Raw genomic sequence first — 262,811 nt, forward strand, 5'->3', positions numbered from 1 at the left:
TTTCCGGCCCCCACCTTGCATATATAAACATGATCATATATGCTGCTAGAAATTCGGGGGATAGTCACTACAGCGGTACTCAACGGGAATTTCAGTACGTGCTTGTGCTTTGAATTTTGAACGAGGCCTCGCAGGCAAAATTCTGTTGGATTCTGGTGCTTGTACTCAACGGCCGTTCAGAATTCTGCCATCTTGTCAGTATCGTATATGTGTGCGTCATGCAAAGATTCTGGTGCATGCAAAGCAACGGACAATAAGCGAGTGCAAACTGTGCATGCATGCTACCCATTATGTGGTCTCTCTCTCTCGCAAGCATAAGTCCGTAAGATAATTACACGAGTCAGAAGTTAATTTATTCATTTTCGTATTTGAGTACGGTCAATTCAACAAAAATTCTATACAATCAACTAGTCATTACTTAGTATCTTCCCCAAATATGACATTATTTAGTAACATGATCGCAGCAAAATCTTGGCTTTTCCTCATCGTATATCCTGCCAGCTAGCTAGCTAAACAAGCAGCTGGCTCTTCATCAGAGAAATATTTATAGCTAACAGAGTGGCCGGCGACACATCCGGAGATAGACACGGCGGCGCTGCTGCTGCTGGCTCCTTCTCCGCCGGCGCTCTTTATCTGGATCCCGGTGCTCATGCTGCTGGCTCCTCCTCTTCGCCCTTGGTTTCTTCCCAGCTGCTCGGTCGGTATAGCTGAACTACGAGGTGTCAAGAAGATTAATTTCTAGAATCAGCTAGCTTTGCATAATTTCTCAACTCTGCCTGTCGTCCTGAATAAAGATGTATTACATACGGGCCCCGTTACGGTACCCCTTGGCCTCTTAAGAGGTAAGAGATAAAGTAAATCTGGACCGTTGATTATTAGAAGGAAGAAAGTAAATAAAGATGAATTAATCTATTTACCGATTACTCCCGGTTACCAGAGTTCGATTCCAATGGCTCCCTCTTTCCCTCTTGTCCACGATTCCCTTCCTATCTTTCCGATTTAGCCATATCACATGTGTGGTAACCCTGATATTTCCTGTGTGTTTAATTCTAATAAATACTTTCTCTAGTTATAAATGTAGGTTATTTTAGTCTTCTTAACTATTATCTAAATATAAGTCATTCTCGAATTTCTATACATTTGTTTATCTTTTATTTCCGTCTTGCTCTTGTTTAATAAATATTATCATTCTCACAGATGAATGAGTTATCTTTTTCAATACAGAATAAATGAATGGAAACAAAGTCATTTAATGTACTTTTTAAATTCTTGTGCACAAATCTAAAATGATCTACATTTGTAATCGGAGGAGTATATATTAGTTATGTCGGCTATTAATTAGGGAGAAAAATCCGGTCAAAAAATTAAGTCAACATTTATGGAGGAAATTCCGATTACAACTTTTCGTCCATGCTATCACGTGTGTAGTACATATATATGAAGCTTTCGTACATGCACATACGTGGTACACATGCACCAGTAGCTAAGAAAACTTGATGCCGCCCATCCGTGTAGGTAGCTTTAATCTTCTGGCCACGTTATTTTGGGTGCATGTGTACCACGTACGAGTGCATGCACATCTTGGGAATTTGTGTGATGTCACGTGTAGGGAGCTATCACGTAACCTTGCAAACCAATCAGGTGAGCTATTGTTTATATAAAAAAAAATCTGGTGTTTTTGGAAGGAATCGTTGTGTTAGGAGAAAAATCCGGCCAAATCATGCCGGCTGTCACTTCTAGAGACAAATCCGGAAACCTTCAAGTCAATTTGGTGATAATTAATATTGATTAGTTGACTTTCCAAATAAAAACATAAAATATATAATAATTATGGGTGACATAGGAGATAATAGGTCACCTTCTCTAATCCTGCTGTCGGAGGGTGAACTCCTCAAACGGGGATCTGGATGGACCCCCTTTGAGATTCGGCCGGGGGATGATTCTGAATCCGCTTCGTAGGTGAAATAAATGAGAGTAAATGAGATGCAGGTGGAGGTGGAATGATCGGATGCAGGAAGGAGTAAATACTCAGGGGATTTTTAGACAAGTTCGGGCCGCACTGAGCGTAACACACTACTCCTGTGTGTATGCTATAAATACTCTGAGAATGTCTCTCTGAGTATCTGCTGGATTACAAGAATATTTATCTAGTCTAGAGCTTCGTGCTCCTTGTTCTTCGGCTGATCTATACCTCGGTGTTCGTCCTCTGTTTGGTTCAACTGATCTCGAACTTCAACTTAGCTCGTACTGAACTTGTCTTTCTCCAGGGAGCCTGCCCCGCATATATACCCGCCGAGGCGGTAGCGTGCACAGAAAAGATGGCGTGAGTTCTCAGGCGTCATAAATGAAAAAGCAACCATTATGGGCTGCTGCGCGAGATGACGGGGAGGGTTGAAAACGCACCCCCGTCCGGTCTTGTTCGTCATCATACCGCTTTTCAACGGGCGCCGCGGGGAGGGCCCATCGGGCAGCCACCGAGCAGCCTGGCGTGCCCGCCTAGTCAGAGAAAGCCTGACACAGCAGGGCAGCAGGCGGGGCGCCTCGAGCTCTACGACGTTATCCCGAGACGCGCCGGATGACGCACGATGGGACCAGTGTATTAAATGTCCTCATGCCTCCCTACCAGGCCGTGGCAGGGGCTGACAGCAAGTGTGGGAGGAGCAGTTGGAAGTGACAGGCCACACGCCCTCTTAAATGCAGCATCAGGCCTCTCATCAGTTGACACCTCACCGCTGGGCCTCTGTGGGGATCACTGGCGAAGGACTTCTCAAGCCCTCGGGGAACCGAGTGCTCGGGAGCCACTATTCGCAACCCTGAGCACTCTCTCCCAGATATGCCCTTTCTTGGTCCTCGGAGAATCGAGTGCTCGGGGGCCACTGTTCATGGCCCCGAGCACTCTCTCCCGGAATATGGCTTTTTTATCATCGGGGAACTTGGGTGCTCGGGGGCCACTGTTCGCAGCCCCGAGCACCCTCTTCCCGATACTTGATCTTCTCAGACCATCGGGGAACTCGGGTACTCGGGGGGCCACTGTCCGTGGCCCCGAGCACCCTCTCCCGAAACTCGGTCTTTTTGTACCTCGGGGAGATAACCCCCGAGGGAGGACGCCACGTGACACTCTGCTGTTCTGACCTCGGGAACCCCCGATTCCTATGTCACCGACACCTACCTATTATGATCCAATCAGATAGACGGTCTACAATTATTTAGAGAGGTACTGTAAAATTTGTCATTACATACATACATACATATATATATATATACATACATATATATATACACACATACATATATATATATATACATATATATATATATAGTGCAAAAACACAATACTAGATACCTTTTCTATACAGGTGTAAGAATTAAACACTCATTGATTAGTCGCGCAATTAATCAGGTGGTGTATACAGGATACATATCCTACCGATATTCCATTTTTATGCTACTGCTTGAAACCAACATGATAAATAGAACATGTGCTATATATAAGGTATGTTTTGCAGAGCTTTAGCTCTAAATTTTTTTAAACTGTTCATTCCTAGCTCTAAAATATTTGAAGCTAAAGCTGTAAAAAGATTAAGAGCTTTTGGTTGAGACATCTTGTTCTTTTTTAATTAAAACATATATTTAAATCATTTTATTTTATTATACAAACTTTACATCCTATATAAATCTCAAAGTTAGACTATAGTCATACACGTTATCTTTGAATATGCAGACTCTTTTTCTTACGGGAGTGTCCATTTTCAAGTGATTGAAGTTCTCGGTCACTTTTTTTAACCATTAGTCCAACAGGCAACAATTCACAAATTATAGCTCGAGGTTGTATTTTTTTATTACTTCTAGTACTTTAGTATTGATTACCTATTTAGAGAAAAAGGACGTTCAACTTATCTTGAGAGAAGCTGTTTTCTGAATTAATAGGACTGGTACATAAATGCTAACTTCAGAAGAATGTTTTCTCTCTGAATAGGTAATCAGTACTGAAGTCCTAATAAGGTCATTTGCTAGAGCCACAGTGCCTAATAGTTTTTTGCAAGAACATTCTTTAGTGTTAGTGTGGTTTGTAGTATATCATTTTTGTATATTCTCTGAAATTTAGAACTTGAATGTACGAGATGTCTCCTAGAGAGGGGTGAATAGATGTTTCCTGAAATTTAAAAACTTCACAACGGTTTAAAATGTCCGGATACTCCGGGTAAATCCGAAGACTCTAGGTTATATAGACCCGAATACTCCAAGTGAACCCGGATACTCCGGCCTGACCAGGAAATTGAAAAACTAAGAACTTTTAACAAAATCTCACTCTTCCAACCCTACTCTCCAAATCATCAAAGATTTAAGGCTTTAGAGGAGTTATGAGGACTATTAAATGGCTATAAATGAGTTTACCCACAAGTAGCTCAGCAGCAAATGAAGGAGGTGGTGAGCGGGTATTTATACCATCCCCCTCAAAAACTAGCCGTTACTGTGCTTTTTGAACTGATCTGGAGTACCCAAGTCAACCTGAAGACTCTGAGTATGCACGCAACGCACAGTCACAAGCCTATCTAGAACCCTACCCGGAGGGACCAGATGAACACAGAATCCGGAGACTCTGGGTTAAACATTTAGGTACAAATTGAGACTCTGCTGGAGAAAAGTCCGGAGACTCCGGTCACTTGGAGTATCCGGGCCAACTCGAGAACTTCAGATTAAAACAATAAACCTATCCCGAGAGCTTGGCTCAGAGCTCTACCCAGAGACTCCAAACTGTTGTCCAGAATCTGAAGTATCCAGTCCAACTCGGAGACTTCGGGTTCAGAAAAGATAGAACTTTTCCGGTGTCCATGGGTTATTATGTATCTCAATTTTTGGTTCTAGAAAGATATCATGAGCACTGAGACACCATAGAAACTATCAATACGCGTTCCTCTTGATAGAACGGCATTCCTAAACTCAAATTTGAAAATACAGCGAATTAAAAACTATCGAGTAACTACATGCCACTTCTCTTTTCTTTTGAGGGATATCATCGTCGTTTAACTTCTCCATCTGGACTAAAACCTGTTCATAATCTCAATAAATATGTTAGTCCCTTAATTTTTTGTCATCAATTAGCCAAAACCCATATAGGGGGTTTAGATGCATTTTTAGAACTGCTATGACAGGATCGAGTTAGTCTTCTCCAATTGGGAGAAATACCACGCACAAGTTAATAGATTCAAAGAAGTATGTTACAAAGGATACAAGCCCAAACATGAAACTGTTAGTGGCATACAACAATCAAGTTATCTAAGCCGAGATAAAATTGGTTTGAAAATAAGAATAAATGTGATTTTCACGTGTAAAGATGTCATAATACTAGTTCTAATTGTAATCATCAATATTTTGTTATGTAAGATGATGTGACTTGTAAGATCAATGTGTCAACTGTCAGTACCTTTATGCCTATTTTGCTATGTAAGATGTGAATTTTTTTTTTGGTTAAATATGGTCGTAATGTACTCATTTACAATATTATATGTGTATGCATTCTATCTATAGACTCCTTCACGGTTATCTCACTCTTTAGACAACCTCCCTCCCTCCCTCGTCGGCTTTATCTCTATCTCCCTCCTTCCTCTGCTCTTTATATGTAGAATACTCAACCGCTCGTCGTCATCGTATGCAGGACTTCCAGGAAGTGATGGCATCACCAATCATCGATCCATCCCAAGTGCTAGAAGGAGATGTAGTGCCGCCATCAAACATTGAAGAAGTTAGTCTAAGCCACTACCTCAACCTGGATCAAACAGATGTCCGTGGAGGCGATGAGGTAATTCATAAGTAGATGAATGCATTTGTTCTACATATTATCGTATAGGTTTCTAATAGTTTTTTCACTTATGCGCGGATGCTTGATGCTCCGGAGGGTCACGATAATGAGCAATCCCAGGAGTGGTATTGTGTCCAAGGTCCCTTGAAGATGCCTACAGGATGATTTGTGATCATGGCGATCTCAACAGCAGGAGAGCCAACTGCACTAGAAAGAGTTCTGGGACCATACAAGTCAGTTTGTGAGATTGTTGTTAAGGATCACGTGCCCTTCAACTACAAATTGTGGACTGATGAATTACGTGATCCGCACGTTGTTCCTGATTCAATCAAGAATGACATCTTGTGACCTAAGATATTAGAGAAGTTCGACTTCCCTGAAGAGACATATATGGAAGTAGTTAAGCATAAAACGCTAATGATCATGGGCCTTTAATTTAAGAACTGGAATGGGGCACTGAACAGAACATATATGTAGAAAGGTACAACTCCAGATTTCCACAAATGGCCATAACTGAAAGATCATTGGTAAACCTTTGCGGAGTACAAATTGTCAGAAGAAGCACAGAGGTTGAGTGAGGTGAACAAAGCAAACTCGAAGAAGAACCTGTACCCTCATAAAGTCGGCAGTCGTTGGTATGTGAGGAAAGAAAGGCAGTGGTAACAACAGCTAGATGAACTATGATAGAGAGGTGTCACGCCTGAGATGGAGGGCTAGAGCGAATGATCGACATACTTCCTTCTTGAGAGGGGTGCTTTTTACTTGTTTGACGGAAGTTTATCTTTTACAACCTTCAAAGACCCAGAAGTGACGCAAGATCTTGCAAAATAGCTTGGGAAAGCCCACGAGCAGTCTGCACAGGGCTCTTTCAAGCAAGACAGGGATAGGAACGAGCTCACCTTGGCCCTGAAAAACAAGGAGCACGGTGGTCGCACACGAGGCGTTGGGGTGATAGGTTGGAAATATGGATTCCCAAACGACGTCAACAGTTACAATAGTTGAAAGAGATCCTAAGAAGAGCGAGAGGCAGAACGAGAGGCAGAACAAACTATGATGATAAAAATGCTCGAACAAGTACTAAAAAAGGAGAGGGAACATATAGAAGAAAAAATAGCATAAGCAGTACGAACAAGCGATAAAAAATCCCTTATGCGTGAAGGGGGTGCCATTATGAGCGAACAAGAACGGCCGACAGCGTCTTCTAATATTGCGCACTCCAGCCCCGGTGGTCGTCGGAGTAGCTGTGCGTCCACGAGAGTTCTGGGAGCTGACTCCATCACTTATGTTGTGGACCTCATCACAGCACGGATACCGTGTGAATGGCCAAAACTAAACGGACGGGGACGAATTCAAGTAAGCCACCGACTGATTATGAACGCATCAGCAGGAAGTAGGCCAAGAGCAAACTAGGTTCAATCATTAAGGATGCTCCAAGCATTGCGGACTTCCTGGCCGATTCAAGAATAACAGTAGAGGAACTAGCGCGGCTTACTGTGGGAGTGGATATATCAAAGTTGGATGTTACATGGTCGTTTGAGTTGAGCAAACTTTTGGTCAAACTAGATATAAAAAGAAACTTTACAACTTAAATGTGTCGATTATATCAGTGGCATTTGGAGCAGTCTAGGCAGGGTTTTCAGGCGTTCCCCGTAAGATACAGGGATGAATATTTCCTCAACGGGGATAACTTCTTCTGGTTTGAATTCTTGCACTTGTATAAACTGTACAAGGAAGATGCCCTCGATGTGGCTATAGTCAAAGTGTGAACTCTATAAGTGACATATGCATAAAATTCACATCATATGATCTCGTACCTTGAAATTGCATAACTAACTTCTCTCTTTCATAGAATGAAGATCCAAGCATACGAACAAGACTTAGATAAGAAAGTAGGATTCATCGATACTGGGCTTGTGAACTAAAAACTTGTAACGAGTAATCCAGACTTCACCGAGTACTACTTATTGAAATATCTGCTTCACCACCAATATAAGAAATTCATACTCTAACCCTATAACTATGAGTACGTGTTTGCGCGCCAGGGTGTCCTCATTTTATGGGCAACTCAATTCTAGTACTAATGTGCTATGGTGATATATTATGCAGTTTTCATTGGATCCTATTTGTCATCCACCCAGACTTGAGCAAAATTATTGTCTTGGACACACAAAAGAGAGATAAAACAACTTACCAACACCTAATTGACATGCTAAATAGGTTAACTCGATCATTTAATCTTCTTGATAATTGTATCTAAGTTTAATTGGTATTCATATTCATGTACATGGCGTACATAAGATATCGCAAAAAGAGTGTTATCCACTTTCTATTCAGGAAGCAATACAATGTAAAAACCGACTTTCTGGTACACAATCCATATTCATGTCTTGCATTTCCTACTGAGTAAAAAGGTTCAATTCATTCCACTGACGAATCATTTCCTCTTGAAGTGTATGAGACACATTTTATATTCTTACTTTCATGTACGCATTCAGCCCGGACGGAGACACTGTTAGGTTTAATGATCTTGAGATATGAAATAACATATCGATGCCTTCTTTTCAATTTCTACACGTGTTCAATGACTAATTATTTCTTTTCTTCAAACTCACAACTCCAAACTACGCACAAATGTGTTACAACCTACAGAAATACATTCCCTTCAAGAATAGATGGCCGGCGTGTCAAAGATACGGTGGCACTGCGGTGGATCAGGCGTGACCAGGTCTTCCGCTCCACCACCATCATCCCCCTAGCGTCCCCAGACGTACATACGCCATCAGTTGTTAGTGTAGAGATGAGATCCTCATCGCAGGAGAGGTAGAGAGATACTAGACTGGCTCAACTCGACCGACTTTTCAGGGGGTGACATGTGAGAACTATTATGTACATATGTGTGTTTATCGATGTCTGACTTGTAATATGTGTTCATTACTATGTATTAATGAAGGCGTTTTTATTGTTGATTTGCAGTAAATATGTATATCATTGTATGCATGTATTGAGAGAGAGATGGAGAGATCGAGAAGAGAGAGGGAGGAGAGGAAAAACACTAACAGGTAAATCCTTCAATCGGCAGTGATAACCCCCTTCATTGTCAGTCCACCGAACTAACAGTGATAGTCCTTAACTATTACTTATATGTTGCCCACTACCAGCTTTAAAATCGATAGTGAAGAGTTATTCCATCTTGTTGACTCACTGATTGACATTTCCTCATCATCTGAACTCTTTATCTTGTTGACTCATTATTCCAATATGTAGTAATAAGGAGTACTCATGATAAGAGACGAAACTAGAACTTAAATGATGATAATGCTAAATATACAATCCAAATTAAATATTAGTTTTGGAGTTTAATTTATCTTACTGTGTATATGATAAAATAAGACAATTACTATTAAAATTTTGATTTACCACGATGCTAGTGCACCAGGTACCTCTGCCTAGGTTTGCCCCTGCTCGTGATCGAAGAAGAACAATGCTGTATATGCGTAGTGCTACTTCAAATCACATAAACATTCCCATCTCCTTCATCAAGTTAATCCAGATGCACATTGACTATCTTCCAACATTCTTCTAGAACCTACTGAAGAAACCAATCCTAGCTACTGTAAGTCCGGCCGCCAAGACGCTGCATCCATCATCCCACCCCTGCAGCAGCATGCTGTCTCTCCTAACTTGCCGGCCATAGACGATCGATGCATCGATCCCTGGATGTATTTGCCGAGTTAAACATGCTGGGATCGATCCATCACTGCATGAAGTGGTCAGACGACGATCCGTGGACGTCGTGGTTGGGGAGGAACGCGAGGGAAAGCAGCGAGAGCAGCAGCAGCACGGGGACAATCAGGAGCAGCGAAGGCGGCGGCGACAGGGGAGGAAGCATCAGCGGGAGCAGAAGAAGCACCACGGCTGCCGCCGCGAGGAGCAGCAGCAGCAGGCTTCCTTTCATCTCTGCCGAGCTAGCTAGCTTGCTGCAACCTACACAAATGTAACGAGTGAATGAAGAAAACCAATCTACCTAGCTAATTATATACGGCGCGGCAACGTATAAAAGCTCGAAGCGTGATGCCTACATGTCCTCATCAGAGAGATGGCGGAGAGGTACCTCCTATATATGCGCGGCTGGCATCCGCAACGCGGCTTTTCACGCGTGTGGCAATTCAAGCACGGCCTGCGAGCTTCTACTGCTTAATTGGGAAGAAACCGAGAGCGGCATGCAAGTAGAATTACGTAGGGGAATGAAATGGTCCTAGCTTAGCAGGTCATGGTCATGGCAAACGTCAATCGATCTCGGTGTTTCTTTTTCTTCTCAGGTACGTAGAGTAGAGACACGCAGGCTCTCACGAAAAAGAGTGCCCAATTGTGTGCACATTGCCCGCAGCATTGTCACATCCTGCCTGCGTGTACCATATTTGCGTGTAATGTTCAGTGCACCTAGGCACCTAGCCTAGAAAACCCTGCTAACTTTATAATGCAACTTGCTACAATGTTTCTTCAAAGGTATATAAGATGCTAAAAAAGTGTGTTTGCGTCATGATAGCTACAAAGAAATCGAAAGCAGGAAACTTAAAATAAGTAGTAGTGCATAGCTAATGTTGGGTAATTCAAACCGATTCAAATGAGAGGAGTGTAACTAGAGTCGACGCAACGCATTGGAGCAATTGACTCTAAATTAGATGAACAAACCGATTCAAATGAGGAGAGACGAGACCGACCTGTCAGCACGCTCTTTGTTGTCTCACTATGCGGCCGTAGTCCCCGGCCACTCACTGATGACTCTGTCGAGGCTGAGTCTACAGTGCGCCATCCTAAACCATTTAGGGTGCCATCGTAAAATCGATGAAGTATAGTACTCTAGCAGCATGAATGTCGTTGTCATGCTGCTCAACCAAGGGAACCAACATACATTGCCAGCTGATCTAGGAACCATACCATTGGATCTCAATGCCACACTTTTGTTTTTCAACTGTGATGTGGGTCCAACTTAGATGGAGAATTTAGTTCCATACATCGGAGCAAGAAGTACTATATTTCATGCACGGAAAAGTATTTCTTTAATTCCTTAGGAGATCCCCAACCCCGGCCCTCCTATGTAATTGAATATAAATCTCGCCCACTGTATCCGGATTCCGGAGATGCACACAGCCTAAACTCGATGCATCATGGTGTAGAATTTCTCTGAATCAATTTCGATTCACCCTAAGAGAACTCTTATCATATACTAGCAAAGCATGGAATTTTGAATGTCTCTTTGCAGATATTTTTTTTAGCCAGTGCAGTTTGCTTATTCGTCCGGCCGTTGCTTGGTGCTACACTCAAGTTAGTTTTCTCTCCTTTTGCTCCTAATAAATCATAATGTATTCCTTGGTGACGTGCGTACATATATAAATCAATGTGGATGCAGGCGCTAGCCAGATTCACTTCACCTGCGCGGCTCGCGAGAAAAGAAAAGATTCACCTCACCTGATCAGGTGTTCATTAGTACTTCACTTGCCACGGATTGCCAGACAAAGAACCTGCAGGCCTGCTAGTGGCATTGCTTTTCAAAGGACATTCCAGAGCAACTTACAAAGCCGCCGTCCTCCTCTGTACATATTTTAGAGACAACTGTGTGCTCGATCTCTCCGGATAGCTAAAGCGTGCATGCATGTCTCGGATAGACTCATTTGATGCTTTCCAAAAGGTGTTTCACCCTTCTGGATCTTGTCGTTCCATCAGGATGCATTTAACCAACACAAAATACAGCAATTGCAGACCTTGAACAAGTGGTAGTCTTAAGGTAATACGCGATCATAAAGTGCAGAATAATTCCAATAACTGTAATACCTTTGTCTAGTTCAACTGCAAGTAGGGTAAGAATCTTTGAAACAGCTGTCTACCTGTCTTACCGTCGCGATGATCTATGTCATTATGTCCATATTCCAAGGCGGATTGGTACGGTCAGTCTGTCAAACAGGAGCTACTAGCGCTTACCAAAGGTGTTTTAATTTTTGTCTTCTGGATCTTTCCATTTCATCAGCTGGATGCATTGAACCATCATTAGATACACAGCTATCGATCGCAAACCCTGAACAAGTTGTAGTCTTAAATTAATACAACTATACAAGTACTTGATTATAAAATGTTGAATAGTTGCAGCAGCTGTATTCCTCTCAAGAGAAGAAAATTACAGGTTTTCTTTTGACATAAAATTATTGGGTAACTGTGCATGCATGATACTAGTCAACTAGTGTGCGCGCGTCTTCAAGTGCAAGTAGCTGGGTTAAGAATCTTTGAAACCGTGGCCTGCCCGTCTTATCATCGCAATAATCGAAGTGCGTATTCCGAGAAGGATTAGTACGGTTCAGGTAGGCGCAAAGGCCAACAAGAGCAACCGTATGCGACTGCAACCGAATTTTGGGTTGAGAAACTGTTGCAATTGGTGGTATAGTCTAGAGATCTTTTAACAAAACAATCATATAAAAAAATGTAATATAGGGTAAAGTTTTCTCTTTATTTCATCTATATGCTATAATAAGAGATTCGCCCTTATATTTATATTGCTAAAAACCATTAAAAATAGAATCAATTTTTTCAAAGATCGAGATGAATCGATACTTAGTTGTAAAACTTCAGATTTCTTAACATTTTTTCTTGTAAATTTCTCGCAAAATACATGTCTTATCAAAACTCCTAAAAATCTAATGAGAAAAAATTAGAAAAAAGAGTACATAACTCGCGACATGATCACACAAATTGTCCCATTAACAACCTTATTGTGAGAAACTTCAGGAAAACTCATCTAAGAAAAAAAGTACAATCCACCCATAATACTTCATATAATCTTCATGATTAACTTTGAGCACTTAATCTTCTTGACTAAGATTTAATTCCTTGTATCAATATTATGTGAAAATTCTCCTCCTAAAATATGCATCTCTCTAAGTCTCATCATCCAAATGTCACAGACACATCTTTCGAAAGTAGGTGTGGAGAGATACTTAGTGAATAAATATGTAAGATTCATATGATTTAGTATGCATTACCTTTATTTCATTCATTTTATATAATTCATGAGCATAAAAGAATTTAGGTTAATATGCTTCGTAAAGTTATTTTTCACATATCACGATTACACTTGTGCAACACAAGCATCATTATCTTCATAGATAATGATAGGGGTGTTAGTAGTATTCAAACTATATGACTGCTGGATATGATTGATCACTCTTCTAAGCCAAACGCATTCCTATACAGTTTCATATAAAGCTAATATTTATAAGTGATCACTACGTGAAAAAAATATCATAAGTAACGAGTGATAAACGTCATGGGTTACGAGTCCCGCACCCGTCACTCCGAACGTGTCACTCATAACTAGCCATAAGCACCGTCACCCAATATGTCATAGGTGATGAGTCACAGCTATAACCTGTCACCTATGTCTATGTTACTAATTTGAATTATAAGTTACACAAGAGCTTAACCGTAAAGGGAATAAAAACACTTTTAATGGTTCAATTCAAAGTTTTGGAATCAGAGAGTGGGATTAAAGTTCAATTAAGTTGTTCACTTCGACCCAAAGCAGCTGCAGAATTGAAATAAGCAATATAACGAATGTTTCAAATAAGTGACCTAGAGTGCCCTCGGTAAAACGGGCATAATTTTTGCATACAGACTTCAATTTTGACGTTTTTTTTACTCTACAGACATCTGCAGAAAAAGTTATATCCGTTTCTACCCCACTTTGTTAGGTTCGGTAAATTTTTTGAGTCCAAAAATGGCTTAGAAGATTGAGTTCTCGCAACTGAAAGTTTCTACACCGTTTTTAGAACGTGTGTTTGTGTACACAGCCGTCACACCTTACATCAAACTTTAGCATATATGTACAATGATTTCTATTCTAGTACTACTGAGGTGAGAAAAAATAAGATAAAAATAAAATAAAAAAAATATAGCATCATGTTATGTACATATTTACTATATAAGCAAATTGTTGAATAGCATTATTTCTTTTACTACACATTTTATGGTCTGCAAATAAATACAATTAGTTATTATTTTTAATTAATACTAGATATATTTATAATTAATAAATTATGACGGATAAATTATCTTTTTCTCACAACTACATAGAAAATTGAAGAGTTGATAGGTGAATACATCTAATGTTTTATCAAACTTATTGACTAATACATCTAATGATTAAGTATTTAAAACTCCTTCCACTACTCGGTTGCATCACACCGGTCATTAGTGATGGGTCAAAACTTGATTCGTCACTAATGACTCTTTAGGATGACTCGTCACTGATGAGTTAATCATTGGTGGCTGGTCACAACTTGATCCGTCACTTATAACTAGCTTAGGATGACCCGTCACTTATGTTTGACTTAGGATGACCCATCACTAATGAAGAGTCATCAGTGATGGGTTACAAGTATGACCCGTCACTTTTAACATAAGTAAAAGGTCATATCACAGCACTAATTTCATATCTACTTTGTCGGTTTTTCACGTAGTGGGTTCGTCGAAGTAGATACAAGACTTTGTTTGATGATTTCCAGGATATTGCAATTCCACCACATAGGAAAAATGTTAGACTCGACCAAATTACATCCACTTAATGACAATTAAGTCGATTAAAACAGAAGTAATTTCGGCAGTCTCGATATATACTCAACAAAACTCAAGATCACAACATATATCGTTTACAACATAGTTTCATCACAAGATATGAACAGAGTACAAAAGTATTAACTTTTATTCCTAACCTTGTTTCGGGTACCATGTCTACTTAGTAACAAAGTTTTCAAACGTAGTGGAAAGATATTAGTAAAACAAAAGACCAGTGGCACCATTACCCATAAGGCACCACGGGACTAGCTCGGACATTCGATCTCTACTCCTAGCCATCTCTAGCATCAATAAGATAAAAGTACCTGTATACAAGTTCGTCGTTACCTGCATCAACTTAAAGGCAGCACCCTGAGTACAAAGGTATTCGAAAGACTTACACAATATTGGTATATATATTGCCGACTCTAAGGACAATGCATTGAGTTGAATAGTAAGGAATATCCATAAAGTTAAGTTGACTCAGCGAAAAGTACTTTAACCAGTATACGGATATGAACGACTAGCATTGACTAACAATAAATATCTCTTCAATAAAGTAAACTTCATCATCTTAAACAAGTATCAACCCACGCTTCTCCCAGAAGCCCACATACTTTCTCTTCCTTTTTCCCAAACTGAACGAAACTCTAATATTGATGTCCAATGAAACTTAAGCATGCTTATGACCAAGAGCGCGGCAATTCGAATTGATCTTACACCCTGCAGGGGTACATCTTTACCCACACGACTCAAGTCAATACTCTTGACCCCCGAGATAACCTTTCTCATATCTAGAACTATCCACTTGCACATGCCCCTATGGCACTGGGGTTACCTTGAGCATATCTCGGACACCTCCGGCTCCCGCCACCTTGCATCTTCTCGTACTTTTTCTTCACGTCATAGGGTCGCAAGTCAAGCGTCAGCACGGCATACGATAATCAGCTTATCTTACCATTAGATCGACATGTGGTAGTACAAAAAGTGCTTAAACAAACGGCACCAACGTTCAGTGCTTAAATGATGCAAGTGGTCTATGGTGCCCAGCTCTCCTCTCTCGAACTGCCCCAAGAACCCACTCACATCTCGTCTCAACTTTTCCAACTCACCATCTCAGCTTATCATTCCTTTGTAACTGTAGTTGAAATTCTTGTAACTCGCGAACGACGGTGACATCCATCACTCGACTTCTATCGATAACCTTTGCAAGGTTAAAAAATTATCATATCACTTTTAAGTTGGTCCATGTCATGAAAATACCCAGGTTACAAGGATAAGGATTGAAAACTTCATCAAGGTAGGTGTTATGCAACAAATAGGATCGACCTGATTCCCGACATCGACTCGTCATCACATGCATATACGACATATAACAAAATCTAATAAATTGACTAGTAATCCTCCAAAATATAGGGAAAATATGATAGATGCTTGTCTGGTGCTTCCTTGATGCTTCCTGTGCAACACTCACAGAACTCCGCTCGTTCATTTGTAGTTTCAACCATGTGACACTACGAAGCGTCAGTTTCTAAATAAAGATGATAGTGCATCACAATGAGTACGATGACATGCAATGAAAGAGGCTCTAAAGTGTATGACAACAGTGGAGATGCAATGCTTCATGACGTGAGTTTAAATTATTAATGATTTCCTTAAATTTGGATTATCGTTAATCATTAATATTTTTCTTGGATTAATTAAGTTTAGCTCAAAGCTTGTACCAAAATAGAAAATTAATTTATACTTAACATTAGTGTGATCATTTTTAATGAACAGGGCATCAATTAATAAGATTGAAATCAATTTTGGAGTTACCAATAAATCATTATGAATTAATGAAGCTTAAACATATTTTATTAATCAAAGAAATATCAACACATATTTAATGGCTCCTAGTATTTTTAGCATGTAGAGTATGAATAAAAAAGCTAAAAAATGGTTTCACAATTTTTGGAGCTATATTTAATTTTTTATGCATTTTACAAGTTTTCAGCCAAATTTACAATGCAACAATAAATTGATTTTGCCACAACATGCTTTGGCGCTTTGTAGATTCGGGATCAATGACCCTAAACTCCACACTTATAGCATGTTTGATTCTACGCACTATATAACTTGACTTCTTTTTTGTTTTACCATTATCATCACTAGGCTTAACCTTGTCTACCACCACTTTACTTCCTCACTTCCCCCGATTCTTATAGCGGTACATGTGTGCTTTAAAAGAGCTGTGATTGACTTCTAGGCAATTGTTCTTTCCTGGCAGCTGGGATAAGAAGTTATTGTTTATGACTTCGTCATGAACTTCATGAACCTGTAGCATGTCAATCAGTTCTGAATACTTCTTGTATTTTGATTGACGATGATTGCGTGCGAATTTTGCCGCATTCAGGTGGAAGGAGAGAGTCTTCTCAATTTTGTCCTCTTCTGTTATCTCCTTCCCACATAGAAATAAAAATGTGCAAATGCGATGCAGTATGAAGTTATACTCTCTAACATTCTTGTAGTCACAGAAATGGAGCCAGATCTATTTTTACTCTGTAAGAGGCTTGATAGTGTACTTAAGGCGCTCAAAATGCTCATGCAGTACATCTCATAGTGCCTTAGCGCTACTCATTGCCATGAACTCATCCTTCAAAGTGGGGGAGAGATAGTGGCGGATAAAATAAAGTGTCTGATCATTTTCATCCTTCGTGGGAACCATTGCACTACTTGTTCTTATGCAATGGCAGCGTGAAGTCTTTTCGCTCCAAGTACAATTCGGACATCCGACACCCAAGTGAGATAGATGCAGCCATCTGTACTCAGCTCATCGAACTCCTTATTCGTGATATCAACCAACTACATATTCAATGACGCAAGTATTACTACTAGTAAAGTTGCATCTTATTGCTAAATCATATTACTGTAATTTTTTTGACATTTCCATGCTATTATTCAAATTTTACTGAATTTAAACACATAATAGGCAATTTAAATAGTAATAATAATAATTAATAGCATATAAATAATAACAGAATGAAATACTACATAATTGCTAAAATAGATGCAAAATTCAAATTTTGGAGGTACTTCTATGCAAAAATAGATCCTCTAGATAATTTTCAGAACAACTAGGGGTCTAAATGCAAAAAATAGGGATTACGCTCAATTAATAGAAAGTTCAGGAGGCTAAATGTAAAATTTTAGAATTTTCTTTTCCCTTTTATTTCCACAAGTTTTCATCCATTATTGGATCGACCTGCTATCAATATGGATTGGCCCGCGCGCCTCTTATACAAGGGGCAGCTAGGGTTTGAAAACCCTAGCCATCACTCATTCCCTTCTGTGTGGAGGCAGGTGGCATTCAGTGCTCATGCGGGGTGGCACAGACTATGTGCTGGTCGGTACGGGGCGGCACCGACGTGGCTGGTGCGGGACGTTGCCAGCGGCCCGCGGAGGCCTATGGTGGCCGATGCCGGCACAACTCTAGGTGGCGGCGCGACATTTCGATGAGACTGCAACTGCACGCGCCTCGGGCAGCGAGGGGGGCATGCAACGCAGAGGCGCGACGTGGTCGGGCGCACGGTACCTGGCAGCCCGACCGCTTGCGGGTAGCGGGGCGATCCTGTAGGGCTACGACGATGTGGCGCCGCTTCGAGCGATGCGTGCACGCAGGCGACGTGGCGGTTTCGAGCACCAGCATGCGAGGCTAGCAATGCGGATAGTTGCAAGCATCGGCAGGGAAGGCCGCTAGCTTTCATGCCTGCGGTGTGCCATGGTCCATTTTTCTCCTTCTTTTCGGTCTATGGCAGGGCCTTCGAGCCACCGCGATATTGTGCAGGGGGACGGCCACCGGTTTTCTTGTAGAAGTCATGGTGGCGGTTGCGGGCCCTACCAGTATTGCACGCTGGTGCGGACGAGTTCATCCACAGCTTCGTGTTGTGTTTTTCTTTGGTAGTGGTCTTCGTGTCGCATGCATATATGTACAACTAGATTGGAACCATCAATTCCAAATCAATCTATTAGCTAACTTAATCTACCAGATGATGATCTACCAGATCCGATTACTAGATAATCTACGAGAGATAGTAGATAATTTACAGTTTCAATCTATTAAATTCCGTACCTTTCGATTTTTGAATTCTTACAAATAGATTCGTGTCGCGTAGGGTATATAGGCTAGGTCGAAGATCTGCGTGTTCAATAGCGATGCCGATGCAGTGTAATTCGATCACATACAGATTCGTTACGCTAGTTTGATCTCCAGCCTAATATAATCAAATAATTCAATAGATCGAGATAGGCCCGCAATTAATGGTAAAACTCAAGATTTTTAACACTTTTAACACTTTGTGTGCAGCCCATCGCGATGACATGTGCTAGCGTGGATTTCTAGGGTCCGCTGCTTTACCTCAGCCCACTTTGTGTCCGTTCAACGAGCTATAGATAGCTTGATGTTATTCCAGCGGATGATATGTATATAGAATTGTAAAATTTAAAACGGATATATATATATATACAATTTTTATTTAAAAATTTAAAAATCTTAATTCTACGGCTTATTGTGGGCCGTGGCCTGAACTGAAACCCAGCCCAGGACACGGTACCGACTAGATCATAAGAGGCTATGGGCCGTATAATTGGCCCATCATTTGTGGCGTAATATGGACCAAATATGCAGGAAATACGGCCCATGTTCCCGGCCAGGTGTATAGTGTTTGCTGTGTGGCGGCTGACGGTGATGCCACCACAGGATGACGGACGCCATCAGAACTTGTTGCTGAAACAAGAATTTGAGCCGACGACTGAGACTGCGAACGTCTCGATTCTTTGACAGGGTCAGTCCTAGTATCCTCGTAGCTAGCTTCATCGTTGCTAGTCGATGTACAGAATCATTTCTATTCAGTACGTAGTAGCATACCTAACAACGTATAGCATTGCTTGCATCCAATGTTTATGCGTTTTACTATGTACAAATAGGATATGCGTGTTATATTATAATTTGTTAGGTATTTACACATAGACATAACATAAATTAGCGACAACATATTTGGTATAGAGAGCATGCTAGTTAGAATCCCGACTATAGTCATCGGACAGAGATTTCATGCTATAGAATGGACCGATTTTACCATTTTTGTCAGTACAATTTACAACAAGATAAATCATCTTTATAAAAGAGGCTGCACTTTTACTCTGGCTCATCAAAGTCTATCATAACCCTTCTTCCTAACCCGAGCTTCGGACTGATTATGGTGATACAACTTAACCAGGGTTTGGTTTAAAAAAACATAGGTGGGGTTCTGGCTATAAAGAATCTATAATTTTAACAACCTTGCTACAGAGAGCAGAGTAGAGTGAATACTCGAAATGGCAGTAATGAGATCCAGAATTTTACCAAGCAATTTGCTTCATTTGAATCCAAACAGAAGCTGGGGTCAATATAAACTCCCTAAATACCCTTGCAAAACCACACACCGAAGTCCCCTCAAGTCTCTATTCAGTGCTAGAAAACTATAATATTCTCATCAACCAACAAAAATGTATTTTTAGCCAAGCTACATACTACATACGGTACTAGTTTTGTACAAGACACACGTACGTACGTGGACGGTCAAACTCAATACGTCAGCCTACCCCTGCGTCGACGCCGACGCCGGCGACGAGATGTACGGGTCCGACTGCACCAGCCCGTTCAAGAAATCGGCGAGCCGGTGCTCCCGCTTCCTCGCGCCGGTGCCCTCTAGCGCCCGCAGCAGCGCCTCTGCCTTCGCCTTCCCCCTCGGGCTCGCCGCACTGTCCTCGGCCAGCTCCCGCACGGCGTCCTCGGCGCCACCGACCGCGATCACCTCGGTCACGGCCCGCTCGCCGCCGGCCACGACGAGGTTGAGCAGCGCGGCCGCCGCGTTCTCCCTCGCCCTCGGTGTCGCCGCGCCCCCAGGCTCGACAAGGTCGAGGAGGATCCGCACCCCGGACATCCACCTGAACGCCTCCAGGCTCTCCGCGCACCCGGCGACCTGCGCGATGACGGCGGTGACGTCCTCGATGATCCCGCTACGACCGTCCGTCATGACAAGTGCGAAGAGGGCCTGCACGACGCCGAGCCCGACGAGCGTGGCGCGGTTGGGCGGGTAGAGCGCGACGCCGAAGAGCGCCTTGAGGGCGTCCTTGGTCGCGCGGGTGCTGGGCGGGGCGCGGAGGAGTGAGACGAGCGCCGCGAGGAGCGGCCGCTTGGCGCCTATGGTGGCCCGGTAGGCATCGACGCAGAGGAGACTGTGGACGGTCGCGGCGGCGTGGTGCGCGGCGTCGGTGCGGAGCGCGGCCGTGAGCGCGTCGAGCAGGCCCGGGGTGGACATGAGCTCCTCCCGAGCGGAGATGGAGATGTTGAGGAGTGCGGCCGCGGCGTCCACCGAGGCGGCGGACGGCCCCGTTGTGAGCTGAGCGGAGAGGAAGGGCACGGCGCCCGCGTCCGCGAGCGGCGCGCGGATCTCCGGGTCGTCCTTGGAGACGAGGCGGATCTCGGCCACCGCGGAGGCCGTCGCGGCCCCGTCGTGCGCGGCGGCGGCGCCACGCAGGCGGCCGACGAGGGTCCGTGCCGTGTGCAGCTTCACTTCCATCGCTGTCGTCGCTTGGGAGGATCGGAGGTTGCGTTGCGTGTCTGCGAGTGGTAGATCCGGTTCTGGAGTTGTCCGTAAAACTTGGGTTCGCTTTTGTCGGTTGGTGGATCGCGGGTGCGGCAGGTGGCAGCACGCGGGAGGAAAGCGGCGAGTTGGACGTAATTTCTCCGGGCGGGCGCGTGTTTTTGAAGGTTCTTGTCTTGTTATGGTGTTGAATGTTTCTACCGTCTTTTACTTTTTCTGGGCGCACCTTCGTCTTTCAAACCATTTTTTTTTCAGGCTTCTTAAGACCATCCTCAACCATATTTTCTTCATTTCGTTTCCTTTTCGATTCCTTTTATTTTCTCTTATCTCCAACAGCTTTCTTTCGAGGAGAATCGCGAAAGGAAAGTAGAGAGAATCCCGTTCTAAAAGGAATGAGGGCCCGTTTGGCAGAGCTCCAGATTCAGCTTCTGAGCTGAATTTGGAGGAGCTCTGCCAAATGGCAGAATTTGGCTTTAGCTCCCTGAGTGAATCACTTCTCCTGATTCACTGAAATGAACTAAAAGCTGAGGAGCTGAAAAAAGTAGCTTCTCCTGAGGAGCTGACCACGCTGATTCTCCTGATTCATAGAGTTTATCCTAGAGAATCATTAAGAATCATTTTCAGCCACACAATCACTTTCTCAGAGAATCAATTTTTTTAGAGAATTTGAATCAGGAGAAGCTCTGCCAAACGGGCCCTGACTCTGGGAACCCCGTCGTAAAGGGAAACTTGAAGCGAAACCGTTGAAGCGCTGAAGGAAACAAGAATACCTTCACGACGGGAATCTCGCCTGCGAAGGGAAGCCCTTGGGAATGGCCTAATGATCAGACTCTTGAAAACGAGGATGTCTCCGGCGACAAAGAACGGTGGCCGCTGATAGGTGTTAGGGGAGGGAGATTTCTTTTGTCGCCGAGCTTAGAAGAGTTGTAATATTTCAGATTCTTACAACCCGGAGGCTACCATCTTTTATTATAACTTACACCGTGTAAAAATTATTAAAAATTTCGGTAGAGTTTTTTTAAGTACTTGTCGTTTTTCCGCACAAACAAGAATTCCATATAGTTCATAGGCACTACATTTATAAGCAGAAGGTAAACATCATAGTATAATTCTAAATCGTGACACAACCCGAAGATTCTATACCACTCTAAGACCCGTTACACACGACCAACTTGTCTCGTTAACTATTTAACCAAAATAACTAGCAATTAGTGTTTCAATGCTTTAAGAATAGACTAATTGTAAATTTGTGTGAGCTCCATCGTGACGCTACTCTCATCCTATGCATATCATGGTCATTTGTTACCTAAAAACTAAATAAAATATAAATGTGAGTAAAACACTCAGCAAGTACAATATAGAAGACGAATCAGGATCCAATAAAAAAGCATTGTAAAAAAAATTGTTTCTTGTCTTTAGAAAATACTGAGAAGTAGTAGTTTTCGTTTGAAACGGATAACACTCGAATACATCTTTAGTATTTACCGATAAAATCGAGTAAGGGAAGCTAACACTTACTCATATAAATATAAATATAAATATCAAATGGTACATGCAGTGTTTTCAGGAAAAAAAAATCCCGAAACATGAAACATATGAAAGGAAAAGTCTTGAATCTTCAAACTTTGAATCAAACCAATACATGAATATATAAAAATTAAAATAATATAATCGGACAAATCAAGAATCAACCAACTAGCAAACTATATCATCGCACATACGTTCGTCGTACACTTGCTTTATGACCTATTGGACAACAGATCACTATGAAGTCAGATGCTATTCCCGGTGTGCACAAGCCCCTAAAATAACGATGATCAAGTATCAAAACGATAACAACACAGAAAAATTAGTAAAGACCCTAGACATCCCTACAGGCGTTACCATATCAAAAAAACTCGACTTAATCGATCAACACTTCATTGCCCAGGCAATTATATAATAACTGAAGTATTTAGAATATATATGAAGTCCAAAAACTGAGTTACCAAAAGTTCACCGAGAGACCACTTAGTTCCCAATTTACTAACATAGGTTTCTGCATTATTCTAATCTAGACAGAGACCTTTCTTTGCCTTGAAACTTAATTTCGACAATACAAAACATGCCAAAAAAAAAAAAAGACCTGCTCTCAGCTTAACAGATGAAAGGGCCCACGAACTAATAATCATTGTGATTATAATGGATCAATCATTGCAAAGGTTCAAACCATGTTTCTGACTTGTACTAATGAACAATCTTTAGACCGCTAGAAACATACTCTAGGGTGTTCATTCAGGCACCCAGTCTATCCTAATCAAATCGATCCCCTAAGAAACGCTGTTGTACAAGGCTGTACACTAAAACCAACTTAGATCTGCTATCTAGTTTGACATGGCCTAACAAAGTAACAAAGTCTACAGGGCCAACCATGAAAGAAAACGGCGATTCGAGGTCATACCTACAGCCAAAAACGTGATTGCGTCCTAACTGGTGTGAATATCGGCAAGGACGGGTGGTGCCTGGAGGTGACCCGGCTGGCAGCTGGGCAGGGAGCGCAGGCGGGAGGCGACGGGCGAAACGAGCGGCAACGGTGGCGGCTAGGACGGCGACGTAATCTATCGGAACGGCGACGGCTCAAGCGACGACGCAATAAGGTATGGATGGTTCGGCTTAGACGTGGGCTCAGAGGGCCGATTATATTAGACTACTTCCAACGGGTTTTTTTTTTTTGACGAAAACCTTATCGTTAAGGGATTTTCTTCAGCGCTCTAACGATTTATTTTTACGGTTCCTATCACGAGTGGATTTCTAAGGTCATCTCCTTTATGACAGGATTCTCTCTCCTTTCCCTTCGCGATTTCACTCGAACAAAAGCTGTTGGAGATAAAGAGAAAATAAAGTGAATGACAATAAAAAAGGGAATCGGAAAGAAAATAAAATGAAAGAAATTTGGTTGAAGATAGTCTTATGACAGCCTCAAGACCTAGTCGATCTCGTGACCGGCTCGATCTCGATCTTTTTAAGGATATTACAAGAGCTTCCAGGGAAAAGAGACCGGCTTGACCAAGGAGGCGAAATGGTGTGGGCGTCGCCAGTGGTGGACGGCGAAGGACTGCCGAATGAGTTGTTGTCAGAGCAAGAAGCTCCAAACCAAAAATGTTAGCCTGACTAAGATAACATGCGTGAATCTGATGATAAGAACATCGACAGAGACAACTGTAGACGGAGAAGGATGGAGGTTGAAGAACCACAATGCGCATAGGTTGAATTTCGGTGATTTGGAGTGTGGGTAGTTGGGTGTTGAACAGCAGGGCCATCCAAGTGTCAATTTTCATAGGGATGCTATCGAACAGACAGCCGAGTCTTATGGCTGACACGAGAACGATCACTTTCGTACTTTCTGTGCTGAAAGATACACAGTGTTCGTTCAATGAACAGGAAGGAGGAGGAGGTAAACAAAAACTGGCGAGAGTCGGTGCATCACACGTCGCGTCACGGCACGAGTGTCAGCGTTGGAATTTTTGGCTTCTCTTTTTTTTTTCATCCCGCTTTCAGTTAGGAGGGATGGCCGACCTACTCATACTTTTGACCTTGCGGCTTACTCATATAGTACTACTGTACTACTCGTCTACTCCGTGCGTTTAAACTGACTTGGTTAGGCGTATTGGAGAGGTTAGGCGCGTAACAAAGATTAATTAGCTAGTGACATAATCATTCCGCGTTTCATTACGCAGCCGTGCCTTTTTTGACTTGGCACTGACGTTGACGCTGCTAGGCGTGCGTGCAGCTGGTTTTGATCCAGCAACTAAGTTTTTTTTATAGAGATTACATCAACTTATATTGAAAGTTAATAGAAAAAGGCAAACCAGAATGGTTAACTGCTAGGATTAGCAGCCACCTAAGAGCTCAACACAGATTAGAGCCAGAACGATAAAAACAGGCAAATCTATTACACATTGCGAACTAAAGGCACCAAATCAAATATCACAAACATATCGGACCTGAGATGCTGTATTGCCCACCTTAAGCCTATCGTCTTCTTCAGTGAGGGACACAGCTAAAAATATAGGTAGGGCAGAATCATACGGAAAATTTAGCCAATAAAAATTAAATCGTATATATTTAAATCGGAGCAACATCAAAATAGAGTATAAATGGTATAGAAGAAGAATCAAGATGGTACATCTTGTATACAAGTAGTCGAGTAAACAACGATTCTTAAACCATATAAATCAACATACATCAAAAGATATAGTACAAACCTGTCAAATTCAAAAATTATTCAATTAGTGAGTAATAATTAAGTGATCATATATTACAAAATGTAGAGAAAATTATGAGAAGGCATACCACTCATAAAACACTAAGAATATCTAGGTCTTTTAGGAGGTTTAGACAAGCTCATTTTTCGATCTTTCATAACTTGAAATGTCTTTTTAATTTTATCCAAATCAAGTCCTCTAAAAATATCTTTCTCAATGTAGCACAAAATCAAGTCATTGAGCCACTCATCGGATATCCTATTGCGTAAATCTGTCTTGATTATATTCATAGCCGAGAAAGATCTTTCAACCGATGTCGTTGCTACTGGAAGGAGCAATGCTAACTCTATGATGCGATAGACTAGAGGAAAAACAAGATGTTTTTCAATTTCTATCAATTTCATGACTAAGCTTCTAAGATCATGACAAGCTTTGAAATCATCAACTCTTCGCACGTAAAGAATGAAGGTCTCAAGTTGATCCCTTATAAGCGAACGCTCAACAATTGAGAAATCATGGTCATAGATCTCCGTCAGACGAACAATCTTATCAACATCAAACTTAGAGAATGAGTCTCTTGGATGAAGACAGGATAAGCAAATAAGTAACTCTGATGATACCTCATTAAAGCGATGATCCATCTCCGTGATAATAGCATCAAGAGCAGCAAAGAAAGTATCAACACGATAATGATGCTCTTGAGTTATCAAGTCGCCATCAAGCCTTGAGCAACCCCATCTTGGTATGGACTTATTTATATTTGGCAGTGGAATCTTTTTGGGAACACAAAAAGATTTGACTTCTTTAAATAATGGCTTCCAACCTTCATTTCGCAAGGTGACCAAACGTGTCTTGACATCAACTAGTAATAACATAGACTGAACAATATTTTGATCTTTTCTTTGCAGCAAGAGAGACAACTCATTTGTAATGCGAAGAACTTGCAACATCAATTTCATATTTAAAACAAAGGAAAAGCTCTCCATTTTGCGTACCAAACCAGCTGCTCGACCAGGATTATACTCATCCCCATGAATCATGGACAACACTCTGACCACAGAATCCCATATTGACTCAATACGGAGTAATATTGTGAAATGAGAACCCCATCTTGTATCACCAGGTCTAACCAAGTTTGTTCTTTAATTCTTCCCCTTTCCTGAAAAAATCTCACCACTATCCAACTTTTGCAAAATGATATCGCGATTATGTGCAATTAACTTATCTTTTCTTCGACAAGATGAACTAACACTAGTCACAATCAAACTCACATAGTTGAAGAAATCAGAGAAATATGAACAACAAGTTGTAACGAAAATAATGACCAACTGCAATTGATGAGCAAAGCAATGAACATAGAAAGCATAAGGGTTCTCATCACAAATTTATTTTTGCAAACCATTGAATTCACCTCTCATATTTGAAGCTCCATCATATCCTTGCCCTCGAAGTTTAGCAACAGATAAATCATAGTCAGCAAGCATCTCAAGCAAAGCTTTCTTTAATGCATTTGATGTTGTATCCTCCACATGTTTGAGACCCAAAAACCTTTCCACAACCATTCCTTTATTGTTCACAAACCTACAAGACACATGATGCAATTAGGTGACTAACTTGTTGCAAGACCCAGATAATTAATGGAATGCATAAATAAATAATAACTAACCTCACAATCACAGCCATCTGCTCTGCTATTGAGATATCATGAGATTTATCAATTAGAACTGAGAAATATTTATCACCAATGTCTTCCTTTATCACTTCCCTAATCTCTATCGCACAACTTTCAGTAAGATCCTTTTGAATCTTGTGAGAAGTCATTTGGGCATTTAATGGACACAACTCCTCAAATGCAACCTTTACACTCTCATTCCTCTTTTTTAACCACTCAAGCATCTCTAAGAAATTCCCTCTATTTAAGGAAGAGGGAGATTCATCATGTCCACGAAATGGATGAGCTTACGCAATGAGGAAGCTTGCAACATCTAAAGAAACTGTCAGACGAACTTCATATCTCATTTCAGCATCAACACTATTAGTCTCAACCCTATGTGTGATACTTGCCCTTCGATTCTTAAAATCTTCACATGCTGTCATTGCTCTATTATGACAATTAGTTGGCCCACCAATATGAAGAGTAAGTCCATGATAAGCATTCTTCCAATTCCTATACCCTGCTTTGGTGAAAGCATCATGACCAATTGTTGCTCTAAGGGCTCCTGCTTAAAAAGAAAGCAATAGAAATAATATGCTGCATCCTTTGCCACATTGTACTCTAGCCAATCGTTTTGCCTTAACCAACTTTCTAAAAATGCCCTACTATCACATAACTTGCGATGAAAATTATGGCCAAAAGGTTGTGTCGGGCCCTTCAACAAATAAGCCCTCTTAACATCATCTCTAATGTTTGGATGAAATTCCTCAATAGGAATACGAAGTCCTGGATCAGAAACAAGATGGACAACCGGGTTGAAAACCTTAATACCTTCAATATCTTGTGATGGCAAATTTAGTAATAATGCATCTTCAACAACAACTTGTGCCATAGAATCTTCAATTTCAGGTGATGAATCTCCCAATCCCAGTCCCAGGTCACCCACCTCCCCTTGCCCTTCTTCAGATTCAAGAGCATTTCCACTTCCACGGGTATTTGGACCCGAGCCACTCGACAAATTGCTACTAAAGAAGGACTTCAAATCTACAAAATCATTTAATTTTTGTTGACTAATCAATATTCATACTACATTACTAAAGGAATCAAATCACAGTGAATAACTTAATATACCTAGCATTTTGTAGCGCTTCTTGCTTGGCGGGGTAGATCTGGCACTTCCAGATTGCTGGCTTCAACCTCCCTTCATGCCCGGCGCTATTATTGGTACCAATGTAACCAATCAGTGACAAATTTGAGCAAAAAAATGAGCAGTACATCAAATACGATGGATAAGGGAACAACTGGAGTACCTGACAACTTACAAGTCACAACTGGACAAGTAAAGAAGTGCTAATGCCTAATACCCTCACACCCGGCTCCTGCTTGGCTACTCCTCTAGGCTCTGTCCTCTCTGCGCCAATCCCCACTCCCTAGGCGGCCAGGCCCCCAGCGGCCTAGGCGCCCAGCCGACCAGCCGCAGCCTACTCCGCTGCTGGAGCCTGGCTTTGCCGCTACGACGCTGCCCGCACCCCGTAGTCGCCCGCCTGCCCTGTGCTCCCAGCCCCAGCCCCCCACCACCTCAATTCTTCACTTCTTCTTGCCTAGGCCGAGCACCCGAGCCGCCCTGCTGCCTTACTGGTGCTGATTGGCCGGTAGCGAGTGCTGAAGGGCGAAGGCGCATGAACTGAAGGGAACAAGCGAATCGGCGATGGCGACGAAGCCAGCAAGCCGCGAAGGCGGAACCACCCGCAGCGGCGCAGGCGTGCAGCCGGACCGCCCGGACGCCCGGAGCCCCAGACCTCCCCAGATCCGTCGATGAGGAGTCGAGGAGGCGCACGGGCGCACGGCTTTAGCAGTTCGGTGGCCTCCTTGAGCGGCGGCGCACCGCGCACAGCTCAGCCAGCGGCCAGGTAGGGTGCTCGCTCTGCCCTCCCTCTGTGTCCGCGTGGGCGTGGGGAACGGCTGCAGCCCGCAGGAACAGGCGTCAGGCGAGCCTGCAAGGTGAGAGGAGAGCGTTTAATTCGATTTGGGCTTGTGTCCTGTGGGCCAAAGTGCCGAATGTTCTATGGAGTTGGAGTCGCGGAGGGGGACATGAGCCACTAGTCGGCCCAAATTGATTCGATCCCCTTCAACCTTCATCGTCTTCCTCCTGCAGCTTGCGTGATAGCCAACCGAAGAGGTAGGGTGGTGGCCCTACCATGCCCTATAGGTCGGTCTGCCTCTGGTCTTCTTTGAGTATGATGCTCTATTTATACATGAACGATATAGCGAGGATTAGAGCTTCAGTAGATTTGTTAGGGAACTTATTCTAGATTGTCATGATATTTCTTATCCTTCACAAAGCTCAAGCTATACCTGCAAAGAGAAAAAAAAACCCGGATTTTAAGAGATTTTGAACTTCTTCAAAAGCCAACTTACCTATAAATCAGCTATCAAATAGAGAACATATTCCAACTAAAAGTATCTCTCGAAACACTCAAGAAAATTTCACCAATACACACCAAAAAAGATATGATTGACATCCTCATGCCTATCATGCAGATAGCAGTTCATGCTCTCTTTCCAACTCCTCTTCTTTAGGAAGGAGGTCATTGGGAGTTTGTTATGTAACATTTGCCATAAAAGACCTTAATTCGGAGGGGGGTTTTGCATGTCCAGATTTTCTCAGCCTCCTAGCTAGATACACCCTCAAAGATAAGAAGCGTGTATAAAGATTTGGTGGTAAATCTCTTTGATTTATCCAAAGCCCAAGTCACTTTGTATTCATTATCATTTATCTAAACATTCAGCAACCTGTGCATCAGCTCATCCCACTGAAGCATATCACTTGCGTTTAGACTTCTTTTAAACTAAACCTCTCGCTCATTATTTACCCAACAATTAGATACTAGAGAATCTAGGTAAGCACACATGCAAAATAAGTCGAGAAATTAGGTTTTCAATGGAGTCTCTCCCAACCACATATCCCTCTAGAAGAAAACTATGTTAACTTTATTCACATTATAAACAGCCCCTATTAAAAAAAGGTGTGTTTCACATTAACTGAGATGTGCCTCTCTATCTATAGGTGAACAGATTATCATCTGGTATGTATTTGGCTTTAATAAGTTTAAACTAGATGTCCTTAGATGCAGAGCAAATATTCTAAATCCATTTGACAAGCAAACACATTCATAATCTCTATATTTAAAATGTCAAGATCACCATAGTCTTTAGCACACTAAACAACCATTTAAAACAGTATAGTATGATTGCAAGATTAAGAATAGAACTGTCAAGAGTCATCGATCATCATAATTATATCATCGGTATATTGAATATGATGATACTTTTTGGAATTAGGAGGTCTACAACTCTTCTAAGCCATCAACCACACATCCCTCCAGTAACTAAGTTTGATTCCACCATTGTTCGTTCACATTCACATAGCCTTTGCGTACCGTATCGTCGAGAATCCAAAATGGTTCAGCCACCCACATGGATCCATGGTACTGATGGCTGCTGAATGCTGATCCCCAACCGTGCCGAGATCAGCGTTTGGGGATCTCCTGTCGCTGAAGCAGCAGGGCTTGCGAATGCAACCTGGCCAGCGCCTCCCGGAACCTGCCAAGGTCCAGGCTCACGTTCTGCCCGCGCAGGTACACGCGCGCCACAGCCACGATGTCCCACCCATTGTCCCGCTTCGCCTTCTCGGGGTCCGCCACCACCACGTCGTCCAGCCCGTACTTGCGGCTCAGCGAGCTCTCGTGCCCGCGCACGTCGTACTTGTCGTAGTGCAGCCACATCCTCGCGGACGGCACGCCGAAGCAGGCGCGCGCGTTCGGCGAGAGGCCGAGCGGGACGATCTGGGCTAGCGCCGCGCGGCCGGGGCGCAGGAACAGGAACTTGGTCAGGTCCGCGCCGTGCACGCCCACCAGCGCGTCGCACGCCCTCACCGACGCGTACACGGCCGAGAGTGGCATCCCGTTGGCCGTCTCCAGGATGTCCACGTCGAACCCGATCGACGACGCGAGATGCGCCACCGCCGCCTGGTTCTCGATCACGCGCGTCCCCTTGCGTGACACGATCCCGAGCCTTGGCCGCCGCGTGTGCGGCACCAGTTGGTGCTTCTCCGGCTTGTGGCCCTCGGTCATCTCGTACAAGTCGGCGAGAAACTGGTGGAAGTCAAAGATGGTCTTGTTATCCCGGAGCCTCGTGGGTTCGACGTTGAGGATGCCGTGGAAACGAGTGCCCACGATGGCGCCGGTGAAGCAATGCGTCCTCTTGTCGTTGATGAGGTCGACCACGCGGTAGTCCGAGAGACCGGAGATTATCTCGCTGAACGTGCCAGCCCATGACGGGTTGTATGAGAGGACCCCGAGCACGACGCGGCGGCGGAGGTGCTGCACCGTCAGCCACGACGGCAAGAGCCCGTCGTTAAACGCGTGGAAGAAGTTATCGGTGTAGCCCCCAGCCGACATGACGAGGACCGGCGCGTCGTGCCGGACGTCGCACCGGTGCTCGGCAGATTCCTCCGCCTGGGCCACCCGGAGCCGCACCTCATGGATCCTTCTCATGATGTACTTCTCCCACTTGCGCGGGTAGGGCTGTACCCGCTCCTCCGCAGTGGCGTTACGCCCTGGCGCTTGCGGCGGGAACAGCAGGAGCGACAGGGACGCCGCGTCCGTGCGCACGTCGCCGGCCATGAAGCAGACGTCGGTGTTGAAGTCCGAGCGGTCGCAGCAGATGGTGTTGTTGCGCATGGACGAGCACGGGGAGCCCACCTGGTTGTCAAGAATCGGGCCTTCATCTCCTGCATTGGCCGCGACGTGCGGCCCCAGTTCTGACATACACGACGTTTCTTGCGTAGAGCTCGGGGCGAAGAAGTCGATGCCGTACGGGGCAAAGACGAGGACGCGAGGTGCGTATAGGAGCACGCACAGGACGACGCAGAGCACGAAGAAGAACTGGACGAACGCCCATTTGCCCTTCTTGACGCCCGCGACGTCATCCATGGCGTTGATCTGAGGGGCTTCAGATCGGGCACTTCTATGAGTGGGAAAATGGGATCGATCGAGCAGCTTGTGGCCGGCGTCTCACTCTCGCGTTGAGTTTTGGGAGCAGCGAGATGAGTCGCGCTGGCCGGCGTCGTCATTGATCCGGTGACAGAAGTTTCGGTTTCTGTTCACTAACGTGCGTCGTTTGGTCACTTGCAGCTGTCTTCCGCCGAGACCGTGAAGTTTTGGCACCTCGAGATTGCCTAATTATTAGTTTCTTTTACTGTGATCGTGGTAGCAATTTCCTTGAAGTTACAGAAATAAATGTTCGTTCACGTAGATTTAGTGGATGGTGCATGGGAGCCAGGAGAATCACAACCATTCAAGTCTGATTAGGAAGAAATTAAGGAAAAGGAAAATATTTCTTTGCATGCCCTACAAAATAGGAAGGAAACATGGGTGTGCATGTAGAAATAAAAGAGATTTCCTATTTGGGTTCGGGCACTAGAACAATTACGGGGAGGAGATACTCTTGGAGATAAGCCGAGAAGAGATCATGCATGCAGGCCAAGATATTTGGGTTCCTTTTTGCAACAAATTGTGCGTGCGTGCAATTAGGGTCTGCATAAGTGGGCCTTAGAGGTGGCGCTTTCGTATTGGGCCTCAGGCGTCGAACAAAACTCCAATGTACGAGTTGGCCCGGCCGAAGGCTGAACTTGTCGTGAACTATTGTCCCTTTAATCAAGAAAAAAATTCAAATTACTCGCTTGAATTATTTCTAGGTCCAAACAATCTTTGATCTTTAAAATTGTTTATTTAACCTCTCAAAATTTAAATATTAGATTACATAATTCATGGAGTGGTTTTTCTCTATGGTTTCACTGATATGGCCGGTTTTATTAACATGGCAACATACGATGTTATTTTCGTTGACATGACAGTGCAAATGTGACAAGAAAACCTACATGTCATAATTTTCTCACTCACCCTCTCATGTCGGCCTCCCCCCGGCCAGCCTCTCTCTCCATCTTCTCCCTCCGATCGGTCTCTCTCCGCCTTTCTCCCTCCCGTTGGCCCCTCTCTCCCTCCCATCATCCTCTCTGTCTGCCAGACGACTTATACCATATGCGATGAGCTCCGTCAATACCCAACCTAACTTGGTTCCAAAACAAGAGAGATGACATGATAGCTACATGGCAAAAACAGGTGACATGACGATCACATCATCAAAATCGCCGTTAGAAACTACTACAGATGTTATGTGATTCGGTATTTAAAGTTTGAGAGTTAAATAAATGGTTTTAAAATTAAAGGAGTTATTCAGATACTAGTAATAGTTTAGAGAATAGTTTAGAGAATAATTTAGACTGATGCGCGCTGTATTTAGCTGCAGAAAACTATTTATTTATTTAGCGACGAAAGGTCAACAATGTGACGCCGGCGGGATCATGAGGGCCGGCCGCCGGCGGCAATCCAAGGCAGACGTTCATCCATCCAGCTTGTTGCACTGTCGCGCTCGTGCACACTGTTCCATGTCATTCTCCTAAAGGTGCCGCGCGCGCAGCTGACGATCCAATCCTCATCAAACAGCCCATGCCCGCTGCTAGTTAATGTACTTTCACTTCTTGCGTCGTTGTCCTCCCTCTGATCGAGCTATCTCCTCCACACTGTTCATCACAATTAACGTCCAGTCCGGAGACATGAGCTTTCATGGTGGTTCATGCTGCCAAGTTTCAGTCTTGCATGCATGGTAGTTCATGCTTTCCTATGCAACGCGTAGTATGTTTGTTCGATCAGGGTTCCAGGCCTGCTACTATGTTTTACCACTAGTTTAGAGGTTAATTTGGCGCCTTAAAAAACTTCTGTTACATACTTACATTTCTTAGGGAGTCACTCACATGATGCAATACTGCGTAGACGATCCCATAAAAGATTGCTCAAATCCTCCCAAGAAATGTAAGTCAGTTGCAGTAAATTCCTATGGAGATATAGTTCTGATGAACGCCCTGAAAGGCTGAAACTTACAAATAGCAGATGACCAATATATCTTTTATTCATGACTCTGGCCTTTAAAAGTTTGAAACACCAAATGTACAGTCTCACTGTATAAATGCACTACGAGGCCTGGTACCCCAACCAATAAGCACGCTCCAGGAACAGTACAACGATACAGGTATATGTGACCCTTTGTGATGAACAATGCAAGAATCCAACATATATGCTTGTCATCATCGACATCGATCGTCCATGGTACTGATGGCTGCTGCTCCCCAACCTCAGCGACCGCGCCAGCCTGCACCCTACCAGAACAGCACCATCGATCGATCGGCGACGACACGTCAACCCATCTACTCCATCACCGTTACGGCCTCTCCTGCCGCTGCAGCAGTAGGGCACGCGAGTGCAACCTGGCCAGCGTCTTCCCGAACCTGCCCAGGTCCAGGCTCACGTTCTGCCCGCGCAGGTACACGCGCGCCACGAAGTCCCACCCCTTGTTCCGCTTCGTCGTCTCCGGGTCGGCAATGACGACGTCGTCCAGCGCGTACTTGCGGCTCAGCGAGCTCTCAGGGCCCCGCACGTCGTACTGCTCGTAGTGCAGCCCCATCCTCGCGGACGGCCCGCCGAAGCAGTCGCGCGCGATAGGGGAGACGCCCAGCGGGGCGATCTGGGTGAGCACAGCGCGGCCGGGGCGCAGGAACAGGAACTTGGTCAGGTCCGCGCCGTGCACGCCCACCAGCGCGTCGCACGCCCTCACCGACGCGTACACGGCCGAGAGTGGCATCCCGTTGGCCGTCTCCAGGATGTCCACGTCGAACCCAATCGATGACGCGAGCTGCGCCACCGCCGCTTGGTTCTCGATCACGCGCGTCCCCTTGCGCGACACGATCCCGAGCCTTGGCCGCCGGCCCGGTTTCTGTATCTCCGGCTTGCGGTTATCGGCTGCCTCGTACACGTCGGCCAGAAGCTGATGGAAGTCTACGATGGTCTTGTTATCCCGGAGCCTGGCGGGATCGACGTTGAGGATGCCGTGGAAGCGAGTCCCCACGATGGCGCTAGGGAAGCAATGTGTCCTCTTGTCGTTGAGCAGGTCGACCACGTAGTAGTCAGAGAGGCCGGAGATGATCTCACTGAACGTGCCGGCCCACCACGGGTTGTACGAGAGGACGGCCAGCACGACGCGGCGGCGAAGGTGCTGCACCGTCAGCCACGACGGCAAGAACCCGTCGCTGAACGCGTGGAAGAAGTTGCCGGTGTATCCCCCCGCCGTCATGACGAGGACCGGAGCGTCGTGCCGGACGTCGCACCGGTGCTCGGCGGCCTCCTCCGGCCGGGGCACACGAAGCCGCACCTCCTGGACCTTTCCCATGATGAAGCGCTCCCATTTGCGCGTGTAGGGACGTACCCTCTCCTCCGCTGTAACGCTCAGTGCCGAATGGTGCGGCGGAAACAGCAGGAGCGACAGGGACGAGGCGTCCGTGCGCACGTCGCCGGCCATGAAGCAGACGTCGGTGTTGAAGTCCGAGCGGTCGCAGCAGATGGTGTTGTTGCGCATGGACGAGCACGGGGAGCCCACCTGGTTGTCAAGAATAATCAAGCCGTCGTCTCCAGCATCGCCTTTAACATGCAGCCTCTGTACCGGTCTAGTCGACGCTCCTTGCGAAGAATTCGGCGCGAAGAAGTCGATGTCGATGCCGTACGGGGCGAGCACGAAGAAGCGCGGGGCGTAGAGGAGCACGCACAGGACAACGGAGAGCACGAAGAAGAACTGTACGAAGCCCCAGTTGCCCTTCTTGATGGCCGCGACGTCTTCCATGGCGGCATTGAGGCCCTTCGGAACGGGCAGTTCCGAGGCCGCCATGCTATCCTGTTCGGTCAGTGTGGAAATGGGATCGAGCAAGCAGCTTGCGGTCGGCGTCTCACTCTCGCGTCGTGGTTTTAAGTACCAGCGACAGCGAGACGAGTCGCACCGGCCGGCGCCGCGGACACGCGCGCTAATCAGGTGGTCGATCGATTTCTACCTCTCTGGTGGCGTCAATTTCCGCTTCTGCTCACAGATGTGCATCGTTTTGGCACCTGCAGCTGTCTATCGATCGAGACCGAGAACTTTGACACCACAAGGTGGACGATGGATTGATGCCTTCAGAGTTCACACAAATTATGCAGGCCATATATATTCGTAGTCCACAGAATTCATTGTTCCTAGTATAAAAGGGATAAATGCAAAAACCCCTCTAAAAATCACTTGGATTTTGATTTTCCCCCCTAAAAGTTGTTTTGTTGCAAAAAAACCCTCAAAGGTTTGATTTTGTTGCAAAAACATCCCAAAAATTCAAAAAAATTTAAAAAAAATCACAAAAAATTCTAAAAAAAAACTAGAGACAATTATAAGACCTTTTGTGAAATTTGTTTTCAAAAATAATATCCTTTGCATCATATTTCATGGAGAGTAAGTTTGAAAAAAAAGAAAAACGTGCAACTCATTTATTAATTCGAGTTAAATGCATAGTTAATTATTTACTAATCCAAAAATCATGAAACACAATTTTTTAGTCTTCTTACATGATCCTCTATCTTGTAAAAATACATGAAATCTTGAAATAGTTATTGTAACGTGCAGGATTGAGTAAATATGTTGCAGATATATTAATTCATAACTAATCCATATCACCCCCAAAATTAGTGAAACCACTTTTATTAGTTTACTTAAACAATTATTTGTGTAGGAAAAATAATGGCAGACATGAGAAACTTAAAATAACATGAGTTAATAAATGAGCTGCACATTTTTCTTTTTTTCCAAACTTCCTCTCCATAAAATATGATGCAAAGGATATTATTTTTGAAAAAAAAAATCACAGAAGGTCTTAGAATTGTCTCTAGTTTTTTTAGAATTTTTTTTAGAATTTTTTATTTTATTTTTGAATTTTTAGAGGGTTTTTTCAACAAAGTCAAACTTTTGAGGGTTTTTTTTGCAACAAAACAACTTTTGGGGGGGAGTCAAAATCCAGGTGACTTTGGGGGGGGGGGGGGGATTTGCAGTTTTCTATAAAAGATTTCTACCAGGCTACGAGCTCGCTATATATGGATGCGGGTAGGTACGCGTCATTGTCTTCCACCGGCGTATGATTAATTAATGTGAACTCTGAACCGTAATTTCTTTCTGGAACTGGTGCTTGTCCATAAGTTACCGATTTAGTACCAGCTTAATCTGTTTCTGTAATCGTAGTAGTGTATGTCCAGTATGCAGCGATAAGTGTTTGCTGAAGTAAGGTGCGCGTGTGTTCTAGCTTCTAGGTATGTATTGCGACCTAAGGAAGTAGCAGACTGGCAGTTAATGTGTAGGTTTAGATGCAAAGGGAATTTTCACTAGCCCGAAAGTGATAAAGATCATACGATAAGTGAGGAGAATCAATAGAGGGATAAACAAGATAAGATAGATGGATGATTAAGATAAATCTTACGTCCATAAGTCCACGTAAATTTGCATTTCCACATAGCTAATGCTTGCCCGAGAGTGCAAGAGAAAACAGGATGTAAATGGTGATCGACAACAATGGCACGAAGTAGAGATACAAGTGCAATGGTTGGTGCTTGGTCCATCTCTGTCAAACTCATCTCACCATGTTACCGGCTCCTTCCAATTCTTCCTCTTAAATGCACAGCCTCCATTGACAACTGCCAATGCATCCCGGATTGGTCAGGATTCATAGTACACTATATAGCATCATTGTACAATCAATCAATGTGCAAAACTGCAAATATGTGAATTCGTCATTGGCATATCGGACCGAGTCAAATCGTCCGATGCATCCTATATCTGTCGACTAACCGGTTCCTGCTACAGGCACACAACGCTTATGTATAGTTCACGTGCAATCTACGACAAAGGGCCGTTTGACTTTTTGTCATCTGTTATTGGATAGAGTGTTAAATTTGTCACTAACTTCACTATTATAGATTTAGAGAATCTATTTGTCATCTTGAACGAGAAATTGCCACTCTAATAAAATAACAAAAAATTAAATATTTCATGACAAAAGGCTCAAATTATTCTGGTGGTAGTCCAAGTAGAAATCGGAGGGTTCAAACACATGGTTGTAGGTCAATTGAAATAGAAAGATTGTATGAGAAGTATTTTCTCCTTCCTATACGTGTGCACATCCTACTTGTTGGAGTCTATGACAGGTAAGTATTCATTTCCGGAAAATAAAAAGAAAGTAAATATCATGTTGACCGGGATGGACCAAATGGTAAATAGTCTAACGAGGTTACTTTTAAAATATTTTGTCAAAGTCGGGAGCTTTCACAGCAATTTTTCCTTCAAAGTTGCAAATGTAAGATAGTTTAAGTTAGACGATGAACAAACTAGACAATTAGCATGCAGCTCATATTGTCACATTCTGTTTCGTCCAACTCATGAATGACTATTGAAATAAGTTGTAGGTTGATAAGGGTCCCGGGTGCACCGAAGACGGCATTTAGGGTCTGTTTAGTTCGCTACCGTATTTTGTCATATTTTAATAATTTTATCTGACAGATGTTGCTATAGTTTTGACGTGCTATATTTTTTTTATATTTGATTTAATCTATTATAGACTAATTTTTTTATCAAACTTTATCTAAGTTATGACGAACAATTTATTTATCACATCTTAGATATGATTTTGCAAAAGACATAATAATCTATGATATTAATAAACAAACAGTCCCTTATTAAGTACCGGCGCCCGGTGGATCTGGTTGCTGCTGCCGAACCGCCTCCTCGATCAACCAGGTCACGTACGTGTCCCGACTCTGAAAATCGGTCGCGCCCCCTGCTTTTTTACGACCCGCTTGGCATCTGCATCGCTCGGCTCGCAGATTAGGTCGTACTCGTACGTCGTGCCCTGGTTGCGTGCCGGAGTGAGCACGCAGCCATCACCTGCCAACCCGTACGCTCTCGTGTTGCGCCTCCCTGTAACTCGTCGGTGGATGGACGCCATGCATGTAAAAACGCGGGGTTGCGTCCGATACTTCGATCTGATTCTCTTTCCTGTGGGTTGGGTTGGCTGTTTGCGTGTGATACTTCGATTTGATTCTTCCGGGCCGGTGGCTGGGATGTTTACTTTGCGTGGGATACTTGGATTTGACTGGTGTTGTACTTCACTGACTGGGTGCAGAAACGGGAGACAAGATAATCGTTTCTGACGGGAAGAGATAGGGAAAGAAACAGGACGCAACAGCCTACATATAGGTATGTATCACCATACTAGGGCATCTTTAATATTTAGACACAATATTAGCTCTTATATAAGAGAGTATATTTTTTAAAATAATCAAGAGCTAATACTTGTAATACAACTAGGCTCTATCTCAATATATCTCTCCTCTATCAGGTACGAGGAATTATGAATGATGAGATACTCTCACAACAGAGCTAACACTCTCTTTTAACTATTACAAATGCTCAGAACCTCAGAACCTCAGTCATAAAGTACACCTATTGTCATTTGGGTGATGCAATGCTGTGTATTCCCTAAAGAGAAGTCCATATACTCTGCTGGAGACGTTGCACTAGCAACAAGCACAACAGGCCCGGACGTTGCACTTAGCCTGGCAACCTCTACACGATAATTGCACAAATACCACGGCTCTAGCTACCCCACAACTCTTTAATTATAAGCGTCCGAATTGATCAAAGCCCTTTTAGTAGTAAGATGAGCTCGATTTGTGACGGCGACCAGACGGATGCACAGGTCATCTTCCTTAATCTAGTAGTACAAGCATTAGTTATACCAAGGGGTACTTAAAAAAATTAATTATTTTTATTCCAGGTTCTACTGGTAAAGTGACGATCAAAAGAAAAAATATCACCTTGCTAAATAAAACATCTTATGCCGATCTAGAGATCAAAGGGTATAGGGATTCAGGATCTAGATACTAAGAATATTGCTTTACTAAGTAAATGATTTTTTAAGTTGCTCACATCTGATGGAATATGACAACAACTGATTCGTAATAAGTACTTGGGCTCTAAACTCCCATCGCAGGTTCAATAGAAAACAGAGGATTCACATTTCTGGGCTAGCCTTATGAAGGTGAAGCGAGATTTTCTTCGCCTCGAAACCTTTACAATCAAATATGGCACACAGATCATGTTATGGGAAGGCCAATGATTGCGAAATTTAACTCTGCGAGAACAGTATTCATACTTGTACAATATAGTAAGAAACAAATATGATACTGTAGCAGAAGTCATCCAAATATTCCCTCCAAATATCTCGTTTAGAAGGGACCTTATAAGGCCAAAATTAATATCATGGAATGTTTTACTTGCTCAAATCGATAATATTGCACTCACTCAGGAGCAAGATGAGTCCTACTGAAACTTAACCTCAAATGGGTAGTTCTCGGTGAAATCTCACTATCTTGCCTTGGTGCATAGTGATGTTCCTAATATTAACAAACGTCTTTAGAAATTGAAGGTACCAGTAAAAATCAAAAAAAAAAAATTGGTACTTACGCTAAGGTGTAGTTCTGATAAAGGATAATATGACTAAGCGCAATTGGTAAGAGAGTATGAACTGTTATTTTTGTTACCAAGAAGAGATAATTAAATATCTTTTCTTTTGCCCGAGCCGTGAGGTCTATCATACAAGCAGTTTCAGGACTTTTTCAGTCTCGTAGTGCATCACATATGCTCAGTACTTGGCTATGGGGTATTAGGAGGGATTTGAAACTGAAAGTCGTGTTGGGGGTGACTGCTACTTGCTGGTCGTTTTAATCATGCATGAATGATATGATGTTTGATAAGAGAAATAATTTTTCTGCTTTGCAGATTATCTATCTATATATTTACTGGCTCCGTACCTAGATTATATTACAGAAGTCAGATTCTTATGTTATGGTTACAGTGACGTGATAGCATTTAGAACGGATGATCAAGGAGTGTTGTACCTATGTTTATGAATGACAGCCTAGTCGGAGGATTGGAGCGCCTAGCATATTTTGTTTACACCTTGTTTAAGCTTTAATATTCTATGTATATCTTAGTTAGGTAAAGATTGAGAGTATTCTATATACAATTATATTATTTTAATATAATTGTCTGAGTTTAATAAAAACTTTAAAAAAAAGCAATAGCGAAAATCAAGGTCCCATCAACCGGGCAAAAGTAGCAAGGAAATGGACTCGATCAGTAGCTAGCTCCTGGAAGATGACAAATGAGACATCGAAGAAACGGCAGCAGTGCAAAGCATCCGTCGATCTCCCAAGCTGAAAACGAAAGAGAATTGTTAGGTTCAAGCAATGGAAAAACGTTTGTATCCCAGTACTTGAAAGTCGTAGCCTCGTAAGGATATTTGGCGACTGGTCTTATTCAAGTTCGTTGGGAGATGAGCGAACTTGTAGCGACTGCCAAAAAATGAAGAAAATAAATAGTGCTAGTGATTAAGAGTCATCTACTTGCACGCAACCCGGAACAATTTGATGCTTGCCAATTTAATGGACGGCTGTTATCGAGCGGCTGTGATCACCTTGTTTTGGAAAAATTAAAGGAAAACTAGGTGAAATCCCGCACGTTGCTGCGGGAATTAGGGGATGATTTCAAATGAACGATCATGGACTTCTTGTAGAAAATTTAGGTATTAATAGTTGCACACGTGTTTCAAATACACATAGAATTAATATAGGATATAGCAATTCAAATAAGTAAAAAATAGCATAATAGAAAAGATTTGTATACACAGAATTCACAATATAATAATGTAATTTTAGAAGGAGGAGAATTGTGAGCATCTGAGGAGGTTGGAGGGGACTGTATGGTCCATAGTTGTCCATCTATAGTAACACTACGAGGAGTATACGGTGATCGATTTGTAAAAGGATGAAAATAATTCTCATATAATATTTTGATATAAAAATAGTGTGATGAATATAACCTCCATAATAGACGGCGGTGAAAGACTTGCAGATTCTGCAAAGTAGAGCTGAGAAAAAATGAGGACAAAAAAAAAAGATGAGTCAACCAAGCAAACCCACCAGGCTCTTTGAAAAAGAAAGCAAGCCTCAAGTACCGAGCCAGCGGAAATTCTTACTCACACGCGCGCTAGTTCCTCACGCCTCCAGAGGCCCACTTTCCATTTTAGTTTTTTTCGAAAATTTTTCCTTAAAATTTTTCTAACCAAACTTTTCTCGTTAATTTTTACTCAAAACTTTTTCTAAAAATTTCTCATTAACTTGTCTGAAAAACTTGTATGGACAATTTGTCCAGAAAACTTTTTCAAAAAAGAAAAATTGCTAAAGGAATTTTTTTTCTAAAAACAGAAAGGTAGGAGGACTTGTTAAAAATTGATAGTTCTGTAGCTAGCGTGCACGCGTGAATTAGAAATCCCCTGGATCCAGGCTTAAAAGCCCAAGAGATATTCGTGGTTGGAGTACGAGCCCATGGCCTACAACGAGCGTGGCGTGCGTCGTCCTTGTGGGCATCGGTCAAATTAGATCTGCTATCCCCGTCGCTGCTTTTTTGTTTTCAGCCTTAGTGGATCGCACGTCCAAATGTATATTATACCTTAAAGATGTATGTTAAATCTATAAAATATAGATACATCATGCATCTTTGAAGAAATTGAAAAACACACACAAGCTTCACAAATAAGTGGCACACCATAATCTCACTGTGGTTCCACACGTGAGATGCTAAAAATATATTTTGAGAATAAATCTCCAGCGAGACACCCAGATCAAACCCAAGTAGGCTAGGCATACACTAGCGCCCCAACCACTAAGCTATCCACAAAGACCAAATCATTCATTGGAAAAACTAGCCAACTTTCACATCTCAACCCGCATATCTAACCCCAGCCCAATGAACAACGAGAAGAACAGGGGAGATCGAAGGAGGGCCGCACCTGGAAGATCCACACCCGTGCCCGGTGGTCCTGGTCTTGGCACCGATGACACCTAGACTCGCGCTCACCACCGCCCTGCTGCTAGCGCCTGCACCGTCGACGCCGTGCCCACCTCTGCTGAGTCCGTTGCCGATGTCATGCCCTCCGCCACTACCCATGCCGCCAAAGCTGTTGACGCCCCAGTTGACGTCCCAGTTGACGTCTAGGTTCCGATGGAGATGTGGAGTTGTTTGTGTGGGCGTGGGGACTAACTTGGCCCGTCATATGAGAACGTGGGCAACTCGGGCACTAGGCCACATTTGACGGTGTGGGCTTACTATTTTACTTATTATCTAATACATAATACATACTAGTATTTTTAGAATTTTTTTTCACAAATATTTAAGTATACATCTGTACACCCATATTCCTACGTAGGCCCACCCCTGAGTACACCTATTGTCATTTGGGTGACGCAATGCCGTGTATCCCCTGAAGAGAAGTCCATATGCTCTGCTGGAGACGTTGCACCCAGCAAGCACAACGGGCCAGACGTTGATCAAAGCCCTTATAACCTGGTAACCTGTACACGATTATTGCACAAATACCACATCTTTACTTATAAGCGTCCGAATTGATCAAAGCCCTTTTAGTAGTAAGATGAGCTCGATTTGTGATGGCAAACAGATGGATACACAGGATGGATGCACAGGTCATCTTCCTTAATCTAGTTGTACAAGCATTATTCCTCAGAAAAAAAAGTTTTGTACACCATTATATCATCCCAACCACGCAATGGCGAAAATCAAGATCCATCAACCGGGCAAAAGTAGCAAGGAAATGGACTCGATCAGTAGCTAGCTCCTGGAAGATGACAAATGAGACAGGGAAGAAACGGCAGCAGTGCAAAGCATCTGTGGATCTCCAAAGTTGAAAACGAAAGAGAATTGTTAGATCCAGTTTTGGGCCTTTTTGATTCATAACTAATTTTGTCACATATTACCATCTAAGATTAGTCTTATTATATTTTTGTGACCAGAAATTAAACTAATTAATATTAAGCAAACTTTGATAAAATATCGTGTCAATAATTAGGAGGTCATGAGGCTAAAAAGTTACGTGAAATAGAATAGTGACAAAAACCAAATACGATTTTACAAAACTAAAGCCAACTAAATTTAAACGTGACAAATATAACTGCAATCCAAAGATACCCTTTGTATCCCAGTAGCTGAAAGTCGGAGCCTCGTAAGGCTATTTGGCGACTGGTCTTATTCAAGTTCGATGGGAGATGAGCGAACTCGTAGTGACTGCCAAAAAATGAAGAAAATATATAGTGCTAGTGATTAAGAGTCATGTGCTTGTACGCAACCCGGAACAATTTGATGCCTGCCAAATTAATGGACGGCTGTTTTCGAGTGGCTGTGATTACCTTGTTTTGGAAAATTAAAGGAAAACTAGGTGAAATCCCGCACGTTGCTGCGGGAATTCGGGGATGATTTCAAATGAATGATCATGGACTTCTCGTAGAAAATGTAGGGTATTAATAATTGTACATGTGTTTCACATACGTAAAATCAATCTAAAATATAATAATATAAAGAAGTAAAAAATAGTATAACAAAAAAATTTGAATATATGAAATTTATAATATTTTTTTTTCGAACACGCAGGAGAACTACGTGTCACTATATTAAGAGAAAAAAATGATTGAGTACAAAGCCGTACCGATGATAGGATTAGTTTTTAGTTACATTCACGCCTGATCTAATAGACGCTACAACGTCCTGGGACGAAATTCATAACATAATTACGTATTTTTTAAGGAGGAGGAGAATTATGAGCGTTTAAGGAGGAGGGTGGAGGAGGCCGTATCATCCAAAATCAGTCGTCCATAACAATACTAGAAAAATGATTAATGATGAATGATTTGTAAGAGTATGAAAATCATTTTTATATAATACATTGGTTATAAAATAATGTGACGAATGCGACCTCTGTGGCAGAGAGGGGTAGAGGACGTGCGAGTTCTGTATGACATCAGGTTCCGCAGAGAAGAACCAGAAAAGGTGAAGGATTCGATGAAAGACACGCAAGCTTCGCAGGCAATAGACACACCATAATTCTATTGTGATTCCACACATGAGAGGCTAAAGATTTATTTTGGAGAATAAATTCTGGGTGAGACATCCGGATTCGACCCGGGTGGGCTGGGCGCACACCAGCGCCCCAACGGCCGAGCTACGAGCTCGTTCTCTGTCCCCGTCGCTGCTGCTTCCGCATGCTGGGCACACTCCACACGCCTCGCAACAACTCACAGTGCAGCTTCCTCGCAATTTCTTCCCGGGAGTTGGCGCGCAGCTCGCTACGCTGACGCAAAAGTCCGCGGGACGCTCGCCCACGGTAATTTCGCGTCTGAAATTTAGCTGTCGCTGCCCCTGCAATTTCCAGCGAAACCGAAACCCTTACACGACACACTACAAATCCACAAGCATCCAGCCAGCCAATCGACCCCCTTTTCCGCACTGTCCGCGCTCTCCATCTCTAGTCCCAAGTTTCTACTCCCTTGCAAAACTGGCCGGCTGAGATTGCTTCACAAGGTACGCCGTACGCGGATCTTCCTGTTCTTGTAGTTGCCAGCTTCAGCACCCCTAGCTACTTTTGTTGCCGATGCCCTGTATCTGTGATCACTAATTAGTGGTTGGTGTTTTTTATTTGTTACCAATTGGTTTCAATGTGGATGTCATTTGTCAAGGATTTGGGATTCTGAGGTTGATTTGTCGTTTCGTCTATAATTTATTGTTCCAGAAATTTTGCTTCGCAAGTCCCGTTCGATACTTCTCATACAGGAATCCTTGGCGTTGCTCCGCTTGCATGTGTCCAGATGCCTGTCGTGTGCTCCAACAATTGCCAATGAAGTCTTTAGGATGTGAGTTGTATGGGCTAATATCGATTCAACTTTAACTTGAATAGGGCCATGTAGTTGAGGATGTGTGTACAATGATGTCGAGGATTCCTGGTGGTCCTTATTCCTCAATATGTTGGAGCTAGCACCGCAAAAGGATTCAAGTTGTACATGAAAAAGTTGGATTAATGGGTAGAATAATACCATCCGAAAAGACACAAAATGAGTTTCCCTAATAAAATAAGATTAGCAGAGCCAAAGCCGAACTTTTACAGTGGTTTTGGTACGCTGTGGTTTCGAGTGCTCATAAAATCTAAATTCCGTTACTTCCTAAGTTGTTGCCACTGGTATTTCACTGGAAACCAATACCAATCATTTAGAGATTCAACAGCTCAAGATTGATTTGTAAACCTGGACAATGTGTTCTTTTTATAGCAAACTTCATATGTCGATTTGTCTTCTGAGTCGAGCCACTTCTATTCAGAAATTTTTATAGTTACCGGCTTAAATTACCAAATAGGATATGAGAATTCTGTACAAGAAGCAGAAAAAAAGAAAAGAAAAGTGCACAGTACATTGTGCTTTATGTTTTTGTTCATCATACATGATAGAAAAACAAGATCAACGCACATTACAAGATGCACTTGATTGATAGTTAATGTTCATGTTTTCAACACAATATATATTGCTAAGGTATTCATGCTTCTCACCTGCAGGTCCCAGTTTTGACGGCCTTTGTATTACATATTTTCTCAACTTTCTTTATCTTGTTGCCAACTGGAGCAGTAGCAGCTGCTGAATCTGTTGCGTTTTCCGCCACTTCTTTTTATCCTTACACATGTCTATTTTTACGCTGATTAGTTCCATAACTAGTGCTGTGGCATCCCACTTATGGAATCCTGTGATTACACAAATGAGATATTTTACAGAAATGGAAGAAAATATTGTAAAACTGGACAGCACTATGAATTCTCTGGAAGCCAGGAAACATGAAATCCATATTCGGCTCGAGAACTCTGAAAGGAAGCAAGAAACATGTAATCCTGAAGTTGCTGGATGGCTAGGAATGGTGACAGCAATGGGGAGCGAAGTGAATGAGATAACAAATAGGCAGAAGAAGAGAAGGCAGCCTTTCAGTTACTGGTCAAAGTATGAAATTGGCATGCGGGCTGCCAAGAAACTCAAGGAAGCTGAAATTTTGCATGAAAAGGGTGCATTCAAACAGGTATCAATTGAGAGTCCACCATATTTCGTACAAGAAGTGCCCATTGCATCTTTTACAAAAGTAACAGAGTGTAATTTAAGCAGGGCTCTCCAGTACCTCAATGATGATAAAATTGGAATTGTAGGGATTTGGGGAATGGGAGGAGTTGGTAAGACCACTTTGCTCAGAAAAATTAACAATCACTTCTTAGGTGTGATCAGAGAAAATTATGGATTCGACCATGTTGTTTATGTGGTGGCATCTACAGCCTGTGGAATAAATCAGCTTCAAGCAGACATTGCTGAAAAGATTGGACTGTTCCTGAAACCAGGTTCTAGCACTGAAATGCGGGCTTCATTCATGTTGAGCTTCTTAAGAAGAAAGAAATTCTTACTCCTCTTAGATGATTTATGGGATTATTTGGATCTGGCAGAAGCTGGTATTCCGTATCCTAGTGGTCTGAATAAGCAAAAGGTAGTCCTCGCAACGCGTTATGAGAGTGTTTGTGGACATATGGGTGCTCACAAGACTATCTTTGTGGAATGCTGGGACCAAGAGAAATCTTGGCAACTGTTCAAAGAAAAAGTAACAGAGGAAGTTATTAACTCGGATGCTAGGATTGAAAAGCTAGCAAAGGAAGTTGCAGAAGAGTGTGGGGGCTTGCCCCTTGCTCTAGCAACTATTGGCCGTGCAATGTCTACAAAGAAGACATGTCATGAATGGGCACTTGCATTATCATATCTGAAGAAGTCCCGCATTCATGAGATCCCAAATATGGGGAATGTTGGTCAGATATACACTAGGCTAAAATTAAGTTACGACTATCTGCAGGATAAACGGATCAAAGAATGCTTCTTATGTTGTTCTCTATGGCCTGAAGATTACTCAATATGGAAAGTCGAACTCATAGACTGCTGGATGGGGATGGGTTTAATAGACTATGATACTATAGAGGAAGCATATGACAAGGGTTACTCTATTATTGAGTATTTGAAGGATGCATGCTTATTGGAGAACGGTTACCTAGAAGATTGTGAGGTGAGAGTACATGACATCATCCGAGACATGGCACTGTGGATATCTTCGGATTGCAGTAAAGACAGCATGAAGTGGATTGTTGACGCAGGGATTGGACTTCATAACATTGCTAACAGAGACATTGAGAAATGGAGGTCAGCTAGAAAGATATCACTCATGTGCAATTATATCAAGGAACTTCCGCAGGCAATCAATTGTCCCAATCTCCGATTTCTGTCATTACAGCAGAACTTTCAATTGAAGTTGATACCACCTTCTCTTATTCAAAGCATATTATCTGTTACCTACTTAGATTTGTCTTGGGTACCCATCAAAGAACTTCCAGAAGAAATTGGCGCGCTAGTAGAACTTCAGTATCTCCGACTAATGCAAACACATGTTAAATCGTTGCCTATGTCGATTGGGCAATTAAGAAAGTTACAGTACTTGAATCTGAGCTATATGGATTTCTTGGAGAAGATACCCTATGGCATTGTTTCAAATTTATCAATGCTACAGGTATTAAACCTATATGGTAGCAGGTATGCAGGCTGTGAGTCAGATATTAATTCAGCAAACCACATAGATTATGACGAGTTTAAAATCGAAGAGTTATCTTGCTTAACTAGGGAACTAAAAGCTTTGGGAATAACAATAAAAAAGGTGAGTACCCTGCAGAGGCTTTTTGACATACATGAAATACACGTGAGATTTCTCGGTTTGTGTAAATTGAACGAAGAAACATCTCTTGCTCTCACTATACCAGAAAGTGTCTTTATTCTTAATATAATGGACTGCTCAGACTTGAAGGAGTTCTCTGCTATTAACAAGCCACATTTATATGGATATCATCCTCTGAAGCTGGAGTTTCTTACCTTTTGGAATCTTCCTAGACTTGAGAAAATTAGTTTGGAGCATCTTCAGAACCTTCGTGTCCTTACAGTGGGGAAAACTTATCAACTGAGGGACCTATCCTGCATCCTGAAGCTACCATATTTGGAGCATTTGAATGTGTCTTTCTGCAATAAGTTGAAGCAGCTAGTTGACATACAGAATGCTAGTACTGTGAAAGTAAGAGATCAAGCTCCAGTCCAGGGATTTCAACAACTAAGAATTTTGCAATTGTATTCATTGCCAAGCTTGGATAGCTTCTGTAATTCTAGATTGGACTTCCCTTCTCTGGAATACATTGATGTGTTTTCTTGCCCAAAGCTGAAGAAGCTGCCTTTTGGGCATGAAACGAACAAATTAAAGAGGATTAGAGGGGAGAGGACATGGTGGGATAATCTTGAGTGGGATGACAAAAACAGTTCATTGTCACTATTTCCATTTTATAAAACATCGGAAAATTGTTCAACATCCTTTAGGCCAGAGTTAGATACCAATGTGATATCCTCACCAGAAACTTTCTTCACCAAGAGGCAGCCGCTGTTCCATTCATCAGTTCGGTCAACTTCCTATCTAAAGTCAATATTTGAAAAAGGAGTAGTTTGATCGCCCTTAGATGATGTGACGGTTTTACTTTCACCAATATTGGGCTATACATATTTCCCTGGAAGGAGAGGATTGTAACATGCATGGGAGCTCAAGGGCTCGAGGTATGTTTTATTGTCTTTATGATTCACTTGCATGTTGATTCACTTATACATGTTGATTCACTACCATCATTATTCACAAACAGGTCAACCCATTCTGAAATATACATGTCACAGGACTTCAACAATCATGATTTTCTATTCCTTTTATCTGCTGATGCTAGTTTCAGTGTTAGCTCAGATTTGATTGGTTCAGTTCTTTCTGCACCACAAAGTTAAAAAATTGCAGAAATGCAAGTTGCACCTATTTCTTTCTGCACCGCAATGTTCGTCCAAAAGATTTTCTTACTGCAGGTCTGTGACACAGTCATTCTTTTGGCCAAGTCAGGTGTGTTTGATCTTGTTGCATTTTTTACCTTGATCCCTTTTTAAGTCTTGGTAGGTGTCTGAAACAACTTGTTCTTGCTTCCTTGACCATTGTGAATTGTGTTGGTGGTTGGACCCAGCAGTGAATAAGTCTTTGTACTCGTAATCTGATGGCAAATTCGGTCAAACCAATAACAACTTTTTTTTCGTTTAAAAAAACAACAAGTTAATTTTTTGTTTTAATCTCAGCATAGAATGAGCACCCACTATATTTTCCCTGACTTGCTTAATCCAGTGAGTGCATTCTAACGAATATAGCAGCAAGTCACTCACAAAGCACTGGGATAATTTAATCCAGGGTGATCTTTGACCAACTAAGCGATATCTGGTCAAGTCGACGTAGTTACTACTAATACTAGGACTAGTTAGAGAAATCAGCTGGCAGCAATTCTAACACAAAGGAGGGCTTCTTTACTTGCATGTGCAGGTGAGAAGTAACGAGACAGCACGTTGGATCTGTCATAGTGTTATTGGTCATCCTGAGCTCAGAGAGAGCTCATGGTACTGGTTGGACTTCATTTGCCCAAGACTACGTGAACAGTAAGCTCACGAGGATGCGACCGAAGCTTGGGGGAGCCAACTACCACCGTTATCTGACAAGGAACCACACCACCAGCAGTCTTCCAGGATCTATGCTAGCGGGTACACCCAAAAAATCCCAGCAACCTTGAGATAATGCATTTCGCTGTCAGTGTGGCACTGTGGCTGATGTTTCAGATAGCCTACATGGCTACATCAGTTGGGTTGGAGAGGAGCCAGGTGATTGGAACGCAATCAAGCAATGCTGCTGTTGATCAGTTGTGCTGTCTGCGTTAGCTAGTCAGGCTCTCCGTGATGTACTCCTCGCAAATCAGTACAGTGCTTGAAGATCTCTATCACGTCTCTTTCAGTAATCGCTTCACTCATCGCGATCGAAATACGAAACAGTTTCTATCTCGTGACTGCACAATCTGCATCGCATTTGATCACCGTTGCAGGTGCCGCGTCCCCCTCGCGCTGGCAATCGGAGGGAGATTCGGAGTTGGGTGGGAGTCCACCAGACGCCCGCCGTCGCGAGACGGAGCGCAAGTCGTCGCTTCACTGCTAAGCCAAAGCAACCAACGCACGCCCTCCGCGCCGTGCGCTGCGACGGATCGAGCCGCGCATCCGGTCTCCGGTCTCGGAAGCGACGATGGCCGCGTTGACGGCTTCGGCCTCCCCCGCATGCTGCCGCCCGCTGCCGCTGATTTTGACGTCCGGCGGACGACGGGCGCTTTAACGCGTCTTTGATAGTATCTTAAAGTTTATCAATCTTTAATAATATATTTAAAGTTAATTATTATTTGATCATATATTTTATAAGAATTAGTCTGTATAAAGTTTATTCTTCACCTCTCTTATTTAATACAAAATTTTATTATAAACTAGTCTTTATGAGACATATGATTAAAATAATGATTAAATTCGGATATATTATCAAAAATTGATTAACTTTAGAATATATAATCAATTTCCCCGCAAAAAAGACCATCCGGCGTTTTTCTAATGCTCAGCTCACTGCCAAAAAAAAGTCAGGAGCCGTGCCTGCACGATCGATCGTCGTTCCGTTTCGCACACCGCCGGCCAAGCCAAATCCAGAGAGCTACGTCTTTGAATCATTCCTTGCCTGCCTCGGCTTTGCCATGGATCCTTAAACCTTTTTCAAGTTACTAATATGTACAGTATAAAACATAAGTTGTTTGCCACGTCATCTATTTTACTATATCATCTTATCTAATAAAATCTTCTAAAAATTAAATACCTATGTTTATAATCCACACTCGTCCTCTAATCTCCTCGACTTGGTGTCGGTTGCGGATATGAGACTCGTTTTAATAGTGAAAATAAATAAAGAAATTAAGAAGAACATCAATAGACAATCATCTTCTTTTTTTTTATCCCATTTTACATCAAATTATAACATCGCTCTCGACATATTCGTTTGGTAACGCTTTCATAATATATACATATTCTTATATTTTAAGTTTTTACTTGATATTACTGTATCTAATTTTTATATTTTTGTTGTAACGTCTAAGTGAAGTCATTAAGTTGGGGTGGTTAAGGAGGTTCGGTGGCAGTTTACTGTTGCTGGCTTGATGCCGTATGCTACGACAGGTTTCAGAATTCAGTTACTTGTGAAACCTTTTATCAGTCTAGTACAACTTTTACTTTGGAGCTAAAAATGATATGGAACAGCTGTTGTATCTAGAAAATCAATCAAGAGTTTTATAAATATCCTAATATGATGCATTCCAGACAGATAGGCAGATGAGCATAGCAGGCAAGAAAGAGAGAGGTAAAAGCCAAATAGTAGACTGAATTTCAGGGGGATTCTGAAAGTGAAAGCCGAAAAGAGCCGTGTGGCGAGAAGAAAAGCCCATCTGAATTTTGAAAGTCTCAAGCTCTTTGGTGCTGAAGCAATTGAGTCCCTTACTTTTCAACAGGTCTAACGGAGGTAGCAAAATGTCATTCCTCTCTCTTCCTGTTGGGGTCGTACCTTTGCATTTACATGCTGTTGCCAACAACTCCAACTATACTGTAATCACAAGAGGTTTTGTCGTCACCACACCAACCTTTCCCAGCCGATGACCAAAACTTCTCAAAAATGATTTTGAACATTTCGCCGCAACGGTTTGACAGCATTAAAATTTACTTTTTTGGTGGCGCCTGGTAAAAGCAACTAGCATGTTTTTCTGTTGATTAATACACACCACTGGAGTAGGAATACCTTTAGCGGAAACAAACTTATCAAAAGACCGGAATAAGCCAGTCAAGTCTTACAAATAAGCATGTTAAAGAAGAAACTTCTTCTCGGCTGTCCCTGTCATCCATGAGCATGTTCAACAGTGGAACTGCAGTAGCCTTTATTTCTTTCGTCAATTTGATAAATTTTAACTGTACACTCCGACTTTGCTTAATGAATAAACTCAAACGTGTTGAGGAAATCAACGCGGACACTTGTTGAACATAAACACACTCTTTCGTGATTGGATGGAGCATTTGATACCGTCGAGGCCCTATTTGAAATTGAACTGCCTCCAGTGAAATTTACGCATACAATCAGGACAGAAAGATGATATCATTGTACCACACGCAACATAGCTTCAGATCTATTTTGGATTAGCGTTAACCCAGAAATTCAGTGAGATACCCTAGTACAACTATGCTATGCTAACCTTCTGTCCACGGACACTTAAATTTTCTCCCCAAATGTTGGGGGTTAATTGATTAATTTATTCCCAAAAGTAGTTAATTGATTAATTTATTCCCAAAAGTAGAAACAGACAAGCAAAAAGCAAGTGGACCAGTTTAGGTCTATTTGGAAAGGGCTCTTACTTTTAATTTCATCTTAGATCTTAGAGTTTATATAAAAGTTTAAATATATATTTTTAATTTAAAATAAAAATAAAATAACTCATCTAACTAGTTAGATATATCTTCAACTTCAGCTGTATAGATTTTTAGGTAAACGATAGTCACTTAAGAATTTTTGGAGATCAAAAAACAGAGTTCGAGCTCTGCCAATTTCGTCATCATGCCACTCCCTCCTTCCAAGCACGCGTCAGTTGGAAACTGATCGTGCCACTGCAACCAAGCCCCACCATCTGCTGCCCCACGAGTCAGTGCCTGTCGTCGTCAACCTTGGAATGTATAAAAGTTAATTTTTAATTGAAGAGTGAGGTAGGATAGAATAAATTTATTTATATATTTAAAGATAAGATAATTTTATTTATATATAGATGATTGTTTAGTTGAGGGAATAAAACAAGTTTATTTTAGTATTTCAATTCTACTGTTAATGTCAGGTTAACAGCTAGTTTCATTATTTATAGAACAATTCTATTTTATTTAAAAAAAATATTTACTAATTCTAAACTATCCTATCTCACTTCTCTTTATATCTAAACAACAGCTCAAAAACGGAACACATCTCCTCCATCCCACCAACCAACCAGCACTAAATAACCGAGTCGGGGGCTCGGGGCCGCATCGGCTTCGGTTTCGTCGCCTCTCACCCACCCACCCCCTCTTCCCCCCGCAAATCCGAGACCACGAACACAACCCCACCAAGGCAACCAGGAGCGCAGCAAGTACTGAGAATTTCTTTTCGCGACGGCGAGGAGGCGGAGGGGAGCGAGGTGAACTGGATCGCGCCGCCATGTCGCTTGACGAGCTCGCCGAGAAGGTACGCGCGCGCCCCCGATCCGTCCGCGCTGGTTGGGGTGTCTCCCGGCGGGGTTTGGGCACCCGAATTGTGAGCAATATGTTCCGCGCAGCTGCACGCTTCGCGATTGCTTCGAATTGCGCACTTACTTTTGAATTTTCGAGCTCTGCGAAGTGTTTCTCGTTACCTGCTCGTGCTGATGAATGCGTGGTTTCTCTGTGCCAGGAGCTGCCATCCTCCGAGGCAATTCAGTCGGATTCCAGGTTCCGGAGCCTTAACCCGGGGTCGATTCCGATTCCAACTGTTCCAAGCTTCAGATCAATGATCGAGTCGGTACGTGCGGACAAGTAGATTGCTAAAATGTGTGCACATTTCGAGGTCGTCTCGGTTACTCGTGTTTGCGTAATATTTAGCGGCAGCACAATAGTTTACTTTTTCTCGAATAGTTATGGTACAAAATGAAGTAGAGCTATGAGTTTTTGTATTAACAAGGAGGAAACGAGTTCAAATAGTTATGGTACAAAATGACCTTAGAAGGTCTAAGTGTTTATGCATAAATAGGCTATATTACATGAGAACCAACAACAACAGGAAAACGTGAACCAAGAGCTTGTTAGATCAGCGAGCCAATTCTACACAAGCGAGTCCTGACGGCGGAGAGTTCCAATGCCCCAACGTCGCACCATCTGTTAACGTCCTCCGAGATGAGGACAACCATAGAGTCGGTAGAGATGCGGTGGTTGTTGAAGATAATATCATGCGTGAAAGCCAAATTCTCGAGGTGATCAGGAGTATGAGGGAGTCGAGCCCTTTGCGTAGTTCTTTAGCCACCTGACCACGGAGCTGAAGCCACTAGTCAAGCAAAGTGGTCTCGGTCTGAGGGGAATGAACTCCCAGCACCCACCACCATGCCTCCCTCGCCATCAGGCAGTGAAGAAGCAGATGATCAATGGTCTCAGGAAGATGAGAGCAATAGGCGCATGAGTCGTCTGACTGTAAGCCGTGCCTTCGCCTTCGGAATGCCGTCCAAAGCCTGCCAAGGATCCCGAGCCAAGCAAAGAACTTCACCCTCCTAGGTGCCTAGGTTTTCCACACTAGCTTAGCTACGCCAAACTGTATACTTCCCTGGAACATCAGCTGGTATGCCGAACTGGTGGAGTATTGCCCTGATGAAATCCATTTCCAGATGATCCGGTCATCTGCTTCGCTTAGACGGATGGAGTCGAGATGGTCCCAAAGCTGCAGGAACTAAGTGATAGCCGGTAGAGTTAAAGGCCTCGTAATGTCTCTAATCCATCTTCGTTCACACAAGGCGTCACATACTAATCTGCACCTAGTAGTTGATCGGGAGACCAAACCAAAATTATCACGAGCGAAGGAACGGATAGACCGGCCGCCAATCCATGCATTAGTCCAGAAGCAGGTTGATTTCCCATTACCCACCTCGAATATGGTAGAAGCATCAAAGATAGCAACCACTTCACGTTCGTGCTCTAGAGGGAGAGCGACCCAAAGTCTGGAAGGGTCGCATCTCTGCCACCATAGCCACAGGAGGCGCAGCGCCAAGCTGGTGAGCCTTAGGTCCTGGATCCCGAGCCCTCCGTACTTCAATGGCCGCAAATCTTATTCCAAGCAACAGAACAGCGGCCGCCAGACACGTTTTTCTCACCAGCCCAAAGAAAACCCTTCCGGATCTTATCGATCTCTTTGATCACCTATGGCGGGACTGCAATAGAAATGAGGGTGTGTAGCGGTGTAGCAGACATCACCGATTCACCAAGGTGGCTCGACCCGGCTTGGAGATCAACTTACCTTGCCATGTAGGAAGCTTTGCCGCCACACGGTCTGTCAAAGGCTGCAAATGGGAAAGGAAGACTGGCCACACGGGAGGTGTGCACATATTAGATCAATGTCTGATCGGTGAAGTTGATGGGTACTGTCGTACACTTGTTGACATTCGTTTTCAATCCCGTGGCCTCCCCGAAGAAGCGGAGGAAGGCGAGATGTGCATGAATGTCATCCGAAGGAGATAAGAAGAGCACTACATCGTCGACGTAAAGCGAGCAACGGTGCAAGATGGAGATGTGTCCAACCAAGTCGACAACGCCTGAGGAGCCGACCTTAAGCAGAATGCAAGCCAGAGTGTCCATATCCAACACAAATAGAAAGGGTGATAGGGAGTCGCCTTGACACAACCCTCTGGCATGGAGAATAGGAGGTCTGGGAACTGAGTTGAGAAGGACCCGAGTTGATGCCGATCCCAAAACGCCCTCTATCCAGTTGCACCAATGTGGACCGAAACCCCAGGCCCGTAGAACTTCCAAGAGGAAAGCCCAACTGACAAAATCAAACGCCTTAGGGATGTCCAATTTGAAAAGTATCTTGGACCCCGCTTGGATTTCTTCAGCAAACGCGTGGTGGAATGCACCAGTTTGTAGTTATCATGTATGGATCTACCGGCTAAGGCACTCTGATTGTTAGTGATTGAAACATCCTGGCGAGGAGCCAACCGAAGAGCGAGGGTCTTGGTGATCAACTTGCCAACGCTATGGATAAGGCTTATCGGGCGATAATTAGATACCAAGCAGGCCGGCTCTCTCTTAGGCAGCAATGTGATGAGAGCATTGTTTAGATGGTGAAGGCCCCTTGTGTCGCCTAAATCGAAAGCGCAGATTGTCAAAGACACGTCTGCCTTTATGATAGGCCACACAGTGCGATAGAACTATGCGATAAACCCATCCGGTCCAGGGGCCTTATTGTTCGGCAGCCGTTTGATAGCCCCTAGGATCTCGTCCTCGCTAAAGGGGGCGTCCAGATCTCGTCCTCGCTAAAGGGGGCGTCCAGCAATTGCAAGTCCAGTGGCGAGATGCCAATAGCAGCTAAATCGATGGAGTGTTGTCTTGGTGCGACGATGCCAAGCATGGACTGAAAGTGGTGAAACAACGCCTCCTCCATCGCCGGATGGGTCAATAGGAGGCTATCATCAGTGGAGAGAGAGGTGATACGTTTCTTCCATGCGCGAAGGCCGACGTATGAATGGAAAAGCCTCGTGTCGGCATCACCCTCGTGCAACCATGCCGCTCTTGAGCGACAACAAGCTATCGATCGCTCAAGGGAGGCGAGACCGAGGCAAATGACCTTGAGGTGTCTATGCATCTGCAACTCGGCCACCGTGCGGACCTCTACGTTGTACCTGAGGCTCCTCATATCCATGATGTACGGTGGAAGCTCGCCGAGGAGCTGTTGCGGCTCAGAAACCTCCATGGTGACGATATTGGGAATGCTTTGTGGATGATCACACCAAGCGACGACATGGAGGACAGCGAGGTAGGCCTGCTCGGCCAAGGGCACCTCGTTCTTGAGCTTCTCGACCCAACAATGGTGGCCAAGGATCTGCTGAGTCGTGGAAGCAGACCAGGTGTGGGGAGGAATGCCTCGCAAGGCAAGGATGACCCTGAAGGTCAGAGTGACAGTGGACACGGACACCAGCATAGTCCAGGGTCAGAAAAACCACACAACGTCCGCGTCCGAGGCCCTGCCACTGGCGGCGAGAATGGAGTCCCGAGCGTGCGGAGTTCGGCAAACCACCAGGAAGTTGTCGTGATAGAACGCCATGACGCTGAACTCCACCTCCGGGATACCCACTGAACGGGAAATGACGTTGGCGAGGTCACGTGGCCGGAAACCACGCTTGGCACGATCTGCATAAGCAAGGAGCGCCCACCGGAGACCACTCTCCTTGACGGAGAATCTAGCCGACCAAGGAACGTTACAATGCTCTGGCGTCAGGTCCAGAGCGGCACCCCTAGCGTTGATGTGTTAGGACCAAAAGCGTCGGAGCTACCCCCGGGCAGACCAGAGAAGAGGAGAGGACCAAGGGCGCCGAAGGGGAAACCGTTGGAGTTGGGCCCAAGGCTACTGACCCTGTGGGAGTGGAAGCCTCGAAGCTAGGCAGTTGGCCAGAGGCAATGGAGCCGACCGGAGTGGCAGCCTCCGCCGCAGAGCCAACCAGAGTGGAACCCACAGAAGAGAAGCGCAAGATCTGTTGCCGGTGGCCAGACTCATCAGACCCGGAGGAGCGAGGCCTAGGACGCTTGCAGTCTTTTGCTTGATGTCGAAAGCCTTTACAACGGAAGTACCGTGGAGGCAGGTGGCCATTCACCCGTCGCTGCGTCCACGACAGGCAGTTAGGACATCGGCCGTCGAGGATGGCCGACAGGCTATGATGAGGTGGGATAGGTTGCTTGCAGCCAGAGCCACCCTTCACCGCTCGAGCCCGACGGCGGTTAGAGACCAAGGTCTAGCCATCCTCCGTATCCTGCGCGAGCAGAGACACGGCCGGTCCATGGCGAGGTGGGGAACAGCCACGACATACACCCGTGTCGACGCGCACGCGACTACGAGGCGCAGTCCTAGAAGTGTACGCCGTACAAATAGCAGCCATGAAACCGGAGAGAGGCGCTGGGCGAGGGGAAGGCACTGGACACTCGAGAATGGCCTTCCCCTTGTTGAATGGCAACACACCGACGTCGGGGACTGAAGCAGACATGCAAGGTGGTGGCAGAGGTGTTCTCTCGGCCGAGGAGGAAAAGTTTGGTGTGTCTTGCAGCCATCGATGTTCCTTCGTCCTGCTTGCGAAAGAGGTGCCGGGGCAAAACAAGGAAGCGAACGGAGATAAGGGGGAGGAGAGGGCGGGGACGGAGTCAGATGGAAGCTGGAAGGGGCAAGCCGGGGCCGGTGGATGCCAAGCTCGGGGTGAGCGCCAGCGGAGGGGAAGGGGGAGGGGGAGGAGGGGACGACATACCTCTCATCACTCACTTTTTCCATGTCGCACAATAGTTTACTAGAGTATCCTTGAGTTAAACATTTTATTTTTTCAGGGCTCGGTTAAAAGTCTTGTCTTACTAGCTATTTTAGTAACTAACTTACCTTGCAAGTTTTGGGGGGGGGGGGGGGAATGTTTTGTACTGAAAATGCCAATGCACATGAGCTCCTGTTCCCCAATTTTGTAGGGGAACCTTAATTTTAGTGTGTGCAGTGTTAGCTTTTGTTTAGTAGGGTGCGTTGAGACTTCAGTTGACGATTTGATTTCAACTGGATGAAAGCTGATGCCCGCACTGGCTCCAAATCCCCATTAGGCTCCTGAAAAGTGCAAGTGTTCAAGGCAAAACCACCTGGTCCCATGTGGAAAACCTAACATCTTCTCCGAGAACTTTACAAGTATTTCCAATTTTAATGTTGGACCATTTGCTGTTTGAGCCAATTCAGCATTTTTAAGCTTTGAGTTCTTAAATAATCCCCACCGACATTTTTGTTGGGTTAAACATCAACCGCAAGCTTCCCTTTCGAAGAAAACCTGAAGCCATTGGGGGATGTGTTATGGAGCTTAAAAATTTGTGGGTCTAAATCTTGAGTTTATCTGAATTTGTTCTCAGGGTTCTATCTTGTTAGTTGGTTAATATTAATGTAGCTATATAAACACATCTAGCCAACTTTGAGAGGCTAAACTAAGCTAAACGTGTCATTATAAAGAACTCTGGATACATTCATATTGTTTGCTTTGGAACAAAAATCAACAATGTTGACTTTGTTATCCCTATCAGACTTCCCATTGTCTTATTTATAGATCTTGTATTTCAGGTTTCTGATGAGAGAGTAAATGTAGATGTCATGGCCTCACGTCAAAGTGAAAATGGCTCTATCTCTGCAGCAAGTTCTACAGTTAGTTTAGCAGAATCGGAGAAAGCAGCCTATGAATTCCTTCCTCAAACTCCTATCAAGTCAACTGATGCACACCTTGTTGAGTTTTCAGAGGCTATGAGAAGTAAGTATAGACATAGATATACTTCAAATGAAGCCTAAATGTGCAACAGAAATACATACATATGTAGAGCTTTCTACTTGCTATCAAAGTAATAATTGGTATAATTATGTGAATTTGAAGCTGTTGCAAAAGCACTGCGACGAGTTGCAGAAGGGAAGGCTGCTGCTCAAGAAGAGGCGGTAGAGTGGAAGCGCAAGTATGAATTAGAGATGGCACTCAAAGAACATAGTAAAATCAAAGGTCAGATTTATACATTTGTTATTGATGGCTTTACTTTTTATTGTAAAATCTCATAACTTGAGCGGTCAGTTTACTATTGCAATATAGTACTATCAACATTTTTGTTTTAATATTTAAACTTGTACTACAATCTAATTAGGAGAAAAGGCACAGGATGACCACATGCCCCATTAAAGTTCTTTTTTGCTACTTCATTAAACTCATTTGTCTTATAAACCACCCATAGTGAACAATGGACAAAGATAACGAGTCTTGTAAAATGTAGCAAGCCCTAAACGAGCTAGTCACACTTTGGGAAGATTTTGGGATGTTTCTTCTCAGAATCCTATAACATCAAATAAAGATAACACCTTTTCACTCCTAAGTCATCAAATAATAATTTTAAAACAAGAATGCATACTACCTCAAGTGACAAAGAAAGGGTCAGTTTAACTTTCCAGATTCATTGTATTGTACCTTCCCATTAGTCTTTACTCTTTACCATCATATATTCATAAGGCTATAGACTTATGATTTTGGATACATTAGTAATGCCAAATCTACTGTTGCAATTTTTTTTTTTGGTTAATCTAGTTTACAAAGACATTGATGGTCAAAGGTGTTAATAATTGACAGCACATTTAACTCCCAAGCTGAGGTAGTGTCAGGATTATTTCCACATTTGGAGTTTAAAGTGTAGAATAGCATCGTATAATGCTTCAAAGTATATAAACAGCAACTCTAGGTTAACCCTTTTGCTACACATGCATAGGCCCGCCGTGCATGGTGCAGGATTTGCAAATTTTGGGCCTTGGCCCCTGGGTTATTACAACATGCTTCCTATAGGGGTACCTTTTGTGACTAGAGGGAGGGGTATCATAGCATCATTGGATGGATCCCAAGGTTGTCGTACACATATTGTGTTGTGGAATGTTGTATCACTGTGGCTTGCCCATCTTTACTATTTGTTCCTCATGATCAACCCGCTATTCATCCCCCCCAAAAAATCTAAACTGCAATGCTACCGTTTGCAGGCTGTGGAAGTTGTACCAGTAATAACTTAGGAAAACTGGCCAGCCAACTAACACTGGAGACACCAGCACCTGATCAAACAGGATGTTGTGGAAAACATGGTATATGTTCACATGAAGTCCTCCAAGACGAAGTTCCTGGACCTAACCCAAGATCTAGCCACAAGATGGTGGGAAGAAAGGCATCATTTAAACTTTCATGGGGATGTAATGGGGATAAAAATGGCCAGCATAAGCATGATTTCGTGTCCTTTGAAAAAGGAGACATAACGACAGCAGAGCGCAGCAATAAGCAGGTTGGTCTTCTTGTTTTGTTCGGTTCATTTTGGAATAGCCAACAGTTTGCTTGTAAAAATCCAGTAGTTGAAATCACTTGACGAAACAATTATGACTTGTATGCCCCTCTCTCTTTCAATGATGACGACTACTTTGCTTTCAGATCTTACTGAAATGGGAATCGCCACCACAAACAGTGCTTTTTATAACCAAACCTAATTCCAACTCTGTGCGTGTCCTTTGTGCTGAAATGGTCAGGTGTGTTATCTTCCCTGATTTGCACCACCACCACTTGTTCCAAGAATCTTGCTTTAATTATGTGAACCTCATCCATGTACGCACTTATGAAGGATATGTAACTTTTCCATCTTCTGAATTGCAAGGTTATGCTGTCTTGTATTTACCAATATGAGAAGCAGTCACTTTTCTTAAATAATAAAATTTAACATTATTAGATACCTTGAGTATCTTGTTGTGACTGATGCAAGCACAACCTACATGAGTCATACAGGTAACATACGAATTGTACTCACACCACTAAAACATGTCAGTTATTTTTTTCTGCAGATGGCTTAAGGAGCATAAAAATATAAATGTTGTTGTGGAGCCACGTGTTAGCAAGGAACTTCTAACAGAGGATTCCTACTACGACTTCATCCAAACTTGGGATGACGGTAAGAGGTTTTACTTACGTGATGCACTTCGTTTTTTTAGTTCCATTTTATATCTTTATCATAATTAGTTTATTCACCTAAGAGTCCCATTTTCTGCCCAACTAATTAGAAAATTCTTATAGATGAGGAAATAAAGCAGTTACACACGAAGGTTGATCTCATTGTAACTCTTGGTGGTGATGGAACCGTTTTGTGGGTACGCAAATCCATTTCTTTGATACTTCGGTTGTGATGCATCCTTACAGATTGTTATATGGACTCTAAAGTTTTTTTCTATAATATCCATTTTGATATAGTGGCACCTTCAAGTTTGTGGTTGTTAGTCCGCATTAGTTAGATAATAACTTACATGTTACATTCATACTACATTACCCGTAAATAGACTAATTATCTGCAGTCACCGAGATGTATAAATTATAAGAAATTATCCGAAACCTGTTTTGTCCATCAGTCTTGCAGAACTAGTGGACCCTGGCTTCATATCACTTTGTTGTTAACTCAGCTATGTCGTGTTGGTCCATGCATTAAGTTCACTATCTTGTACATCCTTGCGAGCAAGAGCTGTTATGCTGAATCTTCCCTGACACCTGGTTGCCCTTGCCTATCTGTGCAATGTGAGTTTCAAAGTAAGAGATGCTGAATAATCATGGATAACCGACAAACTCGGTTGCAAACAATGTTGGAGAGTAGTGCTTCCAATTACAACTGATGTTGAGGGCAAGTAATTCAGCTTTCAGCCACTTAAGTTCGTAGGTGATACAAGCAACCACCATTATTTCTTTGAGGTTTTTGGTTGCTATTGGTTCCCTGATCAGGCATTGTGGAGCTTCAGCCTACATATTTTTACACTTGAATACAAATGATTACTCCTATGATGAGTTTTTGAATATGCAGAATCTTAGGAGGATCACTATGACCTTAGTATCTTACCTGATGTGTATTGCTTTGTTCCTCAACTTAATATTCAGTATGCTCTGCTATTGAAACTACGTACTGATCATGTCCCTCTTAATAGGCTGCATCTTTGTTCAAAGGACCAGTTCCTCCAGTTGTTGCATTTTCTCTTGGATCACTGGGCTTCATGACGCCTTTCCGTATCCTTTATCATCAGTGCTGAAACGTTCTACTCATATATAGCATAGAAAGTCTGGATTTTATTGCTCTCTGAAAACTCGTTTCTGATAGAAAATTGCAGCTGAAGTATTCTTCTCTCCTCCTGACAGTCCCATTTTATCTATTCGGTTGTCCTTAACATGTTTTTTTAGCAAGCGAACAATTTCATGAATGTATGGACAATGTGCTGAAGGGACCGTTTAGCATCACACTGAGAAACCGTCTACAGTGTCATGTAATCCGTGATGCAGCTAAGGATGAACTTGTGACCGAGGAGCCAATCCTTGTGTTAAATGAAGTTACAATTGACCGTGGAATATCATCTTACCTTACCTACTTGGAATGCTACTGTGATAGTTCTTTCGTTACTTGTGTACAAGGGGATGGATTAATTATATCAACAACATCTGGAAGCACAGCATACTCATTAGCAGCTGGAGGGTCCATGGTTCATCCACAGGTATACTGTATTCCTGACAAATGACAAATATTACTTGTCCACTCTGCTATATTTCTGTGGCGTCTAATGTTTTGCTGGTGTTTGCAGGTTCCAGGGATCCTTTTCACACCTATCTGTCCGCATTCCTTGTCATTCAGACCCTTGATACTGCCTGAATACGTGACTCTGCGCATACAAGTACCTTACAATAGCAGGGGGCAAGCTTGGGCATCTTTCGACGGCAAAGATCGAAAGCAGTTGTCACCCGGTGATGCTCTGATCTGCAGCATCTCTCCTTGGCCTGTGCCCACAGCTTGCCTGGTGGATTCAACAACCGATTTCCTCCGCAGCATCCATGAGGGTCTCCACTGGAACTTAAGGAAGACCCAGTCATTTGACGGCCCGCGTGATTGATGCAACGGTTTTTAAGTTATATCAGTCCAGTGCCAGGATTGGAGCTGGGGGCAAGGCTCTGATGGATTCCTTCTCTCCGAAGCGTTTCCTCCAAAGTCCAGCTAATATCAAGAGGAGAATTGTACCTAAGCGAGTTTGTACGTCGTTTCCTTTTTACCTTTCCATACTTATAGAATGTTGCGTTTAGATGTGGGGTGTAGTGCAGAGTCCAAATATAATGGCCACGAGTGTGTACAGGTTTTTTAAGTTGATACATGTGGCGGAGGATCCGGATAAAGTATGGGGGAGTAGATATGGGTGTCAACCACTCAAAATGTAGAATACACCAATGTATGTATACATGTGATGTGCCCCCAGTCTGAATGAAATAATTCGTTAGTTATGAAATGGCAGGCTCATGCTCAATGCTTCTGTTACAGTTTGTAGTCATGCGATCCGGCGGTTGTGATGCGGAAGGCTTCATCCTTTTTCAGCTTCCATTCCATCCGGAGAACTGATGAATGGGGAGTGGGCATGGTCCATTGCTCTTATTGTGATGGCCAGATTGTTACCTGCCCACTTGGGGGCGACGATGCATTTTGGTTTTTGAATCCGTGATTAGGATTTAGTAGAAGTATATAAAAAGTTGTGTAGTTTTCGGATGTGATTCTGGGCTGTGTTTGGCCACGGTGTGTAAAAGCCCGAGTATAAAAACGATCGGCGCATGATTCTTTAATCATGCCACGGCTGCTGCTGCTGCTAGCTAGCGAGTGCGCGCTTCGCCGCATCAATCACCGTGCGGTGTCGTGTTCCGGCGAGTTGGATTCCTCCGGCGACCCCACCGTCCAGTGGGAGAGAGAGGGGGCAGCAAGAAAAGCCATGGCCAACCCGAGGACCGGAGAACGTGAAATCTTTTGTTGCTTTCTATCTGTCCAACCTGCCCCCGCTCACGAGTCACGGGCCGGAACTCTCTCCACGCCGATCCAACGACGCCCCTCCATCTCCGAGCGCCTCCACCATGCACAGACCCAAAACACAGCTCGGCTCCTGTACCACCACCTCCTCGCCACTAGATCTACCTCCTCACCACTCTGCCAGTGCCATCATATCTATCCCGTCTCGGAAACATTCTGCGTGCGGCAGCTAGCAGCAGCTGCAGAAATGGCAGCCCCTACCCTTATTCTGCTCCAGCAACTGTTTACGTTAATGCTGCTGTTCATTGGAGCGACAGTAATGGTGCGGCCGGCCCGCGCGGCCGACATGCCGATGCCGGTCAACGAGGAGGTGCTGGGGCTGGTCGTCTTCAAGTCGGCGCTCTCCGACCCGTCCGGCGCGCTGGCCACGTGGATGGAGTCCGACGCCACGCCGTGCGGCTGGGCGTGCGTCGAGTGCGATCCGGCCACCTCCCGCGTGCTCCGCCTCGCGCTCGACGGGCTCGCGCTCTCCGGCCCCATGCCGCGGGGCCTCGACCGCCTGCCAGCACTCCAGGAGCTCTCCCTCGCGCGCAACAACCTCTCCGGCCCGATCCCGCCGGGCCTCTCCCTGCTCAAGTCGCTCCGCTCGCTCGACCTCTCCTACAACTCCTTCTCCGGCCCACTCCCCGACGACGTCGCTCTGCTCGGTTCGCTGCGGTACCTTGACCTCACCGGCAATGCATTCTCCGGCCCGGTTCCGGCCTCCTTCCCTCCGACCATCCGGTTCTTGATGCTGTCCGACAACCAGCTCTCCGGTCCGATACCGAAGGGACTAGCCAAGAGCCCGCTCCTGCTTCACCTGAACATGTCCGGCAACCAGCTCTCCGGCTCGCCGGACTTCGCGGGCGCGCTCTGGCCGCTCTCGCGGCTGCGCACTCTCGACCTGTCCCGAAACCAGTTCTCTGGCCCCGTCACCGACGGCATTGCCAGGCTCCACAACCTCAAGACCGTGAACCTCAGCGGCAACAGGTTCTTCGGCGCCGTACCGGAGGACATCGGCCTGTGCCCGCACCTGAGCAGCATTGATCTGAGCTCCAACGCGTTCGAAGGCCACCTCCCTGACTCCATCGAGCAGCTCGGCTCGCTGGTGCACCTCTCAGCGTCCGGCAACCGGCTCTCTGGCGACGTCCCTGCTTGGATCGGCAAGCTGACCGCACTGCAGCACCTGGATTTATCCGACAACTCCCTCACCGGCAGTTTGCCGGATTCGCTCGGCGATCTCAAGGCCCTCAAGTACCTGAGCTTGTCCAAGAACCAGCTCTCCGGCTCCGTCCCGGACTCTATGTCCGGGTGCACCAAGCTCGCCGAGCTGCACCTGAGGGGCAACAACCTCAACGGCAGCATCCCGGATGCTCTGTTCGATGTCGGGCTCGAGACGCTCGACATGTCGTCGAACGCGCTCTCGGGTGTCCTGCCGTCGGGCTCGACGAGGTTGGCGGAGACCCTGCAGTGGCTCGATCTCTCCGGCAACCAGCTAACCGGCGGCATCCCGGCCGAGATGGCGCTCTTCTTCAAGCTTCGGTACCTCAACCTGTCCCGCAATGGCCTCCGCACGCAGCTGCCGCCGGAGCTCGGCCTGTTCCACAACTTGACGGTGCTCGACCTGCGCAGCACCGGATTGTACGGGGCGATGCCCAGCGACCTGTGCGAGTCCGGAAGCCTCGCCGTGCTCCAACTCGACGGCAACTCCCTCGCTGGCCCCATCCCCGACAGCATCGGGAACTGTTCTGCTTTGTACCTACTGTAAGTGCAAAATTATCCTTGTTTCTCGCGTTGCGTTGCATGCGTCACATCTGACGGTTTTGCAATGAACATGCAGGAGCTTGGGGCACAACGGCTTGACGGGGCCCATACCGGCGAGCATTGCGGAGCTCAAGAAGCTGGAGATTTTGCGGCTGGAGTACAACAGCCTGAGCGGCGAGATACCGCAGCAGCTGGGCGGGCTCGAGAACCTCCTGGCGGTGAACATCTCACACAACCGCCTCGTCGGGCGGCTTCCGGCGTCGGGCGTGTTCCAGAGCCTGGACGCTAGCGCGCTGGAGGGCAACCTCGGCATCTGCAGCCCGCTCGTCACCGAGCCGTGCAGGATGAACGTACCCAAGCCGCTTGTGCTCGACCCCAACGAGTACACGCACGGCGGCGGCGACAACAACCTTGAGACAAACGGCGGTGGCGCGGGGGTGCCGAGAAAACGGCGATTCTTGAGCGTGTCCGCCATGGTGGCCATCTGCGCGGCGCTCGTCATCATCCTCGGAGTCATCTTGATCACCTTGCTCAACATGTCGGCACGTCGGAGGGCTGAGGCTGGGGTCCTGAAGGAGCTGGAGAGCGACGTCACCAGTAGCTCGACCAACAAGTCCAGCAAGCTCGCCGCCGGCAAGGTGGTGACGTTCGGGTCAGGGAGCAGCCTTCGTTCGGAGGACTTCGTTGGCGGTGCTGACACGTTGCTGAGCAAGGCGACGGAGATCGGGCGCGGCGTGTTCGGTACGGTGTACCGTGCGTCGGTCGGCGAAGGCAGGGTGGTCGCCATAAAGAAGCTCGTGACGTCGAACATCGTCCAGTCACGCGACTACTTCGACCGCGAGGTGCGCATCCTGGGCAAGGCGAAGCACCCCAACCTGATGCCGCTCAAGGGCTACTACTGGACGCCGCAGCTGCAGCTCCTCATCACGGACTACGTGCCGCACGGCAGCCTGGAGGCGCGGCTCCACGGCAACGACGCCGGTGCGTTCCCACCGTTGACGTGGGCCGAGCGGTTCAGGGTGGTGTCCGGCACGGCCAGAGGCCTGGCGCACCTGCACCAGGCGTTCCGTCCGCCGATGATCCACTACAACGTGAAGCCGAGCAACATCCTGCTGGACGAGCATTGCAACCCGATGGTGGCCGACTTCGGCCTGGCGCGGCTGCTGCCGAAGCTGGACAAGCACGTGCTGAGCAGCCGGTTCCAGGGCGGGGGCATGGGTTACGTGGCGCCGGAGCTGGCGTGCCAGAGCCTGCGGGTGAACGAGAAGTGCGACATCTACGGGTTCGGCGTGCTGATCCTGGAGCTGGTGACGGGGCGGAAGGCGGTGGAGTACAGCGACGACGACGTGGTGATCCTGATCGACCAGGTCCGGGTGCTGCTGGAGCACGGGAACGTGCTGGAGTGCGTGGACCCGGCCATGGGCAGCGAGTTCCCGGAGGAGGAGGTGCTGCCGGTGCTGAAGCTGGGCATGGTGTGCACGTCGCAGATCCCGTCGAACCGACCGTCCATGGCGGAGGTGGTCCAGATCCTGCAGGTCATCAAGGCACCCGTGGGCGGCAGAATGGAAGCCTTCTGACACCGTCGTCCATTGCCATCTGCCTCGATCAGCATCCAGCAGGCAGGCTGCAAGCCTGCAAGTACTATAAGCATTGATGCTCTCATGCTAGCTAGCTCTCTGGCCTCCCTTGCTCATGTGTTCTGTAGTGAATGGGCCCAGAACTGTACTGTACCGTGCTAATTTTTTTTCTTTTCAGCTATGATTTCGCTTTTGGATGCCAAATCGTGACGCCTTCTTCTACCACATCAAGTGAACAATCCAATCCATTATACTCTGTTCTGAATTTACCGGTTCTTACACTTGCAATATGTCCCGATCGATGCTGGCTGCCTAGATCGAAATGCTCTTTGTGACAGGTGAGTTGTAACGAAGTTGACGCGTTGCTCTGTGACTGTGAGCCTGTGACCACCAATGGATGGTTCGGCGTCTGTTCCTTGTTGCGTTGCTCAATTCTCGGGGCCCCCCATAGCTTGAGCTCCATGAGGCATGTGAGCGCACAGCGAACGCGTGCGTGAACTGGGTCCACCGCCCACGGCAAACGCATAAGGGATTCAGGGTATCATATGAACAGACCAACGCTTGCATGGATAAATTAACGTTTTCTCGCGGCGGGATGTGGATATATAGGATCTTGGATCAATTATGCATGCTTGGCACCATTACTCTTGGAACATTTTTTGATTTTTTGCGATTACTTGGACATATTCTGATGATTGAATACTACAAGTGTTTTCAGAAAAAAAAAAGGGGGGACAATGTGAGTCTTTCCTAACGTGATATGGAGTTAATCATTCGATTGGTGGAGTCCACCCTTTCGATTAGAGCTCTTTTACGGTGGTCCATACTACCTAGAGGTAAGAGGTAGTATAAATCTAATCCGACGATCTATATAATTGGATATTTTGGTAATTGTGGTAATTTTGTTAAAATTAACTATCATGCTTTTGCTAATAGAAAAATTGACGCCGCAAACATCGGATCGCTAACCCTAGCCGATGGGTAGCAAATGAACTCTCATGCCAAAGATAGATTAAAATGTTAAAATAACAATGAAATATTACTCTATTTAGAGACACATAACTGCAGTTAATTAGTTTTATACAACGTATTTTTCTTCCCAAAATAACCCTAATACTACTATACTACTCACATATACTACCTATACTACTAGTAGAAAATAAGTAGTATTCTGACTAATCTGGATCGTTGGACTCTAAAAATAGATGGCTCATATTAATTTTGGACCATCGTAAAATTTCTCTTCGATTAACCATGGCTACATAAAAGGCCACATCAAACAGCAGAAATTCAGTGATAGTCGCTCTTTATCCTGTCTCTGAACTGAACGTTCAAATTTTACGTGCGAACAGAGTTATCAGTACTTTCAAAAGGTTGAGCTACAGTTGTGCACTCAGCTTGCGCTAGTCGACTGTATTTGTTTGTCTCGATCTTGCCCTTTCTTTTCTTCGCAGTCAGAGGGTTACCTGATCCTTCGGTACTTTTATTTTTACTGGGTTCATCCCATGTAAATCAAAGCGATGGACCTGCGTCTAGTTGGCGCCATGCAGAAGATCACTGCTATACTATTTGATTCGATCCCACTTCACCTTTTTTGACATGTCAGTTTACCCCTTCTGACATGCCAGTAGTCAGTGTTGCTGTATCTTATGATTGATCCCGTACCTGTGCGTTTAGTTGCCAATAGTTGCCATACTCAGCTAAGCGGGGTACGACCTATATATATCCAGCGCACGTATGCAACTCGGTGCAATGCAGCGTTGATCTATCTAGTACCAAAAGCGTCTGATCTGCATCTCTACTACTTCATGTGCATTTTCCTATTTCTAGTATAGCGTGATCTATTCAAGCTAGCAAGAAGTTCAGTCCCATATTGTATCATTGTAGCACTTAATCTCAATCATTCTAGAGCTTTTCGTGAACAGGTGCTGAAATCTTTTTACCGTGCTGTACTGGAGCAGATGCCATGTTTGCACAGAATCGAAACTAGAAGCAAAATGTCGAAGGGTGTGGTAAACACGAGGAACAGCAGCTGGGAAGTTCAGACTGACATTGTTGGTTCGCGAGAAAGCGGAGGGAGACAGCTGAACAGAAACGACAGAGTAATCTCTAGCATTCTTGGTACCAGTAGTAGTAGTAATCTCTGCCGTGGAGAGTGATTACATCTCGAGAACCGGGGTCACAGAATGACAGAATTTCTGACTGTAATGCAGACAATGGAATAACGCCATGTCACAGTGCTAGCTAGCTAGTGTAAATCAACGAGGCGGCTTGTCTGTTTGCATTGCCCATCCAGTTGTTTCACGTCCATATATTTGCTGTAGTGCTGTACTCCAACATGTAGGCTTTTCATTTCGCCTGTCGTATACAACAGCACGAGTACCTTGGATTTACTAACCGCATCGTCCAGCGTGATTTGAATCTTGAACGCGAGCTGAGCTGAGCAGGCTTGTTGTTTGATGATTGGTGATTTGCTGCCGGTACTGGTGTTGCTGCTTCTGTCAGCTTGGAAGTTTAAATTATTAATTAGGGTTATTCTCGACATTTCGCCAAATTATGAGACTCTGCAATCGTTGCCCTTCCTTCATGGCAAAATTCTGCCTTTTGAAACTGATTTCGTCTGGATCGGATCTCAGCCAGTATAGCTGCAAGTTCGATTGCTTCCTAAGTTGTTGATCACCTCGAGGCAATCTGAAGCTATCAACATCTTCTGAACAATGTTATCAGCAGCTAAATTCAGAGCTTCCACACAGGCAGCTGCTTCCAATGCAGCAGGTTCCACCAATCCATCAAACACAAGCACTCACAGCTCCTTTGTTACCAGGCCGAGACACTGCTCCATCTACATTTATCTTCATAAGGTCGTCAGGAGGTAAGGAGTTCTGTGCCAATCTCCATGCGAAAACACACGAATTTTAGATGACACTTTATTAACCTTCCAAAGATTTCTCCATTGTTTTCTACTTTGTTGGTAATCACAACTATTTGTCCGGTGTCCGCCCCTCTAACCAATCTTCTCTTGACATTTTGGTGTCGAACTCGATGGAATAGTCTTTATAGCCTCTGCATCCATCGGAATGAAGAGTTCTTCTAGCATCTCACTTCTCCGTTATCTTGAGGTTTGATCAATCAGCTCACTGGCAGTAGTTAGGCTGTTTCAAAACGGATATATATTTTTACAATTTTTCGATTTAAGAAATAAATAATAATAATAATAATAATCCTCCACAGGCTACGAATGAATTCAGGCCGTTTCTAACTTTGGCATCCATGGGCTTCCGATTGTTTTTTTTAATTTTAGTATTTTTATAAAAATAAAAAAATTCGGGCTTCATACAACAGTCTCCTGCCAAAAGTATGGGCCCATCGTTTCCTAAAAAAAAACAAAAGGGCCCATCGGAGAAAACCAGCGCGTCGCGGGAGAGGAGAGCTCGCATCGTTTTGGTTTCCTCTTCCTCCTCTCAAAAAGTAAATAACAAAAAAAAAATTAGGGTTTCCTCTTTCCATTCCCTCCTTGCTGCAGCCGCCACCTCTTCCCCTCCCTTTCCCGTCGAGAGCAGAGCATCAACCCCACCGGCCGGACTCCTCGCCTACCTCGCCGTCTTCGCCATCTTCTCGCGCTGCTCCTTTTTGTTGGCTCTCTGGGGGTGGCGATTTCGTCGGATTTGAGTCGGGGAACGGAGTGGAGAACGCCGGGTTGATTTGTAGAACGGCGGATCGAGGTGGGGTACGGCGAATTCGATCTGAGTTGAAAGAGCACCCAATTGAGGTACGCCTTACTCGATCCCTATTCGTTCTTCGGGGTCGCTTGGTTAATCGGTAACGCAATAGCAGGCCAGCTGACTTGGGTGTTGATGTAATTGTGAAGAGCAAAGGTATCGCAACGTGCTGCAAGGGACCAAAGATTTCTGACTTATTGTTCTGGAGAGAATGGGGTGGGAATATTACGGTTCTAGGCTTTTAGCTAACTATTCAAGTGGTTAACGAAACTAGGCCTTCTTCTGTTAAGGTTAGAATGTATAAATCCTAGGTAATTTTTCTTTTTATCGTTATGGACAGAGCTTAAGTGTTTATGATTTATTCATTCCGCTTTTGATTGCCGTTCTTGTGGACCATTATATTATGTCAACTTACGCAGTGAATTGCCGACTTAGTGACTTGTAATGTTTTTTTAATATTGTTACCATGGTGCTTGTAGACATTATGCTCAATAACCTTTTTTTTGCCATGTTTATTCTTTGTATCTTATGGTCCCGCAAGGTTGTTGCCAATCCTCTATATACTTCTTAAACTTCTGGACAAATCTTCATCTGCTAAGTGCTCTTGTTATAATATTTCTATCATGATTATATTTATCTACTGATTTGTGTTTGAGATAAGGCACGGCACTAATGTATACTTTGCTTCAGCAATGGCAGCACAAGCAGGGAACCCAGTGAACCATACTATAAGTCCCCATGTGGTAAGCTGCCTTCTCCTGAGGACAGTTTAGTACATGCAATGATGCAATGACTGTCAGTGTTGCTGAATGTAATTTTATTCTGTACAGATCAGTGGTATATTTGTTCAGCAATATTACCACATTCTACACGAGTCACCTGATCAGGTGCACAAATTTTATCAAGATTCCAGCATTCTTGGTCGACAAGATTCTAATGGGACCATGGTGTCTGTAAGCACTCTGCATGTAAGCTCTGGAACGAAGATTTGTTGCTATCATTGGCACACCCTTTAATTTAAAAACTGAGATTAACTCTGCTTAGGTCCATCTTATGTGTTTGAGCAGGATATCAACGAAAAAATTATGTCTATGGACTTCAGGAACTGCTTAACAGAGATAGAGACTGCAGATGCGCAATTATCTCACAAGGATGGGGTGCTCATTGTTGTTACTGGATCCTTAACTTCATATGAAGGCATTTGTCGTAGATTTACCCAGTCATTCTTCCTAGCTCCGCAAGAAAGTGGTGGCTATTTCATTCTCAATGATGTGTTTAGATTTATAGCGGAAAGGCTACCAGCGGAGATAAATAATGTTGTCACTCAAGAAAATGAAGACAGCCAGAATGCTAAATCTGCATCTGAAACAGGTAGAGGATTTATGCATTTCTTATGAAAACCTGCAATTCATTGTGTGGTGACATTTTCAGCATTACCAGAAACTACTCCAGTTGACAAGAGTCTGATCTCAGACCATGTGGAAGTGGAGAATAGTGTCACAGAGGGGCAAGTTATTAACCCCGCTGTTAATGGCACTACTGTTGAAAATAATGTTACTGTCAAGCCACCTGTGCAAGTGGCCAAAGAGGATGCCCAAAAGGCCCTTGTTGCTACTGCTCCCCTTCCTTCTGCTCCTACTAAGACGGATGTTACCAAGAAATCTTATGCATCCATTGTGAGTTATTTATTATCCTCATTTTTTCTGCTACTCCACTTGATGTCTTCAGTGGATTGAGTTCCTTACTGCTGATGGCACGAGCCACATTCTTAATTTATTGCAAAAGTAGTTTGGCTGGTATCAGTTATGGACTTCTAGTTAGCTTCTTTGATCTCATTTGTTAGTACATACCTTAAATATGGTTTGCTTCACAGGTGAAGGTCATGAAGGAGGGCCCGACAGCTCCACCAGTAGCCAAACCAACTCCATCAGTTGCCAAAAATAAGCCGGCACCTAAACCTGTCACCAAGGTTGTTGAAGGTTCAGAAAAGTCTTCTGCAAAACCTACACAGACGACCGAAACCGCTCCAAGTGTTAGGGATGCTGCTGACAACAATTCTTCTCGTGATGGTTGGTCTTGGATTTGACTTTAGTACATGCAGTCCTTTTGGCACTATTAGCAGTAATGACATTATATATTGTCCTGCAGATCAAGGGTACTCAGTTTTTGTCAAGAGTTTGCCTTCCAATGCGACTGTTCAAATGGTTGAGGAGGAGTTTAAGAAGTTTGGTGCTATCAAGCCAGGTGGCATTCAAGTTAGGAACAATAAGGTTAGTTACTTTTGGTTTTGGTTCTAGCTTGCGTTATATGTTTATTCTAACAATACTGCGTTGCTGCAGACTGATCGTTACTGCTTTGGCTTTATCGAATATGAGTCCCAGCAGTCTATGCAAGCAGCAATTGAGGTAACCTTTTCTTCAGCACTTCTAATCAATGACTATGTTGAAACTTGTTAGTACCCTTTTCTGGACGTTGCTGCTTTCAGAACTGTGGTGAAAATTTACCGGTGCTGGTATCATAATACTTCCTTCTGGTTGTATTTTGAGGTTTGAAAATGTCACGGGGGCCTAAAATATATTTTGGCTGGTATTAGTATTTGCGTTTGACTCTAAGGCTTACTAAATGTGTGGATAGTTGAACTGGATATGATTTTTTTATGACAATTGATATCTCCAGAAACTGCATAATCCTTTCCTGGCATATTCAGACAGTTGCATATGCTATTTAAACCATTGAGACTTTTGTCATAATGTTTGTGGCGTTCTGAAATGTAATTTTTACTTCCTGATTGTCATGCAGGCATCTCCAATTCATATCGGTGAGAAAGAAGTCTATGTCGAGGAGAAACGAACCACTACACGAGGTAAGTAATCTGCCTGAGCTGAAGGACAGTAGACTATGGGCAATTTTGTGTTAAGATTTCCCAATTCGATACAACTAGTTTCAAATTCGTCCAATTTGGTACTACGCATCGTACATATGTTTCAATTGTCACAAATACATTTTTTTGCAAATTTGTATAGAGGACAATGGCAAGATGCTTCAGCACCGTTTCCTTCTGACCTATGTGGCTATGTGTTCTCCGTTATTAGTCTTGATAAGTGTTATGTCTTGGGGAGAATTAGGAATAACATTCTTTCATGATCCCTCGTGCTGGGCATCTTCAAATCTTTTTAGCTCTGCGGTTTCAGTTATGCAGATGGACCTCGAGATATTCTGCTTGCTTGTTTGCATCTATCTGCTTGCTAGCATCTATTTGGTATATTGTGTTATTTGGTGCATGCATTTCTTATAACAAAAATTCTGACATGGAGTCGGAACTCGTTCCTCAGTTGTGAATGGTGTGGTCATCACTCGCGGCGACAATGGTGGAGGTGGCCATTTCCAATCAGGCAGGGGAGTGTACCGTGGTGATAATTTCAGAGGACTTGGAGGCGGCTACGCAAACAGTTCCAATTACCGAGGCGGCGATAACTTCAACGTCAGGAACGACGAGAACTTAAACCGGAGGAATGACGACGAGAACTTTAACCGCCGGAGGAACGACTTCAGAAATCGGAATGAGTTCTCTGGTCGCGGACGGGGGCCACCACCAGGGAACGGCTATCACTACACTGGGAATGGTTTCCATCCATCTCGACCCTTCCAGAATGGGAATGGGAATGGGAGGTACACCCGTGTCAATGTCCCTAAGCAATTACCGGCTCCTGCGTAGAGGTACCACCGGGTGATTTTCGTCCAAGTGTAAGGATTAGTGTAGGAACATTGCTGATCAGACAGTTCCAGAGGCATCAAAGAAATTTTGTTCTGTCAGAGGTCGCTACCAGCTAAGTAGTGGCAGTCGTCCATTTTGTGGTAGGTGAATTTTGTTGATTTGTTGCCGTTGACTAGCGTCGATTGGTTGGTGGTTGTCCATAACTGTGTCGTCTGCCGATCAGAAGTGGAAAATTGGACACTGATTTTGTTTAACAATACATGCGTAATTATTTATTTATTTAATAACAGTACTGCACGCTCGGAATTACAAATGTAAACACCCATCTCACCGGGGCCAATGGCACTGCGCCAGTATGTGACCGTTTCCAGGGCACATAGCGGTCGTCCGGCATCACATATAGGAAGAGGCTACTCGCGGTGTGTTATGCACTGGGCTCCTCACGTCAGTTGTGGAGCAACTGACGACGGACTCTGCAATGGCGCTCACCGGCCGGCCCACGGAGATACCGCACGGCCGACGGAATCAGAATCTGCGGGCCGGCGGCGGGGTGCCCCCGAGGCTACTTCCCTGCTCCGTACCGACGGACGAATGAGCACAAACCACCGGCGCACGATCTGATTCGACACAGCCCCGCCGCCCGTCTTCTCCTTGACGAAGCCCTCGTTGGTTTGGTTGGTGACAGCCGCCACCCCAACCTCTGCAGCTCTGCTTCGTTGCCTCCGCCCCCCCGCACGAGTCCTCCTCATACATAACCAACCACCCACCGGCACCCACGCCACCATATTGCTCTCGCTCGCGCGCCGGCACATCCGCCCCGAGCCACCTCGCGCGCCGGCACATGGCCGCCTTCCCGTCCTCTTCGCTCTCCGCCACCCCGTGCTCTCAACCCGCCACCCCACTCGGCCTCCAACTCCCACACCAGCCGCCCCGCCTCTCCCTGCTCCCCTTCACCCGCCCCCTCGCGCTCCCCCTCCGCTTCCGCATTCCGCGCCCCATCCTCCCTGCCCTCCCCCGGGCGCTCTCCTCCAGCGGGGGCGACGACGGCGACCATAATAATAATAACGGCGGCGGCGAAGATGGAGAAGGGGATGATGGCGACGGCGAGGGTGACGCGCCCGGCAACCGCGGGGAGGCGCTGTTCGTGCTGGCGCAGCTGGGGAGGAAACTCGAGAGCCTGCCGTCCGATCTCGCCGCCGCCGTAGAGGGCGGCCATGTCACCGGGGAGATCGTAAGGCGCTTCAACGAGTTGGAGGGGTCGGCGCTGTTTCGCTGGCTGCTCCAGTTCCGAGGGTTCAGGGAGCGCCTTCTTGCCGACGATCTCTTCCTCGCCAAGCTCACCATGGAGTGCGGCGTCGGTGTCATCGCCAAGGTTTGCAGAAGCTTCCCCCCACCCTCTTTTATTTATTTATCGTGGAAATAGCACCCGTGTCTTTATGCTGCCATGGTTGCATCTCATCGAGCAGTATTAATGCTACCAATTTGACGCTTTTTAAACTCCTCCTCTTGTTTAGACTGCAGCGGAGTATGAAAAGAGAAGGGAGAATTTTGTCAAGGAGATTGATATTGTGATCGCCGATGTGGTATGCCAAAGTGTTCTGATCTCATATCCTCCATCTAACTTTATTATTGCCTTTGTTTTTTGGATTCTCAACTAATATCATTAGCAAGTAAATTGAATAAAATCCTCATTCTGATCTTAGCTGCAACAAAACTAAGCTTGGAATTGAAAACAGGCAAGCTAGAATCTTATAGTCCATCTGTTCTTTTTTATTTAATGTTGTAGAATCCTGAATCCATGCCGTCAAAATTTCTAAACTTTGACCATTAATATGTTGAACTATCAAGAATGGCTGTATGAAAATTGTACCACCAGACACGCCTATACAAATGCTGTAGTATAAGTATAGTTTTATTAGTACATATTAATAAAAGTTATTAAAAGTAATGGCAAAATTTGTGTGTTGGAAACCAAAAAGGTCGCGGTCAATGACGTCAAATAAGAAAGGAGACAAAGGGATTGTTTTTTTATTGAAATATTTCTGTATAGTACCTACTTTCTGTGGTTGGTTGGTTAGCTTTACCAATGGGTTCTGTAATATTGACTTCATGTGGGTTCCATTCTTTGTTCTAGTTGCCACTGGCTATGGCTGGGATATATTCACAATAATGGTAATGTTTGGAAAGTCTCATATCATGAGGATGAGGCTTACTATCTTGTTTAAAATCAAGTCTGGAAGCAAAACAATCACAATATCCCAAGTATGTTAGACCCTGACGTCTTTATGGAACCATTCTGTCCTTTTCATTGTTACTGTAACAATGTATACATATGTCCAGTTTCTGAAAAATCACGTTAGTTGAAGCCATCTGAATAGCCATTTTACTGGCAAATGGAACAGATCTTCAGTGGTTTCACTTTGCAATTATAGAAGAATAATTCACTATCTGAGAATATTACATGATTTCTACTGTTCTGCCTTATTAGTATGCTTTAAATTCTTCTGAATTGAAATCTAATTCAGTTGTTGCTTCTGATACTACCCAGGTCATGGCAATAGTAGCGGATTTCATGCTTGTCTATCTTCCTGCTCCAACTGTATCTTTGCAGCCACCACTTGCAAGAAATGCTGGAGTTATTGCCAACTTTTTCCATAACTGCCCAGATAACGCTTTCCAAGTAACATAACCTTTCACTTCTGTAGAGATGAATCCACTTACTATTTCGTTTCCTTGTGTTAGAAAACAAGTTATGCAAACTCTATTGCAGATCGCTTTGGCTGGAAGGTCGTACACACTTCTGCAGAGGCTAGGAGCTATTATGGTAAAGTAGCTTCACTGCCATCGGTTATTTAATGGGTTATTTAACTCATTATGATAATTATAGTGACCTCAATTTGTTTGCAAATTATGTTGAATAACTAACGACAGTGGCTTCTCTGCAGAGGAATGGTGCAAAGCTTTTCGCAGTGGGAACTAGTGCTTCTCTGGTAAACTTTGTATTCCATAGCTATATTGTGATGACCTTTACTAGCTGTCTCTTTTGCAATTTTATGCTAGGGAAGTGCCGTTCTTTTTTTTTCTGAGCTATAAACAGTTAGATATGATCCTATTATGAAGTAACCTGTCTACAAAAAGGGAAATCATCTGCAGTTAATATATTATTGTTACATGAAAAAATAATTTACGGAATGATTGTGTTCATCATTCCATATTCTCTGAGATAATTTGGTAAACTTGCCATGTCTGTGAATTTGTTGTCTTTCTCAGATTGGCACTGGTGTCACCAATGCACTGATCAAAGCAAGGAAGTCTGTTGACAAGGAACTTGATGACGAGGTCGAGGATATTCCAATCGTATCAACTAGTGTCGCCTATGGTGTATACATGGCAGTTTCTAGTAACCTCAGGTAAACATGATTCCCTAATATTTCAACATACAAAACATACTTGATCTTTTTTAAACTGTCTGATTAATTTTGTCTTCTTGGTTTGTTATGAGTGAGTGACTAAGCCCTTTGATTGAGTTTGCATTCTTTGTTTTTCTCTTTAAACATACCACTGTTAAAGTGTTTTAATTTAGCAACAGACGATGCTCAGATTCTCTTTGAACAATTGGTTTGCTGTTAGCTGTTTCATTCTCTTTTAACAACAAAAAATGTATACTTAATCAGGTATCAGGTTCTGGCTGGTGTAATCGAACAGAGGATGCTGGAGCCACTGCTGCATAACCACAAGCTTCTACTGAGTGCAATGTGCTTTGCCGTTCGTACGGGGAACACATTCTTGGGTTCTTTGCTGTGAGTAACATCTACCTCGTTGATGTTGAATTCTTGTACCCTGTTACGTAGTATTACTTACCGGTGAACTTTGTGAACAGCTGGGTTGACTATGCCAGATGGGTTGGCGTCCAAAAGGTTCAAGAAGAGAGCTAAAGTTCCAGCAACTTATTTCCATGTTCTTTTGTTACCGGGCATATTCGAAACACCTACAATAGTACAATGGCTCGTCTGCTCTCTAAAATGTTATTCTTGTTTTCATTGGAGGCCTATGGGACAGATTTTAGTTTTGTTTAGAACGACTGAAGTAGAGAGATCTGTCGAATTCTTGTGAGCAACATCGTTGTTACCTTTCTTCCAAGTTTGCAACTTGCAAGGGCTGTCATTTGGGATCTATATTATACTGGGAATTTCATAATACTACCTATGAGTTTCAACCCTAGGAACTTCCAGTTGTCCTGTTTCGTCTCTACGCATTCTAGCTTGGTTATATTTCTTTTTCGAGGACAGCACTGCCCGTTGTTTTTGTTGTATTTAACAACGTCAACACATTCTGCCAGAGTATATTCAGGTACTGGCCTTACGCTGACATATGGAAATACTGTCTGGGAAATATTTTTTAAAAATAGATTTGAAAGCCCATAAGCTTCTATTTTACATGGGCCGCCAACCCAACAGAGCCGAACCCTAACCCTAACCTTTATATTGCCACTAACCCTTGCATTGTCTTCACCGATCCGGACGCCCATCCTTCGCTCCGATCACCGATCGATCCAGCAAGCAACAGCGCGCGATGCTGCCGTCGCCGCAGCAGCCCCTTCCGTCCGGCGGCACGATGTTCCTCGCGCCCCAGCCGCAGAGCACCGCGTGCACGTCCATCTGCTGCACTTGCGGCGTCCCCATGGCGCCCAACGCTGCCAACACGTGCGCGCGCTGCCTCCGCGCGCGCGTCGACATCACGGAGGGCGTGCCGCGCCACGCCGCCGTGGTGTACTGCCCGTCGTGCTCCTCCTACCTCTAGCCCCCGCGGTCCTGGCTCCGCGCCGCGCCGGAGTCGCCCGAGCTCATGCAGCACCTCCTCCGCCGCATCCGCCACCCGCTCGCCCACCTCGGCGTCGCGCTCTCCGCAGTGGAGTTCGTCTTCACCGAGCCCCACTCCAAGCGCCTCAAGCTCCGCCTCCGCCTCCGCCGCGAGGTTCTCCACGGCGTCACGATGGAGCAGGCCCACGTCGTAGATTTCACCGTCCACGACCGCCTCTGCGACACCTGCGCCAGGGCCCAGGCCGACCCCGACCAGTGGTCCGCCGTCGTGCAGGTGCGGCAGCGCGCGTCTCACCGCCGCACGCTCCTCCACCTCGAGCAGCAGCTCGTCAGGCACGGTGCCGCGGACTCAGCCCTCCGGGTGGACGCCAACGCCGGCGGGCTCGACTTCTTCTTCGCGTTGCGCTCCCACGCCGTCCGCCTCGTCGACTTCGTCTCCTCCGTCGCGCCCGTCCGCGTCGGCACGGCTAAGCAGCTCGTGTCGCACGACACCAAGAGCAACTCCTACAACTTCAAGCACACATTCTCCGTGGAGCTCTGCCCTGTCTGCCGCGACGACCTCGTCTTCCTACCCAGCGAGGCGTCCCGTGACCTTGGCGGCCTCGGGCCCCTTGTCCTCTGCATCAAGGCCACCAACGCGCTCGCGCTGCTTGATACCTCCAACATGCGCGTCGTCGTGCTCGGCATCAAGGAGTACGACCGGTACAAGTTCGAGCCCCTGCTCAGCAGCCGCCGCCTCGTGGAGTACGTCGTGCTCGACGTGGAGGCCGATCCGTCCGTCGACGTCACGGTGAACGGCTCTCGGTACATGTTGGCATGGGCGCAGGTCGCCCGCGCGTCGGACTTTGGCAAGAACGACACCATCTTCACCGTGAAGACGCACCTCGGTCACCTCCTGAACCCTGGGGACCTCGCGCTCGGGTACGACCTCTACGGCGTCAATGTCAACAACCACGACTTCGACAGCTATGGGCAGAGCCTCCAGATACCAGATGCGGTGCTTGTCAAGAAGAGCTACAAGAAGTGCAGCGGCAAGCTGCAGGACGGCACCAAGCGCGAGATTGAAAAGATATCCATGGGGATTGAATCCATTGATCTGAATCCGTCCGACGAGAAGGAGCTTGATGAGTTGCTCGAGGACCTCACCATGTGATCCATCGGTTACAGGAAAAAAAATTAGGCCGAAAAGCGGTGATAAACCCAGTTTACCAGTCTTTCAGTGGATCCTGTAAAAAAAATTATCATGTTTATCGATTTTTCTTTAAATTTGTTCGAATTTTTTTATATCCGATAAATCATGTTTATTAGTGACCTCCAGTAAATTTTATTTACCGATAAAAAATCCTATCAATTATGAGTTGTGATTGTCATTACATTTAAGGGGGTTAACAGGTGACTCAGCTTGACTAGCTTTGACAACAAGTTGGCTCAACTCGACTCGACTCGTTAAAATTAACGAGGTGAAAAGGGAGTTCGATGTTGCAGTGGGAATTTTCTTCCTTGGAATCAGTTGCTCGCAGTGAGCTACTTTTTTATACATGTTGTTCGATGTTGCAAACATTGACTTCTGATATTGCAAAAGATGTTTTTCGATGTTGCAGCGAAATGTTAGAGCGTCCGATGAGGAATTTCTTATCAGACGTCCCGACGCTAGCAGTGCCCTTTTGCCAGCCCTAGTTACATTTGATAGTTCAGTGAGTAAACATCTAGCAAAATATGCTTACTTTGATTGATTTGCGTGTCATACTATAAAGTCCTCTTCCAATAATTTGCTGAGTTAGAAGCAAGTTAAAAGGAATTACTTCTGCAGCAAGCATATTTCTCAGTTGATTTAAGTTGTACTAGCAACTGCACATGTGTTTCACATATGTAAAATCAATACAGAATATATCAATCCAAAGAAGTAAAAAAAGAACATAACAAAAGAGTGATTTACATACACAAATTCATAATATAATCATGTAATTTTAGGAGGGAGGAGAATAGTGAGTACCTGGATATGAGGGTGGAAGGGATTGTATCGTTTATAGTTGGCCGTCTGTAACAGCGCTGTGAGGAGGATCAAGATGGTGACCGATTTATGAGGGGATAAAAATAATTCTCGCATGGTACTTTAGTGTAAAGATAGCGCGACGGATGCGACCTCCGTGGCAGACGGTGGTGGATGTGACGTGCGCGCGGCGGTGCACTCTATCCAGAAAGATGGCGCTGCAGGCGAGGTGTGGGAGGCGACATACCATCTGGAGAAACCCGACAGTGAATGTATGAAAGTCAAATATTGGATCTCTAGGTTTGGAAGGAGAAATAAGGTCCAACTTTGTACGGTGATCATTTGATCAATTTAGGTGGATAGTGAAGATCGATTAAATTAACCATAACTTGTGCATTTTATAACAGTATAAATTATTTATTCTCGGTATTTGTTTCACTACCGAATCGAGGAGGCAACGACACCATGCTTGATGAAGCTAACCAGGTTCGCTTCCACAAAATAGATGCAGCCAGCTTCGACGGTGGAGAACATGTCGGAGTCGACGGAGAAGGACCTGACTTGGCTGGCGAAGATTGTTCGACTGCCGATGCTCTTCACTGGCTCAAGAACTTTCTTTACAGTGTCCACCTTGTGAACATCTACTAAATGACCTGCACCGCCGGTTCTCCTGGTCACAAGCAGCAGCTCACCTGCAGACTCCACGAGGTAGTAAGAAGAACCATCCTCTACCCACGGAGCTGCAGAATGAATGGTGGTGGTCATCGTGATCATCTCCACAGAGCGTCCTTGGATGCCTTTATCAGCGATGACATCCGCAGCAGTGGAGACGATGGATCCATGCCGATCGGTGACGTAGACGTCGCCGGCGATGAGCTTCATGCTGGCAAGGTAGTCAGGGTATTGGACCCTGTACTCTTGAAAGCCCTCGCTGTTTAGATCTGCCCACCCCGCAAAGTTCCATAGGTTGGAAACGAAGAGCTTCATCGGCGATGTAGTCACAGCCGCTGCCCTGACCTCTTCTGCAAATATGGGCACCGTGAAATAGACCATGGAGCCCGTGAAGGGATTGAGCACACAAGCGCGGTAGGGCGGCACTCCCCGCTCCCCTAGGACAAGGAGACCTCCGTCCGTGGCGTTGACGAAGTGGTAGTTGCGGAGAAGAGGGATCTTCTTACAGAGGACGCGGCTGGTGCGGAGATTCACGAATGAGACGACGCATTTTGGGCTGGAACCGCGGGTCGGTGCAGTCCTTCTTGGGGTCGTCGGTGGCGCGGCGCCAGTGGCGACGTCGATCGACCGGGACACGACAGACTCTTTTGCCTCGAGAGAACACGAGGAGATATGATGATACAGCAGGCCGGCTTTGTGTTTTGTGCGTGTGGATTTTGTGTTGAGGCCTAGCGCATGTTGGCGACTATTTATGCAGTTAGGGATCGAGCACTAGGTTAATTTTGTAGCAAGAAAATTTCGTAATGGTCTCAATATAGTGTGAAAGCCTGGCAAACCAACGTCATTTTACTTTCTAGTATATCCAGCTAGCCAGATATGGCTCTTAAGTTAGCGTTGGAAGTATTAATCAACTGTGAGTTTTGAATCAAACTTTGACGTTTTCACACAAGGAACGACAGATTTCGCATATTCTGGATTTTTAGTTGTTTGTAAAAGGTTTTAGTTTGGCTTTGGCGGGCATTTGAATTGGACAGCAGAAAAAAGAAGGAAAAACCCATAGGCTCACGGCCCCCCGTTTCGAGCCCAAAACTTTGTCAGCCCGGCCCGCTTCCTGAAGGCCTGAATGCACGGGCCGGTGGATACTGGCTTGATTTTTTTTTTTTTTTGAAACAGACAACATTTCATTTAACTCAAAAGTTTGTTACAGAGTAAAGCCCGGATCGATTCCCTCCGGAGCTACATCTATCTGTCTATTATATTATATTATATTATTATTTGAAGAGAAAAATGATTCATCACTTTGTTCTTAAGATTACAAAATTACCACGTTAATTGAAAATTTTAAAAGGATTCAGACTACTCATTGTTATGAACATCTAATGGTCTAGATTAAAAAAAACCGATATCAAATACGATTAATAAATAGCTAAATTCGGAAACCAAAGAGTCTATATCAAATACGATTAATAAATACCTAATTTCATAATTTAAAATTATAAAAAAATTACCACGTTCGCTCTTAAGGTCACGAAATTATCACATTAATCGAAAAAAATAATCTAGACCACTTATTGTTATAAACATATGGTGGTCTAGATTAAACCAAAGAGCTCATATCAAATATGATTAATAAATAGCTAGATTCGGAAACCGAAGAGTCCATATCGAATATGATTAATAAATACCTGATTTAGGAATTAAAATTTATGAAAAATTATCTATTCGATTTCCAAACGGTTTGGGAAGCAAAATATCTAAATAAAATAAAATTATTAATAATTAAAAATAGGGTTAGAATAAAAAAAACAAGGATCATGTCAAATATAGTCCTATAAAAATCAAATTATTAAAAAAACAAATACCTAAATAAAGAGTCTATCTAAAATACAGTTAATCAATAGCTAAAATTCATCATAAAAGTTAATAATTTTTTTAATTTTTAATAAGATAATAGATTAAGAAATACTATGTAGCTCAAGATTATCACATCAAACAGACAATCGGTAAGAAAAATCTATTTTAATTTTAATTGTACTGCTTAAGACATCAGGACACACGATTTTGACAGTGCTACAGCGACCCTAATGCAGCAAGCACTGCAATCACCACGTCCGGCGGCTCTGCGCCACGGAGCTGCAGAGCCCCATCCCGGAGGAGGAGGCTGCACGACTCGTCGTGGCAATCACCGCGTCGGCCCCGACGGAGCCGCTCAAGAACGTCAGCGAGAGGATCAAGGGTCCTGATGAGATGCGCCATCGGCCACAGGTGCCCGCAGGGGGACGACTACATCGAGGGCCGGGCTGGACGAGGCGCTTAAGCTCGTCGCCGGGTTCAACTTGATCGAACTGTTCCCGGGCTCGCGGTCGCTCGCCAGGACGCTCGGTGCCGGCCGGTCCCTGCGAGCTGCAAGGGAGGTGCACGACAGGATCCATTGCATCATGCAAGCCATCATCAAGGACCATGCAACCAAGGGGGGCAACAATGGTGACAGCAGCGAGAGGGAGGTGGTCGTAGGGATGACATCCTCGACGTTGTGCTACGGCTTCTGTGAAATGGTGGACTGGAGACCGCCCTCATGACAGAAGTTGTCTGCTGGGTGTTGTTCGTAAGTGATCACATGCTCATCATTGATCCCATGTTTTGTGACAAGACATAGTAGCAGTCCTCGTGGAACTGAAAAAAGTTTCACACGTAGTATATACTAATATATGTGCCTTATAATTTCATCAGTATGTTTTCACTGAGACTACGGCAACAACCACCATATGGGCCATGTTCTGAGCTTGCCAGGAACCCGCGCGCGCATGATAGAGCGAGCACAATCGCAAGTCCGGCAAGTTCTTCAATGCAACACAAGGGTCGCCGAGGCAGACATGCAAGGGAGGCTCCCCTACCTGCAAATGGTGATCAAGGAGACACGCTAAGGTTGCGTCCTCCCGTGCCTTTGCTTCTCCCAGGGCGCCACGCGCGGTGTCTGTAAATGCGTGGGCGATTGGTAGAGACAGGAAATCATGGCCCGATGAGGATGAGGTGATTGATTTCAGTGGTGCAGATTTCTGGTGGTCGAAGAATAGAAGGAAAATTTTCACATGTACGCATATGGTTTAACAGGATCGTTCATTTGTATTGAGATTTATATTAAAAAATTAGATAAAAGAAATTATAATGTAGCTAAATATAATTATGAGATTGATGAGTATCAGATGATAAAGATGATGGATAGTTAAAATAAACCGTGTGTGCATAAGCTTATGCAATATTGCATTTCCCGTCTAATGATGTGCTCCGGTTTGACGTTTGGGTTTGCTAGTATCGAGACAGCACTTGCAAGCCTCCTTTACCACTTTAACTGGAAGTTGCCTGGTGGAGCAAACCCGGAGCTGGATATGGCTGGCATACGAGATCACTTGTTGGCCGACGGAAAACTGATCTCTTGTTGCCTTTTGTTCCCCATGGATCAACATCTTTATACTAATATCAAAATGTGATTGGTCTATCACAAACGTAGCATGGTCAAAAAGAGGCTATTTTTAACTACAAATTTATGTCACAATATGTTTGTATAAAATATTGAAATACAGCATAATAAGATTGTTTTTTTAACACAAAACATATGAGCATTACATTCTCCTGTTTAGATCAAGATATGTTTTCTCGTAATGAAAAGTTATTATTCTATAGTTCATTTACACACGAAAGGGGTATAACAATTTATCAAACTAACTAGGGACGACAATAGGTTGGATCGGATTCAGTAGAGCAAAAGCATACCTGATTTGAAACCCGCTAACCTCAGCCCGATCTGAACCCAAAAGTGCAAACAGGCAAAAATTGGCACATGAAATCGCACCCATCAGATTCCTCTCCCTGCAGCTCATTGTGTATGTAACAAGTAACAACATGATATTTTAGCTCCGATTAGATGCTAAAATCACACGATTCAGCTGCAAACAACATAAAAATCATTTTTTATCATGTCCTGCTGATTTCTGTGTTACCTTCGTATGATTCAAGAACGAACATAGCGATTCTGCATGAGATATTGTCTAGAAAGCTCAATAAGCCATAGATGAACATGCAACCGTTCAGGTCCTCTCTAACTAGCGTGCTCTCTAGCCCAGCAATATCAGGTTGACACATAGTCGTGGACGACCAGGCGTTGAGGCCTACATGGCAACACGGAGCAACGGAAGCTGAGGCCGGTGCGGACGGCGAGGTCGGTGTGGGCAGTGCAGGCAATGAGGCTGAAGAGGGCGGTGAAGAGGGCGAGTGCGAGGCCAGAAGGGGTGACGTGGATAGTGGAGCCCATCGGAGAGGGTGTCTTACGTGGTGGAGATTCGTGAGAGAACAGACTAGCGACACAAGAACTCAACGAGTTAGGTTTTTCTATTACGAACTTTACAGTATTACCTATGCTGTTTGTGCTACAGTAGTACTCGAGTAACTCGTAGACACACACAAGTGAAAAGCTTAAATCTACGTACAATCTAATCTCAATTCAAAACACCCGACAAACCATAAATAAAATTTAACACATAAAACTAGCCACGATCTACAAGTACTCAAACTCACGACTCCAAATGGCATGCCCAAAACCCTAAAACTAACCCTAGGTCCAAAAATAAGTCCCCAACTCAAAACCCCCAAACCCTTTCCGGCGGCCTCTCACGACCACGGGTCCACGGCCATGAAGCGGAAGCAGAGAGCCTCGGCGGCTGACGCCGACGAGCCCTCCCAGGCCCCGCTCCCTCTCGAATCCTTCTCGGGCGATGTCTTCACAGCTCTCACCGCGCGCTACGGCCGCTCCGCCGCCCCGCAGCACCGCCACGTCCTCGCCTCTGCCGCCGCCATCCGCTCCATCCTCCTCGACGACGGCCTCCCGCTTACCCCCGCATCCTACCTCCTCGCAGCCGTCTCGTCTCTCCGAGCCACTGGCCCCGCCGACCCCGCCGCCGCCTCCGCCCTCGCTTCTCTTCTCGTCATCCTCCTGCCCCACATCCCATCCTCCCCCTCCTCCCTCGCGCCAGCCGCCGCCTCCGAATCTGCCTCCGCACTCGCCGCCTTCCTCTCCTCACCCGATGCCTCCCAGCTCCCCACCGGTACCGTGCGCTCCGTGGTCAAGTCACTCGGCCACTTGACCCTCCATCTCGACGCTGCATCTGATTGGGGTGATGTGGCGGCGCCTCTTGAAGCTCTCCTCGCGGCTTCTGTGAGCCAGCGGGCCAAGGTGAGAAAGGTAGTAGGAACTAGTAATGGACATTTAGCAATCTCGCTCATGTGGATGTCACTTGCTGCCTTGTAGGTTCGAAAATGTGCGCAGGAGAGTGCCGAAAAACTATTTGCATACTTGGAACAGTCTGGTTGTGCGAAGAAAGCTAGCAATGCTGCAATTGGCATGTTTGAGAATCACATTTCTTCAGCGCGAAGTCTTATCAATTTGGATTCAGATGTTTCTGAGGTTAATGAGACAGAAGCGGCTCATATGCTAGGTGCAATGGTAGTTTTTGTTCCATATCTATCGAAGAAGGCAAGGATGAGGGTTTTCTCAGAAGCTTATCAGCTATTGAGTTCTAGTTTTACCCCACTTACGAGGCATGTACTTAAACTTTTGGGAATCTTGTTGGATCATCTGAAGGCTGAGAATGCTGAATCAGAGGTGGAGAGTCTTGTATCCTTGGTCGTTGCTTACTTGCCTTATGATGAGAAGAAGCCTGATGATACTATTGTCTCAGCATTGCACCTAATGAAAAGTTGCTTGGACAAACTTGTTGGTCGCCCAAAATTGTGGATGGAGGCTCTTCCAGTTGCCTTGGAGGCAGTTTCAGGTGCATATGTTTACATGTTCATGCAACAGCCTTGTATAATTATATGTTGATGCTTCTATTAGGGTATACACATATCCGGTTGAAAAAAGTGTTACAGTTTCCAGTTGACATAATCAGAATTTCCTCCAATGTCTAGAATCTTTCAATGGGAAGGAATCATCCCTTTGCTTTCTTCTGATAATTCAAAGTTCCCATTTTTTTTTGTTGCTTTTGAGAGAGTATCTTCCTGCGTTCTGTATGCTATATTCATTTGAATGCCTTAACTAATTAGATTCCCTGCGAATATTGGATCTATTACATGTGTGCAGTTGTGCTCATTTCTTTGTGATTCTTGCTTATGCAACCTTGTAATAGCTCTGTTTCACACCTTTTTTATTTTTCTTTATCGGTAATACAATGCTTACCAACCTAAACTATTCTTAAACTCTCAATTTGGCAGGATACTTAATTCTGGGGAGAAAATGTTCTGATGATATAGCAAAAGTGTTACAAGACTGTATTGACTCTTATATCGACCGAAATGTTTTTGTCACTAATGGATCACAGCTAACCAACTGTGGTGTTGAGGGTTTGAGCGATCAAGCTGTCATGAAATCAATCTGTTTATCAATCAATAACAGACTTCAGACATGTTCTTATCCTCTGGACAGTATCTTAACAATAGTCTTGGTTTTGTTTCTCAAACTTGGTATGTCTTCAATTGTTTCAGCAACATCCCTTATCTTCAATTGGACTATTCCAGAGATAATCTGAACTCTCCTAGGAGTAGTTAACCTCACCATCTGGTGCATTGTGTTTGAATGTTATTTACTGTCGCATTAAACTGCAGGTGCCTTTTCTTCTATGTCATATGCAATTCGAGCATATACATATTGCAAAATATGCATGTTGATTACAAACAAGCACTTGACACACTACAAAAGGTTACATAACGTGCAATAAAAATGTATTTGCTGTGACTAGTGGAAGTACCTAAATTAATCGTTTTAGACAGATCAAAGATTGAAAAGACTCTCCCAAGTGGTCGAAACACCCTTTTAAGCTGATGTCTGGTCCTTTTTGCATGTATGCTATTGGCCTGCTTTTCATGTCATTCACTTGATTGATTCATTAACTCTTTTGTATGCCTTAATTCTTCTGCAGGGGAGAGTTCTTATGTCTTTATGAAAGATATTCTACTTACCTTGTCACAGTTTTCTATGAAACTAGACAAAGAATCACATCTGAAGAATGTAAGCTCATTTATTGGTATATGTGTTTTCTTGATTACTGTCATACCCCTCAATAAAGAAGCATCTCTCCACTTCTTTCATGATAGAGTTATATATCATTGCTTCGTAAGTTGTAGTTTTCATTTACACCTCCTGTCACCTGCAGGTTGAAGAGTGCATTGGAGCAGCAGTGATTGCTGTGGGACCAGATAAAATCCTTTCATTAATTCCAATAACTTTTGATGAAGACAGGTTGACATGCTCAAATACTTGGCTTCTACCCATTTTGGAAAAGTATATGTATGGAGCCCCGCTGCAACATTTTCTAGAGCATATTGTACCACTAGCAAAATCTGTACAAAATGCTTCTAACAGGGGTAAGTAACTAAACACAGACAACTCATTCAAATACACACATAACACAACTTCATATCCTTTTCTTTAATTTTCAGTCAAGAAATCACGGAAACGTAAAGACTTGCAATCTTGGACTGATCAACTATGGAACTTGCTCCCTGCCTTCTGCCGCTATCCCATTGATGTACATCACAGTTTTAGTTCCCTGTCCAAGTTGCTGGTTGAAATGTTGAAGTGCGATGAGTGTCTGTACAAACCTGCTGTTAAAGCCCTGCAGGTTCAGCTATCAAATACTTCAGCTTTTTTGTTGTTAAATTCTTCTGATTTTCTGCCTTTGGAAGTATAAAGATGTTTCATGCCTTATCTCAGTTATTTTTTAAAAAAATTCTCAGCAACTTGTAGATGGAACTAGAAGACTAAGTAGCAGCGATCAAGATGTTGATATCGATATGGAACTTTCAGCCTTGTTCTCCTTGAAACATAATAATTTCAACTATTCATGTTTGGAGAGGTGCTCCAAAGAAGGTGCCTGCAAGGCGTTGAAAGTTCTGGCATCACATTCTGCAAATCTTCTTTGCACTTTTGCAGACTATTTCTTTGAATCCTCACTGGAAAAGCGTGCTTATCTGAAGGTGCATCACCTACCCATTTCTTTGTATTTATTAATTGATTATCTTGTGACTGGGCCTTCAAACTACTTAATTCAGTCATCTACATGTTGAGAAAGTATGTGAAAAATACCTAATTCATTTACGTACATGCTGAAAAAGTATCTTAGATCATGTCAACCTTGGTGATTTGCTTGATCTGTACATGGTAGATGCGTGATATGCTAAGTGGTAGATATAGTTTGTACTTTTTCACTGAAAAGAGGGGTTATGCATTTCACAAACTTGAGAAAGGCTTAACACCGTCACCACTTGATGCAGCTTTTAGCGACTGTTGAGCCTATTTGATCTCAAGATTTTGCAAAACATGATTTGTTAATGCAGCCTATCTTCATATTACCTTTTAGCAAAACACATTGGTTAAGTAAGGTTTGAACCTGTCAACTAATTTTTTTTGGTTGACATATGTAAAACCAGTACGGTACAATGGAAACATTTAGTCTAAGTGTGAGTTTACCAAAAATAGCTTTGACTGTTATAGACAAAACACAAGGAGAAGGTGCCAAAAGCTTGTTTCTTCCTAACAGTGAGCATCCTAAACAGCCAAATGCTAAGTGCCTACTGAATAAATTGGGGTTTCCAAAGTTCCCTCTAAAACCTATAAACCATGCATTTTTTGGTGTATACAGTGTGGAAAACTGGAATTGCAATTTACTTTTTTTAAAAGATCAGTTCTAGTTTTGTAAGCCACTAATTTTGTTCCAGAACATCAATTTATTGACTAACGTGATTTTGAACATTACCTTCTCTTGTGTGAGCTTAAGCAATTTTTTATGTTGATCTTGAGTGGTTATCAGAATACCTTTTCAGACTAAAAATTATGTGGTATTAGATGTGGTCATCTCTATCTTTTTCCAGGATGCTTTGAGATGCCTGGCTCCACTTTCCAGTAGCGCAAACATAAGTGAACTTTTTGTTTCACTAGTCAAAAGGTTTGATTTAGAAGATGCTCCACTGGATCCAGAGAGTCTAGAATGTCAAACTAATGAGGTAGATGGAAAGGATGAAAAGACTACTGATGCAGCAACGGGGCTAAATGATAAAAGGTTTACTTTTGTTTACTCATCTAAAAGATTGGTTCTTTTTGCTATGGTTGGTTTTTCTGTAGAGAAAGAGAACACATGCTGCCATTTCAGGCTTGTTATACATTATACAGCTGTAGCTTTGCTTATGCAGGTCTCCTCTAATGGAACCCAGTCACTTATGGTTACTTTCTGCTAGCTCAAGCTTGTCATACATCATATGATATAGTTTTGCTTGTGCAGGTCTGTTCTATTGGAACTCATTTCCACGTTGACTGAAGCTGCTGATGAAGATTTACTTGATATATTCTTTGGATTTATTAAGTCTTCTTTGCTGGTACTGTTTACTTATTTCTTTCTTTGCTACCCCAAGGCCCAACTGTTAGTAGACATTCATTTTCCATCCACTTTATCTTTTCCTTCGCAGAACAGCAGCAGGTCCTGTGACAACAAAGCTCTCATCGCATTAAGCATAATTCTGAAGGTCAGTAGTAGTTCCTTGTATGCAATTCGACAAGTATTCTTTTCGCTATTCTGGTCTCACCCGTTTCTTACTTTCAGGAACACAATGGGTACTCTTTGACCCGTTTGGATGAAATAATGATGTTGCTTCATGGAGTAAAGTCAGATTTGGATAATGCAGTTTTAGAAAGCCAATTATTATGCTACCAGTATTTATTGGTTCACATGATTAAGGTAGGTTGACTGTTGGTCTTATTTTCCATTAATCATTAATACAATGCAGTATCTGAAGCTTTCCTTCTGGAGGGCTTGGATTATCAAATTTTCATGGGTGCTTTGTTTGTCAAATTATATGGTTTTTATCTGGACCATCAAGGATTCATGGAAAGCCAAAGCCTTTTCACCTTGCTTGTCTGTCTGCTGTAGTTAAATAGAATGGTGTTCTGCCTGCAGATTATTTTATAATGTTATCTTCCCATTGATATTATTGCAAAAAAAATTATGATAAAAGGTAGGGGCTCTTACAATACTCGGGATGTTGTAAATTTGTACTAAGTAACGTGTAGATTACATTCTACTTGGTGTTAGTTTAAGTTTATCCCATCTAAATTGCAGGTAAGGAATCAAAAAATATACTCAAGTTTATTTCCGAAGTTGCTCACTTTTTTCTTCAAAATCTGCAGTTCTTCAGAACCTTAATCAAATGCTAGTGCAATGCTCAGCTCAACTTGAAATGTATTTGAAAGTAGACAAGTAGACATTGGTATAGTTAAACGAATGTACTTGTACTTCTGAAATTGCTGTATTAATTCTATAAATATACTGCTAAAAAATCTGTAAGCACCATAAGTGCTATGGTTAGTGATAATGATTTGCATTCTTAATCTTTAAGTGTTTATTTGGTTAGATTTACTTTACTAGAATAACATAATGATGTAGTTTGATTGTCTTCCAAATTGGGTGTGCCTGCCGAGACAGTATCAAGCCATTAACATGATTGTTCTTGAAATATTACTGCATGTGTCTTACCTTGTGCTTGTGTTCATGAATTTCTTTAGCCTAGTTGTGTTATATTTAGTTTGGGTTCATCTGTCTGTTTGTATGATGTCCATATATGTTTCTCTGATTTATGTTTTACTATTCTAGGTTAATGAAGAGAGCACCAGCAAGAAGGCATTCTTGATTCTAAATGATCTAATACTCACGCTAAAGGTTTGTTTTCCTACCTTACATGTCAATCAATTATGAATTGTGTATTAGATAATATTCTGCTGAGCATATACCTTTCCTATCAAGGATAATTTTCTATATCCGCTGTCATTATGCTTTATTATATTGAAATCTGCTTTTTTTTTTTCTGTTACAGTCTAAGAAAGAAAGTAGAAGATTAGCATACGATGTTCTCCTGGCAATTAGTACTGCCTTGAGGAGTTCCGAGTCAAATAGTGCAGACTCAGATCTTCAACGACTGTTCACAATGGTTAGCTCAAGAAACTCTTCTCTATTCTCAAGATATCATCCTTTGTTTTATTTGATCTAGAAATTTGATGCTGCCTTATTCGAAGATGACAGTTTCCTTTTTTGTTTTCTGTTCGTAATCATTGCAGCTCAATATGTGTTTTGTTTTTCAAGATAGAAATCTAGGGACATGTTCTATTTGTTGGTGATATGAAGTGATCGATGCTTATTAATGCATTAAGTTTAAGAATAAATCTCAAGGAAAACTCCAAACTATGAAGGCTTCTGATATGCAGAATCCAGACATGGAGCTTATATCTGATAAACTATATATGACTTGAGAAAACTTCAAGCCCTAAGAGCATAACATTGAAGCAACTACAGTAGCTAATCAACTGACCTAAAACTTGTAATATATGTAAGGCACACACCCACAGCACTATTTTGGTTTACTTTGTGTAAATATGGTGTGAATAAGCAAAGTAATTTCATATATAGCAAGTGCATAAGATGACCATCTAGTACATAAAAGTTCCATTGTTGAAGCTTATTGACTATCTTCTGTCTTTTCAGGTAATGGGATATCTTTCTAGTCCATCGCCTCACATTGTGAGTGGAGCAGTAGCTGCACTATCCTTGCTTATATATAATGATGCGAATTTTTGCATGGAAGTTCCAAATCTGATACCATCAGTTTTAGTTTTGCTGAAACATAAAGCTATTGAAGTAACTAAAGTGAGTTCTGTGACTCTGTCCATCTCAAAAGTTTTCTATTGTTCACGGTCTGATATTATCTGATCTGCGGTTTTAGGCATCTTTGGGCTTTGTTAAGGTATTGGTAACCTCTTTGCAATCAGAAAAACTACTGAATTTGCAAGCAGATATCATGAGTGGGATATTACCATATTCATCAGTTACAAAGCACCATTTTAAAGGGAAGGTTAGTATAATTGTTCCAGGGTTTAGTTTCTATTTTTTATTGTGTTCTGTACAGGGATACCTCATTACCTAAGATGGCATGTCGTCATGTTATATTTTCAGGTTGTACTGATATTGGAAATATTGATTAGGAAATGCGGGTTTGATGCTATCAACTTAGTTACACCTGAAATGTACAAGGCCTTTGTTAGAAGTGTTGAGGAGGTGAGATTTGTTATCACTTAGCTTTGGAAATAACATATTATATGTTTTCATACATGGATCATGGGACATGCTACTATGTTATGGCTTCTTTTTTGTGAATTTTGTAGGTGTAATGATCTGGCCAAGTCACATTTATATCGTAGTTGTCCCTGATTTGTTGCTTGTGGGTTAGTTTATCGAATGGAAGAGTGAAAATTATCAAACTTGCTCACATGGAAGACCAAAATTGATTTGTGTGTGTGACCAAAGTTTTCGTAGCCCAATGGAGGTAGTTGTAAAGTATATGTTTAATTGGTCATACAATAAATTATAAAGGTTTGCGGCATCTTAGGCATAATGTTACTGATCGAGGCCAGTACTGGTAAGCGATCTGTCAAAATTAATACTATTGATTATTACATGTATGTTAATTATATCGTGACATACTAACACTATAGAGTATAAGTTGTTTATTCAATTTTCGTCTGAGGACCTATTTATTAGTTTGTCATCTCAGAATCTCGAGATGTTTGAACTTAGGTCCTGATATGTGCAATGGGTCCTTAAATTGGATCATCCTCAAATTGTTTGTGATTGGCAAATTGGCTGGTAGGTGTGCCACTATGGCAGAAATTGTCTAGCAAGGAGCCATATCTGTCCTTTAGCTCCCCTTATGAGAGTAAAAGGCAAGAAACTGGGAACATACTGGAAGTTTGGTTATATCGTTGTCCTTTTCCAAGTTGCTCTTTTGCTTTTCTTAACACCACACAGATGTGGCAGCGTTACGCTGATGCATTTGAATAATTCAACTTTGAAATAATAAAGACCCTGTACTTATCTCTTGACTCAATGTGTTTGGACATAGAGCAGCTGTACATGCCTTGTGCCCTGTATTGTTTCTATGTAATCATCACAGTTTCGTGGTACTCACAATTTGCAGGGTCGCAAAGGAAATTATAATCCAGCTGATGGTGCTGAGTCCGAGGCACCAGATCACACGCAACATGATGTCAAAAGGTTAGCCCTGGTCAGTCTTTTTTTATAATCTTGTACAAATTACTTACATAATCTAGTATTATGCAGGAGAAAACGTGTTGCTTCTAATGCTGAAACTGGACAAGAAGAAACACCTAGTCGACCACCATCGAAGAGTTGGTCGGCCGGAAAGAAGCAAGCAAAGGATTTTCATTTCAAGAAAGGTGCAGGGAGAGGTAACTCTCATGTTGCTAAAAGCCAACAAAGCAAAGCTTCAGGCGGCAAAGGCGATAGGACTAATTTCAAGTCAAAGTCCAAATGGCAACCAGGGAATAGCCAAAGAAACAGAGGCGATAAATCGCCAGGAAGCAACAAAAGAACAAGAGGCGGTATGTTCAACAAGAGACAAAATCGTGGGAGTCGAGCATCCGGGCACTCCTAGTTTCAAGAAGCGTAAAAGTGCAGCGACAGCATGAGAGGAAATGACGGTAAAAGCTCCGCATGTTGCACCATTGAGCCCAGCCGTCCTTACAAGATTCTTGCCGTCCATCTTGAAGATCTTTGCCAATTTGCCAGACCATGGAACCAATTGACAGGGAGTGCGTTATGTGCGTCACTTGTGAGTCCACCGCTTTGCACAGTAAAATTTTGACTTGTAGGTGGATCGAATCGTGCCATTCTTTGCGACCATTGCTACTATCAACCTGTGGCGTACTAGAGGTAATCGAGCGCATCCATGAATTTTGTTAAAATGTTGAATTTAAATTCAGCAATACCCTAAATATCAGCTTTTGAGTGGAACCTTCAGTTCGGTTATGGCTCGTTCGGGCCTTCAGGTGTTGCCCCTGCATTGTTACTGGAGGTCGCTCACGCCGGCGTGGCAATGGGGGGCAATTCATCTCCGGTAATCAGGCGCTCACCATCTCCCGCCGGTGGCCGTTGAAGACATGGGTCTACCCGAGATAGCAGCATTCTGATTGATTGGATGATCAAATCAATTCAAATGCATTTCTTTTTCACCAATCGGCTTCCTTCCATGTTTTGCCCGATTGGGTCTCTTGGTTGTTGGGGGAGAATATAGATGCAGTTCCAATGTACTAAAGTTCCTGAACCTTACTGTTGCATTACGACCGCACCTTTTCTTTTCCCGAATGAATATGAATATTACCACTGCGCTTGTTATCCGATTTAGGTACTGTCACTTTCAGGTTCGACGTAAAAATATTCGGACGAGAAAGAGGCAACATATGAACCTCCATGTCACGTGTTAAAATTGCACACTTCCTATATCCCAATCGTCTGAAATTTAGGCTTCTATTCAAGATTTAGGGTTAGCGGTGGGGTTTGAGGTGTCCCTCAGGCTTGGAAGGTGGCCAGGAAGAAGAAGAAAAAACTCTGCCATCTCGCTCTCAAAGTAAAAATATGGGGAGGCCTTTTATACTGAAATTATAAAAGAACATCATGAAATTTTCAACGTCTTGTTAAAATGTATGCATAGTTTCTAGTACCTAGTTAGTGGTAGCAGTTTGAACGATAAAAGGCAAAAGTGGTTTCGTATAGAGATGTCAATGGAGAATTTCCTGTCGGGGAATGGCTCTCCATCCCTGCTCTCACACGAAGGAAAATTCTCCGTCCCCGTCCCCGTGCGGGGAACGGAGACAGAGGCAACACTGGATTGAGGCAGCTCACTAGGCCGACCCGCACCATGTCACGGCGCCAGGCCGTGCCTGGCTAGGTTGCGCGCTAGCGCCCGCCTGGGCCACGCATCTGACTCCCACCTAGGCTGGTCGCGCACGTCTTGGCCACTACCGCTGAGCCGAAACGAGTCCCTACGAGGAAAGAGGGACAAGAAATGCTTCCTCCTACCTATCCCCGTTAGACCCGACGAGGATATGATTTATATCATTTATATCTCCGTAGATGATAAAATCTTTCTATTTTAATCCCTTATGAAAAATCGAGGATCAGATCACATTAACATCCCTAGTTCCGTAGCATCGAAAGACCATCTTGGCTAAAAAAAAAAATCAGTAAGTTGAGGTTCAGCCCCGTAAATACTCCCGGCCCTACCTTTCCCCTCAACTCCCCTTGGCTCGAGAGCCCAGCCCAACCCGAGCGGAGCCGAGCAAGCAACGCCGCCGCCGCCGCCGCGAGCGAGGGTTGCCTCGTGGTCTCGGCGACCATGGCGGTGGCTGCCCCCGGGCAGCTCAACCTCGACGAGACCCCATCATGGGGTTCCCGCAGCGTCGACTGCTTCGAGAAGCTCGAGCAGATCGGCGAGGGCACCTACGGGTAAACCCCACCTCCCCTATACGCCCTAATCGATTTGGTGACTACTCTAATTGCCTAACAATCGGCTAATCCGCCTCCCTCCTCTCCATGGCCGCCGCTAGGCAAGTGTACATGGCGAAAGAGACGGACACGAACGAGATCGTAGCGCTCAAGAAGATCCGCATGGACAACGAGCGCGAAGGCGTAAGTTACTTTCCTTCGCGCCTTCGTTTTCTTCGTTCGTTTCGCCTCTGATGATGCGAGTTTTGTTGGCAGTTCCCGATCACCGCTATACGCGAGATCAAGATCCTGAAGAAGCTGCACCACCAGAACGTTATCAAGCTCAAGGAGATTGTCACCTCCCCAGGTGGTTTACCAATTAGTACCGTTAATTGAATGAATTTGATGTGTGCGTACTGGGTTTATCCTCTGGGCTGATGATGGGATTGGGGAAATTATCACAGGACCGGAGCGAGACGATCAAGGGAAGCCAAGTATGGCTCATTTTATTCTTGCAATTGTAGTTCCACTGGTTTTGTTGAGTGAGAGTAGTCCTAAGGTTTCATGATTTGTTGTGTTGTTTAATTAGTCGAGGGTAACAAGTACAAAGGGAGCATTTACATGGTCTTCGAGTATATGGATCATGACCTGACTGGGCTTGCAGATAGGCCAGGGATGCGGTTTACTGTGCCACAGATTAAGGTATAACCACTTATCTAAGTAACCACAGTGCTTTTCTTCAGATGCTAAAACGTTTCATCATTGACGGAATGATCTTGTGGTGTGCCGTCTTGTCTTGTTCCAGTGTTACATGAGGCAGCTGCTTACAGGTCTTCATTATTGTCACGTCAATCAAGTGCTGCATCGAGATATTAAAGGTGTTATCTGTACACAGCAATGCTGTTTTTTTTCCTTATTCATTCGCTTTGTGCCTTGCCAAGCTAATATTCAATACTTCCTTTGTAGGATCTAACCTCTTGATAGATAATGAGGGTAACTTGAAGCTTGCTGATTTTGGCCTTGCAAGATCATTCTCGAGTGATCACAACGGAAACCTTACTAACCGTGTGATCACTTTGTGGTATAGGTATTGTTTCTGATCACATGTTTGTTATTACATTTACATTTGTTATGCAAGCTTCTTATTGTTTTCCCGAATTGTGGATGCAGGCCTCCAGAGTTGCTACTCGGAAGCACAAAGTATGGTCCAGCTGTTGACATGTGGTCAGTGGGCTGTATTTTTGCAGAGCTTCTCAATGGGAAGCCAATATTGCCCGGAAAGAATGAGGTATATTTTTCAAACCATTAAACAAATAATCAAAGCATTTATTGCATTCATGTGTTAGTTTTCTCTCTCTCTTTTTATTTCTCAGTTATTCCCAATTGCATTAGATCTGTGCATGTACATGTTTTCTTGAGCCTCACATCATTGAATTTCCACTTGGATAAATAAGTGCCTCCTATCATGCTACTATGTTTGTCCAATGATCTGATGCATGATCACGGACATTCATGATGCATTGTATCACATACATGCGTGGCTTATCAGCATGTGCATTAAGTTTTTTCCTATTATACATATGCCGCTTATCGTCATGTGCGTTAACTTTTCCCCTTTTTTGTGAACCCTTGCTTCATTCACTTCCAATTTGCTTGTGGAGTAATTTTTCACTCATCATGAGCTATGCTTGTATTCAGAACTGTATCTCCCTTTTGATTATATGCTATTCCTGCAGCCAGAGCAGCTGAATAAAATTTTCGAGCTTTGTGGTACACCTGATGATTTAATCTGGCCTGGTGTCACAAAAATGCCATGGTACAACAATTTCAAGCCTTCCCGACCAATAAAGAGACGGGTTAAAGAGTTCTTTAAGCAGTGAGTGCCATACTTAACATGTGTTTACACCATATGGCTTTTGGTCTTGCAACTGCTGCTCACTCTTCTATACTTGCAGTTTTGATCGGCATGCACTGGATCTGTTAGAGAAGATGTTGACTTTAGATCCATCACAGGTATGCTACATTTAAACAGTTGTGAATTTTGACAAAAGATGTTACTTGTTCAGCTGTATGAATGGTTTTGTTCCTTTTCCCGGCCCCATGTATTGTCAGCACTTATCATTAGCATCTGCTTGTCATTCTTCAACATATTTTCACCCTTTTTTGACTTGTTCAGAGGATATCAGCGAAAGATGCTCTTGATGCAGAGTATTTCTGGACTGATCCCTTGCCCTGTGACCCGAAAAGGTACAATCTGATAGCTATTTTTGCTATAATGCCACATAACTTCTTTCTAGTGCCTTCTTTTTAAATTAACTTTCAATTGTTTGCTAACACAGCTTGCCAAAGTATGAGGCATCGCATGAATTCCAGACCAAGAAGAAACGTCAGCAACAGAGGCAAGCAGAGGAAGCTGCGAAACGTCAAAAAATTCAGCATCCTCCACCACATTCTCGTTTGCCTCCAATTCAGCAGCCAGGCCAACCACATTCTCAAATCAGGCCCGGCCAGGGCATGCACAACGCACCGCCCGTGGCAGCTGGCCCGAGCCATCACTATGCAAAACCCCGTGGGCCAGGAGGCCCTAACAGGTATCCACAGGGTGGGAATCAAAGCGGAGGCTACAATCCGAACCGCGGTGGAGGGCAGGGTGGTGGATATGGAAGTGGTCCATATCCTCAGCAAGGAAGAGGACCTCCTCCTTACCCTGGTGGTGGGATGGGTGGAGCAGGTGGTCCACGGGGTGGCGGTGGTAGTGGCTATGGAGCTGGTGGACCAAATTACCCACAAAGTGGCCCATACGGTGCGTCCGGTCCAAGCCGAGGGCCAAACTACCCTCAAGGTGGTTCTCGCAATCAGCAGCAGTATGGGAACTGGCAATAATATGGCAATATCATGCCATGATGAAATTACCTTCCAGTTGGACTATGCATTGGAAGAACCGTTTCAGTTGAACCACTTTCTTATATGCTTGTCATAATTACTAGTATAACACAATCCAGGCGTCTCATAAGTACGCTATTTATCACTTTAGCTGTATAGCATGATCACCAATTAGAGGTTTGTGTACTCAGATCCTTTAATTATACGACTGGAAGGATGTGAGGAAAACAATGCTGGTATATTCTTGCCGAGGTTATGTGCGTCCAAAACAGCATTAATCTTGTTGAATCACAAGAAATATGTAAATCTAATCCTTGCTTGTTCATCTTCATGGACTTCGAATTAGGATGCATGTAAAAAGCCAGAAGTGAGACAAGTGATGAACAAAATTGTGATTGACTTCTTGTTCTACAATTTGCTTCTATATCTATCCTGTTAGCGAAATCTCTTACATGGAAAAGCCAAAGTAATGACAGTAAAAAATATTACAGAAGAAGCATGATTATTTCTCCAAAATTCAAATTCATGGGAAAATGGCTTCAACAAATGCCTCGGCGTCAAATGGTTGTAGGTCTTCCATCCCTTCACCGACCCCAACAAACTTCACTGGAATTCCAAGTTCATCGAACGCTGACCTGCAACACATCAAGCAAGAAAACCCAGGTTAGACTCTGAAGGAAACTATATTGCAACAAGGTAGTGCATACCACGCAGCCACCCCGCGCAGTGCCATCCATCTTAGTCAGGATGAATCCTGTGACTCCAACAACCTGGTGTTAAGCCAAGAATATACATTATTAGCACTAATCTTTTTGAAAAAAGAAGATGAAATTCAGCTCCAAAACATCAGGTATAGTGATCACATCATTGAACTCCCTCGCTTGGTGTAGCATGTTTAAGCCAGTTGTGCCATCGAGAACCAACAAAATCTCCTGTAGACCATGGACAACATTATAATTATCAACTAAAACATGAGCAAAGAATAAAGTACTCTGCATCACTAAACCTGCCGACAAAGTAACTTTTTTTTTGCATATTAAATACAACATACATTAGGAGCACCAGGAAGGGCTTTAGGTATGACTTTTTTGCAAGAAACCAACTCTTCCATCAGACCATAATTTGTATGAAGTCCTGAGAATTAAAGCTGAAACATAGTTAATTTCCCATGGCAAGTAAATAGCCAAAGATATGCTGCTCGAAGTCTCAAACAACAACCCTACTTCCTGATGTATCACATAGAACCACATCAAATCCTTCACGCTTCCCACGTTTCACTGCCTGCGAGAGAACTACCAAGCAAGTCAAATTAGATGAAACATAAGAGTAGAGCTTCGTAGGTATGAGAGAGCATAGTACTTCCATAATGCTCGTCAGATCATAAAGTCATACCTGCTGGAGGTTGTGCCTTCTTATCATTATCGATGACAATCTCTGAACCAGTTCTCTCAGCCCAAACTTCTAGCTGGTCACAAGCTTCTGCTCTGAAGGTATCACCTGCTGTCATCAATACCTATATTATGGTTCAAAGCAGGAATGTAAACTCATTAATTTTATTTTCTCTGAGAAACCGTGGTTGATCCAGAACTATAAATAGAAAGCAATCAGTACATTATCAGTACGTCATGAAACCCGACAGTGCACAATGTACTGAAGCAATACATATAGCTGGACCTTTTCCCACACAACTAGCCTATAAACAAGGAGATGCCAAGAAAATAGTCTCACCTTCACTCCTTCATCCTTAAATCTGTAAGCAAGCTTCCCTACAAAATTTTGCAAACGAAAAGAGTGATCAATCTACCAGTTGATAGCATCGTGCAGTTGGATACAAAGAAAACAACCTTTCAGAATTAATAAATTATAGGAAGAACAGAGTGCCAAACAAAGCAGTGGCCCCAGTTCAAAGCGAATGTGGTCTATTCTAGCTAAATTACTCAAACTCTTGACTTCATAGTGCTACATTACTAGGAACCTAGATTGCCCTCTTGCAGTTGAAAATCGGTGTCAAATTAACCTTGAAAGACAAAGCATTTAAGTATCCAAAAAGGCAATGCAATCGGCGACACGGTAAAGTATGCAAGGGAATTACCTAGCGAGGTTGTCTCTCCACTTCCATTCACTCCCACGATCATGATGATCGCCGGTTTCCTCGCATAATGACAAAGCACAATGAGAGCTCCCAAACCGCAAACCCCAATCAACAAACGATTCTCGTAGGAAGGAGGGAGCAGAAGCTGAAGCCGAGGTTCAGCTCCGAGTTGCCGCCCTTGCTCGTCAGCAGCTCAAGGATGCAACCTTTCAGCGCCGCCTGCACCATCATCGACCATCAACAAGATAAATCATCACTAAACCAGTCACAATGCCCACTAAAATTAAATTTAGGAACCCATTAGAGAGACCGAATCGACCTTTATCTCGGGCCAGGACTTGAGCTTGCCATCGCGGATCTCCTCGCGGAGCGTGTCCACGATCCGGAAGGAGATCTTGGGCCCGAAGTCCGACACCAGCAGCGCCTGCGTGGGAATTAGTAGCAGCGAGAAGCATCAGAATCAAAATGGACGAGGCAAAGGGAGACTCGAGAGCCGGTAGGTACCTCCTCGAGATCGTCTAGGACGCGGTCGGTGTCGGCGAGGTTCCAGTTCCAGTAGGTGAGGAGCTCGTCGACGACGGAGAGGTTCTCGCGGGTCTTGGAGAAGCCGGAGAAGAGCTTGTCGACGTCGCTCTTGGCCTTCTCCTTGATGAGTCTGCCGAGGCCGGTGAAGAAGCCCGCCTGTCCGGCCGCGGCCGGAGGAAGCGGGGGAGAGGAAGGGGAGGACGTGGGAAGGTGCCGCCATGGATAGCGCGCGCTGGGCAAACGGGAGTACTTTACAATGGAGGAGAGGCAGAGCACAACAGCGAGGGCCCACGCTGTTATTCTGGTGGGCTGGCGGGCCGAATTTCGAAGATGCCAGCCCATAATTTGCGTTCAGTCCTAGGCAACTCACCGGTGTTATACATTTCGAAGATGCAGATAGTTGTAATCTTCTTTTTATCCGGTGTTATACATTTTTGAGAAATGCATACGGTATTATACAGAGGATGACTACGAGACACAAGCAGCAATCTTGATTCTAGGCTGTAACGCACATTATACACGGGGACTTAAGAGATACTCGTAGCAAACCAGGAGTACTTGCTGGCGCGCATTGCCACTAGTATTTGCAACCGGTCAAAGCAAGCACACGGTGGATTTGGATTTGGATCGCCCATGAGCATGAGCTGGCTACCAACAAGCCGTCACGTGCACCGCTTGGCTTGGGGCAGTCCTGAACCAACGGCGGCGCGACGCGCTCTGCATGCAGCTGATCGGCGTTTCGATGTGCCGGTCACTCGCAGCACGCGGGCAGGACCGCGGTCCGCGAACGCTATAAAAAAAAAACGCGGGTACATTCCATGCCACGCCTACTCGCCCTCGCCCTCGCCCTCGCCCGACTCCGCTTCCCCCTCCCGTCCAAGTCGAACCACTCAAACGCTCTCGGCTGCAATGCGGTTCCTCGGCGTCGTCCTCGCGCTCGGCCTCCTCGTCGGCGGCCTCCGCGCGCAGCCGTTCGACTACCCGTCGGCCAGGCCCTCCACGTCCTGGGCCAACACGGACGCCTCCCTCACGCACCACGTCACCTACAGCGACGGCTCCGTGGCGCGCGCCGCGCTGCTGCGCCTCAACCCGGCTGGCTTCGGCCCCTCCTTCGCCTTCGGCTTCTTCTGCACCAACCACCGCGCCGCGCCGTGCACCGACTTCCTCCTCGGCGTCGCGGTCGTGTACTGCAACAGCGGCGCGCTCATGACGTCCGTCGTAACGGGCATACCGCAAGTGGTCTGGTCGGCCAACCGCCGCAATCCCGTCGGGGAAGGCGCCACCGTGCAGTTCACCGCGGGGGGCGACCTGGTGCTCAAGGCAGCCAACGGCAAGGTCGTATGGTCGGCGAGCACCGCGGGCCGGTCCGTCGCCGGCATGAGCATAAACAGCGATGGCAACCTGGTGCTGTTCGACGGGAGCAAAAGGCAGGTCTGGCAGTCGTTCGACCACCCCACCGACACGCTGCTCGTCGGGCAGTCGTTGAAGCAGGGAGCGCGGCTCGCCGCCAACTCTTCCGCCGTGAACTGGAACGAGAGCCGGCTCTACCTCACCGTCGCCGACGACAGCTTAAGCGCCTACGTCAGCGCCAAGCCCCCGCAACGCTACTACCAGCTTGGCTTCAGCAAGACCACCGGAGCCTACGCGACGTACAACAACGGCAGCCTCACGGTGTTCGCACGGCCCGGTTCGCCGCTGACCACCATCCAGCTGCCCACCGTCGGCGCCAAGACGGTGCAGTACATGCGCCTGGAGTACGACGGCCACCTCCGACTGTACGAGTGGCAGCCAGCGGGGTGGGCGCCGGTGTTCGAGGTGCTGCGCCTCTTCCCAGACGACTGCGCGTACCCGACGGTGTGCGGCGCCTACGGCGTGTGCACGGAAATGCAGTGCAGCTGCCCGGACGCGACCAACTTCCGGCCGGTGGACTTCCGGAGGCCCAACCGCGGATGCGTCCCGGCGGCGGCGCCGATCCCGTGTGGCGCCCCGCGGCGCACGCACCGGCTGGTGTCGCTGCAGGGCATAGCGTACTTCAACGATTACGCCACCAGCATGAAGACGCTGCAGAGGGTGAGCGAGGACGCGTGCAAGAAGGCGTGCTTGGACGACTGCGCGTGCATGGCGGCGCAGTTCGTCTACGGGGCCAACGCCAGGGACGGGTTCTGCCTCTTGCAGTCGGAGGTGTTCTCGCTGGAGACGTCGCTGCCGGAGGTGGTGCACTACAACTCCACCATGCATCTCAAGGTGCAGGCCAAAGGAGCCACATTTTGAGCACTACAGTCTGCTTCCCACACGCCAAGATCCTTGAAAATGACATGAATAATCAAAATACTTGTGAGTTGTGATTATGTTTCAATCCAATACTTGTGAGTTGTGACTGCACTGTAATAAAGTCGCCTTTCTTTTTCTTAAGTTCGTGGTGAGGTTTGAAGTTGACAACCAGCAGAAATGTTCAAAAGCAGCCTAATTGCTGCTCTGTTACTTTGATTCTGGTTCTGCTGCTCTGTTTCGGACCACCTGTTTGAAGTTAGAACCACTGTCGTTAGCCTCCAAATTTAGCTCTTTCTCCAACAGACACATTTGTTTGACGCGAAACAAGTTAAATGCGTTCCATATAAATCGATCCCATCCCGAGCCAGGCTTGAATTCAGATCTTCGCAGTTTTAACACCAAAAGGGCAACGAAAACGAGAATGGTGAAGTCCATGCCGCGCGTTGCTGTTGATAGGATTTGCGGTTGCCGCCGGCACGCCGGACTACCGTGACGCGCTCGCCAAGTCGCTCGTTTTCTTCGAGGGGCAGCGGTCTGGCAAAACAGATGAACAGAACAGATTCTGTGACTGATCAATGATCGACATGCAACTGCATGTAGGATTATCTGGTGAGGAAGAACGAGGAGGCGTCCGAGTTCCGGGGCCAGGCGGATAGGTTCGTGTGCAGCGTCGTGCCGACCTCGCCGGCAGCGAGCGTCAAGTACACGCCGGGAGGATTACTGTACAAGTCGGACGGGAGCAACCTGCAGTACGTGACCTCGACGTCCTCCCTGCTCTCGACCTACGCCAAGTACCTCAGGGCGTCCAAGAACAAGAAGGCGGTGTTGGTATTATGATCTCGGTGGCTAACAACCTACCGATCCTTTAAGGGAGTCTAACTCCACTACGGGCTCCGATCGGAGGCGTTAGAAACAACTCGTGGTTTTGTTCTCTGTGGCCCAAGCAATATAAAAGAGGGAGCCGGCCATCTCACACAATCTAACGATTGGCTGAGATATGTCTCTCCTATTCGTCCGATCAATCTAAGTGCTGGAGCAAATAGGAAGACCAACGCCTCCTTTGCAGGAAGATGACCGGTGTTCTCTTATGCTCCACCGTGACTTTAACGAGCTCTTTCACTAAACCAACGTCCACTACATCAACCTCATCATCAAGCTGGCCACATCTGCACCATCCTCTTCATCTCGACAGAACTGCGTCAACTCGCTGCACCTCACCAATCAACTCTAGATGGTATCTCCGAATGAATGCACACATTCATGCTTCCGTAATTACAGGTGCTTGATCTAGAGTTAGGCCATCATATTGATTAGCTAAGGTTTAGACTCAACAATCGGTATCAGAGCCTAACTTGTCTCTAACCAAGCCCATTATACCTTAATTATGTTAGATTGTGTTCGTTGATATCGCTTTATGATTAAACGGGCCTAATTAGTTTCAGTTTACATCAATTAGTTGCCAATTATGTGTTTTAAGTTCACATTAAGCTTGAATTAATGCTCATGATCATGTGTTGGGGTGTTTATGTCTCGGTTTGACCTATTTTAATCTTGTTTAGCCCCAATTAGTGTCAGATTATATCACATGTTCATGAATTAGGTGTTTTGAGGCTAGGATTAGATGTAATTTATGCATATATGTGTGTTATTGTGTGCTATTCGGATTGATTTGAGGGCCTTAGGGCATGTGTAAGCCCTGGATAGTACGTAGAAGGAGGGAAATTTGGAGAATTCGAAAGAACCCTAATGAAAAAATCTAAAAAAATTCTCCAAATCTCCAAATCCGAGCCCTTTTCCCCAATTTCAAAGACCTAAACCCGCAAATCCCCACATTAGAACCCTAGAGCAAGCAAGAAAAGGGAGAGGTCTTACAGTTATTGGCGCTCTTCATCGCTGTCACGCCCATCGGAGCCTCGAGCTCTTCTTCTCCAGCGAGATCTCCCCTCCTATCCCTTGATCGCGTGCGGATCATCCGGCTCGGACCTCTTCATGTGTCCGGAGCATGTATCCTTTCTGCCACGCGTGCATGCTATCTTCACGAAACCACTGAAGATCGGCTCGACGGAGCCGTGCTCAACCGCATGCGTGCTCCGGCAAACTAACCCATGGCGGCTCTGTTAGGGCTCTGCTCTCTCTCTCTCTCTCATCCTCGCCAGTGGCTTGCCGCCACCAGATTTCCCTTGGCCACCTCCCTCTCTCTCGCTTCTCTCTCACACGACGGCCTCAGGACGGGAGGGGAGGAATGAGGCTAGGGTTAGGGCGACCAGCGTTTCGCTGTAGTTTTTTATCCGGGCGAGAATGACGACGCGCCGTCGGATCCTGATGAACGGCTATGATGCATCAGGGGGATCTTAGGTTGGCCGTTTTCGGGTCGGAGCGGGCGAGCTGGGTCGGCACGCCATGTTGGGCTGCGAGGCTAATTTCTAGGCTTTTCCATTTAATAAAAATTTCTAGTGATTTCTAATGTTTTATTCATTTAAGCACTGGTTTAATGATATAATTGCCCATATAATATCATATTATGTGCTGAAAATTCATGATTAATTCTCTAGACAAACTGGAACCAATGGGAAGATTTTTCAGAGAATTTTACAGTCATTTTATATATATTCATAATTACTTTATGACTAAAGTTGATTGTAATTGTGCGTCATTTTATGTGTTAATTCAATTTTTTTTTCGTCTCCTGCTCAACAGTGATGCGGATTAGAGTTTTATATCTTGCATGATTTTAATCAGATGAATGTAGGATTATTTTTGTGTAAATTATTTATTTATGATAAATTTTCTAATATGATCTATTTTCCTGGGATTGGGATGTGATGATTACTTTGCTTATAAATATTATGCCTGTGATGACTGGATTTTTGCTTGTCCATGAAAGCGGCAAATGTCGGGAAACTATGTCAAAATTTCAAATAATTTCCGGACTTAATGGATTTTTAGACGAGTGATCGATGTTAGCATCCGGGTTTGTAGAAACCGGGGTGTTACAGTTTGGCTCCATAGAATCGCCACCCGTCCATATTCTTAAGTTCTGAATTGTCGGAGCCATTCATGAAAACACGATTTTAAACGGATGGACAAGATTAGTATAGGGTGTATCCCTTGTTCCTTGATATCTATGACTTATGAGTTGGTAAAACTGAGCTACACTTACTGTAGAAATTGCTCATGCAGCATAGCAAAGATGAACCGAAGAGAAACCATGTATGCGTGATACGAAGTTGAATAAAACCTGATGCTAACTACATATCTGGACCGAAGAGACCGATGTAGGCACGATTCTACATCAAGAGACTGAAGTATCTGGCAGCTTACCGTACATTCCTGCTTTAAAAAAAAGTAGACCTCTTTCTAATCTAAATTTTCTGTAGGAAGTGATTTTTTTTAAAAGTGATGATGTAAAATAAAATATATAAAAATAATAATTTTGTGCGGGAAGTGAATCAGAAGAAACTGTTTTTTTCAGCTCCCTAATTTTACTTTATTTCAGACAATCATTTTCACTGATTCTATTAAGTGAGTAAAAACTGAAAACTGATATTCGATAGGGCTCTCTAATCCTAGCTAAAAAATATTCTGAAAACTCTGCCAAATAAACCTTAATATTACAACTGTAAGAGCCAGCTGAGATAAAAGAAGAAGCTGCCTGATTTGAATATGCAGAAGACCCGGTGATTGCTACCACTGCACTCTCTTGCAGTAAAATCTGCTCCGCCTTGACAAAACCTTTCTTGTAACAGCCAAAGCTACCAAATCAACAGTGAGTCAATGACCATAAGACAAGAGCACACATCTCTTCTTGTACTTCTTGTTGTTGTGGTTTTCTTTTTCTTCTCTTTTTTTTTTTCTTTGAGAGAGAGAGAGGAGCACACACTTCGGGCCGAGGGCTGCAGGAAGAAGAAGGATCGGTTGCTTGGTGTTGAGGCCCACGAGACAGCAGCCCACCAGAGTGGAGCAATTGAACTAGATCCCTTGGGCCTCCGATTCCCAACACAGGCGAAGGTAGAGTTTTTTTTTTATATTTTTTGGAGTTTAAATTTAAATAAATAGATTCTCGGCGAAAAGATTTGTAAAAGAAGGTGCCTACCGCCCTCTCAGAGGGCGGGTACGGGTGCTAACCGCCCCCTGAGAGGGCAGTAGGCCTTCCCGCCCGGGCCCCCCCGCTTACCGCCCCCTCAGGGGGCGGGTAGAGGTCCTTACCGCCCCCTGAGAGGGCGGTAAGAGCTCCTCCCGCCCGCCGCCCCGCGCCGGCCCCCCTGCGCCCTGAGTCTATAAAAACCCCGAAAATTAGAGAAAAAACCAGAAAATTCGGAAAAAAGAAAAGTTGAGAAGAGAGAGGAGAAGAGAGGAGAGGAGAGGGGAGGAAGAGAGATCGGCGAAGCCCTGCTGCATTTGGGCTGCGGATTTGGAAAAAAAATTCAGGTCAATCTTTTTATCCTTTTTATTGTTGTTAATTAGTGCAGTAGTAGTATATGACATAGATTTTAGATAGTTAGATCTAGGGTTTAGAAAATTGTAAAATTTAGTTAGAAAATTGCACGATAATAGTTGAATATAGAATATTATTTTTAGTACATTATTTTCAATTTGTTACCTGTAGTATATTATTTGTAGTATATTATTTTCAGTATGTTGTTTGTAGTATATAGTTTATAGTATATTACTTGTACATGCAGACGTATGAGTCAACAGTAGATGATAATTTGCGAACCTAGGGTAGTATTTAAAAACTATTTTATCCGATAATCAGAAATATAGTTTGTTGTCTTAACATGTGTTATGTTTGCGGGTGTTTCCAGGAATGGGAGATAAATTAATTTTTCAGATATATTATGGTGATGGTGAAATTATGTACGGTCCCAACGGTGTAGATCTCTCTGGATTTCGCCATGTTATGAAGGGGCTTAGTAAGGCTAATGAGAGGACTATTGTGGGGGTGTGCAAATGGCTCATGCGGTTTTTCCAACTGGATCCGCAGCAATATGAGCTAAAGTTGAAAGGTGTTCTGAGCCGTGATAGTCATGGATACTTTGGTGAGCTTGTTCCCATTGAAGCCACATCAACTTGGAGGCAGTATGTAGATATATGCTGTGAACGTGGCATGCCGCTTGTTTTATTAGCTGTGGCGTACCTGAAAGATCAAAATGAGGTAAACTCTGAAGAAGCAGTAGCAGGACCAAGTAAGGCAGTGGAAGATGAGTCAGAGGCGGCTAATGTAGGGTCCAGAGAGGAGGTTGGTGATGCTCCAGACCTGGAGCCGATGGGTGTAGCTGATGAAGGGGAGCACATCCCTAGCATCATTGAAGATATAGATTTGGAGGATGAAGAGTTGGAGGAAGGCCTTGCCGATGGGGATTCTTCTGATGAGGAGGGTAATGCTGCAGTTCTGCGGAGTGGCGGGATCAAGAATTTTCGAAGTTGATGGTTAGCGAGGCTGACCAGACACCGTGGCCATACCATGAGAATGAGGTGTCACAGGGTGCTATGTACCCTACAAAAGAGGCAGTTATTGATGCTGTGAAATTCTGGTCGTTGTCTCTCCGTAGGCAATTCAAGGTTGTTAAATCAAGTAAAAGAGAGTACGATGTGAAGTGCTTGGTTCCTGAGTGCCCTTGGCGGGTGCACGCATTTAGAGGGAAATGGGTAGACTACTGGCAATGCTCAATAGTTAAGGAACATAATTGTCATATTGAGGAAATAGAGTTCGCCCATCGGAACCTGTCTTCTGCTTTCATTGCAAATGTTATGTACAGAGAGATTGTGGACAACCTAAGGTATGAGCCACGATCAATAATCCGTGCTATTGAGCAAAGGTTCCAGTACACAATAAATTATGCGAAGGCATGGAGGGCGAAACAAAAGGCTATTGAGATTAGGTTCGGTACATATGAAGATTCGTATCACAATCTACCTCGTCAATTAGCCATAATTTGTGCAAGAAATCCAGGCAGCTACTATTATATCAAGCATTACCCCTCTACTGATGTGGAGTACAACGGAAAAAGAGTGTTGCAGCGTGCTTTCTTTGCATTCGGTGCAACTATCAAAGTATTTAGATATTGCCGATCCATCATATGCCTAGATGGAACATTCCTAACTGGGAAGTACAAATGGCAGATATTGTCTGCAATAGGGGTCGACGGTAACAACCAAGTGCTGCCACTAGGGTTTGCGTTCGTGGAGAGTGAGAATGGGGACAGCTGGTATTGGTTCCTAGAGCGGGTGAAGCATGCAATTGTTCTTGACCGACCAGATGTGTGTCTCATTCATGATAGACATGCAGGATTGTTGCAGGCTTTGCTGGATATGCAACACTGTAGCGTGCGACGGGGTGTACCAGTACAGTGGCCAGATCTCAAAAGCAGGTGGTGCATGCGCCATATGGGTGCGAACTTCTACAGACAGTTTAAAAACAAAGAGTTAATGAAGCTCTTTAAGAAGTTGTGCAGTCAGAACCAACAACGTAAGTTCAATGCATTATGGGCAAGACTTGATGAACTGACTCTTAAACAAACTGCGGAGGCTGCACCTAACCGTGAGGAACCAATAGCTCTCGGTCGGCTCCCAACCGATACTCCGCAGATTGTACGGAGATCTCGCTCATCTATTAGGAGCTTTTCACAGTGGATACGCAATGAGCCCAATGAAAAATGGGCTTTGCTGTACGATAGTGATGGTGCCAGGTATGGAGTAATGACTACAAACCTTGCAGAGGTTTATAACTGGGTCATGCGAGGAATGAGGTCCCTACCACTAGTTGGAATTGTAGAAGGCATTTTGCATGGCACCTGCAAGTACTTCATTGATCGGTTTGCAGCTGCTAAGGTTGTAATGGAGGACAATCGTATGCTTTATGGCCGGATGCTATGTGAGTACATGGAGAAGGCAAATAGGAAGGCTCACATGCATCGCGCAAATCAAGAGGGCACAGCAGAGCACAGGTTCAGTGTCCTGTGTCGGGATAAGGGTCGGAGGGGGGGTAGACGTGAGCGGCATGTTTAAGAGTGTGTGCTAAGAAGTGGGACATGCATATGTAGTTGTCAGAAGCCACAATTACTCCACAAACCTTGTACACATGTCATAGCTGCGTACGCGGAGCACCATATGCTTCCAAGGCAATATGTGTCACAATATTTCATGAAAGATCAAGTACTGAACACCTGGAACCAGGAGCTGTATGGTTACGGCATTGTTGACACATTTACAAGTAACCCAGGGCCTTCAAGAATATATGTACCTGATTTGGGAAAGATGAAGAACACACCGGGCCGAAGACAATCTCGGCGGATTCGTAATGATATGGATGAATCCGAGGCTGGCCCTAGGATGCAGCGATGCAGTCAGTGCAATGAAGTAGGTCACACTTACAAATATTGTCCCAAAAGTGCAGGCGGTGATGCACCTGTTGTCTAGGTCAGCTAGTTTGGTACTTTGAATTAATATGTGTTAATTTCGCGTACGGTTAATTTGCATTCGAAGTTTGTTGTTCTTGTATTTATTTCTCAATGCACTAATGTACATGTCTTTCAAATGCAGAGATGGCTCAGCCTTCGACCCCAGAGCTTTTGGACCCTGCCGTGGATAAGAAGCATCGCAGCTTCTTATCCGGCGAGCACCAGACAGACCTAGGAGTGTTTCGCCCACGAGGCCCTGGAGAGCTGCTGACGGTAGACGAGCGCTGGACCCACAGGTACTTAGAAAAGCTGATGGTGTTACATATCATTTCGCTGCTGTTGTTACATATTATTGATGTACTGCAATATATATAGGTTGGGAGCGGCCAGACTCCTACCGCTTTGCCGGTTGGTCGAGGCCCGAACGACGGAGGACCCCGAGGTTGCGGCCCGTCGTTTCTACTTTGATCGGTCGCTGATAGCAGCACTGGTCGACCGTTGGAGGCCGGAGACACATACGTTCCACCTACCGTGCGGAGAGATGACCCCGACCCTGCAGGACGTCTCCTACCTCTTAGGCCTTCCTTGCGCGGGAGCTGCGGTTGGGGTGATCGATATGCAGGCTGACTGGATGAACGACATGCATCAGCGATTTGGGCCGGTGGAGCGAAAGGCGGATGCACCCCCGTACGTGCCTGAGTTCTTAGCCGATGCACGAGGGCCAACGAAGAAGTGGATCCTACAGTTCCAGGTATGGTAACATGCAACCTATCGATTTCTAACAAATTATGTCGTAATGATTATTTCTGACACCAGTCATATATGCAGCCGACGTACATCCACCCACAAGCCAACGCATACGCGGTCTCGAGACATTTGGAGGCCTACCTCCTTTGGTTGTTTGGGTGGGTGATGTTCACTAGTGGCCAAGGCCACCTGGTTACGAGGACCCTTGTGCCGTACGCCCGGTCGATAGCTGACGCGCATGCAGAGGATGTACCGCAGTTCAGCTGGGCATCAGCTGTTCTTGCTGCGACGTATCGGGCGCTCTGCGACGCATGCATGAAGAAGGGGGCGCTAGCCACTTTTGCCGGGTGTCCACTTCTTCTTCAGCTATGGTCGTACGAGAATTTCGCCATAGGTAGACCGGTGGTGGATCGTTCCCCGTTCCCAGAGGAGTGGTACAGCGAGATGGAAGAAGACGCGCCGACAATGGCCTCGCTGTGGTGTCATCGACGGGTACGTAATTTACATTAACAGTTTCGTTTGTACTATGTTACTCTCTAAATATCTGTATTGATGTTTGTCACTCAGCCACACTGGGCCCACGAGCAGCCTCGCAGCGCGTACGAGCATTTTCGTACCCAGTTCGACAGGCTACGTCCTAACGATGTGGTATGGGAGCCATACAACGTTCGGGCCGTTCATACACGTGTAGGGTCGGGATTGTCACCCTTGTGCACCCGTGACGAGGAGTACTGGCTTACCAAGGCGCCCCTTGTCTTCGACATCTACGTCGAAGAGTATTCACCGCAGCGCGTCATGCGGCAGTTTGGCCGTCACCAGACATTCCCGCTCGTCCCCATCCGTACAATCCCCTTGCACGTCCACAGGTACATTTGATAAATTTTAGTTTGAGCAACCTTCGTTTCAGTTTGCCTTACATTTACCGTGGTTTCAATGCAGGTACACGCGGAAAGGCCAGCCAGCTGGCCACCTCTGAGCGGACCGCTTGGCCCCTTGCGTGGCAACATGGGCCCAAGCGCTACAGGACGTCGTTGATGAGGCGCGTCCCCACACCGAGGGAAACTTTAGGGAGTACCTACGGTGGTACGTACCTCGTACGCGGACTCGTGTCACCTACACCCCTGATGATGTCCGGGGCCACGTCGCATCGACAACGGAGACATACCCGGTGCATTGGGACGAGGACGCCGCTTTAGCAGTAAGTCATTTTTTGAAGTCCGTACTACATATTGAATGAACATAAACGTATACTTTAATTGTTCACTATTGTTCGTATCCGCAGACAGATATCATTTATGATGTAAATAGGGATGCAGCTGCTGCCATGGACCGCGTCCGGCAAGGGCATCACCTAAGTGCGTCGGATGTTGCGAGCTTCATTAGACGGGTTTTCGACAAGACGACGCACGCCCTGAAACTCACCTCCTGCCGATCTACCATAGATGTAGCAGGGTCGCCTCCCAGGATGAGTGGTGCACACGTCGAGTCGTCTCGGCCGTCAGACGTGCACCGCCGATCTTCAGTGTCGGCACCCACACGACCCCTTCTATCACGTCTTGGAGGGTCCGAGCAACATGGTACGAATTATACTTTTGAAAATTATTGATCAATATCCTTTACTTATTGTTATTAAACATTCATTAGGTCCGTCTGCACAAGTCCCGATGCAGCCTCGCAGATTGAGCCCTGTACGTCCACAGTCAGGTACTCCGGGAACCCTTCTTCCTAATTTGTAGTACTTTCAGCAAAAAAAGTTACAACTTTGCTCAGATTACTTCGGTGACGAGGCCGGTCCGTCTTCGGCGGCCCCACACCCTACCCCCCCCCCCCGCAACGTACTACGGCACGTCAGCGTGGCCTTCTTCTGCTGCACCGTCGTACCACGCAGGTACAATTATACATTTTTTACTACTACTTTCAATACCATATTGTTCGTATCTAACGTGATTATTTGTTCACAGGCCCCTCCAGCCAGTACACATGGACGCCTGCCGAGCCTTCACAGTCCTCCTACCCTAGTCAGGAGGATGAGGCTGGCCCCGACACCGCATACGACATCGTCCGTAACTTCTTCGGGGGCACACCTGACTACGACGTCCTTCAGCGGTCCCAGGTTTCCAGTGCACCGCTTCGGACCCAGCCCACGCATGACGAGCCCTCGACACCGGTGGTCCCTACTAGGCCTAGCAGACACGTCGGCCCACCTGACCCCCTCACCTACTCCAGGGGTCACGTTAGGGTTAACCAGCGGCATCGGGACCACGATGGGGCGCACGGACGACGGCAACGAGGGAGGCATCAGTAGCATTTTACATTTTTTGTAACTAACATATGCGTATTCGCTTCGTGATGTGCTCATATGTATTAAGACACGTTCACTTTGTATGGTCGACTTACCATTTCGTAAATGCATTTCATATTCAGACACGTTCAATGAACAAGTGACCACACCACTAAACTTTAACCATGACTTGACAACACATGCCTCCTGCCGCAGGCTTTAAACAAGATGTGACAACACTACCCAGCTTTTTCAAATCAGTAAATGACAACACGGGTACCAATAAACGTGGAATCTCTGACCATGGGCAACGACAAAACTGTCATATTCTTCAATATGGAATCCGATGCTCCTCCCGCCAGCTACGCCCATGCCCTAATTCCTTTCTTTAAGAGCGAATTCAATGCTCCTGCCTCCCCCAACTATAAGTAGCCAAACCTCCTTACGGAGAAGCATCGCTCATTTCTCAAATATCTCAAGTGCAATGTCTTCCTCAGCTCCATCAAACCCACCAAAGAAACATTGGGGGACTACCGTACCTGAAGGTCTCGAACCACCAATGTGCTTCTTTGGTGACCTTTGTAAGCTCCGCGAGTCGCAGGACATCTCATACACCTATGGACTACGCTTCTTCATGTGTGCCAACTACGAGTATGACAAGCCTCGCAATGCAACAACTGGTTATCGACCGGTACGGTAACAGATGTCCACCTCATCTCTTCCGATTACGCACCCTCTTTTACTAACCGCTCATCCTGTTCCATTTGTTCAGTCCCCTCCACCGCTCTGTGATTTTATTCAGTGGCTCGACAATGAGCAAAATGACTCACAGAAGCTGTGGGTCGACATGAACATGAGGTGGAGAAGGGAAGCGTACGCACGTCGGGAGTACGAGCAACAACAAGAGGAACTTCGTCTCAAGCGGGAGGAAGAAGAGCGCATGAGGAAGGCGGCACACGACCGTACCGTGGCTCAGGCTCGAGAGGCTGAGAGGGAAAGGAAGCGGGAGAGAGCCCGCCGTGCTAAGGCGGCAGGTCCCGATGCCCTCCGAAAGGGAAAGTATCCTAGATGCACGCAGTAAAGAGTACCTAATGTAACCCGACATACTGTCCTTCCCTAAGGCATGTTATGATTAGGATCGGTGCACTAATAAGGTCTTAGTGCGAACCGTACATGCCACCTTTGTTTCCTCATCGTGTCGTCGCGGTTACAGTGTATTGTAATGTTTTCACCATGTGTTCAATACTATGTTTGTCCTCGTTCGCACCCCATACCCACGTAAAATGCTGCAACTACTAATTACTGATTTTTCCTCCCGTTATTACATAACCTACTCCAAATTTAATTTCTTAATTTCCTTACACCCTTTCTTTTTTTTCCTTCAATTAAAAAATAATACATTTTTATAGGATAAAATGGAAAAAAATTAATTATACATGAAAAAGCCCCTAACCACCCTCTCAGAGGGCGGCTAGGGCCTAACCGCCCCTCCAGGGCCCCCTCTTGCCGCCCTCTGAGGGGGCGGTTAGGCCTACCGCCCTCTCAGGGGGCGGTTAGCACCCGTACCCGCCCTCTGAGAGGGCTGCAGCCCTATGAGAGGGCGGTGGGCGCCTACTTTTACAAATCTTTTCGCCGGGAATCTGTTTATTTAAATTTAAACTCGAAAAAATATAAAAAAAAAACTCGGCGAAGGTAGTCACTGGAATACTATGGTCTGTTTGGTTTAGTTTTTCATCTAAATACTATACGGAAAATAATTATACGCGAGAAGTGATTTATATGATTAAAAATAATTTTTAAGATAAATTTTATTGAGAAAGTGATTTTACGAGGAAAGTAAATTACAAGAAATTAGTTTTTCAACTCTCAATATAATTTATTTTAAAAAATCACTCTTACAAAAATCATTTAAAAACTAAAAACTACAAATTCTACTCTCAAACTCATCTGAGACCTCTTCCAAACATCACCTATCCATCGCCTACGCGACTGGGATCCCACCTTCGCGCACCCGGCTCGCGCTCCTCCTTCCGACTCCCTGCCGCCGCCTCCTTCGAGTTCCCCCCATCGTCCTCGCACCCCGCTCCCGCTACATCGGCCGACGCCGGGAGCGCTCCCCGTCGGCTTCGTTTTCCCGGCGGCGCGCCTCCACGGATCTTGAAAGGTGTGCTCCTCCTTCCCTCTCTCCAGCCGCCGCTTGCGTGCTTGTCTGCTCTGTCTCCCTCGCCCTCCTTCTGTGCTCGGCGCGGCTCCTCCCGCTCCCAACCGCTGCTGGCGTAGGCACCTCCGCCTGGAACATTTGTTGCATTTCCTTGGAACATTTTTCTTACAAAATTGGAACAGTTTTTTTCTTTACATTGGAACAATTTTATTCTGTTCCGGAACAATTTCTTACGGGGTTGGGGGCTCGACGGCGTCGAGGAAGACCTTGACTAGCAGCGGGAATACACAGGGCGTGCGACGTGGCGGCGGCGGCGGAGCAGTTGCAGGTGGTGCGGTGGCAGCGGGGTTGGGCTGGAGGTGGAGGGTGTGCGAACGGTGGCTATTTGAGCCCCGTAAGCGACATATAGCAAGCCCCGGCAGGCACCACTGCCATCGCGCAGGAGCGTTGTTGCGGGCGCGGGCGCAGCGGCGCGGCCAAGGTATCGCGGCATCAGCGGGCGCGCAGCCAGGACGGAGCGTGGGAGCGATTAGGGCGCGGGGCATCGGGTACGGCCAGGTCGCTGGACTGACGCGGCGCGGGAGCGCGGCAAGGGCGACCGACGAGGGCTTGGCGGCCGGCGAGGTGGGTCAGCCAGCTTATGTTATACTTTTCGGTTCGCTTGGTATCTGTGGTAGCCATGATTTAGCTGGTTTGGTTCTGGGTACACTCAATTGCTTGGTGACTTGCGTTTGAAGGTGCGATCTCTTGTAACCGATGCTCTGCTTGATTAGTGCCATTAAGCGATTGCTGCTTTTAATCAGCCGGGTTTTTCATTGCGTGCACAGATTGTTGCATCTTGAGGAATCTAAATCTAGTCATCGCATCCATATAATTTTGTATCTCTCAGTCCATGATTGAAGCTAGCTGTTTCATTTTGTCCCAAATGCTACAGCTAACCTTTGGTGGCTTGGATCATATCTGAATTTTAGTTGAAGCAAAACTTAAGATGGTAGATGCATTTCGCATTATATTCGGAGACCTTGACACTTTGAGTCTGACATTGAATATAATAAGGAATTATCATTTTCATTCTTGTTGCAGGTGAAACTGATTATTCGAAGTAGATGTCACTGTATCACCACCAAATCTGATAATGCTGTGGCAACAGAGTCGTAGGCTATGGCAACCCGTATCCTGTCACATCAAAATCTGAGAAAGTTGGCTTCATTTACTCTCCGCAACATATCTCAGAGGCAACTAATTTCACATTACCCTCTAGCTCTTAGGTAATGTAACTGTTTTGTCGATTCTTGTCTCATTCAGTCCTCAGTTGTATGCATTCACACAGAAGGAGAAACACCACATGAAAGTCATTCTGTAATGAGTTCGCTTGGGTTTTCCACATATGCATGACAGCATGAGCGAGCGAGCAAATCTGTTTTGCTCAGTTCTGGAACATGTATCACTAGTGTTCATTCAGCAAGCGTTGCATACTGGGTCACTCAAGTTACTGTATGAAGTTCACTGAACCAAGATACGAGATATGCATATCATATTGGTTGTGGGTACCACTTTTCTTCCATGACAATTTATTCTAGAACCCTTCATATTTTCCTTCTGCATGTTACAGATCTGCCGTTGTTTCCCCTAGCAAATGCTTCAGCCCACTTAACCTATTTGGGCATTCATGGTCTGTTAGATGGGGTAGCTATGGATCAGTGAATCTAGTTCTATCTGATGATGGCAAACCCAAGTTTGAGATTGAGGAAGTGGAGCCCTCCAAGAAGAGGAGGTATTTGACAAAGAAGCGTTTGAAGCTTCAGAGGAAGCGAGAAAAGAAGAAGAGGAAGGAGGCCAATAAAAATGATCCACGGCGCATCAGACCCAAGGGAAAGAAGATAAAACAAAAATTTCCCACAGCTGAAGCTCGACTCAAATATAAGATTGAGAAGGTAGTTTACCATACCCTATTTTGCCTATGGCTTGACCTGGTTTGCTCATTTCTTCATGTGTATTAAGTATTAACTGATGTATTAGTCAACTCCCGACATTAGGAACTTTTTTTTTTGAAGGACCGACATTAGGAACTTGGACTTCCTAATTATTATGCAGTATCTGAATCACCATTCTGGTTTCATTCTTCAAGCAATTTTCTTTCAGAACATTGTTTTATCAGTTGTTTTTTCTGCTACTGTTTCTATGATACAATTAAGTTGTTTTTTCTGCTCTGTTTCTATGATACAATTATTATGCAGTATCTGAATCACCATTCTGGTTTCATTCTTCAAGCAATTTTCTTTCAGAACATTGTTTTATCAGTTGTTTTTTCTGCTACTGTTTCTATGATACAATTAAGTTGTTTTTTCTGCTCTGTTTCTATGATACAATTATTATGCAGTATCTGAATCACCATTCTGGTTTCATTCTTCAAGCAATTTTCTTTCAGAACATTGTTTTATCAGTTGTTTTTTCTGCTACTGTTTCTATGATACAATTAAGTGTATGGCAGTTCGTTGCATTAAGGCCCAGTTGCCTGGGGATGCCAGGGGACCATTTATAAAATCAAAACTAGATAGTTTAAAGGACACAATGTGCTTGTTTCTTTCTTTGTTTCCGTAGGAGAAGATGAATTGAAACGAGCTATTTCTCTTTCAGGCCAAATTAAAGGAAGCTATGTTGGTTGAAAAGCTAAAGAAGTACGAGGTTGCCAAAGCTCAAGGCCCTATGGCTAAACCAGATGATCTTAGTGGTGAGGAAAGATTTTACTTGAAGAAGGTTTCACAGAAAAAGTCAAATTATGTCCCTGTTGGAAGGCGAGGAGTTTTTGGAGGTGTTATCCTGAACATGCATTTGCACTGGAAGAAACATGAGACAGTGAAGGTCATATGTAAACCCTGCAAACCAGGGCAAATCCAGGAATATGCAAATGAAATAGCCAGACTGAGTGGTGGTATCCCTGTTAACATCATTGGAGATGACACTGTAGTCTTCTACCGAGGAAAGAACTATGTTCAGCCAGATGTCATGTCACCTATTGATACACTGTCAAAGAAAAAGGTAATGAGGATAGATTGTTGGTTAATTTTGTCTCTATAGATATATTGATGCCTGCTTATGGATGCTACCAACTGCCGAGAATTTTGTTTCTATGGATATATTAATGTTTCTGGATATAGTTATGTTTGCTTGTGGATTCCATCAACAGGCAACGGTTCTCTGTTTCCTCTAATGTTTAATAACACAGTATATATGTACATAACAACAAACTAATAAAATGTGTTAGGCCTTGACATCCATTCCAAATTCATGTCAGCATCATATCACCCCTGTTCCCAGCTCATGTTTCCTAATACACAGTTCTGTTCAATCTTTTGGTCTTTATAATTAGCCATTAGGCTGATTCTATATCTGTGTACAACTTTTAAACGCCCTTTACATCTGCCTTTTTTTATCATCAGGCACTTGAAAAATCAAAATATGAACAATCACTGGAGACAGTTCGGCATTTCATTGCAGTATCTGAAAAGGAACTTGAACTTTATTATCGGCATGTTGCACTTTATGGAATTCCACAATCCCAGAATGCTGATCTGGTTTGTGGTGATGATAGAAAAGCTTCTTTGCTGAAAATGGGGGGATTGAATCAAGGGAAGGACCAAGAACCTCATCTGGCTATTATTGATTTCTCCGATCATATCAGTGATGTTTCTGAATCTGATGAAGAAGATTATTCGGGTAGTGAATATGATGTTAATGATGATGTGACTGAAGAAACAATCGACATCTCGGAAGACACTGTTGTTTCTGATCATGACAGGGTGTTCGCCAACAGGGAGTGAAGTGTGATTACCTTGCCCTACTCTGACATAATCACATTGTTGACGGGAAACTGCTTCAACAGCTAGAATCTTTCATGTGGGGTTTTTTTTTCTTGAACCCTTCTGGATAATAAGACATATCTTACTTCATTGCACCAAGAGGTGCCCCTTTTCATTTTCCAGGATCTCTTTTGTTGTCTATGCTAACTGATCAATATGATTAACATTGTGAGCGCTTGCTGGCAAAACTCTGAAATTACTTGTTGCCAGGAAGCAGTAGTATCAGTTTGATAAGGAACAGGTGTCGGCAAGAATACTGTCCCAGGATGCAGCACAAGGTCTGGTTTGCAATGCCAAACAAGGCACATTTGTATTTCTTCAGAACACTTAATATACCCGATCAAAAAGAAGAAAACACTGAATTTGCCTCAGATTGAGCCTCCACATTATAACATGTATCTTTCTCTTCATTTCAGGTAGGGGCTCTTTTAGAATGATGTCAATGTTGCACTTTGGATGTACTGAATCGTCATATTATATGTGCTGATTAATCGGTACAGTTTTGTGAACCTGCTGTTGTAAGTTAAACTAAGCTTTTGGGATGGTTCCTTGATGTATATAATAGTACTAGTTCAGCCTTGATCTGTCATCTGTCACCAAATGCAGTGATGTAATCTTGCATATCCTTCTAAAAGTGCTCTCCTCATTGTCGAAGGCAAAGTTTATGAGTTGGGACTCAGAAGACAGCTGTGGAAAAGTTTACTCTACCAGCTTCTGATCAGAGAGACGATATTCTACTGCTCAAGAAAGTAGCCACTGAGTTGGCCTCACTAACGCCATCGACATCTGAACCAGTGAGGTAATTTCTGATGAATAACGAGTCCGGCATCCAAGTCTTAGCTTGATGTGATCATAGGGAGTAACTGACACGACAATCGCAACTCTGTTGATCACAGCATCGTGAAGAATTTGATCGGCCGTGCATCAGTTCGTGGCGTCTCTCGTCTGTTTCTTCGACGAATAATATTGTTGTTGGGTAGCATCTATTACTAAAGAATTCTGATAAGTTATGGGTGAATGACATAGTAGCAGGACAGAAGAAAAGGATATGAATACTTGCATAATCTGTCGTTATCATTATGAGTTTTAACCTTATCTCCAAAGAAGGGCTCCAGGGACTAGGAGAAAGCATGTGAATCAATTGACTTTTGAGAGGGGAAAGGCCAATCTGTGTCGGTTCCCTTCTGACGCAAGTTTTCATTGAAAAATTGCAAATGGAGACCTGAACTGTTCCACCAGAAAAAAAGCATTGTTGGCGTATGAAAATTGAATCCTGCAGCTTTATTCTGTTCCCATGAGCCATGGCGAATTAAACCTTTGCAGTTAGGCGTCACAAAACACAAGCCACCAACTGCACGTACCAAACTCAACCAAGCGAATAATACAGATGCAGTTCACATATATTTCTCCTCAAATACCGATGCAGAGTTACTGAACGAGTACTGTCCCACAGGGAATCCTATACTGAAACCAAACTCAACCAAAAGTCAACACATACATATAGCTTGGTCAAAAACATGTACTAAAACCAACATATTTTTGACCATCTTAATACACGCAAGGTGCAACCCAAAAGCGGTACGCTCACAATTCAACAATAGTTGTGATATTGTGGCTTCCAAATTGTGATGTTTTTCTAAACAAATGGAATTAAGAAGATAGAATTATATCCAGAGTTCTTAGCTGTATGACCTGTGCGTGGTACCAGAGCTGTACATAGCTAAACACTAGCATATAGTCTATACACATCCAGCAATACCCCAGCTAGTGCCTAGCATAGAATGTGTTCTTCCACTACTTCACGAGGCAGGTCAACTGCAAATGCACAAAACACACATATGTTATTGCAGAGTAGAGCAATACTTAAACATATCATCATGCTAAACAGTAGATAAGTAATTGTTAATGTGTCTAGCTGTCATCTCAAAGAAGATTCATGTATTGGTCTCCCACTCAGCAATATTAAGGTGGCCTTTCTGTGACAAGATTCACATATTCGATCTCCTCTTTTTCTCTCGTGGGGTTATTTGGTTGTTGAATTTTCTGTCGGTACGCACCTTTTTCTTGGAGTCATTTTCATAACTGGATATGGTCACTGTGTGTTCTCATTACGCCCGAACAAATCAATAAGGCTACCTGAACATGTACTCCTACCGTTCCTTTGATACTTGTCATCCTAGAATGCGTGGTCACTTTTTAAAAATTTGGACCACAAATATCGTTGTATTTCTAGTGAAAGCAACTTGATGGAGGGTAATTAATAACTCAAGAAAGTAGAAAAAGAAGCAGCAGCTTATCATTTGTTGAAACTTTCTCTTTATAAATGAAACATTACTTAAGCATGTGGATCTATGGGTTCCACAATGGTATAGTGGTATCGATTATAATTGTACATGAACACTCCTTTTGCTTGCTAAATGATACAGTCATAGGGCATAATTTATGTTCTTTTTCACAGAAGTTTTTACTGAAGGAACCTTAGCATTCTCGGTTGGTCACTAATGAACCAATCACCAACATGACCAGCAGTACGTTATTATATGCTCAAGAAATTACTGTAATTTGGATGGACAATTGAGAACTCGATGTGTCTCTTCTTTCCATCCACTTGTTTGCCCATCAATAATCAATATCCCTTGCTAGCTAGCAGTAGCAACTGGGGCCTTGGCGTGTAATACATCTTGACATATATCCTAACATTGAGAGGCAGATAGGTCAATTTCAAGCATAATAATCGCAAATCTTCTACATCCCATTTGTTTGATGGATCTGTTTTAATATCGCAATGAATCGCCAGGGCCCTATATGCACTTGCAAATCCATCGATAATCGCAAATTTTCTACATCCTTTTTTACTTTGAAGACCTGACAAAACAGTTTCTTAATTGAACGTATGAAATCAACTAAGTAGCTGCATATGTAAGAGCATCTCTAAGAGATACCCTATTCTATTCCCTATAGCTAAATTTAGAGATTTTAGTTAAAAAACATCCTCCAACAGCTTTCCAAACAGGTTCCTTATTTTTACTAATCCCCTAAACACATCTCATCCTATCTAGAAGTAGAGAACCTCTCTCGTACTCCCAATTCTATTGGGCCCACTCGGATTACTCTTGGGTGTGGTGGACGCGGTTCTCCCACTCCATCGTCCGCTCCGACTCCAGCAGGGAGCAGTTCGGCGTGTTCGTCGAGCAGTTCAACCGTGGCGCATGGCAGGCAAGCTGAAAGTTCATGCAAAAAGCTGGCAGAGGCACGGGCATACGGCTGTAGCGAATAGTGCGTGGCTCTGACCGCCCGCGTGACCCTCTCTGCGTGTCGTGCCCACGCTTGCATGCTTGCTAGCCAGAGCAGTCACCGGTTCCAGCCGCTGGCAGTGCCATCCACTCGATATTCCTCAAAAATTTGCATGAGGTGAGGGGAGTCGGAGCCCAGATTGGTCTCCACGTAGCTCCGCCGCTGGCGTCAGGCAAGCTGAAATAAAGGAAAGAGAGAGATGATAGGTGGGGTCCATTTGTCAATGACACAGTATAGGATATATAGGAAATACGGCATTGAGAGTCTATTGAAGATGAAGAAGATTTAAAAAGAGAATATTATTAAAAAGATTCTCTACATGAAAATATAAAGAATAAGTTTTAGAGAGGCTCTTGAAGAGGCTCTAATAGCTTAGCTGTTAAACCTGGTGGCAGCAAGGACTCAAGATACAGATGCTGCTGATATGCATTGGTGGAGCCTACATTTTTGAAGCAAAAATGACAGCCAAAAAGCTTATATGAGTACATATATGTACTCAAGTGAGCTCTACTATACTATAGTACTGGACTATGGTCCTACCTTCTCTCCTCTCGTCTCTTTCTTTCGCTTTGCCTGCAGCCAACTTCTGCTTTTCTTTCCTCTCTCTCTCTCTCTCTCTCTCTCTCTCTCTCTCTCTCTCTCTCTCTCTCTCCCCCCTGCGCCCCTCTCGCCCCCCCCCCCCCCCAACTCTCCCTGCAAGCTAGAGGTCAGGTATCCCTTGCATATCAAGCCTTGATCACACCTCACCTTTTTGACCTCCCAAACACAAAGTTAGTTCTCGGTTGGTGGATAGTCCAGCAGATCAAGGGGGCCGGGAGAGAAAGAAAGGGGAGCTCTAGCTAGAGGAGGAGATCGAGGAAGGAGAGGCAGCATAGGTGCTTGATTATATTATATATAGCTAGGATCGATACGCATACACATAGCGAGGATACAGTACAGATGTCTCAGGAGATGTCGGCCGCCGCCGGCGGCGGCGGCGGCGCTGGGCAGTTCGGCGACACGACGTTCACGAAGGTGTTCGTGGGTGGTCTTGCCTGGGAGACGCACAAGGAGGGCATGCGGGCCTACTTCGAGCAGTTCGGGGACATCCTTGAGGCTGTCGTCATCACCGACAAGAACACCGGCAGATCCAAGGGATATGGATTTGTGAGTACTAAACCTTAGCTTACTAATACTAGCTTGCTAGCTATCCATCTATTCGATCTCTTGCTTGTTAACCAATACTAGCTTGCTAGCTATCCATCTATTCGATCTCTTGCTTGTTAACTTATAATTTCCCCTCATAATCTGATCCTCTTTTTCTTTGTTAATTTAGCACTGATGCATACCATTACCTAAGTATTGCACCCCTTCAAGTTGATTAACCAAAGAATTGAATATAATTGTTTACAACAAGTTGCATATATATAACCATTGAACAGAACAACCTAATCGATCGACTTTTCGTTTTGAATTGTACAGATGTGTATAGTTCATGATCTTGGGTAATTGTAGGTTACGTTCTGTGAGCCGGAGGCGGCGCTGAGAGCTTGCATGGATCCATACCCGGTGATCGATGGGAGGAGGGCCAACTGCAATCTTGCGTATCTTGGGATCAACAAGTCCAAGAAAGCACCTGTACCGCCGTATCTGCAACCATATGGTAATTTATCATGTCTTCTACAAATTAAGCAACTCTAAAAAATTTCCTGCTAGATTAGATCATCAAAATAATTTGTGCCATTAGTATTAATTATTTAACTACAGAATAAGCAAGAAGCTGCTAGATGTATATACTGTTGACTTGCTAGGATCAGAAGTGATAAATCATGTAGATCAAAGGTTTTTGCCTTTGCATCTCTGTGCATCATTTTATGCTCATGTATGCCTTACCAATAAACTACTACTTTAGTACTAAGTTTTGTTTTCTAGCTTCTTGGTCCTGACTTAAATTAAACAATATCTTGTTTAGTTTCAGGCACTGCACTTTTGGAATCAAATCAATATTGTCTGAAGAAGAATAAAATGCATTATTCCTTTTGTTTAGAATCAACCGAATAAGTAACTACTAAGTTTAGTTAAAATTTTCACAATATTGGGGGATCTGTGATGCAAGTAATCTTTAAATTTTTAATGCTGCATCCATTATTAGTTGCGGTTTGAATTAACACTGGATTTACAGTGCATAACTACGCATTCCCTTCCGGCTAATTAAAAGGCGTTATATATGGTGAAAAAGAGTCAAAAGAACATAGTATCCGGGCATATATCCGACAGCATTTCACCCAAGATGAAATAAGCTGCATCATCTCCAGCTTTCTGCAAAGCGCTAAAAGCAAGCGTGGTTAGTTATTCTTGGGGTTTGTTCCTTCCAGGTCCAGGCTTGCCTTGCTTCTTCCAATCCTGCAGCTGCAGTACAAGCTCTGTTCGCTTTGCTGTACTTGTCCTCTATAAAATTATCTCCCGCTTGTTCCTATCGTACCCTTCTCTAACTAACTATAACTTACTACTAACCCCAATGTTATGGGACATGCATTCATATCTTGTTGATTTTTCTTATAGCAGTTATCCAATGTTTTTAATATTCGCTAGTACGCACTCGATTCGACAATGAGCGACGGCTGGCTTGTAAGTTGAATACCAAATCAGTTGCAGGTTTAATCTTCAGTGCATAAAATCATGGGACTACATTCCTCCACGAATCTTGATGGAATTTAACCATCTGCACGCATATATTGAGCAAAACACTCTTAGAGTATTCTTACTGCCATCTATCTATAATTCTCAAATGTAGCCTCTGTTTTACTTACAGATTAGTGACAATTTGTTTGCTTATTAATAATTGGTTTGCATCCATGCATGCAGCAGCTCATGTTTATGGGGGAGGCAACATGAGGCCAATGAAGTCCATTCAGACAGCTATGGGTACCGATGGTGCCAGCTTGAGCTTCGTCCCGGCCGATCATGGCATCCAGCAAGGAATTCCCACTTGCAATGTTTATGCCGGGTGAGTAACCGAGTCCTCGACCACCACAACGTACGCAATGCACCGGCCGGCCAGCTTCTGCAGGCCAGCTCTCTGTGTCTCCCGATCTGCTCTCAGCTATGGCAATGGCTAGCTGTAAAGAGATTGGCTTCGGTTGAAGCCAGCCAGCCGTTGCTGCTCCTACCTCTCCTTGTATGCCTGCTCGTTAATGGTAGGAGGGGCCAGCGACTGCACCGTCCATCATCCATGCATGTGCATCTCGTCCCCATGCATGTGCCCACACAGCTAGCTCCTCATGCAAATATGCACTCTTCTTTTGTGTGTAGCAATGTGCAACTAGCAGCTAATATATTTAGCTCCTCCTGTCACACATAAGTGTCATTTTAAATATCAATATGATTCTCGAAACATATCTTTAACAACTACTTTTTAATATAATATGTTTAAATAATATAATAAAGTTATACTATTATTAAACTATGTTTAAAGATAAATCTACTTGTATCATCCTTAAATATCTAAACTCAATACATAAAGAGTAATTTATAATCCAAATTTAAAATTTTTGACAACACTATAACCTAATATGGCACATATTTGTGATGGAGTGAGCAGTAGTATGCAGCAATCATGTGAGCATGTATGTGCCCTGGCCATTTGATATAGCAAGTACAGCCTCGAATATACCTTGGGTACAGCGACTGACATGTGGGGCAAACAACTTTGGGAAAAGCCGGTTCCTTTGCTCTTGCATGCGGCTCGCATGCACGCACACAGCACAGTCTCTGCAGTGCTGCGTTGATATGCGTGTCCGGTCAAGGGCGAAACTTTCTTGACTGCATGCATGCAGCAATGCCCTCATTCCGTCTTCATCATGCATGGTACAATAATAAAATCGATTGGTAAATACAATGCAAGAAGATATCCTCGTATGTGAGAACGAGTTTTCCTGCAGCACCGTCTCGTAAATATGAAACGCTTGATTGGTTCTCTATCGTTTTAGTTGTCTAGTATGTTCATCAGTACTGCTTGTTGCTACATATACTTTCGTGGTCATACAAAGCACTGCAGAGTTTGTAAGGACTACTCCAGTGTGTTTTCGAAACTAGAACCTGACAGTATCATGAACATTTTGCGTGCTTAATTTGATTACAGACTTGTTTTTTTCTTGGCGATATTAATTTCAGGTACTCTCCCTATTTCTCGAACCATGGCTATCCGCTGGTACGAATTACGTATACGCTTCCTTTTTCCCTTGCCAGGCTTTCCTCCTCTTGCTGTTCTACAATTTACGAGGTCCAAAATGTTTTCTGACAAGCGGTGCTGATCATATATTGCAGAGCTACTACCAAGCAGCCTATGGTGGACTGCAGGGAGCCCAACAGTATGCAGTCTTCGGCGGTGGCGCTACGGCGGCAGGGCTAACAATGGCGGCCAACCCCGCCGCGGGGCTCTACCCCTACTTCCATTACGGGCCGGCGAGCGCGGCAGCCGCTGGGTACAGCATGGCCCAGTACCCCCAGTTGTACCAGTATGCCACGGCTGCGGTGGGCACCACGACGACGGCGGCCGCTCTGACCGCTGTTGCAGGCGGCCTCCAGCAGTACGGTGGCGCGGTGGTGCTGACTCCTAATTCTATTGGCCAAGCAGGTAGTTTCCTCGAGACAAATTGCCTCACTTTTTTTCTTGGGTATTTACAGATTGTACCATATATATGCACGAGCTGATCTGAGTAGATTAATCTACACTCTCTACTCGATTCCCTTAATTGTGATCATGATAAACACTACACGTACGAGTATTACTAATCGATTATAGGATTTTTTTTTTTTTTGTCTCTATCTTGGAGTTATCTTTTTTAATTATCAATAATGTACTCTGAATCTTTGGTACAACGATTTTCAGGCGTGACAATGTCTCTGACAACCCCAACTCTGCCGGCACCGACAGCGCAGTACCAGTACAGCAGCCTCATTCCTGCTCACCTCGCTGCAGCACCAGATCAGAAGCCCAGTTTGTCCTAGAGAGCCATGACTGCCTCCCTAGCTCCGTGCATCTATATCTTCTTCTTCATTCAGAACATGCATGTGTCAGTCAGTATTCAGTAGTCAATGCATATCATGCATCTCTGCTCGATCTTAATAGGTCTTAGCTTCAAATGAAACTGCACGCGGTGTAGAATACAAACCACGCATGTACCTGTCTGCGCTGAGACTTAACTAACTTGGTGCCAATGCTCACTCTGGGTTGAGTGGTGCATTTGGCTGACTAACCAAGGGTCATGGCAGATCTAATTTCCCATCATATAATCTGGTACTCGTCGATCGTCTTCTCCTTTTGGTCTTTAGGTCGCGCCACATCAAATAACCTTTGTCAGCTGAATGGCCTTGCCAATGTCGATCTCGTCGTTCTAGTACTTGCTAATAATGGATACTCCTTTCATGATCATGCATATATAGGTCACCAATTAGCATCTCTTTTGTTAGTCATGTAGGTCTCATTACAGTACTTGTAGGTAGATGGAGTTTTGTTAACTGTTCCTTGGACTCTTAAGGAAGAGTACTGCAAGGGCAAATCAAGTCGCAGAGTTGCTGCTGATTTTTCATACGCAGCTTTAGTTGACTTCTGTGATCATCTTCTTGAGGTGTAGCTCCACAGAAGTTTGTGGAGATATACGAAAAGCTTAACTAGTTCGGTGTCGATTCGTGGTACGTAGTCATATTATACTTATCTTCATGAACCAATTAACTAGGGGACTAGGTGTTCCTTTTTCTTTCTCTACTTTGGTCCTTTAATTAGTTTTGGTCCCTTGATTCCTCTCCCAGTCAGTCTCGCATATCATGCATCATCACGTTGATCGACTTCGCCAAGAAAGCATGCCAGCCATGGTTAGGTCCTGCTCAGATGAACAATTACTGGAAGCCATTCTTATCTATGAGCCATATTAATTATCTGTAGTGCTATTCTCCAGTGATATATGTAATAACTACTACTATATATGCAATATGTTCAGCTTCCTTCTGAGAAGCTAATGTACCGTGCACGTCGTCTCAACACATTCACATGAAACTCTGCTATATAACTATATGTGACAATATGCTAAACTTTTATGTAGCATTTTTCTGCATATATATCTAGCTTGGCCTTGTTGATTTCCTTTGCACAAATTTTTTCTCTGCTGCTTATTTCTGGTAGCGCGAATATGCAATTTCAAGAGAAAGACGTAGAGATGGAGTGGCACGTACGATATGTGCTCAATTCGGTATCTAGAGTTTCATGCATGCTTAGCTTGTTGAACAACTGTCGTGTCACGCTTGACAAAGAGTAATTAGTTAAGTAGCTAGAGCAACCTGATGAGATTATGATGAATCTATAGCTTAGCTAGTTGTTGCAGATTGACAGGGTAGACATGATCCTGCGTGCCGTTGAAGGCCATCTGGGCGAGGACCAGGTTCGCGGCCTGCGTGGGATGGTAGGCGTCCCAGAAGACGTACTGGTCGCGGTTGTCGCAACGGGAGGCAGGTGATGTGCCCCAGCCCGCAGCACCCACTGTCCAACACCGTGAAACCTACCAAAAATGTGTCACAGTAGATATGCGAAATGCGATAAAGCAGCATATATACGTACAGACGGTCCAATTTCAGGCTTGTATATGTAAAACGTACAGGTATTAACTCGACCGGCCAAAATGGGGTTGTAAATCACTAGGTAATTCGTCGGTTGGTTCTAAATCAACCGTGCAGTTATTAAGATTTTTATATTTAGTTTTTCTCGTAAATTAGATTAGTTCTGTTTTAGTATATAATAATATTGGTATCTTTGATACCGTCCTTTCGAAAAAAATAGGGTGGTACCATATTTATTTGGATTATTGACCATGTCTTGGGTCGCGGCATAGGTGTTGCCGTAGGCAAAGACGGCGTCAGGGTGGTCGGCCTTGAGCTGCTCGACCAGCGATCTCAGCCCTTGGTTGAAGAGCGCCACTATCTGATTCACCTGGTCGACGCACTGTCCTGGTGGCGCCAGACCAGAGGCCCTGAGGTTCGGGATGCAGCCGAGCGGCCCCACACCAGCCAGCAGAAACTTCCTCAGCCCAACACTGTACAGAGCCTGGAAAGGAAGCATGTAAAGTGTCAGTGACTCGCCGTTGGCTGGTGAAGAAATTATATATCACATCGCCGTCGCCGTCGTCGTCGATCACTTGATTAGCCGCACGTAAAACGGCTGATCGATCGGCACGGCAGCTAGTGACATGACCGACAATGGGTAGTGAGTGCAGGTACGCTCACCAGTATCTGCCAACCTCCTGCTCGACCACTACACCAGGCAGACCGACCTCGCGAGAAACTCGTCGTAGCTGCTCTGATCCGCACCGAACCGCGACCTTATCGCGTCAAGGTTGGTCTCGAAGTTGAGCACCTGCTGGTTCAGGCTGAACCTGTCGCCCTGCAGATTAACCACCGGCAATTCGTCGTAGGCGATGGCGAGCACAGGAAGCAACTGAGGTGGTAGGAGAAAATGCGTACAAGGTGCTGGCCGGTCTCGTCAAGGATGCCTCCAGCTGCTGAGGCGTAGTTGACACCACCTAGCAATGTCGTTCCGTTCGGACTAGTGCTCGTGTACGGCGGCAGATACTCAAGACCGAAAAGGTCACCTGAGCAAATCGATGGCGTCTTCAGTGAAACGGAGTTGTCTCGCTTTATAGATTGCAAACATGCATTGTGTCTGGAGTGGAACAGCCGGCAACAGAAGATGGGATCACTGACACAAGGCATCGACGACGGTCTTGCCGTTGCAGAATCTGCCGGTGGCCGCGCCCCGCGGGAAGTCGACGCCGTAGGGGTAGTAGTCCGCCTTGGCGAGGGCGCCGGCGAGCGCGTTGTTGTTCCGTCATCCACCAGCGAGTCGCCGAACACGAAGAGCGCCGGCACCCACGTCGTTGCTGCCATCCCGGCGAGGACCGGTTCTGACATTTCGGTGGTTCAGAACGAGATTAAAAATAAATTTTTATTAAATATAAATTTTAAAATATTTATATAGCACAATGATTTAAAACAGTAGTGTTATATTTTGAGAAATTTTACGGTGGTCCAAAATTAATATGAGCCATCTATTTTTAGAGTCCAACGATCCAGATTAGTCAGAATACTACTCATTTTCTACTAGTAGTATAGGTAGTATATGTGAGTAGTATAGTAGTATTAGGGTTATTTTGGGAAGAAAAATACGTTGCATAAAACTAATTAACTGCAGTTATGTATCTCTAAATAGAGTAATATTTCATTGTTATTTTAACATTTTAATCTGTCTTCGGCATGAGAGTTCATTTGCTACCCATCGGCTAGGGTTAGCGATCCGATGTTTGCGGCGTCAATTTTTCTATTAGCAAAAGCATGGTAGTTAATTTTAACAAAATTGCCACAATTACCAAAATATCCAATTATATAGATCGTCGGATTAGATTTATACTACCTCTTACCTCTAGGTAGTATAGACCACCGTAAAAGAGCTCTATATTTTTTATATCAAACAAATAGCAGTTACATGTATCATATGAAAAAAATAGTATATCCTAGTACACAATAACATAAATAGAGAAAATAAGATACAGACAAGGCATATGACTATATGAGAGAGTAAAATAAAGATATACTTCTCAGTCAAGTCTCTGTACTTCTCAGCCTGGACGCCGCCTGCCGCAAGACGTTCACTCGCTTAGATCTAATTTTTTTCAGTTTGCTTTTGAATCGGTATACACAGTATACATATACATACGAGGTCTTGAATTTTGAAGGCCCAGGACGACAGCCCTACTCGTCCCCCAGGGCTGGCCCTGATCCCGACCAAGAGGAGCAAAGGGTAGCAGTAGGGGCCCCTCGGCTCATTTCCGACTCCGTGCAGTAGGTTTCCTTCTCTACCGTCGTCGACTACGTGCGTGCGTAGCTGTAAGAATTTATTTGCCCGAGATAGCCCCAAGTGCGCATGCCTCGAAGCATGTCATTATATTGTCTAGAAAGATGTTTATAAAATCTTATTCATATCATTCAATCTATGATTTAATAGCTAAGTAAAAAAATAAAAATAAATTAGACATATATTATCACAGAGAGTGTCTTCTGTAAGACAAGTTTTATAGAATTTGCTTTCCTTATTTTCTGTGTGCGTTTCCTTCTCCCCGGCTGGTTTCCGCCGGCCGTTTCCTGCGGCGGCCTGAATTCCCGTTTGTTCATCTGCCGGTTGAACTGAACGGTGACTGCGCGGGGTGGTCAAGCTTTCCATCACGAAAAACATGCATCGATGATCAGGTTTCAAGGGAACCAGACGACCAAATCAGGGGTCATTGGGCGCGTGCTCTTTTAATTTGACGGATGCTTCTACCATGAGCAAAGCAATCCTCCTGTCCATGATGAAAACACGGCCGGATAGAAACCAAACGGATCACGGTGCTGCTGCGTGCCTCTGCTTGACTTTTGAGAACTCGTTGGCTTGGTCCACAAAGTACAGAGATACTCTTCAATACACGCTACATGAGTACATAAGTACATACATGTCCTGATGTAAATCGATGTATAAGTATGTACATGTGCTGATGCGAATGTACTCATACAAGTGTTGATATGAATCATCGTATGAATACGTACATGTGTTTATGTTAATTTACTTATACAAATGCTGATGTGAATCATTGTATGAGCACTTATATATATATGTTGATGTAAATGTGTATATCTATATGAGTTTTTAGATGTTTTTAATAAAAAATACAGAGATAGTCCTGCTTGAGGTGACAACTCGCGTTGACGTTGATCGGTCACGGGTGATGCTGATCCCTGCCTGCCTGGCCGAGCAAATTAACAACTTGATCGTGATCTCTCGCAGAAAGTTCTTTGGAACCTTGTCTTCCGGCATAATCACGAGGACGTTGACGGGCCTAGCTGCTGCCGTGCCGCCCTCCAAGTAATGCATTCCGTTTTCGTTTCCTCAAGAATCTCAGATAGCAGTTTTTTTTTTTCAATTGTACTTTTGATTGGTGATTTCTCAAAAATAAAGAAAGAAGGGAAATAGTAGCTTGATTATCGTAGTACTACATCTGTTTACAAATAACTGACATTTTTTATTTAACTATTCAATGTTTGACCGTTCATCTTTTCCGCAAATATTTGTACAAATAGCTAGGAATTAAGACATGCTTAAAGTGTTTATGATAACAAACTAAATGATATTTTTTCTGCTTTACTTAAGTAAATATTTGGACAAGTACTGTTAATCGACGTTTGAACAATAAAAGTCAAAAGTGACCATTATTTGTAAACGAAAGGAGTAGATTGTAAGACTATCCCTAACCATATTTTCTTTATTTCGTTCTCTTTCTGATTCCCTTCTCTGTTCCCATTCCCTTTATTTCCTCTCATCTCTAACAGTTTCCCTTCGAAGGGAATCGCAAAGGGAAAGGAGAGAGAATCTCGTCCTGAAGTAAATGACACTGGGAATCCCGTCGTGAAGGGAACCGTGAAGGGAAAACGTTGGGAGCACTGAAGGGAACGGGAATCCCTTCACGACGGGAATCTGACCGTGAAGGGAATCCCTTGGACTTGGTCTAAGGGAAGATGCGATATTTAACTGAAACACCGATAGGACAGGGCAGAGAGGTTTGGAAAGCTTGGGACCCGTTTGAACGTGAGAATAATTATTTTTCATTAGATATAGAACAGTTCCTACAAAATTCATGCATATTTCTTCCATTTCAAATCAATCTTTACATCCAATTAGTGTGTGTGGGGGGGGGGGGCGGGGGGGGGGGGTTCTGCTATGTGGGCCTTTCTTGCCAACTGCCGCAAATTTGATCAATCTTAAATGGACCCACAAGAAAGAAAAATGCGTCAAACCAAACCTTTGAAGAAAAAAAAGAAAAGAAAAGGAAAACAAAAGGAAGAGACAGGAGTCAAATTTCCCTCTTCTGCCACTACTCCCCTTCTTCCGCGTTCGTCTTCCTCCCACTTGCCCCGCTCCTCGCTAAATTCCACCGGAAGCCCGCCGGATTCTGATGCCCTCGCCTCCCTGCGCGTTGAGGAAGGTTAGCGCCACGCGAAATCTGTGAAAAAGATCGTCCTTTGCCGCCGTGGGAGTTGGTAAAGATCTTGTATTTCTTAGAGAATCTCTTCGTCTTCCACTCTTCCTCGGGTTCACCTGTTCCGGCTTGCGAGCTGCAGTGAATACGGTTTCTTCTTGTCTTTCTGTTGGTGAAATCGATTGTCTGTTTGGAAGCCGTTGAGATCTTTCAGAAATTTTGATCGTGTTGATCCTCCGAATCGGTTGTGCGTCAGGGTTTATTGATTGCTAAAGGTAGAGTTTTTGCCGAAATTTCTTTCGTAATTCTCGAAACTATTGGTCCAAGTAGCCAAGGATTGATTTATACTGTTAACTGTTAAGCTCCGGCTCCTCCAGCCCATTTGTTGCAGCGGCAGTCATTTCCTGTCAGTTCCAGCCGATTCAGATCGCAGGCCCTGACAATTTTCAGTTGCAAAGAATTCTACTGTCTGCTAATCCTCGAGCTGTTTCAACTCAAAAGATTGGCAAGGGTTAGGATTCACCATCGTGGAATGATTGAAAATGGCGCATAAAAGCAGGCTGCAGAGTACCGCAGAGTCTGCTATACGGTCCATTGGTCTTGGCTTTGACGTCGCTAATGATATCCGTCTCAAATACTGCAAGCAGCGCAATTCCCCTGACCCGTTGCTGATCGAACTTGACCATGGTGAAGTTCAGGATATCGTGCTTCCCGGTGGCCTGACAGTTGCCAGTGTGCCTAAGTCGATCAAATGTGACAAAGGGGAGCGGATGAGGTTCCGATCCGATGTCCTATCATTTCAGCAGGTATTTTTTTATTTTCACTTAACTTCTTCCGTATCACAATAGTTTGACATGACAAAGTATATCATCTGATAGTATAGTGATGCATGACATGCTTCGTAAATAATGTACCAGTAAAACACAGTAAACAAATAGAAAAAAGTAATGATAAACCACTGCTACTTTGAACTAAGAAGTAATGCTGTTGCACATATAGTTCAGAAGATATCTGAAGCTGCTGCGACTATTTGTAGTTCTTTAATTCAATGGAAAGTAGGAACTAAGTCAATTCAACATTTGTAGTGTTTGAAGCATAAATTCATTCTACATTGAATTCCGGAATGAACTGGAGACACGCGGTCTTAGACACATTCTTCTCTATGTATTGATACTAATATTGCAAGTAATGCCATCAACTTCGTTACGGGTTGTTTTATGCATGCCAATTGAGATGCTACCCCTGTTACTGAATGTTGTGTTTCACTAATAGAAATCTATGCTCATATCATGTAGTTTTCCTCTTCAGCTGTCATTGCTTTAAATTGTAGAGTACAACACCTATAAAAAAGTTAAATAGTAGTATTTATGTTGTGTTTACAATATTGTGAGAAAAAAAGCCAGCTGGCCACTTTCCTCAAATTCTAAAGCATGTTGCAGATGTCGGAGCAATTCAATCAGGAGCTATCTTTGTCTGGGAAAATTCCATCTGGCTTGTTCAATAATATGTTTGAGTTTACTGGCTGCTGGCAGAAAGATGCTGCTAATACCAAGTCACTTGCTTTTGATGGTTGGTGTATCACACTATACACTGTTGCGCTCTCAAAGGCACAAATTGTACTCCAGGATCATGTTAAGCAGGCTGTTCCATCAACCTGGGAACCTGCTGCCTTGGCAAGGTTAAATTTATATTCGAGTCTTGAGTTACACTCAATACGTCAAACAATAAGGTGTTTATCAATAGAACTTCAAGTTTAATTGTTTTACTCTTCAGGTTCATTAAAAAATTTGGGACTCATATAGTTGTTGGTCTAAAAATGGGCGGAAAAGATGTAATTTATTTGAAACAACAGCATTCATCAAGCTTGCAAGCTGTTGATGTTCAAAAACGATTGAAGGAGATGTCTGACAGGAGATTTCTTAAAGCATGTGGGCAATATGACTTGAATTTCAAGGATACATATGGGAAGAATAAGGTGTTCTCCTAGCGTCTAAATTTTCTTTTGGCATTTCTTTTCCCATCGTATTTTCCATTCAGCATCAATGATAAGTGTTAAGTAGTTCTTTTTAGAAGCCTTATCATACCTTTCTACCTGAACAGTAAATTTTATTCAGTATGCAATGATTGTTTTGTCGAACACCTATCAACATGTGTACGATTTGCTTTTGTAATTCCTATGGGGTGCAGCTTTTGACCAGTGAAATTTGTGTTATTACCTTGATTACTATGCCAGCAAAATTCAGATTGTAGATTACTCCAATTTTATCATTTTGAATTCATGACAAGTTGTGACCACCTGTTGTCTATTCATGTACTCATAGCCTCGGATTGAGAAATATTTTAATGGAAAAGAAAGACAGAGATTCATAAGAATAATTAGTTTAGAGATATATCATGCTCATAGTTATTCTCAATTTTTCGTTTACAAGAGCTATCTGTGTGTACGTAGGTCTGTAAGATTTTCTTAGCTTTTTCCCGCCTTCAAATCTATGATTCACATTGTTGTATGCTGTACAGAGTGACACAAGAGAGCAGCAGCTGAGATTTTTAGAGTCCAGTTCATTAAATTCTTACTCTTCAACTGAGGTATGGAGCTTTGTGTTCATAATGCTCATAGCTGTTCATTCAAAGAATCTTATTTATATTAGCTGGTTGTAATTGTCTTTGCATGGCACACACATATTTGTTTGCCCTATCGCAGGATTTGGTGATGATGCCAAAGCGAAGAGGTGGGAGGGATAAAGATTTTATTTCTCATAGCGAGTGGCTTAATACTGTTCAAGCAGAGCCTGACGTTATCTCAATGTCCTTTATACCAATCACTTCACTGTTGAACGGAGTTCCTGGCAGTGGATTTTTGAACCATGCAATTAATCTGTACCTTCGATGTAAGTGTCAATTCTGCCTCTTTCAAGCCGCAGAATCATCTGTGCCATACCCTTGTTTTAGTGCTGTACCTATTTCTAAGTTGACACAAATACCCTTGTCAGTAGTTATGAATGATATTGGGAGAAATCTAGATCTACAGCCGCAGTACATTAGGAAACAAGATCATTGTTGACACTCCAAAATGCTTACTGTTTTCGCCCTAGCCACATCTTTCTTATTTCTGGTTTATAATTTATGGTAGCGTCGAACATTTGGTGTTTTTGATGCAAGGCACTCCATATGCTATTCGGGATTGAGAAACCCTGCCCCCTCAGGGACCTTGATGGTCGAGTAGGAAAGAGAGATGACTCTTTTTTTTCTCAAAAGAAATAAAAAGTTTCTGTTGTTTAGGGGCTCTCAGAAATCATGAAAGAAGGCCTGGTTGGGGAATAGTAGTCGGAGAATTGTTGTACTCCTGCGCACTTTTGGTTGCAACCTTCTGATTGTTTATCATCGTCCTGTGATTAGCATATTAACTTACAAAGAACTACACAAGCTAGCAAAAGTAGCATTAGGCCGCAAATCCAATTGCAATGTATCAACAACCAGGTGATATATTCAAATTTGATGCAGATAAACCCCCAATCGAGGAATTACACCAATTTTTGGAGTTCCAGCTTCCAAGGCAGTGGGCACCTATTCACAGTGACCTCCCTCTGGGTCCTCAGAGGAAAAGACAAAGCAGTGCATCTTTACCAGTAAATTTAATCGGTCCAAAGCTTTATGTTTGTACCAACATGGTATGGATGGCTTCTGCTATTATCATTATTGAAGCAGTTATTTTTACTTTTCCTTAAGAAAAAAAGCAATCATATCATTTCAGAAGCTTACTGTTGACTAAGATGAGGGTTTGAATTTTTGTTATGCTTTTCACCCCTTCATCTTTTGAGCGGAATCTCAAATTTTCTGCAGGTTGATGTGGGTAAAAGACCAGTCACAGGACTCCGGTTGTTTCTTGAAGGAAGGAAGAGCAACAAATTAGCTATACATCTCCAGCATCTTTGCTCTCTTCCTCAGATTATTCAGCTTCAAGACGACCCTTACAATCACCAAACTCCAGAAGCATACGACCGCAAATACTACGAACCATTTGGACCGTGGAAGCATTTCTCCCATGTCTGCACAGCACCAATTGAGTCAGATGACGATTTATCCATTGTCACGGGGGCACAATTAGATGTGGTCAACCATGGCTTCAAGAAAGTACTGTTCTTTCGCCTGCATTTCTCTAAAGCCTGCAATGCAATTCTTGTCAAGAATCCAGAGTGGGAGAATTCTCCAAACTTGGCTCAGAAATCAGGCCTCATCTCAACACTCATCAGCACACATTTCTCCACAGTGGCTCAGAAGCCCCCACCGCGCCCCGCTGATGTGAACATCAACTCGGCAGTGTACCCTGGTGGCCCTCCTGTTCCGGTGCAGACGCCAAAGCTGCTCAGGTTTGTTGATACAACAGAAATGATGCGTGGGCCGCAGGATTCACCAGGCTATTGGGTGGTTTCAGGCGCAAAGCTGAACCTTGAGCGGGGTAAAATATCGCTGCGAGTGAAATACTCACTGTTGACGGCTATGCTGCCTGATGATGAGTTTTCACTCGATGACGAATGTTAGAACCGGGAACAAAAGAAACCTGTGTAGCTAACATGGAGGATACAGATAGGATCTAGGATTTTCGTAGCATTTGTGCATCTGTTGGAAGTTTCTGTTGTATACGCTGTGGTTTTAAACATCAAAGCATAAACATTTTCATAGTGTGGACTGTTGTATAGCTAACATTGAGGATACAGATGGAGTGGAGCTTGAAAATTTGTTGCATCATTTCTTCTTAGTGTGGCATTTTGTGGTCAGTATTATAGATGATAGATCCTATTATTTGTATATGAGTTGGAACAAGAAATATATTGTTTGTTCTTGTATCCGTGTCCATTAAGCTTCGTAAAGCCTTATAATGGTGTGCCCATTTTCATAAAGTGATGCAGGAAAATTCGTATTCACCATACCAGATTGTCCCATGAAAAATGTAACAGGAGGTAGCATAATCCAGGAACAGCATCGAAGAAGAGGTGAATCACTATTGAAAGAGAACCCTTGAAAGAGTAAGTCAAACAATGTGGACTATGGGAATGGAAATTTTAACTTCCCTATTGTCAAAGTAACTCCATCACAGTCCAGCTACTCTTTGCCTTATGAAAAGAGAATTGTATAATACATTTGTCAAATGAACCTCAGTTGTTTCTAGTTAGCATCTGGCTTTTAATCAAATTTGCGACGTACTCCGCAACCCAAAAGGATCCAGCCTCTGTGCAGCAATAGCCATGTGTGTGCCCTTCTGTTTCAACCGATAAGGCAACCCCGGGTACACGCTTTGATATCTGTAGATTCTCCAAATTAACAGAATATAGTTAGAATCCAGCAACCCAATTTCCCAACTCCATTTTTCAGAATAGGGTGCTGTTGAATAACAAATCATTTGTTCACCTCTTCTAAGTGAGATAGTGGACCCCAGTGATCGTCCACACCAAATAGAAAAGCAATTTCGTCCTCCTTTGCTCTGATGAATGTCCAGTCTGGTTCTTCAGTAAGCTGGAGTGCAGAAATAAAGTCAACAGTCACTATACAAGTAAAACATGGAGTAGCTCTAGCAATGTAAATTGAACCGTTGCTATAGCAACATCAAGTAGTCAACATGGTGAGTTACCTTTTGGAACTCTGTCATTGCCATGAAAATAACGTTGCGCATTGTATGGTACTGCACAGTTTGTGATAAAGGAGCAAATGTCTCAACATTTTCAGATTGGGGAACTCACCTAGCGGGTTACTAAAAGTTCAGAACTTACCCTTAAAAGATGGCAGCATGCAGCATCAACAGCTGTTACAGACCATGAAGGTCCAAGGAACCTTCTCACAATGCCCCTCGTAATTGAAGCTTGGAGTGACCCGATGAAAGATACAAATGAACTGATCCCTTTACTAAGGAGTGATGACCTGATCCAAGTCGAGAAGGCCAACTTCAGCAAAATGATTAGTCAATTTGGGAACATACTTAAGTGAGGTACCGATTAACCTCTAACCAGCTGAAAATTATTACTAACTTAATAGTAATAAACTAATAATCAGCTATATGTCATATCCAGCCTCCCATCTTGCATTGCTTGTTAAAAAGAGAAAACAATCTAGATCACATCATCTTCTACTCCTTTACTTGACTTCAAATTATCACCCAGTGCAGTATGTTCAGTATTGATGCAATTATGCCACCTTAATTAGATTATCACAACTTTGGCAATGGTAGCAATATGCTATGGTGACAATTACAAAAACTTGATCAAAGCATTTCAGTACCTTGCGATATATCCAATTGCTGATTGCTTTACAGAATTCTTGTTCAACGTTAAAAATGGATAGAGTCCTACAAGAAATTTTATCTGTCCAGGAGAAAAGAAGACAAAAAGTTAGTAAACAGTAAGGACAGATTGTGGGACAGGAGTGCCAGACTTGGGCAAGTATCCACACCTTGTTCTGAAGTCTTTTGAAGATTTCCAGGCCTATGTATGCACCAATTGAATGACCAACCTTCATTTAAACAAACAAATGGAGTTTTCTTTTGAGACCAATAAAGAGATGGAAGTAAGAACCATATAGGGTATTGAAACAAATATATGGTTCACAAAAAGTGAATTATACAGGTATTGAAGTAAGAACTATGAGCAGGACCACATTCTAGCAAGAACAGATCCGAATGTTCCAGAGTCACTGAACATAGCAAACTGTTAATTCATAGTAATACAACCCTGTGAAGGCATAATAATGCGGTGGACTATCACAGTGAAAGAGTTATAATACAATGATTTCACAGTACAGAAGGGAAGTGAGCTGGATCTGCAAATTTATTCATCAAGAAATCAGCTAAAAACTGAATAAACTTGGGCCAAATTGTCAAATTCTGATGCATAACTCTTCTGGGTTTTATAAATGAGTGTGGATTTTGTATCCAGGGATTCCAGCGTCCCCATTAGCTAATTCAGCAAGTTGCAACTTGCAATGTTTCAAAAGTTCGTCAAAAAATCATATATGTAGTACACTTCAAGTTAAGTAAACCTGCAAATACTCAATTTCGAATTCATCCTAGATCTCAAGAAACAAAATAAACAAGCAGTCAATCCGGCATTGTTCATCATGTGCTAACAGTACCCCTTGTGTTTTCTGAATCTCGATGTCAAAGATGAATCTGAAATTGAATTTTTGCAGGTCTACTTAACTTTATGTGTACTAGATACATGATTTTTTATGGAATTTTTGAAACATCACAACATGTTGGATCAATTGTACTTTTGCTAAAAGGGGTGCTGGATACTCTGGTCACCAACCAATTTCTCTTTATAAATATCCACATATTATTTGGAAATTTCAATCAGAGACTTTCTGCTTCCAAATAACAAAAAGTACGAAGTATCCGATACCAGATATCTGTATACCCATTTAAAATTACAGATGTCTGTATACTAGTATATCAAGAAAAAATACTAGAGTTTCTGGTTAGCATAAAACAACTCAGACTTGTAGTGGTGAAGGCAAAAGTTTACCAAAACAATTGATTGTTCAGAATGTTGAAGCTCTTGTTCAATGAAATCAAGCTGCAGGCATGACATGAATTAAACAGGATAAATATGGGATCAATTTATAGAACAGGACAGTCTTGACCATGCAAATTAAGGGGGGGGGGGGGGATCTTCTCTGGAACAAATTAAGTAAACGGTACATCAATAAATGAAACAGAAACTTTTTAAGACAATGGTGGAAGAAACAAATATGAGGTGTTCCTCTCTATTTTGTTACTGCTTTAGTGATCGAAGGTACAGAACCAAAAGCTGTTGCAGCAAAAACCAAAATTCAAAGAGAAGTTTCGATTGACAAAGCATCCAAACCACACCTTATGGTCAATTTGTTCTCGCAATGAAAACAACCGTCCGTGCTCAGAATCCTGTCATAAAATGTATAAATGTCATCTCCATTGGCAATATTAATATGTTGGCCAAGAAATTATACAAAATTAAATCATAGTATAAAGATTGAAAGATCACCAAAATATGTGCATTACAAGGCTTGCTGTTGGCATTCATAGTTGCATGTGAATAAGACAAGAAAAGGATGGGAGATTTGGCTATTGATATCAACAAAAAAAAAAAAGACAAATTATGATGGCAAATTATCCAATATGTTCCATGCAGCATGTTTGGCATTATCGTTGGACTTCAAGCAAAGGCTCATGGCTGCCTTGTTGACCAAACAATACGATGCCACGAGACTACAAACCAACTTGAAGTAAACAGTTAACAAGCATCAGTCAAGTTGTATGTTACCTTCTGGCTATGTGAAACATGCCCTATCGCTGGACAACAGATGAGGTTCATCAGCAAGCAACACAGATAGCGCATACAACGCAAAAAATGCATGAACTGCGCTCACCTGTAATAGATGCTTGCCCACCGAGATTTTCATAGAGAGATTCGACAAAGTCCTTATAAAATGCAACAATGCCTACAAACAGAAACTGGATACATTCGTGAGCATCTCAACATACGAATTCTCTTAAATCTTCAGTGTGTCGCGGACCTGGATTTCCGGGAATAAGCAGCACGTGGAGAGATGGCTCCTTGGACCTTATCTCAAGCAATTCTGTAGCAAAGCTGCAGAGAGTTGTGGCACTTGTAAGAACTAAGAACACCCTACGCATTCTAATCCAGTAATGCCTCGACACCACTCAAACCATGAGCTGGGACTGATGTCAAATTGTCAATGCAATGCGGGTACCTAGACACCATGCACATCCTGGTTGTTGCCTGGTCCCTCGGGAACGGTGTGAGCCTCGCTCTCTCCATGGATCCAGCACCTGACCTCGCGCCGCAAACCGATTTAAACAGCCTGAAGCGCTAGCCGGGCCGCCGGGCCGCCGGGCGACGAAATGTCATGGGCATGAACTACACAGAGAAGGCTGCAGAAACAATGAGGACGGCGAACCAACCTGCGTGCTGCAGAGATCAACGGCGCACCGGAGCGAAGCCTGCACAAACCACGCGGAGGAGCTGAGCGCCGAGTCAGAGGGGTCGATTGATTACGGGAGGAACGAAACCGGTGGCGATTTGACGAGTCGAGTCGCTAGCTTACTCATCCAATCGCGATCGGGTTGGGGGCGAGGAGGAATTGGGGAGCGCTGGAGAGTGCAGAAGAGAGCAGCCCCCGCGGGAGGGCGAGAGTGGCTGTTATTTAGGTAGCTTTGGGTGGTTGAAAAAGTCGAATGGAAATTGATCGTTTTGGATGGAATGTTTATTGACAGACGGTATAATTAGATTGTTTGGTTATATATATATATATATATATATATATATATATATATATATATATATATGTTGGTATATGAATGTATTTAGTTAAATATATGTTGGTACACGAATATGTTTAGTTGCTTAAAAATCACGTATTATATCTATATATAAATTAATATTTTACCAAAATAATAATTTTTTTATCTATTATTATAAATAAAGTATGCTAATTAGTACTAATCATTACTAATTTCAATTAATCGTAACTTAAATTGTCTTAATCATCACTAAATATCCCCAATAATAATTAATTATAGCTAATATTTAACTAAAAATTCTTAATAATCATTAATAGTTACTAATTATTATTAATCATAAGTGATTAATGAAGTTAACAAAACCTATACAAATTGTTCGGCTGATTTACTGCACAAAACCATTCAGCATCTAAATGAAATATTTCTAGAATCTATACTACTCCATCTTAAATAGAATAGTAGTAGTAATTTACCTCCTGATACTACATTAGTTTTTCCAATTGGCATTACTCATCTGAGAAAAATAATCCTATAAGATCTAATCTCATACATTTAATGACGGTATTTAATTCATAACGTGACACGTGGTAAACTTTACTATAAAGGAGTTTTAATGGAGTAATATTGTACTATTTTCTCATTAGATTTTAAAGGAGTTTTAATGGCATATTAATATATTATTTTCTTTTTATATTTTTCTACAGATTTTTAGAGAAGTTCTTTAACAAAAAGTTTTACAACTAGAATAATTGATTAAGAGAGAGTGTTAACAATAAACACTATTTAATCAATTATTAAGAGTTATGTCTGTTAAAAAGAGATGTCTCACAATAAATATATTATAAAAATCTATAAACTATTGAGAAAAATATTTTCTCAATAGACATATTATTTTATTATATCTATTTAATATTTATAAATATATAAACACTTCATAAACAGGACAAAATTTTCATTCTCGCACTTTCTATAGGCGGTGGATCGAACAGTCACACACCTCACCTTACCCCGCCCCTCGTATTCCTCCTCCCCCTCCCTGCTCAAAACCCTAGACCAACACCACAGGCCCGCCCCCGCTTGCCCGGCCTCCACCGCCGCCGCCGGGGACGATGGCGAAGCCTCGGCGCGGGCGCTCCGCCTCGCGCTCCTCCTCCGGTTCCTCCTCCCGCTCCGTCTCCTCCGGCTCCGTCTCGTCCCGCTCGCGCTCGCGCTCCCGCTCCCTCTCGTCGTCGCCATCCTCCCCGTCCCGGAGCCGCTCCCCTCCCGCAGCCAAGCGCAGGTGAGGCCCGGCTCTCAACGCTAAGGATCCTCTGGTTAGGGTATTATTTTAGATTTTGTTTATCGTGCGTTTTCTTCAGAGATGTAGGGTGTTTAACGAGTTATTTGTAGCTTTTGAGTGCGCGCTGCTTCCATTTTTTTAGATTTACTTATTTGAGTGCCACTTGGTCAAAAGCACAAACCCTAGAGCTTGTGTGTCTGTCGTTCCGTGGGGAAGTGGGTGGGACATTGATTATAACCATTATTCTAGGAACGGGCTGCAACTGCAGGATGTAGCATGAGGCGGATTGATCTTATATTCGTACAACAATTGATATAGGTGTGCCTTGCATGCTCGAATTATTTTTTGTTGGGTACAGTTAGTCCTTGTGGTCTTCAAACGTACGGATGTAGTCATTTGGCATCCAATGAAACCGGGCATTGGTCACAACTGTACTGATCATTAGCAAATTCATCTCTTTTTTTGAACGGATTAGCAAATTCATCTTTGGATCATGCTTGAAATAGGCTGGAAATTTAAGTTAAATGTTGGACCTGGCTTTAATAATTCAGATGGGTCCCTTTCATTTGCTATTTAGTCTGTGATGGCCTGCATTTTCTACTTAGAACGGATCCATTGCTGCCTCAGTGGTTCATAATCCTGATTTTGGGCGACATATTGGCCAAATTTCAAGTCTGACTTTGTATGTATGGATCTTCCATCGAACTCCCTGCAAAGTTCCAGTTTGTGTCTTTCACTGCCCCTGTGTCCATTTGAAATGTATCTGTATGACATTCATGGACCAACCTTTGTGCTACCTCATAGTTCCATACGAGACAGCTCTTTCTGAAATCAATTGGCTCTCGTCAGTTCTATGAATACAATGCGAAGTGTGTTGTAAATTTGCTCATCTATGAAGTCACTTGGTTGCATTACTTGCTTGCTGCTGCTGTGAACATGGCTATTTTTGCATGTTTCTTTAATTCTGTTATGCCTCTTATGTTGGTTGTTCTCTTTCACCTGAGTGCATTTACTCATGGATACTGCTGTCTATCAGCTCACCTGGAGCATGGAGAGGTAAATCACCTTCATCACCTCCTAAAAGAGGTTCACCCTCAAGGAAAGGCCGGTCACCATCACCGCCACCTAAGAAAGCTTCACCTCCCAGGTATAACCTTGCAAAGTATTAACACATTTTTAATTTTATTCTCTGGCAATACGTTAGTGCTTATATGTTTAAGCACATTGTCTGGCATGCCACAAATATGGTATGTACGCTATTTGTGGGTTAACAATACAAAGCTTGTTGAAAGTACCTATTATACTTGATCTTTCAACTCCTCATGTTAGCAAGATAAAGTATTCCCTCCGGTCACAAATACTTGACGTTTTGCCGTTTTGGACAATGTCAGGTCAAACTTTTAAAACTATCAATAACTTTTAGAACATTTAGTTTGGAAATATGAAAACTATATGTGTAGATTTGTCGTGAAAAATAATTTCACAATGTCATAAATTTATTGAATTTTATGAGTGTATTCTAGTAGAAAATAGTGGTTAAGTTACACATTGGAGACTGCATCATGAATGCATCTGAGATATTTTCTTATTTTAGCTGCTATGTTGCAGCATACTGTTTGTACGCTGTGTTTTTCTGGGGCTTTTGTTTTTTGCGTGCATGAGCTGCTGTTGGGCATTTTCCTTGCTGCTTCTTTCTCATATTGGGAATTGTGTTCAAAGATTCGTCTATTTCGCCTGGCAATATCAACTGAGCATTGTGACTCTCTCTCTCTCTCTCTCTCTCTCTCTCTCTCTCTCTCTCGTGCGCGCGCGCCCTCTTGTGCGTACAATATTGAAGGTGGTTATTTGTTTCAGGAAAGCATCTCCTCCTGCTGAGTCGGCTGTTCTCCACATTGATCATCTTTCCAGGAATGTAAATGAGGCTCACTTGAAAGAAATATTTGGTGAGCCTGTCTTTACTTTCATGTGCTTTATTTTTGTTAGAATTAAGCACTGTGGAAACGAGCTAGGTATGTAATGCTTTGCAAATTCTAGCACGATTTTACTGTTATGGATCCATAAAGACAATTTCAACTAATTGTGATATCCAAAATTATAAATAAATAAGTGGTTTTGAAATGCCTATGCAATGCCAAACAATGCACAAACTATAAGGGGCTAATTATCCCTTTTTTTGCAGGGAATTTTGGTGAAGTGGTGAACGTGGAGCTATCAATGGACCGATTGGTAAGTTAATGTGTTGCTCTCGTTATCTGCGTAAGCTCTTCTTGACACCTACTCCTCAACTTTTCTTAGGTTAATCTTCCTCGTGGCTATGGATATATTGAATACAAGAAGAGAGCTGATGCTGAGAAGGCTCTTCTTTACATGGATGGTGTATGTGTTCTGCCCTATGTTTGTGCTTTCTCTCCCGTTTTTTGTTGATGATAAGCAAATGGTCGACGACCTCACTGCTAAAAATCTGTTCAGGGTCAAATTGATGGAAATGTTGTTAAGTTGAGGCTCACTCTTCAACCTCGCCAAAGGGCTTCTTCACCTATGAAGGCACCGCCCCCTCCAAAAAGAGATGTTCCTCAGAATGACAAAGGTGCTAGCAGTGCTGAAAAGGATGCTCAGCAGCGGCCTAGGGAACGTAAGCTTAGGAAACCTTATAATTTATATTTAGTCAGAGGGCTTACTACTCTGTTGTGTTCTGGTTCTTCCACAGGCACCTTTTTTTGTTGCTTGTTGCTTTTGCTCACATCTAGGATTTAATTTTGCAGGTGCATATTGTAGCCCTCTGATCGTTCAATTCTGTTATCTTTGTGTTAGCAGTATCTCCACGAAGAAAGCCACCTTCCCCTCCACGAAAGCGATCTCCTCCAAATAGAAGGGTTGAGTCACCGAGGCGACCGCCTGACCCATCACCCAGGCGTCGCCCTGATTCTCCACCTGTTCGTCGTCGAGTGGATCCTTCCCCTGTCAGGCGTGGTGACACACCTCCTCGCCGGAGACCACTATCTCCACCTAGAAGGCGTTCTCCTTCTCCACCACCTAGAAGGCATAGGTCACCGATGCGGTGAGCAATGTGTACATATATTATATTTCTCTAGTTTATTGTGACTGGAATTGCTAACACTAATCTCACAACAACAGTCCTTCACCTAGGAGGGGTCGTGGCAGCCCATCACCACGCAGACGCTCCCCTGGGCCTCCAAGAAGGCGGTAAGTCACTTGGAGCTCGTCTCTATTTATCATTTGTGCAATATGCCTGAATTACAATATATTGTACGGACTTTGAGACCATTATATATAATATTGTATACTTTCCTGATGTGCCAACTGTATCAGGTTTTCTCCTTCATTTACCTCTCAAACATCTTATTGTACCTATCCCATGTTTATACTTCTCTGTACCATTTCAGCAACAATCCTGCAATTGTTGTCTTTGTCTATTTGCTCTAATTACTCCTCTATATCTGCATACTTATTTTACTCCTTTCTTACTTCTCTTGCGTCTGAAGGTTTTTGTTAGAGTTTTTTTCCCTTTATCTTGTGTGGTATAATTATTGTGTTCATCCCTCTTTGTCTCTAGCTCACCACCTCCAAGGCGGTTGAGGAGCCCACCAAGAAGGCCACCACCTCCACGCCGTTATAGTCGTTCTCCTCCTCGCCGTCCCCTTCACTCCCGTTCCAGATCAATTTCTCCTCGAAGGTAATGGTTCTCTCTCTCTCTCTCTCTCTCTCTCTCTCTCTCTCTCTCTCTCTCTGACAAAATTTTCCAGTGGAGCCTGTATCTCTTTTTTGTTCAGCATCATATGTGATATTCTCATAGTTCTAATTCTGTTTGTTTTAGCAGGGGTCGAGGACCTCCATTGAGGCGTGGAAGGTCAGATTCATCGTATTCCGGATCACCAAGTCCACCAAGAAAGGTGAGTACTGCATCCATTGTGGTATTTGTAGCTTTTCATGCTATGTAATACTAAGTGATTAAATGAGAAACTAAACAAATGATTAAATGCTAACACCTTTTCCGGTATAGGGGCCAAGAAGGGTATCAAGGAGTCGCAGCCCTAGAAGGTAATGCATCTTTGGAATGTTAGATTATCTGTTGTTTTGCTCAAGTTGAGATATCAAATATAGTTGAATTAGTTTGTTTTGAAAACTTAAAATGTCGTGTATTGCAGGCCTCGTAGAGGAAGGAGCATTTCTAGTGACAGCCGAAGCAGCAGCTCACCTTCCCCTAGGCGCAGGTAGAACTCCTGGCATTGTGTCCCTGGCAGGTAAAAAACATTTTATCTTTTCACCATATCACTATCGTTTGCCTGTGCTTGTGACTTGCTGTGAGCTCAAGTGTTGGTTTGAGGAGATGGTGAGCGAACCCTACGGCAATGTTTCCAATGGATCTGGCTTAGCTTGCTTCGTGGAGTCTCTGGTTTGTGATTTGTACTCGGACAATTTTCTGTTGCAGTGACTTTATGTACTCGATGCCTGTACTGAAGTATTTGTACTTTCTAAACTCGTTTCTCGCTCAGCAGTCTGGATTTGAATATTCTGTAGTAGTTATTGTGTGCTAGTTACTGCTGATATGTAGTACTGGTTGATTTATACTTGTTTCATAAAGGTTTTATATCACGACTGTTAGATGGCAAATTGAACTCTCGACGATCTTGATGTTCTGGTACATTAATTATGTTCATTGTTATTTTTATCATGTGGCGTTTCCAAGCCTTGACAAAAGCCTTGTTGACGATTCCATCCGGCATGGTTTGGTCTGGCATGCAAAGAGATAGGGTCATCCGTTTATTTTTGAAGAATGAATTGGGTGCTGGCGTGGACGATACCGTGACGCAAACCAAAAGTGCTGGCTGAGCTAATCTAGTCGTAATACCGGTCATTGCATTGTTGGAGCCAAGGAAATATGTGCTTCTCCATTCACACCATGGCGCTTTTAGACCCTGTTTTGTATAGTTTCCGTTTGTGTATTTTAGAGGATTATGTAGAAACTGTGTTAGTAAGCGTGTTCTGAGAATAAGCTATATCATCTGGAGAAGCAGAATCTATTTGTGCATCAGTAAACGTGTTTTGAGAGTAAGTTATACCATCTGGAGAAGCTGCAGAATCTGCTTTTTATAGCATTCTTTAGAAAATGGATTGTATAGAAGCATAAGCTGTGCCTTGTGCCAAATAGGATCTTAAGCAAGTTGTAAGAGCTTATTTTAATCAACAGTAGGAGTAGTCCTTGGCGATTACGTCCACCAGAAAGGAAAAGAGAAATGGGACACATCACGACCAAGCATAAAAATTATTATCAGGAGTGGCCTGTTTAGCGCACAAATGTGCAGCCATGTTAGCCTCCCGAATTACGTTACATGAATAAAAGAGAAATAAAACTCCTACAAAGCTTTTATACATCTTGCCGAATGCTTCTAAGTTTCCTCTCCGTTACCGGCTCAGGCAGTAGCGGATGTAGAGCTAAAATGAAGGGGCTCTCTATTGTTGTTCTTCTTCCTCCGGTGTAGATCCGCCGCTGGGGTCCGAAAATGGATCGCTGCCGCCAATAAACGTGATGCATTTTTCTGGATGGTGTAAATACTGGACTGGTGTGCAATATTTGGAGCGGGTCCGCCGCAGACAAAGAAGAGGCCATCGGGCGGGCCTCTCTTCCCCGCCTCCAACTGGACAGTGAACTCTTGATCCAACGGACGGCCTCTTCTGTTTTCGAAGGAGATCGAAGTATCGAACGGCTATTGATCGCACCCAGATGCCCGTTCAAATCTCTCCCGCCTCTCCCTTGTGGAGACGGAGGCCGAGATGCCGCCACTGCCCTTCGCGTCCATGGACGCCTTCTACCTCCACCTCCTCCGCTCCTGCGCCGCGCTGCCGCACGCCGCTGCCGTGCACGCCCACATCGCCCGCGCGCACCCTGGCGCCTCCCTCTTCCTCCGCAACTCACTCCTCGCAGCCTACTGCCGCCTCGGGGGGCCCCTCCCGGCCCGCCGCCTGCTCGACGAAATGCCCCGCCGCAACGCCCTCTCCTTCAACCTCCTCATCGACGCCTACTCCCGCGCTGGCCTCGCCGAGCACTCCCTGGGAACCTTCGCGCGCGCGCGGGGCGCGGGGGTCAAGGTTGACCGGTTCACGTACGCCGCCGCGCTCGCCGCGTGCTCGCGTGCGGGCGACGTGAAGGTGGGCAAGGCCGTGCACGCGCTGGCCGTTCTTGAAGGTCTCTCCAAGGGTTTGTTCCTGTCTAACTCGCTTATCAGCATGTACTCCAAATGCGGCAAGATGGACGAGGCGAGGCGGGTGTTTGACGTCGCTGATGAGCATGACGATGTCTCGTGGAACTCACTGGTCTCCGGGTACGTCAGCGCCGGTGCGCACGACGAGATGCTGAGGGTGTTCAGTCTGATGCGTCGGTGCGGCATGGGTTTGAATTCGTTCGCGCTTGGGAGCGTCATCAAGTGTTGCTCTTGTGGTGGTGATATTGGAGGGTGCATTGCAGAGGCAGTTCATGGATGCGTGGTGAAGGCTGGGTTGGACAGCGACGTGTTTCTTGCAAGCGCGATGATTGGCATGTATGCTAAGAAAGGCGCCTTGAGCAGCGCTGTTGCGCTTTTCAAGTCGGTGCGAGACCCAAATGTGATTGTTTTCAATGCAATGATTGCAGGATTCTGTCGGGACGAAGCTGCAGTTGGCAAGGAAGTCACGAGAGAAGCATTAAATCTGTATTCGGAGCTGCAGAGCCGAGGGATGCAACCTACTGAGTTCACATTCTCAAGTGTTCTACGGGCGAGTAACTTGGCTGGTGAGTTTGAATTCGGGAAACAATTACATGGGCAAGTGCTCAAACACAGTTTCCAAGGCGATGAGTTTATTGGGAGTGCACTCATCGACTTGTACTTCAATTCTGGTTGCATGGAAGATGGATACAGGTGTTTCAGAACTCTTCCTAAGGAAGACATTGTCACCTGGACATCGATGATTTCAGGGTGTGTTCAGAATGAGCTTTTTGAGGAGGCACTGAGATTGTTCGGAGAATCATTATGTTATAAATTGAAACCTGATCTTTTCACTATATCGAGTGTGATGAATGCATGTGCCAGTTTGGCTATTGCAAGGACTGGTGAGCAGATCCAGTGCCTCGCCACAAAATCTGGTTTTGATCGGTTCACTGTCATGGGGAATTCCTGCATACATATGTATGCTAGATCAGGGGATGTTGATGCTGCAACTCTGAGGTTTCAGGAAATGGAATCACACGATGTTGTCTCTTGGTCTGCACTGATATCAAGCCATGCCCAGCATGGCTGTGCTAGAGATGCTTTACGCATTTTCAATGAAATGATGGATGCGAAAGTGGTGCCTAATGAGATTACTTTTCTCGGTGTCCTTACTGCATGTAGTCATGCAGGATTGGTTGATGAGGGACTCAGGTAATCCTTTTCCGTTTCTTTTGGGTCAAGTCATTCGTTCAATGCCCATACAACTTACTGTGTACATGTCTCATATGTCCATCTCCTTTGATGATTTCATGCAGGTATTATGGAATTATGAATAAGGAATATGGGTTGAGCTCAACCATAAAGCATTGCACTTGTGTTGTTGATCTCCTTGGACGAGCTGGGAGGCTAGCCGATGCTGAGGCTTTTATAAGGGATTCGGTCTTTCATGATGACCCTGTCATTTGGCGATCTTTGCTGGCCTCATGCCGTATTCATGAAGACATGGAGAGAGGCCAACTTGTTGCGAATCGGTTAATGGAGCTGGAACCCACTTCCTCGGCATCTTATGTAATTCTCTACAACATGTGCTTGGATGCTGGGGAGCTTTCCTTAGCTTCAAAAACTAGAGATCTGATGAAAGAGCGAGGCGTGAAGAAAGAGCCTGGTCTTAGTTGGATTGAACTAAGGTCTGGAGTTCACTCTTTTGTTGCTGGTGACAAGTCCCATTCAGAGAGCAATGCAGTATACACAAAACTGGCAGAGATGCTTTCCAGGATAGAAAAGGTGGCAATCACTGATAATGCTGGCAAAGAGTCAAATGAAATCTCCAGCAGGGAGCAAGATTTGGTGGGTTGCCATAGTGAAAAACTAGCTGTGGCATTAGGTATGATTCATTTGCCACAATCAGCACCTATAAGAGTAATGAAGAACTTGAGAGTTTGCCGTGACTGCCACTCGACTATGAAATTGATATCAAGAAGTGAAAACAGAGAAATAATCTTGAGAGATACTATTCGTTTCCATCACTTTAGAGGTGGTTCATGTTCTTGTGGCGATTACTGGTGATGACCTGTTCAATTGTTCCAGGTCAGAGTCCTGGAATAAATATGACATATTTTGTACATTACAGATTGCCACAGCATGAAAGGGAAGATCTTTGTGCAATGATGAATATTTCAGAAGAGATTTTACACGTGCAAGTTGTTTTATATGTTACAAGACATGTACAGTCAACACGAACCACTGTAAACTGTTGGTCCCTTTCAGTTTCTAGGGGACCTACCTACTTGGCGACCTGGAAGTCGCAGTAAATCAGAAACACAGATAGTTTTCTGCATTGGGTATTCGGAGCCTTAGCCTCAGCGTGTGTTTTCTGGCCATGTCTGAGCTTAACCACTGAAGCAAGTGAAGCCTTAATTGGGATACTCTTTTAACAAAGTGATTATTTTTTACCAGAAAACTCCGCAAACACACGGTATGAACAGGTTTCAAATTCTAAAGGGGCGGCGCGTTGGATTATCTATCAAGCTGGGTTCTACGTTGTTGTTTTATACTGCACGCTGTTTATTTTACTCCTCGGACACGTACGGTTCGGATGCCAGGCTTTCGGTGATCTTAGCAGCCCAACCGCATATATAGGGTGTGTTTGGCATAGCTGCACTATAGGTTTTCTAGCTCTGCTCTAGAAATCCACGGTGGGGCAGATTTGTCATAGAGCTGGAGCTGGCAATAAAGGTGTTTAGCTAGAAGGGTGACTCTAGATCCAGTAATGAGAGATTTTTTGGGGGAATTGTCAATGGTACCCTTTGATGTTACATAGGCCTTTCGCACTCCAATTGGATTGCTCCATGTATTGTAGGATGGTCTAAAAATTCAGTTATAAGATATTTTACCTTCCTATTCTTTTGTTTGTGTTGAATCACTGTCAAACTGGATTATTTATTTAAAGAGAAGCACTTTAGAGTTATCATATGAGATGTTGAAGCAGAAGTCTGCATGTTATCTTACTGAATATTTTTTCTTAATTTTTGGATCAACCCCTATTTTCCTACATTTTTGCTGCTCATGAATAATATATCTTTGCAACATTTCTGCCTAAAACTGTACATCTTGATCTGTGTTTGAGGGAACAGTCTTCCCCACTCATGGCTGTTGAGTTCCAGGATGCCAAACAGCTGCACCTAAAGCAGCATTTCCATGAAGTTGTTTTGCACTGAAACAAACTCTAGACTATTTTCAACTGCAAAACAAAGGCCATCTCCAACTATTTGTCTCCAGCTATATTGTTAAAAAAAAATCCCCCACTAATCAGAACTGAAAAAAGTGCACCGGCCCACAAGAGCTAATGGACATGAACTGAGTACTGACTACCATCTGTTCAGCTGCAGTATCAATATTAACCAGTACCATTGGACAGACAAAATAGAATTTCAGAGAATAAAATTAGGTCTAAAACAGGCCCCTTTTGATAATCTTAGTGGTAAAGAAGCTACTGAAGAATCTGAGTTTGCTCAGGCCGCAAAAGTATACAACTCTCCAAAAGAATACAAAGGAATTTCTTAGTGGTGACAAGTGCGAGGGAACTCTTTCCCTTAACAAAAAAGAATTAGGTAGATTAGCGCGCTTTGCTGCGCCCGTTTCGGATAAATGTTATGCTTGAATGTTGCATGATTTGTAATAGTTTTAATAGCACATGGAGCGTACCGATTTTTCCACCATTAGTATATGTTATTGGAAGAGAAATATTAGATTAATTTAAACTCATGTATGTAATATATATATATAGACACATACATATAATATATTGCTGAGCAGTAGCTACTTCAGTAATATGGAACTAACAAAATTTGTTTCGTATTAGTACATTAATTTTTCCACCGTTAGTATATGTTATCGGAAGTGGGATGTTGAATTCATCTAAACTCATGTATGTAATATACATATATAAATATAAATATATATTTGTATTTATATAGATATATATATATATATATATATATATATATATATATATATATATATAGACACACACACACACATAATATATTTGTGGACAGTAGTTATGTTAGTAATACGAATGTAACAAAATTTGTTTTGTATTTTTTTGAGTTTTAGTTTTTTTTCTTTGCACTTTAGATTGTTTCAGTCGATTTATCAATATAAAAAATTTTCCTTTCACATTTCCCTAGTATTTCTGAAAATAGAAAGTATATTATATGTATACGAATACATATATACATACCCATGTATACAATGATGGGCGAGGTCCTGCTACAGTAGATACAACAGCGAATACATATGTACATATACGTATCCATATGACATATATATGTATATGTATCCATATACGTATCTGTATACAATGATGGTAGGGGCTCTGCTACAGTAGCAGAGCCCCTAAGCGCTCAGGGATTTCACCGCCGTTAGTATATAGGGTTGATTCATATAACCAAACTCAAGTGGCCTTAAACATCTGAATATGTCACAACAAAATATTTCCTTCTTGACTATATGCAACTCGAGTCTCTTTCAAAGATGAAGCGACGCGTATAGTCAGATAACACCAGCACCCTCGTGCGCAGCTTATTTGTTTCCTGAATTCATACAACATAAAGAGGAAAAAGGAGGCACGTTAGACACAATGGTGATGTTTCAAGAGTGATAGCACAATCTACTTTTTTATCATGGAAAGAGAAACACTTATACGTATGCACCTTTTGATGAACCAATTCAAAACCACAGCTATTTCTCCCAAACAGGCCCATAATATCCAACGGCTCCCTCCCTGCCCGTGCACTAGACCAACAATCCGATTCCGACCGATACATGTGTGGATCGAGGTTCCTCTTCTTCGCGGTAATATCTGGGAGAAGAAGAAGGTAGATCGGTCATCGATGACGCAACGTAGACTGATAAACCGATTCTATTTCTACCAGCATGTTGCTGTCAAGTTGAGAAAGAAACCAGCTGATGGTGCGCTTCCACGCACGTTCCATCCCAACACATCGCATTGCCTGACTGGCAGGGCGCGTTTATAGATAGAAATCGTCTCTTGATTTGAGAAGCTTGGCCACCAAGGAACCTCAGCTGCGTCTGCTGGGTCAAAGCAACAATCATCATCACCAAAATCGGTGTCTGAAGCAACTCCAAGTCCACCACGACAGAAGAAAATTCTACGAAATCCGGTCTAAAAAACCCCTTTTTCATGTATGACACATACTCTTCCTCTCTACACTATATTTGAGACACACTCATATAGGGGGGGGGGGGTCTTTTTTTTTTTGTTCCTCTTGATAAAATTTCCTTCCCACCACAGCTACCATCCATTCGATGAGCTCTCTATTAGCCGATGACAGCTGGGCCCACGCCCACCTGTCAGGCCCTCGTTCTCGTACCTCTACGTGTGTACGACAATCATACATACTACCTGCTCCAGCCCAAAAGATATCAATATCAGTGCGGACCACGTGCTTAGGGTAAAATAAAAAATCCGGGGCTGCAGTTGAAGAAGTGGCAATCTTCCGCTGGAAGATCGGAACCAGCGAAGCGAGAGAGTGGCAGCAGAAATGCCGTTCCGCGCAGCCACTCTCCCTCCCCTATAAATTAAACTGGTACCTGCCCTGTCCGGCCATTCCAACGCACCAAGCAAAGTAGTAGCAAACATCACCTGAGAATCGGCACGCACAGCAAGAAGAGAGCTAGCCATGGGCTTCTCCTGCGTGTCATCGCTCGCTGCCAAGGTGTTCCCCAAGAAGCCGCCCTCTTCTTCCATGAACGAGCCTGATGATGGTATCGTCAAGAAGCAACAAGAGAAGCAGCAGCACCAGGAGAAGCAAGGTGTGAAGAAAGACGAGGGGAAGAAGAAGAAGAAGAAGAGCAACCTTGATCGGGCTGCCTCGACGACGCCCTACTTCCCCTTCCATTCTAGGCCCGGACTCCTGTAGGCTGCTCCTACCTTCCAATCGAGTAGGGACTCCATGTATTATTGATCTCATTGGATGTTATGTAATGATCTGAGAGAGTATATATATATATATATCCTCTCGTGATTAAGGCTAGTGACAGCTTGTTTACTTAAAAATATACAGCGTCCACCGAAACATAACCGGTACAGGTCGTACGGAAGAGCGGCCACGGTGACAAACTTGATTTCGAAATGATTTCGTGCAACCGATGAAATACATCATCTGTCGCGGCCCAAACTTTGCTGCAAAAATTATCACTGTGATTCTGATTCGAACAATAGCTGATGCTGTCTGGAAATGATTTTGTTCTTTCAGTCGCAGGTTTGAAGGATTATCCCACCCAACCCCCAAATTCTGGTTTCGAGGAATGTCAAATGGGTGAGGAGATGGATATTGTTTTTGCTAAGTACAGAAATGGCGTCCCATGTACGAGGACACTATACTCCTGAAGGTTGATCATTATGCTGCATGCTTAGAAAGATTCTTCAAGAAACCTCTGGAGCTTGACATACTGATGAGCGATCTGCGTATGTATGGAAGATGGTGTTTGACCAAATATCTGTTCGTCCAAACATTGTTACGCATCTTGGTTTCATCAGCTCAGGTATTTACTGCAACATCAAAAAAGAATCATACAATATTCTAAACGAAGGATTGTAACATCTTGCAACATTAAAAAATACACCTGCAACATTAAATAGTATTCACTGCAACATCAAAAATCAATCGATAAAACATTCTAAATTAACGACTGCAACATCATGTATAAAATAAATCGTTGCAACAATTAAATTGAAGGATTGCAACATTCTTATCACAAAGGGGTATAATGACTGCCACAGAAAGGTGTTTTGCCATAGAAAGAAGAGGTCGTCAGAGCAGGAGGAGTCACAACTGCCGCTGGAGGAGTCACCGTTGTCACACTCGTTGAATGGCACAGACGACGCCAGGGCCACCGAGCTCCTAGCTTCGCTCCCCCCACCTCGTCGCCCCTGACCCTATGGCTTACCTCGCATTAGGCCACTAGATCTACTACCACGAGCTTGATCAACAAAGCTCGAGCTGGTCTGCTGAACGAACTAGCCGATGGATATAGTGTTGCTGTCAAATATGAGCCAATCTGAAGAGAGAGGGATGAGACGAAAGGAGGGGAGCTGAATCTGGAAGTGGAGCAATGGCTGAGGGACGACGCAACAAGAGGTCGAATCGAGTGGGGAGAGTGGCGGAGGAGGCGAGACAAAGTTGACTAGAGCAAAGTAACAGGTGGGACCGTGGGGGCGACACGACCGGTGTTAATGATTGAGAGTGGACTGAGCTAATTATTGATGATAGGCTGCAGGCTAAACGGACAGTTTGATGCCTCGAACATTATCATTTCCACAAACATTATTACGCATCTTGGTTTCATCAGCTCAGAGACTACTACCACCTAATACTCGACCTTTGGTTTATATCAGCTTGGCTGGCTTATTGTTGTAATTCACGTCCTAAGGAAAATTTTCATATATTTGTTCGTTCTAAAGTTTGGATTACACATTCGTGATTAGCCGTGGGTTCCTGCAGTAAGACAACATGGCTTAACAGTTCTCTTTAATAGTTAGTTGTGAATAGGGCACCCACCCTTTCGTGATCGATGTGAATAAAGAGCCCAGCCTTTTACTACTAAGAAAATATGGAATTAACAAAACCATGGATCTCACAAAAAATAAAAAGTAAAAGTAAAAATAAAAATAAAAATGGCAGTTGCTAGCTGCAAATACACCCTACTGTTAATCTATACGCATTTTGTAGCTTTGTACCATGGCACATCTCCTAACCTCCGTCACTCATTCGAACATTTCTGGTTTCTTTTGGAGACGCCCAAAGTCATGCCAACAGAAACAAGGGTTTCGAGTGACCTTCCACTGTTGGCCAGAAGATCAGCATCGAATTCTATCGCATCCTGTCATAGAAAGTCAATTTTGAGAAATAGTTCCGTTTCCACAATATGCATGGGTAACTAAAAGAAAATAGTCAGCAAACGAGGATGAGCAAACCTTTTCGAAGACGCATATTACCGTGCTCCCTCCAAATGAGAAATACCCAAACTGGAAAAAAAAAGATGAATCAGACAACTTGCAAATTAACTCAAGCATCAGAATTCTTAGAACATAATACCCCTTTAATCACAAATAAGTGTCGTTTTGACTTGCGTGCACAGTGCAATCAACATTTTCAAACTTCGGTTACAAATTACTATTTATATGTTGAGTTTGAATATTTTAAAACGATACGGATAGATTTGTCTTGAAAAATAATTTCATAATAGTATAACTTTGCTATATTCTATAAACATACTACACAAAAAGTAATAGTTAAAGATGTGTTTTGGGGACACTTTAACTAGAGGGAGTAAGGGACCAAGCATGAAGAAAAACCTCGTCTCCTTTGTGGACGTAGTCACCCTCATTTTTCAAGAATGTGATGCTTCCTACCATGGTTGCTCCAATGGCAACAAATGCTACCTGAATCATGCCATCAGAAAAAAAGTATTGCATGGTGAGTAACGGACAGGTAAGCAAGCTACTGGGTTGCTGTACTAGGTGCCACACTGTACTAGGTATGCAAGCACAAGCACAAGCACCGCGCCAGGACGTTCTGAGTTCATCAGTTTATCTCAAGTAACCAAGGGAATCAAACAATGCACTTTCACAAACCGATATTGAAAAATTCTACGGGTCTCCTCTGGTCCTACTGATCCCAAAGATTTAAGACAGAATGGGGAGAAGAGTCCAGGCTATATGAGCATTGAGCATCCTATTATGTTTAGTTTGCTCACAACTGAATGGAGTAAAATTATCCCAGAATTCCGACAGCAGGAATATCAGTAAGTGGGTGCCTGGTAACATACAAGGAAAAAGGAAAAATGCAAACCTTTCCAAACTCGGAAGTTGATATTATTGAGACAACTCTTTTGTTCTCTGTAAATACATTACAGTACTTGCTATTCACAGCGATGGGATTGACCTATCGAATGAAAGATATCAGCGTTAGTCGAATACTGAGAAATGGTAGAAAGAGAACAAGACACGAACACATCCCTTTGCACACACAGGCATGAAAGCATGCCAATTTAAGTATTCTATACCGTGTACAGGTACCCAGGAACTTCCACAAATTTCTCCACAGTCCCTGAGACGGGTACATGAAACCTATGATAATCCTGCAGATTATAAAATAAGATGCATAACTGGCTTCTTTTCGAACCATAAGACAGCCCCATAATAAAACAGTCTTAACACGTGAGGATTATTTTTCTTAACAAGGAGATGTACCTGAGGTGCAAGCCGGAAAATTACTAATGATCCATTGCTTAAAGCATCTGAGCACACACCCGTCCCAAGGAGACCCTCAATTGAAAATTTGCGGCCCTAGGAACAGAAGACATACTACAATGAGACTTCAACTAAACACTCTACCATAAGAAGGATCATATTGTGCTTAGACGATCATGTCCCATGTAGTAAAAGAAATTTACTTGATTACAACATTTGAGTAATGATAATGTAATGGGTAATCGTCAATAAATGCTGCAGTCTTATCCATGTTACCCTGTTATACGGATTTATCTTAACCACGAGAATCATTTTTATCTTTACAGTGTCCTGAAAGTACAAGCAAAGCAATCAACCTATTGCATCAATTTTTACATAAATATCACTTCAAAAACGACATACTCATTGTTGTTTGTAACCAAACCCTTGATTTAATGGCTAACGGATGATGACAGGCATTGAACACCAGCTACAAGTTAACAGATAATCAATATACATTACTGCTTGCAGATTAATACACTGGTGCTAATGTGGTAAGCTTTCCTAAATATGATGGCAAAAAATCAGAACATATCATATGTAATAGACATCACTTTTAGAGAGATTAGATTGGTTCAGAAAATACCGCCCTCCATTTATTGCAAGCACCTACGCTCGTAGTGATGTACTGATTTAATCAAAATTAGCCTTTACCTTGATCCAAAGTCTTGTGCTCTCATCAACAGAACTGAAAGCCATTAAACGGCTATCAGCAGCACAGGTAGCAATACTGCCCTTATCATAGTGTGTAATTAGTCTGGCACCAGGCTTCAGTCCTCTAATGAAAAATTCATTAAAAGTCTGCAAGGAATAAGTAATAAGTGCATATGAAGGCTTTTCAAAATCAAATGCACCATTCAATCAATATCTACTGCTTCATTCCAAAAACATTTAGTATTATTGGAAGTCCAACAGACAAGATAATAGGGGCAGCAACGATGTACCTCTCAAATATATATGAGCATAAGCCTAAAGAGGGCTTCTTTGGATAGGCATGAAATAGACCACATCCCTTCCGATTGTCAGGGAAATCAATTCATTTTCCCACCAACCTGAAGGGAATGGGTCTAATCCCCACGTATCCAAATAAGTCCTGAGTAATTCATAAGGAAAAGTCAACAGGGCTAGGAGCGCATCAACAACAATCCAGCATTCCTCAAAGATATTAGCACGTGTCAAATTGGTAGCCTTTTGATAAAATATGACCCATGTAAATACATCCTAACTAATGTGAACAAGATAAGTCAATAACTGTTATGGCTGCTGATACGGCAGCGCTACTGTTCATGCACGTTGCTGCAGCAGTGGGCAGTAGCAAGGATTTGGAAGCCTTCTTCCCAATCAAGATGATCTCTTTCCCTAAATATTTTATTGCTTTCGTAGGATAAGGAAGCTAATTAGTAATTCACTTCAATTGAATTCTCAGCATTAGTAGGATATGTTGCGATGAACAAACAAACTGACTTCAAAGATAATATCTGCACATACATAGAAACCTAAAACAAAAGGGAGATGACCATAAGTCAATAAATATGGAGGCTGGCATTACTAACATAGGTACATACCTTAAAACTTTCGATAGGGTCCTTGACCTCATCCATATTAATTTGATCCTGCAGTTATATACAATTAATATCTAGGCTGACAACAATGGTTTGATATAAAATGCAAATGTTCAACATACATTAAGAATTTCAGATAGATAATAATAAAATGGATCGATACATAAACAACAAGACCAAATGGCTAGCATTTAGAAAGAATTAGAGGTGGTCAAACCACTAACGAGAATACCGATACATTGACCAAACTGAGCCGTCATGATTCAGATTACACAGTTAAGATTGAGCTGAAAACATCAGAAATGATGACTGTGCTGCAAACATGTTTCAGAAGACATGTAGAATTTTGCATTACCTCTAAGGAGTCGATCTAAGCTCAGCCACTGAATAGCAGTGTTACCGGGACACTGGTGCGGGTGTCGGTGGTGCAGGTGTTCGATTCAGCAAACGCTAGAAAATTGGATTCGAGGATTCATCTAATATATTAATTTTTTAAATTTATAAAAGTAAAAAATACATATTAAATTATAAATTTGCTGGGAAACCATTTGCTATAGTGTCACATTCCTCATTAGTCCATATGTGACCAATCCACAAGAAGATGCATCACAGGTTTAAAAAGAGAAGAAAAGAAAAGGGAATAAAGGAAAGAGATGGGCTATCGCCTATTGGGCTGGCCCATCCAGCCCACCTACTACCACCTCCCAATCCCCGACTCCATTCCTAACGTAAGCAAGCCGCCGCTACCGCTCTTTCCCCTTCCCTGCTTCTCTTCTTCCACAACGCAAAGCCGCCGCTGGAGACGAGTCCGGTGCGTGCTCGCATTGTTCTTTGCTTTTGAAGTTTCTATACAATTATTTCCAAAAGTAGGTCTTCAGTAACCAGTATAGACTTCCGGGATCACAAACCCTGCTTGGAATTACTCCAAAAGTTGTTTAAAACAAACTTCCTCTTCACATACCACACATTCTATGTGTCTGACCATGCACCGTTTGAAGGCACAACATAAAGTTCTGCTAGCGAAACATTACAAAACTTCATAAAGTACACTATTTTTTGAAATTTGTTGTAATCACTATTTTATTTCATTTATGTCCAAGGACAAGGACTTTTGATCCACAGTACTTATGCTGCTTGAAAATGAAAAGGTGAAAACTACCAAATGCTGGGATTGAAACAGCTCCGAGTCTCCGACAGATAATGATATGTGTATTTTGTAAAAACAAACTACTGAGCTATGAAAAGAGAAAAAAAAAAGAACACTGAGAAACAGCATAGCTCAGGCACAACTGGGGATAAGAAATTACAACATGTATATTAGACCACAATATTGCTCTCTAAGTTTTGTTAGATTTGTAACTCATGTGCATGTTCTTTATGGAGAATGAGTAAAACAAAAGTTCAGTCCATACTCTGCACCTTAAATAACTCAAGGAACTTGGGAATATCTTTGGCAGATTCCAGCGAGTTCATCTTTTTTCCTTGCTTCTCAGATAGATTCTTCAAGAGATCTTTAACACCTGCATGACAACAATCGCAGTTACACCAAAGCTATTAGTCCATATAGAGGTGCACATATTAGGTGGTGATAAAGACCAATTCTAGATAAGAAAAAATAGTTGTGATAGGTGTAAATATCAGATGTTCTAATTTGAATACAGCAAATAATCGCTCTTTGAGGTTGTACTAAAAAACACTAGAGTCCTAAATCAAACATATTTCATGCAATGGCTTTTGTACACTGGTTTCTTAAGTATGTCACAGTAATTGAGGTTTGTCTTGTCTACAGCTACATGTGTACAAGGGTGTGATGAGCTGCACGAATTTAGATCATCCCGTTTAAATGCAGGATTGTAATTGGTGATCGAACAGTTATTTCTTGTTCATAACCTGCTCACCAACTAAACATTGATTGAGGAAAACTTGTTATACATCACACTAGGTCAATTCACAAGCCAGCATTCTTAAGTAGTTGTTGAATGTTTACAAGTGAAGGAAATTCAGATCATTTTGAACGAATCTATCAAGTGTACCTTCTCAAGATGTGATTACATAAATCCTTGATGGAAAATATGAGAAACTAAGATTATATTGCTCCAACATACCTGTATTGATAAGAGTGAGCCCTACTTTTGATTGGTATAAAGCCCTCATGGACAACACAATTTTTCTGTCAATAAGTTCTTCAACTATCCTCTTTGTTCGCCGGTCGAAAACCTTATATCACAGTGTTGATTTAATGGAAGAAAGGAGCAATACAATTGGCATAGCTTCCTTCATTTACAACTTTGAGTTAATCTAACAAATGGAGAAACTGATACACACCAGAATATGTGAAGCTGCAGAGCCAGAGTGCAAACCAACATCATACGTCGAAAAATGCGCCCATTCACTCAGCTCGAACATCCACCTGCACATGACAACTATATGACTATAGAACTTGCTCATATTTGCATGACATTTCATAATAAACATGGGGAAAATGGCAGTAGTCAGACACTCAGGCTCATCAATAAATGAAGCATCTTACCCATATGAAGCCTGCTTATCGGTTAGAAATCCACCAGTCATAATCTGATTACCAGTTCCCTCATCAAAGCAAAGTGTCATATGTATCATATCATTTATTTTATCATATTTTCCAAGAACTTCACCGCAGACAGGGCAGTTACTTATAAGTGGTTCTCTGAAAAAGGGGGCAGCATAATCAACGATACAGCTACATTTTAGAGCTTATCAATAACTAAATTTTGAAACATAACTAGACGTGAAGAAGTAGCAATTTGTTACTTCTCTTGTTGATCAGCTAGTAGTGCTGCCAGTTCATCTATGTCAACCGTGCCATCACCATTTGTATCCGCTTGGCGGAAAAGCTCTTCAATCTAATGTATGAAAGAAATTAATAGAATACTGTTGGCAGAAGGGACTGAATACAACTACAAGGGACATAATCTCGAAGTAAATGGAACAAAATCTAACCTTTGTAACTGCTAATTTATTACCAAAAGCTTTCATTAAGTCTGAGAATTCGGATAAGGAAAGTGTTCCATCTTCATTGTAGTCCTGTTGTAGCACGAGCAATGTTATGCCATGCAGGGTGGAATACAAAGAATTAACGGCATGCAATGTGAAATTGACAAGCAGCATATTTGAAATCATGCAGGTTGCAGCTTTAGTCAGGTGACTGATGAACACTGCACATTAAGGAATATTGTCTTTGAGTTGAATGCTTAGTGATAGCAACAACGACAACAAAACTAAAAGAGGCGCAACTGCGGTAAATAAGGCATATAATAGTGCACAAAGGCATATTCATTGCATAAAATCAGATTGGAAAAGAAAAAAGGAAGAGCCGAATTTGTAGAAATCCCAAATGTTTTTACTACAAAAACCATCAGTCCATCACACCCTAATAGGTTTCTCTTTACAATTCTGTTGGCGCTTTACCTTACACTCCTTAGTTTAACATTTCTTAATAGAAAACAAATTTTTATATTCATCTTACACTAGGGTACTTAAAGTTCAATTTGTCCCACATGAACTTAATTCCATGTTCATAGGGGGAAATGGTACCTAGTTAAAAGTTCAGACTACCAAAGCAGCAAAATGGAACCTAGCGTCCTGACAAATGGTAAGCAATAGTCTTCAGATTATTGAAGAGTTCTTGTTTATGCAGCCCAAATAGAACTTGCAATGCAGAGAAATGCTGCAGTACCAATGCAATCACTTGTTACAGTTGTACAGCTATTATATCCAAACATCACACGCTCACAATTAATCATAAACAGAATACGAAACTTTGGCAATATCCATTCTTCAAGTGTCATGATTATTAAGTACTAATCATATATGGCGACATGGTGTTAGTATTAAAATAATACCACTATAGCTAAGACACGACGGGCAAAGCTTTGTTCTGTTTCAACAGGATCCTGCAATAGAACCAATGGACAAAAAAATTAGTACTTGGACGATGCCCAATGAGTTCTGATGATAAAATAAATAAGCAAGAGCAGTTACTTCGATGTGACAGGAGATGGATATGCTACCCACTGTAGTATTGGGTGATGATGGGTCCAACAGAGAAAGGTCCTCAGAGTGTTCCTCCAAGTCCTGATATGGGAAATTTCAATAATAACAATTGAATAATGAATTTCAGGTCCACCGATAGTTCTAAAACATTACCAATTTGTTTATTATGGAACATAAGATTTACATTCTAAAGGAACAGAAAGCTTCTAGTCTCAGCCATATCAACAAATAAACGGGGCAGATATGCTGTGCATATGCATATACATTTGAATCCACATACTCTACATTGTGCCACTCACTTAAATAAACACAAAACAATCCCTAGAATCTTCTCTTGCAAAAAGGTACAACAACCTACTAGACTGAAGAGAACATGTGTCTCTTCAAAAGAAAATAAGAAACCGTCTGGATAGGGAGATAAAGATAAAGAGATGAAGAACAGTGTTACCTTAGTAAGCATTTCAAAGAGATCAACTTCACAGTAACCAACCAAAGTACTCTTGGAAAACCGGTTAGTCTGCGAAAATGTAGAAAGTATGTAACGCCACTGTATCGCAATTTTCGTTTGACTTATACTTCCATCAATACATGTTCTTTCGAAGCTGTTCACTAATAATTTGCTTATGTGGAAGCATTGTACATGAAATGCTAACAGAATAAAGTAATACAGTTAGGCTTGTAGACTAGCATACATTTAGTTAATGCAAGGGCAGATACCTCAAAAATGGAGATACGTGCAATATGAGGTCCATTGGTTTCTACTATAACTTTCTTTTCCTGCAAATTTATCAACATTATCATAATAACGCTTAACTGGATACAGCAGTAATCTAAAATTGACACTCAGAAGGAGCACAGTGCACAGAGAAAACTTGCAGCTTACTCACTGAGTTCCACACAGGCCTGTGAGTACTGCAACAAATGTTCGCAGATTGGAGGCAGAAAAAAAAAGGTATTAGATGCGTCTCAACATGAGGCTAATAAAATACATTTCAAGTAAGAAGGAAGTACAGGCAAGCCAAATCACGATATGAAGTAGCTGTTGTAATTTTATACTTGACTACTAATATAGTATAGGGTCTTTCTAAAAACCCGTGTGTGAGTTAAAAGTTGCTAGTTAGAGGGCTCGGTAACTATTTCACATCGATGAACAGTTTAGCTCGGAACTGGATCAAACATAGTAGGAGTAAAGGTACAGGAAGCAAAAATGACGCACTTGTCGGACTTGTCAGTACGGTACGTGCGCTCCCCAAGAGACAGGCACGCGAAGAACTTGTCCTTGAACTGCATATCCGCCTGCCCCACCAACCGAATCAGACAGCGAACAGAAATAATCAGGCACACAGATACGATCCGAATATACCAATTCCGCCCGCCCAGCCCCGAGCGGAGCCTAGAAGGTAACGGAGTGGGCGAGCGCACCCTACCTTGACTATCCGGATGCGCGCGATGCCGGCGAAATCGTCGGCGGCGACGGCCTTCCCCGACGCCGAGTCTTGACCTGAGGCGGACCCGTTGCGGTGGCGGTGGCGGTGGTGGTGGTGGAGGCGGAGGTGGCGGCGGAAGCGCGTGAAGCGCGAGGGCAGCGGCTCGTCGCCGCCGGCATTGGGGCGGGACGCCGAGTGGCCCATGAGTCAGAGAAGGGACGCAAGCGACGTGGGACGGACGCGGAGGAGTTGGTGAAGAAGCGTGGCCCGAAAGGGGAGGGCCTTTTTAAACCAGACCATCCCCACGTGTCAGTGGGTTCTCAGAGGCAGAGCGTGCAGGACGGGTCCCACGAGTTAGCGGGTGGGCGGAGGCTTCGAAGTGGCAGGGAAGACGACAACCGCGTCCGTGTGGATGTGGTCCAAAAGCCGCGTCAGCTTGTGGGCCCGGACTGATGGTCAAACGTGGACCAGCAGCACTCCAGATTATGCAAAGTATTAGGGGTCGTTTGGTAGAGCTTTGATTATGTGGTGAGAGTGATTTTATGATGGAAGTAGGGTGAGAGTGATTTTATGGTGAGAGTGATTTTGTGGTGGAAGTAGGGTGAAAATGATTCTATGGTGAAAGTGATTTTGTGGTGGAAGTAGGGTGAGAGTGATTTTGTGGTGGAAGTAGGGTGAGAGTGATTCTACGATGAAAATGATTCTGTTTGTAAAATCGTTTGGTATGTTAGTGATGGAAATGATTTTTAAGAGGATATTGTGTTGAAATCGAGAAGAATTAGTCAGGAATCAAGTAGAAGCTAATTTTTTCAGCTCCCACCTCGCTATACAAAACGGAAAAGTGATTCCCGCACGGAATCACTCCCTGATCAACCCGTTTAACAGCGTTGGGAGTAATTTCGAAACGAAATCAGCTCATATAGCTCTACCAAATGAGACTTTACTCTCTCTCTCTCCTTCACCTTAACTAGTTCAAGTGATAGCGACTTCTGTTTTTTTTTTCAGGGTTGTCTTTCTAAGGGCTGCAATGTACTAAGTAATACTTTGCATATATGTGTGAAATACAACCCGGTTTTCTCAAAAAAAAAAAAGTGAAAGCGACGACTAAAAATACGTATTACCAGAGCACCCTTTTCCTATTCCAGACTAAGACTATATACGTATGCCGTAGATGTTTAGTTGGTCCGTAGATTGGAACCGCCAGGCTCAAGCTCGTTATGGGGCCAACAAGCAGATGCGGGATCTTATGTGCTGAAGGCGATGTCCAGTCAAGTCTAGCGCGCCTTATCTGCCGCGGTGCACTTCGTGTGGCACCGCCAAGCTTTCGCCTTCTCTGCCATGGAAGCTCTCGGCGAGACGGGCATCATCGGCCCGGCGTCGTTGCGCCGCTCCAGTCACCGCCGAGCCGGCCGGGGAGGAGAAGCCGGCTGCTCCCAAAGCAGCCGCAGCGTCTCCGGCGCCAAAGATGATCTTGAAGAAGAAGCCGGTCTACTCGAGTAAGAAAGACGCTTGCTCTTACGATCGAGATGCAATTCTATCTTGTCCTTAATGAACTGAATTCTGTGTCCCTCCCCTACCTTTTTTGTGTGCATACATACAGTGAAGAAAGGGCAGATTGTGCGTGTCGAGAAGGAGAAGTACCTGAACTGCATACATGTGAGCATACCTGTCGGTTCTGTCTCGAATGTAAAACTTGGCTCACTCCTGCACATGATGTGTTATTTTTCAGTACCAGTCAGTGGGGCACCCACCCTTTTACAAGGGTCTACATTACATATACAAAGACCGCGGCGAGGTAACCTCTTTGCGTGCAGATCTTGTTGCAATGCTAGCTCTCCATTCCAAAAATCAAATCTCTCATCGGCTATTACAGTACAGCATTTCATTCAGTTCAGTTCAGTTCAGTTCAGTGTACGTAAATGCATGCATCAATCGCCATTGACCCTTTCGATTGTTACCAAGTGCAGGTTTTGGACATCAGAATCTTTGAGACTGGGAAGTATGCCCTGGTACGTACGACATCACCTCCTGCTCCATGCATGCTTAATTTCTCTGCCTCTGGCTGCTCAGCATCGTTTCTTACTCTTTCACTGTACTGCTCCGCAATGGAGAAGAGGTTTTCAGAGATCAACAATGCCTTTTGTCTTTGGGTTTCCTCTTGACGTGACTGAATAATCCTCACCTTACTTCCCACAGATCGCGTGGGTGGGGATTCCAACACCACCTGCATGGCTACTAACTTTTTTTTATTTTTTTAAACAGGACTCCCTTACCTGGTCTTCTTTGAGACCTTTTTACGGGGAGATGCGACACCTCGATGGGCTCGGCTGCAACCGGCAACTTTACCACCATGGCTACCAACTTACATGCTCATCAAGGTATAGATATCTAAGAGGTTTTACTAACACTCTGCTAGCCATATAATCGACCTGTCTGAGGAAATAAAAACAGCAATGCTGGTACTATCACATGGTAATCAAGGCACTGAAATCAGTCAGAGTTAGCAGAGGTTGCCATCAGCAAATCACTGACCCTCGTTGTACATGTGGTTATTTTTTTGCAGTTGGACAAGCTGGACTACAGAGAATATGATGGGCTCACGGACGCACCCAAGGGAAACTTTTACAGTCAGCTGCACACATACTTCTATCTCGGCCGTTTATGTACTAGAGAATCAACAGACAGATAAGAAAAATAACACTAAGATAAAAGATGCGTGTGCATATATTGCAGAGTTACTTTTCCCAAGTCAAAGCTGCTGGCTACTGGCTCCATGAGAGGTTGCCATTCTTGTCCGGAGCATGACATGTCCTGTTCTCGGCCGGGTCACCATTCAGCGTTGTACATAGCTGCCAATACGAGGCAATCTGCCATTGTTTCGCGTCTCTGCTACCCAGATTAAAAAGGGAAGAAATTAAAAGTGAGAAGATTAATGTGAGTAGGTGTCATCAAAGAATTATTTCAGCTCCAACTCTATAATTCTCGTCACAGGTGGCTCATAGACAAAGCAGATCAATCCTAAGCCACCAATAATACTTGCACTAAACAATTTGGTATGGGTGGTGAGCATCCCATCAAATCTCTATTAATTCGTGTGCGATAACATCATATGCTAATCACATAACTCATAAATTAGCCACTCTGCTAATCACATATGAAACGACATGAAGTGGATCAAGAACCACGGAAATTGAGCACCAATAGTAATCCGTGTAAAAAAGATGAATCAAGAACCACCTAACTCAAGCAATAACAACAATTACGCACGATGTGGTCGTCAGACTGTAAGATTGAAGCCAAGGGAATTATTAACCAACAAAACCAAGTCATCAATAGCAGATCGGCGCCGACATCCGCCAGAGGAGGGGAAGGGAGAGGTTGACGTGGGAGAGCGTGAGGCAGAGGTTACCATAGGGTAGGGGAACTCATAGGTTACCATGGGCGAGGGCTCATCGTCATCTCCGATGAGGCTGGCCGCCATCACCGTGAAGGTTCGGTTGCCGTCAAGGGCATCGAGCACGAGACTCGGTTGGGCGAGCCTTATAGTTGTCGTGTTTATTTCCAGACCTCGTCACTCGATTTTCTCCATTTGACGGGTGGAGCCGAAACCGGTGGTAAAAAAAAGTTTGCTGACCATACTTCTAAATACCAATGTTCAAACTAGCTCAGAAAAAATTTAAGGTCTGCAATTTGCAGGGGTTTTGGATATAAAACCAAGCTTCCCAGCATGCCCTAAAAGTCGTTGTATTGTATTCGAATATAAACTCAATTTTTGTATTACTTATTGAATTTGCCGTCGACGATGCTTTTGGGCTGTGATTCGAATATAAAGAATGACCCGAGCCAACACTGGCGCAGACTCCGGACTGCTCCCTCTGTTTCTCTGTAGGTGTCGTCGTAAAATGTTGTGCAACAATCATGTATATAATATGAATGTCCAGCGTTCCAAAACTCAACCAAACTTATAAGGACAATTTTCGTACCAATACCCACTGCAAAACCTAGATCGCTTGCACGGATGAGGGAATTTTTTACCAGGCATTGTGCAAATCATTAAGCGAGACAAATATAGGGGGATTTATCTGAATGATTCAGTGATGAATTTAAGCCCAATCCATTTGGACCCAAATCCAAATCAGCTAGCTGAATCATATTTGTCAGTTCAAAAGGCAAAGCATATTTGTCGGTTTGAAAGACAAAACCAAAAGCTGCTTCAAAGTCGATTTTAAAGACATCCGAGTTTTTAGTGTGAATTTTGTAGAAAATCTAGGTTTGCGGTCATATTTGTCGGAAAAAATCATTTATATTTTGGCCGGTAGCACTAAACCTAGGATTATGTTCTTAGGATTCATATATGATATAATCTAGTTCCTTATGATAGTGACATTTAAACCCAATTTTTACGGTGGAAATAAAAATTCAATTGTTAATATGATGTGTGGTGAAACACGTGACCACAAAGCTTCGACTGATTGCAGCTAAAAAAACAAGATAGTTTTCTACATTTATGAATATAATAAAATATGTGATCTTGTGAAAGTTAATCGAGCTTTTCTGTTTTATTTTTTTTATTCGGAGTTATAAGGTAGATTTAAAGGGGAGAAGTAAACAACAGTACGAAACGAGTAAGTAAAAAAACTCGGAAAAGAAAAGTAAAAGAGAGCGATGGAGGCGAGGGTAGTGCCCCAAGACGAGGAGTCCGGCCTTCTCCCCCGCCGGCCATCCTCCGCCGCCCCCCGCTTCCCCCCTCCACCGGACGTCTGGGCGACGGTGGACGGCCCCTTGGGGCTGCCGCTGGAGGAGGCGGAGGGCCATGCTCGGCGCTTCTTCCTGTGGGGGTTCGCGTGCCTTCCCTTCCTCTGGGCTATCAACTGCTGCTACTTCTGGCCCATCCTCCGCTCCCCGGCCGCATCCTCGCCCGCCACCTTCGCCCCCATCCGCCCCTGTGAGACTGAGATCCCTTCTTCCTCCTCCTCTTTTCACCTCTTCGTTCTTGCGTAAAATATCTGATCTTATCGTAATGCTAGTATGCGATGTGTTGGTGGTTTGACCGCCCTTGAACTGTCTGATTCGTCATTTAGGTTCGAATCGGCCTGTGTTGCGTTGAACATGACAGCTTTAGTGATTTTCTCTCGCGATGTTGGATGCTGAAATATTTCCATTACTCTCTAACTTTGTGCATATGTGACGTTGTAGTGGTTCTTAAGAGATTAATTGGTCTTAGTATGACTCTATGAGTTGGATAGGTGCAAAGTTTTGTGTCGAAACTGTAGGCTGTTGTTGGAGTGTGATCTTTAGTTCAGGTGAACATTAATTCTATCTAGGCACCTCGATTTAGTCTGCAAAAGCACATTCTAAGTAGTATCCCTGACTAAAAAAGTCACAATGAGTTGGACCATCACTTGTTAAAAGAATTTGAGTAACATCCAGTCAGAAATTAAGCTGTCTTGTACAGAGTAATTAGGTTAACTGCTATATATATGGCCATGCTTCGTAATTGAGTACTGCTTGGAAAACAGCATTATGTTTGTATGATTATGTAAAATTCAGTAGTTCTGTGAAATCAATTTCTTGCCATTCAGTATGTTCTTATCGTTGGAAACGATTTTTCAGAAATATTGAAGTAATTTTTGGGACATACTACAGTTTTTTAGTTTCTTGTAATGAGAGGGGCACCATAGTTTGAACCAATCTGAGGCTTCCCAGTGGCATGGTTATTTCCTTATGGCATAGTTTGAAAATATATGCTACTACTAGGTTCGCTTTGATATTTCCTTATGGTGGTAAGAGGTAAATCTAATTCCTTTTCATCTAAAAAACTCTGACTTTCACTTTCTTATGCCTCTTGAGAAATGGATGTCTGGTTTTTTAGAGCCATAGTACTCATATGGGCTAAAAAGTGTAGTTGACCTCAAATTGTTTGTTGATTTGTTGTGCCATTTATAAGGTTGGAATTTCTTTGTAGACTGCAGGTTAAACAAATCGAAGAAAATATCTAAATTAGAGGCTATCTGGGGTTATTTAAGTTCATGTGATAGCCTTTTTCCAAGTTCTCTGCATTATCGTTGGGAAATACGTTATCGCCACTAGTTTTTATTCTTTTACTTCTTTTCTTACTAGCTTAACTCAATAACCCCTGTCGTCTCTGTCTTGGTTAGATGCCATTACGTCCGGTGATGGCATTGTCATTTGCAGTTTCTTACACATGTGAATGTCGTGTGCAGATATTGTGCGATCCGCAATTGGCTTCACCATCTTCTCTTTGGTACTGATCACCTGGGCCACGACTTTTATAGTCGGAGGCGAGCGATTGTTCGGACCAGTGTGGAATGATCTAGTAATGTACAATGTTGCCGATAAGCTTGGCATCTCCGGATTCATGGGATAGCCTCCATTGACTTGCTCTGACCATTCGATTGTCGCACCTGTTGTACTCCAATATTGCTTTTCTTTGGAAAAGCTAGTTTCGTCCACCTGGGACTTGATACTGTTTGCTGTACTGTAATATTAGTGTGGCTCGTGTTGTAGAAAGAGAAGGATCAACGATGTGTTGTTTGTTGGAGAGGTTATATTACCAGAGACAGTATCAGCCTCCACAGGTGAATAGCGATGTGTGGAATGGGACTCAACTCGATAGGAAATCAGAATGTTTTGTGTTCCTAGACATTTTGAGATGCGTTCTACATTATCAGTTTGCACTGTGTTTCGGTCCAGTTTTCTAGATCGTAGCAAGTTCCGGTCAGATAAAGGGCAGCGATCGCAGGAAATTAGTCGAGGCATTTCTGTGCGTTTTAATTTTACGAACAAACATCAACAGAGGACAGCCCAAATGTAACAGACAAACAAGAATCCAGTTCTGCGCTTCATCAAAACGAAAACGTGGTGTTTTTGAACGAAAATTTGAGACAAAAAAATTAGCTTGTTCAGAAATTCAGGACTTGGCAAGCAGCACAACGCATGTTAACGGCGTCTGCCAAAAAAAAAAAAATCTTACAAAGCTGCGGTGAGCGTGGATCGAACACGCGACCTTCAGATCTTCAGTCTGACGCTCTCCCAACTGAGCTATCCCCGCTTTTCTTTTCACTGTGGTCTACATAAAGTTATAGAAGATACAGTTCGATCTTTCGGTGCTGAGCAACAGCCGGAATGGCCGTCCAACCTCCGGCTTCCAGCACAGGTTGACTTTTGTTTTGTATGCCTGCAGTGCAAATGTAGAAGACAAAAAGTCATGGGGAAAGTTGAAGATGCATCCAAGCTCTAACACAACCGGTGTTCTTAGTTGACCGTGCCTTTGGTCAGCTTACTTAATTTTGTTTCAGCCACGTTCTAGCATTACCAGCGAATTCTTAATTTTGTTTCAGACACGTTCTAGCATTACTAGCGAACTCTTAATTTTCTAAACAGATTTTGAACGAAAAGTCTGAGCTACAACGCAAAGTCAAAAGCTGTCTGTAGGTCAGCTCAACTAGGGTGGTTCCGAGTTACGCACAAGTTGATCTCAATGTCACAGCTGCCGAATGGGTCATTAACACGGGGTGAACATAACAAGGAGTTGATTGCCATGCATGTCAGGCAAAAACTAAGGAAACAGGTTATTTTTGCCATCCAATTAATGTAGAGTAATTAACAAAGCTAGCACTACTAGTCTTATTGTACTCACTGCTTTGTACACACATATATATATACTTGTATAGGAGTACGAGCTGACATAACATTGTTGGGTGTTGCACGATGTTGTCCTTAGTTAGCGGCAGGAACTATATTTATTAATACAGATGCAATCGTGCGTATTAATCAATCATGCAAGGTTGGGATCAATATAATCCATCTGCTGCGACAACCAGCTGAATATAAGTAAACTCATGTTGCAGCTTCAATTTGCAACCACCATTGGTTGTATATGGGGCAAATGGCAGTTTTTATACATATGATATAAAAACTCTATCATTGTCGATCAGTGTCGATCGGTTTCTTCTTTTGAATGGATGTATGCTATGTACCTCTATCATTGCAATGGCCCAGCATCGATCAATTCGCAGAAGCAACAAGTTAATAGTAACCCAGGTAACTTAAGAGCTTGTACAATGGGTGCTTAGAGAAAATGTTTATAAAAAATTCGAGTTTTTTTCTCAACTGTATTGACACATGTGCTTAGGTGGAGGACAATAGGTTTACTTAAACATCATTGTTTATATTAGTATTATAAGATAGTTAACCGTATTTAAACACTTATAGTCTTTATTTACATTAAAATTACAATATTTATATATCTTCTTATTACTCTTTTTTAAATACTATAAGTATCAAACATTGTTCACGCCCTAATATCGATCGTACGTACTAAATTTGTGAGACAAATTATTACGACCTGATTCGATACGATGGCTATGATGATGTGTGAGCGTAGCGGTTACGAAACCGCCCAAATCGATTGTAGCCATCATCATCCATCATCTATCGGCACGGTGGATGCATCAGTCGATCCGATCCCCCCTGATGATTGACAAGTGTGCCAAATTGGCATGCAAATTGCTGATTTGGACTTGATATATCTACCAATCGATCGTCCCGTGCCTTCAATTTGCAATTTGCATGGATCGGTTGATGATGTTTACGTAGCCGCGCGCGCGCGCGTGCGTGATACATACGATGCAGATCGAGAGGCATGCACTCTCTCGTCTGTTCGCGCGTGTTTATTTAATATGATCCGAAGGGAAAGACGTCCTTTCGGATAATTTTGTGTAACGGAAGAGAGTCAAACTTGGATTGGCGCCTCGGGCGTGTTTAATTAGTATTTTAATCTTGTCATCTTATTGCAGCAGCGATTGTCACGCACGTAGTATGCAAAGGCTTGAAAACTTTGCATCGAGGACTAGCTAAGCAGTTGGATTGTCCTCTATTGGTCTGGCGTTGCTAATCACTACGTCACTCCCGCGTTGGCTGCTAGATTACGGACAACTACCAAGTGGTCTAATAGAGTAAGTTAGTCTCGCTGTAATATTTTATTATAATAATTTTTAATTAAAAATTAGTATATTTTTATTATTAATTCTATTTATTTATATTTTTATTTAGTTATTTTGTTTCTTAAATAGTATAAAAATTGAACTGCTTTTTTTTTAGATTTTTTAATTTTGAATTTAACTATTTACTAATCGTATTTGATAGGAATTTTTTTTAAGCCTAGACTATTATATGTTTATTATAATGAGTGATCTAATTTATTTTTTTAAATTAATATAGTAATTTTGTGACTTAAAAGTAAATTTGGTAACTTTTTTTTAAAATAATAATATAATATGTAGATTTCGTATTGGGGACAAGCTCCCTGATTGAAACGAAATGAGCAGAGTATACGTCTGGCGATTGGGATGACTACTGATTAAAGATGCAACGTATATACAACATTTCTTTTCTTCTTTTTTTTTTCTAAATAGCGGTACAAGTCATTTATCTTATCTTTTATTACTCTACTTTTTCTTTCAGATACACAATGATCCTCTATAAACAGTATTAAAGGGGAAAGTGGCTACAAATTTGGAGTACTCACCCTCCTGATTGCATCCCTGTAATAGGAGATACGGCTCCTGCTAGAGCCGTTTGCTAACCGATGTGATCGGTATCAATGCTACAGTAATTTCCCCTGAGATGGCCTAGGTCTCTGTCGTCCGGGGCGCATCTGAGAGCCCCTCAAATCCGGCAAAAGAAAGAAGAGAAAGAGCCCGCTACTTAGGAGCCATGATACGTTACAAATGGCATACATGGAGGTACGCAACGTCTAGAAACGGAAACAGTTGCCCATCAGATCAATGGTGTGCCCACAGCAGGTCCTCGTACCGGCCCGGTCGCTATCATAAAAGGCCCCTGGCCTTTTCGCTTTGCGTACGGACTTCCCACATCGATCACAGCCAGGGACAGGTCAGAGATCTAGGGCACGCCAGCCACTATACATAAAATGACCCTGCTGCCTTCATAATTTGTCCAGCAAACGCGTGTAAACTGTAACCTCTTCCTTTGTCCTTCCATTCCATTGCTCTCCCTCTACCAACAAATAAGGAGAAATTAATCGATCGGTCCAGCTCGGCCGCCTTTCCGCAAAACACGTTCCGTTGAGTTGTCACTCATGTTGCATTACCCTCAATTATGCTATTTATTAAATTCATTAAACGAGCCATTAAACTAAATCATCTCGATTTTTAAAGGAGTAAGACAGACAACTAATACCTTTTTTTTCGTTCTCAACATGTAGACTTGTCAATTTGATAATTCTCCATCCAACTGACGGCAGGTTCAACTGATCCCCACCAAATCAAGAGGTTGAAGAGATTCTCCGAGATGATGCGTCAAGTCTTCTCAGCTTCTAATTTGTGCCTAACCAATTCATTCACGTTACCGTTCATTGTGCTTTTCTTGTAAATTTCTACTCCTTGACGCGTTCTTTTTTAGACCACTCCTTGAGACGCGGCTTGTGTGGACTTTACCTCCCTACTCAATTGGATTCCATTGACTCGAGTGTTAGATAGCTGAATGTCTACCATCATTGACTTGAACAATACATACGTGAGTTGTTGAGATTTCATCGAGGCAAAATTGTTTGGCAACGAGCCAAACATGAAACACCTCTTGAGCATGTAATGTCATCGTCCGTCCGATCCAGTTCTAAATTAAACAACACAAATTCTGTTTGGTTTCACCGAAATTGTAGTATTTGGAACATGTATGAAAGCAGAAGCATCTAGAACCAAACCAAGAACATGAGGCGGTCCAATTCAAAGTTTGAAACGGTGGCTCCTGTTTCTCCTTGTCGTCGCCATGGAGAGGCAACCAAGCTAGAAGAAGCTCTTTATCGCGGCGGGACACAGCTATGCAGCAGGACGCGGAAATCTTGAGACTCCAAGTCCTAGGGGGAGAAGGATTTGCACAAACACCCTCCCAAAGTTATATAATCTGGAATACTATTATGCTATGAGCTCCGATATTTTGCAGCGGTGATGGATGGATGGGGAAGAAGTAAATTTTATAGGATCTTCCTATGAAAGACCTTCATGAGGTTTTGATCCTTTTATACATCATCTGATCCAACGATTGAGATGAAGAATTTGCTTTAGATTGGAGGTGAGGGGATTTGAGATAAGGTCAAATTTCTCGATTTATCTTCACCTAACTGCCAACATTTTTCGAAGTGGGGAAACCTCATTTTCCGTTAGCATAAACGGAAATAACATACTGTTCGAACTTCAGACATAGGCAACGAAGCTCTACACCCAACATTAAAATGAGAGGATAAGTGGCTTAACATAAGATCAGGCAGGCATGACGACCTAACTGCCAACATAATTTTAATTTTGGCTTCCCCCATTTGCCACAACAGGATTTCTTGGACAAAAGTTCTACCTGCTGCCAGCAAAGTTGAGTTCAAACATGGGCTTATCTCGTATTTCTAGTTGAGTTCGAACGTATATGCTACTGTACATTAAATTATTAATTATATCAATTTACATCATATAATTTTTTCCTTAATTTCGAAAATACGAAATCAATCAGAAGAGGTGTTACTGTTATCCTATTATACCAAAATCGTCTCAATTCATCCCAAAGGTCAAACACTTAAAACAGAGGAAAAAGAAGGGGCAAAAACAAAAGTAGAGGACATCGAAACCGAATCGAAAAGGTAAAACTACTCCTCCCATTTCCGTTGTCGTCTCCCTCTCCCTCTCCCTCCGATCACCCCACTCTGCCCTGCCGCCCCGCGCCTTCCTCCTCCCAATCCGCCTCCTCTTTCCATCATCGCCTCACCGCGCCGGCGATAGCTCGACACCGATTCCGAAGCCGAGTCGGAGTCCGGGACCCCACCGCCTCCGCCAACCGACCTGCGCGGCGATCGCGCTCTCATATAATGGACGGCGACGAGCCACCGGAACCAACCGTCTCCGACACCCGCCGACGCTTCTAGGGTTTCCCGCGCGCGCATGGGCTGCACCACCTCCCGCGACGCCTTCTCCGCCGCGGTCACGTCCCGGGCGCGTCGGTCCTCCTCGTCGCGGCCGCGGGGCGCCGACCCCGCCGCGCTGTGCCGTCAGCGCGTGGCGCTGATCCGCGCCGCGGCCGACACGCGCTTCACGCTCGCCGCCGCGCACGCGGCCTACTTCCGCTCTCTCGCCGCCGTAGGCGACGCGCTCCGGCGCTTCGCTGCGGCTGCGCTCGCGCCGGCCACACCCTCGCCCGGCTCCTCGCCGGTACTCACCCTCCCGCCTTCCCCGGCCAAGCCGGTCGCCGCCTCCGCGGCCACCGCGTCGAGCCTCCCGCCGTCTACTTCCTCGTCCTCCACCGTCTCATCGCTCTCACATTCCCTCTCCGACGAGAACCTCGAGGCGCCCCCTGACGCCAAACACGGCGGAAGCGAGAAGGCGCCGTCGTCAACGAAGCATCACTACATGAGGGGCTCTTCCACCGTGCCCACCGTGGTTTACGAGGACCCCAACGCCCAGGCCCAGTACACTGAAGGCGAGACTAGCTACGGATACGGATACGGGTACTCGTACCCGTACGGGCCTTACGGCGAGGTGGTTGCGGAAGAGAGGCCGGAGACGGCCGCGCCGAGGCCACTGCCTTCGCCGCCGACCGCGGAGGCCTCGCCGTGGGATTTCTTTGACCCATTCACGCAGTACGATCAGTTTCTGGAGGATTACTCTCACGGGAATCTGCCAACCAACAGCCCCAACTACGCCGAGCTGAGGAGGATGGAGGGGATCCCGGAGCTTGAGGACGAGGCGGAATTGGAGGCGAAGGCTGAGGCTGAGGCATCGAAGCCATCGACTTCTGGGGTTGCTCATCAAAATGTTAAGGGGAAGGAGCCAATTCTAGAAAATGCCGCTTCACATGGCGAACCTTCTGGTGCCAAGATGCAGAGGACGGGATCAGAACCAGTCCCTGTTGCCAAGTTGCAGAGGAAGGCATCGGAGCCTGCTCCTGGTGCCAATGGCAAGGCGGGGCAACCGGTGTCCAGGAACGACTCGGTGCCGAGCAATGCCAGCTATAAGAGCAAGGAAGGGGGGAAGAGGAATACGGCGAGCTTGAAGGGTACAGTTAGTGGTGACATTGACGGCAACAGCTCCAGTGGGAAGAAGCAAGCTGTGGCCTTTGATGAGGAGGGGTCGATCACAGCGGCAGAAGGAGGTGGTGAGAGCCACGGCAAGTCAGTGCAGTCGGCGGTGAGCAGCGAGTCATTCTCGCCGTTGCACCATGCGAGGAGAGATGTAAGGGAGGCGATGGATGAGGTCAAGGGGCTGTTCGACGAGGCGGTGAACTGCAGTGCAGAGGTCTCGAGGCTGCTGGAGGTGGGGATGGTCCGCCGCCGGACCACCCCCAGAGTTCTTAGATGTGGGTAATGCATTACTTTATTGGAGTAAAAACATACTTGCAATTGCTTTTAGTTTGTAGGTTATGTTATTTGTGCTAGTGCAATAATGTTAAATCGTTCATGTCTGGTCTTTGCAGACATCTCTTCCAAAGTGGGGGATCCTCTAGGTCTTACCGTGTCGACATCGTCTTGCCTCCCAAAACCACATGGCAGGAAGTCCAGAGCATCAAGCAGCAAGGCGAGCACTTCAGCCTCGTCGGGTACTGGTAGAAGAAATGGTGTTGGTAAGCTCTCATCAACTCTGGAGAAGCTGTATGCCTGGGAAAAGAAGCTCTATCAGGAGATTAAGGTACAAAACCCGTGCTCACATCGACAAACTTAACTGAAATTGAAGTAGTTATGCTTACGCCAGTATAGATTATAGAACAAGGAACTGTAGATGTCAATTCATATGCTATCTGATTTATTGCCAAATATGTGTTGAACATGGTTAGGTGATTGTTCTAGGATGAAGAGAAGCTACAGATGCAGTATGAAAAGAAGTATAGGAGGTTGAAATCTCTGGATGAAGGAGGAGCAGAATCAAGTACAATCGACTCCACCCGGTTGTCGGTAAGGCTTTTGCGGTCCAAGATTAGCATCAGCATTAGAACAGCCAATGCCTTCTCGTCAAAGATAGAGAAGATCCGAGACGAAGAACTTTATCCTCAGCTCGTTGATCTCATCCAAAGGTATGAAGATTTCTGCTTTTAGTTGCCCTGTCTTGAAACTGTCAGAACAAAGAATTTTATCTGATGCATACGATTGCTTGTTCCCAAGTACAGGTTCAGAAGATTGTGGAAAGTTGTTCTAGAATGCCATGAGAAGCAGCTATTAGCCATACAAGACAGCAAAATTCACCGGCTTAAGGCGATTACCATAAGCCAATCGAGTGTTGCTTCAATGGCCTCAGTGGAATTGGGGAGGGAGCTCACAAGATGGTACCGCTGCTTCAATAAGTGGATCAGCTCGCAAAGATCTTACATTGAGGCGCTGAATGGATGGCTGAGGAAATGGCTCCCTGAGGTGCAGGAGGAAGTTACAGCGGATGGAATCCCACCTTTCTCCCCAGGCAGGCTTGGCGCCCCGCCTGTATTCGTCATCTCAAATGATTGGCTCCAAGGAATCGATAGGATCTCCAAGAATGAAGTGCTGAGAGCAATGGACCATTTCTCTAAGCTCGTGCATCAGTTCAAGAAGAGCCTGGAAGACGAGCAACGGCAGAAGCGGAAAGCTGATCATGCTTCCAGAGATTACAACAAAAAGCGTGAGGATCTGCAGGGAGAGCTTGGGCTTAGTACCAGTCTGGATCTCGTTGCAGTCATGGAGAACCCTCGCTACAGCCATGACGACCGTGTAATGGATATGGAAAAGGCGAGGAAAAGAAGGGATGAGGAGAGGGTCAGGCATGAAAATATCTTAAATCATGCTCATATTGCAGCCTCAGCCACCCTGCCAATTGGTTTGATCCCTATGCTGCAACAAATCACCAGCTTCTTTCAGGGAAATCTGCAGGTCTACACGCAAATTAGAATCCAAGGCACCTGAGCCTGCAGACTGCCAAGAAATGGGGTTCCACAGAAAGGTTTAATACACCAGAGTTCAGTTTACTACAGGCACATTTTTGGGTTGCTGCGGAGAGGGGATAGTAATGCAAATTTTTTTGTATAGAATTATAAATATAATATAATTTGGGGTTAGGCTTTTGAGTACGTTCTTAGAATGCGTACCGTGGCAGAATGTTACTGTTCTACATAAGTTCTTACTGACTCGTTGTAGGTACCCGGGGGGGGGGTTAACCAACGGTGTATTGTTCAGAGGATTTAGCAATTACTTATTTATTCTGTACATGACACTTACAAGCTAGTGATTTGTTCATTTGAGTAGTGTCTCTCTGTTCATGGCTTCATCCGGCTCCTCTTTGAATTCAAGACTATACTTCCTTGCATTCTGTTTTTCTTTACCACGTAAGTTCTGATGATGAAAATGGCACATATTGCATTCAGGACTTTGAAAAGATTTCGTGTTACACAGATAAGCAATAGCAAACCTTTTATATGTGCTAAGATGATTTAAAATATTTAATTTTCTTACAAAAATGAAATTAGGACCAAACTGATCATGTAGCATGTAGGGAGAATAACCCCATAAAGCATCAGAAACTCTCTACAATTGTAATTCCCAAACTGATCTAACATTCTAATTTCTAAGCCACATGCGCATGTAGGGAGAATAACCCCATTCGCTGTACATGCATTTCTCTTTGCCTCACAAGACCTGTTGCTCCCTGTTCAGTTGACTCAACTAGTCATGAAGTTCACCCAATTATGTAGTCGAGGCATGGACCACTTCACTATGAAGAATCATCTGCCTTGACTGCAGCTGATCTCAACTGGTCTAGCTGTTTCTTGTGGTTAGCAATGCGACGGTTGCTCTCCATCCAAATGAGGAGAACGGTCATGTCAGCTGGGCTCACCCCACCAATACTGCTAGCCTGACCTATAGTTTGAGGCCGTACCTACAAACGCATCATAACATGATTTAGATAAAATGCATTTAGAAAATAGATAAGCATGTAGGCTTTCATCTATAAATAGGAGATGTGGGCATGGCAAAGCCAAGGTTTACAAATGTGTTTTACCACCGAAGATTGCTTGGCGAACAGCACGGTAATTCGGTAGAAACCGATCAAAATTTATCAATTTTTTATTTTTTTAAAAAATTTTAAATTTGAGTTTGTTTTGTAACCTTTTAGTTTATGAATATGGTTCGGACCGAATCATCTGGTAACCATACCGACGATATTTCGAACCCTGCCGCAAGACCATGGTGAGCTCATCTCTCTTTCTTCTCCTTTCTTTTCTTCTTGCTCAAGCTCACGGTTAAATGCAAGCATGTCTCAACAGTCGGCATCATTCAGTTTCTGGAATCAAGCACAGTTGGAAGGTACAGGGAGAAGAGCGTTACCCTTTGCGGAGGAAGCAACGGTAGTGGAAAGGCGGCGGCGCGGAGGAAGGCGCCAGGGCGGCGAGAGGAGGAGGCGGCGGAAGGAAGGGGGCGGTAGGAAGGCAGAGAGGCTTGCTGCTGTGGCAGGCTGCGGGAGCGGGCGCAAGCGGAGCAGCATGGCCGCCGTGGGGGAGAAGCGGAGGCTGAGCTATCTCTACTCTTCTCGCGGCTGTGGCTCTCAAATCTCTTGAGAATTTACAAAAAAACACCCATACAGGTTAGGAGCTTTTCCATGACCCTCTAGCAAGTTAATTTCCATCAACTCTATAATATTTCCTCCCCTTTTCTTTTACCTTTTTATCAACTCGGGTGGATGGTGCTATGGTGCAATACAACTCTCGTACAAATAACAAACGAAATTGATAGCTGCAATTCTCATAACAAGACCGTAGAAATCAATCGGATACGTTATAAACTCTTATATTTTATAGGAGTATAGATGAGATCTATTTTATCACTTTTAGCAAATCATCTATGTAGAGGAAAGTACCATGGTGCAATACAACCCTAGTACAAATGGCAAACCAAATTGATAGCTGCAATTCTCAGAACAAGACGGTAGAGAACAATCGGATCTGCCATAACTCTTGCATTTTATACAAGTATAGATGAGATTTGTTTCAACACTTTTAGCAAATCAACTATCTGTAGAGGAAAGTGCATGGTGCAGCACAACTCTTGTACAAATGGCAAACAAAATTGAAACTATCCCCTGATATGATGCCGTGCTGATCTCCTGTGATACGGTGCTGATTTCCTGGGCTGAATCCTTGCTTGTTTGCGTGTGTGCGCCTGGAGTCCGGCTGTGTACGCGCCTGGATACGTTGCATGTTGCTGTTCCAGCCGCATGCACGTATGCCTGGCTATCAGCCTATCACTCAGAACAAAATGAGCATTTTGAACTCAATCTCTTCAAACTTGAACAAGATTAGCCGTTCCATAAGTAACAGTGTGCTAAATCAAAGTATCTGTTCTCTGATATGAAGAGGAGAACGAGTATCTTGTGACACAACTGCTAGTATCCCATTCAACCAGAAACCACAATTCCCAGCTACTACTACAAGATAACAATAAACTTTGCATGCTATAATTAGTCAATCAATATTACTGGACAGGCACGATAAATCCTTTTACATCGTTTTCATGGCATTCACACTAGGCCATTGCAGTGCAAGGTCCTTGAGCTTCCAAGTTCTTGCTCCGTACTGTTAGATACTCCATGGATGAAATGGTTGATCCCTCCACTCCAGATACCACAGCGTCTCAAGAATAGAGCCTCACACGCATAGTAATTGGTGCACGGCACAAGGGGCATGTTGATAGTGTTGGGCCACATTCCTTGCATGTCTTGGACAAAGAAACATGAAGTAAGGTTTATCAATCTCTCATCCAAAGAGAAAAACTTCCTGATTTTCATCCAAATTCTATCCCTATATACTTCCAAATCTCAAGTTAGGTTACTGCGCAAGTTCACTAGCAATAGATATTGGCTTATTGTGGATCATTCCACACTTTCACATTCCGATGATTCCCCCATGGACATCACACATGCATAGAAAAACTTACCAGGTGACCACACTGAAAAGCCATGTCCTTTGGATTGGTTAAACAGATGGGGCATACCTATAGGTGGGAAAAAATAAACAGTTAACTGTTTAAGGTGTCATAACTCTAGAGGAATATAGTGCAGAGTGATTGGTCATTGGCCCAAAGTACCTGCTCGTCGGCAGCACTTTTGCCAATGCCAGTCGACCGGGAGCTTGCAGTTGGAGGAGGATGTGAAGCTGCAGCATTATCATGTTCAAGAACTTTGTTTGGAGGAGGGAGAATTCTTGGAGGGGCAGTCCTTTGTGCTTGCTTTCTGAGATAGCCGTTTGGATAAGGCAATAAGCAAAATGTAACAATGATACCAATAAACTAATACAGGACCACAAAGAATTGAGCAGGAACTAGTACTCTATAGGTTGGTGGCCTTGAGTTGCTTTATACTGAGAGGGTATTTCCATAAGAGCTGCAAGGGCAAATGCAGCCTCCTTCTTTGACATATCCTTACTTGTCGACATAATATCAGTGAAGTTTACAAACTGCAAAAGTTTATCAATAAGATTCTCAGACGAGCAACAGACAAAATTGCAACATGAGTCTCTTCTACTAGTCACTAGTCAGAACTCAGAAGACAATGTCAGAAAGTATATTTAACTCAAGTCAGTATTTTTTTTCCCAAGTGAAATCATCAATGTCTTCACACCATTAAGTAAAAGAATGACAAGTCAATCACTAGCATGGAAGGAACTGTTTTGAATGGAGCACATTGTAGGTTTGGGATTGAAAAGGCATGTAGTAGTATCATAATCACCTGAAAATTATCAAAAACTCTTTCAGGGATACAGTCATCAAAATGCTGCATCGCATCCCATGGTCCATCGCCCACCCCAACCATCACAATTGAAAGAGGATAGTAGCTGACGACCAAATAGGCTTCAGCAATACTACAGTATCACCAATTTCTAACAAAGGACGAACTGAATTTACCTAGCATCAACAATTGCTTGTATAGTTGCCTGTTCTTGTGGACTTAATCTTCCATCATTTGTGTTAGCGACAGTCACCTACAACTTTTGCTCAGGTAAGACACATGGTGACAATTCTACTGAATTAATTTGCTGCTATTATGAACATGTCACCTGTCCATCAGCTATGATTACGAGAACATGGTATTGCCAGTTACTATTTTCAACAACAGAAATCGCTGCATAAATAAGAGGTGCAAAAGAAGTTGGTCCTGCACACCAGTTGAACAAAAGAATGAGCAAAGAATGTGCAAAAGAAGTTGTTAATTGAAGAAACAATGTCTGTAACCATGACCCCACAAATAAAAAGAATAATAAGCAGTTTAACTAGTGATGATGCAAAAACTTCCTGGTGATCCAAATCACTGAGCACCAAAGAGGGCGATTTTGTATGTGCTACGGTGCAGTAAATTTTAAAGAGCTTGGATTTCCTTTTTCTTAAAAGAACTTGACGCAAGAAAACAAAGCATAGCAAAACATTGACTACTCTAAATCATAATCTATCCTGAGAACAGTTCAGTCGGAATAAAGACTGAAGTCTGGATTTGAAAGCTACTGAAATATTCAGTCTGTTATCTTATCATTGTACAATATCTACTGAACAAAAGGGGGGAACAGGTCTTGTTACCTGAAAGTTTCAAATGTGGAACAATTTGTCGATACCTTACAAGGACCTCTTCAAAGCCATGACAGGGACGGTTATCTGGGTATAAGCTGAAGACAGAGTGATCATGCGTAGAAGCTGCAGAATGAATTACATTTTATCAAGTTATATAACGATTATACCAATTTTTCCTCAAATGAAAGTCATAATGGGAAAAGGAAAAAGAAGAGCAAATACTTACCATCACCAAATCCAAAACATGGTATCAAGTTATCATCATCAAAAGGTGACAGTGTTCGGCCAATTATAGAAATAGCTTGTTCGTATGGATTTGGGGTGCCATTAATGGCATGCAGAGATTTTCTTTTGAAGGAATGCCTACCTACAGGGTCAGTAAAATTCTTTAAAACTAAGAGGATCTTAAGTAAAACTGCTATAAAGCCTGGAAGGAGACACTATGATGGGGACAGTAGTACAGATTACAGAAGTAACATCACCTGACCATTCATTGCTTTTGGTGAAGTCAATACCAAGAATTAGATTCGACGATTCAAGACCAGCTTCTCTCAGTGCAGTAGTGACCTTCATAAATCGAAATAAATAAATAAAATTATACAGCGGCATTTAACACAGACACATGATGCAGATTTTTTCCCCCCAAAAGAAATGATGTAGTTGAAGCACATGAACAATGTTTACCACAAGAAACAACTACATAAATGCTGCGGCGCTAAACTAATGTTAGGTAGACATAGCCATGTAGCATGCCAGATTGTCATTTAATCGTTTTATGCACTGGCGGTGCCAGGATTTAACAGTTTTTCTCCATATTTATCAAGCCCTTATGTTGAAGCTTGAACAACATGCAAAATTTAGGGGAATTCGCAAAGTTTTTAGGGAAACAAAATAAAGATGGCTTGATCACCTCAATTTGACTAACTTATGTTCAATGCAATTGGTCGCGACCCAAGGGTGACAGGAGAGATAATATCCCAAAACAGCAAAAAATTGTTTCTAGACTTGAGACATAAACAAAGTCGTATAAGGAGATTTTACTTCTTGTTACCTCATCCACCGAGCTATAATTGTCTGGTATAAATTTTGGTTGCCGCTTGTCCTGGAATTTTTCCTTGGAACTTCCAGATGGAGCATGAGCTTGATGGCAGTGCTTGTGATGAGTCCTTGCACCCGACATTATCTGTTAAGATCTGCAGGAACATATAAAATTCCCAACACATTAGGAACTCACATATGAATGAAACTCCTTCTGCAGTTGAGAAATACATCATGTGTAGTTTCAAGACATTATGCATAACAAAACAAGAAGAAACCTAAGAGAGAGCAGTCAGTTATGGTTCTTTGGATATATTCTGTGAGAACTAGAGCAATCAGAGAACTGCGGAATCCCATATCGTAACCAGTTGGTTCTCAGGAACTGTACTCCTTGTATCCTGGAAATACCAGAGCAGTTGCCCCAACCTGTGCTAACCTCAAGAATCGGCTGATACCAAGCTAGTTGACTGGGACCACCTTTTCCCCAGTCAGCCATCAAAGCCTCAAGTCGCCGCAGCTAAAATCGCCTCACTAAATCGATGGTAATTAATAAAACTTCCATCAACATGCATAGCAAACATGGAAAGAATACAGAGAGGCCTAAAACCCGAACCGATGTGGAAGGAGCTACCAAGAGGATTGCGCTAGGTACCAGGTAAGAATCGACGCGGCGGCGCAGGCACGGCGAGGCGCGCTCACAAGCCTGGCTACGGCGGCGGCGGCGCGTACAGACCACGGACGCAAGAGGAGGAGGTCAATGGAGACTCGCCGATCCGGGACAGCACACAGCAGAGCCCCCTGAGCTTCGAGGATGCTGCGCGGGCAAGGCCAGTGGTAACTAACACGCGCACGGTGGTCCTGGAACTGAAGCAAGCAACCGAAAAGGGACGGCAGGGGCTCCCTCTTCGGATCCGCTTCCCTGTAAAGTCGCTAGCGTCACTATAACGGAAGAGGATACTCTGACTTTACAAAAGGTATTTATGACTTTAGGTAAATGTGACTTTAGGTAAACGTGAGATGTAGAATTGGAAACGGACAGAAAATATTTAGTACCACACCTCACAAACCCTGTTTCTCTCTACTTTTACCCTTAAAGGTTGAGGAACCGGATCCCACTATAACTTCAACAGTTACACAAGTGGCGGACGAATGCAAAGTCAAAGTGTCAGTTCAGTTCAAAACACTGTAGAGACACAGTATGCATATTTTATGTAGCGAATTTACTGTAGCATTTATGACATAGTAATCAATGTAGACCCTTCGTAACGGATGGCTGAGTTCGCATACAATCTTTAAGTTACTGGAGGTACAGTGTCGTTCGATATTTAAGACGTTGAATATGGTCTGCTCTATGGTCTGCTCTGTTGCGTAGTCATGTTTTGTCTCTATTTTTGATGCGTGGTGTTTTCAATATTTGAGTACTGAATATTGTATTATGCACCGTAGTTGGTATTTCAGTGTCGAATACAGAGAGTTTTCAATACTAATACGTCGAATACGGTAAATAGTACTGTAAAATTAGAATATGGTGAACAGTCCTGTAAAATTCAAATAATTTATTCAATTTTATCATTCTATCATACTCTAGCCTCTCCGTCTCGTTACCGGTTACGATATGAATTCATTTTACTAATAAAAAAATTACAAAGAAAATTAATGGATAATCTTATTTATCCTTTTTCGAATCGTATCTAAAATCAAACTACATCATTTCAGACGTATTCGTGCGACGACGCTCCTATAGCATGTACATATCTTCATTCATTAAGTTTGTAATTAATATTATCGTATCCAATATTTATTTTTTCTTTGTAACACATAAGTACTTAGCTAGTAATGCATAAGCATTTAACTAGTAACTAAATAGATCTCAGATAGTTCTTCTATTCGTGATCATGTGCAGAAATTAAGCACAAAATGACAGAACTAAAAACTAGCGCACGCAAGTTATGCACACCATACAGTCGATCCTGCATAGCCTTTGCTCGCTAGCTTGGCAAGTTCAGACACTAGCACAGATGCTGCTCGAACAAACAATACTACCAACCAATGGTTATTTCACCACAGCTAATTAAATTATGAATTTACAATCAAAACATAAATGAGGCACTGCGAATGAGGATCAGTCAAAACTACGTATGTTTGTTGAACCTTATATCGAGTCCAGTAAAAATGCATCCCGTTACAACCAACCAACCTGATGCACCCAACATAAAAACAGAATGGCGATCTTTAGCCACACCGGCAAATTGATCAATTAGACATAGTGCTTCAAACGGAAGCTAGGCGTCTACACAATCTCAGTTTGTTACATCAGGCTTTTGATATACAGTTTCCAGACATTCTTTCGCACGATGAACTTTTTTGACTGGAGATCGAAGCTCCCGTTCTTGGCATTCCTCTCAAACATCGTGTCATACTTCTGCAAAGTATTTCAAGAGAGAAATTTGACGTTATGTTTGGCTCAGGCCTCAGGCAATGGTTGCACATATGATTTTAACAGTCTGAAATTAATTCACATGAAGTCGATACAGAAAAAGAAAATAACAGCTACAGGGATGTATTTAGTGGATCAAAATATATTGTCACGGAGCCGAACGATCTCTTCCCAAGTGGACTGTTCGCCGATACCTAGGATCTGCCGGGCTTCTTGCTCGGTCATGACCTTGGTAGCCCCTCTAATACCATTTATAGCTTCCTGGGCAGCTCCAGTTTTGTTTGCATCTACAAGACAAAATTAGAAACGATTAGCTGCATTTCAAAAAGCAAATGTCGAGTGGATGATGTAGTGACACAGATGTTGCTTCAGATCAGAAACCAATTTCTAAATAATAATGTAAGGATTAAGTCTGGTAAGCCATTTGATTAAGTAGCAATCTAGATAGATAAATGTTGAAGTATTGAGTACAAGAGCATCTAACGGCCCCACGAGGATATGACGACCAGCTGGGATATTTTCTAAACTCCACAAGCCCTTGGCTCGTACGATCAACGCGAGGCTTACGTGACCAACCACCTTGCAGCATAATATGATACTCATACCTAACTTGTCTAATCGTATTTATTGATGTCTACTCAAGTGTTTTACTTCTCGAAGCACATCATCCAGCAAATAAAGTCGTGACCGGCGTAGATGGGCAGTACTCCGTCACGTAGCATTAATTTGCTACAGAGTGAGGTGTTACAGACCGACTTACGCCACGCAACGGATGGGACAGAATCTGCAGAACAACCAGGCAAGTTGATGATTTTACAGGTAGATTCGCGGAGCGTAGAGACAGGATGGCTTGGCAGACAAACTTACAGCGCACGGCAATGGGACAGGCCAGGCGACCGGGGGAGGCAGGTGTGGCGACGTTCCACAGATGGGGCGAGCATGCAGAGATCTCAGAGCAAGTTGGGTTCACACGATTCTCTATAATGATGATTTAAGAGTAGAATATTTAGTCAGACATGGGCCTGCTAAACAGGGTCGACTTATAAATTCTCCTTCTCTGTAGTATATAAAGAGAGGAGGACCCGGTTTGTAAGGGGGAAAAGAGACAAGAGTAAAGAAAACTCATCTGTAACTAGTTCACAAACACTGATAACAAAATACACATGACGTAGGGTTATTATCTTTAAGGAGGGTTGAACCTGAATAATCACTGTGTTTTTGAGTTCATCACAAACACATACACCGCAAGTGTCGTTCACACGCCCATCGACCGGTACATCCTGAAATCATTATCAGGGATTAAGCCTTGACAATTGGCACGCCAAGTAGAGGGCGCGTTTCTGCGTTTCGGTAGGTGTTGAAGATTATATTAGGCTACCCATGGTCGGATCCACGGTAACCGCTAAGTCCCGTTCCGAGGACCCTGATCACTGTGAGGTGTTCATCATGGGATATGACTCAGATGAGCCTGATGTGTTTCAGAAATGGGACATCGAGTCGGAGTCTGAGGGCTCCGATGCTCGTTTGTATGATAGTTCATGTAACAGGGGACAACGGAGGCTCCCATATTCCGGGTGCTAGCGATAATCCCCAGGCCATGCATTCAGAGGGAAACAAACCGACGCCAAACACGGGGACACTCTAACATAGCCCCAACCACTAAAGCGTCGCCAGGAGGAGCTGCCGCAGAGGACCCGGTCTTTGGTGGCGACGTCACCACAGCCGTCACGCCGCACGAATGCCTAGGGCTCCCCCCTCACGATATGTCGCCAATTCGTTCTTGGAAGCTCAACTATGAGGCCATGACACCTGCACAGAATCTGTAGACCGTGCGAATTTTTCTTAGCCACTCACCGGTAGCAGTACCGGAGGGATCATCAAATATTCCAAACACAGAAGCTAAAACTACTTTATGATGCTTACATGCAAAGCAAGGTTGTGTATTAACAATGCAAACATAAATCCAGTGCAAATCGAGTGTATTAATAACGTCCCTGATCAAGCGTATCTGTATCGGATACGGCTCCGATATGGCTAGGATACGTATATATCGTGTATCGGAAAAAAAGAAAAAAAAAAGAAAAATTGGATACGTGCTAGATACTTAGACGATACATCTCCGATACAGCCTAGCCCAAGTTGATAGGGTCCCTTCCATGACTTAATGCATGACCCTCTCGGTCTCTTTCCATCTCTCGACACTCGACACCTTGCCTCCTCTCTCTGTAGCTGCAATGAGCGTCCGGCGGCAGGCCGCGCGAACACGTGCTAGCGACAACCTCCACCAGCAAGGACTGCTGCATGGGCTTCCATTCTTTGCCTCGACTGGACCATGCAGTCACGCACTGTTGCCTGACCTGCCTGCAGCAACAACGGGCGAGCAGCTGTGAGCACCCCTCCTCACCTCCTGCAGCCACGGTGACCGGCGGTGACCGTCTGACCGGTGAATTCTTCTCCCCTTTCTCCTTTTCCCCCTCCCGATTGGCTCAATTTAGTAGATCTGTATAGGTTCAAGTTCAATGCTTCGATTTGTACTAGTGTACTCTAGGTTTAATGCTTCAACTTCAATTTGTATAGTGTACTTTGTACTTTATAGTCTGTACACCGTACCCAATTAGTGCTTTTCTTTTTTTACATTCAGATGGCTTATTGTTGTGATTTGTAAACCGTTATGTGCTATGTCAATCTCAATATATTGTGCTATGTTGTGAACTCCAGTATGCAGTAGCTATGTGATATGCTATCTGATTGACTGATTTTATAAGAGAAGAAAGGCCGGCTGAAGTGGAAGGCTCCTCATCCTCAAAGGTGATATAATTCAATATGTTTTCCCTCACTTTTATACGCTATGCACTTGTGGTTGTTGGCTACTTGGATAATCGGAATGGTTGTTGAAAAAGAGAGAACAAATGACACAAGAATAAGGTAATTTGTTCCTGCTATTATTATATGCACCATATTAATTATTTTTTTAAAAAGTCAAACGTAACCGCGTATCAGGGTTTTCAGAAAAGTGGTGTATCCACGTATCTGTATCGACCTGATACTGATACACGTATCCGCATCGGTGCTAGCTAGCTTGTACATCCTTCAACGCTAAAGTGAGAAATGTCAATATATCCTAATGACACAAACAACCTTATTATGCAAGGTACAAAATGCTTTTAGTTCAGTGAGGCAGCATTATAAAGGAAAGAACAAACTTCTACATTTTAACAACAGAGCACTTGAAACGAGGCCCCTAAATCTAAGGGCCAAGCAACACAAATACGAAATGCCGTGCTGCCCTGGTATCATCAAACCACCACCACCAGCACAGGCTACCGGGGTCAAAAAGCCTAAAAAAATTCCTTTTTGGATTGACATTTTAAGCTGTATAATATACCTGATAATACTCACAGATAAGCCTAGAAGAATTAGAAAGAAGAAGAACAAACTTTGCATCTTTGATTTGCATTTTGACAACAGAGCTCTGCAAATGACGCCTCCCAAATCTTATGACCAACCAACAGGATGCCTGGTTACCCCAGTACCTTCAGACGAGCACCACCCAAATTGGGACAGCACAGGTCACCAGGGGCAAAATGACTCAAAATATCTTTTAGGATTGACATTGTAAGGTAGATACTCTAGTTACCCAATTATACTTTCTCCACAAGCCACCGCGCACAGATAGGCCCATGGATTCAAATTCTTAAGCACTGTGCAAACAATCAGAGGAGCGCGAAGATGCATTTTTTTCGCAAGCGAAGAGGAGTACTCACTGACGATGGCCTGGCGATAAGCCTACAGGACGGCCCTACCGACCACGGTTCCGCCCATTACGATCAGATTCGCAAGGAGCCTACCCGCCTGCCAAATCATTAGCATCGGGTAATGTGCCAAGCTCGAAAAGGGTATTGAACACCATGAGCAATTCGAATCGAGAAAGGAATCAGAAAATCAGCGCACCATGCGATGTATTCCCCTCCTCCTGCGACGGCGGCGGTGAAAGAAGCCTCGGGGCTAGGCAAGGTCTCGAGTAGGCACGGGGGGAGGCCGCCGCAGGTCGCAGGGAGGGAGGGCACACGGGTGGCTCCTATGGAAAAACATGGCGGCGACGATGGATGGATGGTTGTGCAGTTTTGGTCCCCTCTCCTCGCCTCGGCGGCGCTGGTGTTGGTGTCGGATTTGGCTTGTGAGCGCAAACAATCTTAGGCAACACGAAAGACGGTGGTGGAGACTTGACGATTAGGGAAAGTCACCTTGGTTTGGACAAGGCCCACTACAGGTCCAACTATAGCTTACGCCCACATGTACTCTTTTATTTTTTTTTAAATTTCATAACACTACAACTATTTACATATAACTACCATAAAACTATAATTTTTAAAATGAGTTTTATAAATCTACAAGTATTTGTACCTAATAACATAAAACTACAACTATTTTATGAAAAAAATAAAAAATAAAGAGTAAATTTTTAGAAGTTATACCCTAGTAACATAAAATTACAACTATTTTGTATAAAAAATTTAAAAATAAAGGGTAATTTTTCAGAAGTTATAGTTTTGTGATGATTATATATAAATAGTTGTAGTTTTGTAAAATTTACTTTTATTTTTTAATTTTTTCGATACGTGTGACCGTGAGCGTGAACAACACAAATGACTGCACAGTAAACGTATCACAGATTTAATTACAACACAGACATTGCGATACGTGTGGCTGCGTGAGTTGTGACGTCGGCGTCGGCGTTGGCGACGGGGTAGCAACCGAAGTATGCGTCGGAGAACGACGGGCGCCAGCTGCATGCAGCCGCGGAGGATCTGCGCGGCGTCGATGCTCTTCACATTGTACTTCCTGATCAGGTAGACGATGAGGTTGCTGCTTGTCGCGCTCATCGCCATCCATTTTTTGAGGAACCAAAACATGTGCATCAATGGCATATGCAATTCTAGCAAACCAATTTCTGCATACAAGGAACCATGCATCTCCCTGTGAGGATGGAGTACTAGGAACTGTACACAATTAACTTTGACCAGTAGTGCTCAAACCTGGTGCTTTGCTTTATGCACATGCATGTGAGTGTGCGCTGCACCTCACTAGAAAAGCATGAACCTGCGCATGCAGTAAGGTAGCGGATTTATCACCCTATTCCGTGCTTAGAGTGCTCATTCGCATGTGCGTATATTTGTTTTTTTAGAGGGTACTAGAGACGCACTTCACGTTTATACCATACGTGCACACACGTACACGTTTATACACATGTTAGAAAGGGATTAGAAGGTTTGAGACCTCCAATACGTGACAACATATAATATTACTGAACAGCACACATGTGTATTCTAGTCTAATCTGGTCCAACTCAAACGCTATCGGGAAAAACCCCTATAAGACCAACTCTAACCAATCCGCTATCCAGTACTACAGTGTTATGGAGGAAAACACTGTAAGTTACTGTAGTAGTACTGTAGATAAAGGCTGACCGTGGATTTGTAGGGAGGAAAAGAGTAGTAAAAGATAAGAAATATGGTATCTGTTTAGATAAAAAAATAAGAAATATTATAATAGTGATAAGGGATTATGTAATAGTATTTTTAGGATAAAAAATTTGAATAACTATGAGAGATGGTCTAAGACGCTCAGGTTACAACCCAGGTATGGAACCTGCACGGGCTGGGCGAACATTGTCGCACCAAGTGTCAACCGAACCATCCATGTGCGTATATTTGTGTCTTTCTATAATCTTAAAAGTAATATCTTGAGTATATACGTCTCGTGCAAAATCATTTGGCTCTCTTATTTGCTTAATGCAGCGTCACTGCCGTATTGCATGCGCGGATGAGAAATAGTTTTTTTTGTTTTTGCCAGTGCAGTTCTCTACAGCAACAAAAACCGAGTACAGCATGGTGTTTTGTGAACTTCTACAAATGCAATTAAGTTCGACATTGATTTTTTTCACCTGATATCTGCCGTTTTAAAAATTAAGGAAGAAAAATCATAAGTCCAACTGAAACCCAAACAAACAAGCAACAGAAAGTCGCTGAATACGCACGCGAATTTTAAGGAGAAAAAAAAGAAGCTCAATATGTGCCATTGTGTGGATTCTGCTACACACTATTTTGACGTATATATGATGCCAACGTCGTCAAATCAATTATGTTTCCTATAAGTCTAAACAGATTGATAACCAACAAGAACACCGCGGCAACATTTTATTAAACTTTATGAAATTAACTCCACACTAAAAACATCTCCAACAAAAGAGCTATTTGACGTGTCATCGCTAAAATTGGCCAGAAGACCGAGAATCACCATCCGACTCCACTCACTGGTCAAACTTAGTGTTCACCTCCAGACTCGTTAAATTCCTATAGTAACTCCTGTAGAGAGAGCTGAGAGAGAAGCTACTTAGGCCCCGTTTGGTGGAGTGATTTCGCGCGGAAATCAGCTCCCGCGCTGCCAAACGCTTTGCCTGGGAGTGGATTCCGCGCGAAAATCACTTAACGATTTGTATTACGAGGTGGGAGCTGAAAAATCTAGCTTTCATCTGATTCTCCTCAATTTCAACATAATATTCTCTCAGGAATCACTTTCACCACTAGCATACCAAACGATTTTACAAATAGAATCACTTCCATCATAGAATCACTTCCACCATAGAATCACTCTCACCACAGAATCAGAGCTCTACCAAACGACCCCTTAGCTTTTGCTTCAAAACTTCATTTTTTTTCCTCTCGTTTTTTCATAAATTCAAAAAGTGACTTTATAGTGCTTCTAAAATTACACTGATTTCTGTGCTCATAGAATGAATAATAGAGAACTCATTTTAACTAGTTTTAACTAAAAATCTCTTAGAAATTTTAAATAAAAATTCTCTAAATTTAACTATTTTTGTGGTGGGATCGTAACTTCGGTTACCATGCCTGTGACGGGATCATAACTCCCATTATCATGCCTATGGTGGGATCGTAACTGTTTTTATGGTGGGATTATAACTCCGATTACTATGTTTGTGGCGAAATCTAACTCCGGTTACCATGACTGTGACGGGATCATAATTGCGATTACACTATGGTAAATTTTGTTACCATACAAGTACACGTATTGTAAATTTCTTTACCATCTATCCACATGCATTGCAAGGAACATCTGTTGCAAAAAATTAGCCATTAAAAAAATAGTTGTTTGAAAAAACTAGTCTTACAAATAAAGTATAGGTAAATGGGATATGAAGAATGAGATTTAGCTAGTTTGTTGAAGTGTAAAAAATATGAAAAGAGAATCTTTTAAAATAAATAACCAAATAAAGATACGGAGGTTGAAATTTAGCTAATCTGTTCAAGATGCTCTGAGTGAACATCAGTCGATAGATTCAGCTATTGGCCATGCTGTATTTTATTAAACTTTCTGAAAGAATCATCCATTCGATGATGATGATGATGTTGAAACAACCAGAGCAAAAATGTCGACACCCTCGTCACTGTTACTTGGCCCCATCCCTAATGACCATGCAGCGCCTACGGAAGATGAGCACATCGTGTCCTCATTGATCGGGGCCCGGCCCCTCAATCAACTCCGGGCTGAGTCCGACGCCTGCACCGCCATTTGTTCGGAACACCGTAAGCGTGGCGAGACTTCATTTGTCGGATTAGAATTCACGAATAATTCAGGGAGTACTTAGCTGCTTGGTGTCCAACTGTAAATGCATATCATTTCAATGAATCCTGTAGGAATTGAACTATACTTGCTCGCAAAAATTTCTAGGTCGTTCTAAGCAAGCTTTTTTTGCAAGGATTCCAAACAAGAATTTTTGTAGATGAACTGTTTGATATTTATTTTGCACATTGACACGATGATTCAAATATAAATTTGCATAAAACATAAGGCTCTTATGAAAGCTCAATCAAACACTACCCCTATTCTAACAATACAAACTTAGCAAAGAAACTTGCAAGAAAGTAAATATGAAAATTAAATGCTAGAATGAAATTGCTCAAAATAAATAGAAGGGATATGAAGACTCGATTTTTTCTCAAGGTATCGAGAAGTTGACGCTCCCTCTAATCCTCATTGGAGCACCGCGCAAGGGTCTAGCTCACTCGTGATCCCACGCAAAGGACCAAACGCTCTATTCCAGATTGGTGGACTCCAAATTGGTGCATGAACATCTTGGGGATTCAACAATCACTTCACCTTGAATCTACTCAAGATAAACTTCACTAAACCGTCTAGGTGGCGTCAATCACTAAGAGTAATAGTGATGTTAATCACCAAGAGTAATAAACTAAAAATCTCACTTGACCTAATCTAAACCAAAGAGATAATTGGATGCACACTAACTACTCTCCTAGTATAACGATATCCTTAATCTTGCAACCAGGGAGTTTAAAATCATTTAAGTGCTTCTTTCTCTTGATCCTCTTAGAATACCACTAAGAACACATACAAGCAAAGAGTTGCAAACTAAAATAGGTGGAGGGTTACTTATAGCACAAAGACAAAAATTAGCTGTTGTACAATCACTCAGATGAATTGCACTCATCAAAAGTTCCGATGAGACCAAATTCTCATCATCGGAACACTCGATGAGTACAACTCAAATTTCTCAAAAATTTAGCCGTTAACTTTAATTCTACTAATTGAAAATTCGAACGGGAATTTAAATTCCCCACTGGAACATCCGATGAGCAGAAAGTCCAAATTTCACGGCTAACTCCAAAAAGATCACAACCTTTCGATGCACTCACTGAAACTTTCGATGGGTACATTGACTTGAACTCTTCTGGTGAGACTGATGCTCATCGGAACTTCTGATGAGTAGAGTACCTTGATCTTCACCAAAACATATCTCTATGTAAACATCTTCTGATGCAAGCTTCCGGTGAGTAGAGGCTCTCTACTAAGCTTCCGGTGAACATACTTAAGCTTCCAATGAGTGCAATATTTCTGCATCCTTCGAAAAACTTTCTGACGATAAACTTTCAGTGGAGACACATAAGCTTTCGGTGAGTAGAATTGCACTGTGACTTCTTCAATTCGACCAATCTTTATCCCAGCTTAAACTTTCTCAATATTTTAGGTTTACTCTGAGCTAACTAGTGCTAGGCTTAACTAGTTTGCATCATAACTATCTATCTAGATCAAACTAGATAAAGCTATTATTCTCAACCTCCTAATAGTACAGAAAAAAAAGTCATACACTACTTAAGTGTCTCTCAATTCCAAACGACACTTAGAACTAGTTAGTCCTTAATCTTCATACATATCTTTTGAACCATACATATGAAAACCAATCTAAGGGGCTCAATAAAAGTTAGTCACGATGATTGTGTTGTTATTAATCACCAAAACTCGAATTAAGGGGCTAGATGCTTACACTTATCTGACATGATACACATGCCAATCCATTCCCATTATTAATAGTTGTGAAAAAAAAGAAAATATATTCCCATTCTTATAAACCATATACGCACATTATTAGCTGTGCTTGGTACGGTGTAACAATATTTTCTGCTATAGGCATTTTTATTCCCTGCAGATCTGCTACAGTATACGCGTGAAGTACCACATGGGAGTGAGCGCATCATGTTGCTAATCACTAACCTAGGTGGCCCTATGATTGTCATCGTCCTGTTCCTTTGATTTACGCGAATTTGTCCGGTCGCCTGCTCATGGATTTCGCTACGATTTACTGTACATATAGATTAATTTTGATGAATTAATATAACCTATGACGTAAAATTATATATCCTTGAGTTAACTATTACTGCACACAAGAAACTGATCATATATAATTCATATGCATATCACATATACCATGGTTACTCTTTTTCTCCTTCTCAATTTCTTTTTCTTTACATAGATCACAATTCTTGCGTGATAGATCAGAAGAAAATTCCTCTAGCCAGTTGTTAATTGGCTTTGGTTCCAAATTCAAGGCATTGCACTGTTAATTTTTTTAAAACAGTAGTTTTCTCAAATAACTCAGAATGCTGCGGATGAAATTTTTATGGACACAAAATAATTATGATTCATCAGCGCAATTGGGCTAAAGTTGGTACTGTAGCTAGTGCCCGTTTGTGCATTATATGATCAATTTATTTATTTTATGGTAGCTGCTAGTTGCATCATTTTTGACAGCATGTATATGAAGTTATGATGTCATTTCATTAGCTTTATATTTAACCTAAACATGTGACCATGGAGATGACAACATAAAATGGGGTGGATCTGATTTACAGCACCTTTCATATGCACACCATATATAGGACCATGAGGTTGTAATAAACCGATGCAAGGTCCTTAAAAAAACTGATGCAAGGGAAAGCGTAGATATGTTTTTTTTTACTCGAAAGCATATATTTGATTCAATAATATTAGGTGGGGAAACTCCCCCCTCCTTGTCATTTGCCTAAAAAAGTAATAATATCCTAATTAAATCTAATTAGTCAAACTGCAAAATGTTATCGATCAGTGCTACGAATAAATTCATACAACAAGTCATATAATGCACAAACGGAAGATGTTTACAGAGAAGTAAAATCGGTGGATTCCAAAATTGATACATAAACATTTGGGTCTTCAACAATCACTTTAACTAAAACCAACCTAACAGTTACGCACAGTATGTATGGTGGATCTCATGTTGCCATCACGCCCATTAATATTGCAAGGTACATGATATGATGACCAAACCAACCTACCTGCCGTCCTAAACACACGCCGGCCGCCGGGTTCTAGCTACTATATATACGTAGCTAGATTCGTAATTACACGAGCTAAATTTCAACAGTGAGAGTCGAGGGAGAACCAAAGCAAGTGCATCTCTTGAAGCTGCAGGTCTAGACCGGCAACCAGAGAGGCCGGACTGGCTAGACAGCGTCCATGGACTGCGCGATCCACGTCCTGCTGCGGGTGATGATGCGAAGGAGCATCTGCAGGCTGCAAGAGGTCGTCGGCATGGCGGTGGGGATAGGCACGGCGCTAATCGTGGCTGTGCGTGTCTCCGGCCTGGTCTTCCGCCGGCCGACGTCGCCGTCGGCGCCTTCGAGCTCGGGCGCCGCCACTACATACTACTACTCCCCGGCGGCGGCCTCCTTGATCGGCATGTCCAGGATTGACAGGCACTAGGGTGAGCTATACACCTGGCCTCTGAGTACCAATGATTATTTCTGCGTGTTGTGAGTACTGAGTAGTAGTTAAAATTCAGTGTTTAGCTAGATATTTGTGCTATCTATCTATGTAATTTGAGGAATCGAGGTCGCAAAAGTAAATTGTTCACATCAGTCCCAGATAGAAATGGTGATTGATTAGATCTGATATTCTGATAGTCCCATTAATTTTTCTTACCCTGAATTTCTTCTTTACTCCACTTTGATTTGTTGATCTTAATTTTTGTTTGGTATGTAATTTTATGTCACGCTGAAACACACCACAGGTAGTATCGCAAAAGGCAAACTGTTATTAGGTCAGGACTCAGGAGATTTTACCGAAGGCTTCGTAATAGATATACATGCACAAGTTAAGGATCAGCTAGCAAAAACATGAACAATGTCTGCAGAAAACGAGCCGAATAAATGGCTCTGAATATAGGGTTCAGGTGGATCTTATTTGAGAATGGACCCGTAACCCGTTCCTGTTCATATCTTTTATGATCTTGAGGTCCAATACCTCCATGACAGGATCGATCAATTGCTTCGTTAGTTTCCTGCGCGTTGGTGCGTGCATTGGCCAAGGAGATCGATGTGGTTCATGTTGCTCAGGAAAGCAGCAGGGATGGATGGATTCATCCGCATGCAGCAATACAATGATGCATGTCTTGAGCCGTTGGTGGCAGGGGCTTCACGCCCAGCAAGCCGTGGCCACTCGCGTGGTGATCCCACAAGGCAAACGCTCCCAGGTTTTGTGAGGAGGAACGGACCCACCTGTCGGCGCCGACTGTTGTGTGAGGAGATGGAGATGGGACCACCACGCGAGCGGGATGGCTGGAGATGTAGCGGGGCCCACCTGTCAGCACCAAAACTAGGTGAGGAGTTGTGACCATCACCACCGCAGACCAGTTTTTTTTAATATTAGCTAAGTGTTCACGTGTTACAACAAAAATATAAAATATTAAATACAATAATATTAAATATAAACTTGAGTTATGAAAATATGGATGTGCTATGAAAGCATCGTCAACGAATACGTTAGGAGCGATGTTATGGTTTGATTTCAGATAGTATCTGTCGGTGTATTCAGAACCAGGGGTCCCTAAGTCCCGAGGCCAGGCCGGCTATCCACCACATGTCACCACTCTGCGAGGTAAGAAAAAGCTAAGTCCCGGGAGAAGGTGCTCGGGGCCGCCGCCTCTGGTTCCCGAGCACCCTAGTTCCCCGATGATCTGCAGGGTCCAAATACTAAGAACGAAGTCCTCGGGAGAGAGTGCTCGGGGCTGCACGTGGCAGCCCCCGAGGACTCGGTGCCCCGAAGGTCCCACCGAAGTGCTCGGGAGAGAGTGCTCGGGGCTGCACGTGGCAGCCCCCGAGGACTCGGTGCCCCGAAGGCCCCACCAAAGTGCTCGGGAGAGAGTGCTCGGGGCTGCACGTGGCAGCCCCCGAGGACTCGGTGCAACGAAGGTCCCACCGAAGTGCTCGGGAGAGAGTGCTCGGGGCTGCACGTGGCAGCCCCCGAGGACTCGGTGCCCCGAAGGCCCCACCGAAGTGCTCGGGAGAGAGTGCTCGGGGCTGCACGTGGCAGCCCCCGAGGACTCGGTGCCCCGAAGGTCCCACCGAAGTGCTCGGGAGAGAGTGCTCGGGGCTGCACGTGGCAGCCCCCGAGGACTCGGTGCCCCGAAGGTTCGCGCAAGATCATTCAACGACCCGAAGGGTCCCGTCATCAGGGTGTCATCCAGTCAAAGGCCCAATGCCGCATTTAATAGGCACGCGCGGTCTGACATCCTGACATCCTGACATTCTCAGCTGCCCACGCCCCAGTGTCAGACCCTGCCATGCACTAGCAGGGGGCCGTGGGTCCATTAAATGCACGGGTCCCGTCCCGTTTCATCCAGGTGCCTCGGGATAACGTTGCCAGAATCGAAGCACTCCGCCTGCCACCCTGCCCTGGCAGAAGAACAAGACAGGGTGGGCGCACTGGGCACCTCTGAGGCTGACCGGTGGGCCCCTTTTAGGGTGCCCCGAGGCTTCCGCAGCGGCGGGTGGTCGAATGCGCGCCGCATTTCTCCACCGCCCCTGTCACTTCGCCAAAATGAAATGATTACACCTTTCTCCGTGGCACCTTGGCATTCGCGTCCCCTCTTTCCCATTCAGGATATGTTGAGGTCGGCGCGCCTATAAAAGGAAAGGATGGAGAACACTAAAAGCAGGAGAAAAAAGGCCCCCGACCACCAGACGACCAACAATCTCCGACGAACCAGGCCAAAGATAGATCGACAGACACTCGAACCAGCTCAAGTTAAGCTAGAACATAAGAGCCTCAAGCTCTTTGTAAACAGCTCTCCCCTTAGAACCAGATACCTCCTTGAAGAATTCCCTTCAAGGATAAATATAGTGCTCATACAGGAGTAGGGTGTTACGCCTCCGTGCGGCCCGAACCTGTCTAAAACCCGGCGTACCCACTTTTTCTTGCATTAGGGTGATCGTCTCCCGCCAGCCATCGCATTTATTTCCGTTCCCGCTTATTTCCCAAACAAGTTTTTCCAGGATCATCCCCCCGGCCGAATCTCTAAAAAGGGGTCTCTCGGGGTCCCTGCGACAGGAGTTCACTCTCCGACAGCTGGCGCGCCAGGTAGGGGGGAATATCCCTGGATTGTTTGTTTCACTTTTTTCTCCACAGGAAAAGATGGCAGGTGGGCACCGTCTCCAGCGTTCCGGCTCCACTTCCAGTAACGGAACGCTGCCCCACGAAGAAAGCCCCGTCGCTGCTGCGTACCCGCGGCAGCCGCCATCCACGCGTGCGGCTTTTCCCGCCCAAGGGGATCAAGGCGCTGGGCCCATCAGCGCCGCCGCCGCTGCCAACGTACTTTCCGACCCCCAGCAGGTGGTCGGGACCCCGGCCGCCAGGTCTGCCTCTGGACCACGTCGGGTGCCGCCTCGGTGCAGGCTCGCTTTCAGTGAGGCCAGCCCAGGGAGCGCGTTGCTTGCAGCACAAGCTCTCCTCAGACACCCGCCCATTCAGGCCACGCCAAACACTCCGGAAAGCCGGTGGATGCAAGATGTCGTCGCTTTGGTCGGCACTGCTCGTCGCCAGGTGCAGGCCGGGAGTCCTCGCGCCACTTCTCAGCACGGTGCCGCCAGAGCCGGCTCCTCAGCGGGCAACACCCGCACGGGCCGAGGGGTCTCCAGGCGGAGCGCAGTCCCCCTGGCCGTGTCAGAAGCCCGAGACCTTCGCTTGCACCTTGACGAGCGGAGGGGCCACGAGGATGCCCGAGTCACTCTCGAGCGTCAGCGGGAGACCCGGCAGGGGGTTGGGGCAGAGGACCAGGCTTCCTCTCTCCCGGCCCACGACCACCGGGGATCCCCGGCTCGCCGCTTCTCGCCACCAAGAACCCCCGCTCGTGCTGCGGGGTACGGCACCGGTTGCCGTGCCTTCACCGCCGAGCTCCGCCGGGTGAGGTGGCCTTCCAAGTTCCGCCCCGAGCTGCCGGAGAAGTACGACGGGTCCATCGACCCCGTCGAGTTCCTCCAGATCTACACGACGGCCGTCCAAGCGGCCGGAGGCAGCGAAAAGGTGATGGTAAACTATTTTCATGTTGCCTTGAGGGGTTCCGCCCGCTCTTGGCTTATGAACTTACCCCCAGGATCTATCAGCTCCTGGGATGACCTGTGCCACCAATTCGTGGCCAACTTTCAGGGCACGTTCGCACGTCCCGGTCTGGAGTGCAACCTCCACGCCGTCCAACAGCAGGAAGGGGAGACGCTACGGCGATTTATACAGCGTTTCAGCCAGGTTCGCAACACTATTCCGCGAGTGGCCCCCCATGCTGTTATTGTTGCTTTTCGGCAGGGCGTCCGTGATGAGCGGATGCTCGAGAAGCTAGGTACGCATGAGATCGAGACCCCTGCGGAGCTTTTCGCACTGGCCGATAAGTGCGCCAAGGCTGCGGAGGCCAGGGCATGGCATGCTCCTCGCCCCGTTTCCGACCAGCCAAGTTCTTCCCGCTCTGATAAGCGGGAAAAGAAAAAGAGATGGAAGCGCGAGGCCGCTCCCGTTGAGCTAGCCCAAGTCCCCGCTCATAGGGAGCCGCAAGAGCCCGATCGCCGGCAAGAGCGTCGGCCGGGTGCCGATCGGCGCCCCGTCAGGGCCCCTGCTCGGGCTCCTCCTCGGGCCTCTGTGCCCGCGAGGGCCCCGGCACCGGCTAGGGCGTCAGCTCCAGCAAGAGCCCCGGCCCCTGGCCGAGCTCCTATTCCAGCGAGGGTCCCCGCTCCCGCGGGGCCCGAGCCAGGTAAATGGTGTCCCATACACCTGACCAGATGGCACGACCTCACGGAGTGTCGTACGGTCAAAGGACTCGTGGAGCAGCGCCAGAGGGAGCGCGACGAGTCCCACGGAGGAGGCGATGCCGAGGTCGTCCCCAACAACGCCGAGCTCGGCTTCCAGGAGCCCGAGCATGCGGTTGCCTTCATCGACGGGGGCGCTTACACACCCTGCTCGCGCCGTGGCATCAAGGTCATGCGGCGCGAAGTGTGCTCGGCAACCCCGAGCGAGGAGGCCACAAGACCCCTGAGGTGGTCGGATGCTCCGATCACGTTCAGCATGGCAGATCACCCCGTCAGTACTGCAGCCGTGGGACGGCTACCTCTGGTTGTGTCTCCCACTATCTGCAATGTTAAGGTCGGCAGAGTGCTGATCGACGGTGGTGCCGGCCTCAACCTCCTCTCCAAGGAGGCTTTTGAGAAGCTGCAAGTATCTTCCCGACGCCTAAAGCCGTCACTCCCTTTCTGTGGAGTAACTCCCGGGCACTCCCTACCCCTCGGGCAGGTTGAGTTGCCTGTCACATTTGGGAGCCGGGACAACTTCCGCACGGAGTGCGTCCTCTTCGATGTTGCGGAGCTCCCTCTCCCCTACAACGCCATCCTCGGGCGTCCGGCGCTTGCCAAGTTCATGATGGCCGTGCATTATGCATACCTTACGGTGAAGATGCCCAGCCCCGCAGGCTCTATCTCCGTGGTCGCCGACTCCCGCGGCGCCGTCTCCTGCGCCGAACAATCATACATGGCTCTGGTCTCAGCACAGGCCGAGGTTGATGGCTCTTCAGGGGGCCCGGGACCCTCTTCACCCAGACCCCGACTCGCCGCCGACACCTCTGTTCCAACGAAGGAGGTCGAGGTGGGCGAAGGCGCTACCCAGGTTGTCCGAATCGGCAGCGACCTGGGCAGCAAATAGGAAAGCGCGCTCGTCGCCTTCCTCCGGGCTAACGTGGACGTGTTTGCCTGGCAACCGTCCGACATGCCTGGGATCCCTAGGGAGGTGATCGAGCATCACTTGGCTGTGCGTCCGGACGCCCGCCCGGTGAAGCAGAAGGTCCGGCGGCAGGCGCCAGAGCGCCAGGAGTTTATCCGCGAGCAGGTCCGCAAGCTCCTCGACGCCGGATTCATCAGAGAAGTCCTCCACCCCGACTGGCTAGCAAATCCAGTCATCGTCCCGAAGGCCAACGGCAAGCTTCGCATGTGCGTGGACTACACCGACCTTAACAAGGCTTGTCCTAAAGATCCCTTCCCCTTACCTCGCATTGATCAAATCGTAGATTCAACTGTGGGATGTGATCTTTTGTGCTTCCTAGATGCAAACTCTGGGTATCACCAGATTCGCATGGCCGTAGGGGACGAGGAAAAAACTGCTTTTACTACCCCGATGGGGACTTATTGCTACATGTCAATGCCTTTCGGCCTGCGCAACGCTGGATCATCCTTCCAGCGCGCCATTCGTATCACTCTTAACTCGCAGGTTGGCCGCAACGTCGAGGCCTACATCGACGATCTCGTGGTCAAAACCCAAGACCGCGCCACCCTGCTCGAGGACCTTGCCGAGACTTTCAACAGTCTCCGCTCTACCCGCCTCAAGCTCAACCCGGAGAAATGTGTCTTCGGGGTCCCGGCGGGCAAGCTCCTTGGTTTCTTGGTCTCTGGCCGAGGAATCGAGGTCAATCCGGAGAAGATCCGGGCCATCGAGCAGATGCGACCCCTGGTTCGACTCAAGGAGGTCCAGCGCCTCGCCGGCTGCATGGCCGCCCTCGGGCGCTTCATCTCCAAGCTCGGGGAGCGAGGGCTCCCCCTCTTCAAGCTTCTGAAAAAATCCGGTCATTTTGACTGGACGCCGGAGGCCGAGCAGGCCTTCCGCGACTTAAAGAAGTACCTTACTTCGCCACCCGTGTTGGTGGCTCCTTCTCAAGGTGAGCCCCTGCTGCTTTACGTTTCAGCCACTCCTCAGGTTGTGAGCGTAGTATTGGTGGTGGAGCGAGACGAGTGTTCAGGGCCGGGTGCTGGGTCCCAGCTCCCAGAGGCCCCCGACCACTCACCTGTCCTCGTGGCTCCCCCGGAGCGAGGGGTCGAGCCCGAGCACACTGCTCTTCCCAGCCAAGGAATCGAGCTCGAATGCCCGGCCAACCCCGACCATACCGCCGACCCTGGGGGCTGTGGCAGCCCCCCGGGTGGGGCCACCATCCGGGCCTGCCGGGTACAGCGACCGGTGTACTTCGTCAGCGAGGTCCTCCGGGAGGCCAAGACAAGGTATCCCCAAGCTCAGAAGCTGCTCTATGCCGTGCTCATCGCCTCCCGGAAGCTGCGCCACTACTTCCAGGCGCACAAAGTCTCGGTGGTTACCACTTATCCACTGGGACCCATTCTCCGGAACCGGGAAGGCACCGGGCGCGTTGTCAAATGGGCAGTAGAGCTGGCGGAGTTCGACCTACACTTCGTCAGTCGCCAGGCAATTAAAAGCCAGGCACTCTCCGACTTCTTGGCAGAGTGGACGCCCGTCCCCTGCGTCGTCCCAGAAGAGGTTTCTGCCTATCCCGGGCACGACGCGCCCGGGTACTGGGTCATGCACTTCGACGGCTCCCTCTCGCTGAAAGGCGCAGGGGCCGGAGTGGTTCTCACCTCCCCAACGGGTGAAGAGCTCCGGTACGTCGTACAGTTGCAATTCCGCGCATCCAACAACATGGCGGAGTATGAAGGTCTCATCGCCGGCCTCCGAGCTGCGGTGGGGCTCGGGATTCGTCGCCTCCTGGTCAAAGGGGACTCCCAACTGGTCGTCAACCAGGTGTCCAAGGAGTACCAGTGCACGGATCCTCAAATGGCGGCGTACGTGGCTGCAGTCAGAAAGCTCGAGAGACGCTTCGACGGCCTCGAATTGCGGCATATCTCTCGCCGCGACAATGCTCCGGCCGACGAGCTCTCTCGCCTGGCCTCATCACGTGCGCACGTCCCTGCCGGAGTCTTTGAAGAAAGACTCGCACGGCCTTCCGTCCTGCCTGCCGAACAGGATGAAGGGGAAACCTCGAACTCAATTCAGGAGACCCCGGCGGTACCCTCAGTGGGAAGCCCCGTCAGGGCGCCGCCGTCCGACGAGTGCGCTGTGCTCGCCGAATGTTCTCAAGATGCCTCGTGGATGTCTGACATCCGAGGGTACTTGAAAGAAAAGTTCCTACCCGAGGATGAGGCGTCTGCCGAAAGGGTTGCTCGGCAGTCCAAACGCTATGCCATTGTGGATGGGGATCTCTACCGACGTAGCGCAGGAGGTATCCTCCTGAAATGCATCTCTCGGGCAGAAGGCGGCGATCTTCTCGCTGAGGTCCACGAGGGCGAGTGCGGTGGCCATTCATCGTTCCGCACGCTGGTCGGGAAAGCCTTCCGGCAAGGTTTCTACTGGCCTACAGCTCTCCAGGATGCTTCCGAGCTGGTTCGGCGCTGCAGGGCATGCCAGTTCCATGCAAAGCAGATTCACCAGCCAGCTCAGGCTCTCCATACCATTCCCCTGTCATGACCTTTCGCGGTCTGGGGTTTGGACATTCTGGGTCCATTCTCCCGAGCAGTCGGGGGCTATGCATACCTATATGTCGCTATCGACAAATTCACCAAGTGGCCGGAGGCGGTCCCAGTCATCAAGGTGACCAAAAACACGGCGCTCCAGTTTATCCGCGGCATCACTAGCCGCTTTGGTGTCCCCAATCGGATCATCACCGACAACGGCACCCAGTTCACAAGTGCCTTGTTCGGGGACTATTGCGAAGATCTCGGCATCAAGCTCTGCTTCGCTTCCGTCGCTCATCCTCAGAGTAACGGGCAGGTCGAGCGCGCCAACGCGGAGATACTAAAGGGCCTCAAAACCCGGACCTATAACGTGCTCGCTAAGCACGGGAAGGGATGGGTGGACGAGCTGCCAGCCGTGCTATGGGCCAATCGGACTACGCCAAGCCGCGCCACCGGGGAGACTCCTTTCTTCCTCGTCTACGGCGCCGAGGCAGTCCTCCCCTCCGAGCTCACTCTGGGCTCCCCTCGAGTGCATGCATACTCTGAGGGTGAGCAGGAGCATCAAAGGCGCGACGACGTAGACTACCTGGAGGAGCGCCGGCGGCGTGCTGCTGTCCGGGCGGCTCGGTACCAGCAGAGTCTGCGGCGTTATCATCTGCGCCATGTCCGGGCCCGGTCTCTCGAGGTGGGGGACCTAGTTCTCCGACGCATCCAGTCGCGCGAAGGAATGAATAAGTTGTCCCCTGTGTGGGAAGGTCCCTTCACCGTGATCGCGGTCCCCCGGGCAGGTTCTTTCAGGTTGGCGACGGAGGAAGGACAGCCACTCCCGAATCCGTGGAACATCGAGCATCTTCGACGCTTCTACCCGTAGATGGTCGTGCTCGCGGTTCAGGTTAGTAAGGCCGGGGGCTTCTCCCCGCCCGAGCAGTCTGAGGGCTTCGCCCCGTGAGGTAAGTCGATGTCACCCAACCTTGTAAATATTGCACATTAAGTTTTTCAATAAGCAATCGCTATATCAAAATACTTTTTCTGGATTCCGTATGTTTAATATGTCTGGTGAGGGGCTCGGTTGTGTGAGAAAAAGTTCGCTCTCTCTTTTTTCCCGTTGACAAAAGAATCCCGATCGGTATGCATGCGAGCAGTCGCCGCTGACCTACGTCCGGCATGGTAGGCTGTGGTGTTCGGTGTCGTGGCAGGCTCCCGGGCACTGCCAAGTTTCGGGGTGCTCTGGGTAATCCAATCGCTCGAGCTGCTCGAGTAGTCCGGAGCTCGGGCCCCCGGAGCGGGCTGTCGGTGCTCGGTCTGGTCTGTCATACCCGGACGCCACCGAACCATAGGACCTCTAGGTTATGCCTCTGTCCGCTCTTGTCCGCCGGTTTGGGTATTCGAGAGGTCTCGGGTCAAAAACGAGAGCAGTCTATAGCAAGTACCGCACTAACAGAGCGCACCAGACAAAGAAATTCTATATTCTTCTCTCTCAAGTCACAGGCTGGCAATCACAAGCAGCTCGGCCGCGATGGCTTCAATGCCCCGGTCTCTGGTCGGCCCCAAGGGTCTTCGGGTGGTCCTACCACTTAGGCTTGGGTGGTCGAGGCCACCCGACCCTAGGAGCCTCGTATGCCTCTGGGCCCTCGGGCGCTCCGTTGAAAGAATCAAGTCCCCGGGCCCCCGAGCTCGGAAGCACACCCCTCCTGGATCGGTTGGCCGGAAGGCCGACAGCTGTCCGGTGAGTGGTTATATTCAGACAAGTCTGCTTTCAGTAAATTTATGTTCCCGAGTCATTCTCGGGGGCTCTCGCGCTTTAATCTGTTCGGCGAGGTGGTCTCCTTGCACGCAAAAACCCTGCCGCGTGTCTACTTTTTCCCAGAACGACATAGCGGTTTGTAGAAAGGAGTACCGTGCTTGCGATAATGTCTGACCGAAGCCCTTCGTGGTCGTCGTGGTGTTCGGTCTGCTTTTATGGACCCCGAGCACTACCGAGTCCTCGGGTACCCTGGGTAATCCTATCGCTCGAGCTACTCGGGTAGTCCGGAGCTCAGGTCTCGGGGGCAGGCTGTCAGTGCTCGGTCCGGCCCGTTTCAAACCCGGGCACCACCGGACCGCGAGGACTCTTGGTCACATTCTCGCCCGCACGCGTCTCCCTTCTACTAACTGAGTGGTCGCAAAGTGAAAAAGTGTTCACTGGGCACGGCGTGTTCCGAGCAGGATCGATCTATCTCCCGGGCAAGGGAGTCTGTGTCTTCGTTTCTTAACCTGGGCAGTGCGGACTCGCGAGAGCTTGAGGGCTGGCTGCGCCAACGCCAGCGACCGGAACAACTTCATTCCTCGGGGATGGGAAGGTCGGGAACGGCCCGACTGAGTACTCCCCGGGACTTCCAGGCAGAGCACCAAGAAGGCAGGAGCGCAAGTGCAAGAGAGCGTAAAAAGGGGAAACGGACCGATCCGTTCCCCCTTTTATATCTCAAAATTCGAAAACTGCCGCCCCAGACGGTTCGCTCGGCGAAGCGTCGCCTCGGTCGACGCAACTGTCAGACGAATCTCCCGCCGATCGCGCGATGTCAGCGGTTGCCAGGCGTATTTTCCTCGATCTGCGCGGCGACCGCGCGTGCCGCCCGTATGGTTATCATACCCTTCGGAAGTTGTGTGGACACGCGTCCACTCATTTTCCCGTTGGAACGTACTTGAGGTCTAGGTCCGCAAGGGCCACCTCTCGAAAGCTTGCCACATGGCGTCCGCGCTAGCCTTGGCCTCGGTCGTGACGAAGGGCCCATTCGCAGTCTCCGTCCCATCGGCTACCAACGGGCCCGGGGGCTACTGTCGGTGTATTCAGAACCAGGGGTCCCTAAGTCCCGAGGCCAGGCCGGCTATCCACCACATGTCACCACCCTGCGAGGTAAGAAAAAGCTAAGTCCCGGGAGAAGGTGCTCGGGGCCGCCGCCTCTGGTTCCCGAGCACCCTAGTTCCCCGATGATCTGCAGGGTCCAAATACTAAGAACGAAGTCCTCGGGAGAGAGTGCTCGGGGCTGCACGTGGCAGCCCCCGAGGACTCGGTGCCCCGAAGGTCCCACCGAAGTGCTCGGGAGAGAGTGCTCGGGGCTGCACCTGGCAGCCCCCGAGGACTCGGTGCCCCGAAGGCCCCACCAAAGTGCTCGGGAGAGAGTGCTCGGGGCTGCACGTGGCAGCCCCCGAGGACTCGGTGCCCCGAAGGTCCCACCGAAGTGCTCGGGAGAGAGTGCTCGGGGCTGCACGTGGCAGCCCCCGAGGACTCGGTGCCCCGAAGGTTCGCGCAAGATCATTCAACGACCCGAAGGGTCCCGTCATCAGGGTGTCATCCAGTCAAAGGCCCAATGCCGCATTTAATAGGCACGCGCGGTCTGACATCCTGACATCCTGACATTCTCAGCTGCCCACGCCCCAGTGTCAGACCCTGCCATGCACTAGCAGGGGGCCGTGGGTCCATTAAATGCACGGGTCCCGTCCCGTTTCATCCAGGTGCCTCGGGATAACGTTGCCAGAATCGAAGCACTCCGCCTGCCACCCTGCCCTGGCAGAAGAACAAGACAGGGTGGGCGCACTAGGCACCTCTGAGGCTGACCGGTGGGCCCCTTTTAGGGCGCCCCGAGGCTTCCGCAGCGGCTGGTGGTCGAATGCGCGCCGCATTTCTCCACCGCCCCTGTCACTTCGCCAAAATGAAATGATTACACCTTTCTCCGTGGCACCTTGGCATTCGCGTCCCCTCTTTCCCATTCAGGATATGTTGAGGTCGGCGCGCCTATAAAAGGAAAGGATGGAGAACACTAAAAGCAGGAGAAAAAAGGCCCCCGACCACCAGACGACCAACAATCTCCGACGAACCAGGCCAAAGATAGATCGACAGACACTCGAACCAGCTCAAGTTAAGCTAGAACATAAGAGTCTCAAGCTCTTTGTAAACAGCTCTCCCCTTAGAACCAGATACCTCCTTGAAGAATTCCCTTCAAGGATAAATATAGTGCTCATACAGGAGTAGGGTGTTACGCCTCCGTGCGGCCCGAACCTGTCTAAAACCCGGCGTACCCACTTTTTCTTGCATTAGGGTGATCGTCTCCCGCCAGCCATCGCATTTATTTACGTTCCCGCTTATTTCCCAAACAAGTTTTTCCAGGATCATCCCCCCGGCCGAATCTCTAAAAAGGGGTCTCTCGGGGTCCCTGCGACAGGAGTTCACTCTCCGACAGTATCAGAAAAGAAATAAGAGATTATCTGCTAACTTCTCTCTAAATTTCTTCATTTTTTTATTAGTAAAATAAGTCACATATCCATAGCCAGTAAAGAGTTAATGTGGCTGTAAAACGAGGATTGATGATAAAAGTAAATAAAATATTTAATTTTTATAGATTTTTATTAAATAAAAAGAGAGTACGAGAAGATATGATATAAAAATTAACTCGTATTTTATATAATAGAGATTATATTAATAAAGAGAATGGACGGCCATAGAAATTGTCTTTGGTATATGCTGCAAAAATGCCAAGTCATGTATCTCCACACTCTACTCTATGATAGGAATATGTGTCATCGGCGACCTTGATCGATATTAAACCCATGTGCTGTAGCCTGTAATTACGCTGCTAGTTTTGTAGAGTCAAATACTTGAATCTATATGCTTCACCGTATAATTTTCTGTATTGGGAAATTGACAAAACCAGGTCTTGGCCAACTAAATAACTAGTCTATTTATGCCTAGTCAAAAAGTTTTTTTTCTACCCCCTCTCTGAACATCAAGAAGAATAAACTAGTTTTTGGATGCCATTTAACAATATTATTTGTGTTTTCCCACTAAACTTATAAGGTAAATGCATTCAAATTAAGCAGCTTGAGCATCTTAATAGACGGTCCCACTTTTTGCGCTTGGTTCTGATACTCTGCGCATAACAAATTAAAGCTCGTTCTGCGTTGGTTACCGAACTACCAACCGAGCGATTGTACGGTTGTTTTAGATTATATGACAAGAGAGATTTCATAATTTATCACTAAATAACTTACTATGTTTCTTATATATCATTAATAGACGGTCCCTCTGCTGTCACTTTCTATGCTTTGTTCTAATACTCTGCGTACAACAAATTAAAACTCGTTCTGTGTTGGTCACCGAACTACCAACCGAGCAATTGTACGGTTGTTTTATATTATACAACAAGAGAGATTTTATAATTTATCACTGAATAACTTACTATGTTTCTTATATATCGTTATTATAATATATGAGTTCAAGTCCCGCATATAGTGGATTTATCAGATGACAAAGCTTCATCCACGAGTAATGTGGCCCTGTACACGTTTCTACTAAGCCAGATGGAAACGGCAAAAACTCATGCTAAACTATAAACTGAATAACTCATGGGATCACAAAGGGAAGGAACAATGAGTAGCAACATAACATTGGACTCGATGATTGGCAATTGTTCGATCGTTATACTTTTTCTAGAGCAGGGTTGGTTACCCATACAAGCCATTAGTCTCTTTGATTTGTGCCTACTTAATGGGTACATCACATGTCTCAGTTAGTAGCACTCTATGGTCCTACGGTCTCCCTGTTCGTACCCACAGAGGATCCGGGCATCATGACCGGCCATTGCGGTACACCGTGGCAAGCACTGACCAGCTTCCCGTAGAGGACTCCGCCGGGGGGGGGGGGGGACCTGATTCGCTTCACTGACAGGCTGGCCCAGAGGCCTCTAGACCCACACAGCAGTGACACGGCAGGTGCCGGGCCCACGCAAACCAACTAACTGCTCTGCTCCTCCGCTGCAGCACGCAACGACCTTCTCTTCACCTCCTGTCTTCTTCTCCTGCGCCGCCGCGCGTCTTGCCTTGGACTCCATTTCAAACCCCCGCCGCCTCCATCGCCACCTCCCAATCCCCCTCCCTCCTCTTCCCTTTGCTGGCTCAGGCGATGGCCGCGTCGCAGCCTCGCCGCCGCGCGCCACCGCCGCCCCCTCCGGCCGCAGCCAACGGGAAGGCGGCGTCCAAGCCCACCTCTCCGGTCCAGGCATCGTACGTACGCGCCGCGGATTCCCCCATCGTTCCTTTTCACGTGCTGACTTCTTGGTTTTATGCATGCGCAGGCTGGAGAGGACGGTGAAGAAGCTGAGGTTGACGAGGGCGCTCACGCTCCCGGAGGCCACCGCGGTGTCGGAGGCGTGCCGAAGGATGGCGGCCAAGCGCGTGGACGCCGCGCTGCTCACCGACTCTAACGGAATGCTCTCGGGCATTGTCACAGCGGAGGTAAGAATAATCAGGGAGTTGGAAAGGTGGCATCAGTTGGTGGAAAGGAAAGAGCGCAGCTTTTTATTTATTTTTTTTGGAAAAGGAGGAAAGAGGGCGGATTTGTGGGGAGCATCAGAAATGCGCGTCAAGATGCACAGAGGTGTGCGATATTGCGCTGAATTGTTTTTAAGCTTGCATTTTTCTTAAAATTTGCCGCGAAGGTTAGCAACCATGAGGTGGAATGAGTTCATTCATATGTCAAGAGCAAGAAAGATCTATTTTGACGGAATTTAGAAGAATATGCTCCGGCCTTTCCTTTTTAGGAGCAATGAGAGTAATATATTGTGCTTCAAGAACAGATAAAGTAAACAATCGGGTTTGGGGTTCTATTAAGGAATTTCATGCATGGGATCGATCATGATCAGCCTTTTTCCCAGACCCAAATCATGATCAAGATCTTGATGGTATCTATGCTGAGGATCAAATTTTCACTGGGGATTTGTGTATGCACTTTGTGTAGGACATAGCAGGACGGGTGATCGCTGAGGGTCTCAGGCCTGAAGAAACAAGTTTGGTGAAGGTGATGACGCGGAACCCAGTTTTTGTTATGTCCAATTCATCGGCCATTGAGGCACTGCAGAAGATGGTCCAAGGTCTTCTTGTAATATATTTTCTTCATTCCCAGCACCACTATTCATTGCAGTTTCACTTTGAGTCATATTCATTGTTATTATTTCCACTGGAGATGGCCTAAATCTGACAATATATACTGTTGTGCTGTGCAGAATGGGAAAGAACCACTGCAATTTAGCTGTGCACAATATAAATTATTTGTCGAATTATGTACCATCATTTGGATGATGAAATCCACTAACTAGAACTGAATCAAAATGCTTCTACAGATGGAGGAAGTAGCAAAAGAACAATTGTAGTACAGTAGTGGTGCATGAAAGAAGAGGCAAAAAAAGAGTAAGATCTGGGTAGAAACTATAGTTTCTTTTGCACTGTTGGGGCCCCAAAGGCTTGAACCTTGTAAAACTTCAAAATATCTATGCGAAGAAAAACTGGATAAATATGCCATTATCATAGGACGGCATTTTGGTTGAAACTTAAAGCATGCAAACTTCAGATTATCGATGCGGGTAAAAAATGATGAAGGTCTCTTTTGGTGACACGGCTTTCATGCACAGGCAAATTTAGGCATCTTCCCGTAGTGGAGCATGGTGAAGTCATCGCCATGTTGGACATTACGAGGTTCCTTTATGACGCAATTTCAAGAATGGAGAAGGCTGCGGAACAAGGCAGTGCAATAGCAGCTGCTATGGAGGGGGTTGAGCGACAATGGGGAAATGACTTTCCAGGTTTCTTTGTTTTACTTTCTTTGAATGACATTAGAATCATCTTCGTATGTAATATTGAACCGACCTATACGTCAAGACCATGCACGATGCGTTACCAGCTCTCTTTTAACAAACTGATGTTGTATTTTTGATTCCTTACTTAGGACCACATGCATTCATGGAATCTCTTCGAGAACAGATGTTCAAGCCTTCATTGTCAACTATAATAACTGAAAATTGCAGGTACATTTGCATAGCCAGGAAAATCTATGATGTAAAATTTTATCCTCACTGAATTTTTTTCCATTGCTTCTCTTTTTCTAGTGTTCCAGTGGTATCTCCTACAGATCCGGTAATTCTAGCCGCCAAAAAGATGAGAGAACACCGAGTTAATTCGGTGATTGTCATGACAGGGAGCATGTTGCTAGGAATTATCACGTATGTTTAGTGCAAAAAAGTCATTTAGGCTTTTGAGTTTTTGTCTACACAAATGTTTGTTCAGTGCTGGCACTAGTATGATGAGTTGTGCTGCTTTCTAGTATGTAATTCCGTTTAATAGTGATTAACTCAAACTGTATGGACATTCTTCAGTTCCAAGGATCTGGTTTTGCGAGTAGTGGCACAAAACTTATCCCCGGAGGAAACTCTTGTAGAAAAGGTACACATACAAATTAGATCATTCATGTTTATTTCTCATGATATTGTTCTTTATTTTTGTTGACAATTTGTATTCATATACTTGTGTGTTTCTGAAGGCTATGACTGCAAACCCTGACTGTGCTACATCGGACACATCAATCCTTGACGCTCTGCACTCGATGCAAGATGGGAAATTTTTGCATATTCCTGTCATAGACAAAAGCAAGTACTGATTTCTAACAGCAAAGTAACATTCCTTTTAAGTGTGTATCTAACGTAGATCTTTGGATAGATGGACAGATTGTTGCCTGTTTGGATGCTCTACAGCTAACCCATGCAGCCATCTCGTTGGTGAGGACCAAAACTTTTCCCTGTACCAAGTCATGTTACTGCATACTTCTTTGTTCTGGTCATGTTTTACCAAGTGAACAGAACTGAGATTTCTAGAGAGAATGAGATACATTAGGCTAAATTGGGAATGCCAAATGTATATTTTAGTCTTTGTGGCATTGACATCTGTAGCACTGTCTGCTGTGTTAAGCTTCTACTTTTCATAAGCGGTTACTTTATCACTATCTAATCCTTATCTTTTGTTTTCATTAGGTTGAGGGAGCCTCTGGGGCAAATGATGTGGCAAATACAATGATGCAGAAGTTTTGGGATTCGGCTCTTGCCGTGCATCCTGCAGAGGAGTCTGATGCTCTTAGGTTGTTCTTTTTCTACTTGCACGTTTGTTTTCCTTTTTCAGAAGTTCCTTTTGATACTATTTTCTTAAACCTGTGCAGTGATGAGTCTCGTATGGTGGCATCAGACAATGCTGAAGGGAAGCATATACATCCTCCTCATGTTAACACTTCATTCTGTTTTAAAATTGAAGATAAAAAAGGGCGTATGCACAGATTCAGTTGTGGTTGGTGCTCACTGTTCTTTCCTGATTGTAGTTTACTGTTGATGTAGTATAAACTTGTGCTCTTCTTCTTGACCACGCTTTTCTTTCTGCAGTTTCAGAAAGCTTAGATGAGCTTCTGTCTGCTGTAGCATACAGATTAGGAATGGATAATGAAAAGTCGAACATTAACCTTCTGGTAAGAGGTGAATTCTTGTCTTGGAAGCACACAATATTAACAGAACAGTATCTAGGTTTTTAACATTATGGTACAATTTATCGGTAAAAAAAATATCTCTACTGATTTGTTCTTTCAGTCTGAAGATAATTTATTATTTGGTTTTTGGGTAGTTACAGACTGACTTTATCCAAAAATGGCTTTTCAACTGAGATTGCGAAGAACAAGCCAAAATTTGTATTTTGCAAAGCTAGTGGTTTAAAAATATTGGAATTTTAAACCCTCTGTAACTCTTACTTGAAATAATGCCTACTTGAATGCACTCACTTGAATTGCACACGATGTTGAACAGTATGACGATGATGAAGGTGACAGAGTTCTCCTGAGTACTGCCAGTGACCTTAACGCAGCAATCCAGCATGCCAAATCCGCTGGGTGGAAGGCAATTCTTCTTGTTTTCTTATTGAGCCACTAAAAGCGCCCTGTACCGTGCAGATTTTTGACACTCGGTTTTCTTCCCTGTTTCAGGTTTTGAGGCTGCATATGGACACGTCCGAGGCCAGGACGGAATCCACAGTGTCGCTTGTAGATCCCTCAACCGCGCAAAAACGGCGGCCGTCTCTCCGGTTCGGCATCGTGGTTGGCGCGGTTGCTGTCGCCAGCGTCGGGGTGATCGTCTACTTGAAGCGCTCTCAGCTCTGACTCCATACGTACGTGCTCACGTCCACACTGTAAAGATTATTTGTCCACAAAGGTGAAACACAGCGTGTTTGTATACTTCGAGACACACAAGTCACGTAACAACAATAAGGCGTGATTATTTTTTCCCCTTCTTCCCCTTTCACATGCCAAGCGTGTGCAGTGTACGCTCGACAAAAGTAATTCTGTGTGTAAGTACTAAGTAGTGTTCCTAGGGTGTTCATAAAATAAGCAAGTCAAGCCAGCTTGCCATCTTTTGTACCCTGTAACTGCAACAGATGCTCTATTAATTGGTGTTTGTTTTGGAAATTCTAAGAAAATAGGCTAGCTTTGTGCTGTGCTGTTGAGTTTGTTTAGACTTGAAAGAGAACGGTAGTATTTAGATAAAACAAAACTCCGTGTATTCCAGTCAGCATTGCTCAACAGTACTCAAACTAGCCTTCTCTAAAAGTCGGTGAAATGTACAGTACGTGTCAGGGAGGAGAAAGATGCTCTGAAGAGTACCGAAGCTTGCCTCCTGGCGGCAAGAGTAGGGTGGAAGCAGGACTGCAGGAGTAACCGAAGAGAGCACGGCAATGAGGGGGGATAGGAATAGATTACAACAGCAAGCATGGTGACAACAGCAAGCATGATACGTGCTCGCCTGCCAGGCACAGGCAAGAGAACATGCGGCTGAACGAGCACAAGGGGAAGTCCATGTGGGACAAGGCGGCGGCGGTGGCAGGTGCGACTCATCATGGCAACGACGGCAAGAACGCATCCGAGTCTGGCAAGAAACGGACGAGGCTGTGGGAAGCCGCCGGCAGAGTTCGAGGAGAGGAACAAGTCGCTGAGGCAGCACGGGAGGAGGCCTTGAAATGCGCTGACCAGTCGTTCCTGTCGCTGACAATCTCACCGAAGGCGGCCACGAACCTGACCACGGAGGAGGCACTGGCGCGGCAGGCCAAGCTGATCGCGCGGCGGCGGAGCCTGGGCATGTCGCTGGCGGTGGGCGCGATGGCGTGGTCGGTCGACGCGCCGTGCCTGCCATTGCTCGCGGGGCTCTTCGCCGTGGTGAGCGTGTCCATGCGCAGCGTGTCGCAGTCCTGCGCCGCCCTGCGGAAGGGCGGGCCGGCCGCCGATGCCGTGGCGCTGCTCAGCCTCAACTGGGTTCTCCTGGGCGTGCTCACCTCGCCCATGCTGCCGGGCGTCGCGCGGGCCGTCGTCCCGCGCGTCCTCGGCCCGGTCCTTACCTGGCCTCTGCTTTGGTGTTGACCCAGGGTATCAACGGAAACAAATCACAATATTTGCTTTGGAGATTGTGTGCTCCTTATATTTATCATCAAGATCAAAACTCTAGTACGCCTTTATAAATCAACAGAGCGAGTAAGTATGCAGCCAACATCGGAACAACCCAATCTGCCTAGTCTTGCAAGTGTAAATGAGATGGGGCCAGATATGGCCTGCAAAACTGCTTGCGGACTGGAAGGCACTATAAACCTTCCTGCACATCCACCGACCGAATTTTCTTTATCTAACGGTTTAGATTTATTAGTTTTGATTCACCGAGTATTTAAACGGCATGTTTAAATAGTAAAATAAAATCATCTTTTTTTCTAAAAAAAACAGAATCATCTTTTTTTATCTACGCATTTGTAGTCTTCAATTATCCATCCGAGCAACAGAATAGGCAGGAAACATCCGAGATTCTTATAGAGGGCTCGGCTCGGGAACTGATGGCCAGGAGCGCGTGTACTATGGCGCGCCAAGAACTATCCGCGGGAAAAGCCAAAAAAAAATCTCGCCACATGTATCTCGCCTCGCGTACCCAGTGCCAGGTGGACGCGTCCCGACAAAAATCGAACCGGCGTCTTATCCCCGTGCTGGGCCCTATCTATCGTTACGCTGGCAAAGCCTCTTTGCCCGTGCGACCCTTGCAGTCACGTGAAATTCGAACGCTTCTCTACCTACCGTCCTGGGGCTTGTTTCAACAGGGAGCAGTTAGGCCTAATCAAGTTTTTGAAAATCGGTAACCGGTACTCGCTCCATCATCTCACCTAGTAGTGATTATACGGTAATCAGCCTTGTAATTGGCTTTCTTATTTGTATTCTAGATTTATATATGTATGTTCATAAAGACAGTGTCAGAACTAGAACATCCTCTGCACGAGAATTATAGATATACATGTGCCAGTAATCTATACTGATATCTGTGAATTTTTATTCAACAAAAACTAATCTATACTGGCATTAGGGTATTTTTGGTGTCCCTGTGACATCCAAAATACCCCCAGTTCCACCCATGCATAGAGGGTCAAAATTAACATTAGGTGCTACTCTTTTAACTAAAATTGTGAATGAGCATTTTTAATTGTAAAACAACTGTGGAAGACAATTTAAAATAGAGCAAACATACAGTATTTCAAAAGTAATACTATTCATCTTCTAGTTTTCACCTACACCTTTAGGACTAATCCCCTATGTACCTAATTAAAAAATAACATTAGCACTCATCCATGACATAGTTATATCCAGTCACTAATTCTCTTTTCATAAGAAGTAAGACCATTGTTACGCTTGCTACGATGCGTTTAGTTGATAATAGCTTAATAATATGTATAGAAAAACAACAAATAATACCCTAATACATGGTCAGTGATGGTGACGGATGCAGATGAGCTAATTATAAGAGCTCATCCACCCATCTCTTCCTCTTCTTTATTTTTCTTCTCTCTCTTTTTCTCCATCTTACTTAACCTGCTAGACTTGTTTTCAAAACACTGGTCCTAATGTATTCAGATGAACGGGTAAATTTGTTCAATTTCTCTCCCTATCTGAAAGAACAAGCATAATCCAATGCCGACAAATTTGCAGTTCATTACTACCTTTGTTTTTTTAATAACCAACAATTTTGACTATTTGCATATGTATTTGCTAAAAATCAATGGTCAAAGCATGTCCACAAAAGTTAAAATTGTCAATTATTAAAAATGGAGGGGTATTAAAAACCATAAGGTTCGAAATGATAATTTCCACTCCCGGTTAGGACCGGGAGCACGCACAATTCTCTCGCTCCCATCCCTTGGTGATCGAGGCTGCCACGTCAGGGCTCGAGGATCACACGTGGCAGCACGTGGGAGGCTCATGGAGATCGCGGGCACCTCCAGCCTCTTATCGACAAGGCCACTTCAGACGCGAAAAATTAATTTTCTGCACAAAAAATTTTGGACATAACTGCTTTGTTTTTCGTTTCCCTTTTTCGGCCGCTGTGCTCTGCTCAACCGCGGCGGCGTTGTTCATCTCCATGACCACTGTGGCTTCGCTGTCTTTGATGCCGCACTTGCTCATTAAGCCTTCCTCCAGGTTCTGCGCCAGAAAGGTGAGTTCTTTCTTCTCATCTCTTCGTTTCCGGAAATCCTTGTGTTCTTTGCCGATGCAAGAGACCGTGGTTTCTTGGTTGGAATCAGTGGCGGAGTCACCAGGGAGGCGAGGGAGCTGGCTGCCCCGGTTCCCTCGCCGCCGAGGACCCAGGTACCCCAGCGCCTACGCCCCTGGACAGAACTCGAAGCCCGGTCATGGACTCACCAGTCGCGTCGGTGCCGCCGTGCGTCGCGAGGAAGAAACATCCTCATCCTGTGCTACTGTATGAGCCAAGAAAATGAGAAACTGGGCCATGAGGATGATAGCCCATTTTAACCGATCCTTTACTCCCTTCCTGGTTCTGAGACCAGGGCATCGTTGCGCTGCGTTGCACAGCGTCCCGACTCAGCGACTCCCGAAACCTAGCGCCGCTACGCAGATTCGCTGAAGGAGAGGAGGCTAATGCGCCGAGTTCTCCCAACAAGCAAATACCTGACTATTAATTTAGCTAGATTTTACTGTACTAAATTTCTACTGAATCATACAAGTGACCCAATTGGCTGCTAAATGAAGTCCCCGTTGCATGATGAGTTGTTGTTGATGATGATGATTGTGTGCAGGGCGTTGGTAGAGATGGTGGAATCAAGGTGTATGCAGTGCTCAGGGAAGATGGAGCTGAATTTGCAAAAAATAACAACTTGGAAGCATTGTTCCATGTTGATGACCCCGGGCCGAGGGTCCCAATTAAGAAAGGGAAGTTCTTGGATGTGAATCAAGCTCTCGAGGTGGTCCGATTCGACATTCAGTACTGTGATTGGAGGGCGCGGCAGGATCTCCTCACCATCATGGTTCTTCATAACAAGGTATGAAATGCCGGCTCGGCTCAGTTACGAGCTCAGAGAAAAGGTCCGCATTTGCTGAATTTCAGAAATCCAATAGGTTTGAAATGATCAATAGTCAAAAGTTATGCATGAAGAGCGCATTTGATTTCAATTGTCTGGGGTTGAAATTGTGAAGGACTAACACAGACTATGGCATGCATAGTGCAGGTGGTAGAGGTTCTCAATCCTTTAGCAAGAGAGTTCAAGTCAATTGGAACCTTGAGGAAAGAGCTCGCTGAGTTACAGCAAGAACTGGCAAAAGCTCACAATCAGGTATGCTACTGAAAAGAGACATAGGGAAACCCTTCAATACCACCTGAAACCTGATGCTTTGCATGTCTGATGCAGGTTCATCTAGTGGAAGCAAGAGTATCATCTGCACTTGATAAGTTAGCACAAATGGAGATCCTGGTCAATGACAGGTTGTTGCCCGACGGAAGCTCTATTTCATCCACAGCTGAGTCCACTTCCCTAGCTCCAAGTACATCATCCACGACCCGTGTCCGAGCCAAGAAACAACCACGTCGAGGCCTTAATGTGTCTGGTCCAGCGAAGCCTTACAATCCCAGCTTGAAGAACTTCTGGTACCCAGTTGCTTTCTCCAGTGATCTGAAAGAGGATACTATGGTAAACAATAAGAGTTCCAAGCCAATACAAAGTTAAAGTAAGCGTTTACATAGTTGTGTGCTTACCTGATGAGGTCATATGTGCATTCTCAGGTACCAATAGATTGTTTCGAAGAGCAGTGGGTGATATTCCGAGGAAAAGATGGAAGGCCTGGATGTGTTCAGAACACATGTGCTCACAGAGCTTGCCCTCTTCATCTTGGTTCGGTGAATGAGGGTAGGATCCAGTGTCCTTACCATGGTAAGAACAGAAAGTCAGATATTTAACCTGGAATTCTAAAAGTTTAACATATGAAAAAGATGAACATTTCTTCTACATGTTTTGCTGTTTTTGTATTTTGATTTTTTTGAAGTGTCAGCTACCACTGGAGCATATCACAATGGTTAACTTCCTTTCAAAAGTGTGACTACATGTTTATCTTGTTCAGCTTGTTTGAATTCACAGTTATAAGAATGATTATTAGTTATGATTGTAGCACATAATGCTTCTAAAGATTGATCTCTTGGATCCTGCATATATGGTTTTACGAACTTAGTACTTTATAATGTGATGAACTCATACCAAAGAATTGGAGTCATTCTGTTAGTCTTCTTATGCTGCTAGTAATAGGTAAAGAAAAGAGTGATGCGAAAGTAATGTTTCACATTTTTCAATAACCTTCAGGGTGGGAGTATTCGACTGATGGAAAATGTGAAAAAATGCCATCAACAAGGATGCTCAATGTGCGCATCCAGTCATTGCCATGCTTCGAGCAAGAAGGAATGGTTTGGATCTGGCCCGGGGATGACCCACCAAAATCCACCATACCTTCTCTGTTGCCTCCTCCAGGATTTACAGTTCATGCAGAGGTAAAAGGAAATCCCATGCTGCAGCGATTATACTGTGATGCAAGTGTCCTATATAGTAACAGATTTCATCTTGGTTATTCAACAGATAGTAATGGAACTACCAGTAGAACACGGACTTCTTCTGGACAATCTGTTAGACCTTGCTCATGCTCCTTTTACCCATACATCCACCTTTGCTAAGGGTTGGAGTGTTCCAAGGTATTTATATACCTTTCAACTCGCTTTAGAAAACTGGTCAATGAATATGAATTTTCGCTGACGTTGTATTATTTTTGTCAGCCTGGTGAAGTTCTTAACACCTGTATCTGGGCTCCAAGGGTACTGGGATCCTTACCCCATCGACATGGAGTTCCGACCGCCATGCATGGTCTTGTCAACCATCGGCATCTCAAAGCCTGGAAAGCTAGAAGGGAAGAGCACCCAGCAATGTTTGACGCATCTCCACCAGCTCCATGTTTGCTTACCCTCCTCTAGGAATAAAACTAGGCTGTTGTATCGGATGTCTCTAGACTTCGCTCCCTGGCTCAAGCACATACCGTTCATGCACCTACTGTGGTCACATTTCGCAGAGAAGGCAAGTCTTGTACCTTAAAAGCTAATGTTGTTTCAGTTTGCATCTAACTGTGGTTAACCTTTTGGTAGGATTCATTATGGCAAAGGGACTAACTAAATTACTAATAAATTACTGTCTGGTGTAAACTAAGTCAGAATGCACCTAGACGATTTTCAGCAATTGTTCTTTAACAATCCTTACATTCATGGTAACCGTGGATGATCTTCTGCAGGTCTTGAATGAGGACCTGCGGCTTGTTCTTGGGCAGCAAGAACGAATGATCAACGGTGCCAACGTCTGGAACTGGCCGGTATCATATGACAAGCTTGGCATACGGTATCGGTTATGGAGGGACACTGTCGAGAGAGGCTCTGACCGATTGCCATTCAGCAACCAAGTTGAGAGTGGATCATAGTCTGTGGATTTCTTCACCTGTAGTCTCTTTCTCGTCGCATTTCTTCGCGATATGGTGGCCAGAATTAGCCAGTGGATTTATATGCGCAATTTATCTAGGCATGCATCTCTGCGCAGTTCATTGTTTGCCTGCGATTGCTACATCTTGAAGGATTCTGGAAAGGAAGGCCACCGGAGAGGATGATGGGCAACATCATTGTGTAATCTTAAAATGTACACTAGCGACAGCATCACCGGATGCAATTGTAATCTGAGGTTGATCTGTTTTCTTTCTTTCTTTTCCACCCTTTTATGTACCGAGTCTGCGAATGTTACTCTGTAAAAGCATATATAATCATACTGTGAACTACGGAGACAGGTTCATCTGAGAAATGGATAATTCCTGTAGCAACAGGTTCCGTTTTATGTGCTACTCCCTTGGTCCTATATGTGGCTTGCTGATTCAGAGCATTGAAGCCTTTGTCTTGGGTAAGTTCAATTATGAAAATAACTCCAGAGAAATAGGATGAAAAATATTGTGAGAACGTGCGACATGGTAAGTAGTCGTCTGGACAGGCCTTATGGTTGATCTACCTGCAGGGATCACTACTTTCTGTTGTGGAGCTTCCCTCTAGTTAGTAACCTTTAAATAGCTGCAGCGGATGGGTAGTGCAAGGTGGAAAAACTGTAATGATGAGAAATCACGCTACATGTTCATGAGGCTTCTAGAATTTCTGGGGTGCTGAATGAATGATTTCGTGGAGTCGAACGGTGCCTGTAAATTTGCTTGTATGATCAGGTTGTCCGCTCGATACATAGCTGATGAATGCTTCTGTATCGAATGAATTATTTCCTGGCATGGTGGCAGATTGTGAGATGCAAAACTGGGCTATCTGCCGGCAATTATTTCCTGGGCTACCCAGCGGCCTCTCCACGCATCAACCTCTGCCTCAAGCGCACCCGGGCTGATCTCAAGAGCTCCAGAGGCTGTTTTCACCCCTAGCCATCAGCGTTGCAGCTGCCCAGGGCTCAGCGTGTAGCTTCACCGCAGCGCTGCCTCTGGCCAGCCACCACAAGGAGAGCGAGCCACAGATCAAAGTCCATAGCCAACTGCTAATTTGGTCCTACAGAACAGAAGCATGGATCCATCAAAACTGGTAACTGCAGCTACTCCATATCTGAGAACTGAGAAGTTGAGTTATGTGCAACCAGCGCGTATATATGGATCAGAGTAGGATACATATCATCGTTGATTAACAACCAGTGTGTATTCTATTACAGTACTAATTAGGCACTGCAAACCACACCGGTTTTATATATTCATAACTCTGTGTCCATCATTGTATTAGAGAGAGACACAGGCACACAAACATAGAGACAGAGATGCTACGATGACACCAAGACACACATCATCAGCACAAGGACACCACAGAGGTAAGGTAGCAAACCACACACGCATCCATGCTAGAGCCTGCAGATCGATACATATCCATGGCTCCTCCTTATTGTTGGTTCAATCATCACTCACAGTCTTACACTACACAAACACAAGTGGTAGGTACATGGGCATGCACGAGGCATATCAAGCTTCCCAAAGCTGGATCCTCAGCAGTTGCAGGGGTTGCACTTGCAGTTGCTACCGCAGCTGCAGCCGTGGGCGGTCTCGCCGGACTCAGCCGCCACCTCAAACTGGCCCTTCTTCTCCGGCGCCACGCCGATGACGACGGTGGCCTGCGCGCTACTGCTCTTCTCCTCCAAGTCAGGGTACATCTTGCTGCAACAAGTCAACGCCAAATTAACACCCGATTTTAGAATCAGCAAAGAAACTAGTACTAACTATTTCGTCGGTCCTGCCTCGTCTCTAGAGTACATATATATGTAGCTTCAGTTTGAACAAAATAGTGGATCATATCGCTTAATTGTTCTCTTCTCAATCACAAGAAAAGATGGATCAAAATTAAAGGACACGCGTTTTTCAAGGGAGCAGCTGCCAACAAGTTCATGATCTCTAATCCGCGTGCTGTTTGCAAGAAACAACCACATATATGCATATATACGTACCCGCAGTTGCAGCTTGATCCGCAGTTGCAGCTTGATCCGCAGCTGCAAGACATCCTCTCGATCGATCTGTAAGAAGCTAAAAGGAACTCGATCTGGATGGAATTGAAGGAGAAGAAGAGCTTTGAGAATGCTTGAGCACACTGCAAAGACTCAACCCCCACACTACTATTTATAGCACTAAGTTTGTGCCAACAAGCACGCAACAAGACGTGGTTGTATGTTGCATGTCACGATGCCATAGGCTATCTAGTCTTTGGGAGTTATCGCTTCTACAATGGCCAATTTTCATGATTGATTATCGGTTGACAATGAAAGAATTCATGAAATATTTCCACTTGATAATTCAATTTTATCATTGTCCAAATACATGTCACCGAACCCCAAATGATTGCGACTGCTGGGGCTAATATACGGTATTGGAAAATATGGTTGCTTTATGGTAAAGTAACATTGCGTGGTTGACTTTAGCGAAAACTAGTTTATTATACGTCATTATATATGGATGGCTTTTGTAGCTGGTAACCGGCGAGAAATCAGGTAGCTTTCAGATATTGAAGTTCATGGACTAAATATTAAATTAAAGTTATAATCTGTACTACAGGCATAGATTTAGGATAGAAATATGTCTACTTTATTACAATCTGTACTATAGCCATTAGTATAAGGACAAGTTTAGCATTTTCTTAGCTTGTATCTGTATTGTCAACTTGTCTGTATCAGCTGTTAACTGAGATAACAATAAAACATACGTAGGATTGGGGATGACGATCAGAGATGAGTGAATAGGTGTCTCACTTATTTTTTTCAAAACAAATGAACTTTTTCTATTTTATCACCAAGCGCATCTCAAAGCAAAGAGCGGAAGCAAGACACCAAGAGAAACAAAACACAATGAAAAATTCTTCATGAAAATATATGAACCCTAGATTCCATTAAAACTTGTTCGACAAGTCATAGCCACAAAAAGATCACAACTTGAAAAAGAAATACTAAGAACCAAGAATCTAGTCACAGAATGAATAAATTTTTCAAGTTGATGAATCTAGAGGCAAGAGAGATTCAAGACCACTTTAAATATGAATTTTATATCTCTAGCAACAAGAAGAATAACTTGTAAGTGATGATTTTTTTTTAGCTCTCAAGCAAAACGAAAATCACAATGAAAAACGAAAAACTCGCAAACTAGACAAAGGATACAGTAGAGTGAGACAAGGAGGAGATGAGCACCAGCGTTAGAATCAACATGATCTTCATTACTTACACATAATAACCCTCTTTTTGGCAGATTACAAAAGTATTTTGCATATAAAAGCTCTCATCTAATACATAGCCTAAGCACTCCTCTCACCCTTCTAAAACCCTTGCTTACAACTCTAAAATGACTGGCTCATCCCTCTCTTACAGCCCTATCCTTCAATTTATAAGCCTAGAGAGGTTTCTTAGCCCTTAAACTTTCTTATTCCCAAAATACCCCTCTCTTCTAATACACCCATACTTACCACCGGATATTTTGGTCTATTCTATGTTCTGTCCATCGAACAGTCATGATGCCTTCACAACTTAGCTTCATCTTGACGTAAGCTTCGTGATCATACCACATGTGCTCCATAAATCCACGGTTTTGAGGCCAAACCGCGAATGAACACTTCTCAAATCGTGACTCATTGTCACTTGCTTACACCTTAAGCAAACACTCCGATGTTGACACGTGTACTCCGTCTTGCGATCTTGACTGTCGGCAAGTCTCTCATGCTCCCAATCCTTTGGACCGTCTTGTCACTTGCACCGGCATCCTCCTTGCTAGATTTTATCAACACGCTGTCTTCATCCACCCTCCCATGCTTTGTTTAATCTCCATGTGAACAATTAGGACCACCCTTGACTCCATCAGGCCTCCTTGATCGTTCGGTATCAAGCATCTCGCTTAGCCCCAATCATCCCGCCGTCGGCTGTCAATTTGTATCTATCACCTGCACATCATAAGACAAACAAATATGCATCTCTAACACCATTATAGATCAGTTAAAATCAAAATTCTCTGTTGAAAAAATCACCCTAGATAGATCGTGAATGCCAAATGTTCTAACGTTACTAACTCTTCATCGCTGGACCATCCACCGTGTACATCCTCACCAGACCTGCAATTTTCCATCATCTCTGGAAAAATCAGTCCAGCGTGCACAATGCCTCATCGCCAGATCATCTGGCAAGTACAACTTCACCAGAAGCCATTTTGCAACATCTCTGGAATAAATGCTCTGGTGAAGCCTACGGTGTACACACTGGACCATCCTAAGTGTACAAAAACTCTTTCTCTGAAAATAGTTCGGCGTGCACTGCAGACCATCGTCATACCATTCGGCGTTGCAATGAATTTTCTCTTTTGAGTCAAAAACCCTATGGCGTGAAATCTTCCGAATGCCGGACCATCCGGTGTACACTTCAATTTTCGCTTCTTCACTGAAATGATTCGGCATGTACTGTGGCCCATTGCCGGACCATCCGACATGAACAAATTCTCTAGTGCCAGATCATCTGACATGTACATTTTTTCTGAACTCAAAGACAAAAACATGCTCATGCAACTTATGTTAGTCGTGATCATAATTGCAATACATAAACATGCTTATGCAATCCCAACTCATCAAACTAAATCGACAACTTTGTCAATCACTCATCATGTATAAATCAAGGCACATTTCAACTTACTTTCTTAATCTCCCTCTTGATGAGTGCATTGACAACTCTCAAAGTACAAATATTTTGGTTTGAATAATTCAACAAGAGAAGTTCATCAAAGTGACCAAAAGCTAAAGAGCAAATCAAGTTCATTTGGCATAAGAAAGATTGTAAAAGCCCGAAGAGAAGCAAAAAAAGCCAAAAATGCAAGACCCCCCCCCCCCCTGAATGCACACTTTTCATTCCGCAAGATTGTTCTTTGTTATTCAGTGTACATTTTCTCCACAAAAGCTTAGTGCATATTTTCTCTCCCTTTGGTAATACAAACATCAAGGACAAAAGACCATACAACGCATTAACATGCAAAACTAATGAGCTTCCACAAGTATATCACAAAGTATTTGCAAAAACTAGAAACATCAAATGACTATAGAGAGTAGACTGTGGAGCTTACAATCGCATAAAGGTTCGAAAATAGATAGTGATATAAGAGCATGAAGCTTTACAAGCTAGTCCTGAAAAATTGTTGGCGTATTTAAGTTCACATAGCCTAATCATATTAAAAGTTACCACCACATAAGTATCCACTCGTGCCAAGATAATACAATAATTAAGAATTAGCAAACTTCAATCTCGAATTAAACATACAAGTATCCATGACAGTAGGCTTTGCAAATACTCACATATGAAACTAAGACTTAGTTAGATCAAGTGATTTAAAAGATGAAACATTTAGGCACAATTATTTGTATTTCATTTTATCTTTAAATTATCTCTTATCCAAGCGAGGTATCACACGACTAGATACAACAAATACCTCAAGGCTTAAAGACAATTGTATTAGGTCACATCTTAGCTCAAGATTATTCAAATTGCACAAATTATCAAGTTTTCACAAGATCATGATAAGTAGTGCCTTTGCGACACAAGGAATACATGTTCCCTCAATGTTCTCTCATGAGTTAAACATTTAACAAAGGCAAAAAATATAGTGTAATGTTCTTCAATCCACAGTCTTGAATCAAGAAGCCTAACGCAAGATATTCATCAAACTAGCCTTAACATAAGCATTGACTAAGCCAAAGTACAAACATGGTGATCAAGAATGTAGAATTTCATAGTCTACATGATTCATAAAATAGTAAAATTTCATCTTTACAAAAGCAAGTTTGCTTGAAATATTTCAGGTCAAAGCATCGAAAGAATCCTAAGATTAAAAGTTTGCTTTGCACAACTACTCAACTTAGTCCAAATTCAAGACTAGCAACTGAAAATACCAAAGACATACAAGTCAAAGCTCAACTAACATGATTATCTTACACAATGCAATGCAAATGCAATAAAAGTAAGATAAAATATGTACAATGACACCTCTCCCTCACACAAGGCCATAGGGATGACACACTCTAAGCTCTCTCCTCATATAAGCAAATCTAGTTGCATCTAGTGGTATGGTAAAGATATTGGCAAGCTGGTGTTGAGTATCTATGTATCTCAAGTCAATATCTCATTTTTCATTGTGGTCTCGCAAGAAGTGAAATTTCACATATATATGTTTGGTTCTGGAGTACTAGACTGGGTTATTGGCTAAGCTTATACCACTAGTGTTGTTATACAAAAGTGGCACACTTTTGAAGTCTAACCCAAAATCCCTCATGGTAGCAACTATCCACAAAATATAAGAATAACAGCTAGCGATAGCAACATATTCAGCTTCAGCAGTTGACTGCGTAATGCTAGAATGTTTGTGAAGAGACCAACACACAAGAGAGGTACCTAATAAATGATAAGTACCGACCGTACTTTTCCTGTCAATTCTACAAACAGAAAAATCGACATCCAAAAAATCTCGAAGAGAAAGTAAAGCTGATGCAGAAAACCAAAGACCATACTCAAGGGTGTGTTTTAAATACCTCAATATGTGCTTCAGCGCTTGACGGTGAGATGTTCTTGGTGATGCTTGAAAGCGAGCACACAAGCATACATCAAAGTGGATGTCGGATCTTGTTGCCTTCAGGTATAGGATTGAGCCAATTATGCTTATGTACTACCGCTGGTCTACCTCATTCCTATCTTCATCGTTGTCGGTGATCTGGGAACCAGAGGTTCCCGAGTCCCGAGGCCAGGACAGCACAATGCCACGTGGCGCCATCCCTCGGAGTTCCCCGAGGACCCGAGAAGAGCCAGTTCCGGGAGGGGTGCTCAGGGCCATGAACAGTTGGCCCCTGAGTACCCGGAGTTCCCTGAGGGCTCGAGAAGAGCCAGTTCCGGGAGGGGTGCTCGGGGCCATGAATAGTTGCCCCCCCCGAGTACCCGGAGTTCCCGGAGGACCCGATAAGAGCCAGTTCTGGGAGGGGTGTTCGGGGCCATGAACAGTTGGTCCCTGAGTACCCAGAGTTCCCCAAGGACTTGAGAAGCCCTTTGCCGGTGGACCCCACGAGGGCTTCACGGTGAGGTGTCAATTGGTGGGAGGTCCGATGCTGCATTTAAAGAGCGTGGCCGGTCACATCCAACCACTCCCCCCACGCCTGTTGTACTGAGCACGTCAGTCCCTGCCACCGCCTGGCAGGAAGGCGTGGGGACATTTAATATGACAGGTCACATCGCGCGTCACCCTGCGGAGCCCATGAAGGAAACGGCTTGGAGATCTCATTACTGGGCTCGAGGCATATCGCCTGCCCCCCTGCTGTGTCAGATCTGCTCTGACCGAGCGGGGATGCGGGGCTGTTCGGCGGCTGCCCGGTGGGCCCCCCTACAGCTGCTAAAGTTGAGCATAATGGGCGACAGGACCGGCCGAAGGGCGCATTTTCAACCCCTGTAACATCAAACTGTAGCCCCATGTCGGTTGCTTTCCATTTATAGCTCATGGGAACTCGTGCCTCCTTTCTGGGCACGTCGAGCCTCCCCTGATAGGATAAAAGGGGGGAGGTGCACTGCGCAGAGGAGGACAAGTCTTAGAGGCCAAGATAAGCTGGAAGCGAGAAGCAAGATCGGAGCTCAAGACTTGATAGATAGAGAAAAAACCTTGTAACATAGAGATCCAGAGAAAGGCATTTCGAGAGTATTAATAACACATCAGACACACATGAGTAGGGTATTACGCTTCATGCGGCCCGAACTTGTCTAAAATCCCTTAAGCATTTACTCTTACTAGCTGACGATCATCTGTCCCGCCTAGATCTCACACATTCGCATTAAATCCACGTACGAGGTAGATCCAGAATCAGCTCCCCGGCCGAATCTCAAAGGGGGCCCCTCAGGATCCCCGCTTGCGGTGTTCATCCACCGACAATCGTGATAAAGGACAGTTGAGGTAGCCATTGGTATCGCCAATGGCTTTGCATCGCTCATTTCGAACTTCTTTAGTAGATCCTTAGTGTAATTTATCTGGTGGATGAATGCACATTGATTGCATTGTTTGATTTGAAGTCCAAGGAAGAAGTTGAGCTCGTCCATCATCGACATCTCAAATTTCTTGCTCATAGTTTTTGCAAACTTAGCCACAAGGACATGATAAGAGGCACAAAAAATGATATCATCCACATATATCTGAACAAGTAAAAAAATCGTTATCATGTTTAAAGGTAAACAAAGTTTTATCTATGGAGCCTATCACATACTCATGCTCTAGCAAAAAGTACTTAAACATATCATACCAAGCCCTAGGTGCTTGCTTGATCCCATGCAAAGCCTTCTGAAGCTCGTATACTTTATGAGGTATTGAGGTGCTCGAAACATGAGGATTGCTTGACATAGACCTTTTCCTCTATGAACCCATTTAGGAAAGAATTTTTGACATCCATTTGATACAACATGAAATCATTGGATGCCAAAATGCAAAGAGAATCCTAATAACTTCTAGTCTAGCTATATGTGCAAAGGTCTCTCTAAAGTATATTCTCTCTATTTGAGTGAAACCCTGGACCATAAGTCTAGTTTTATTCCTCACCACCGACCCATCCCCCTGCTTGTTTTTAAAAACCAATTTGGTGCCTATGGTATGAGTATTTAAGGTGGTTCTGTAAGGATCCAAACTTAATTTTTCTTAAAGTTTTCTAATTCTTCATGCATGGTATTGACCTAATTTTAATTAGGCAGAGTGTGTCCAACACCATGGGGCTCAAAAGAATCAATAAATACATAATCAGTGAAATGAGCATGTTGAGCATATTTAGATCTTGTTACCCTCTCACAAAGGCCGCTGATTATCAGTAGAACTTCTACCATCTCTTGATGACAAAGTTCCAATCTACCCATCAGTCCATCTCCCTTGCTCGAGAAGACATTGCCGCTCTCAATGCTCACAACCAAAAGTTACATGAAAATGTTTCACAAACTCTCTCTTGGACAGCAACGGCTTGAGAATCAATTCACTAGCTTCTCTGATCATTTCTACAATGTTTATCCTCCTCCACCTCCTTCTCAGGATGACTGGATTTTTTGGTAGTTGATGCCAAAGGGGGAGAAAGTTGGAAGAAGTAAAAAAAGAGGGAGAAGAAGTGAAGCACGAGAAATAATCTTTCTTTTTAGCTATCTTCATAAGACTCTATCTTGCATTGCATCTTTGTTTTTTATGGTGTATGTGAACTGGTTGTGATCTTATTGTTTTAAGAACATTAAATTTTGTAATGTGATGAACTATGCTTATTCTCTTATCCTGTTGTTCATCTCTATCTCTATGTTTTAATATTATTGTTGGATATCTTGAGAAAATTATTTTTTGACATATTTGAAATGGTCATCACAATTGATAATATATGTTTACTCTAATCCAAAAATACAAGGTAAACTCCACCAATTTTTTTTCATATCCTTATCTTGTACCTTGTTTTATTTTTTGAATCTCACGTGCACATATGTAGGGGAGCTTACCTTACTATGAGTTTTGATAGCATTTATATCCTTTAAATCCATCATCTTTATTTACTTGCTATTGAAAGTCACCTCCGGGTCTCCTTAATGCTATGTGCTAAAAATTGACTCAAAACTAAAATCATATCACTTCTTAGTGGTGTTGTCATCAATTACTAAAAATGGGGAGATTCAAGCATCTAGGCTCATAATTCATGTTTTGGTAATTAATGACAATATGTAATTTATGAACTAACATGTTTAAATGAGTTATGAAAAGGTTAGTCCAAAGATGTTGCGAAGCTAGAAGAAGCATGTGTGAAAGATATGCAAATGGCTAGCTCAAGAAAAAGGTATAAAATATATGACATTTTTTTTGCCGATCAAAGGTGATTAGAGAAGAAAATTGACCGAATTGATAGGATAAGTGTCGTACGATTAAGAGAGGTTGGTGTGCGTTTACTTGAAATATCAAGTGTCATAATTTCTCAAACTTGCATTTCATATACAGTGAGGAATTTAGTTTGAGTGGAACCAAAGAAAAACTATCTTTGGGTGTTCTGTGTTGTGGCGGTCTAACCGCCAGCAAAGGTCTGGTATGACTGCTGTATAGACAAGACAGTTTAGCTCGAGTTTCTGGTGTGGCGGTCTGATCGACGTGGTTGGCCAGTCTGATCGATGTATAAACTTGTTAGATTTTGTTCAGACCTTAGTCCCGGTCTGACCACAGTGCGTCTCAGTCTAACCGTCAAGGAACAGAGGGGTTCGGATCCTCTGCTCCTACTGACGGTCTAACCGTCAGGCATGGTCGGTCTGACCACTCGGAAATAGAGAATTTTGGTACTCTATTTCCTGCTCGTGGTCTGATCGACAGACGTGGTGATCTGACTGTTAGACCTATGTTAGAGTCATGATTACAGCTTCTGTAGTCGTTGTACGATCGGTGGTCTGACCACCTGATGAACTGCGGTCTGACGGCCAGGTGCGCAGAGACATCAAATCAGAAGCGACACATCAAATCAGAAGCGACAGCCACATTTCAAATGGCGGGCTATAAATAGACGCTTGACTGGTTCAAGGGGGTCACTAGCACTACACTACAATATATTTGAGCACTTGCCCTCCTTCTCTCCCTCTCTTGGCTTAGTGGTTGCATATTTAAAAGTGTGAGAGCATATATTGCATAACTTTAAAGAGTTTGAGCATTGAGTCACTAGTGATCCTTCAAGAAAGTATTATCGACTTGTTATTCTTGGAGGTTGCCGCCTCCTAGACAACTTGGAGGTGGTTGCACCGTTGAGCCCTTCAAAGAAGCTTGTGAAGGAGATACGATGGTGTTTGTGAGAGGCTTTGAGCACGCCTTGCTGAAGCGGTAAAGTGCTAGTTTAGTTGAATTGAGATATTGAGTAGTTCATTATTCTATTCTGGTTTAAGATCAAGTTGCTCGGTGTGAGCCTTTTCTCGTGTGAGAATTGGATACTTGATCGAGAAGCGGTTAGAAGATTGAACTCACATCAACGTGGATTATGGGTGATTGACAAATCATGATACCACGAGATAAACTTCGAGTGTCATCTCTCGAACTATTTACTTTATTGTTGAGTTATTTGCTTTCATGTAATTTATCTTTCTAGAATATAAATTGTTGTATGCCACCCTATGATTGCAAATCTTGACATAGCTCTTAGTTGTTTCATATTGCTCTAGTGTTCTTTAGTTTATTTCCACAAATTTTCTTGATCACTGAGCAATTAGTTTTAAAACTGTCAATTCAGCCCCCTTTAATCGGTATCCTAGATCCTACAAACTTTGTTATACCTTAAGTAAGTGCTCCGATATCGATGCATGTACTCTGTCTTATGATCTTAATCGCAAACAAGTCTCTCCCGCTCCTGATCCCTCGGACTGCCTTGTCACTTGTACCGGCATCCCTCTCGCTTGACTTTGTCAACGTGTCGTCTTCATCCACCCTTTTATGATTTGCTTGATCTCCATATAAACAGCTAGGGCCACCCTAGACTCCATTCAACCTCTTTGATCATCCGGCACCAAGCATCTCGCTTAGCCCCAATCATCTCGTCGTTGTTCGTCAAATTGCATCCATCATCTGCACATCATAAGACAAGCAAATATGCATCTCCAACACCATTATAGATTATTCAAAATCAAAATTCTTTGTTGAAGAAATCATCCTAGACAGATCGTAAACGTCGGATGTTCCGACATTATCAACTCTTCAACGCTGAAGCATCCGGCATGTACATCCTCACCAGACCTGCAATTTTCCAACATCTCTGGAAAAATCAGTTCAGCGTGCACAATGCCTCATCGCCAGATCACCTGGCGAGCACAACTCCACCAGAAGTCATTTTGCAACCTCTCTGAAATAAATGCTCCGGTGAAACCTCCGGTGTACACACCAAACCATCCGATGTGTACAAAAACTTTTCTCTAAAAAATTTCTTCTCTGAAAATAATAGTTTGGCATGCACTGCAAACCATCGCCGGACCATCCGACGTTGCAATGAATTTTCTCTTCTGAGTCAAAAACCCTTCGGCGTGAAATCTTTTGAATGCCAAACCATCTGGTGTACACTTCAATTTTGCTTCTTCACTGAAATGCTCCGACGTGTACTGTGGCCTAGCGCCATATCATACATCGTGAACAAATGCTACAGTGTCGGATCATCCGGCGTGTACATTTTTCTGAACTCAGAGACAAAAACATCTACTCTATTTTTCTCCGCAACTTAGATTAGCCATGATTATAATTACAATACATAAATATACCCATGCAATCTCAACTCATCCAACTAAACCCATAAATTTATCAATTACTCATCATATATAAACTAAAATATATTTTAACTTATTTCTCACCATCACATCCTCCCGTCAACCATCTAGAGAGAGATTTTGTTTCATTCCGCAGCGCCGGGCATAAAAAATGTTATCGCATTGCAGTGACAAAGGTTACGTCAAATCCTTGTCACTTCATTCTTCACGGAACCTGGAAATATATATGTTCGTTAAGAAACTCAGAGATCGGATCGTATCCTTCTTCAATGAGAAACAAAGAGATATACATAGAGAGAGAATAAGTGTGTTCAAGATTTATGTAACAGAGGGGGAAAAGGGGGATTTGAAACGTTGATGAGTAGTAGGTTAGAATCATTATTTACATTGGTGACAGGCAGAAGGATGGTAAATTTGCCCGAGGGAAAAAAAATTCTACGTCGCCCACCGTGGGGCTCGAACCCACGACCACAAGGTTAAGAGCCTTGCGCTCTACCGACTGAGCTAGACGGGCTTGCTGGAAGTGGTGACTTTATCATAGTTTTGTCAGCGATAATGTGATATTACTAAAGGGAACAGGAAGGCCAGCTCCAAAGTCACATGAACTGAACCTGGATCTGAATCTTTTTCCTGGGTTGCACGCGAAACTCTCTTCTGGAAGAGGAAAGGATCACAGAAGCTTACTTGTGTATGGCGATCCAACAAAGGAATTGCTTGGCCTCGCGCTCATCACCACTCGGTTACAGTAACTACTCCAATCTGCAAAAGGAATTTCGGCCACAATCTGCGTGCCGTGCAGCAAGAAATAGCAGGCAACAGCTAACGGATGGACCATTAGGCCAGGACAGGACGTCCATGAGCTTGTCCTTGCAACAGCTCTGCCTCTGCATGGTGGAGGCTGAGGAGAACTGACCTCACCTGTGCCAGCCACAGCCAGGGCTGGATGGAATCGGCATCGCTTGCCGGAGCTAGCTCGCTCAGTTTCCTTAGCTTGGCGGTAGATACCACCAGCAGAGCAATACATGCCATCTGGACCGGATTGTCTTCAGTGAGTAGAGTACAGCTCCACCAGACAGTCCGTGGGAGATTTCTTATCTTCAGCATGAAAGAAACCAAACCAAACAGGACATCCACTACACGGTCACATATTTCTCTTCCCAAGTGCAAACGTAGTTATCTTTATTTTCTCAACAAGGTCAATGTTTCAGCTACTACTACTACCACCAGTATGTACAACCAGGAAGAACCATTTGTAGCTAGTATACATATTTCTGCTCTTCCGAAAGACGAGGAGAGGATACTAGTAAGCGTTTGATATTATTATACAATGATTTCCTGAAACATTGTAAATGATCTATTGCCATTAGTAACACAATAAAAGAAGCAAAAGAATCACAAGGTCAGAAAAAATTGCAACACAAATGTCGATTGCATCTAAGCCTCTGGTGCTAAGGGTGGGGGGGGGGGGGATTTGTAGAACACCTCCACTGCATCGGTATCTTGAGGAAAAAAATGCAACCTCAATTGACAACAATTTTGCTCAAGTCATCATCCATAAGGTTTCTTAGACCAACTCTCAGATCTGGTGACCCTCCTGCAAGATGGCACATACTAAAAATATTGGAACACCGTGCACTCTCCTCTTCAGTTCCTCGTACATTTCGTCGGCCCCCTCTTCGTCTATCTTGTTCGCGACAATCAATGATGGATACCTTGTCAAGCCTTCTTGGTAATGTCCCAGCTCCATGACCAAATCCTGCAGTTGCTCCCATGGTGGGACGCCCTTCTTGCCATTCAGTGTTGCAGCCAGGTCAAGCACATAGGCGAGAGCTTTGATGCGCTCTATGTGCCTCAAGAAACATGGCCCAGGCCACGGTTCCCGTGAGCTCCTTTTGATCAGACCGGGTATATCAACCACTTTCACTGAAAAGTAGTCCTCATAGGTTAGGCTACCAATATTGGGCCTTAGTGCGGTGAATGCATAGTTGGCTATCTCCGGGCGAGCCCTAGAGAGAGCGCTCAGCAATGTGCTCTTCCCAGCATTAGGTAATCCAACAAGGCCGACAACTGCAATGCTCTTCAGTTCCAAGATAAGGAAGGTCTCAGTTCTTGGTTGTCCAATACACAAGCGGATTATCTCTTCTTGTCTATTCTATTTGGATAGCCGCATGTTCCCCAGTCCACCTTCCCCTCCTCGTGCTATGATCAACTGCTGCCCAGGTTTTGTCATTTCGGCAACATAATATTGCACCTCTTGTTCCTCCCTCTCTTCCTCTACCTCCTCGTCATCATCTATGTTGAACTTTGTATTCATCCTCCCAAAATTCTTTATCCACATTATCAATCCGATCTTTTTCACCCATAACATCACAATCAATGTTCGAGAACCTAGTCTTGGAACATGTATCAAAGTATGTTCGCTTCTCTGACTGACTGTTGCTTCTCTTTAAAGCTGCATGGATCAAAGTATCAAAGTAGGGGCAATATGCCAATGGGCTAAGCCACCATCCAAACATTTCATCCTTGTGTTCTCAACCAGATTCAAACTAGATGCAGAGTGTTCTGCAGTATCATCAGAGATGTCCTAAGGATCAAGAGCTCTGATTGGTTTATTTACTGTGACACAGAAGGATGCTCCTCTTGGAATAGATGAATTACTGTGCCTACTGGTACTTGTGCAATCTCTCCCGGCTCATGGATAGTGATTGGTGTAGTTTGCAAGTGTTGGGACCTCTTTCCCGGCTCATGGACCTTTCTATATATGGCTTAGATGATGTATCTCCTGCCTGCCTCTTTGCCATGTTGAAGATCGCCGGGGCCTGGGCGGAGAAGACGGAACGGTAGGACATCCACCGCTGCTCCAAGAGTGTCAGCCACGGTCGCGCTAGCTGGATTGTGCTTCTTAGGCGAATCAAATAAACACAGAAAGCCATGAAAAAGATCACGGAGGTAGGAATCTGAGCGTTGAAACAACACTCGATATTTCAGTACGAAAAATGATCTGCAGAATGAGAAACGAAAAGGACGAGTTGCAGATCGGGTTGGTCGGTGTTTCAGATAATGACCACCCCTGAGCTCGTATTTCAATTTGTTTTCCAGTCAAATCACTACGAAAACATGTGAAACAATTTACACGGATGCGGGATACAATTGCGGATCACTGTGCAAAAATTCGTACCGAGATCGTTCGTTTAGAGGGAGAAATAAAAAAGAGAAGTTTCAGGTTCGGGAACATTGGTATTTTAAATACCGTCCACCCGCTGACTAGGTATTTTTCTTAATTTCCCAACCATATAGCGATTATAAATTCTGAGAAAAATCTTAGAGGTGGGTGATGTAATTTCTGAACACAACACAAAATTTTAGCACGCCTCCCAGAGTACAGGGTGGGTGGTTCGGGGTGCCGGATTTAGAGGGATGCTAGGGGCGGCGGTGCGGCGAGGTGACGACACCGACAGTGCAGCGAGCGGCAAGCAACCGGTGGGCGAGGTTAACGGTAGGGGAGAGCAGCGGCCGGCAACGCCAGTGGATCCGGCGACGCTCCCGTCGCCGGAGATAGGTGGAGGAGGGTGACAGGCGGGGGCGAGCAAAGGAGGTCGGTGGTGGGGCAGATGGGTGGAGGAGGGTGGCGGTCGGCAGAAGCAGAGGCAAGCGGGCGGAAAAGAGAGCAATGACTAGAGCAAGAAGGATGAATTATATCCGTCCAATTGGATCCAACGGTCTCGGACATTGCATGATGCAAATATGTTATTTTCATATGCATAAAATATGGCATCATCCAAATTTGAGGCACAGTTATAACATGTGAACAAAGAACAGAAAAAGATAAATTGCAGATCCTCGTGGTCGTTGTTTCCTATACCGACCACCCCTAAGTTTGTATTTTTCTTAATTTCTCAATCAATTCGCTACTAGAAAATCTGATAAAATGCAAAGAGATGGGTGATATTGCGAAACACCATACAAAAATTCATACGCAATCACAACCGGAGGAGGGAGAACAAAAAGAAGAGAATATGCTGATCAGGGTGGTCGTTGTTTCATTCCTGCTTCTGTTGTCTGAATTTGCTGTCAGTCTTGGATGAGTGGACGATGCATGCAAGGTGGGAACAAGTTCCTTAAAATGTTCTGAATTCATAGCTGCTGCTGATCGATTGGGCATGAATCTGAATTCTCGCTCATTTCTCTGATGAAATATAACATGAGCATCTAAATTATCATTTATCGGCATTGATCTCTGGTTATCCCCTCTCGATTCAACAGGCTAGCATCAGCTTAATGAACCTCCTGATTCAATTCAAGTTCATCTTTTACTTCATTTCATTCACTCAGGTGCTGAATGCATAAATAGTATTGTCCGTTAAGCGATCGAGTTTCTGAAACTGGAAGATGCCGCGCTTGCATGTCCTAAGATTGACTTGTGTCCTTAGGCTTCGTATGGCACATGAAAAAAAAACTATGCTGAAACTTTCGCAAAAAAAAAAGAGCTATGCCGAAAGCGGCAAAGTTGAGAGTAGCTCATTTAAGGTCTGTTTGTTTGGACTTTTTCTTTTAGACTTTTTTAAAAAATTATGCTTTTAGTTTATCTGAAAAACTGTTTTTAGAAATAGATGGTTAGCTTCTACAGTAAATTTTTGACTTCTCAGTACATAGCTTCTCAGAAATACGTCTCTAAACGAGCTTCTTTAACTTTAGTTTATTTTTCTCACAAGTAGGTTTCTAGTTTCTCTAAAAACCACTTTGTTTGTTCTAACTTCTGTATTTAGCTTCTGGCAGAAACAGAAGCAAAAACAAAAATAGAAAACAAACATTCTGGCTCCTATTAAAAAGTTGTTTGTTTCGATTTTTAGATTATCTAAATCCTCGTTTGTTAATGAATGGGATGGAGTGTTACGAGAGGAAGGTGCTAGACTTGTTGGAACGCAGGACGACATCCTCGTCGTTGGTGGAATGCGGCGTGGGCAAGACCACCCTTCTCCGTCTTGTCCGAACTACTACGGAGATAGATCTTCCTCTTCCTTCGACTACATCTTATTCGCTGGAGCTACGACGGTGGACATGTTATTGAATGCTTTCTCCATCAGCCTAGATCTAGGCGCGCCGACAGACGTCCCTACAGCCAAGATTATCTCCCGCATTCTCCGAAACAGAACATTCTTGTTGCTGCTAGATGATGTGCAGGAGAGCCTTGATCTCGCGGCTGTCGCCATGCCCATGCCACTTGGGCACCGGCAGAAGGTCATCTTCACGACCAGGAGTCATGCTATCTGTACCGAGATGGGGTGTGCCGACAACATCATTCGGATGCAGTGCTTAGGGGAAGACGATGCATGGAAACTCTTCAGAGATGAGGTTGGTCATGGAATCGTGGACGCTCATCCTCTCATCAAGCGCCTCGCGAAGCAGGTTATTTAGTTACTTAACATATTTTTACTTTGGGCATATTAGCTAATCCTACCACTAGTACTTCAAATATTGCCATGTTCTTCCACTGACTCACCAAAGTATTTTAAGCAGATGGTTACAGAGTACCGAGGTTTGCCCAGCACCTTATTCATCCTTGGTCGATATATGTCAACCAAGAGAGACGTCTGGTAACGGAGATACGTCTCTCATGTGCTCAAGAGGAAGTGCTCAACGCCCAATGGAATACAAGACATGGAAGATGAACAGTATTCTCATCTACATCGTTTAGAAGAAGAAATGCGGCACTCTTTCTTTCGGCCTCTAGATGGGAGCTAGCATTCCCAAGGGGAGTTACAACCTGTAATTCTCTCGCATATTATTAACACGTGTAATCTGGCTCTCATAGTCATAGAACACCATAACATCTTGAGCAAACGTATCATCTACTACACTATCAGACAGCCTCTTTGCACCGATGGAACTCAGCTGTGGTGGATTTCCTAATATTCAGATGTGCCCTGCTATTTGTTCCTTACAAGTGTGCAGAATGCTAGCTGTATATTTACTGTTCAGATGTACTTGAAACAGCAGCATAGTTGCAATCGACATCAACTGTGTTCCTATCCTTGGAACGAATCTCTCTTACAGTAGTCCAACTGATTTTCCACTTCTGCAGCATACTTACCCTGCATTACATACAAAAATTTATGAGTTGCTAGTACGGAGATTTAAACTTACCCTGCATATACTACAGTGGATGATGATATCCGCAGCATACACAATGCACCGATGAAGTTGTTATAGAAGCTACCCAAGATGAATGCAGAAGCTGATTTTTACAACGGACGTGATAAGAGATCATGCTATGGGAGAACTGACAAGGCACCACTGAATTACAGGCAAAACGCAGCTAATGAAAAGGCTGCAGTTCTGATACCACTCTAGTAATTAAACGGAAGATAAAGGCTAATGTTGTAGATGCTACACCATAGATACTGGTAATCCCTTGCTTTCCTTTTTGACGGGGGATGGGATCGCTAGCATGCCAGATGCATAATTCTACAATAAAGTTTGCTTAATGCAACTGCAGGCATCATTCAGATGAAATCCATATGGTTGAACACCAGATGTCTTCATACTAGAACAATTAGCTAACAATAGAGGAGATATGTTCATATTGGAACAGATAGCTAACGATGGAGCATATAATAATTCTCAAGACAAATGAAAAAGTTCCACCTTTCAATTCGTGCATTTAACACGGACGAAACAGCTCAGCTGGTTGAACCCAGTTCAAATTCCAGATGATCATATGTTATTAGCTAGTTGATGCATTTAACGTGGACAAAATAGTGTTGCTCTCATACAAGCAGTATAGAGGCATACCTTTCTGGCTCAAGAGTCCTTTTGGCTAGCATGAGAGCCAAAAAAACAGGTACCATTGCAGCACACACATGCTTAAGAGTATGACCACTGACAACATGATGAGTCCACTTATAGATAGGTTTGTCAGCAGCCTCTTCCACTTTAGCGAGGAGGTAAAATCCTGAAATTATTTGACAAATCAGAACAAATAGAAAAGCCAGATTGCATACCTTGGATAATATTCATTAAGTTATGCTTAGAAGAAATGCCTAACAACCTGCAATTCAGATCTTTGTTTAGAGTGGACAGCTGACTGTTCTACGAAATCCAGATAACAATAATTGAGGGGAAAAGAAATGAATTATCTTCTCACTGAATGATATAAGATCAACAGGGAAAAGAAATAGAAGAACTCCAACTGCTGAGAGCCTGAGAGCAATCACAGAATTCACTAAATCACAAATACCACATTTAATACTCCATCTACATATAAAGTCCGAAGCTTTTCTTAAAAATAAAGTCCGAAACGACCAAAAGAACATACATCACAATGACAATGAGAAAAATTATCACAAACCTGCTGCCCACAACCAGTAGCTTGAATGCGTATACATTGGTGGAATTACTATAGCCATCACAGGTATAACAATGCATGGAACAAACTGAACTACTGCATATGGGCGAAGATCATCGAAGAAGCTGCATAGAGTTAAGACAGTAAAAATGGAGGGATGAAAGCAAAATGGAAATATTCCGAAAGGGAAGAACATTTAAACACTTGGGAAAACTTGCCTCCAATACATGATGCTCAGCGCACCAGCAATAACAAGTGGTGCAAGTGACTTTGCTCCTGCCCTATCATCAATCCTTTCAATGATGAAAATAGCCATGATCGAGGTGAAAGCAATCGTCATCTAGACAAACAAGCCAATATGTCATCATTCGCCACATTAAAAATCAAGAACATAAGTGAGGACAAAAATTGTGAACCAATGCCATTTAGTCTCTACCAGGCAATTTTAATGAAAACAAGTCTAATAGTCTATGGAGGCATATCAGGCAACAGATCCTAGTAGATCAGGGAGAAATGATGTCTCCATGTTTTCTTAGCCAAATCCATTTTTTATTTCGCTTCAAGTAGTAGGTATAGAATCACATCGAACCTTATCTAAACAGAGCCTTTAAAAAGTATCCAGAATGCAATTATTCAGTACTACGCAATGGGACTGGCTCTCAGGAGAATGCTTAAGTCCACTGACATGTAGTTGGATCAAAATATTGTATGCATTGACAATCTTAAGACCCAACAAAATCATAACCATGGAACTATGTGTGATATCCATTGCATATAAGGCCTATAGGACGAAAACTTACCGGCAATCTGTCCCAAACTAGCGTGAAATCATTTGGGTTGAGATGGTAATAGGATGAACCAAAAGCAACAGCAGTGACACCAACAAAGAACAGTGTCCAACTCCAGAGCTCCCCCTGTGAGCTGCCGGCACAGGTTACCATTAGGATTCTTCAAATCTTTACTTGAATCGGTACCAGAAACAAACTGATATGAGCGTCCATTCAGAACCTTAGCCTGAAGTAATCTTTGTAGTGGCACAAGACGAGCCCCGTGACACCCACAAAAAAGAAGGGGATGTTTGAAATCACATTCAACGTGTTAGGGATCCCTGCAAAACAAAAAAAAAGGTAGATGAAACGGTGATACCAAAACCAGCATGATAACACGTGCACACTGTTTGTGCACATGATCTGTATCATTAATACAATCTTCTGGAGTGTACAATTATTTGATCCAGCTACCAATTTAGCCATTAGCGCCAAAATAACAGCATAGAATTCTGAATAGTCTTGACATTTACCAGCAAACCCATTGCATCGTATAATAACAAGTAAAATGAGAGCACGCTTTGGTCGTACCCAGTTTGTTCCCCTTTTGAACTCAGTTCATCGGTTGAGATTCCAGCATGAATTGACTAAATAAACAGCAGAATTGGTAGGGCACGCAAGGAATTCCAAGCTAAGCCTACTAAGTAAGCCCAGAGCAGAGGAAGAACCGCGATTCAGGCGAGGGGGCCAAACTGGGGCATGGGGACGGTGATGGTACCTAGGAAGAGGGTGCGGTGGTCGGCGAAGTTGTGGTAGGCCTCGTCCTGCGGGATGGCGGGCGTGACGAGCATGAGGACGACGAAGATGACGGCCGCCGCCGCCCAGGCCACCCACTTGTTCCTCCTGCTCGCATCCATGGCCTCTCGTATCGCCGCTGCTTCTCTGGTGCGGGGATGGATGGATCTGGAGGAGGCCTGGCCGGCGGTGGGGTGGAGGGTGCGGATCGGCGACTCGGCGTTGAGCTGACCTTTCGACTCGCTCTATTTATTCGACTTCCTTCCTCTGTCAGTAAGCACATTTTTCTTGATTTTTTTTTGGTTTGCGATTTCGTATGGTAAGTGTCTATCGCGTGGCATACCCTCGCCTCGCCTCGCCTCGAGTATAGTATAGGTTACAAGTCGAAGCATTTTCTTTTTTAAAAGTAATAAAATAAAAGGGGTAGATTCTGAAATTTGTTTGAACGGGAAAGTAAAGTGAAATTTGATTGTCGTCGGTCGGTCGATCGTGATCATTGTAGATCATGAAAGTAAAGTAAAGTAATGGCTTGGAGACTCCGTGTTAATAATCGGCATGTCCACGGCGAGACCTTAAAAAATTAACTAATGATGGGGCATAGGCCAAGCCATCATCAGCACGGGAATCAACCCCAAGGCCAAGCCATACATGCTACCTCTTCGACGGCTATGCCCACCTATCCTCCGGCCATCGGCATCGTTGGCGATGTCGGTGTCAGGTACGAACGTACTATTTGCTTGTGATTTTGATGCCAATCTGTTGGTCTAACTTCAACCTGGTGCTGAAGGGCTAACGCGCAGCAGCCCAAGTTGTTCCTGGGCATCATCCTGATCCTCATCTTCGCCCTCTACGGTCTCATCGTGGGCATCATCCTTTCTTCCCGTGCTGGCCTGATTATAAAGCTTCACAGTACCATGCCCGTCACTGTAATTTAAGCCTTTTTCTGTATTTTGGTTAACATCACATATTGATATGGTAATACATACAGTATTAGGTTTGTCATCTTTTCTCAAGTCCCGATGGGCTCAAAGCGCACTCCAATGAGCGCTGCTCCCCGGCAGTCCCCAGCCCTGGGCACCGCCACTATCACCGCCGGGGTTTTTTCTATGGACATTGGACAGGACGAGGGGGAAAGAGTCGCAGACTTGTACGGCCCTCCCCCCTGATCGGGACTGAATGCTGCACAGTCAGTAACCCGCTTTGCTTGCAGAAATCTGTCTCTAAATAAACAACCCCTTCTCAGCGCCAAGTACAAACAGGAAAACATGTAAAGGAAACATATATGTCACATTGTACAATCAAGCAGCTAACATCAAATCTTATTCTGTCAAGTTTTGCTCATTATGTATTGTATCATCTAGAAAGACACAACCACGGCTCCAACTCTATCGCGGGGAATGAGACGCAACTCCGAACCATGTTTCAGAAACACGTTGCCTGAAGGGGGAAACAGTAGTTCATGTCAGAAAACTAAAAAACAGAAGTGGCATACAAAAATTAAGAATATGGCATCAGTCTGGTACATCACAGTTAAGGATGGGCGTGGAGTGTTCCGTGGATCCATTTTAGTATAACTCAATCAACTAATTAGTTATTTTGACTAATCAAAATGACTAGATCCATTTTAGTACTAGCGTGGATCCACGGATATCCATTGGTGCTCGGATATCCATTGGTGCTCCACGCCCATCCTTAATCACAGTACCATTAGTGTCAACTTATGTGCAAAATATTCGCCATTCTTTTAAGAGTATATTGGATAGGAATTGCACTGGATCAAACTTGAAGGCGACCATCTACCCCTTTTTTTACACTGAACTAACTCTCATACAGCTACAGCCTACAAAAGGAGATACCACATTCCATCACCCCTTTGGAAATTTCAGTTGCCAACTTTAGTGTCGGCGCAATTAAAATGGTGCATCATATGGGAACAAAATAGCTAAACGTTTCTATCGATGTTCTATAACCCAGACAATTGAACTGGTCGACTGATGCAAATTCTTCTATGAAACATATTTATGCTTGAAAAGTATTGCACTGATGGATTTCTAGGAGCTACTAGGACATCATCACATGCCAGGAAGAAACACAGATCTGAAACAAAATGTGGTGAACATCTGGAAATGGTACCTGCACTTTGCTGGGGGTTGATGCCAACTCCATCTGCAAAGGAGACAATGCAAGATTATTTCAAGATGAAGTAAGAACATTGTGTATGACAAACAAGCAGAAGATTTATCGATCATCACATGTTACATGCAAAGAAGCAGATAACTTGGATTATGGCATATCACAAGCTTGACGGTTAATAACAAAACGATAGTTGCATTAATAACTGCTACTGTTACTAGGCCACTCACCGCTAACAGGCAACACAGACAGAAATCAGAAAGCTATCCACACCATTCTTACATATAAACAACCTGAGAAAGAGTACCTCACATGTTTTTCTTGTGTTGTGCACCTATGATTGCTTAAATTCTTATGCCAACCCATTAAGATGGGAATCCAAGAATTATAATTCCGTATTTCCAGTAATACTCCACAAGAAGAACGAGTTAGGTGATCGACTATCAAAAGCACTGTATCGGATACTAATTACCTTAACAGGAACCAAATGACCTTCTGCAAATCAGAAGGTACAAAAGCACTGTATCGATGCAAAAGCTCAAAAGGTACAAATTACCTTCTGTAAATCAGCACCAATTGCATCAACACCTAAATTATCAGGATACATACAACCATAGAGAGGAACTGATTGGAACAATCCAAAACTACAGACCGCCATTGCCTAGGACTTAACCCACAATGAAAAGATCTTGGAAATTTCATGGCAAAACAAAAATTTACAACCGTTTGAGTAGCACCATCCATCCATATTCCAGTAATGAATTCCGCGTTTCTTTGCAACGTGGAATTGGGTATGCATGTCATCCACAGAAAGCATCAAGTTGCTTTTAGAATGCCAAAATTAGCTTGACACAGCCCCCAAATAAATCATTCATCTTTCTGTAGTCTGAACCGAACTAAATATGTAACCCCAGGCATCCGAATTGAATGTTGTGTGCTGCAGGTTCAATTCACACACCATGAAATGAATTCCACATTCCCGCGAACCTAAGATTTCCCACCGAATTCCACACCTAAAAACTACAGCGCAATTTCCCATGCCATAGGCATATGCTAACCAAAATTACTCCACCATTCCAACTAAAACACCACCAAACTGCTCAGTCGATTCCTCAAATCTGTGCTACGTTATCCTAATGTACAGGATCTCTCCAGGCACAAAAAAAATGTCATCTAAATCTCGTACGAGCAACCCAAAGGAATATTTAACTTTTTGCCGTTCTACCGGAAATTCCCCGCTGACAAATGGGCCCCTGAGTCTATGAACTGTGGGCCGGGTGGCAAATTTGCCACTATCTATCTGTTGAGGCGCGGGACGAATATGTCGTACCGTTGGTGATGATGGCGCTGGTCTGGGGCGGGACCTTAAACTCTTCGGCGGCGAACTTGAGCACCGCGGTGAACGGCGCCGCCTCAGGCACGCTAAACCTGCGCGAATCAAGAGCGATCCGGATCGGGTTCAGCAGAGGCAACCAACCACGGCAATCAAGGGATTTGATCTCAGGGAGGGGGAGTTGGTACTCACACTTTGAAGGGAAGCTTGGGGTCGGAGGTGAGGATGATTTTGAACGACACCTTCCCTCCAGCGCCGCCGCCGCCCGCCGACGCCATGGGATGCCGAGACGCCGGGTGGTTCGCCTCCCGGGGGTCGCGGATTGCGTGATAGAAGTGCTCTGTTCGGTGGGCCCAGCCGCTCCTTTTGCAAAGGGTTGCGTTTTTCTGAGGCGAACACGCCTCACGATTTTTTCCCCCTTTTTCCTTCTTATTTATTTACTACTGAAGCATTTTCTACCTCCGGTTGTGCTTCCACCTGCAAGAATCTCCAGGCTCGAGTAATATTTGTGGATTTCAACGAAGGAGAAGCATATATAATTGCTTTTTTTCTTTTTTTGCATAATACAGCTGTAGCACAAGTAGATTTGATAAGAATGTGTGTGTTTTACATGTCTGTTGAAAAAGAATTTGCAGTGTTTATGCATTTTCATGACTACGAACATAACGTTCAGCATGCGGTAGATTCTCGGTCAGAACTCAGAAACCTCCGATTCCAACAAAGTTGGTGTGTTTGTAAATCATGAATTCTGCAGAATGCTATTGTACATACAACTCAATACTGGTCAGTGGATTCAACTCAGAATTGCTCAGTAACAAGCATTACAAAGTTACAACCCCAAAATTTCTGCGACAAGGAGCAACAGGCTACCTTGATTTGAAGGAGACCCGACACTCTATGCTGCTCTGGCAGGTGCAAAAAAACAGATGAAATTAAATAAAAAAAACCTTATAAGGAATAACAAAGGCTGCATGATCTTAAGTGGCAGCTGCAGATACATGGGAGTGCTCCACCATTACATTACACACTGCCTCTACGGAACTCCCAGACAAAGAAGTCGGCAGGCTCATTTGATCGGCTAGCATAAATTCCAGGCATCATGTTCTTCCTTCACAAAGATGAAGCGCTTGGAATCTCCCCTTCCTCCAAATCGTCCCACGTTAATGCAGACATTGTTTCTACTGATTTGTCTCCATTCATCATTTCAAAATCATAGCTTAAGAAATCATCAGAGTCCATATCCCCAAACAGTTCTGGGTAGGTATCCCTCATTTCTTGCTCAAAGCCCAAGTCGGGCACCTCTGGGAACAACAACCCATTATTGTCCTCAAAGTTCAGTGGGTAAACTTTCATGCAAGATTTCCTTTTCAGAGCTTCAGGAGTTGAATTTGGTGTATGTTTGCTTTGTTGACTACATTCTTGCTGAGGGCCACTCACACCATCAGATGTTAAAATACTGGCAGACAACGGCACTAAAGAATCTGTCTTGACATCTATCTTAGATATAGTTGCACCTTCTGCTTCTGCGAGATTGCCAGAATGTGAAGTTCCATGATCCTTGAAATCTATAATGCGCCTCTTTTTGGTCAACCCACCTTCCCTTGTTTCATCTGTATCCAGAGGACAGACTTTCATGCAGGACTCAGTTTTTAGAGGCCCAGAGGTTGTCTTCAGTGCAGTCTTGCTATATTGATACAGTTCTTCCTGTTGACCAGGTAATGCTTGGCTACCGGCATTTGAGAACACCAAAGAATCAACATTGTTATCTATCTTCGATTCACTTGTAATCTCCGCTGGAGAAAGATTTGTGGCATTCGAAGTTCCACAGTCCTTGAGATCTATAATCTGTGTATCTGGTGCAAACTCACCTTCCTCTATTTCTTCCTCATCAAACTCAGTGCCTTCTAGAAGTGGGTCATCTTTTGTGCAGCCAGGGTTTTTTCCATCTTTAGCAAGCTTGTTTACCATTTTCTCGACTTCAAAGTCATAATTGTCTGATGGAAGAAAGACATTAATAGTTGGGTACTCGACAATAAGAGTACTCCTCAGCTGTGGGCCCAAAGGTTCTTCAATATTGAGTTGGCGGTATGGTGACTCTGATTCCTACAGCAAGTTAAAATAAGGCATTATATAAATGAAAATATAGTAGAGCAAAGATCAATATGCATTACATACGCACGCTAGCTTCATTTACAATACCTTGGCAGACTTTTGAGTGAACAGTTTCAGATCACGCAATTCTGTATTACGATATTGTGTAAGCTGATCCTTCCAGGGACCGGGACAAAGATGTTTTTCCAATAAAGAGAGCAAGGTTGTGTGCTCATCTATTCTGAAAAGAAAGGCAAAAAATGAGATACACCAAGCTTCTGCAATCATCGTATGTTCAGATTTAATCGAAATAACTCTTGCAACACTATAAATAATTTTGATGAATTTTTAGCTTTGCTACACCGTTTCTCATAGAACCAAGTAAAAACAGAATAATAAAATGTGTGATGGTAAGAAGTTTTAAAATGACAAATACATCGTAAATATAAGACAGTAACCAAAAAAAAAGAGCAATTATTTCAGAAATTTGAAAATGGTTCAACCATGACATCTTGTCATATTGAAAGAGTTCCAAACTCACAAGGTAATTAGAGTGGGATAAAAAGAAGAAGTAAACACTCGTACTGATGGATTAGCCATTAACTTACTCATGGTCAGTTAGAACAACGTCGGTTGAATTAAATCTCCACTCAAGTGTCCAGTATATGCAATCCTTTCTGCAAAGATATATTCCGATGTAAAGCAGCTTTCATATGACACAAGGTAGGGAAGCAAGAAAGAGAGTGATACCAGCAGCATGGTTCGTTGGGATATACTAAGTGTAGGATAGAATGACTGAGAAGGGTCGGATATATTGACATAATTTTGCAGTAGATGAAGACAACAAGACATTAAAATCTTAAGTTCTTAGCTATTGAATTAACTATGTCAAGAAAGTTTGGGCTACTTGTGGGAGGATCATGGGCTGTTATAAGCAAATAATTATTAATACAAACAGAGTGAAGCATAGCATCTCTTTTAAGATGCTATAGTATATGTGTTGTGTACTGACTAACTAGCAACTATTAACTTGAATGGTAACTACAAAATACCGTAGACGTATCAATTACCATCTAAGTCATAAGTCATCTTTTCTCTACCCCTGCCGAGTGCCAAATGCTGGAACAATGCATAGTTGAACTGATACAAAACGAACCAGATGTCATTCGAGGTGTGCAAAGCAAACCTGCTGAACTCGAATACATAGGCCAAGCAATGCAATGCAAACACGGAGCCAGTCGAGCACAAAATTGAAGAGACCAGCAAGCAAGCAAGCAGTCAAACCTGTGGTTGTGTCGCGAACGGTTCTGCTCTCTCCTGGCCATGCCCTTGGGGAGGAAATAGAGCCTGATACCCCGGCGCTGCGCCGCCTTGCGGAGGAAAAACAACCACCTGGGCAGCTGAGCTCCCCCGGGTCCGCCGAAGTTGCGGCCGAAGCCGCCGATGATCCTATGCGCCGACTCCCTGACCTGCTTCGCCTCTTCCAGAAAGCTGTAATCTTGACAAATACACGAACACAAAGCAGCAATTCAAGATTTGGTCGGTCGATTGCTGATAGACGAAGCAACGAGAAGGTCGGGGTGGGGGCAGTGTACCGGAGATTAGCTGGTTGTCGTCGAAGCGGGCGAGCGGGACTGGGTCGGTGCGGGGGCGCTTGCCGGTGCAGGCGGTGCGGCGCTTGTGGGCCTGCACGCAGGGAAGGCTGCAGGTGAGGCGGGCGCAGCCGGGGCACCGGTACTTCCACGGCTGCTCCCCGCACTCCTCGCACGGAGACCCCTTCTTCCCGCTGCCGCCGCCGCCGCCCACGGAGCTAGAGCTGGCGTTGGGGGGTGGCTGCTCCCCTCCGCGCTCCTCCCGGCCGTCCTCCATTCCGAGGGCGACTCGAGGGGGCTGTGTGCGGCGCGGCGGGGAGATTTTTGCTAGGGTTTAATGGGGGGTTTAGCGGCGCCCGGGCGGCGGTGGACGTTTTTTTTTTCCTTCGGTTTTGACCGTTCGTTTTCCAGCAGACGACGGCCGCCGTCCGATGGGTGATGCCGACGGCCAGGCGTTCGTCTTACAGTTTGACTCTCTGTGGAGGCAAACAGTAATTGGCGTCTTCATCAACAGTAGCTGCGTTATTACTATTCATGATTCATCTCAGCCATTCAAGGAAGATCGGATGGTTCGGATCCGACAAAGACAGCTTCAGCCACGAGCGTTATAGCAGACATATGTTGGTCCGTTCACGAAGACTCTTTCATGTAAATACTGCGTATTTCACTCGTCAGAGCTCAGCACATCAGACACTAGTTTTCACCAAAGAGATGACAGATCACGCAGATATGAGGATATCAGTCGAGCATAGGAAACACAACCACGTTTACATAAATAGGAGAATTCACAGACATACCAGCGCAAACAAGTATAAGAGACGTCTCCAGAGGGATCGGATATCAAAACAAGAGACGACAGCCTCCTTGATTAGAATGATAACTTGCTCATAACATTCTAAAACATTCTCGGTCTACCAACAGCCTCCTTGATTAGAATAGATCCATCTAAGAAAAACGAATATCACAAACATTCTCGATCTACCAACAGCCTCCATGATTAGAATAGTGCCATCTAACAAAAACGAATATCACAAACATTCTCGGTCTACCAACAGCCTCCTTGCATATCAAGAGATTGAACTATGGAGTGATTTCTCTGATTCCAAAGACAAAGGAGGCTTTAAATATTAAACAGTATAGACTCATCTGTCTGCTAAATGTGGATTACAAGACCTTCACAAAGATGATGACAGACAGGGTGAGTCCAGTGGCAGACAAGGTTATCGAGAAATAACAATCAGCCTTTATCAAGGGGCGAAACATCTTGGAAGGAGTGGTAATTATTAATGAAACAATACATGAACTTCGACGATCTAAGAAACATGGCCTCCTTCTCAAGATTGATTTTGAAAAAGCGTACGACAAAGTTAGATGGAGTTTTCTCAAAGAAGCCATAGCGGCAAAGTGATACCCTGAAAGATGGATAGAGTGAGTTATGCAAACCGTCCAAGGAGAACAGTTCTGCATCAACGTGAATGGTCAAAGGAGCTCGTACTTCAAAACATACCAAGGGCTAAGACAGGGAGACCCTTTATCTGTTGGTAATATGCGCAAAAATCTAATTCCAGATTTTATACAAAGGCATATTTCACGATCTATAACATTTGAACATACTTCTAACCCTAGCAGCAAGCAAAAGTACCAAAAATCCATCAGTTTCATCAAGAACTCACAGTCGGGTTGATGAAGGGATGAAGTTGACGATGTGTCGATTTGCTGCCGTGCAGATCGAAGATGAAGCAGTGCAGAGCGGTCGCGCAGGTGCGCTGCCCAGAAACCTTATTGCCGTCCCTCGTGCGGGCTTCACGACGGCAGAGGCTCGGAGATACCGCTCACCCTCCAACCTTGTGCACGGCAAGGAGAAGGGCCGGCGAGATCCAGCAGCACAGCACTCAGGACAGTGATCTGGATGGGTGGAGAAGAAAATGAGGAGCAGAGAGATCTGTCCCAAAAGCCTGGACGTCTCAAGGATTTATAGGGAAATGGCTGCCCTCTTGGAGCCGTTTTCTCTCATAAAATTCCCACAATTGCAGCCTCCATAACTGACCAATAACCCTCAGAGTTAAGGCATTGATCGCGATTAAAACAGCTGATTATGGCATTGATCACAATTAAAAAGGGAGAGCAGCAAAAGGGCTGGCAATTTTGTGCTGCCACGCCACGCCACGGCCGCGCGTCGCAAGTCACAAGTCACGCGGATATTCACGCGAAAAATACGCGAATACGCGCGCGCGCGTGCGTGTGAATATAGCAAAGTATACTCTCTCTTTCTCATTTTCTCTATTTCAAAGAGGCCAGAGAACTCAAGTATTTAAGTTGCTCTACATCCCCTTGCCTGGCAATACGAGACTAAACCTTCTTGCTTTGCATTCTCATGAATGGGCTTTAAATGGGCCACATTCCAACAATCCCCCACCAATGCCAAAGCGAGAAAAAGAAGGAAAAAAAGGATCATTGTATTATAGTGCTGTTAATATACCAGTCTTTTAGTATAAGTCCCGTACGGGTTGAACTTACACCTAGAATATCAAGATTCAACTTTCCACAACTGATGAATGGACTATGCCTTGAATTCACAGTTTTGTGTGGACAGATTTCACTTGAAATCGCAACTGATACTAGGCTGCTAAAACAACCTCGCCTAAACAGAGCGTTTATGGTCTGCTCTCATATCTTCTCATGAGCTTTCTAAGAGAATGCCCTGTTCTCATGAACTGCGACCAAACAGTTAGGCTCAAGTAGGTGTTTTCCTTCAAGATATCCTGCAGGCTAATATCTTCTGCAACGAAAAACATTAAGGCTTTACGCCAACCTTCCATGCAGTCAAGAGTACTTTTATTTTGAACATGTGTAATGTACTCTTTGGTTACATCATCAATTTGTTTTTCCTATTACCTAATTTACGGGATCTCCGTTCAGAAGGATAGGTTACCATTGTGATGCACTAACTTAAATGGGCCTCATTCCCATGTCCTTGGACATCACTGAAATCGCATTTCGTGGTAATCCCTTTGTAAAAGGGTCTGCCAGATTTTTCTCAGTACGCACATAGCTCACAGCTATTACTCCGGAGTTTCTCATTTTCCTGACAGATTTAAGTCTACGCTTCACATGTTTGGAGGACTTAGTATTATCCTTAGTACTCATAACCTTGGCTAGCACAGTTTGGTTATCGCAGTACATAAGGATTGGTGGTATTGGTTTCTCAACCAATGGTAAGTCCAATAGAAGCTCTCTTAGCCATTCAGCTTCAACAGTGGCTATCTCTAGTGCAACAAGTTCTGCTTCCATGGTTGACCTCGTCAAAATGGTCTGTTTACAAGACCTCCATGAAACTGCACCACCTCCAAGTGTGAATACATAGCCACTGGTGGCTTTGATCTCATCTGCATCTGAGATCCAATTGGAATCACTATATCCTTCTAACACAGATGGATATCCTGTGTAGTGGATCCCAAATGCTGTTGTGCCTCTCAAAAAGCGCAACACTCGCTCAAGTGCCTTCCAATGATCATCTTCTGGATTTGACGAGAACCGACTTAATTTGCTCACAGCAAAGGAAATGTCAGGTCTCGTTGCACCAGCCAAATACATAAGGGATCCAATTATTTGTGAATATCTCAATTGATCTATTCCTTGTCCTTCGTTCTTTCGAAGTTTTACACTCGCATCATAAGGAGTTGGAGAAACTTTACAGTCTTCAAAGTCAAATTGGCTAAGAATCTTCTCCGCATAGTGGGATTGATTTAAAGTGATCCCATCTTCACTCTTGATCAATTTAATATTCAAAATAACATCTGCCGGACCCAAATCTTTCATCTCAAAACAACGAGACAAGAAGGATTTGATTTCATCAATCACGGCAGTATTTGTTCCAAAAATTAGTATGTCATCGACATACAAGCACAAAATTACTCCTTGACCCCCACCAAAGCGATAGTATACACACTTGTCTGCCTCATTGACACTGAATCCAGCAGATGTTAATGTGTTATCAAATTTTTCGTGCCATTGTTTAGGTGCTTGTTTAAGGCCATACAGGGATTTTAACAATTTGCACACCTTATTTTCCTGCCCAGAAATCTGAAAACCATCTGGTTGCTCCATATAAATTTCTTCCTCCAACTCTCCATAAAGGAAAGCTGTTTTTACATCCATTTGATGAACATGAAAACCATAGGAAGCTGCTAAAGCAAGAAGCACTTTGATGGTAGTAATTCTTGCGACAGGAGAATAAGTATCAAAGAAATCCTCTCCCTCTTTTTGGGTATAACCCTTGGCCACAAGCCTAGCCTTGTACTTTTCAACAGTACCATCGGGCCTTAATTTCTTTTTAAAGATCCACTTACACCCAACTGGTTTACACCCGCTTGGAATATCAGTAATCTCCCAAGTCCCATTAGACATGATAGAGTCCATCTCGTTATGGACCGCCTCTTTCCAATACTCTGCATCAGGAGATACAAAAGCCTCTGAAAGAGTTTTTGGCACATCATCGACAAGATATACTATAAAATCATCACCAAAGGATTTTGCAATCCTTGGTCTTTTGCTCATCCTAGGGGCCTCATCAACTATATTGTCATCCTTGTCAGATATCTCATTATTTGATTCAGGTGGTATAACGGTTTCAGGAATATCTACATGAGTTTCATTATACTCATTATAGTTAGAACTGCATGCTGCTCTCATGGGATAAATATTCTCAAAGAATGAAGCATCTATAGACTCCATGATTGTATTAACACAAATTTCTGGAGTATCAGATCTCACTACTAAAAATCTATAGGCTGTGCTATTTTGAGCATAACCCAAAAACACGCAATCAACTGTTTTGGGTCCCAGCTTTCTCTTTTTCGGCGTAGGTATATTGACTTTTGCCAAACACCCCCAAGAACGCAGAAAATTGACATTGGGTTTTCTTCCTTTCCATCCCTCATACGGAGTGACATCTCTATTCTTTGTCACAACTCTGTTTAGGACGAAAGTGGCTATTAAAATAGCTTCCCCCCACCATTCGTAAGGCATACCGGCACTCTCTAACATGGCGTTCACCAAGTCTGTAAGTGTCCAGTTTTTCCTCTCAGCTATCCCATTCGACTGGGGTGAATATGGTGGTGTAACTTCATGGATAATTCCATGATCAGCACAAAATTGAGAGAATTCATTTGAGATATACTCTCCTCCGCGATCATCACGTAATCGCTTAATTTCCTCTCAAGTTGGTTCTCAACCTCGGCCTTTTAAATTTTAAAGTAGTTTAGAGCTTCGTCTTTTGTTTTTAGTAAATAAACATAGCAATAACGTGTTGCATCATCTATTAAGGTCATGAAATATCTCTTGCCTCCTTTAGTCAACAATCCATTCATCTCACACAAATCTGAATGGATAAGATCTAGAGGTGCCAAATTCCTCTTTTCCTCTAATCCTTTAAAAGGTTTTCGAGGTTGTTTAGCTTGAA

General features: G+C 44.2%; 29 protein-coding genes, 3 long non-coding RNA genes, 2 other non-coding genes and 4 pseudogenes across 55 annotated transcripts; 22 read left to right on the top strand and 16 right to left on the bottom strand.

Annotated features, from left to right (window-relative positions):
- Positions 1-19,890: 19,890 nt before the first annotated feature.
- On the bottom strand, positions 19,891-21,228 carry LOC133909625 (protein spotted leaf 11-like). The gene has a single exon (XM_062352137.1). It carries the CDS (start codon positions 21,001-21,003, stop codon positions 20,020-20,022), a length of 984 nt encoding a protein of 327 aa, XP_062208121.1. The 5' UTR covers positions 21,004-21,228; the 3' UTR covers positions 19,891-20,019.
- Positions 21,229-30,184: 8,956 nt separating this feature from the next.
- On the bottom strand, positions 30,185-31,970 carry LOC133910250 (xylan glycosyltransferase MUCI21-like). Its single transcript, XM_062352766.1, has one exon. It carries the CDS (start codon positions 31,917-31,919, stop codon positions 30,456-30,458), a length of 1,464 nt encoding a protein of 487 aa, XP_062208750.1. The 5' UTR covers positions 31,920-31,970; the 3' UTR covers positions 30,185-30,455.
- A 1,964-nt stretch (positions 31,971-33,934) lies between these two features.
- Positions 33,935-36,066, bottom strand: LOC133910251 (xylan glycosyltransferase MUCI21-like). The gene has a single exon (XM_062352767.1). It carries the CDS (start codon positions 35,758-35,760, stop codon positions 34,264-34,266), a length of 1,497 nt encoding a protein of 498 aa, XP_062208751.1. The 5' UTR covers positions 35,761-36,066; the 3' UTR covers positions 33,935-34,263.
- An 8,779-nt stretch (positions 36,067-44,845) lies between these two features.
- On the top strand, positions 44,846-51,596 carry LOC133909626 (probable disease resistance protein At1g61300). Of its 5 annotated transcripts, none has more exons than XM_062352142.1 (4): positions 44,846-45,369; positions 46,604-49,493; positions 49,577-49,818; positions 50,284-51,596. In XM_062352142.1, the coding sequence occupies exon 2, from the start codon at positions 46,606-46,608 to the stop codon at positions 49,387-49,389; it is 2,784 nt and encodes a 927-aa protein (XP_062208126.1). In that variant the 5' UTR covers positions 44,846-45,369; positions 46,604-46,605; the 3' UTR covers positions 49,390-49,493; positions 49,577-49,818; positions 50,284-51,596. The 5 variants fall into 5 exon arrangements, with proteins under 5 accessions (XP_062208126.1, XP_062208123.1, XP_062208125.1 ...); XM_062352139.1 differs by having other exon boundaries at positions 44,847-45,369; positions 46,391-49,493; XM_062352141.1 differs by having other exon boundaries at positions 44,847-45,369; positions 46,391-49,493; positions 49,577-49,784; positions 50,284-51,595.
- Positions 51,597-53,805: 2,209 nt separating this feature from the next.
- LOC133909628 (probable NAD kinase 1) lies at positions 53,806-64,419 on the top strand. Its single transcript, XM_062352145.1, has 11 exons — positions 53,806-54,063; positions 54,268-54,375; positions 59,683-59,866; positions 59,987-60,106; positions 61,120-61,412; positions 61,556-61,650; positions 61,960-62,066; positions 62,189-62,262; positions 63,082-63,160; positions 63,332-63,639; positions 63,727-64,419. Exons 1-11 carry the CDS (start codon positions 54,037-54,039, stop codon positions 64,030-64,032), a joined length of 1,701 nt encoding a protein of 566 aa, XP_062208129.1. The 5' UTR covers positions 53,806-54,036; the 3' UTR covers positions 64,033-64,419.
- Positions 64,420-64,734: 315 nt separating this feature from the next.
- On the top strand, positions 64,735-68,354 carry LOC133909627 (probably inactive leucine-rich repeat receptor-like protein kinase At3g28040). The gene is made up of 2 exons (XM_062352144.1): positions 64,735-66,728; positions 66,805-68,354. Exons 1-2 carry the CDS (start codon positions 64,750-64,752, stop codon positions 68,303-68,305), a joined length of 3,480 nt encoding a protein of 1,159 aa, XP_062208128.1. The 5' UTR covers positions 64,735-64,749; the 3' UTR covers positions 68,306-68,354.
- A 3,370-nt stretch (positions 68,355-71,724) lies between these two features.
- LOC133909629 (nuclear transport factor 2-like) lies at positions 71,725-75,996 on the top strand. The gene is made up of 10 exons (XM_062352146.1): positions 71,725-72,074; positions 72,715-72,767; positions 72,855-72,992; positions 73,092-73,395; positions 73,465-73,700; positions 73,898-74,093; positions 74,173-74,294; positions 74,364-74,429; positions 74,824-74,887; positions 75,357-75,996. Exons 2-10 carry the CDS (start codon positions 72,717-72,719, stop codon positions 75,737-75,739), a joined length of 1,560 nt encoding a protein of 519 aa, XP_062208130.1. The 5' UTR covers positions 71,725-72,074; positions 72,715-72,716; the 3' UTR covers positions 75,740-75,996.
- Positions 75,997-76,125: 129 nt separating this feature from the next.
- On the top strand, positions 76,126-79,960 carry LOC133909631 (protein RETICULATA-RELATED 4, chloroplastic-like). The gene is made up of 8 exons (XM_062352147.1): positions 76,126-77,111; positions 77,254-77,322; positions 78,288-78,419; positions 78,510-78,563; positions 78,685-78,729; positions 79,010-79,149; positions 79,414-79,539; positions 79,620-79,960. The coding sequence occupies exons 1-8, from the start codon at positions 76,581-76,583 to the stop codon at positions 79,672-79,674; spliced, it is 1,152 nt and encodes a 383-aa protein (XP_062208131.1). The 5' UTR covers positions 76,126-76,580; the 3' UTR covers positions 79,675-79,960.
- A 130-nt stretch (positions 79,961-80,090) lies between these two features.
- On the top strand, positions 80,091-81,780 carry LOC133909630 (uncharacterized; annotated as a pseudogene).
- Positions 81,781-87,840: 6,060 nt separating this feature from the next.
- On the top strand, positions 87,841-101,800 carry LOC133908329 (uncharacterized). The gene is made up of 30 exons (XM_062350316.1): positions 87,841-88,448; positions 88,524-89,046; positions 89,486-89,734; positions 90,190-90,278; positions 90,424-90,634; positions 90,710-90,891; positions 91,007-91,246; positions 92,141-92,328; positions 92,548-92,641; positions 92,732-92,788; positions 92,866-93,000; positions 93,913-93,978; positions 94,133-94,246; positions 94,798-94,959; positions 95,036-95,164; positions 95,266-95,367; positions 96,287-96,363; positions 96,430-96,762; positions 98,317-98,613; positions 98,715-98,796; positions 98,869-98,959; positions 99,057-99,086; positions 99,182-99,294; positions 99,398-99,470; positions 99,559-99,679; positions 99,763-99,880; positions 100,329-100,468; positions 100,548-100,605; positions 100,769-100,839; positions 100,932-101,800. The coding sequence occupies exons 1-30, from the start codon at positions 87,909-87,911 to the stop codon at positions 101,473-101,475; spliced, it is 5,229 nt and encodes a 1,742-aa protein (XP_062206300.1). The 5' UTR covers positions 87,841-87,908; the 3' UTR covers positions 101,476-101,800.
- Positions 101,801-101,918: 118 nt separating this feature from the next.
- On the bottom strand, positions 101,919-104,500 carry LOC133909632 (cell division protein FtsY homolog, chloroplastic-like; annotated as a pseudogene).
- Positions 104,501-104,933: 433 nt separating this feature from the next.
- LOC133910252 (EP1-like glycoprotein 1) lies at positions 104,934-106,504 on the top strand. The gene has a single exon (XM_062352768.1). It carries the CDS (start codon positions 105,002-105,004, stop codon positions 106,361-106,363), a length of 1,362 nt encoding a protein of 453 aa, XP_062208752.1. The 5' UTR covers positions 104,934-105,001; the 3' UTR covers positions 106,364-106,504.
- Positions 106,505-114,015: 7,511 nt separating this feature from the next.
- Positions 114,016-115,232, top strand: LOC133908330 (serine/threonine-protein phosphatase 7 long form homolog). Its single transcript, XM_062350317.1, has 4 exons — positions 114,016-114,059; positions 114,139-114,514; positions 114,592-114,989; positions 115,202-115,232. Exons 2-4 carry the CDS (start codon positions 114,305-114,307, stop codon positions 115,230-115,232), a joined length of 639 nt encoding a protein of 212 aa, XP_062206301.1. The 5' UTR covers positions 114,016-114,059; positions 114,139-114,304.
- Positions 115,233-116,090: 858 nt separating this feature from the next.
- Positions 116,091-116,727, top strand: LOC133910253 (uncharacterized). The gene is made up of 3 exons (XR_009908495.1): positions 116,091-116,214; positions 116,281-116,398; positions 116,472-116,727. It is a non-coding gene; the product is annotated as an uncharacterized LOC133910253 (long non-coding RNA).
- A 2,065-nt stretch (positions 116,728-118,792) lies between these two features.
- On the top strand, positions 118,793-123,907 carry LOC133909633 (CRM-domain containing factor CFM9, mitochondrial-like). 5 transcript variants are annotated; one of them, XM_062352149.1, is made up of 7 exons: positions 118,793-118,955; positions 120,036-120,220; positions 120,565-120,886; positions 121,590-121,991; positions 122,393-123,090; positions 123,229-123,611; positions 123,709-123,907. In XM_062352149.1, exons 2-5 carry the CDS (start codon positions 120,114-120,116, stop codon positions 122,771-122,773), a joined length of 1,212 nt encoding a protein of 403 aa, XP_062208133.1. In that variant the 5' UTR covers positions 118,793-118,955; positions 120,036-120,113; the 3' UTR covers positions 122,774-123,090; positions 123,229-123,611; positions 123,709-123,907. The 5 variants fall into 5 exon arrangements, with proteins under 5 accessions (XP_062208133.1, XP_062208135.1, XP_062208136.1 ...); XM_062352151.1 differs by having other exon boundaries at positions 122,393-122,914; positions 123,023-123,090; positions 123,229-123,907; XM_062352152.1 differs by having other exon boundaries at positions 122,393-122,849; positions 123,023-123,090; positions 123,229-123,907.
- Positions 123,908-126,782: 2,875 nt separating this feature from the next.
- On the top strand, positions 126,783-132,223 carry LOC133909635 (uncharacterized). 2 transcript variants are annotated; one of them, XM_062352153.1, is made up of 6 exons: positions 126,783-127,252; positions 127,601-127,748; positions 128,951-129,092; positions 130,259-130,295; positions 130,412-130,721; positions 130,977-132,223. In XM_062352153.1, exons 1-6 carry the CDS (start codon positions 127,046-127,048, stop codon positions 131,093-131,095), a joined length of 963 nt encoding a protein of 320 aa, XP_062208137.1. In that variant the 5' UTR covers positions 126,783-127,045; the 3' UTR covers positions 131,096-132,223. The 2 variants fall into 2 exon arrangements, with proteins under 2 accessions (XP_062208137.1, XP_062208138.1); XM_062352154.1 differs by having other exon boundaries at positions 128,954-129,092.
- A 188-nt stretch (positions 132,224-132,411) lies between these two features.
- LOC133908332 (GDSL esterase/lipase At1g71250-like) lies at positions 132,412-134,020 on the bottom strand (annotated as a pseudogene).
- Positions 134,021-136,952: 2,932 nt separating this feature from the next.
- LOC133909636 (MACPF domain-containing protein At4g24290-like) lies at positions 136,953-141,983 on the top strand. 4 transcript variants are annotated; one of them, XM_062352157.1, is made up of 8 exons: positions 136,953-137,414; positions 137,502-137,945; positions 138,579-138,817; positions 138,913-139,114; positions 139,657-139,725; positions 139,841-140,027; positions 140,641-140,807; positions 140,980-141,983. In XM_062352157.1, the coding sequence occupies exons 2-8, from the start codon at positions 137,682-137,684 to the stop codon at positions 141,676-141,678; spliced, it is 1,827 nt and encodes a 608-aa protein (XP_062208141.1). In that variant the 5' UTR covers positions 136,953-137,414; positions 137,502-137,681; the 3' UTR covers positions 141,679-141,983. The 4 variants fall into 4 exon arrangements, with proteins under 4 accessions (XP_062208141.1, XP_062208140.1, XP_062208142.1 ...); XM_062352156.1 differs by having other exon boundaries at positions 137,517-137,945; XM_062352158.1 differs by having other exon boundaries at positions 136,953-137,200; positions 137,282-137,945.
- Positions 141,984-142,119: 136 nt separating this feature from the next.
- On the bottom strand, positions 142,120-146,368 carry LOC133909637 (uncharacterized). Of its 2 annotated transcripts, XM_062352159.1 has the most exons (14): positions 146,198-146,368; positions 146,090-146,128; positions 145,879-145,997; positions 145,681-145,754; positions 145,534-145,605; positions 145,428-145,456; positions 144,998-145,048; positions 144,651-144,701; positions 143,581-143,640; positions 143,410-143,492; positions 142,905-143,052; positions 142,766-142,816; positions 142,546-142,650; positions 142,120-142,439 (listed from the first exon to the last, which is right to left on the bottom strand). In XM_062352159.1, the coding sequence occupies exons 1-14, from the start codon at positions 146,234-146,236 to the stop codon at positions 142,293-142,295; spliced, it is 1,068 nt and encodes a 355-aa protein (XP_062208143.1). In that variant the 5' UTR covers positions 146,237-146,368; the 3' UTR covers positions 142,120-142,292. The 2 variants fall into 2 exon arrangements, with proteins under 2 accessions (XP_062208143.1, XP_062208144.1); XM_062352160.1 differs by lacking the exon at positions 144,651-144,701.
- Positions 146,369-147,395: 1,027 nt separating this feature from the next.
- Positions 147,396-152,220, top strand: LOC133909638 (serine/arginine-rich splicing factor SR45-like). Its single transcript, XM_062352161.1, has 12 exons — positions 147,396-147,707; positions 148,744-148,854; positions 149,562-149,650; positions 149,887-149,933; positions 150,003-150,083; positions 150,177-150,339; positions 150,522-150,765; positions 150,843-150,911; positions 151,282-151,401; positions 151,546-151,618; positions 151,729-151,766; positions 151,874-152,220. Exons 1-12 carry the CDS (start codon positions 147,538-147,540, stop codon positions 151,941-151,943), a joined length of 1,275 nt encoding a protein of 424 aa, XP_062208145.1. The 5' UTR covers positions 147,396-147,537; the 3' UTR covers positions 151,944-152,220.
- A 1,210-nt stretch (positions 152,221-153,430) lies between these two features.
- LOC133909640 (pentatricopeptide repeat-containing protein At3g13880-like) lies at positions 153,431-156,248 on the top strand. Its single transcript, XM_062352162.1, has 2 exons — positions 153,431-155,122; positions 155,227-156,248. Exons 1-2 carry the CDS (start codon positions 153,501-153,503, stop codon positions 155,975-155,977), a joined length of 2,373 nt encoding a protein of 790 aa, XP_062208146.1. The 5' UTR covers positions 153,431-153,500; the 3' UTR covers positions 155,978-156,248.
- A 3,189-nt stretch (positions 156,249-159,437) lies between these two features.
- On the top strand, positions 159,438-160,130 carry LOC133909642 (uncharacterized). The gene has a single exon (XM_062352164.1). It carries the CDS (start codon positions 159,616-159,618, stop codon positions 159,853-159,855), a length of 240 nt encoding a protein of 79 aa, XP_062208148.1. The 5' UTR covers positions 159,438-159,615; the 3' UTR covers positions 159,856-160,130.
- Positions 160,131-161,512: 1,382 nt separating this feature from the next.
- Positions 161,513-170,514, bottom strand: LOC133909641 (phosphatidylserine decarboxylase proenzyme 2-like). Its single transcript, XM_062352163.1, has 21 exons — positions 170,251-170,514; positions 170,040-170,119; positions 169,711-169,735; positions 169,541-169,600; positions 169,272-169,340; positions 168,812-168,904; positions 168,673-168,723; positions 167,771-167,854; positions 167,582-167,673; positions 167,322-167,477; positions 167,117-167,201; positions 166,897-167,008; positions 166,211-166,311; positions 164,795-164,842; positions 163,884-164,030; positions 163,191-163,286; positions 163,004-163,078; positions 162,790-162,882; positions 162,294-162,380; positions 161,913-161,963; positions 161,513-161,818 (listed from the first exon to the last, which is right to left on the bottom strand). The coding sequence occupies exons 1-21, from the start codon at positions 170,452-170,454 to the stop codon at positions 161,699-161,701; spliced, it is 1,929 nt and encodes a 642-aa protein (XP_062208147.1). The 5' UTR covers positions 170,455-170,514; the 3' UTR covers positions 161,513-161,698.
- Positions 170,515-171,424: 910 nt separating this feature from the next.
- Positions 171,425-173,674, top strand: LOC133909643 (uncharacterized). Of its 6 annotated transcripts, none has more exons than XM_062352167.1 (6): positions 171,427-171,746; positions 171,851-171,906; positions 171,980-172,045; positions 172,218-172,259; positions 172,513-172,628; positions 172,814-173,674. In XM_062352167.1, the coding sequence occupies exons 1-6, from the start codon at positions 171,716-171,718 to the stop codon at positions 173,025-173,027; spliced, it is 525 nt and encodes a 174-aa protein (XP_062208151.1). In that variant the 5' UTR covers positions 171,427-171,715; the 3' UTR covers positions 173,028-173,674. The 6 variants fall into 6 exon arrangements, 3 of the variants coding, with proteins under 3 accessions (XP_062208152.1, XP_062208151.1, XP_062208150.1); XM_062352166.1 differs by having other exon boundaries at positions 172,447-172,628; positions 172,814-173,670; XM_062352168.1 differs by lacking the exon at positions 172,814-173,674 and having other exon boundaries at positions 171,425-171,746; positions 172,156-172,586.
- A 1,179-nt stretch (positions 173,675-174,853) lies between these two features.
- Positions 174,854-176,916, top strand: LOC133909644 (probable gamma-secretase subunit PEN-2). Its single transcript, XM_062352169.1, has 2 exons — positions 174,854-175,195; positions 176,475-176,916. Exons 1-2 carry the CDS (start codon positions 174,916-174,918, stop codon positions 176,636-176,638), a joined length of 444 nt encoding a protein of 147 aa, XP_062208153.1. The 5' UTR covers positions 174,854-174,915; the 3' UTR covers positions 176,639-176,916.
- Positions 176,917-177,249: 333 nt separating this feature from the next.
- Positions 177,250-177,322, bottom strand: TRNAF-GAA (transfer RNA phenylalanine (anticodon GAA)). Its single transcript has one exon. It is a non-coding gene; the product is annotated as a tRNA-Phe (tRNA).
- A 4,601-nt stretch (positions 177,323-181,923) lies between these two features.
- On the top strand, positions 181,924-185,522 carry LOC133909645 (protein ROLLING AND ERECT LEAF 2-like). The gene is made up of 4 exons (XM_062352170.1): positions 181,924-183,630; positions 183,748-183,959; positions 184,118-184,341; positions 184,435-185,522. Exons 1-4 carry the CDS (start codon positions 182,220-182,222, stop codon positions 185,195-185,197), a joined length of 2,610 nt encoding a protein of 869 aa, XP_062208154.1. The 5' UTR covers positions 181,924-182,219; the 3' UTR covers positions 185,198-185,522.
- Positions 185,523-185,780: 258 nt separating this feature from the next.
- LOC133909648 (uncharacterized) lies at positions 185,781-187,036 on the bottom strand. The gene is made up of 2 exons (XR_009908416.1): positions 186,617-187,036; positions 185,781-186,167 (listed from the first exon to the last, which is right to left on the bottom strand). It is a non-coding gene; the product is annotated as an uncharacterized LOC133909648 (long non-coding RNA).
- Positions 187,037-187,610: 574 nt separating this feature from the next.
- LOC133909646 (E3 ubiquitin-protein ligase RGLG3-like) lies at positions 187,611-191,819 on the bottom strand. The gene is made up of 12 exons (XM_062352171.1): positions 191,535-191,819; positions 190,896-191,037; positions 190,327-190,411; positions 190,071-190,211; positions 189,854-189,967; positions 189,340-189,437; positions 189,188-189,264; positions 189,012-189,117; positions 188,612-188,739; positions 188,372-188,516; positions 188,222-188,278; positions 187,611-188,002 (listed from the first exon to the last, which is right to left on the bottom strand). The coding sequence occupies exons 2-12, from the start codon at positions 191,022-191,024 to the stop codon at positions 187,919-187,921; spliced, it is 1,164 nt and encodes a 387-aa protein (XP_062208155.1). The 5' UTR covers positions 191,025-191,037; positions 191,535-191,819; the 3' UTR covers positions 187,611-187,918.
- Positions 191,820-192,997: 1,178 nt separating this feature from the next.
- LOC133910254 (uncharacterized) lies at positions 192,998-197,508 on the bottom strand. The gene is made up of 4 exons (XR_009908496.1): positions 197,271-197,508; positions 197,084-197,171; positions 193,514-193,606; positions 192,998-193,304 (listed from the first exon to the last, which is right to left on the bottom strand). It is a non-coding gene; the product is annotated as an uncharacterized LOC133910254 (long non-coding RNA).
- Positions 197,509-205,073: 7,565 nt separating this feature from the next.
- Positions 205,074-222,605, top strand: LOC133909649 (CBS domain-containing protein CBSCBSPB3-like). Of its 4 annotated transcripts, none has more exons than XM_062352174.1 (14): positions 205,074-205,332; positions 218,383-218,542; positions 219,045-219,177; positions 219,715-219,885; positions 220,029-220,107; positions 220,189-220,302; positions 220,456-220,522; positions 220,620-220,725; positions 220,796-220,854; positions 221,107-221,210; positions 221,289-221,413; positions 221,506-221,588; positions 221,920-222,009; positions 222,096-222,605. In XM_062352174.1, exons 2-14 carry the CDS (start codon positions 218,468-218,470, stop codon positions 222,267-222,269), a joined length of 1,380 nt encoding a protein of 459 aa, XP_062208158.1. In that variant the 5' UTR covers positions 205,074-205,332; positions 218,383-218,467; the 3' UTR covers positions 222,270-222,605. The 4 variants fall into 4 exon arrangements, 3 of the variants coding, with proteins under 3 accessions (XP_062208158.1, XP_062208157.1, XP_062208156.1); XR_009908417.1 differs by lacking the exon at positions 205,074-205,332 and adding an exon at positions 218,067-218,311 and having other exon boundaries at positions 221,506-221,595; positions 222,096-222,144; XM_062352172.1 differs by lacking the exon at positions 205,074-205,332 and adding an exon at positions 218,071-218,311.
- A 113-nt stretch (positions 222,606-222,718) lies between these two features.
- Positions 222,719-223,669, top strand: LOC133909650 (uncharacterized). Its single transcript, XM_062352176.1, has one exon. The coding sequence runs from the start codon at positions 222,933-222,935 to the stop codon at positions 223,518-223,520; it is 588 nt and encodes a 195-aa protein (XP_062208160.1). The 5' UTR covers positions 222,719-222,932; the 3' UTR covers positions 223,521-223,669.
- Positions 223,670-225,450: 1,781 nt separating this feature from the next.
- Positions 225,451-229,340, top strand: LOC133909651 (chlorophyllide a oxygenase, chloroplastic-like). The gene is made up of 9 exons (XM_062352177.1): positions 225,451-225,624; positions 226,226-226,468; positions 226,655-226,759; positions 226,835-227,113; positions 227,206-227,353; positions 227,777-227,961; positions 228,047-228,159; positions 228,241-228,535; positions 228,747-229,340. Exons 1-9 carry the CDS (start codon positions 225,550-225,552, stop codon positions 228,927-228,929), a joined length of 1,626 nt encoding a protein of 541 aa, XP_062208161.1. The 5' UTR covers positions 225,451-225,549; the 3' UTR covers positions 228,930-229,340.
- A 1,172-nt stretch (positions 229,341-230,512) lies between these two features.
- Positions 230,513-244,143, bottom strand: LOC133908333 (probable GTP-binding protein OBGM, mitochondrial; annotated as a pseudogene).
- On the bottom strand, positions 241,736-241,808 carry TRNAK-CUU (transfer RNA lysine (anticodon CUU)). The gene has a single exon. It is a non-coding gene; the product is annotated as a tRNA-Lys (tRNA).
- Positions 244,144-247,051: 2,908 nt separating the features above from the next.
- Positions 247,052-250,514, bottom strand: LOC133909653 (uncharacterized). The gene is made up of 7 exons (XM_062352179.1): positions 250,185-250,514; positions 249,648-249,747; positions 249,440-249,560; positions 248,858-248,979; positions 248,643-248,764; positions 248,087-248,246; positions 247,052-247,386 (listed from the first exon to the last, which is right to left on the bottom strand). The coding sequence occupies exons 1-7, from the start codon at positions 250,321-250,323 to the stop codon at positions 247,263-247,265; spliced, it is 888 nt and encodes a 295-aa protein (XP_062208163.1). The 5' UTR covers positions 250,324-250,514; the 3' UTR covers positions 247,052-247,262.
- A 937-nt stretch (positions 250,515-251,451) lies between these two features.
- Positions 251,452-254,075, bottom strand: LOC133909654 (ubiquitin-fold modifier 1). Its single transcript, XM_062352180.1, has 4 exons — positions 253,860-254,075; positions 253,665-253,762; positions 252,335-252,367; positions 251,452-251,638 (listed from the first exon to the last, which is right to left on the bottom strand). Exons 1-4 carry the CDS (start codon positions 253,943-253,945, stop codon positions 251,559-251,561), a joined length of 297 nt encoding a protein of 98 aa, XP_062208164.1. The 5' UTR covers positions 253,946-254,075; the 3' UTR covers positions 251,452-251,558.
- Positions 254,076-254,435: 360 nt separating this feature from the next.
- LOC133909652 (uncharacterized) lies at positions 254,436-257,706 on the bottom strand. The gene is made up of 5 exons (XM_062352178.1): positions 257,354-257,706; positions 257,043-257,256; positions 256,367-256,435; positions 255,867-255,999; positions 254,436-255,770 (listed from the first exon to the last, which is right to left on the bottom strand). The coding sequence occupies exons 1-5, from the start codon at positions 257,625-257,627 to the stop codon at positions 254,778-254,780; spliced, it is 1,683 nt and encodes a 560-aa protein (XP_062208162.1). The 5' UTR covers positions 257,628-257,706; the 3' UTR covers positions 254,436-254,777.
- Positions 257,707-262,811: the final 5,105 nt, after the last annotated feature.

The sequence above is a fragment of the Phragmites australis genome, chromosome 2 (genome assembly GCF_958298935.1).
Source record: "Phragmites australis chromosome 2, lpPhrAust1.1, whole genome shotgun sequence".
NCBI lineage: Eukaryota > Viridiplantae > Streptophyta > Magnoliopsida > Poales > Poaceae > Phragmites > Phragmites australis.

Coding starts and splice junctions, on each gene's coding strand:
- LOC133910250 (XM_062352766.1), bottom strand. CDS start 31,919: ATGGATGACGTCGCGGGCGTCAAGAAGGGCAAATGGGCGTTCGTCCAG.
- LOC133909631 (XM_062352147.1), top strand. CDS start 76,581: ATGGCCGCCTTCCCGTCCTCTTCGCTCTCCGCCACCCCGTGCTCTCAA. Junction 78,564..78,684: donor AGAGGCTAGGAGCTATTATG/GTAAAGTAGCTT, acceptor GCTTCTCTGCAG/AGGAATGGTGCAAAGCTTTT. Junction 79,150..79,413: donor GCAGTTTCTAGTAACCTCAG/GTAAACATGATT, acceptor ATACTTAATCAG/GTATCAGGTTCTGGCTGGTG.
- LOC133909641 (XM_062352163.1), bottom strand. CDS start 170,454: ATGGGCCACTCGGCGTCCCGCCCCAATGCCGGCGGCGACGAGCCGCTG. Junction 164,031..164,794: donor ACCCTATCGAAAGTTTTAAG/GTATGTACCTAT, acceptor TATTCCTTGCAG/ACTTTTAATGAATTTTTCAT. Junction 161,819..161,912: donor TAATATGCGTCTTCGAAAAG/GTTTGCTCATCC, acceptor TTTCTATGACAG/GATGCGATAGAATTCGATGC.
- LOC133909652 (XM_062352178.1), bottom strand. CDS start 257,627: ATGGAGGACGGCCGGGAGGAGCGCGGAGGGGAGCAGCCACCCCCCAAC. Junction 256,436..257,042: donor CGTTCGCGACACAACCACAG/GTTTGACTGCTT, acceptor ATATCTTTGCAG/AAAGGATTGCATATACTGGA. Junction 255,771..255,866: donor TCACTCAAAAGTCTGCCAAG/GTATTGTAAATG, acceptor AACTTGCTGTAG/GAATCAGAGTCACCATACCG.
- LOC133909626 (XM_062352139.1), top strand. CDS start 46,513: ATGTCTATTTTTACGCTGATTAGTTCCATAACTAGTGCTGTGGCATCC.
- LOC133909646 (XM_062352171.1), bottom strand. CDS start 191,024: ATGTCGGGTGCAAGGACTCATCACAAGCACTGCCATCAAGCTCATGCT. Junction 190,412..190,895: donor ATTATAGCTCGGTGGATGAG/GTAACAAGAAGT, acceptor CGATTTATGAAG/GTCACTACTGCACTGAGAGA. Junction 189,438..189,853: donor TCCACATTTGAAACTTTCAG/GTAACAAGACCT, acceptor ACTGGTGTGCAG/GACCAACTTCTTTTGCACCT.
- LOC133909625 (XM_062352137.1), bottom strand. CDS start 21,003: ATGGAAGTGAAGCTGCACACGGCACGGACCCTCGTCGGCCGCCTGCGT.
- LOC133909633 (XM_062352148.1), top strand. CDS start 120,114: ATGGCAACCCGTATCCTGTCACATCAAAATCTGAGAAAGTTGGCTTCA. Junction 120,221..120,564: donor CATTACCCTCTAGCTCTTAG/GTAATGTAACTG, acceptor TGCATGTTACAG/ATCTGCCGTTGTTTCCCCTA. Junction 120,887..121,589: donor TCAAATATAAGATTGAGAAG/GTAGTTTACCAT, acceptor TTTCTCTTTCAG/GCCAAATTAAAGGAAGCTAT.
- LOC133908330 (XM_062350317.1), top strand. CDS start 114,305: ATGACCCCGACCCTGCAGGACGTCTCCTACCTCTTAGGCCTTCCTTGC. Junction 114,515..114,591: donor AGTGGATCCTACAGTTCCAG/GTATGGTAACAT, acceptor TCATATATGCAG/CCGACGTACATCCACCCACA. Junction 114,990..115,201: donor CCGACAATGGCCTCGCTGTG/GTGTCATCGACG, acceptor ATACACGTGTAG/GGTCGGGATTGTCACCCTTG.
- LOC133909637 (XM_062352159.1), bottom strand. CDS start 146,236: ATGAGTAAGCTAGCGACTCGACTCGTCAAATCGCCACCG. Junction 145,755..145,878: donor AGGATGTGCATGGTGTCTAG/GTACCCGCATTG, acceptor AACTCTCTGCAG/CTTTGCTACAGAATTGCTTG. Junction 143,493..143,580: donor TCAAAAGACTTCAGAACAAG/GTGTGGATACTT, acceptor TCTCCTGGACAG/ATAAAATTTCTTGTAGGACT.
- LOC133909649 (XM_062352172.1), top strand. CDS start 218,211: ATGGCCGCGTCGCAGCCTCGCCGCCGCGCGCCACCGCCGCCCCCTCCG. Junction 220,726..220,795: donor TATTCCTGTCATAGACAAAA/GCAAGTACTGAT, acceptor ATCTTTGGATAG/ATGGACAGATTGTTGCCTGT. Junction 221,589..221,919: donor AGTCGAACATTAACCTTCTG/GTAAGAGGTGAA, acceptor GATGTTGAACAG/TATGACGATGATGAAGGTGA.
- LOC133908329 (XM_062350316.1), top strand. CDS start 87,909: ATGAAGCGGAAGCAGAGAGCCTCGGCGGCTGACGCCGACGAGCCCTCC. Junction 89,735..90,189: donor GGTTTTGTTTCTCAAACTTG/GTATGTCTTCAA, acceptor ATTCTTCTGCAG/GGGAGAGTTCTTATGTCTTT. Junction 99,680..99,762: donor GTGATCACTTTGTGGTATAG/GTATTGTTTCTG, acceptor TTGTGGATGCAG/GCCTCCAGAGTTGCTACTCG.
- LOC133909642 (XM_062352164.1), top strand. CDS start 159,616: ATGGGCTTCTCCTGCGTGTCATCGCTCGCTGCCAAGGTGTTCCCCAAG.
- LOC133909650 (XM_062352176.1), top strand. CDS start 222,933: ATGCGGCTGAACGAGCACAAGGGGAAGTCCATGTGGGACAAGGCGGCG.
- LOC133909627 (XM_062352144.1), top strand. CDS start 64,750: ATGCCACGGCTGCTGCTGCTGCTAGCTAGCGAGTGCGCGCTTCGCCGC. Junction 66,729..66,804: donor TGTTCTGCTTTGTACCTACT/GTAAGTGCAAAA, acceptor ATGAACATGCAG/GAGCTTGGGGCACAACGGCT.
- LOC133909644 (XM_062352169.1), top strand. CDS start 174,916: ATGGAGGCGAGGGTAGTGCCCCAAGACGAGGAGTCCGGCCTTCTCCCC. Junction 175,196..176,474: donor CTTCGCCCCCATCCGCCCCT/GTGAGACTGAGA, acceptor TGTCGTGTGCAG/ATATTGTGCGATCCGCAATT.
- LOC133909645 (XM_062352170.1), top strand. CDS start 182,220: ATGGGCTGCACCACCTCCCGCGACGCCTTCTCCGCCGCGGTCACGTCC. Junction 183,960..184,117: donor AGCTCTATCAGGAGATTAAG/GTACAAAACCCG, acceptor TGATTGTTCTAG/GATGAAGAGAAGCTACAGAT. Junction 184,342..184,434: donor CTCGTTGATCTCATCCAAAG/GTATGAAGATTT, acceptor TCCCAAGTACAG/GTTCAGAAGATTGTGGAAAG.
- LOC133909638 (XM_062352161.1), top strand. CDS start 147,538: ATGGCGAAGCCTCGGCGCGGGCGCTCCGCCTCGCGCTCCTCCTCCGGT. Junction 149,934..150,002: donor AGCTATCAATGGACCGATTG/GTAAGTTAATGT, acceptor AACTTTTCTTAG/GTTAATCTTCCTCGTGGCTA. Junction 150,340..150,521: donor TCAGCAGCGGCCTAGGGAAC/GTAAGCTTAGGA, acceptor TTGTGTTAGCAG/TATCTCCACGAAGAAAGCCA.
- LOC133909653 (XM_062352179.1), bottom strand. CDS start 250,323: ATGGATGCGAGCAGGAGGAACAAGTGGGTGGCCTGGGCGGCGGCGGCC. Junction 249,561..249,647: donor AAAGATTACTTCAGGCTAAG/GTTCTGAATGGA, acceptor CTGTGCCGGCAG/CTCACAGGGGGAGCTCTGGA. Junction 248,980..249,439: donor TAGTTTGGGACAGATTGCCG/GTAAGTTTTCGT, acceptor TTGTTTGTCTAG/ATGACGATTGCTTTCACCTC.
- LOC133909629 (XM_062352146.1), top strand. CDS start 72,717: ATGGCAGCACAAGCAGGGAACCCAGTGAACCATACTATAAGTCCCCAT. Junction 74,430..74,823: donor CTATGCAAGCAGCAATTGAG/GTAACCTTTTCT, acceptor ATTGTCATGCAG/GCATCTCCAATTCATATCGG. Junction 74,888..75,356: donor GAAACGAACCACTACACGAG/GTAAGTAATCTG, acceptor CTCGTTCCTCAG/TTGTGAATGGTGTGGTCATC.
- LOC133909651 (XM_062352177.1), top strand. CDS start 225,550: ATGACCACTGTGGCTTCGCTGTCTTTGATGCCGCACTTGCTCATTAAG. Junction 226,760..226,834: donor TGGCAAAAGCTCACAATCAG/GTATGCTACTGA, acceptor TGTCTGATGCAG/GTTCATCTAGTGGAAGCAAG. Junction 227,354..227,776: donor GATCCAGTGTCCTTACCATG/GTAAGAACAGAA, acceptor AATAACCTTCAG/GGTGGGAGTATTCGACTGAT.
- LOC133909636 (XM_062352155.1), top strand. CDS start 137,682: ATGGCGCATAAAAGCAGGCTGCAGAGTACCGCAGAGTCTGCTATACGG. Junction 137,946..138,578: donor ATGTCCTATCATTTCAGCAG/GTATTTTTTTAT, acceptor AGCATGTTGCAG/ATGTCGGAGCAATTCAATCA. Junction 140,028..140,640: donor AATTAATCTGTACCTTCGAT/GTAAGTGTCAAT, acceptor AATTTGATGCAG/ATAAACCCCCAATCGAGGAA.
- LOC133909635 (XM_062352153.1), top strand. CDS start 127,046: ATGTCTCAGGAGATGTCGGCCGCCGCCGGCGGCGGCGGCGGCGCTGGG. Junction 129,093..130,258: donor ACTTGCAATGTTTATGCCGG/GTGAGTAACCGA, acceptor TATTAATTTCAG/GTACTCTCCCTATTTCTCGA. Junction 130,296..130,411: donor CGAACCATGGCTATCCGCTG/GTACGAATTACG, acceptor CATATATTGCAG/AGCTACTACCAAGCAGCCTA.
- LOC133909654 (XM_062352180.1), bottom strand. CDS start 253,945: ATGGCGTCGGCGGGCGGCGGCGGCGCTGGAGGGAAGGTGTCGTTCAAA. Junction 253,763..253,859: donor CCCAAGCTTCCCTTCAAAGT/GTGAGTACCAAC, acceptor TGATTCGCGCAG/GTTTAGCGTGCCTGAGGCGG. Junction 251,639..252,334: donor CAACCCCCAGCAAAGTGCAG/GTACCATTTCCA, acceptor TTCCCCCTTCAG/GCAACGTGTTTCTGAAACAT.
- LOC133909628 (XM_062352145.1), top strand. CDS start 54,037: ATGTCGCTTGACGAGCTCGCCGAGAAG. Junction 60,107..61,119: donor AGAACATAGTAAAATCAAAG/GTCAGATTTATA, acceptor TACCGTTTGCAG/GCTGTGGAAGTTGTACCAGT. Junction 61,651..61,959: donor CTTTGTGCTGAAATGGTCAG/GTGTGTTATCTT, acceptor TTTTTTCTGCAG/ATGGCTTAAGGAGCATAAAA.
- LOC133909643 (XM_062352166.1), top strand. CDS start 171,716: ATGATCTTGAAGAAGAAGCCGGTCTACTCGA. Junction 172,046..172,217: donor TATACAAAGACCGCGGCGAG/GTAACCTCTTTG, acceptor TACCAAGTGCAG/GTTTTGGACATCAGAATCTT. Junction 172,629..172,813: donor CAACTTACATGCTCATCAAG/GTATAGATATCT, acceptor ATTTTTTTGCAG/TTGGACAAGCTGGACTACAG.
- LOC133910252 (XM_062352768.1), top strand. CDS start 105,002: ATGCGGTTCCTCGGCGTCGTCCTCGCGCTCGGCCTCCTCGTCGGCGGC.
- LOC133909640 (XM_062352162.1), top strand. CDS start 153,501: ATGCCGCCACTGCCCTTCGCGTCCATGGACGCCTTCTACCTCCACCTC. Junction 155,123..155,226: donor TTGGTTGATGAGGGACTCAG/GTAATCCTTTTC, acceptor GATTTCATGCAG/GTATTATGGAATTATGAATA.
- LOC133910251 (XM_062352767.1), bottom strand. CDS start 35,760: ATGGCGGCCTCGGAACTGCCCGTTCCGAAGGGCCTCAATGCCGCCATG.